The following is a 288,358-nucleotide window of genomic DNA, read 5'->3' as shown; positions in this document are numbered from 1 at the left end:
CCTTGCTGTGTTGATGTAGTCTAAAATTGAAGACTATCAAGACTCAAATTTTATGCAATCATCTTCTGTATCCACCTATGATGAGTGGGTAGAGAGGCATGTGTCCATTTCAGTAGAATAAGAAGAGTGGTGAAAGGGGAATCACATGAAAAGATTTGGGTGTTTCCAGAGTGGTTATAATGCCAAAAAAAGGCCAGTCATAGGGGCAGCAGCTACAATCACAGCCAGAGCAGAGTTTTGTTCACAGTGGGCATGTCCACAGTGTGTGAAGGTACCAATTAAATGCTTCACAGTGATCTGGGTATATCTTAGCAAGCCTAGTCATCCCAGTATTTGAATGGGGCCGTGAAGCCAAACAACACTGGTGATATCTTAATAAGGCCCCTCAATCACGTTATTCAACCCTGACATTTGAAAGGGGTCAATCTCAATATTATTGTCATTATTATTATTATTATTCACTTCATCGTATCAATGATTTGATGTATCATGAGGCATTGTGTCCTCGCCTGCCTATATTAATGCACATGGCTATTATCAATCAGCACAAGCAGTCAAATGAATATGGACTTAAATGTGAATTTAAACATTTATTTAATGAAATAAATTAATGAAATTTTACTTCCCCTACTCAAAAAACAATGCTTCTGTAGTCAAACCGATACTCAGTATCAGTCTGTAAAAAATCCTACATATATCATGTTTCACTAGACACAGGCTGTAAAAATATTAATTCAAATAAGCAACAGCATTTTAGCTGAGTTGTGTTGTGGGCTGTTTACTTTTTTCTCTTTATGGAAGTATACAGTGTCCTCAGTATTGGAACAGTGAGGCCAAAAGATGAACATTTCCACTTTTACTTCGAGGTATTTACACCTGGATCTGATACACAACATAGAAGATACCTTTTGTTTGAACCCACCCATTTTTCATGTGAGCAAAAGTATTAGAACAGATACTGACATCACCAAACTTTGGCATTCTTCTGCTGTGATGCTCTTTCAGACTGTCGGTTGTTGTTTGTTTTAAGGGTTTCCTCCCTTCAGTCTCCTCTTTAGCAGGTCAAATGTCTACTCTATAGGGTTTAAGTGTGGTATTGACTTGGCCAGTATAAAACCTGCTGATCAACTCCTTTGTGTGTTTGGGCTTGTTATCTTGCTGCATGATGTAGGATCTCCCAATCATCTTTAAATTGGCAGACACAATGTTTCTGTGGACTTCTGAGCTCATGGTGCTGCTGCCATCATGTGTTACATCATTAATGAAGATTAACGAGCCCATGCCAGAATAAGCCATCATGACATGACCTCCACCGTGTTTCACAGATGAGCTTGTATGTTTGGGATCATGAGCATGAACATGAGGTGGGTTCAAACAAAAGGTGCTGTCATCTAAGTTGTAAATACCTGGAAGTAAAAGCTGAAATTCTTACCTTTTGATGTCACACCCAAATGTTTTCAGTCTATGGCAAAAATAAAGGAATTGGCCTCACTGTTCCAATACTATAGCACACTGTATTTGTTCCACAGCTTGAAATGCCGAACACACGTGTTAACAGCTTCATAGTTTAAAAAGGTCTAAAATGACAGATATCAGAAGATGCTTGTTTGTGGTATCGTCAGTATCGGGGACAGAAAACAGGGCTATCGCGCCACCCCTATCTCTATAAACAGTGACCCAGTGAATCACAGCGGCGGAAAATGTTACATCAATATACATTTTTATTATTTACTCTTTTTAAAGATTTAATATTTTTTTCAGGTGTTTATCTTACAATATCCTCAGGTTCAATCATTTGTAAAAACATTCATGAGGCATGTATATATATATATATATATATATATATAAAAAAAACAAGGCATCACCAAATAGACACATTAACCCACATACTTCCTCAGACATATACATAAAAATGTATGCAATTGTCTTTTATGTATTTTACACACACACACACATATACACGCTTATATATAAAATACACTTTTTAAAGTGTTGTTCAACGCGTGGTCGTAATTTGGGGTCTCCTATTTTCAATCTGCCATTATCATGAACATCGCAGAGAAGTTCCTTGTTGAAAGGGGAAAACTGTGATCGGCTGTAGTAGACCTACAGAGAGAGAGAGACTTGAGGAAGGCAAAAAAAATACAGGACTCAAGTCAACCCTGCTTCCACCAAACAAAGAGCAGAGCACATATCACTCACTCCTTGATATAAAAAGAAGAGGGAGAGAGAACGATTTACAACTGTGACAGTACATGTAATGTGCCTGCAGACAAATCATTACTTCTTCATCCTTGTTGCTCGGATGAGAGGGTGAAAGTGAGCCACTGCAGATCTTAAATCCAGTCATTAAAGGCTTCTCTGTCATTTTACCCAATCTGATGTGATGACGCTTAACCTGCTACTTAAACACACACACACACACACTTTAGGGGAAATCTCTAATGACAAGAATGGCTACAATGGATGTGAAAACATTCTGTTCAAAAAGGTCAGGAACACAAGCCAAAGTGAAAACAAAAGACAACAGATCACTTAAAAGAAGCCAATATAAATACCCCTGATCTACTGAATAAAGGTGACACGCATAGGAGAAAAGAGCTGGATCATCATCACCATCATCATCATCAGGGGTACCAGGCTGTGTCAAACCATAAAATAAGCACTTGTTGAGATTAATTCAAAGCAGAACACATTTAGCAATCTTAATGTTTTACCTTTACATCGTTTCAGTGAGAGATTTATCAACATAAAGTCCCATTTTCATTGGCTTCTTCATTTGACTTCAGACGGGAGAAGTTCTTTGATTGTTGTAGAACAGGATTGTGGCTGTTCAAACTACTAAACTCTCTCCAAGCCTCAGGCCTCAACCTGCACTCCGCTTCAGTCCTTAAACATGTACACCACCTTTAGTCCTCCTCCTCCTCCTCCTCCTCTCTGCCTCGCTTTTATTTATTGCCATTTATTTCAGTAAGAAAATGAAGAAAGATTACTTTTCTGAGAGAGAATTTGACAAATATTTCACAAAGACACTCATATCACAGACAAAGCAGCAGTAAATACTATCATTGTGTAAAAAAAAGAAGAAAGAAAAAGGACCATAACCTAATCCTTGTGGGTTAGATGAAAATATTTTTAAATTAGGAGAACACATGTAGCTTCATTCTTAATCATTTCCAATACTACTAAGTTCCACAGTGCAGCTCTGGAAAATGACTACTTAATTGTTTGTACATTTTGACATGGAAAAACTCAAATGAAGGATAAACTGCAGAGAAGAGGGGATGTGATAATGAAGGGTACAAATATACACAAGAACAATATTCATGTTCCTGAGTCCACATGTGAGGGCAACCAACTCGGGGGACTGGATGATGAGGATGTGGTGGCAGTGGAGGAGACAAAGAGGTTAACTCCACAGTCCCGCGTAGTTCCCGTGCAGGCCAGAACAGAGGGGTCCGCCTGCGACAAACAGCTTGGTGCCAGAGTCGTCGTAACAGTGGGTGTACACGGCGTTAGGGAAGGAATGAATGTCTGAGAAGTAACTCCTCCACGTCTCATCGTGATTCTGAAACAATCACAGAGTTGACCATTAGGAAGCAAGGAAAGAAGACAGGACACGTTAGGATTACGTACTGGTGAGTCTCCGGGGTTCATGTGTAAGGAATGCCCCCTGAACTTGGATTTCCAACTTGGAGAAACACTCCTACTTCAGTCGTACACATAGCACTGTCATGTGTCGATTGTTTCCTCAATTAGTGAATGTGAAAGTCATGTCTTGTTATATAAATTTATATGAAATTATTTGTTAATATGTCATGCAAATAAAAACAGCTGCAGCCCTACAATGGAATCCTGCATTGAATACTTCATGTCTTCAACGCTACTAGATGTGTCAGAATCTCTCCAAGAGAACGTTTATGAACAACAACAAAAACAAAGTACCAGCCAGCCTTTCCCAGTGGTGAGCTTGAGGATGCCATCTCCTGGGCACTTCCGGTATCCTCCAACAGGATTCAAGGGGTTCTCCAGGAATCTCTGAGCCCGAATATCATAGAAGAGGAGGGAACCTTGGCCGGTGCCCACTGTCACGATGTGCTCATAGAAACTCACTGAACGGATTCCTGCACAAACACACAAACACACTTAGTTGCGGAGATCCTCCACAGTAAACACCAACTCTCCAATGAGTCCTGGGCAGTAGAACCAAAACTGTATATCACAGTGTTTTTCAAAATCACAGCTGACTGTGTGTGTGTGTGTGTGTGTGTGTGTGTGTGTGTGTGCGCTCGTATTGAGTGAGTGGATGAACGACAGTGGGAGAGATGGAGTAAGGATGGATCGCATCAAGATTTCCATGATACTAGTTTTTTTCGACACTGCTCACCGATCCGGGACTTTAATGGTACTCTTATTGGTTCTTTAAAAGAGAAATAATTCAACAATAATAACTTCTCATTATTAACATTCAGGAGAAGTGAAATTGTGCTATTTTAAAGCAGTTATTTTATTTTCAAGGGCTACATTTTAAAATGGAGCCTATGTGGATGAATGTGTATTCATAATCTTGAATTCTGTATGGCCATTCATTTTACCTGTAAGTAATTTAATAAGAATGACATTTATCTGTTCATCATCATCATATTATAACTGACTAAAGGCTACTATTAACTGATGGTTGTATAATTTAAGTGACTCATCGTGGGTCAATGCTAGCATAACATACCTGAGGTGGATGGGGACATGGGGCTAAGCACCGTGCATTATTCAGTCAGAACGTGGTGAACTTTAGCGCAGTGTTTAGTGAGATTGCTTGTATTTCCACCTTTACAACGACCGTTGTTTACGTCAATTCTGGTGAAGTATAATTCTTTTCTTAATATTTTATGTAATACTGGAGGAAATAGAGACGACGCTATTGTGCGATGTTTTCTCAGACTGAGAGACAAAATGTCCCTTAAATGTCTCTGAGACCTAAGACTTATGGGATAGCCTCACCTGTGAAGGACACAAATACAGCCTTCAAAAATGGGCAAACATTGGCCGCATGAGAAGAAGCTGACGGTCTGTGTGACAATTGGGACAGCCCACATCGTGGAGGGCTGTGACCAATGCACTCTTGGAGAATGTAGCCTTGACTATTGAGACACAGCTGGAGACACACTCAGATATCTTATCATGTGAACGGATAATTTTTTTCTGAGAAATACCGTTTTCAGCACGTCATCGCTTATTGATGAGATTTGAGGTACTTCAACATTTTGCACCAGGGCCCATTTGGTGCCGGGTTTCGGTACCCATCCCTAGAGTTGAGTGCGTGTGCTCGTATTGAGAGAGTGGTCAAACAAGAAAGAGAGAGAAAGGCACAGTTCAGTGTGTGTGTGAATGGTCGAGCACATGAGAGGGAGCATGCGTGATGCAGCTGAGAAAAGGGTCCCCTCAAACACCAGAATACCCCCACCAGCACTCTTTCTGACTAAAAGCCACAGTTAAGGTTCTCTGACGTTTGTGTATGAGTCACTGTCACATAGTAACTGCTGACAAAAGTGCCCCTGAACCGAGAATCGTTACAGCTCACTCACCACTTCCTCTCTCTCTGGAGCTGACTGACTTGATGTTGTGTGTCGGTTGCCGTGGATCCAGAAAGGAGACGTGGGCCTGAGACCCTACAGCGTACACTGACCAGTCCTGTCCATAAGCCAAACACACGTTCTCTTTGCAGTAAAGTAGCTTAGTGGACAATATCTGGGGAAAGAAACGCATAAAATGAAGTTGGTTTTAGGCATCAACACTAAAGAAATGAATGTGAGGAACAGTGCTCCTTTGTATTGTTTGAGCACGAGAATAAAAATGTCACAGCTGTCCAGAGAGACTCCACAGTGGAGCTCCTTTATAAATGTTAGTGGAATACATTATACTAGCACAAGGTAAATAGGGAAGCTGCATCACAGAATGAATATTAAGCATTTTTCATTGGTTTAGTTCAAGCTGAAGTGCATACCTATATATAAATGACTATCAGTTTCATTCAAACCATTGTCATATAGATTCCCACAAATTTAATGAAGTCTATCGGCTCCACATGACTGTGTTTCTCAGTATAGCGGTGTTTAGAGCTTGTCTTGCCTGGTGACATTCCCACACTGCACACAGGAAGTCATTTGTTTTATGTCAAGACAGCTTCCTCTTGTAAATGCGTCTTTCCCCCGCCTACCACTGTGCTGCTGCTGTATACACACAAACTCCCTCAGGCCTTATCCACACAGAACAGAAATTTCCTGATATGATCTTTTCATTGTCGCCTTTAAATAATTTCCCGTAAACGAGTTATCATTTCAACAAATGTCTTCATCCACACAAAACTCCCCGGAACAAATCTAAACACTGTAGTACATATGCCAGGCCTGTATGTGGTGCTGTAACGCTGCTACAGAAACACACCAAAAATGGAGGGGATGTAGAGCATGTGCATACAGCCACGCACATTTCTCACTCTGGAACCCATTTTTTCAAAAATAGCATTTTAGCGCTTTCAAAACCCTGGATGATAAAAACTTTAGAAGATTCTCATGAACTTGTTTTCATGTGTTCGGGCCCTCAGTCAGGTTTGACAGAGCCACACACAAATACACAGAATAATAACACAAAAAAGAAAATACCTAACCTCACACATTGTAGTTTTAACAGGGACAGAGTACGGCCTTGCCTTTCCAAGTAGAAGGTGAATACGATACTTTAGGAAAGCGATGATGTCATATTCTCAGCTTTCTCTTGCGCTGTCATTCATTGTCTTGTTTTTGGAGATTGTTTAACAGAGTTACCAAATACTCTCAATGAAAAGTAACTAAAGTAAGTCACAAGAACACGTCCTGTCTTTACAGATTTCACACACGGGGTGAAAAAAGAAAACAAAACCTTTTTTTACTTGAATAAACAAAACAGATCAGTGATTGTTCCACACACAGCCTGCTGCACTGAACACCCACAGCTCATTCTTGTAGTAAATACAATCACTTTTTTTTTTTTAAAAGAAAGAAAATAAAGTGGCCGTGACTCTGTAAAGTCACCAAATATTCACATGGAAACAGCACTAAACGTAAACAGACAGACACAATTTCCCTTTCTTTCCTCTGGCTCAGTTCATTCTGTCTCTGTTTCAGTTATAGTTACATCTCTGCTTTTGGTGTAACATTACAGCACAACTTACAGTCCTTAAAACATAAAACTCAGAGACTTGCAATACTCGTATAGACAAATAGGTGTACATTGCTAAAACATACTAGAAAAATACTTAAGTAAAAAAGAAAATAGAGGCAAATAATATAAAAAGCATACGCATTACCTTACACAAACTTTGCTCAGCTTTCCAGAGGTGAAAATAGCCATCCAAAGACACAGCACCTAGTTCCTGAAGGAGGAAACACAGCATGGGAAGTTAAGAAGCAGAGACAAGCACCACAGATGAAGTATGTGGATAGAAATACATACATATACATACTGTATATACTTAATTTCCTAGTGATTTATTTTGAATCGCCACAAATAGGGGACTTCATCTTCTCAGTCCTTACTTAATTAACATCACTGATTTCTACCTTAAAATGTTAATATAATGTTAACAAATGGTTCTCTAAGTAAAATGCAAGGAAAAAAATGATGTCAATTGTTTATAAAGCTTGAAGTATATTTAAATATTTCCAGATAATACCATCAATCACTCTTATTTCAGTCAAAATAAATCAAAAAATGACAGAAAAACTCTCCTCATGCCTATTAACAACAGCTGCAATCATTACATCTCACCTCCTCTTGTCAAAGCTCTCCCTCCAAAACAATGGAAGTTGAGTTTAACTTTAGTAACATGTTTTTGTAACATAATTCGATTACAAAAAAAGATCTAACCTGGTATAACACATTTTATTCTTGAACTGAACTACATCACTATGTCCCAACGGCTGTGTCAGACGGCGCCTTACTTTATGGTTGTTGTTGAATGCCAGGGCACGGACTTTACAATTGTACGGATTGGTACACTCCTTTGGGATGTCCTTGAGGGCACGGTGGGAGATGTGGGCGTAGGAGGGTACTGCTTCCTCTGTCTGACTCCTTTCAGCCTGACTCATTACTTCCTCCGTCACCTCCCACAGGCCCATGGAGCCATCTCTGGAGCCTACAAAATCAAATACACACACAATATGATTATATGACTGCTAAGACCCTTTATCTATTAGTTATGGATGTCAATTATTCTTAAGTTAAGTATCTCAGTGTCTTACTTACTGTGGTCACTGATGTAAATGGACCAGAATGTGGAAAATTGAATGAAGCTGAGCTGTGATTTGGCTCGTTATGTGAACCGCTTATAAATTGTAAATTGCCCCAGTCCTACTTTTTATATTCTTCTTTCCACAGAGAGGCTCCACTGGTCCATCACATTCTACCTCTGTAACGCAAACACTAATGGAAGCATTTAGGGTGCATTCACACCAGCCCTTCTTAATCGAATCCTAGTTTGTTTGCTCGGAAAGTCCGGTTCGTTCGGGGAGTTGTGAATGTACAACCGGACTCTGATCCGCACCAAAGAACCAAATGCAGGAAGTGGACTACAATGCAAGACATTGTGGGTAAACACAAAGACAACAGGATTTGATGCAGCTTCGCGTTTTGCTCTGATGTGGAGGCAACAGAAGTTGTCCTGCATTAACGGATGAGCCAGTTCTCTTGTTCATTGTTGTCCTGTCTCCTCCTTCTGTAATTCTTGATGCAGCGCCGCCTCAGGCGAGGAGGGGAATATGTTATTCAAAAGTGCGAAAGTGTGAAAGCAAACTTGGAGCGGCTGAATGTTGCAACCCCCAATCGCACCAAATCCCCAATCGTACCGTGTCTCGCGGAGACTATTAGGTGTGAAAACCACCTTAAAAAAAGTGCTTTCATCACAAAAATCCATTGACCTAAATGGGGCCATTTCCTTCTTCATGGCAGAGGATATGATGCCATTCAAAATAGTGGAGAGGCTGATGAAGACTGCTGTGCCTCACTACAAAACTGGACTCACTAAACTCAACAATCAGGTAAAAGCTGCTGTATCCAAACGTTTAATTGTATTGTTATTGATGTAATATGCTTATGACTCCTGTTTTTATTTAAACATTCAAATTATTTATCCAATGTTTTATATGGGCGATTATTATTAACACTACACAGTTTTGATGTCTTTTTAAACTGGATTTAATTCTGTTTTGTAAGGTTTTGGATTATGATTTATTTGAATACATAATAGAATGAATGTAAATCTTGGTGAAATTATTTCAATTTATTAGTGATTTTTATCACCGTATTTGAAATTTCCATCCCTACTTCAGTAGGTATGTGTTGAAAGTGCCCTTTCCCAGAGGTCTATACATTTAAGTTTGGACAGCTTTGACTCGGACTCAGAAAATGTGTCTAATACTCATTCAAACAGACTCACCAGAAACTGCCATGTTGTCGCTGATCCATGCTATAGAAAAGATCCAGTCATTGTGGCCGTCCTAAAACAAACAAAAACAAATGACTACAATGTAAAAGCAAAACAGATCACGTGCTTCATGCTACATGGTGAACAAAGTTTTTTTACAGTTGAAATCCTAAAGAAGCCACTGCATGTGTCAAATCACAGTATTGTGGGTCTGAATTAGGGTTGTTTGAGTGCTTTGAACCGATGCCTAGTTGTGGTGTGGTGATATCACATTCCAGTGCTTTTGTTATTTTTTCGGACAATCAATCAGCTGCACGTCACAGAAGAAACACATGGCTACTTAATATGCAGCCGCTGCTCCGAGGCTCCTCACTGTTACTACTGCTGCTTCGAGAAGCTGCGTCTTCATCATTGAACCATAATAGACCAGAAAAAACACATTACAGAAGAACTAAATTGTGGCTGTTAAGACAGATGCTTCTGGTCATGCTGACACTGATCTCACTTCTGCTATGCTACAGAAATGTTACGGAAGAAGAAGACACAGCGTGTAGTCGCAAACTTTCTCTAGCGCTTATGAACAACAAACAGATGGATTATTTAGCGGCCAATAGAGAGTTGCAGGACATGATGGAGGTGAACAGACGTACAGTAGTTACTTCTGAGATGACCACATGACAAAGCACCACAAACCTCTTATTGACCTCATATCTTCTTCTGGGCCTAGTTTTCATTAATGTTGTTAGTCTATGTTACGTTTGTGTTCATTTGAAGTCGGAGCTCAGTATTGTTGTTAAAATGCAAATATACGACACGCACATCAAAACTTGTTTTCGATCAGATGATCGTATTATAAGCTGTAACAGGAGCATCTGCTATTAATATGAATAACAAACCAACCTGATGTGCCTGAATAATGTGTGAATGACACAGCTTTGGGTATACTATAGGAGGGCACTGTTATGTGAGGCAGCTCCAACCAGCCCAAACCAGGCAGATTTTGACAACACATTGGTGGGTCCTACTGTAGGTGCAGGCATGCCGTTCTTCAATCGACAAAAAAGATTGATAATATAATTTTATATCGACTGACTTACATCTCCAACACAGACAGGATCCAGTGTGGGCAGCTGGTAGATGGCCAAGCTGTTGGGGTTGTCTCCTCCGGTAGCGAGCAGTGTTCTGGAGGGATTGAGTTCAATAGCATGGATTCCACAGCCCTGCTGGTCCATTCGTGATCGAGAACCTCCAGTCGGGTAGTAGTGTCGACACGCCACCATAGCACCCACAGCTGTGGAGCCTGAACAGTGACATTCCCTGTCCTTCAGCATGGGAATACGGGTTATCTGCCCCGTCAGGACATCTGCTACAAAAAGCTGCAGGTGACACATGGAAAGACATAAGATTAGCCCGACATGTCCAGGAGTATAAATGAAGAGAAATCCTGGCATAGTGGGCTGTACTTGAAACAAAAAAATAAACAACTGAATATTTTAAGGAACTCTTTACAAATGTGCCGTGACTACCATCAAAGGCTGTGATGTTATGGCGCTTTTCCATGATACAGTTCCAGCACAACTTGGCTTGGCTCGACGCTACTCGGTTTATTATTGGTATTTTTCCACCCACTCCTGAACTGGGGCGGAGTCAACTGCCGTGACATCGTTTTATATGTGACAAACACAGACTACGGACTAGTGACTTGTAAAGCATTTCTTTTCGGTGTACTGAATCAGTAGACCCAGTTTATTCATTTGTTCACAGAATCGTTCAGTACTTCCTGCATGACATATATGACGAAAGGGGTTGTGATTTGGCTCGCCGCTACCAATTGCCGGCTTTCAGCAGTGTGGTCACAAAATACACCAGACTCCTCTGTGAAATGTCCCTGCTATGCGTTGATTAACACATGTCTTCAGGATTTTTAAGTCTTTTTAACTGATCTACAGTTTGGCATTTGATTTCTGTTTCAGGCGTCATGACTCTTCCAGTGCACTCAGCTAATCAGTCTGTCAACGTCACAATCAATATCGGCTCAGCTCGCTTGGAACCTTGCCAGAGCAGGTACCATCGCTAATGGAAGAGCAAAAAAACAAACAAAAAATAAGTAGAGCCGAGCCATTCAGAGTCGAGTCGTGCTGGAACTGTGTATAATGGAAAAGTCTTGAAATAGGAACATCACCAAAGATGAAGCAGAATATGGTCATTGGGTGGCAGCAGAGGTCAATTGATATATAGAAAACATGTCCACTGCCCTTGTTATTAAAGGAAAATAAAGCAGCTGTTGAAGCAAATTACACTCCCTGGCCAAAAAAAAGTCAGGGTAAGAAGAGAGGCAGATGAAGTGATGCACCCATCATGCCTAGTGCCTACTCTTCAAACCTGTGGGGGATCTGGGGTTGCTGCAGTTGGTCAGGTCTAGGTTCAGCAACATTCTGTGCCCAAAGAATGAGGTCAGCTGACTACCTGAATATTCTGATATTCTGAGTGGTTCAGGGAGCATGAGACATCATTTTCACACATGGATTTGCCACCACAGAGTCCAGACATTAACCCCATTGAGAATCTTTGGGAGTGCCAGAATCAAAGTTAAAGGCAGTCCAACGACGAAGATCCTTTGTTAGTTACTACAACAGAGCATGTGCACTGTAGTGATACCTCATATACTTGTCCTTCATACAAATATCCGTGTAGTTCAAATACATTTTAATATTCAGATGAGTCTATTAAACAGATTGGTGAGGAAGAGACAGAAGGTTGTGACTTTGGAGGGGCTCAGTAAATTAGGTGGAATCACTTACGAAAATGAGAAGCTTCTTTTAGACATATTCAAAGGCTTGTATAGAATTAAGTGTATAAAATGCTGACAAGGCAAAACAGCACTGCTGTTGAAAATAAATCTAAACGAAATACACAGTTTAAGCTCATGTAATGGAAATACTTATGTTAAATGGACAGCTCAGTTTTTTTAAGTGTGGTCATATGAGGCACTGACTGTCAGTGTCCGTGCTGTGAACCAGCTTCAGAAAGTGATTATCTCTATGGAATTTGATGTAAATTTGTTATGTGTGATGACATAGAAAAGGATGAAATATATTAAGATATTGTAGACTTAAGCACATATAGATTTTATTAGGCTAGTCTTTTGTTAACTTGCAAAAACTGTTAATTCCTTGTGTCCTTGCTGGCAGCCATGTTTTCATGTAAGAAAAACCTTAATTATCACTGTTAAGGCAACATGTGACAACCCAAACCAAATTTTTTTTTTTTAATCTTGATCGTGGACAAAGAGTTGGATATGGTCAAATATAGATTAGATAAGTTATTGTTCACTATGATAGAGCACAACTGTGAGGGCGTAGTACATATCAACATATCGATAAATTGAGTAAAACTGTTTAATTGATTATGATGATCGTTAGATGCAGCCTTAAATTATATTGTGATATATATGCAGATATTGAGTCGAATAAAAAAAATTGTGATAAGATTTTTTTCCATATTGCACGTTGGAATACCTGACTAATAAACACAAGTTAGTAATGGATTGGCAACTCACCGTGTTGCACTTGGTCCCACACACAACCTGCCGGTGGTTGAGCCACTGTGAAGCAAACACCTTGTTGAGTCTGCCCAGAGAGAACTCCTTCTCCTTCAGGATACCCGGGAGCCGTCCCGCTGCAAAGCCCCGTAGGCTCCGCTGGAGCTGCAGCTCATGTTGCTGCTGAGGTCTGAACTCCCGCCCACGGAGAGCACATACCACAGACTGGCGACTGCACCACCACGGCTGGGCATGGCGGGACGAACAAGAAACATGGCTCCGCTTGTGTGGCACCTGACACCAGCCCAGCTGATGGAAACAGAGGGAAATAGGGTTATAACAATTTAGAATATAACAATAACAATTTTAGTTAAAACAATTTTGGGATAATAAAAGTATTCTGATTCTGATTATGAGCCATAAGTCTCTATAAGAACACAGCAAAAGTCTTGTATCAAGTCAAATATGTAATAAAATACTATAATTAACATAAATAAAATCAAAATGGATCAGATAACTAAATTATCATTTATAATTTTTCACACAGAACATATTTAACTCCAATAGGGTTACATAAAATGGGGGTGAATCCAATCTTTTCTTAGACATTAGATACCATCCATCATGTTATTGACGTCCTTTCCTGGTTTTAAAGAAATTGCTCTTTAATTGCTATCTATTGTAGATCTAATAGATAATCAATTTGTAATATTGAGGCATTCATTTAAATATTATGAGATGAATTTAAATATTCAATAAAAAATACATGGAATTGACATAAACTTATAAAAGACAACTCACTTGACAGACATTCCACTTTAAGCCTGATTATTTGGTGTACAGCCGAATTTGACTATTATTGAGAGTTGATTAGTTCGTTGTTTCTTACACATCATGTATTAAATATGTTTCTGAAAAGTAAAAAAACTAAGAGTCATTATTCCTCTTTAGCTTTATTTTATTTTATTTATTTATATACCATTGATATCCAAAATCGAGATCTGGGTTCAATTCCCTGCTCCACTAGCATATGAAAGAGGTGTGATAGAAAAGGCAGTGCAGATGTGCTGTATGAACATGTGAATGGCAAAACTGTAGCATAAAGCGGTTTTGAGTGGTCATTGAGGCTGGAAAAGAGACACTTTCTCTATCTCCTTATCCATTTTTTTATATTTGTTGAGAAAAATTGATACAATTCAAATTTAATTGATTTACCTACCAATGGCATATTTACACATAATATATTTTCTTTCTTTCTTTGCTCTATTTGCATATGGTAGCTCATCCTTTGCTAGACTGTGGACATCTGTAGGTTGACGGTATGGATTTAAGACTTAGCGGATCACAGGAGTATTAGCGCTGAGACAAAGACACAGATCTAAACCACACACTGTGACTGTCTGTGAACATCTCCCTCGGCTGCATCAGTATCAGTAATGACTACAGGACAACATATATATATTATATATCATGTCAATAGTGGAGATGTAGATTCAAACATGGAGACATTAGACCTCACATCGTCTCTGTTAGATACTAACCATGAACACCAGTCAAACACATAAATTACAGTGCATGGGCTGAGTAAAAATCAATGAAGATAATTTCACCTAAATGTTACACTTTGGACCTTTTATGGAAAATAAATGTCAAATTTGCTCAACCTACACACTTCTATTAACACAATTACATTTTTAATCAATTCAACAGAATAAAATGAGTGAAATCCGACAAAAGACAAATCTGTTAATATTCCCAGAATATTCCTATTTTGTCAGGTCATACTGATAATCTAGAAATAAATAGGTCATTCATTCCATCTGAGCATATGTACACATTCATAGTGATATCATCCTGAGACAATAGATTCAAGAAATGTGAATGTGACTATGTTGTTTACTTGTTTTTAACTGAAAATAATGTTGCTGATGTGGATGGGGTTCAATATAATCTGACACCCATTGATGTTGTTTGTCAGTATACTGATATATTTTGACAGACTGCACTCCCATCAGCTCCGTATAATGAAGTATGCTTTGTGTCAATAAATCGAATGTCTCATTCATTATCCTCTAAGGACGGTAAAATAAGTTAGCTAAATCAGAGTACAGCCGTGAGCTAACGATAACAGCAGCTAGCAGGGTAAAGGGTACATATTTTCTCCGTAATTGGTACATTTATGGGAAATTCAGTTTTAACCGTGGTATTACACTTCTTTGTTTAGTTACTTGGTGGTGACAGGTCACCATCCCGGCCAAACAATGGACTGTCAGTGCCATCTACCTACAAAAAAAGATGATTTTATCTTGCTCACAATGGATAATAACCCTTGGCAAACGTTAGCTGTCGTGTTGATAACGGGACTACCGTTGGCTAACGTCAAGCTAACATTAGCGGCCACCGACATTCAAATCGACCCACAGCATGTACGTACAGACACGAGTCTCTTATGAACACAATGAAACCGTAATTGCACAGTAAGGATGCAAATTAATAGTCAATGTATTGAAATACCATATATATTTGGCATCTGACGTGGAGTACATCAGCTAAATATGCTAGCATACTGTTTGTTAGCATTCTGGCTATCTAGCCAGAACGAGGATCAGCACCGGTTTCCGCCTACCTGTTGTTGGTCCTTGGGCTCTCCTGCCTTCCTTTTCCTGCTAACTGTTTTTCTCGCCATAATCTGACACACACAACTCCCTCACCCACATGGAGGTGAAAAGTGACGCTGGACACTTGATCATATAATGGCGTTTTGCTATTTTGTCCCTTGGCCCTCGCTGGTAGCGTCCGTCGACGAAGAGGGCGATCACATACGGGAGAGGTCGGTTGGTCGCTGGCTAAGGTGATCGTTTCTATCGTTAGTTCTTCTCCTGAGCTCCCCGGTCGAAAATCGAAACAGTTAGCACGCAAATCCACTGTGATTGACACTATTTTTGCTGCCAGGTCGTGTCAGCAACGGCGAAAGCATTGAGTAGCGCGCAGCCGCACTCAAAAATTAAACAACAAAAACAAGGTCGAACGTGAACGCGAACGTCATGCGGGCCCGTGCACGTCGACGTGAGGATGACGTTGCTCTTTTCCCAGTTGCCCATTCTGAATGTAATTATCTTTACAGATGTCAGTTCAATTGACATACACATCGTTTCATAACATTGATTTGCATATTATTTCATGCGGTTAACAAATTATGTACATTTGATTCTCAGTAATAATTCTGAATTATGTTTTTTACTTGTAGCTTTTATATTTGTTATTGTATTGATTGTTCCATTGCAGTATCCCCAATTGATAAAGTAGACAAATACACTTATTTTCTGTTCTATTAAATGTCTAATTGGATGGTCTTCTGTGTATGTGTAACACATTTTTATGTGTTTTAAGTTGCTGAACTGTAAACATAGGGGTTTCTAGGGTTTCTGGGGGGCCTCGGCAAAGAGGGCCATTGAATAATGAAGATTTTTACTGCTTTATCCTCCACATCGGGGTCACAGGGAGCTGAAGCCAATCCCAGCTGACATAGAGTGAAAGGCAGGGTACACCCTGGACAGGTTACCAGTCCATCACATGGCCAACACACAGAGATAAACTCACACTCACACATACAGTCATCATGCAGATCCAGATCATTCAAGAGTGCTTCAGAGAAGAACACTTACTTAATTCACTACTTTGTGAATTAAATTGTGGTGGATATTTAAACTGAACCTTTAAATATTGAGAACTTTGTAGGACTCCATATGTCGATGCAGAAGATCCAAAACCAGCACAACCTCCGTGGTTGTCAGAGCTATTGAGGCAAAAGAATGACACAGCTTTATGTGGGGTTGACAAAACTCCACTTGTGTTAAGAATGACACCAGCACTATGTTGATCTGTAAGTGGGATGTTCTTCCTTATCACTGGAAATCAAGAGGATTCAAAACCCTGACATTTACCAAACAAGTAATACCATGACACACACATGCACACAAAAATATTAACACATATGGGATGTCATGGTATTGAATATTTGCTCATATTTTCCGTCAAATGACAAATCTGTCTGTAGACAATAAAACACACCATATATAAATATGTCAAAACAAAAGCATTGTTGTAAATCACACCAGTTTTTTGGTTGGTTTTTTTCTGCCATCTTCTCCAGTGATGACTTTAAACATGTGAAACTCAGGAGCTTCATTAACACACTGCAAAACTTTTGGCATATAGTAAATCAACTTTTTGAAAAAAAGTGAATGCAAGTCAATGAATCAAAGGCATGTTTCATTAAATGTGGTGGTGAAGTACAATAACAGTGAATAAAGGGTAGAAATCAATAAACCTCACTTCCACATCCCCAGCATGGACTGAACACAATTTCTTACCTCTTAACAATTACTTGAGGGAATTCCAAACAAAAGTCACAAAGTATGAAATATTTCTATTGCACAGTGATGAGGATGCAAAAAAACAACAATCCTCACTTCTATTTTGTGTTAAACCACTCACTCCTGCCCAGAAATCCACGACAATCAGACGTATCACTTTCTTCATAATTATATCAATCTTTAAACAAAAGTGTCAGTGTACTGTTTTAAATAAGGACATTAGTCAATTGTGTGTGCAACTGTATATAATGCGACACCTCAGATTGGATGGAGTATGTATGTGGATTATGGGATATTTTTTATTTCCTCCAAACAGAGGAACCTCCCAAATCTCTCCCACACAAACAGGCCAGAGTAGTGCAGGTCAAAGCACACACTGGGGCAGTAGTTTCTCTTTTGTTCTGAGTAATAATGACTGAGGCCGTGTCCACACTGGATGTGTGAACAATGAGTGATGGTTACTGATCTGCTGTCTTGGAACTGCTGCTAAGCTTTACTGAGGGCTTTACCTTTCAACTCTGCCATAAAAAGTATAATTTTTAATATTCTTGAGAATGAAGCTGGCGTTCTGGAATGTGATTTTACAGCTTCTTTAATGTGAATATTTTCAGTTTCGTAAAACAAAGAAATCACTGAAACAGAGTAATTTTGGTTTGTGGACAAAACTAATTTTTGAGTACCAAAAAAATAAAGGTATTAATCGATGACGAAAATAATCATTAGTATTATTATACATGTTAATTAATATTAATATATAATAAATTAATATAATATTATTATATATTATTAGCCCTAACTTAAGTGTTAAGTTTGTAACATTTGGCAGATGTAGATGTTGAAACTGTGGTCACTGTTTTTGTTGTGAACTGTGCAGCTTACCGGAGAAAATAAACACATCTAATTATCACTATCTAGAGCAGTGTTGTTCAGATTAGAGCAGCCACACTGTTCAAGTAAGGCGAAACAGACACACATCTCTTATGAGCAATGTGGCTGATCTAATGGAAAATAACCATAATAACAATTTATAGTTTCTATCTACTCCTGGTCATCAAATAGCTTTACACTAGTTTTGTCACATCCTGCTCTCGTGCAAATCAGCAGGTCGGCTACGGATGCCCCACTTTCAGGTCAGCAGACCAAAGATGAACCCACTCTACATTGAGTCACAGCTGCCCCCAATCTGATGCATAAAAAGAAAAAGCAAGTTGTTCTGCATTGCAGACGAGCTGCTCACACACCCAATGTGGCCAGGGCCTGAGGATTGATTGTGTAAGTTTCATAAACAGAAAGTAAAGAATGTGAAGCTTACACCTCATGTGAAAAAGTGCTCAAATGAATAGAAAAACAGTCAGTGATGAACAAAAGAACAGAACAAAGATGAACAGAAAGTAGATGCAGGGCACCAGAGCAGAGCGGGCACTTCCACAGAGTTGGTTCTCCATCTGGTGACTGTGACTTTTCTCTCTTCCTCTTTTTTTTTTCAAACTTTATATTATTTTATTTATTATGTTAGTTGGTTCATTTTGAAGATGGCCTCTTTAAGACCACATATTTCCCCCCCACCACCACCACTTACCAAGTCTGCTCGAAGCAGAGGAAGATGGCAGCTTCACAGTTTGGGAGTTTTCAAATTTCAGACTGGACTTTCTGTGATGCAATCGCCGTCACCAGCTCCCCATTCAGTCCAGAAGCGTAGCCAGCAGTTAGATAAACACTTCCAAGTGGAAGCAAATAAGGACAGCATCAAGACACCACAGTCCACTTCTTTAACCAACTCCATCCAAGTCACTTTGCATTTTTGAATATCTAGCATTACCAAATCCTAGAGTCAAATCTCAGGATTTCTTTGAACAAAAGATGCTTGACACCTTGACCCTCCACTGTAGGCACAAAGTCTTTAGGAAGTGCTGAGACACAAAACATTTTAGCACAGAGATAAACAGATCTTTTTTCCCCAGCTGCCTCTTCCACAGCCAAAGCAAAGTCAGGGCATGTTGTGATAGAGTAGGCAGAAGGAAAAGGGGCTGTAGGGTGGCTGCAGGGGGAGAAAGCCCTCGGCTGGGCTTTGGTAGGCTTGACTCAACTGGCTGCAGCACGAGCCATCAGGTCCTCAAGAGCCTTGTCTTGATCATTGTTGTGGACCAGCAGCACCTCTTTGATGGCGTCCCGCTCAAATCCCATTTCACCAAATCTTGACATAAGCTCAAGAAACTGCAAAGCCTGAAGGATGAGAAGAAAATAAAACAATCATTTTAAACATTTACACTGAACATAATCTCAGACCCAGGGCTGTACGGAATTGAAAACTCTAAACCTTAAGATAAGTTAAAAATATAAATCCTGCAATTGCCATCAGACATTTTTAAGTGATCAGTAGACGACAGTGATGTCATGTTGTTTTGAAGTGAAAGTGGAGGACACAAACAAACTAAACTGTCCTCGGTTCTACACCATAGATCTGCAGGCTCACATGTTTCCCAAGAGACAACAGGGTAATGAAGAGATGTTAATAATGAATAAACAGATTATACAGACCTTTTCTTCTGAGCACTGGTACATGTCTAAACACTCCTCCACTGCACTTGCATCAAAGCCGCGCTCACACAGACGTCCAGATAAAAGAAGATAATCCAGTACCTTCAACAAACAATGAATCCAATAACAATAATACTGTAATACTTCTGTTTTGACATCATATGAACAAGGCTCAACTCAACATCACAAAAGATCAACATAAAGTTTACAGATTCACTCTCTGAAAGACATGTTTAATATTTTTTGGGATGCATTGCTGCCCTCGTGTCATCCATGTGGCTCCACTATCTACAACTTTACAGACATTAACCAAGTGACAATAGTATAAATACAACAGCTTAATGATATTTGTGATTTTTTTAAGTTTGGAGATACGAGCTACTGACACTTGGTGTCGACTGTTCTCTGCAAACCCCCTGCACGGAGCATCAATCTTACTGAAGACACGGTAGCCATGGTAGTGGGATTTTAGTCACTTAACAAAAGGCTCAGACTCGTTTAATAAAATCTATGCCTCCTTAAATCTACAATATCTTAAGGAAATGTTTGTCTTTTGTGTTTCCTCACCATTAGACAGCCATTTCTGACTATAAAGTGAAGTTTATGAAGTTGTCACTCTCTCAACATTCATAGAGAAAAATCTGTTTTTAACTGGAGCTGCTTCATTTGTCAAGATTGTGTCACTGGGGATGATCTGAACACAGGGTTTCGAACACCAAAGTCATTAAATAACATTAAAACTTAAGTGATGGGGGCAGCACTTAAGTCTGTCCAACTGTGACATAAAGCGGCAAAAACTTGTTCCTAAAGTAACACAATGTGAGATTTGCTCTTGGGTCCCCCCACAGTTGGTACTGTATTATTATAAGTTGATATACCATCAAAATAAGCTTGGGAGACATTATTTGAAGGTTAAAAACCACACTGTGTCGTTTTAAGATGTCAGACCTTGGCAGGCACACAGTGCAGTCAGTGCCGACTATTTGTCAGTACCTAAACATAAATAAATAAAACCAAGAAATCATAAAAAATTGCTTTGTGGACAAAACAAGACATTCAGTCAACAACTTAATCCTTTCAATGTTTAGGAAACACTGATCAACATTTTATGGACCAAACAAATAAGCATGAAAATAATCGACAGAGTGAGAATGTCAGGAAAGCAGATTTCTGTGTATTAGAATGAGAGGGATTCGCACCTGCTCCACGTTCTGCCCTTGTCTCTGCATGGCACGTAGGACACCCTCATAGGAGTAGCCCATTCCGACAAGGGTTTCCACACACTGACGCTCACTGGGGGTCATGCTGAGCAGGGCACCACCACATGGCAGAGCAGCAGTACCTGACCCTGGGTTAGCCTAATTATAAAAAGGCAATGCAGTTTCTTATTTACATGGTTTTATTCTCACACAACAACACAACAATAACAACACAATTACTCACCGGTTTCAGTGTGCTGTGGCTCGGTGGCTCGGGGCCAACAATAACTTGGGTCTTGGTTATGGTCGGTGGGCTGCCATTCGGGAGGTTCTCTCTGGCAGTGGGGAAGGGTACAGATAGTGGGCTGTACTTCGGTGGCTCTGGGTCTGCAGAATCAGAGAGCTTAGGAAAAGTCAGAGAGCGGATGTTACAGGGCCGCTCATCTGTGTCAAATCCCACTCTCCCATGATGCCCAACCTTGTCCATGTCCAACAAAGCAACCAAACCATTAGGTTTGTGGGCAAAGCCTGGTTTGGCTGGGAAGCTGGTGTTGCTGCTGGGAGGAGACGGGCTGTTTCCACGAGACCCTATCTGAGAAACCTCTGGTGAGGACACAGACGGAGGAGGCTGAGGTTGAGGCTGGCTCTGGAGAATGTTCCTGAGCTCCTCCTTATCGTCCAAAGTTTTAAGCTCCAACTTGTCAAATGGGTCCTCTTCTCGCTCAAAGTCAGCTAGGTTGAGGCTGTGCAGCTGAGGAATGCTAGGCTGGGCTTTCCTGGGGCCGAGGCTGGGTGCAGGCAGTGGAGTGAGTATGGCGTTATGGCTCAGCCCCGCCAGGACGGGGTTCAGGGCAGGTGGTGGAAGTTCCTGGTCGTCTGCAGCAGATCTAGCTTTCTTTCCTCCACCACCATCAATGTCCTGGGCCTTAGCCTGAGCCAAACGCTCGTTGCTCTCTGCCTCGTGCTTGGCTGCTGCCTCTTCTGCTCTGGCCTGTGCTGCTCTGGCCTCAGCCAGCTCAAGTCCCCACAGCACACTCCGTTTCTCAAGAGAAAAGTCATACTGTTGAGACCGTGGTAATAGACACAGAAAAGGAACAATCATTAAGTTGCATTATACTACAATTCAAATTCAACAGATAATCTGTCTTGTATGACATGAACTGAATACAATTTGAAGTTCCTGTGATTTGTAAAAAAAGAAAAGAAAAAAAAAGAAGCTATTCAACAACTGAAATAAATTCTCAGCACACATCATAAGCATAGAGATACCTTTCCAACTTAAATCGAAATGTCCATTAGATTCAAATAATTGTCAAATGCTGATTAAGCTCCACACAACGCTCGTCAAAACGTGTTTAGAGACCTTGTGTTGCCTGGCACCATTCCCACACTGCACAGAGGAAGTGATTCGTTTTATTTCAAGAGTATGACTGAAAACACAAAGAAGTGACTCTACTCGTCAAAAAACCAGGATGGTTCAGATGGCAGACGCAGTGTTCATCAGGACCAAACAGAGGCAGAACAAGAACAACAAAAATCACCAACAGTTATGTGACACAGCTTTGAATGCAACAAGCCATACAAATAATGAATATAATCTTAAACAATTCTAGCAACCAATTTATGTTCCACCATCGAGCAGAGCTCCCATCACTGCAGTGGTCACAGTGACTCATGCTGCCCATGTAAATGACTGTTGACTGTAACATTAATAAACATTTAAATAAATATGGATATAAACTGTGCTAAGCACAAAGACAAGTTATGATAGAACATTTTACAGGGAGATGCCACCACAGTAATGGTGCCTCTGCTGGATTCAATAGACTGCAGGACAGAGGGCAGAGTCCATAATGATCGGCAGAATAATATTTAGGTCAGTGTGCCATAGAAAAATATAACATACCCGAGAGTCTGCCAGCAGAGAGCCACTGTCAGGAAGGCAGAAACCAACAGGCAGGCCCACTTTGGCTGGGCAGCGAAATTTTTCATTAACCTTGAAGGGAACATCATCAAGGTAGCTGATGGGACCTGTGCACCAAAACAAAGTACACTCAAGTTGGATAACGAGAGAAAGATCTTACTTACACACACACACTCACAACTCAAACATCCAGTGTTGTCAAACAGAAAAACAAAGTGTTAAAATAAACTGGTCCTCACCATTGTTGTATGCATCTGATCCAGACTTCTTCGCAGCCATTTAGAGACTCTAAAAACAGATCTGTGGACAATATTAGTTAACAGCAGAAATGCAGCTATGTTTTGACTGATAAAGTAAAACTTGGGCTTGTATAATGTCTATACTGATCTGGAGATTCCCTATACTTGTTCTATGAATAACAGACTGCAGCACACCAAAAACACCAACAGCTGGCTTTGGTCCACTGATGTGAAATTATCAAAGGACAAAATCTTTTTTATGTCATAAATTTAGCACATTGAAGGATTTGTTGCAACAAGAGCATGTGTAAGAGAGAGCACATACTGTTGGACTCGAACAGTTACATCCACAAAGACTGCTTTGTTACTAATGGACTGCAGTTTCCAATTTCTTTCGAATGAGTGATAAATACAATCCTTCGGTGAGTCTACAGTATAATGATAAGATGTACCTTAGAGGTGGCATAACCACGATATGAGTCTGTAATTTTCGACGTTTTCAACTATAACGCTGTTAAGAAGCCATTTCAAGCTATTCCAAAGACATAACTCTCGAAGTGTGTCGCAAATATTCTTCTCCAACGAAGAAGAAATAAACAGCCCACAACATGACTCAGCTAAAATGCTGTTGCTGCTTTATAATTACATTTTCACAGTCTGTGTGATATATAGAATTTTACATTTGTATCTATCTGATATTCGATCCAGTGATTTTGGACAGTACCAGACTGATACTAACACTGAATATCATATCAGCTCATCCCTAACTACAGTTCAGTTAATGAAAGCATAAAATCAAGCACACTTTATCACACTGTTGTGCAAAAAGTACCTTTTTATTCAAACTGTAACTCTTCTCTAGCCCACTGGCTTTGTACATTCCTGTACTGCTCTGCATCTCAGATCACATAATCCCATTATTTGGTCATGCTGTGCAACAATGCCTGACATTATCAACAAAGAGACTCCACTGTGTTCCCCTCTGTTGATAAAGGACTTTAATCTGTGTGGCGTAAAACCATCATGTTTTGTAGAAAAGTAGCTGATAAGTAACTCATCAACAGAAACAGGTTGATTTATTCGTAGGAAGCTCTGTAAACTACAACAAGCAGAATTTAATTACGCCACATTCTTCTGCTTTGGGCTTTTCCCTTTAGGGGTGGCCACAGCAGATCATCTGCCTCCATTTGTCCTCTCCCTTGTGCCCTCTTCTGTTACACCATGTCCTCCTTCACAATATTCATGAACCTCCTCTGTGGCCTTTCTCTTTTCCTACTGCCCAGCAGCTCCATCTTCAACATCCTTCCTCCAATGTAATCACAATCCTTCTGCATGTGACCAAACCATCTCAACTTTGACAGACTCTCTTACTTTATTTCCAAACTGTTCAACCTGAGCTGTGCTAATTTCTAATCCTGTTCACCCTGGACACTCCCTTCAGCTCTGCCAACTGCCTGAATTATCAACAAACACTGTATCAAATCAAACTCAAAACAACTGTAGACTACTCTAAACGTTTGCTTAGCTTTTAAAGGTTTTGATTCACAGGAGTGCATAGGTACAAAGCACAGCTATGTTTGAAACAGGTTAGCTACAGATTAGCAAACGGCAACTGAAGCTTAATATTCTACTTTAATTATCTGCTTGAATTCATTAAGAAATTAATATAGCCATAGATTTTAGACATTTAAATTCACTACTACAATATATTGTGGCTGAGTTGAGGTGGATTTTTACCCTGACAGAATTTAAAAACATGTCATTATTACCAATTGCTACATAAACTGTGATATAAAAAGCTGTGGTACACATCACAATCGGGTCAGGTCAGAAAAGGCCTCAAAAGGTCTGCACCCCTATACAGCCTGAGGCCTCTTGATACCAGTTTGTAGTTGGCATCCAGGTTTGTAGCTTCCTGGTCGGCAGTTGAGTGGAAACAGTTAAATATCCCTTTATTTGATTTTCACAAATAGAAAAAAGGGTTCACAAATCAGAAATCTTAAAGACTCTGTGACCTCTCTGATAAATTCGTCCAGATTTGACAAGGTCGAGGTTTTGTTAATATAGCTTAAATGTGCTCTGGGTGTGCAAAATATCACTCTATTGCAATCTTTTTTTTACAAACAAAAAGTTTTCCGTTTAAATCCACGTATTTTAACGTCAGTAAAAGATGTAAAACAACAAAGATGTAAAACAAACAAAACACAAGAAGCCGAGTATCTAAATGCCATCTTCAGCGTCGTGTCTCCTTCGATCATGTATGGAAAGTGGCCACACATGATCAGAGTGGATCACTATCTCACGTTTCTACAGCTAAATGTAAATTGTTCAGTGGCTAACGAAGATAGAAGCTCATGATACTAAGAGCACATTAAAGATACTGAGAATTTATATAACAGCCAAACCACCGCGGCTAACTTACAGCAGAGCCGAGACTAGCTAGAATGTAATATTCCACTGACAATCACAACATCATAAGAAAACTTGGTTGGTTTCGTTGAGTCCAAGCCGTTCGACGGAAAACGATAGCAAAAGGTTCGCAACAACACAAAGGTTAACGTTAAAATGGCATATAAAAGCTCCAGATAGTCACGTTTGCCGTATTTATCGCGGTACACGCAGTGTTAAAATTGTGCTCACCGGCAAAGTGTTACTTTAATAGTAAAAGCGTCAATTAGCAATAAGCTAAGCTACAACTATCTTTGATCACTGTTAGCTAAATGCACTTACAGTGAATATACATATATGGTATTCGTTGTTTTTGTGATAAATTCAGTGTATAATTACTTAATTCGCCGATCTTCGCCACTAGTCACTGGCTAATATATGAGAGCAACATGATTAGCCTCGGCTGTGGCCTGGCTCAAACGCTGTTGTAGGTGGACAAGACAGGCTGCTGTCTCCGCTGACACCGCCCCTGAAGGTAAACGGAGTCCTCATGTGAACACACTCTCTTCTCACCTGGATCTGCTCCGTCCTTTTCCTTCGAAATCCAAACCACGTCGTGTTGAAAATGGCACTCAAAAGTGAACGTTCTTCAAATTACTTTTTATTGTGAAATATCTTTCCTGCTTCGGCGTAGGACGCCATCTTGATTTGTCAGGATCCCTAACCACTGGTTCCTGTCTGACGTCACTCGCCGACGTGACGTCACAATATCGCAACAGCACTTCCTTGTGTGAATCGAATGTACCAGTAGCATAATCACACAGTGATTTTGAAGAGAAACCGGCAATCCTTAGATTTTCTTTTTTTCTTTTTTCTTTAGCAGTATAACATAATATAATATAATATAATACACAGATTTACAAGGTGCGTTACAAAATCAAACGATGCAGTTAAACAATTCTACTGGTAAAAACAAAACATGTAAATGTAACAAAAATAAACAAATAAAATAAAACCTATATTTTGGAACAATTAGAATGGCCCTGCTGGTCACAAATACATATTGTTTCTCCTATTTGTGTAAAATTTAAGTTATAACTGTCATTCATACAATCTATCAAAGCTCCAACAAGTAAGAATAATTTAATTTCTAAACCGCAGATCTATCAAAATATCAAATACAACGCTCAAATAAAAACATATATATATATTTTGTTAATCTAAAACGCCAGAATGTACGGGGGAGGATTAGAGCCATATTTGTAAAAACAAAACAAAACTGGGGGAAAAAAATCAAAATAAAGAAAAAAGGCATTCTGAGATTTAAGTTACAATTCTGACTTAAATCTCTTCTTTTTCTCAGAATTCTGTGTTGTTGTTTTTCTGTTACGTTTAACACATTTAAAAATGGTATGGCTATATCGAGTGCGCGCACGCCACGTTCAGACTCGTACGTACTGTACGTTGAGCGGACACGCACAGTGATAGCCGGAAGCATCGATGGTAGGAAAATAAAAATCGATAGAATCCACCTTTATTCGCGAGTGTAAACCTCACTCTTCTTTTCGCGACCGTGGACTCGACTTTCTTCGTTTTCGCAGTGCCACAGTGCGGGGGATGAACGGCAGTGGGCAGAACAGCCGCTGTATTTGAGCGAAGTTGCTCGGTCGGGGTTTAGCTGACGTGTGGAGAAGTTGAGAGTGCCAGAGACTGAGCAGATAAACAAACACAAACAAGCCTGCCCGATCCGAGCAGGAACCCCAGCAGCAGCAGCAGCAGCAGCGCGGAGACATGTCAGGGAGAGTGGCTTTCCTCTGCTGAGCCCCACTATGACCCACGGGACAGCGTGACTTCAACTGAAACTAGCTCGATGTCAACTGTCAACACTGGCACACAAAGACTGAAGGAAGCACAACACGAGGAGCAGCCATAGTCTCAAGCAGCAAAGCGCTCCTCGCTTGGTTAACACACAACTAAGCTAGCGTGGACAACCAATGAGATTAGCCTCCAGGTTTCAACTGTGACTAAACCAATTCATATTTCAGTGCAAGGAGACAGAGGTAAACACTTTACATAACTTAGATTCACTCACCTAAAAGGCCTGCGAATGAAACCACTGAGCTGAGCTAGCATGACAGGCCACATAACCTGTTAGTGTTTGTTTTCTTTGTGAGTGCGTGGTTCATTTTACCTGCGAGCCTGTTACCTGTCCATGTTTTAAAGATTATTTTCACCTAGAGCTCCGTACAGAGACGAATGTGGCTAGGAGCAAAGCTAGCATATTGTGGGTGTTTTTCTGCACGTTCAAATGTGGAGCTTTGCGATCTGCAAAACAATCGTTTTCGATATTGATAATTAATTATGTCACTTGAGTAAAACTGAGTTTTACGGAAGCGTAATGCTGCCACACATACAACAAAGTGGAGAGCTGAGTATTACGTTATAACGAGAAACAATCACGTTATAACGAGATACGATGTTTTCTCGTTATAACGTGATAGTTTCTCGTTAGAACGAGATAAGATTGTTTTCTCGTTAGAACGAGAAACTATCACGTTCTTTCGAGATAAGATTGTTTTCTCGTTACAATCTTATCTCGAAATAACGTGATAGGTAATACTGAGCACCCCACTGTTTTTTGTACGTGTGGCAGCATTACGCTTCCATAGAGTTTTGTTCTTCTGACGGAAAGTTGTTAAGTGTGTGTTTTTGAACTTCTCTTGGGCATAAAATGACAGTTCAAGTCACAATTTAAGAGTCACAATAAGAATAGCGTTAGTTGCACTAAAGCAGTGGCACATAAGTTACCATGGAGATGTATTCTGTGCAGTTGGCCTGGTCCTGACCAGGCTAAACAACTAGGATTTGTTTATCCTGCTGCCCAGTCTGTTCATTCAGCTGTCACTCTGATCAGAAGTAAATGTGATTCATGACTTCTGGATGTATTTCACCTCAGTTTTATTAGCTGCATCTAAATATTACAGAACTGAACATTTTTATTTTTATTCTAATGTAGTAATTTCTCTTAAACTGATGGTATGTCCGTGACGAGGACAGGAATATAAAGTCCTATTCATGTCATCTGTGTTTAGCTCACAATGGCATTCCCATTTCAGGAGGTTGCTTTAGATGATGAAGCTCTGATACTTATAAGGGCTTCCTCGGATATCCTGGATTTCTTCATTCTACTTTTTTTTGCAGCAGCCCCCTGTGCTGTTGAAATGCCTCAAAACAGAGACAAATTGCACACTTTATAATCACATCGGTACTTTAGTTTGCATTCATCTAAGCCTTCTACTGGCAGTGTGCCTAAACCAGTTCACGCAAATAACAAACAGTCATTTTGTTTATGTATTTCAATGTTTTTCCGTCATCTCTTTAAGCACCACCACCACAAACACACACCACCCCTGGTGTCAGAAGTGGGATCACCATGGCCCACCAGGCAACCCCTAGCTCCCAGAAGGCCTTGATGATGGAGCTCAAGTCTCTGCAGGAGCAGCCAGTGGAGGGCTTCCGCATCACTCTAGTGGAGGAATCTGATCTCTACAACTGGGAAGTGGCCATCTTTGGGCCCCCGAACACGCTGTATGAGGGAGGCTACTTTAAGGTGAGACAAGTCAAAGCACAGGGCTGTTATTTTGAAAACAGATTATGGATTAAGCTGATATTTTACAGTTATCCTGGTGTAATTAAGCCTAGACTTAGTTTCATACTGTAGATTGCCATGGTGTCCTGATATTAACTAGCATCTCACGAGATGCATTCAAAACCCTGGTAAATGTCCTCAATTCTGCAGGATCTGCAGTACGTTAAGATCAGAGGAGCAGCTTCAAGATGCATTGAAGGAATCTTGTTTCACTTCTGCAACACATACTAAAGGCTTACTGCCACTGCCAATCTGATATAATATTTGTTTTGTATTTTTTTAATGTATTAGGAATAGTCGCAGTTAGTGAGTGACTTTTTATAATTAAGCAAATAAAAGAATAACAGAATTTTCATGCCTAAAATTAACCTCCATTCTCACTGATCCAATTGTGTGTGGATAGTACTTAGTATGACTGTTCACACCTGGTGTGAAAATGCTTTCTGTCCGGTAGAATCACACATGATCGGATCTGGATTCCTCCGCCCATAATTCATCAGTCAGAAATCACTCTTCTGTCTCCAACTGGTCCAGAATGCAGCAGCTAGGTTTCTTATTGGTTTTAAAAGACATTGACACATCACATCTTCACTGGTCACTGTCTGTTTTAGAAGTGATTTTCATTTTTAAAGCTTGTGTGGGGCCGTTGACCACATACTAGCTGCTGCACAGCCTTAGCGTGTACTTACACCAGGATAGTCTGGGGGACTCCGTTTATTTGATTTGGTTCACTTACACACTGCACTTTTGTAAGCTGACCAAACTGCCTTGACAACATCACACAGTTATGTATCTTTATGTAATGCTATATTGTCTACCTGACTCTTATCCTGACCTTTATATTGACAGTTATTATCTACCACCTGTAAACCTTGTTTTTAATTGCCTATTTACATTTTTGTTAACATTAGTACTTAAATGTCTTCTTTTTACTTTTTACCTTGGTTTATTTTCTGTCGTCTTGTCTGGTTTTCTGTGTCTGATCTGTGAAAGCACTTTGTAAACTCAGTTTCCTTAGAATGTATGGTAGAGTTGGCATATTGGAGAGCATTAGGTTGATTTCAGTTGGTCTTGGATTTGTAATCTTGCAGCTATATCTTTCTGTTTTCATGTCCCGTCTTTCTCCACTCTCCTTGTCTGACCCTCTCCCCCTTCACTTTATGATAGCTGTGCTTCATATGGCTATTTTTAGTTGTGAGCCCAATATACTGTATATGGCACCTCCGCATGGTTAGACTGCTCTTCCTTTCTTTCATATTACTCACTTAATCCTATAACATATGTGCTACAGTGAGAACCCATGAAGATCAGACAATGCATATTATGTATTGGCTTTCCAGGAATGTCAAAATAACACAGTACAGGTGTTTTAATGTGCTCAGTGTGAACCTGAAATATGGAAAGAACCAAAGAAGTTGGCATTGGCCCAGGCACACATTTGACAAACAATAGAAAAAGGCTTGAGATTATATTTGCGTTCCAGATGGAGAGAGATTTGAACCTGACTTACAGTTTAATCAAAAATATCAATTTAAACAGCCAGACCATGCATTTTTTTAAATAAATGCTATTTGAAATAATTTTTTTCAATTAACATTGCCTTAAAGCAAAATAACAATATTTCAAATATGAACAAACTGGTTAGTTTTGAGGGGAGAAAAAATGCAGAAAACATATTAGTGCTAACATCTTTTTCATTATTACAGGAGAGAATCTTTTATATTTTACAGACATGTATTTGTGGTGTATTTAGATTTATAGAATATATCTTTCCATATTATTAGCAAAGCATCAGCTCATGTCTCCAAAATTATAGCACCACCAAACCCCCAAAGTCACGTCTGCCCGGGGTCTTAGGCCGGAAGGATTTTAAACATGTTCTAATGAAACACATTGTAACTGCCTCCTCTGTTTGTCCCTCCAGGCTCACATCAAGTTTCCAGTTGACTATCCATACTCCCCGCCAACCTTCCGTTTCCTCACAAAGATGTGGCACCCCAACATTTATGAGGTGAAACCTTTTGTTTTCTTTATTGCATTTTTTTTTCCCTCCACATTTTCAGTCATAACATAACAGTTTGGTATTCATATCATTGTCTACAACCGACCCTTGCTAAGATTTAAGAAAAAAAACATCCTGAACTACAAGCAGCACTGAATGGGCCCTTGCACCCTCACATGCATGTTAGGGTGTGGAGAGACCACAATGGCCATTGTGTGGCACTAGAGCGAGGCCACCAACAGTTTGTTATGTCGGAGTATAGCAAATGTAGACCACACCCTCAATGTGGCACAATGACTGCTTTGCAGGTTATCACCGTTGATCAATAGGTATGAAAGAGAAGATTTAAAAAGAATAGAGACGGCTGATAATGTGAAACCAGTTCTGTCAGGTATGAAGGGCCCTGATCATTAAGTGCTTTGTACGTGAGGAGGACATGAAAGATGTTTCCCAATATAATTTATTCTCTATCCAGAATGGTGACGTGTGCATCTCCATCCTACACCCTCCCGTCGATGACCCTCAGAGCGGAGAGTTGCCCTCTGAAAGATGGAACCCCACCCAGAACGTCAGGTAATTTCAGGCAAACAAATCTCAGCGTCTCTGACACACTTCACTGCAGCAGCCTACCACATGGAAGTGCAGTGTAGTCTGTCACTACAGTAGAGCAAAAAATAATGTGCCTCCTAATAACTTGAGATTGCAGAGGTAGAGGAGTTGCCTACCTGACAATTCTGCAGAATTCACTCACTCATCTTCTACTACTTTACCCTCCACATGAGGGTCACAGTCTCAGCACAGGTCGCCAGTCCATCACAGGGCCACATAGAGACAAACAACCATTCACTCTCACACCTACGTTCAATTTAGAGAGAGAGGGGGAGAGGATTCAACATGACAAAGGAGTAGTACAGAAGTAATACAAATAATTAGGTAATAAATAATGATTTATAGGTAAATTATCCAGTAATTGTGTAGAAATAAGGAAAACTCAAACCCAAAAAGGAAGAATTATGACGTACTGACAAAGTATTAGTGTTAAAGGCTTTTTTTCCACCAATCCAACTGTCAGTGTGTAGCCGCATAGTATGTTAGATACGTGTAACATGTCTATGTGTCAGGTATGAGATGAATGGTGGTCAGATCCTGTTAAATTGTAAACATGTCATCCATCCATCCATCCATCCATCCATCCATCCATCAATCCATCCTTTTGACATTCTTTTGAATGAAAAGTCAGCAAGAAACCTTTGCATTGGAGAAAGGACAGGCGGGAGGTCGTGTATCTGTCTGGCCTGAATTAGAACTGCTACAGTTTTACAGGATCTGATCTCTTTTCCGTTTTGTTTCTTTTCTGATTCTCAGGACTATCCTGCTGAGTGTGATCTCACTGCTCAATGAGCCCAACACATTCTCTCCAGCCAACGTCGATGCCTCCGTCATGTTTCGCAAATGGAGAGACAGCAAAGGCAAGGACAAGGAGTATGCAGAGATTATCAGGTAATAAACGAGGTTCAGGATTACCGTGCCAACACCAAAGACCCTCCGTCCAAAAACCAGGTTAAAATGTGGACTTTGTCTTTGATCTAACTACACAGGAAGCAGGTGTTGTCAACAACAGCAGAAGCAGAGCGAGATGGCGTCAAAGTGCCAACCACACTGGCAGAGTACTGTGTCCAGACCAGGGTTCCTTCCCAGGACAGCAGTTCAGACCTTCTCTACGACGACCTCTATGATGATGACATGGAGGAGGAGGAGGAGGACGACGACGACAGTGAGCTGGAATCTGTTGGTGAAGCCGGAGGGCTTAGCACCCTGGATGATGACGGAATGTCCAGCAGATGCTACGATAACCAGGACGACTCTGGAAACGAAGACTCATGATGATCTGGATTTTAACTCCTCCCTGCCAACCCCCCACAGCTCCTCCTCCTCCCTCCTTCTTTTATGTGTTAAGTTACAATTTTGTATGTTCGTCGACGTTTCATGTAAGTGTGTTTGTGTGTGTGCGTGCACTGGAGAGCGGACATTCTCCGGAGACCGTGGGCCACAGATGTCTGCCAGCCTCCCAGTTAAATCTCTGGATAATGTCTGAGTGAGCTCATGTGAGAACACAGCAGGAGAATCTCTGGAGGATCCACAGCAAGTGAACGGGCGAGTGTCCGGCCAGGCTCCACCCGCTCAACTGGACACTCTGGAGATTTTCCTGCTGAGCCACACATCTGACCAAGAGAATCTCCCGCTGCTTTTGTCATACGTGAACGGCAAACTCCACAGAATGTCCCCGCCCACTTTTCGTCGGACATTATCCAGAGTTAAGTTGTGAAAATGGCTTGTGTGTGCACGTGTGCTTGTGCAAGTTTGCATCCACAGTGGGGTCAAAAGTCTACTGCCAAAACCTTTTCATCATTTATTTAACTCTTACCGTGGTTTGGTCAAACTATAGCTCTCATTACATATGTTTGTTGACAATGTCTTTTTCTAAAAGTCAGATTTGGTGTTTCCACCGTTTGCCTTAATTACAGTTTGCACTCTGTCAAGAAAAAATAGTGTGTTTTTAATGTTGGGTTACTTTTAAAGGTCCAGTGTGTAATACTTGTGAGGGTTAACATTTAGTTATTGAATATAATAGAGCTCTGGTAGGTGACGTCTCATTTCAAAGTTAACACCCAGTGCGATTCACCTCTATAGTCATATATGCTGGACAACATAAATCAGGCAATATATCAGAGTAATGTTTTTATTATAAAGGTGGAGATGGTAGGTAGATGTCAGACAGGCCAAGTGGAGAACATTTTACCAGCTCTCCACAGATCCAGAGAGACGGAGGAGGTGAATCACTGCTATGGAGCTACGAAGATGGAACAATTTCTCGTTGTTAGCTCTTAGCAAATCATGGACTCAGACTAGATTTACCAAGAGACAGGCTGCACAGCAACATACTTACTTTACATTACACTGCCTGTAAAGTTAGGCTACATTATGCTAATGAAACAGTACTATATTTAGCCTGTAGACTCCATTTGTTTCCCTCCAGGCAACTTTCAGTGACTTTCCACTCTCGTAGGATCAGATATTTTCAGTCTGTCACTCTCAGGCTGCCACCATGGCGGCAAAGAGAATCTGAGTCATGTAACATCTGGAGCTCTATACACATAATTATAAACGTGAATAAATGTATAATTGCTTTAAAATAAAAATGGATTGCTTTTTGTAGCAACAGAGTAAGCCTTTTGTATGTACCTGAGGTCAGGGTCTTGCTTGACTGTGGCTGCCATTGGTGGCATTATGTTTCTAAAGCAATAGAGCTTGAATTTCACCTTTTATATAGGGGAGGCTAAATGCATGAATGAAAAAGAATGACATGCTTTCTGCAATGTGAAGGCCACTGTATGCAGTTGGTGTTGGGGGAGTCAGAGGAGTCCTCCATTTGTTACAATCTCCTGTCTCACATCAGATGTCACTAACTCGTACACACTGGACCTTTAATGTTTTTAATATGTCTCCATTAAGGAAGCTGGAGATTAGTCCTCTGCAGTCAAGTGAGTGATTGATCATGTACAAGACACCTTAAAGGGATCGTTCAGGTTTTATGAAGTGAGAGAGTGTGAGGGTCTCACATACAGTCGACATTCTGTGTGCTGCCCGTTTGGAGATGGAGACGGGAGAACCAGAACATGACTTGTGCATTGCTGTGATGTGAGTTTTTCAGGTTTACCATGGTACAATATTCTGTCAACGATATTCTGACTCGCAGTGTGAGTTCTATTTCATCTGGCATGTCGAATAGAAAGTATTTCAAATATAGCATACAAGAATTTCAAATTTGATTGAAGCCTGTGGTGTGCTAGAGGCGGGTTTAGTGTGATGACAACAGACGACAGACGTTCAGCAGCTTTTCTATACATCCAGCATGGCAGCCACTGAAGAGTTGCTGTCTTTTAGACATGACTGTTGCTTCCATTTGAAGCGACTTGCGTCAAAAGGTCATAAAACGCCATTATAGCCATCGCTCCTAGAAGACTACAAGCACGTTTGTCTGCATACGTCATGCTGGTCATTGGTCTGGTTGGTTGTAGGTTTATCTGATTGCATACAGAGGCATTTTGATCACTCCTCTTGCAAGTGGGAGGTGACTCTGGATATGCAGTCTGACATTAGGTATGCTTCTCTACTTTCTTTGCTGTCCCCGATCAAAACGATGCTCATGCTCTGGTTCTCCAGTCTCCCTCTCCAAACAGGCAGCAACCACTGAGCGCTGGTTACTGCACGTGAGTAAGTAACTTACACATCCCCCACTTCAAAACCAGAACCTTAAAATCCCTGTACTGTCCTTTAAAGGGATAGTTCAGGTTTTTAGAGAGAGATATATATATATATATACACGCACACACATATAGTTGTGTGTGTTTTTGTGTTTGCTGCATTATCTCATTATTAGACGGACTTTTCTAACTGGAAACTCAATTTTGTGAAGCTGCTGCTTCACAAAGAATCACATTTGAAGCAGCAGTGCATCAACGACGTCTGTGTGCTGTGATGTAAAATCACGGTTTTCTCTTTGACTTTGTAAATGATTTACAGAGCAACACAAACTTAAGATTCTGGTCACAAATGGACGTCTAAGGGCGAGGTAAAGTGACAAATACTGCACACTCTTAAGATACATCACAGTCTTCAGCAGGCTTATTAGATGAGCCTTTTGCTAAGTGGCTACATTTTCAAAGTTTGCTTCTGTCGCTGCAGGGCAGTCATGTATTTAGTCACAGCGAGGTTGCATGTCTGATGCTGTTTTCTGGTTTTGGGCGGGGCCTTGGCACCCTTTGCGTGGTCACTGCTCGCGACGTGTCTGTCCTTCATACAACCGCACAGTTCTTGATAATCCACGGTGAGCGAATGAGCAAGCTTCTTGCATGTTGAAGCCAGGCTCCTCCCCCTCACCTGGCTCCTCCAGAGATTCTCGTGCAGTTGTTCTCCAGAGCTCGTGTCTGGAGTGTTTGATAAATGATGAAAACCAACCGTGTCTGTGGTGGTCTCTTGAAGCCCACTGCTGCTGTTGACACTGTCTCTCCACCATGTTGTTGTATGTCTCTTGTCGCCATTCTGTCCTTTTTTTTTCCCCCGCTTGTTCCTTGTATTCTCTGGGATGGCTCACACCGTCTCATTCGATGGAAGTGACCAGCTTGTGTTGTTACACTGTCCATCAGTGTGTCCCATGGCAGAACTCCTCTGTCCCTCCAGCGCCTATCTTGTCAACTTTGATACAATCGATGTACTTTTACAGACACAGACTCCCCTGTGGATTCATCACCGACCCCATCCTGTCCATTACATCGGCTTCACATAATGGCTCCAATCATCGTCGTTTGTTTGGGGACAAAAAGGTTGAGACCTTTTACTCGCATCACCTCCTCGACCTCTCTCTGCCTCTTAAACCTCAGGGCCTTGTCAGACTCTCGCTGAGAGGAAAACACAAACTTAATACACAAACTGCTCCTCACCTCCACCCTGTTTCTTTGTTTTCTGGGTGTTAAGAGAGGGCAGAGAGTGACGTCTCCAATTCCACCCGCCAGCGTGTTTACGCGTGACTGACCGGATATAGGTCCTTTAAGTTCTCTTCTCTGTAGGCTAGAGTCGCATCATTAAAAAAAAAAGGAAAAACAACAAAAAAACGGAAAGAATGACCTGTAGGAAGTTTGACGTCAAGCCGGTCGTGTTATGTTGCAATGAATGTGAACATGTTGTGTTTTGCGCTGTGACTCCAGCACATGCTGAAATGCAACTTAGTGAAAATTGGATGTTGTTACTGTGCTACACTATTGGTAAAGTCTGCTGATCAACATGGACGAGCTGCACATTAGCATTTGAATGAATGTGACACTGATTGAATGATTGATTGTCTGCGTGTGTGTGTATTGACTGCAGTGTGAGGGTTGTTTTGTTGTTGTTTCTGTCTCAGAATTTGCGTCACATGGTCAGTTTGCCCCCCCCAAACTACCCTTTTTATGGCAAACTGCAAACATTCAGTGTTTTAACCCTGTGCTGTCAGGTTTTTGACAGATTTAAAGGGGCTATATGTCAGAAATATATTCTATTAAGTCTTAAAATGATCATGATTTGTCATCAGGGAATAAGGAAATTGCAATCCTGGCCTCACTGATGGCAATGCTGGATCCAGTATATTCACTTCATTTCTTTTTCTTCTAATGCATGTCGGGCAGGTCGTACACTGAGAAGCGTAATTCTGTTAAATCATTGAACGTCTGACAGGAACAACTGTCGCTGCTGACGTTGACGCTCCCACACTGACAGGTGATCAGGATGTTTATCAGTTATTTTTAAATAACTGGTCATTCTACAGTGCTCTAGCCTTAGTCAGGTGAAAATGACAGAGCGTTGTGATCCTCCTCCTCCTCCTCCTCCTGCTTTGAACAGAAACAATGTTCATGCGACCACTGTCTTTCTTTTTCTCTGCAGAAACTAAAACACACATGTTCAAATGCATCAGAGAAGCCTTCACTCATTCATCACAGGTTTCATTCAGCCTCAATCCCAGAGTGACCAGGTCACTGAAGCACAGCAAACGTGCAGAAGCAAACCCTTCAGAAGAAAGTAGAGATTAGGTTGAGGACATGTCATTGTGGACAACTGTTAGGGGTCAGGTCGCCGTGTTATTATCTGTCATGTGATCATTCTCTGCCACTGTGACTCTGTTACTGTCACGTTTAACTCTCTCACTCACTGTCCACTGCTTTGTCCTCCACACGGGTCACACCCCCTGGACACGTCACTGGTCCATAGCGGGGCAAACACACATTCACACCTGTGGTCACTAGAGTGCTCAGTGAACTGTTAATTAGACTCTCTAACCCATGAATGAACCCCGGGTGTGTGTGTGTGTGTGTGTGCGTGCAGTTTAACGTCAGGTGTAAGTGCAGCTTCTTATTTTGGCAAGCACTTCTTCAAATGCTGAAGGTTGCTGATGCACATATTTTACATATATCCCCTTTAAATAAACACAAACTCCCGAGTATTAAACGTCTGAACACACTGAACTGCATAATGTGACTAATCTCACGGCATCAAGTCCAGCACACGTGTGAGCTGTGGTGCGACACCGTGGAGCTCTGGGGTCAAGTTTGGATTCACAGGGCTGGGTTTTATGCAAAGTAGAAATGACATGCCCTATGTTTTCCCGTTTTAAGACTATGGAGCAATGAATGCATGTAGTGGATTTAACGCTGTGTGAATAAACTCTTATTTAAGAGATTCCTTTTGGATTTCAATGTGAAGCGTAACGAGTGAACCGTTGCACTCGGTCGGCTCAGAGACTTGCTGTCATGGAGCCACAGAGAAAACACACTCCTGAACTGGATCTTTAAAGGGATTTGATTCCAAGACACAACGAGAGGTGGACTCATGCCAGAAATTCTGAACTTATCTTAAAGTTTTTGCCCATTCCTTCCCTTATAGAGAATATTCAGAGAAAGCTTATCTCGTGTGTGCCTTTTACAGAAACAGTGACATTTATGACACATATTTGCTTTGTGGAGGAGTTAAGATCATGTTTGTTTATCACAAAAACAGCTCAACCCCCTAACATTAAGAGTTATTTCTCTCCGTTTTTTTGTCATTTACAGATTATTCCGTATCATACACGTTCTACATTGTGAACGATATATAACACCTTTACTGAAATAAAAGCGACGCTAACATGAGTGGAATCAATCCTTCATGTGTAAAAGATCTTAAAGATGATTCTCAGTAGATTAAAAACATGGCTCCAGTTTTGATCGGCGCAGCTCGTTTCATTTCAAAAGAGCTGAGTCACGACAGCGCAGCAGCAAATGAACCAAAGTATGTCACACTCTCGCAGAACGTGTTCAGGTTATCGTCAGGATCCCATTTTATCTGAGATGTTGACGTCAAATTCAATACGCACTGTTACAAGAGACAGAATTTAAATCACTTAATTCATGTTTGCTGTGTGTGTGTGTGTGTGAGAGAGAGAGCATGTATGTGCACAGGTGTGTATGACTTTAAGGCACTTTGAGGTTCTAAGGTCTTCATTTTATCACACATGGAAAGAACAGCGGTGATCCCACGTGTACACACCTAATGATGTTAATGCTGTCCTCGTTTGTTTGTTTGTTGTTTTCTTTCGTTTGGGTTTTCTTTCAGCATTTACCTCGGTTTCTGTGATTGTGAGGATGGAAATGTCACTCATAAAGTTTCTATTGTAAAAACAGAAAAAGACATTGTTGGCTTTGTTTGTAGTAGACTTTCGTTAAATTGCTGTGGTCGAGTCAGAACATGGTTTAAAGAAATCAGCGTATCGCTGAAAACCTGCTGCAAGGTTATTTTGATGACCACATGTCACCAGGCTCGCTTCATGCTACAGACAGAACATTTGTGTGTGATATAATCCAGCTGAATGTTATGAAAAGGTTCCAATAACAAACCTGAACTCAAACCTGAAAGTCCATAAATCTCAGTGTGAAACGACTCTGAAGTTTAAGACAAATTAAAACAAGTGGAGGTTTGTGTGAGATACTGACACAGAAGAGGAGGCTTCATTTACTCTCTCCTTATTCTGATGTTGCCAATATCAGGTTTATTTTTGTGAGGAACTGCTTCCATTGTCTTTCAACAGTTACATGACACGGAAGTGAGAGTGATGTTATTCTAGAAATCCTCACTTGAAAGGCTTAAATGGCATGAAACCTCAGCATGGAGAGTCATGGGATCATAGATAAACATGTATTTATGTCACATTGATAGTGGAACATTTGATCTGTCCATGCAAATGCACATAATCTGATTTATTTCCACATGCAAATGTGGAAATAATAAATCTGAATCCATGTGCTTTGTTCTTGCTTTCACTCCCATGTTTGATTTGTGCCACATGGGAGGAAAAGCTCAGAATTGGTTCACTTGCACTGTGGAGTGTAAATGCAGCCCATAGTCTTCACTGACCGCGCTCAAGGCACCTGCTTCAGACGTGGACACGACAGATTTGAACAGGCTCTACAAATAAAACCTACACCCACTTTAATCTTAACAAAGAAAGGATTTCAAACACTGAAACCGTTGAGCATCAGTGGATCAACAGCTCCTGTGTGCTGTGACTCAAGTGGGACAGAAGTCAGCACTCACTGAATTTTCCCTTTAAATTTCTACAAATCACTTAAAACATATTTTACTGAACATTTTAAAGAGACAGAGAAAAAACGAGTTGACTGGATGAGAAGATTGTAAACAGTCTTTCCATTAAAACAAGACAATAAACATGCAGTAAGCTACAGCGTGGATCTATGATCTGTCTCCACCCTGTGGTCAAATATAAGGTCTACAATTCACTTTTTATCCAGTTAAAATTTCACTTGAGCCATTACAAGATACAATATAGATATAGTGTCCCATCATCCTTTGAGAAAGCAAATCCTGGAACACTTATTTTGGCTGAACACACGAAGACCAAGGTTCTCAAAGTGAGGTCTGCAAAAAAAATAAAAAAATAGATGTGATGCATGATAAAATGATGCCTCTGGAATTTATTTTCAGGTTTGAGTATTTCACTTTATTTACATTACAAATCATTTCCCCACTACGTCCTGTTACTTTTTAATCATGATGAACATTCAAAAACAAAGATAATCATCTTTTTTTTTTTGCCATGACTGAAGTTAAATCAGTAATTGTCTGTCATTGATTCTTTTGATCTTCGTTTAGCTCCATTTTAAAAAGAGGAAATGAACTGTGTTATTAAGACAATCGTGAATGGATTCAGTTGTCACTCAAGGGAAGCTTGGACTTTTTAAGGGAACCACTTTCTATGTTTGTGCACTGATGGTTGAGGTATATAATGTTTTAAGCTACTTTATTGTCACCTTCTCTCATGTGATTATGGAATTTCAGGTAAAATATAAGACATGGGAAACTTGGACTTTTTAAGGTAAATGTCTGATAAAGATCCAAAAGTTTTAGATTGTCTTTTAGTTGTTTTAGTAGTTGGCACAAATGAAAAAGGCCTCTACATCCCTCTGTGCACAACCTCCACTAAATATTCTTGTATCTTCTGCAGAACATCTCTGCATCTGTGGCTCACAGCTTACCGGAAGTAGTCGTGCATGTAGTCAACGGTCTTCTCTGTTTGATCACAGTTTGTCGCCCTGGGTCTGTAAGTGTGTGTGTGCTGCGCGCAGCGTGTCCTGCAGGTCTTTGTACTGGGCCAGACTGCATGCCTCCTCCAGCCGGGCCCAGCGATAGTCCTGGTGCTCGTCAGACAGAGTCACTGCTGCTCCTGGGTCTCGGAGCTCGGCCAGCCAGTACAGCACCTCCTTGGGTCTGCCTCGCACTTCATAGTGCAGCTCCTGAACAAAGCTGTCAATCACCCGCAGGTGCTCTGCCCTCAGCCCCGCCTCCTCCTGTGTCTCTCTCAAGGCTGTGGTGAGGTCATCTTCGCCTGGGTCCACATGACCTGATGGTGAACAGGTTGGAGACACACAGAACATTTCAGTTATAAATACATTAGTTAGAAACTCAGAATCGGGTTTCCATGACAAATGTGCAGTTTCTGAATGTGTAAACACCTTTGGGTGGAGTCCAGTGGTTCTCCCCATACGAGGTCTGCAGCAGCAGGTACTCAATGTTGCCTGGGGGAGGAACACTGTTGGCCACACGTCGAAACACTATAAAGCCACAAGCTCGCAGCGCCATCTTCCTGTTGAACAGAAAAAAAGAGGAGTGTATTTACATTGAGAAACAACCTGTGTGCAGCTTTAAATCCTGATACATCTCGTAGATATAGAGATAGATATCGAAAGGTGAAAAAAGTATACTGTGATCAGGTTTATTCCCATGTCAGCCAGCCCTAGCTACAGATTTAGTTGTGAGGCTGTGAAAAGAACCCAGAGGAGAGACAGAAGAGTCCATGTCACTCACACATCACTTTATACAAAAGTGGTTCTCAAACTATTTATACCAAGCAGCACCTGAGAAAATACTGAGCTCTCTCAGTGACCCCATTATCACCAACGTTGAAATACAGTGGCGTAAATAAGGAGGCAGATTTATTCTCGTCATCCTCCTCTTCCTCACATATACTTCACACACTGGTATAGTGGCATTAGATTAAGATGGAGCGAGAGATAAGGTGACTCTAATTATTATTTCTTTGTTATTAGTTTAATTTTTCACGCACAATTCCTCATCTCCACCAAGTACCACCAGAGGAAGCTTGTATACCACTGGTGGTACACATACCACAGTTTGAGAACCATGGGGCTAGATGAAACAGTAGGACAAACACAGGTTTTACCAGTGACATTAATTGGGGTTCCAGAGCAGGTTATTGTTCAAGTATTATTTTAATACATCATATATGTTTCCTGTACTTTCTAATAAGACAACTACGGCTGTATATACAGTGCATATGTCGTAATGTGCAACATTTGTGTGTGGAAGAATTAACCATTAAAAAAACCTACCAGATAATTGTTATAATAATCCCCAGAAAGCTGCTGAAATGTATAGAAAATAAAAGAGTTCGGGTTATGTTTGTTTGTTTGTTAGTTAGCTTTACTCCTGTGTCTGACAACATTAGATTGACTAACATTGTTTCATATATTACAGTTTCTATTTTTATAGGAAAATAGGAAATAAATAAATACATTAATCTAAGATTAACGTCTAAAAGTCGATAACTTACGTTCAGTTCACTGTTACCCACCGCTTGACAGAACTGCGGAGCACAGCGGTGTACCCGAGAAATGAGTCCGGCCTGAGCTGAAGAAAAATCTGTTCCGCTTTGTTGAAAAAATCGACAGCATCAGCGGCGGTACATCCCATAATAAGAGCTAATTGCGCAGAATTACTAGCCTATACCAAAGAATATGATTGTACTGTAATTATATACTAATATATGTATGAAATATAAACATTGTTTGTTGTTTCATGTGTGTTTTGTTCGTCTAAAATCATTAGATCTGTATTTTCTTTTAAAATGTGAAAACAGCCTTCAGTTAGATTTAAAAATAAAATAAAATAAAATAAAATACAGTCCAGTACAAAATTCCTTTATTTTTACTGAAAACATTTGGTTTTGACATTAAAAGATGATGAAGAAGAATAAGAGATCAGTATTTCAGCTTTTATTTCCAGGTCGAGATATGTCAAAACGTAGGAGATAGTACATTTGTAATGGAACAGCACATTTTTAGGTGAGCAATGTCAATCCAAATGTTTTCAGTGGACTGCAAAAATAAAGGAATTGACTTGACTCTTTCAATAACCTTTGAAGGGGACTGAACATGTACGTGGATTCTCAGATATTACATGACTCTAAATGCTGTAATAAATAACAATACACACATGTATATTTTAAGTCATTAAAATATCACAAAGTCATTAATTGTGTTGGAAAATCCCTCTAAATAAGAGGTTAGACACATGGCTGTATCAATGACTAACATATCTCTTTAAATCAAGGAGCTGTTATGCCTGTGAGGGTCAGATAAGAAATACAACAGAACTGAAGACAAACTGTGTGTAAAGATAATTCTTTGTGTCTTACTCTGCACCCTACTCTGTGTCCTTCTGAACCCTGGGGCGTCAGCACTTGTTCAGCTTGACATAGACAGACAGAAGACACACTGACGGACAGAGGAGACACTGCTGCCGAGTTGTAAGGTAAAGCCTAAAAATGTATTTGTTATTTTCAAGCCAAGACCAAAATATGTTGGAGAGAAACGCACAGACATGTAGAGGAATTGTACAAATCGAATCTGTATCTAACATAAATAATTATGTCCTGATTAAACGTGGCTATGTTGCTGTCTTTGGTTTAGCCAGAGGCTAGAAGGACATGTGACGTTTGCTGTTAGTCTGACTATACTGTCAGTGATCATTATTTAACTCCACTATACATTAATCACATTTGGGTTCTGCACCGGAGAGAGGAGGAATGAGTTTAGTAGGAGAAAGACAATATTTGACCCCTGAATGAAGAAAGAAGAAGAAGAAGAATCGCAACATGAAGTTTTCATACCGCTCCATACCTTTTAACAACAGCAACAACACTTTTTACAAAACGTACGTACATACGTATGGGCAGCCCTTATATCCATAAAGTCCCACATGAGCTTAATATTCACTGTCAGTGTGTGTGTGTGTTTACTTGTGTGCAGTCTAATCTGCTGATCTGAATCAGCTGTATGGCACCTGCTGTTAGTGGTTGCTATAGTTCCTATGTTGAAATTTTTGGAACTGGGTAACTGACACATTAGGTGGTATAAGAAGTAGAATAAAATGGCCGATTGTTCATTACAATGAAGAACAAACTGATGTTTCCTGTTTCCCTTTGAGCAGCATTTCATACAACTATGGAGGGGAAAGAGCAGTCTACTGGAAGACTTCACTTTGTGGGGAAAAAAGATGAACTGATTGCAGCAAAGCGCTCGTTCAGAACACTGGAAGGCCGGGATATTCTGATCGTCTACCATCAGGGGATCCTCTACGCTTTGGATTCCTACTGTTATCGTGAGTACATTTGTCCTATAGCGACAAATAACATGTATGAAATTGATGATGTCAAAGACAGGCTTTATTATAATATTATATTATAATATTTATGTGTGGTTATGGGAAAACAGGGGCTTAAACTCTGTCGGACACCTGCAGGGTCTGAACTGATACTCCCGCTCCCTCTGTTCATACAAGCCTTGTGTCAGCAGAATCTTTCCTACACCATCAACTCAACATCTGTTGTTTTAAGAAGAAGGAAGCCTGATTTAAAGGACAACATATGGCTGTTTTCTTCATAAAAGTGAAGATGGTGGATAGAAACAGTCGACTCGCAGACACGCTAACGGCAGAACAGTTTACCGGATCCCACAGATCCAGAGAACAGAAGGAGATGGAGCGATGGGACAGATTTGGTGGTTAGCTCTTAAATTTAGTCCATGATTCCACAGCACTTATTTACATTACACTGCTAATGCGACACTATCTTTAGCCGGTAGACTCCAGAATTGAATGTTTGTCACGAGGCCAGATTGCGTCCATTTGTTTCCCTCCAGGCTTTTGTAACCTTTCCAGACGTGTAAAGAGCAGCCCAGGGGCATGACAAGCATCAGATATACGTCTCTCGAAACCCTGCCATGGTTCACTTTACAACATTCTATAAACTACAACACACCTCTCTGTTGCTCCAACAGATGCTGGGGGAGAGCTGCAAACAGGAGACATTGAGGTGAGCTTTACCACCAATAATCAGTCAATATCATGTCATTTAAAGGTATGGTACATGGTGTTTGACTGCACTGTGTGTGCCCCCCCTGCACCTACACTGAGACACAAACTCTGGGGTGGTGGTAGCTCAGTGGTAGGGGTCGTGAAGGTTGTGGGTTAGATTCCTGCCTCCACTAGTCTACATGCCGATGTGTCCTTAGGCAAGACACTTGACCCGCGTTTGCTCCTGACGAGTGTGTGAATAGGTTTGAAAGATAAACGATAGAAAATGCACTGCACGTAGATGCGCCGTATGAACGTGTGAATTGGTGAATGGCAAAACTGTAGTGTGCAGCAGCTTTGCGTGGTCATCAAGACTAGAAAAGTGCTGTGTAGATACAGAGCATTTTACAAACGTTTGGATCACTGAAAACATGGAAAAACAGGGATTAACCACTAAATAAAAACATCTGTGAACCTGCTTCAGTCTGCAGTATATTATGAATATATTCATGTTTATGTCTCACTAGAAAGCCTTTCCTGACTGGAAAGTAACATTTGTAAAATGCTAATTCCCTCGCATAAACATATATATATATCTATACATATATATATATCTATATGTATATATGTATATGTATATGTATATGTATATATATATACATATACATATACACATATGCATGTATACATACATACATATACAGTATGTACATATATGCTCACTGAGATGGTGACATCAAACACAAAGCAATTACAGTATAATATGCAGCAATAATGACAATAATGATATATAATGATAATGTAATATGACAATGTGAATGTGATAATTGTGAAAGTGAAAACCCTTTGAACTAAAACAAATAAATAAGTACATGAATAATAATAATAATAATAATACTGATAATAATAATAATAATAACAATAATAATGATGATTTGTCTGTGGGCGTTGGTGTGGTGAGTGCAAAGTTGTACGCATTTCAATTTCCAGTCAGAAAAGCCTGTCTGAGAGTGAGAGACAGCAGGGAACATATTATTAAGATGTCATAGGCTTAAGCAGGCAATGATTTTTATGAGGTGAGCCTTTTGATAAAGACCTTAAACCTCCTTTCCCCTTTGTCTCCACTGGCAGCCGTAGAGTGAGAAGAGTGTCTGTGTTTGTGGTTCATGGCACAAGGGTGAGATGGGGGCATACACAGCACTGTCACCCCTGACTATACAACATACAAGCACACTTCCAAACACTATCCCTTTAAAGCTCTGGACTGGGGATTATCCAAAACGACACACGTTTGAGGAGATGATGATTAATAAAGGGGAAATAAAGATTATTTTAAATGATGAGTTGCCTTTAAAACCAACATCTTTTGACCGAATAGACAGCGATCCCTGTCTCTTTATTCTTTATGGCACACTCTCCATACACACACACACACGCGCCCCTTACCCTAACCTTAACCATCACACCTAAATACCTAACCCTAACCGTTAGCCTACCACTAACCCACTTCCAACCCTAACACTCAAACCAGGTCTTAATCCTCAAAAAGCCCGTTAAAGCTGTGTGGACCAGCCAAAAGGACCTCACAAGGTCAAAATGTCCTCACAAAGATAGGTTTGCTTATCTAAAACTGGTCCACACAGACACACACACACATGCACACACACCCCTTAACTATATGACTATATAAGTATATTGTATATTGCTTGTGTACACTGAATAAGGTAAGTTAACTGTAGTTAACCTGCATTAACATGCTGTTTCTATGATTCTATGATTAGATATTTGAGTTTCGCTAATTGTTAGTGTTATGCAGGTGTGATGTGCTAATCGTTCATTAAGATATCAGAGCTTCATCATATTAACATAGTGCAAATATAATAATGTAATGACAACGTGGCTGAATGTCCTCAAATGATCTCTCTTCAATTTGTCTTCCCACACACACACACACACACAGGAATTTGACGGCAAGCTGTGCATAGTTTGTCCAAAGCACAAGTACAAGATCTCTCTGGCCAAAGGGGAGTGTTTATACAAGGCCGCTGACCCCAGTGAAAAGCCACCGGTGCCCAGATGGTATTCCAAAGGTGTGAAGCAGCGGACTCACGGAGTCACTGAGACCAACGGGGACGTCTACGTCACGCTCTCTCTGGAAACCAAATGGATCGAGTCAGACTTCTACCAGGGAGAGAAGGGGAAATTGGAAAGGGCCAAAACTGAGAAAGCAGAGAAAGCAGAGAAAGCAGAGAAAGCAGAGAAAGCAGATAAAGCAGCATCCTCAGAGTGAAAGAAGGGGAAGCAGATTTCATCTCTTTTTTGTTTCCTGTATAGAGCGGATGTCAGATGTCATGAGGCCTTACAATGGATTTTATGTCTTGCAAAAAATGTTTTGCATTTGCAAACGTTATCAAAACGATCATATAGTTCAATAAACTAACAATAAACACTGACTTATGTCTTCTTATTCCCTGTAGTCAAATTAGACAGTGGTAAATGGTTTGTATTTATACAGCACCTCTCTATTCTTAATGACCTCAGGTTTGCACCGCTGGTGCAGCCCTGAGGAGCAATTCTGGGTTAAGTGTCTTGGCCAGAGACACACTGGCATGTAGACTAACAGAGTCTGGGATCAAACTCACGACTATCCAGTGGAAAGACAACCATCCTATGGCCCGGAACATACCACAGTGATGCTGCCCCAAAGTAGCAGCATGACTTGTCCCAGTGCAATGATCTTTCTTTTTCTTAACATGCAATAACCGGGGAACTACAGGTATAAGTTTTGCTCCTTTGTGCAGGAACGGTGTTGGCCAACAGAAAACTCCGCGACTCATGCGATACTTTAAACACACATGGTTATGAGCAACAAGAGATGATGAGTTACATATTGAATATTCAAATGTGCTTCTGTGGTCACTATACAAATCTTGATACAAGGCTGAAACCATCATGAGCAGGTGGTCGTTTGCAGGACGGCAGACTGTCTGGAGAAGCTGCTTCACAAGACCAGATCCACATATAAGCAACACACATTTACAGTGAGGGCATTCAAACCCAAAGGCCTAAATACTCTCTGTTGCTTTTATGTCTTGCATTATTCATTGTGGTTGTGAGCGACACAAGAGGCTTTGATTAAACCTTTAAGGCTCAGGCTGTTCTTCCTCTCCAAACGCCCTGGACTTTGTCCAAGAGGGACTTTCAGATCTCATTATTGCCTTTTATCAGCAACCGAGTCCCTGAAGAAAACACATCCAGCGTCATTAGAGCATTTTCTTTTATTGCGGTGTCACTGAATAGTTTCCTAACTGTTTCTCATTATGCTTGCCATTGTTTGCACTGGGTGCATCTCATCATCTGAGATTCTGCGCATGATTCAGGGTCTTAAAGTGGAGGTGAGTGGCACACACACACGCACACACACACGTACAGTTGTGAGGACATTCAAAGAAGTGTATATAGGTTTTGTAGCTCATACTCTATCCTTTGCTATCCCATCATACTCTAGCCCATGTGTGACAGTATGTACACGTGTTACCTCTTGGAAACCAGTAGTCCTCGCGGAGACAAAAACCTGGTCCTAATGAGGCAGAATCTTATTTCTGAAGAACTGGTTAAGCTTAGAGCTAAGATTAGAACAGTCGTTAGGTTAAGTTAAGTTAAGTTAGGGCTAGTTATCAAATATTATTGTTAAGGTTAGTGATTCATTTGTTTAGGCTGTCCAGGTGAATGCGTGTGTGTGTGTGTGTGTGTGTGTGTGTGTGTGTACGTGCATGATACATCAGGTCTTCAGTCAGTTGCTGTGTGTGTGTGTGTGTGTGTGTGTGTGTGTGTGTCCAGTTGCCAGTGAGACTTTGTTTAATCGGCCGACGTCATTCACATGGTGTGGACACCGCGGCACAAGGCTCTCCTGTCTGTCCAGCAGGCTGATTGTTTGTCCTCACAGACTGACAACTTGTGTGTGTCTGCGTGCGTGTGTGTGTGTGTGTGTGTGTGTGTTAGCGCATTGTCTGCTGACGGGCGCTGCTGCTGCTGCTGCTGCTGACACACGGAGCTGCTCCGCCGCCTGGGCTGAGCTGTCCGGTGCGCCTCTGCGGTCAGTGTTGCTTCGGGACGGTGTCGGGCTTCGCTTTCATGAATGAATAACGACAAGGGGTGAAAAAAAAATGCTCGCGACTGCGAGAGTCCCGCACGGCAGCAGCAGCAGCAGCAGGCGGACTCCTGAGGGAGCAGCCGCTCATGAGGAGGATTAACGACGGAGCGGAGCCGCGGCTCATTGCGGAAAAGCCGAGTCTGACTGCAGACCGGCGAGGACACGCACCGTGAGGAATCCGGGCTCCACAGAACAGAGCAGCGGGACAGAACCGCCACCGCCACAATGTAAGTTTCTCTCAAGATGCAACTCAACCTGGGATGGAGGAGCGAGCGCTCCCTGGTTCGGTCGCATCGTGGTTCATTTCAGCACTCTGAATATAGAAATCTGCTCACACATCATGTGTCTGATTTATCGAACCATAATAAACACTCAGGTGCAAGAATGTGTTGGCCAGCGGTGGAGCAGTGATGCACTGTCTCCGTGATAGACATGAATAATGAGGACCAGCGCGAGGAGAGGTCAATTTTAGGCATGGGACGATGTCAAAGCTCTCTTATATTGACCAGTAAAATTGCGATTCATAATATTGTTGCAATGCATGTAAATATCTGCTTTACACTTAAAAATAATTAGCTAAAAAAATATGTGCAAAATAAAATCTACATTCCTATTCTTTATTATTAATAATAATTGTGGATGCTGGGTATTTCCTGTCCTTTATTGTCAGTATTGTCACTGGTTCCTCCCGAGGTTTTTTTGTCTTCTCCCTCTGGGAACGTCACAGCCTCATTATTTGAAGTATGTGGATCACTGACTGTGGCCTGAGGAGAACACAGGCCAGTTTCGATTGTCCAAGTAACAATGAGGTATGGGTACCTTGCTCAGGGGAATCCCAACACTTAACCTGGCAGGGATTTGAACCGGCAGCCCTCCATCTACAAGCCCAATTCCCTTCCCCTTGACCACGAGCTGCCCGTTATTTTGTTTCACTACTACTTTTTTGGTTTTACTACTAAAATCCCCGTTGTGGGACTAATAAAGGATTATTTATCTTATCTTATGTCCAATTTAAGTGATTCTGGTATCCAAACATTTATGTGGCAGAAGAGAGATGAATGAATCAATTTGCAGTATTTACTTTTTCTGGTAGTCATCATTTATTCAGTATTTCTCTGCATTTTCCAACCATTGGAAATGAATGGAGAGGTGAAGTAAGGAACTGGAGGTACGTCCTGGATGGGTTGATGCAATGCTCACATCACTTAGCCTCCAACAGATGTGCTCTTGTTTCCACACTTGCTTGCTGACAGGTGTTTGATTTCCCTCTCCGTGGTCAAAATGTGTTAAACACCTGAACAACACAGTAGTGCTGCAGCAATACTGTAGCTCTCTGGTCAGGTTGCATCCATAATAATCCATTACTAACACAGTATTTGCTCCTTACGTCATACTTCACATTCTTCTCCCAATAACTTGCAGCAGGCTCCAGACTAAGACGTAGCAATGGGCAAATGAAGCTTTTGTGAAGCACTGAACCACTTGAGCCAATTGTTTCGAAATAGGGTTCATTATTCGTAGCTTCAGATAGAGTGACCTCTACTGGCAGAGTGCAGGGCTGCAGTCAGAGTATAAACAGGCTAGTTGATGAACAGAAGGCTCACTGAGCTGTGTTGGAGAAACGACTTTGCCTTTGTAGAAAAGAACTTTTGTTCTGAAGCATGTTTGCTTTGATCAACCTTTTTAAAATGTCTTTGCTTTGCGTGCACACACACACACACACACCAAGACTGAAGTTTATGTTCTATTTACAAATAAAGATTGATGAATGTGTGTATTGTGTTACTGAGGAGAGAGTGCTGGGAAAACGCTTGTGTAACTATGGCAGGGGGTGATTATGTGGGATGGGGAAACGCTCAACAGTTTTTATTGAGGTACATTATTTCTTTCGTTTTTGATGGAGCTGGTTTCTTTTTTTGCTCACACCTTCTCCGCATTTGGAAAACACTCGCTCACAAGGAACAAATGCCAGTGAATCACCTGATCGGTCAGGTGATTCATTCAGGCAATGAAGTAGTTGCTGCTGCGGACGTCATACGTCACATGAATTTGAATTCCAGGGTTTGAAGCACGTATCAAAGCTTCAGTGTCACACTGCCATCACTAATAAGAGGAGCAACACTGCCTTCCACAGTTGCTTCAATCACATTTTGAAGTCTGAAGTCACGGTTCCAAGTTCTTTAACAAGATCAAAGTTCCCCTTCATTCTTCTTGGTCTCTTCCAAATTTGAAAGCTGTTCTTTGGGGTCAAATCATTTTGACCTCCAGTCATCCATTACTTCTTGTTGTTGTACCTTTCCTGATTCTTGCTCTCTCCTTCCTTTCCTGTCTGTCTGTCTTCTGCTCATTAGCAACATTTTGGAGGAGTTTTCTTTGAGGTGCCCTCACCCAAAGTGTCAGACACAGTGGTGGAGCCTACAACACCTACACAACATCTGCTTTCATATTCTTCCCTGTAGACCAGTTTCATGAAGAACATGAAGAAATGTCAAAACTGCCTTAATGGCAAGGCGAAGATTCTTTTCAATATTGTAAATTGATTTGAAGGAAAAACACAAAATCCCCGGGTCAGCCAGTCCAATGAACATCTCAGTGCTGAGACATCAACATGGTGCCCTTTCTCATGCCAGACTTTACCCCTGTTAAAAGCCCGGGCAGCCAGCAGTACAGGGCATTGGCAGTTCCTGAACTCACCCAACCACCCACAACCCTACAGGAGCAGAATTCTTCCTTCTGTGTCCATCAGTAAAATAAGAGTCAATATCTTTGGGGAAAAAAAGGCATGTCGTGTAAGTGTGTTTGAACTTATTTTTGGAAAAAGTGACAGACCTAATTGACACCAACCCAGAGTAGCTGCACCAGGGGCATTAACTCTTCAAGGTTTAGGTCTACTGAAATAAATAAAGCTGGTGTGAACATGAGGTCATTATGAATCTGGAACCAGTGAAAAGATGCAGTCAGCTTTAATAAATCCCTGTGTGGTATGAACATTTTAAACTGTTCATGTTAAATATACATGACTTTCCCCATTCCCCAATTTTGCCAATATTGACTTATTGTGAATGCTTTTTATCTTCATGTATAACAAAATGTATTACTGTCCCATCCTTAGAGAGGTGTCCTGTCTCACTGCTACACATCTGTCTGTGGGATGATGCCTCCTTACTCTTGTGTTCATGGCTTATAGGTCTATCCACATTGTGGCTCTGGGCAGTGAGTGTCCTGGAGGAGTCGGGCCTGGGGAGGAGATCATGAGCCAGGGACAGCTGCAAGGAGGCCTGCTTTGGAGCTACCTGGGCCATGGAGCTCTGGTGGGACCCTGCGACCTGGAGAGCAGTCTGAACAACCCTGCCTTCATGGAGTACACCTCGCGTGTGTTTGGAGATGTCACTGTAGTGGTTCGGGATTGTCCCAGCTGGGTAAGAGACTGATGGAGACAAAACAGAATGTGTCCTTCAAACAACAGTTTAAGGAATTGTTACTAAGGTGTTACGTTAGCTCCTAACGTCACTAGTCCCTGTCTCAATGAGACCAAGTTAGTTAGGACCAGGTCATACTCTGCATTCCGTGTCCATGGAGAGCTACTTTGCATTTCCGCCCGGGTGTTACGTCCCAACTTGTTAGCAGTAGAAGGGAAGCAACATAAACAACCAAGATGTAATATGGTTAAATAAAATAATTTATTTTACAAAGGAATTGATGGCAAATTCACAAAAGACTCTGGCAAACAGCAGAAAATGGACAGAGGATGCTGTTCAAACAAAATGAAAAAGGACTCTTCCAAAGAAAGAGCTAAAATACTTATATTAAGTCAAATACGGAAATAAAACTCTACTTGAAATTAAGAAAACCAAAAATGAGAGGGTGGAACAGCATCACTAAACCTAGTGTCTCTAGAGAAGAGTAAAACCAAACCTACAGTGAGAAGGAGGAATCGGTGTTTACAATCTAAATAACCTGAGCCTCATTTCCATGTAGCTGAAGTTTTCTAACACATGCCACTCAGCATTACTCAAGGCAAAGATCTCAATCAAGATCATAAGCAAAATCACAAGATTCTGCTCAGCATGAGGCGCTCTGGCTCTCAGAGGCGCCCGGTGTGGACTGGGACACTGCTTCTTGTCTACATTAGCGGTGTTGTGTCTAACCCTCACATAACCTCAACCAAATGTCCACGGTCACCGTCTTCTACATCTTTTCTCCTTTGACCAAAACAACAGTGCACCATCAACTGGACTGGGCGTTAAGCATGCACATACAGATTTGAATAAGTATACATTACAATATTTGCAATCACAGAAACAGAGGAAAGACGAGGAAGACCAAACAATCTCCAAACACAAGAGGAAGATGAAGATGCCACATATAAATATCAGCAAATATAAGAATAAATTGCTCGTCTGCACGAAAACTCAAGTTCTCAAGAAAACTCAATTCTTTATTCATCTCACAGAGAAATTCACAGGTTCAGTCAAGTGGCCAATTAACCCAATCAATGGGATTGTTAGACAAAACCTGTTTTTCTACAAAATACAAGTACAAAAATGTGTTTGGTAGTGAATTTGCCACAGATTGGCTAGTTTTTTTTGCCAGTTGTTGACCACTGGTGTTTAGCGTGTTATATTATGATGGCGTGAACTCACAGTGACGGCACATTGTGTTGTGTGAACCCACCGACACAGACAGTGCTGTAGTGTGAACTTGGCTTAATGACTCAAACATTTAAAAAGCAAGTGTTGATTGCAGGCTTACAGGAAGAAGGACATAGAGGAAGCGATTTTAACACGCACCACACAGGGAAACTTTTGTTCTTAGCGGCACATGCATTTGAAAAGAAAGAGCGGTTGTGATGTTGCAGCAGTGCTGCATGCGTCTTATTGTAGGGCTTTTAGATGTTGTCAGGAGCGACACTGATGAAAGTCGGTCTAATTCCATGAATCTTTATTCAGACTGCTCAGAGCTGCATAATCAGGTTGGTTTAGATCTACACAGAGGTCCTTGGGGGTAAAGTCTATGAGCCATACTAAGGTATTTATTCCTAGGGAGACTCAGAGAGGACAGGTTAGGCTTATACGATATGAGCTCATATACTGTATGAGCACAGACTGGCTGTGCATTAGATTCCGTGTGTGTTTCTCATTTGTCTTTCCTACTCTTTTGTCTGTATTATTTGTATTTATCGTCTTGTCGTTTCTTTTCTACCTTTCCAGGACTTGTTGGACAGCGATTGGGCGAGTGTACGGAAAGTTCTCGAGCAGGCAGACATCCTGGTCATTAAGTACTCAGTCACTGACAAACTGGCCTTCCAGCAAGTCAGGAACGGCTACGCCCCGAGGCTCCGCCCACTGCTGAGGCACTGGGGCGTACCAGTCATCCTCGTTGCGGTTGGTGCACGACTGAATGGTGAGGAAGCTTTTTGTTGTTGTTCTGTTTGTCTTCTTTGAGCTGGACTTCTGCCAGGAGCGCCATGACGAGGTTTGTCATTGTTGTACGTGAACAATGGAGTTACACAACGTCATCTTTGAATCACTCAACTGGTGTGTTTGGGTTCATTTAGTAACAGGGCTGTCAAACTCAATCACAGAGGGGGCTGGAATTAAACACTGTGTCCAAGTCGAGGGCTGGATGAGGTCAAATAATCTAAAATTCAGAACAAACCAATATAGATTTAAAGATTAAATTAAATTTAGGATAAAATAAAGGATGTGTCATGTTAACATAGTATTAGCAAAAGGGATATATATATATATATATATATATATATACACACACATATATTTATACACACATATATGTATATTATAAGCTTAATTGATTTATCCATGGAATAGCCTCAAAAGCACTTAATAACATTATACTACTGTTTCAAAGTCCTCACAATAAATGAATGATTTTCCATTAATTTCAGCAAATTTCCATCTGTCTGACTTGATTTCCTCTGTATTTCCTTGTATTCCAGTAAGAGCATATACAGGCCTGTAGTCACATGTATACATACAAATATAGTGTAAATACAAATGAGGGGCAGAGCCTAACCCCAGCTGTGTGGTACTAGTAAGTAATAACATATTATCTTGTGGGCCGGACACAGTTGAGTTGTGGGCTGTATGTGGCCCGTGAGCCTTGAGTTTGACACATGATTTAGTGTAAACGCAGCGCTTAATCCAGTGTTATACAGAGTCCTGTGTCCTCTCACGGTTTTATTTAGGCTGTCGGTGAATATGTTTCCCTGCTAGAAGCATAGACCAAGATATTACGCTGCTAATCTTTGCCATTCAAAGCCTTTGCAAACAGAAAAGCGATCACAGAGCATGTAACTGACTGTTACGGCACTAACCTTAAGTAGTAGCACCTGGGTGTACCTTCCTGTAGGCTCTGTACCACATTAGACATTAGCATATCCTTGTCAAATCCAGATTCTGTGAACCAGCCCATCAGTCTCACCAGATTATATTTTTAGCTGGTCTGTTAAACGGACTTCCTGCCTTCAATGCCGAATGATCACAGAGAAAGTCAAGTCTCTGCTGCAGGAGATGGAAGCAGTGTGAAGCTTGTGCTGTTGTTTGTGGCCGTTGTGCACAGTCTGTGCTCATGACTGCACAGAGTGACGTCTGGGCTCCAAACATGCTTCCTGCTGCTCCACCTCAGACCACCTACGGCACAGCGGAGACATTAACTCAGCCAATAGCTGTGCAACAACCATATTTAATGAAGGGCTGCCATGCACCCACATTACAACCCCAATTTCCTTCCACTTGACCACTGATATGCCAAGTCACTGTCTGTCAGATTTAATCCTCAATCCTAGTCTCTAACCTTAACCATATCCAGTTACTTGCAAACCCTAGCATTAAACTAACTCCAGTTCTTATCTGACACCAAAGCTTTAAGAGATAGTTCAGGTTTCCTGTGTGTGTGTGTGTGTGTGTGTGTGTGTGTGTGTGTGTGTGTGTCTGGTCTTGTATTTATACAAACCTATCTTTCTGGGGACATTTTGACCTTGTAGGGACATTTTGTCTGGGCCCCACAACTTTAAAGGGCTGTTTTGGGGTTAAGACCAGGATTAGGGTTAGAATTGGAAAAGGTTAAAGGTTAAGGTTAGGCACTTAGTTGTGATAGGGAATGCATTTTGTGTGTGTGTGTGATCTGTCTGAACCTGAGCGAGCCTGAGACAGTATTATCCAAACCCGGCCTGCATGCTGTACTGTTTTGTTGGAGCAGACACACACACACTCACACACTCTGTCACAGACTGTCACACACGTGACACGCAGCCTAAGTTATGGTGACGGGAAAGTAGGGAGAGAGGGATTAAAGTGTAGTCTGTGTGTGTGTGTGTGTGTGCTGCCTGTCACTGTGGCAAATGACTGACGTTACCGTTACACTCACAGCCTCATGAACACACACTGACGCATGCTCAGACGCACTCACATAACACACTGTACAAGAACATTTCAGACTCACCATTAACCACCACCGGGTTCTTCTTAATGAACCCTCATGAACTGTAACCACTGGTAACTGTTTATATAATCCAACCATTGGTTATTGTGAGTTGTTATGGAGAAAAGTATAGTATCCATCATATGATGCCTTTACTGTCCTGTCGTAAATAGTAAACTCCTCTTCTAAACAGAAAGTTTGTTAATTACTTATCATTTTCTACTTATTGTCGACACTTATTTTTACTCATTACACATCAGTTTATTTAAAGTTTATACCGTTTTTTTCCTGGCTCCAGGTCCTGGCGCACTGGAGCCAGGTATCCATAAAAACATATTTATGATGAGAATTAAATTGAAAATCTAGCAAATAATAACGAGGATAATTGTGATTAAAACAGCTTAAATATATGTAATTTCATGTTGAGTGTAATATTATTTAATAAAGCAACGATTACAACCGAATTTCTTATTACTATTATAAAAATATTTTATAAATACATTTAGTTTTATATTATGTCTCTATTCCATCACCTAGCACAGTGGTGGGCGGGCCGCATGTAATCGATTGGAGGGCCACCAGTTTGACACGTGTGCTCTAGTGTATGCCTCCAGCTCGCCTCCTGTGCTTAAATCTGTGATACCTTATGAGGCTTCAGACTTTTCTGACTGCAAGTGTTTGTCGTTGTGTAAATCACTTACTCTGCACCAAATCAGCAACCAAGGTTTACCTCAGTGGCAGCAGCAGACAACAGTTCTACACATGATGTTATGGACTTTAGTAGAGGAGAGTGAGCGCGTCTGTACCTCATACAACCACACGTGTCACTTTAATCTCCTGAAAGCCTTTTCAAGTTGCGATGACGTTTTAAAATGAACCCACAACAATAGTTTGTGTGTCCTTGGTGAGTCGCCCTGGCTGTCTTCATTCTGTCTCTGTTTGTGTGATTGTATACTTTATAATGTGTGTTTGTGTAGCAGTGGCACAGCACGGGGGGTTTGTGTGAAGCAATGCTGAGTTAACAGAAAACTTTTTTTCACGGCGACAAAGAAAAAGATTGTTTACATTTCTTTTGGTGTCCGTGTGGATAGGGTCTCAATTTGTCCTCACAAATGATTGTGCGAACACACACACACACACACACTAGCACTGTGCTTGTGTCATGCCTGCAGATTATTCGCAGTACGATTTATCAAATGCCTCAACACTTGGCTGAATCTCATTCTCTCTTCCTGTCTGGCTCTCTTCTCCTTTGTTCAGTCTTTCTCTCTTTTTTCCTTAGCCAAGATAATCCCTCCATTTTTCTGTCTCTGGTCCACACACACACACACACACACGTTTTTCTTTATCCCAATCTTATATAAAAAACACGGCAAGACATTCCACAGGAGTAACAGAAGAGAAAACAAGCTATAAATAGAAACAGAAGAGATTAGGTTCCAATATGAAATCATTCACTCATGGTTCACTGCTTCATCTTCCACATGCGGGTCACAGGGGGCTGGAGCCCATCCCAGCTGACGTGGGAGGTGAACGGCAGGTCACACCCTGGACAGGTCACCAATCAGGGACAAACCAATTTACAGCATCCAATTAACCTCTGTGGGAGGAAACTGGAACACACAGAGAAAACCCACACACACACACACACACACACACAGGGAGGACATGCAAACACCGCACAGAAAGGCCCTGTATCAAACTGGGATTCAAACCGGTGACCTTCTTGCCATGAAGCAACAGTGTAGCTAAGCTGGGGAAACCTGAGACGACCATTCCCTTCACTGGTTTCATCTTGTGCACAGTTTTACATTTCAGTGATTAATGCATTAGCGCTAAATTTATACCGCCATTAACTTTTTATTAGACCCAGTTGCGTGGACAGTTTGAACTATTTTCCTGTGCTTTCAGACGAGGGTCCTCCCTGTACCTGCCCACTGTGCGCCTCTGACTGGAGCAGCTGTGTGCCTCACAGTGAAGGTCTGCAGCTGTCCCGGGACCTGGGGGCCACGTACCTGGAGCTGCCTTCTCTCAACCACGTCTTTGTTGGCCGCTACTTTGGCAGTGTGGTAAGTGTTGATGAAATAGAAGATCGAAGGATCTCAATAACGTACACACAGTCGCTTATTTAACATGTAGCAGCTACTTCTGTCGGCTCCATTAACATTTTCAGATAATGGGATGAGGATAAACAGCTGCATTGTTCCTTTCAGGATGTTGTCTGTCTTTGTACCTTGTGTTTGAACTAACATGTATATTTCTGTGTTGTCCAGCTGGAGTACTTCATGATTCAGTGTCTGAAACACAAAGCCAAAGAGAGGCCTGAAAAGAGGAGAGGAAACAAAGTGAATGATCTTCGTCCTCCTCATTTAGAGCAACCAGGTCAGACAAATGCTCTGCTATTTCAAAACTAAGACTTAAAAAGCCAGAGAAAAGCCATGCACACACAGGGATAACATGCAGACTCCACGCAGAGAGGCCCTTTGTGCTGTGAACTTGTAACATAAAGCGCTCCATACACAACACTGATGAACAATGTCAAACGTGACATTGTACTTGTGCACACCACAACAATCTACAACAACCGACCAGTGCATACGATCTGCGCCTGCATGGGAGGGAACCAGCAGATGGCAGTAGCTTTAGTTTGTCATTGAAAAAAGAGAAGGCAGAACAACGATCCAGCCGCAGGTTGAGCACTTTCAGCATCTTCGGCATTTGTAAATCTTGTTCACTCATCACACAGACAGAAGGATTCTTGGTAGAACAGCAGAGCGAGGAACTTGTGCGTGTCCTCTTAGTGTAGAGTCCATTGTGTGTGTGACAAACAGTCTGGAGCTCAACAGCCAATGAGAGAACTCTCTTATTGACAGTTTTTAGAATTACAACTAGTTTTATTTGCACACAAACCAAATAATGATATTGAATTTGACCTCTGCATTTAACCCATCCTTCTTTACACACTGGTAGTGAACACACACACACACACACACACTTTGCTGAGGGGGCACCCAAGCCCTCAACCAGTCCCGGGATTTGAATCGGCAACCCTCTGGTTACAAACTCAGTTCCCTTCCACTTGGCCATGGGCTGCCATGTAAAAGAGGCGCTAGTTAGTTACACTGGTTTAGAGGTTTAGTTACATGTTTGGGAAAAGCAAATTTGTTTAGGGACCCACGACCCGTCGTTGGGTCCCGACCCAGTCTTTGGGAACCTGTGCTCTACCAAACTGTAGTTACACTGGTAATATTGGCTTCCTAATATCTTGTGACGCAGCATTGGACCTGTGAGTGTGATTATTTAAATACAAGTACTGTGATATCATTGTTTGATCAAGTAATTACTGTTGTTAAAATCATCATTGGTGCATAGAGAAGAGCTCACACAGTCATAAAAAGAGCTGAGCACAAAGGTTTTATCCACATCAATATTCTCTGCTCCAAAGATAAGGAGGAAGACGACAAAGTGCTGGGAACAAGACTAGAATCTAGTGATGTCTGAGTCAATTTTAGACATTAGAGCAACTCACGTTTTGTAAAAGACTGAATCAATGACTAAACATTCAAGCTTTAATTTGGTCTTAAGCTTCCTATTTGAAATTCAGACATTGAAATCATAAGCTTTGAGCGTGTAGCAGTGACATCAGGGCACTGGACGATTTATTGTGGAATTAATCAAACTGCCTTTAAGGCCAGTTGGATTCTGAAAATGCTAAATGGAAATGATTAGAGCAGGCATATAACGATCAAGAGAGGCCACAGAGCCGCAAAGCTTAAAAGAAACGAGACGAGCTCGAGTACTACATCGTTAGAAAAAACAAAAACTAAATGTTTTCTCGTGCGCACGAGAAACTTTTTTCACACAAAGCTCTTGGCATGGCATAATTAACAAAAGGAGGCTGTTCAAAGTCGACAGGTGGCGCTGGTTTATGAAATAATGTTGTTTTAGCAGCTCGCCTCATGATGAGGTAGCATGGTGCTAACAGCTAACTCGTGCTCGCTGTGCGGCTTCGTAGCCTCTGATTTCAGAGGTTAAAGGAAAACGTTTAACTTCTGAAATAACAGTAGCACACACACGCTGTTGTTGTGATCATGTGATCTACATGCATCCAACACACATGTGATTACAACGGGCGCTGATGGATAGAAGTGCTGGAGCGTAATGGACTGTTGTATTGGAGCGCTTATATCGGAGATTTTAGAGGCAGTCTGATATGCGTTCTTTGGCTGATATCGGATCTATATCCGATATCAATATCGGACCGATATCCGATATCAATATTGGACCGGGACATCCCTAGATATCAGACAAAAAAAACATGAATCTATCAAACCTCATTCTAACGCAATGTTTTATTTAAAAACTGTGGTTTCAAACACTGTAAAGCAGCATTTTCTGTTGGCATTAGATTTTTACAATGCACATAAACATAAACTATACCTTTAATTTAAAATCCTAATACTGAGATAAATTCATTATAATTACCAGGATAATTCTAATGAATTTGTCTGTAACCACAGCTAGTCAGAGTTAGCATGAGGTTCTCTATACCCATGCTACTTATTTCACGACCACTAATATTTACTTCTGCTGTCATGTCAGTGTGACATTTTCAAAAACAAAACAACTGAAAGGTTGTGGGTTCGATTCCCGGCACCACTAGTCTACATGGCGGTGTGACCTTGTAGAAGACTCCTGACGGCTGTGCTGGCAGCGTGTGAATCGGTTTGAAAACTGAGACACATAGATGCACTGCATGAGTGTGTGAGTGAATGGGTGAATGGTAAAAGTGTAGTGTAAAGCAGCTTTGAGTGGTCATCAGGACTAGAAGAGCGCTATATACTGTAAATACAGACCATTTAACCTTTAAGGTCAGAGTAAGTTTCCAAGAAAGAAAAGTAAGTCAAAGTCATGTCCTCTGAAGTCATGGAAACCAGACTGTGTGTGTTTTCCAGTATAAACACTGACCTTGTCAGGACCAGTAGTCCTCATGGAAACCAAACTCTGGTCCTAATGACGCAGAACCTCATTTCTGAGGAACTGGTTAAGTTTAGAATTGTGATTTGAATTGTGGTTATGTTAAGTTTAGGGGTGAGGCATTAAGTAGTTATGGTTAGGGTTTGTGATAAGGCTTTGTTTAGGCTGTCCAAATGAATACATGTCAATGCAGTGTCCTTAAAAGAATAGCTGCACCAGTGTGTGTGTGTGTGTGTGTGAGAGAGAGAGAGAATGTAACAGTGACTGGCAGCTTTAAGTCTTGCCAAACAAGGCAGCTAATGGTGGAAGTTTCATTGGTGCCTGTCCAACACTACTTAACATCCACTTGTGGTGTACATGCATTAAATATGACAAGCTGGGATTCAGGGGCAGAGTTATTTTCATGGATAAAAATGGCCGGCCATAAAAGAAGGAGAAATGAGACGAGTAACACAGAGACACAGATGTGAAGCATGAAAAGGAATATAATAGGGCAGTGATTTGTGGAGCCCCTCCCTCTGCTTGCTACTTCTTCACATTTTATTAAATGGCCGTCTCTGGTATATGAAAAACCAAACGTCATTTTCTTTGTTTTTCTCTGAACGTTTTCTTCATAGATTTCCTCTGCAAATTATTTCTCAGTGACTGCATGTTTTCTACGTCTTCTTTAAACACTGGCTGGATTCTGAGTGAATTCTTTGTGGGCTGACTAAATGTCGGTCACTTCCATGGGATTAAAAGAAGCTGGAATAATTCCTTCGATCAGGAAGACGTGGAGATTTCTGTGACTTCAGTACACCAGGATGTACAAGAAAAAGGGAAAAAGACACAAAATGGCGGTGGATTCTGTGGAATGTGTATTTCACAGAAACAGAATGTGAAATTAGCAGCAGACATAAACAAATTATTACACTGCAAATGTGAATTACAACACTTTGTGGGTGATCTGTGAATAAGACAAATGCATGCTCTTTCCTTTTTTCATCCTCTGTGCTTCCTCTCTCTCCATCCATTCAGCTCGTCTTCCTCCCATCCGTGTGGAGGAGTCCAGCTTCTCCCAGGATATGCAGTGGTTGTTGGAGCGTGGCGTCCAGTTTGCTGATGTGGCTTTCTATGCCAGCGACTCGGGGAAAGAGCTGGGGTGGGCGCATGCGTCTGTGCTGTGTGCAGTCAGCCCTTATTTCAGACAGCTGCTTCTGGGACCCAAGACCAGGTAGGAGAGATATTAGCACCTTCACAGGACAGAGTTTAATAAGCCATTTCAAGCAGCTGAGTCTGTAGCCTGCGGGTGTTCAACTCCTCCCTGTAAATGAAGTTAACAGTGAACCACTCTGTCATGCATGTCATCTCTGATTGGACAGGGAGCGTCCACAGTCACGGTGTGTTTGCAGAGAGCGGGATGGAGGCCCACATTCACTGCTGTCCACCTGGGATGGCGGGATTATTGATGACATGCCACGTTCGGACGGGCACGCGACAGGACGACTCTCCCGTCTGGTGGTGAAGGACCCCCTCCTGTGTATGTGCCTGTGGGAGACCCTCATGTTTATTTACAGAGGTAAAGTCCAGCAAACACACTGAAATCTCTTTACTCTGTTTTCACTTGTGGCCCCTGGCACAGACAGGAACCTCATGTTATTCAAGTCGGTGACAGTGCAGACATTTTTCAGCCATCTCAGCGGCTCACTTTTGGTTGCTTAGTAATGACAAAAACACCTCTGGAGCATTTTAGACTCTACATGTGAATGACCCGGGCACATGGTTAGCACTGTTGCCTTTACAGCAAGAAGACACAGGTTTGCGACACGGTCGAAACACGGATGTTTCTGCATGGAGTTTACATGGTTTTCCTCCCATAGTCCAAACACATGCAGATTTGGGGATTGACACTCTGATTGTGAGTGTGAATGCTTGTTTGTCTCTACGTGGTCTAGTAGTCTGTCCAGTGTATACAGATGATGATGAATGAATGTGAACGACCCCTTAGGCCAGGGGTGTCAAACTCAAATGACCTGGGGGCCAATGAGCATCTAGTCTGGTCAGGAGGGGGCCGGTCCCGATAAATAAAGTGGATAAGAACCAACTATTTAGTAGCGAGTGGGCAATAAAGGATATTCATAATGATTTTAGACAGAAGTGCTTGTTTTGACATAAAATGGTGTATACTTCACAATTAAAACACATTTATGATGCTCAAAAACTGAGAAATTAAAAATTTAGAAAATAATGATGAGGTTAACTGAAATTAAAACGATTGGAGGGCCACATGTTGCCCCCGGGCCTCCAGTTGGTATTAGGATGATATTAGGTGAGCTTTTTGTGTAGTGGTTGAAATCATTCTTTCCTTTAGTCCCTGCAGAAATCCATGTTTTCATGTCTTCAGTTTGAGTGAGTGACTCCTGCGCTCCCCTGACATGTCAGCTGTGCTGGAGGCAGTCACAGTTGTCTGTGTCAGTACCACAAAAATCTAAACTATCTTGTTTAACTGTTTTGCTGTTGTTATTTTGATGCAAGTTTAAAGTGCAGTTACCAGAGCTGAAGTGACGTCCACAACAAGGGAACTCTATTCCCTGAAAGGAGTGACTGTTATTTCAGTCTTTTAAATGTGGTTAATGTTGCCTGGCAGCACAAGACACTTTTCTTGCTATTGGATCTTGACCAATATCCCATTACACCGAGGAACAGAAATCTATCAAATTGAAAGTGCTTGATAGTAAGCGACTGCAGTGTTTTAATCTGGCAGCAGATCATTCTATGTGTAATAGTGTGATCTCAGAACACTTTCATATCTCACATGTACACTTGGATGCCTCCAAGCATTCACATGTCCTCCATCTCCAGCCAACCCAGCTCTGTTTAACACCGCGTGCATTAGTTATAAACAGACTGCACGGAGTGATGAAATACAAGTTTCATCACTCTGATAGATGTTGAAATAATCTGTCTGTAGCCTGTTACAGCAGCCTTATATCGAAATCAAATCACTTTTATCTGTATAGCCCAAATTCTTTTGTCTCTGCTTTGTGTGGGTTTTTTTTAAGAAAGATGAACATGAGCTAACAAAGCATAGAAACTCTGGCACACATGTGGTGACATCCTTGGTCCTTAGAGTCTTGGATTAGGAAAGAAACAACTCTCAGATACAACCTTTCGATGTTTGTTAATATATAATCCAAGTCTCACATCATCCACATCCAGATGTCAGTGATCACAGAATTTAGTGTGGAATTCTGATTGTTAGTGGGTCTGGAGCATCATATAAATATAAAGGACAAAGACTCGTAGGCACAAGGAGTCAAGTCAGCGAAATTTACGAGATATGGTACCTGAAGGTCTATCAACTCCTAACTACTATATTTAACATTAAAATTATGAAACTGACATGAAAAATTAATAACAGGCATAGGACAATCTGAAAATATCATTTACTGTCTGAAATAATTCATAATATTGTTTTAGTCCAAAAGCATGCAGAGGTTAATTGGACGCTCTAAAACGTTTTAATCACAGAGACAATTAACTAACACTTGTCCAGGGTGTGACCTCGCTTTCTGCCTGTGTTGCACTAGCAGCCCCACAACCCTCATGTGGACGATAACGCGGTAGTCGATGGATGAATGGATGGATGGATGGATGGAAAATGATTGGGGTAATTATAAAAATCTGAGCTACTGTTGTTAATGTAAGAAAAACCTACGTCCCACAAAAATGATACAAAATGTTGTAATGTAACAAGAACATGTCTCTAACTTAAAGAAGAAAAATATCAGATCATTATAAACTGTGAGGTCCTGGAATGACTGGGAAGATGCAGACTCCCCCTGTGACACTGCACAATGAATCACACTTTTTAAGAAGCAAATAAAATATCGATGTAATCATTCAAAAATATTGTATTTCATTGTTTGAAAATGCACTTGTTCTTTGCGCCGTGGTATCTAACGTTATTTACAATTATTTTGTCGGATGTCGACTGGGGAAAACTTGGGGAACGAGTTCCAGGCGGTCGGCGACTCCAAGCTTATGACGACTTCCGGTCCATTGAGCTGTCGCTCCGAAACTCAGTAGCCAATCAGCAGGCAGCTTCCTAAGGCCCGCCCACAAACAAACAAAAAACACGGCGCAAAAGAACGTGTTTTTCAAACAATAAAATACAACATTTTTGAATGATTAAATCTATATTTTATTTGCTTCATAAAAAGTGTTGTTTGAAAATATTGACACAAATCTAATTCCATAATAATGGATATCCACCATGATATCATGATTACTTTAGATTATGATCAATACACCTTCACACACGTTCCCAAAACCAACCTACCATAAGAAAATGAATATTCACACTGGACTTAGAAAAATAACAACTTACTATTATTCACATTTAAATCACACATTCAAATAATAAAATATTTTTCAGTTTAAATGGTCAAATTAACAGAAAACAGTATGGTTCACTTGGGTTACAAACGTCTTATTGGATTAACCAACATCAAACAAAAAAAAAAATCACTTCAAGTGCACATTAAATTCCCAACTGAAATAATGGTTCCTTTAAACCTCATTAAATTAAAATAAAACTTAAGCCCTTTAGCCGGCAAGATAGTTATAAATATCATTTATAGTTTGTTGCAGGCCTGACGCGCAGCTTGCGTACGTAGGCTAGTAGCTAACCCAAAAGGCAGTCACTCTCCCGAATTAGAAGAAGGCAAAAACCCGATGACAACTCACAGTTTCCTGAGCAGAAAGTGGCCACAAAGCTCCTCACAGCAGATCTCGATGGTGCTCCAGCTTCTCCGATGTTACTCCGATGTGTCGCGCTCCCCGTGTCGGCGAACGTACATCCCGTAGCATCCCAGAGTGGTAGCTTCTTGCTCACCGTAGAGCTAGGCTAACGCAGGTGGCTAACTGTCCAAACATAAGACTCCTAGTCGGATGAAATTGTTCACAGAACAGTCCCTCCACTGAAAACACAGAGTTCACGTTGTGTGTACTCCAATAATACCGGAACCAACTTCAGGAAATATGTGGGTTACGTTTTTCCACTGATAACTTATATTATGTCGCACCGCAGCACCTGTAAACTGTTAACTCCTCCTCGCTTTCTCTTTGACACATGACCTACAACTCGCTACTCATTGGCTCAGAAAATAAACAAATAGAAATGTGAATTTCCTTCTCACAACAACTTCCAGCATAATAAGCTTAATATAATAGAAACAAGAATATACATTTTTAATCCAGTGACACAATACAAATTGAACATGAAATTACATTTTGAGTAGTTTTAATACTGTATCAATAAATACACTAGTATAGTACAATAAATGTACTATATTATTTGTTAACCTTTTTTATGAACATTACAAACTTTTGTTTTCTCGATTTTCCACAGGGCTACGAAAGGATGCAGTCATGAAACACATTTGTGGCTGTGAATTGTCACACCTTCACCCAAAATGCTTTCCTCTCTAGATAAACAGTCATGTGATATTCCCTGCAGCTTCCAGTCCATGCATGCCAGCGCTTCACTACAGGCTGCATGTGGCCTGAGTGGAGACACACAAATAAACACCAGAGGCAGATGCACACAAACACAAGCTGAGTGTGTATCTGAGAAGGGAAGAAGATTATAGGGTTAGACTGAGTCTCTGTGAGTGACTCTATGAATAACAGTATGGACGGCGAGTGCAGTGCGTATTCTCAAGCACACATCAAACGTCCTTGTCTCCTTTGGTTTGGAGTAGGAGAGAATGAGAGTGAGGAGATAAAAAATGGTGAGAAGGGTGGAAAAAGGAAGGCGCTGGACGTGGAGATGAGAGCGGGGGTGGACTGCAAGGTGCTGCGTCTCTGCATTTCTGTTTTTCTGTGGGACAATGTGATATTTGTGAGATTTTGAGGGTTTGGGGGGAGGGAGAGCCAGGCACCAGTGTGTGTGCATGTGTGTGTGTGTGCATGTGTGTGTGTGTGCATGTGTGTGTGTAGTGGTTCAGAGGCAACAGCAGAAGAGTTGAAGTGTGTGCGTGCATGTGCCGAACAGAATGTCACGTCTCCATAAACCACTGCAGGCAGTCAGTGTTAAGTCGTGTGTGAGTGAACGGTGACTAATGCTAATGTTAAAAACATGCTGTAGCTTCAAAGGGGCTGATCATACAAAGAGCACGCGTGTGCGAGTGTCTCAGAACATTGTGCCATTGTTTGACGGTTAAAGGTTAAGACACGGTCTTTGGGTTAGGGTTAGGATTTGGTTTGAATAGTGGTTTTGTTTAGGCGTTTAGTTGCACTGGTTAAGGTTAGACATTCACTGGTAATGTTAAGGTCAAGTATAATGCTGTAATTTAGGCTGTCAATGCAGAGTCCTTAAAATGCACAAACCTGTGTGTGTGTGTGTGTGTGTGTGTGTTCCAGGTGTTACACATACAAAAGGCAAGTCCACATAATGAAATAATAACATTTTAAGGTGAATACATGTTGTATGGTTAGGATTAGGTTAGGGTTAGAGTAAGACTCCTGGAAATGAATGTAAGTCAATGTAATATCCTCTGAGGTGTGTGTGTGTGTGTGTGAGACAGTGGTCTCAGTGGCTGTCTCTTTGCTTGTGTGATGTTAACACTTGCAGACTCTGTCTCCTTGTGTTGAGTCCCTCTGAGTCATTGGATTTGTCACTTGGTTGCCGTTTGTGTGTATGTGCATGTTTACCACCGTGTATTACATGCATATTACACAGGTAAGTCATTGTCGTGTGGTTGTATGAGGTTCTGACACACAGAGCCTGATACGTTGACTGAAGCATGTCTGCCAGTGGGAAACAAGGAAAGAGAAACACATGGTTTGCTATTATGACTATATTGATGTCTGTGATGACAAGGAAACACAGATGTTAACAGTTGAACCAAAGCTTACTTAATAGAATCCTCAGGATATGTCTGCCTTTCCTCTGCCTCTCCTTTGACTCTCCTAGACACTGTCAGTGTTTATAGTCTATTGCTGCATCATTTAGTCAGTTTTTGTCACTTATGCAAACCTGAGTAAAGGATTTCAAACACACAAAGACACAACATACTACATTAGAATTGACTGATGAAGGCAGTGTTGTGTAAAGGTGAGAGTGGCAGACATGCAGGCTCCCCCTGTAGCACTGTCATGTTAAGATATCATAGACGTAAGCAGTTGTAGAATTGATTTGTGTTTTTTTTTTCCTGTGCCTCCACTGGCAGCAATATTTTCCTGGTGTGTTAGTGACTCACACACTTTCACTTCACAAAAACTGGAACTATGCCTTTAAGTTCATCCAGGTCATTCATTTGGGCTCTTGTTTCCGCCTCAGTTGGCCAAAAATAAAATGATTTCCTTGCAAATGAATTGAGCAGTGAACCCTAGTGCCTTCTGTTCATTGGGATTTAGTGAAGTTTGGCAAAGATATAGACTGAGGACTGTGGTAGTATTTCATTATATTAATGAACAACTTCAGAGTGACTAGTCATCTGTATCAGTGTTTGTGTTTGTCTGTGCTGCGTGGACGAAAATACAGTGTTGGTGTTGCATAAACCTATGAAAACATCACCCACTTCATCAGCACCCTGACTGCCGAGCTCATCTCTCACCATGCTTATCAGGTGTGTGTGTCTAAATGCTACTACGACGTGTTTACTGCAGCTTTAGTGATCCCTTATGACCTTTGACTTTTAGCATTGTGCGCATGCTGACATGCTGACATTATGCTGGCTTCCGTTTGTAGTCGGAGCTCCAAATTGTTGAGGTCACGTGGGTCAGGTTTCCGAAGAGAGAACCATCCGAACACTGCTGCGTTTACTGTTAATATCTGTGTCATGTGCGTCTCACAGTAAATCAGTGGGATTTACACACAGAGTGGTTTCATTTGTAACTGTACACATGTGGCTGTGCTGTTTGTGTGTAGACAGTTGTTATTGGGGGGTGGAGTGGCTCAGTGGTTAAGACCCTACCTTGTGTACCAAAGACATCATGGTCGCAAGTTTGATTCCACCCCTGGCTAATTGTACTTGATTCCATTGTAAGTCGCTTTGGATAAAAGCGTCTGCTAAATGACATGTAATGTAATGTTATTGACTGCTGTTGCTAACAATGGCTAACACAAGATATGTCTGACTTCTCGAGTGGAAGTGGGAGTGACATCACTCCTAGTTCCTTGTTATCTGTGGTTTACACTTTACACTTAAACTAAACAACAAGTCAAATTATTTGGTTACACCGCATTATTATTTCTATTATTTCTTTAAATAAAATCTTGATCAATAGATGAATCTTTTGGTTCAGAAAACGCAGTGTTTTCCATACCTAGACATGATGATGTCCTTCACAAACCAAAGATAACCAAGGTTTCCTGTCACAGAGGAGAAGGAAAACCACTTCACGTTTTAGAAGCTGAAATGACATTTATAAAATAAAGTGATTGTCAAAATAACTGGTGATTCATTTAGAGACAGATTATTGCAGGCTTAATACAAAATACATTCAAATACAGTCACTAAACAAATCAAAACTATAACCTGCTGGCTCGGTGTGTTCCTCAGAAGCACCTGGATATCAGCTGACAGGTTTCACAAGTGGTCTTGCCTGTGAATATTTGGCAGACTGTGTGTGGGTGCTCAGTGCATGGCACCAGCCAGAGAAGACACCGCCTGTGTTTGTGTAAGCGTTACTATTGTGGGTCCACAGAATCTGTGTTTGTGGATGTTTTGTAGGAGCGTGGGAGTGGGAGCATCTCCAGGAGGCCCTGGAAGAGAAGCTGAAGAACTCGCTGGCTGTTGCTCAGCTTATGGAGTGCATACGGTCTCTCATTGGGAAAGAAAGGGTGAGTTCTTTCTCTCCTACTTCACATCATTAAATGTTGTTGTACCTTACGATGCATATGCTGTAGCGAAAGAGGTTAAATACCCCTGTGTCAGGCAGGGGGTAAAAACATGTTTGTGCAGTTGCAACACAACATGACCCTAATTAGCTAATAAGATTTTGTTGTGAAACAGTGATAATGTGGCTACAATTAGCATATTTACATAATTACTGCTTAGAATCACCTCTGCAACACTGAGACAGTTAGCACAGAATAAAGAAGACGTGCTCCAAGGTAAAACCAGATCTGTGAGGACCAGTATTTGTGCTGCACGACAGGTATTTTGGGATACGTCTCTTTTGTGTTGTTATATGAAGTACCGACACATCGTCATTGATGGATATGCTGTGTGTTCGCTTGTATTCTGATTTAATAAACAACAATGTTCTTGGGGCGCTAACGTCTTTTTCTACAGATGTTTGCTAACATCCATGTTCACACAGTGTCTCTAACACACAAGTCTTCCGTTAGCTATCAAATGTGCGTTTATCTGGAAGGAAACAACACAGTTAGCATCAGAAAAGGTTGAATTTATTAGATTATTGCCACATTCCATTACTCTGGTCATCACTCCTTCTTTTCAGCCCACCCTTGAATGTCACGGTGGCATCTGACAAGCCTTAGTACGGTGGCCCTGACGTTCAAATCACCAACACAAAAACAACATTCACTTAGGAAAACACGGAACGGCATGAACTCGAAATACGACGACAAAAGCAGGAAACCGCTAATGTTGTTGTGTTTTATGTTAATGCTGCATTTAAGTTGGCGATTTGCACTTCAGGGCCACCGTACCTTTGGACACCAGACGACGATGGTGTACTCGCACCCACAAGAATGACGTCTTGTACGTGACGAGACTCCCTGGAATCACAGGCTTTTATCTGGTGCGCTGTATGTAAACAACACCTCCAGGAACATCCGACTGTGTTTGGTGAACTCTCCCTCTGAGAATATGGAGCTCTTCTTTGGGCTTCACTCGATGGAGAAAGGTCACGTCGTGATAATGAGGGTGACGCTCACCTGTGCACAAAATCACATGAAAAAGACACTCATGCTGATGACTGAGTTCACCTGCTGACGGTGCAGTCTACTGCACACACACACACACACACACACACACGCACCTTTGTCACTGCCTCAGATGAGCAATAGTGTGTTCATAAATAGTACAATTAATGTATGTAATGTATATGGAATACATATCCAGTCTAGCTATTAAGAGTTAAAACTGCCACTTTTTAAGGACTTAAAGATATCTTTAATTGAATTTTGACTAGGACAAATAAAGTTTTAAATATCTTTAAATACAATTTCTACTAGTCAGAATGTTATTGCAGATATCTTTAACTGCCATTTTTCCTAGTCAAAATTACAGGAGGAAATGCTATTATGGATATCTAAAATATAATTATGGATAGGAGTGTGGTTCGATTAAATGTTAAAACAACATCATCATTTCTAGGTTTGGAAAACACATTTTCTGGACCAACAACGACGAATAATCGTTAGTTGCAGCTCTAATAAATAATGGGTGTGGACAAGTGTTCCCAGCTTGTTGTTAAGCATGAGCCAGTTTCATCATGCTGTTCTTGGCATCGCTGTTCAAGTGTGTTTTTGTAGCACTTTTCAAGACTGGCAGCGAAGACATTTGTATTCCACAGGCAGCTGAGGTGTGGGAGACGCACGGAATTGTAATTAGCCGACTCCTGACATCCAGAGGAATGTTAACTCAGGATGTTTCTGTGTGTGTGTGTGTGTGTGCAGGGGTCCAGGGATACCCCGAGTGCACGGGCAGCTCAGCTCGGTCCACAGACGCTCGTCAACCTCTTCAATTCTCCTCTTTACTCTGATGTCATCTTCATGGTGCAAGGTGAGGTCATTGCTAATCTATTGGATCCACACACACACACACACACACACACGCAGCATCAGTCAGCAGAGGGAGGTCACTCTTCATTAGCCCTGACTGAATTATGATCTCAGTGTCGGGCCAGTGGGCAACCGTTTGTGGAGCAGATAAGTTAAAGCTGGTGACGGGCTGTCTTTCATTCCTGTTGTAGTTTCCTCTGTTTTCCAAGAGCTGCACTTCCATTAAAGGATCAGTGGGTGAAATGCAGAAATACTGACCTTCTTTAACTCATAAAGTGCATTAAGCTTCACTTTACCGTGCACTTTAGAGATGAAACAGATACAATTACAAGATCTACAGCCATGTTAATCTCTACAAGAGGATTTGATGTATTTCAGATTGTTTTTCACATGGTGGCCCAGTGGCTGACAGTGTGGCCTCACAGCAAGAAAGTCATGGGTTCTAAACCCAATAAGACCAAGTTTCCTCCCACAGGCCAAAAACAAACAGATTTACAGATTAGGTTAATTGGACACTATTAATCAGTTCAAAGCTTTTTTCCGTGATTAAAACAAGATTTGCGATTGTTTCAGCTTCTTAAATGTGAGTATTTTCTTCATTTCTTTGCTCCATAAAAACAAAGACATCATTAAGAGTCAATCATTTAGGTTTGGGGACAAAATAAGACATTTGAGAACATCATCATTTCCAGGTTTGACGAAACACCGATCAACATTTTTTAAGGTTTTCTGATATTTTATGGACCAAACGATTAATCGAGAAAATAATGGACAGATGAATCCATTATGAACATAATAGTTAGTTGAGCGCAGATATGAATGTGAGCGTGGCTCCCTGTTCAGGATGTACCTCACCTCTCCTTCTGTGTCAGCTGGCTCTAGATTGGCTCGAGCTGCTCTGCGACCCTCCACCGTGTGGAGGTTAAAGCTGTAGAAAATGAGTGTGATTGTTTTTCTGGGCTGTGATGAGAGCTGTCACTGGTTGTTCATGGCATTTGTTCAGTCAGTGATTAATGCATGACGACTGATACGATATTCAGTATTAGTATTGGTAGGAAATGACAGTCTTGGACTGATTATGGTGTCGATAGAAACTAGGGAACCATCGGTCCGATGCTAAGCTGCCCTGATACTGCTGCACCTGACACCACCTTACATATCTTCAGGTGAGCTGAGCAGGTGAGCGGCAATAAGCGGGCGTGTCGCAATGTCAGCAGTCTGCAAATACTCTTAAGATAAGTAATGAGGACAAAAGTAGAGCAGACTGTAACCTGCGCTCTGCTAGACTGTCAAGAGGAGGAGGAGAGATGGAGCTCCTTCAACACAAGTCATTTGATAAAACATCAAAACAACCAACAAAGGATTTGACACTTAATATTAAGTATATTTAAATAAATCTATTTCAAGTCTTTCTGCTCCTATACTTTTACTCACCTAAAACTGTGGTGTTCCATTACAAACCAGAATATCTTCTACTTATGTTTAACATCATCTCGATGTAAATACCTGGAAATAAGAGCTCTTATATTTATCTGTTGATGTCAAACCCAAATGTTTTACAGCAATTGTCCTGTTAATGGCAGCAATAGTATCTAATGTTGTATTTTTGTTCATAAAGCCAGTAAAATTTGTTATAATTGTGTTAAAAATAAATTTGTTAAAATAATTGTTTCGCTCTAATGGTATTATGAAGTTGTCAGATTGAAAAGAAAGCATCATTATCTGACCTGGCAGATGATTTCAAAAATCAAAATTTTATCTTCACAAAAAAATGACAGTTTCATAGAGAATTCGAAGCTTTTATTCTGAAGAAATATGAAGTAATTCAAAGATATTCTGTTGCTAAAATTGCAAATTAACTGAAAAAGAAACGTTTGGTTTGAAAAATAAGTGTTTTAAGACACGAGCAACATTCTCACTCACTCGGCCGTCTTCTAACACTTTGACACACAGGGGGACACACAAGCAACAGTCGGTTACTTATTTAAACCAATACATTTACTGAATGAGACGATTGGATAGGTTAAATTAGAAGAAAAAATGGTCATTTTCTATCTGTACTTGTGTGATTTTTATATACTGTACATTCTATTCTCTGACCATCCTGCAGTAATCACTGTATCACTGCACTCACACATTCCAAACCCTGGTGTTTCTCCTGTAGGGAGCGTGTTGCCCGCTCACCGGGCCGTGTTGGTGGCTCGCTGCGATGTCATGGCAGCGATGTTCAGCGGGAAATATGCAGAGGCCCGGAGTCGAGTGGTGCCCATCCATGGAGTCTCCTCAGATGCCTTCCTCTCGTTCCTGGAGTACCTCTACACTGACTCCTGCTGTCCTGGTGAGTTTACTGCATCACTGTGACCTCTGCTTATTATTAGATGAGAGAATAAATGGCAACATGAGAAACAGAACTGATTCATGAATCCCTGGAGCAGATGTAGTTTTATTTTGGTCATATTGATTTCACTCTGTGTGTTCTTAGAGCTGCACCCTCAGGATGGTGCTGTAAATAAAAATAGTTTGTTCAGTTGAATAATGGAGAATAACATGGAGCAGGGGTTTGGTGGAGATTAAAGTGACTTTATCCGTCACAGCTTTTTATAGCAACACGAAGGACCTTTGATGTCATTTTAGAGCATCAATCCTAAATCACAAAACTGTGCTGCACTGTTTTTCCTAAAGATGAATCAGGCCATTCATTTGTGTGCTCTACCATCAACACAAATAAACACTTACAGTATATGGAGCCCTGGCTCTGTACTGTATGTGTCAGAGCTGGTCTGGGACAGGGGGCGGCTGAGCTACGAGGAGCAAGTGCCACTCAAACTGTACAAATATTCATAAACATGGGAGAACAGCACACGATGAGCAATCTGAAAATGAACAAAGGGAAAAGGCTGAGTATTTATACACGCGAGGAAGAGAGAGACGACTAGACACAGGGGAGACTAGTTAGTCTGTCAGTCTGAGACGCATCACACACCAGCGTCATCTCCATTCTTTTCCACTATAGTATAGTATAGTATGTATATATATACATATATATGTGTATATATGTATATATATATATATGTATATATATATATATATATATATATATGTATATATATACTATATATGTATATATATACTATATATGTGTATATATGTATATATATACTATATAGAACTATATATATATATATTGTATCTTTTAAATATGTACATATATGTATTGTATTATACAATGACAGTGCGACTTTAATATCAATCTAAAATTCAAAGTCAAAATAAATAAAACATTTATAATATTCAAACTGTCAGGTCAAAACATTTACATTAAAAATAAAACAAATCTATTGAGTGTGATTAAAAAACACAACACTAGTAACTTCAAGACAAAGATACCGTCAATAACAACAGGAGCACCCATCATCACTTACATCATTATGCTAAAAGTTTATCATGGGATTATTGAACCAAAAAAAAATCCTGCCTACTAACTTTAAGGGAGCTCTCATCCAAACTATAGGGCCACACCTGACGCCTTGTTCCCTCCCACTTCCTCAGCATATTAATCTGGAGGCCGTGCTAAACACTAGCATAACACACAGTCCATCTGTGTCAGTGTGAGGAGGCGTGTGGAGAACAGCAGCAGGCTCAACAATCCAATGATCTGTGCAGATGACAAACTCCACCCTTGGCATCGCTGACTCACGCTCTCCTCACCGTGCCAAATCACGACCCCTAGAATTGCCATGGTTGTTGTTTTCCTCTGTCACTACCTGGCACACTGTGCTTGGCATTTTCAAAGTAATTAATGCTGGTACGCCTCCAGTGGCAGTGAGCTCAAGAGCGTCCATCGACGAGCGTTTGGTTAGAAATGTCCTGCATTGTGAAAGTTAATAATGCTGATCATGTTGATCCTGCTCTCACGCGGGGGCCAGCGTCCACAGTTTTTTATCCACAGGGAAACAGACCACCTGTGTGTTTTAGTGTACACAACTAATACACGATCAGGTTAAATGATGATTCCTAATCCCACATCTCTCTTGTGCTGTGAGACTGTTTGCTCTGTGCGTTCTACGATTGTGTTTCTGTGATTGTACACATTGTCACGTATCGTGTGCGCGTGCTCAATGTCTTCTCCTCCAGTTATAGTGTATGTGTGGAGCGGCGCCATTTTCATCTCATAGAGCACAAAGTGCATCGTCTCCAGGCACTTTCACAACATGACGGAGAGAAACCCGACTATTCACACAACGAGCAAACACTAGGCAAAAACTCACACATGTGCAGCATCTGCCTCGACCGGTTGGGGGGGAAAGGAAAAAATTATGGAGAGTTATAGGTTTCAGTGATGACATATTTATACAACGACAGTGTCACTTATACAAGCAGCAGCAGAGACCGTTGATTAAAAAAATGACACCAATATCAACTAGAATTATAGCATAATATTAATGACAATAACACTACTGCTAATGATAATAATAATAATAATAATAACAGCCTCGCAACTGGATCTGGATCCTGCAGAGAGAGAGACACAGAGAGAGAGGACAAGGTTAATGACATGTCATGAAGCCATATTCATAATCATTTCCCAGGGTGCACTATGTGACACATATTATTTTACTGTTAAAAAAGAACTATATCTATCAGGCAGATGATCCGCGGTGAAGAAAAAGAATATTTAATATCTAAAAGTGTTTAAAATGTTAAATTCACTGACTTTGGAGCAGAATAATAACAGGACATCACATCGAATGGATCTCAATATACAAACATTAGTCCAGTTCTAAGTTCTTTTCATATGGACTAAATATTTTATTGACTGGAAAACGTGTTAATGTTGATTTAGTAACGATTTAGACAATCATGGGAGAACTGGCACTGGGACCAAAACCTGGTCCTAATGAGGCAGAACATCATTTCTGTGGAACTGGTTAAGTTTAGGACTAACATTTAGATTGCACTTAGGTTAAGGTTATGCATTAATTGGTTAAGTTTAGGAATAACACTTTTTTAGACTGCAGCTCCCCCAACCTTGAGGTTTTCTTGTTAGTTCCATAATTATAGCAGTAAATATAACATTTCTTTTCGACTATTGTTACAAAATGAACAATATAAAGCTTCAGAACACTACATTCACCTGCAGTTTAGGCTGAATGAGAGGTGAACACGCTGTTTCCCCAGAGACAGAGAGACAGAGCGTCAGGCTGAGTCATGGAGACGAAGGCTGCAGCAGCTGCACTGTTGTTGTGTGAGGGCTCAGCAGCCAAGGTCAAAGCAGCCAACATTTCATTTTCATAAGTAATATATACTCCACATATGATAGTAGTTTACATTCTAATACCAAGCGTAAACATTGTTAATCGTTTAAAAGAGAGTGCCTTGCAGTTTTTGCTTCTACATGTTTCCCATCCAAAGACATGTGCTTCTACCCAAAGACTTTTCATGACTGTAACATGACACAGGAACACAAGATAAATACGTGTTTATACTGTTCTGTACTGTAAACTTCATGGTGGGAGGAGCTATAGGGTGCATACAGTTACTGAAGAGACGTTACCTGCTGTTTTAATGCAATTTCATTCTTACAGTCGCAGTAGGAAAACTCATATTGTGTTACACTTTCTGTGTTTTTCCCTTTTTTAAGTTTTATTTGCAGGATAGCTGCTTTTTTTTTTTACATGAAATCCTGATGTATCCAGCCTCAGTTAACAATACACAACAGTATACAGTAAAAACTGTTATTCTGATCTTAGTAAAAAGCGTCTGTATCGTATTTTATTTTTAATATTATTTTTTATCTCTATAGAAGTTTCCATTCTAAGCTGCTGTTCACTTGGTGACACACGGCTTCTCCAGCTCTGCATCAGTAAATCTGTGATCGACCTCATGGTCTACTTCACAGAGACGTGAACGCGCACTCGCCAGGATAAATGACACCTGACTTGACCAAGCCACGCCTTCTCATCCTGGTTAGACGTTGAACTTAGTAGCATAGGTCAAGAAATCCTGGATATCTTAATTGTACTTTTGTGCAACAGGCCTCTGAATGTGTTACCAACAAGGATCAGAAGAGACATCAGAAGAGACATATGTTTCCCATCTCTTCATAATATGTGTCTTTAATTATTTCCATCTTGAAAAAGTCATAAATAATATCAATCTAATCATCTACTGTAGGAATATGTATGTTTGAACCACTTTATAATTGTGGCTTTCTTTCCTGCTACACTTTAAATGCCTGATAATCTGAAGAAATGTTAACCTTTAGTTTGGAGGCCTGTGATGTGACACTGTCACATACTGTATGTGTATGTATAACGTATGTGGCAGTGTGGTCATTTGTCATCGTGTACGTGTGTGTCTCCCTCTCACACATCACGTCATTCATGCAGCCCGCCCCTTCGTTTTTGTGTTACCAGTGTTATGTGTGTGTTTGTGTGTCCAGCCAGTGTGCTGCAGGCCATGGCCGTGCTCGTCTGTGCCGAGATGTACCAGGTGAAGCGTCTGCAGCACCTGTGCGAGGTGTGTGTGTGCGCGTACCTTCAGAGCATGCCCAGCAGAGAGCTGGCATCCACGGGGATCAGCGTGGTCCGACTGCTGCGCCGAGCAAAGGTCAGTGGTCAGCTCCAGTCCCAGTGTCCACTCTCACAGACTCAGAGAAGGTCAGTTCAGGTCAGGGCTGAGTGTATATGAGAATTAGTGACAGATATACAGACTTATATACACGTGATATACAGACTTATATACAGGTGATATGCAGACTTATATACAGGTGATATACAGACTTATATACGGGTGATATGCAGACTTATATACGGGTGATATACAGACTTATATACAGGTGATATGCAGACTTAGGTGATATGCAGACTTATATACACGTGATATACAGACTTATATACAGGTGATATACAGACTTATATACGGGTGATATACAGACTTATATACAGGTGATATGCAGACTTATATACAAGTGATATACAGACTTATAACGGTGATATACAGACTTAGGTGATATGCAGACTTATATACGATATACAGACTTATAGGTGATATACAGACTTATATAGGTGATATACAGACTTATATACAGGTGATATACAGACTTATATACAAGTGATATACAGACTTATATACGGGTGATATACAGACTTATATACAAGTGATATACAGACTTATCTACGGGTGATATACAGGATATACAGACTTATATACAAGTGATATACAGACTTATATACAGGTGATATACAGACTTATCTAATGGGTGATATACAACCTTATCTACGGGTGATATACAGGATATACAGACTTATATAATGGTGATATACAGACTTATATCAGGGTGATATACAGACTTATATACGGGTGATATACAGACTTATATACGGGTGATATACAGGATATACAGACTTATATACGGGTGATATACAGACTTATATACGGGTGATGTATATAAGTCTGTATATCATCCGTATATAAGTGTACGGGTGATATACAGACTTATATACGGGTGATATACAGACTTATATACAGGTGATATACAGACTTATATACAGGTGATATACAGACTTATATACAAGTTATATACAGACTTATATACAGGTGATATACACGTGATATACAGACTTATATACAAGTTATATACAGACTTATATACAGGTGATATACAGACTTTTGATGGATTGTAAGTTCAGGCTGCTGTAGAAACATGGCCTCTGTAAATCAAAGCCAGTACAGTACATATAAAAGGCTTATTCCTGGACAATGGAAATCAAAGGAGTTTTACTGTATTACACACTGTTATTATTATTATTATAGAAACATAATTATGGTAAGTACTGTATATTAAATGTCCTCCTAAATGTGAAGCATGAAACATGGTGGTCTTTGTGTGTAAAATAGCATGGACTGCACGAGTACTTGATGAAGTGATGTAATATCTTTGTTCATTTTCTGTAACATCCTGTCACACGTAAAGCTAACTTGTCAGGTCATATATCATTGACACATTTCTAGTGTAACACAATAAACCAAAACAAACCTACTAAATGTTACATACCGGACCTTTAACGGACTCCTCAGTGACTCTATAACTCAGCAGAAAGTGACACACTTTCAGTGTCATCAAGGTCATTTAATGTGGAACATAAACTCTTATCTGTTTATCTCATTTTGAGCCCTGCAGCCTTTTTGTGCTCAGGCCACTTCATCAAACGCATTGTGACCGATTTAATGTGAGAACAGGAGCAAACCTTGAGGAGATACTTAGTCTTATCATGTCTCTTAATCTGCTGTGTTTGATTCTTAGTGCCACAATGCTGAGCAGCTGTACGTCTGGCTCCTGCACTTCATCGCTAACAACTACCTAATCTTCAGCCACAAACCCGACTTCCTGGAACTGTCAGGTCAGTGTGGAATTATTTTCTTTTTGACACAAATCTGTGACAGTTGCAAGTAATGATTATGCAAAGTTAAACTGCTGCAGAGATTGATTACACAATTAAGCTTTTCCTGCTGTTTCCATCTTTCATTACAGGGGTTTTTATTTCAGAAATAATGAAATGAGAGCGGCTGCAGGCTACTTAACACAGCATGTGTAGTTGGTCTTTGATAGAAGTTAATGAATAACAGGCCGCACAGTGTCCACTAATAAAATGTGAGTTAAAGCATGATGTCGCAATTCCACAGAGCTCTAAATTTGCATCGTTTTACCATCCATTCATCATCTACCGCTTTATCCATGGAATTAGATTTTTGCCAGTATTATTAAACAACACTTTATGAATTGAGAAAACAAAAATGAACCGCACAATCTAAATACACAATTCAAAGTAGAGCCAGTGGGAATATGCCATAATATGGTGTGTCCTGAGTCATGAAGAACATAAACGATTAAACTGTTGATTATTTTATTTTTCTTGATTAATCAATTTTTAGTTGGGTCCTAAAAATTAAAAATAAATGTTGGCAATTGTTCCCCAGACCTTCTGAAAGATCTTGTTTTGATGATTCAGTGATTATTTAATGACTTTGACTTTGCTATGTGGAGCAAAGAAAACCATTATTAAATGTTGCAGTAAATGTTTTAATGGTTAAAAACAACAACACTCAAACTGACGAATCCATTATCAAAATAGTTTGGATACTTTACACCAGGGTTGTCAAACTGGTGGCCCGTGGGCCACATGCGGCACACCACTTAATGTCATTTTATAATGAAAACATGGCCCACGACCCCTCTTCTTCTACGAGGTGAATATAATACTTTATGTTGATATGGCAGTGTTTTTATCATAATAACAACCAAATTTGCCTGTAACCATTAAATGTATTACACTTGGCATGTATATTTAGGCTTTTTAATTACAGTTATCCACGTCGCCATTTACTACATTTGATTTATTTCTGTTTTTGTGCATCATAAATATGTTTTTTATTATGAAGTGTATAAAAATAAGCACTTTTACTTTGAAATTCTGTCAAATATCATCATGAATATCTTATATACTCTCACTAAACTGAAGATTTGCTCCTGGATCAACAAATGAAATGACCAGATACTCATATACACTGGTGGATTTACAAAGGATAATAATTATAAAGATCAACAGCAACATTGCTCTGGTTGAACACTTTTTATTGTCATACACATACACGCAGGTTTATCTAAGGTCATTGGACGGCTCCTGTAAAGGCAATAGTGAAGTCAAAGGCCAGATTAAGGACACATCACTGTTGCTCTTCGCTTGGTGTAAAAGAGTTGTGGGTTGTTTCATAGCAACTGTCCAAGATGTGAGGGTTTGATTATGCAGCGACTGATATTATTGTGTGTGTGTGTGTGTGTGTGTGTTGCAGAGGAGGAGCGTGAGCAGGTGGAGAGGCTCCGCTGGCCGTCGAGAGGCTACCTGCAGGAACTCAGTGAGTATCAGCAGCGGCGGCGCAAACTACGCAAGTCCCGCTGCATAGTCATGTGACCCCCCCACATGGAGGCCAGAAGCCTGTGAAGAAGGAAGGGAGTGGAGTCAAGAGGAGGAACAATGACAGAGACCACACTCATCGACAGGAGCAACAAGAAGAAAACATGGTTAAGACTCCTGCACTGACAGGACAGCATCGTACGCACGGTATGTTCAGCAGTGACATACAACACTGTGACACGCCGCTCTTTCCTGTGTGTGTGTGTGTGTGTGTGTCCTTCACATAGAGACTACTCCATCATGGGAAATACATAACGCTCGATCCTTGAATCCCAGAGTGAATTTAAAATGACTGCCTGGCCACTGGCCAAAGCTTCAGAGGAACATGACGAGATTTCTATTGCTCGTACAAAACGGTGGATTACAAAGACGAACGCTGACAAAAATGGATCCATTCCAAGTACAAATATGTATTAAAGTAAAGACGGCACACCAGGACCACGTGTGGACCGATCCAAACCACAGTGACCGGTTCAAGGAGGAGGGACAAAAAAAAAACGACGACATCTCTGTCTCTCATGTTCGCTGGACACGGGACGGCTCCATGTCTAATTAAACTCACAATGACACACGATGCATCTGTGTCCCCGTAAGTCTCAAAATTATGCATTTGTTAAAGGGATATTTCAGGGTGTTTTTCTTTTAAAGTGTGGAGGTATGTTGTAGTGACACATTCACTTGTTCACTGAAAACATGGTTCGCCTCATTAAATCTTCACCAGCTCAAGTCTGCAATATCTTAAGAATATGGTCACTTATGGTTAATCTCGCTGTTAGACAGCCTTTTTAAGACCACAAATGGATATTTGCTTTGTAAATCCCTCACTCCTCTGCACTTTCCCCATCACTACGTTCAAATGTGTGAATTGTTGACTTCTGTAATTGATATCATTCTTCTAAAATGACCCGGTGAGCTAAAAACACTAAACCTATCCCTGTGTATATAACCGATGAAGAGATCACAGACTTTAGCTGGTGCTGATTTTATTAATGACTTATAATTCACTGCACTTATTAGCTAACATGACTGATGTTTGGCTGAATGCTTGATTATGACTGATTAATATTTAGTTATTAAACAGACTGTAAAGGTGTGCGGTCAGTTTACCAGCGTGTAACCTGTCAGAGAACATTTAACTGCAGTTACTGACAGGATCACATCAACAAATGATCATCGCCAACGTCAGTGATGAGACGACTCATTTCTGCAATAAATAAAGTTGTATGGATTATAGAGGTTTTATCTGGTGTCAGTCAGTAAACTTTAAAAACACTCGTCATGTGCAGAGCAACAGACCTGCTGTTTATCCATTGAATTCCATTTCTTTAATTAGACTCCATCAGATCTTTAATTAGGACATCAGTGAGTGTGTCACAGCCAAAACTAACAATGCTAGATGGAACAGCACTCACAACGAGAACTGACACCAGATCTCACAAACCAGGACAAACCACACCTCTGCAGCTTAACATGAAGGAACAGTACTTCTTTTATATAGTATATACACATATGTATCTGCAATAACAGGTCACTCTGTGTCACACAACCAAGCAAACCAGCCTTTTTGTAGCATTGACGGGAGTGTGTGTGTGTGTGTGTGTGTTAGTCTAATGAATTACTCATATTCATATATATGCCGGTTCAGACGTGGTTTTCACATCCATCCTCAGTGATCCGATCACATGTGGACAACTCTCAGTACAACAGTGGGTTAGGGTTAGACTCCCGTCATTGAACCTGGATTAATGCACCCCGTTTAATGACTCCCACGTTACAGATGTGTGTGATGTCTGTGTGTCTACAACGGTGGGCTGAAAAGTTCATAGACTGACCATGATGTAAAGGTCCAATTTGACCAAATGTGGTTTATTTTTCATCATGGTCTCTCCTGTGGTCTGCATTCTTCTTCCATTGGTTACCATTGGGCTCTCATAATGATGATCAAAAAAAGTCCCCCCAAAAGTCCTGGATCTGCTTCTAAACATGACAAGTTCTCCTGTGGCATGACCAGACTCATGTGCTTTAGTTCAGGGGTCAAAGGCTGTGGGGGTCATCGTGTTTTCTTGGGTGGTGACTGTGGCAGGACAACATCTTCCCTACCCCTGTTAATTCACCTGCCCACTACTGCACAGTTGATAAGGCTGGAGTATCGTCTTGTTACGTATAAATGTCCTTGTAGGCTAAACCCCTTTTTCTGCAGATGTTTGTTGAATCCATGATGCCAAATTTTGTCCATGTTCACAGAATGTCTGTAGTACTAATCTAAGTTCTCAATTAGCTATGAAATGTGGGTTGATCTGGAAGGATTAGGTGAACAATGCAGTCAGTATGACAAAAGGCTGAATTGAATGCACACAGAGTTTCATTGCTCTGGCATTACTCCTTCTTAGTCAGCCTGTGAACTTTTGTTTTTAGCCCACCATCGTATGTGAGTGACAGGGGGAGACAGAGGGAAGCTTAAGTCAAGTAAAGCTCTTCTCACATTGCTGTACCACAACATTTCAACCTGTAGAAGAATAAATCACATGACAATCAGGATTCATTTTGTGTTGATGGCTATAAACAAATCAGCAAATGGGTGCTGATCTGTGTAAAAATGCTGTGTAATGGCTGCGGGTCACATGACCCCGGGGGAAGAGGCGGGCTCTAATTCGTCTGTGTTCATGTGCTCATGTGTTCAGCTTAGGAATGTGTCCACATTTGTCCTAAAACCAGGTCTGAATGTGGTTTCTGTGATCAGATCTGGAGGATGCATTGAGGCTGGATTGGGAGCATTCAGACTCTGAACTTGATGGGATCACTGGAGATGGTTGTGAATACAGGACTGAACAGGGTCAAAGATGCCAGGGCGGCAGATGGAAACCTTGATGTTCTCCTTGTAAACGCAGCATGGAGTTTGGATGTGACAAAGAAGGCTGGATTTGGCTGTGACACACTGACCTGCAATAAAGAATTTTGCTGGTGCCGACACTGTGAATATTAGCCCATTTCCCCCCCCCGTAGACACTGAGATGATGTTTGAACCATGTTTAATTGTCAGTGAACACAGTGGACAGAGCCGGGACTCATGAGTAACATGGTTGGACAGAAGATGGAACACGAAAACCACTATGCCTCATGGTTATAACACTATATTTATTTCAATCCTTCGTTCAGAGGCTATATATGTAATCATAATGAGATTATGATTTATTGGTGCTGCAATTATTTTTGTACACTCTATATGGGCATTTAGGGTTTGTTTTGTTGTTGTTTTTTTTACATTTGGAGCAGACAAAATTGTGTCATACTATTTCACAGTCCAGTGTTTCTGTGGTAATGACTTTAAAGGGATGGAGTAATCAGTCATTTATAATGATCATTAATAGTAAAAAAAGAAAAGAAAAATGTAGATCCTTGTTCATCCAGTGTTTGCAGCAGGCTTTGAAAAGTCTATAAATGATTGAATCATTAAAAGAATAGTTGGTTATATAAAGTACTGACACAAGGAACACAAGGAAGGACTTAAGGCCATTTAACAAAAGGCTCACTTAGTAAACATGTACACCTCACCTTAACACAGCCTTCTCTGACTGGAAAGTTTGTAAACCACTCACTCTCTCGCAAGTTCAAATGTATAATTAATTTTGGTGTTTAACTCATTGGCTGCCATTGACCGCTATAGACGTCAATTTCTGCCACTGTGTTGAAAACGGATTGCATTCTTTGTTTGCAACCACAAACCTACCAATTCATGCTGCTCCTGTGACCACATGAGCTAAAAAAAATGACAGACTTTGGTGTGTGAGGGTGACTTCATTTTCCAGTCAGAAAATCTGCCTTTTTTTTTTATTTATTTATTTTTTCAGTTGGTAAAATCATATGTTTCTTGTGTCTCCCCTGAGGAAGCGCAGCTGAAACAGTGGACTGTGAAACGAAGTGTGTCTCTGTGCTGCTTCCACAGCCTGCATGTGGATACACATGGAGCTCATGTGAGCCAGCGTTGTACAGACTGTAGATAACATGACGTCTGACTTTAAATAAAGAAACGTTTTAGAATGAATCCACCACAGACTCCACCACTGTTTGAAGGTTGGGGTTGAAACAAACTATTATTTTCATAATCAAATCATTTGTCAATTAGTTTCTTGATTAAATGGTTTGTATTTATAAAGCGCTTTTCTAGTCTTGATGACAACTCAAAGCTGCTGAACACTACAGTTTTGCCATTCACCCATTCACTCACACTTTCATGCAGCACATCCATGTGCAGCACATTTTTGTGCAACGTGGGGTTAAGTGTCTTGACCAAGGACACATCGGCATGTAGACTAGCGGAGCCAGGAATCAAACCCGCAGCCTTCGAGTTGAAAGACGACTCGCTCTACCACTGAGCTGCCGTCGCCCCTCGGCCCATAAAATGCTAGAAAATGTTGACCCATGTTTTTCAAATATCTGATTCTTTAATGATTTCTTTGTTATATGGAACAAAGAAACCAGAAATTATTCACAAAGAAGCTGAAAAAAAATCTCAGAACTTGTTTTAAGTATAAACCCCCCCATTAATCGATAACTTTAGTTTAGTAAATCGGTAATTAATAATCGATCAGTTAATAATCAATGAATTTTGCAGCCCTAATAGTTGCACCAGTGTGCAGGTGTATGTGTTCTCAAAATCCAGATGCTGCAGTAGCTTTGCCGTTTGCAGAGGATGAAGTTGAACCCTGCGTGGAAACACCTGTATTTCTTTTGTTTCTCTGCCAATTTATTCTGGTGTTTCCTTTAATATCGACCACCTGTACATTTACACCATGTTGTGGTAGAATGCAGAACCAGAGCAAATTTTAGATCCTCTTTATCACAGATCACTTACTTCTTACCTCTCTGAGCATCAACTCTGGGTTCTTTGTCCCTTTTGCTGATTAAATTCTACACTGATATCAGGAATAGTGTGGTTGCATGACATACTGACATATGAATATCAGTTATATATTAAATAGATTCAAAACTAATGTTTTATCACTAATTGCATTTATAAAAAAACAAACCTTTCTACTCCATTGACGGTTATTATGAGAAGACTGGCAGCAGCAAGCATTTAGTTTGCGAACTGCATGTGCGTTTGTAGAAGTGATTCAATTTACCAGAGTCTTTGAATGCATCTCATTAGCTGCTCCCACTGGCTCAACACAATGTGAACCCTGCATTATTTTCACTAGCTCTCATGCTAGTGGGAATAAGTCATTTGCTGTGATTTATATGTCATAGCTGACAGGGGAGCTTTTGATCCACAGCTGTCTCGTTTGGTTAGTTTGTGTAAAGGTGAATTTGAATAAAAGGATTTTAAACACCGATGCCACTTTTGAGCTTACTAAAGGAGGCAACAGTGGATCAACAGCTCCTGTGTGCTGTGATGTTAAATCACTGAATTGTTGTATGGGCTTTTCTTTACAAAAGCAACACTCACTTCAGTTTCCACTGAGTAAATGCTGTCTGACACAGCGATTAAGCAGTGAACATATTCTTAAGCTATTGCAGACATGAGTTAGCTTAGAATTTATTAGATAACCCTTTTTGTTAAGTGTTTACAATTGTTTTCCTCCATCCTTTAGTACAGATTTTATTTACTGCTGTTCATTTTAATGGACACCTTGCTTTATGTAAGAAGACATGGTCCTCAGAGGAACACCTATTTCCTTTTCCTGACTGTTAATAATGTTACACATCCTTCTCTGTACGGTCAGCTGTCTTTGACAGTATATCAGCGTGTGTGTTGAGGTCCTGTACCTGGACAGGTTGGAGCAGGTCACTGCAGTGCTCCAATAGACTGCAGCCTGCTCTTCAGTTTACCACTCTTATGCAGCTCTGCCACATCACTGCCGCCTCCGATGCACTCCTCGCCAATGAACACGCGAGGCACCTACGTTTCAAAGAGAGAAAGGAAGAAATAAGGTGTCGGCTGTCGGTGAAAAACTAGGATTCATATCACAAGATGGAAAAAAAACATTCTACATATTTATTTTATGAACACCAACAATGTAGCGACATGTTTGCGTATGAAAATGAAACAGTTTCCTATCACAATTATCCTGACCAAAAGTTCTGTCATTCACAATAATTAATTCATCTGAAAATGTCTCTAAAACCATGAGATTATTATGCCTTACACTTTGGTCAGGAACAGTAACACATTTTATATTTGAATAGTCATAGTCACTAACTATGATCATCATAAATCCAGGACTGACTGGAAAACAAACCACTAGGAATTGAATGTTGGCAGTTGGACTCACATTAAATATTTTCCCCAGTCATGATTATTGTGATCATAGAAATTCACCATGATCAACTTATTACGAGTGATTTTTACCATGAAGTGCAATCAAATCGTACGTTGTCCTATCAATATTAATGAACTGTTCAGATTTAAAAGCTACATGAGCTTAAGCGTGTGTCAGACCAATGGAAACTATTTATGACACATTCAATTTTTCCTGGAAAACCTTTTAGAGTTTCCAGTGCCAGTGCACCAGACATTTCATTTCCTTCCTTTAACTCCTGAGTGTCCAGGGACACAGAAATATTATGTTGAATCCATTTTAGACAACATAAGATTTCTACCACTAGGTCAGGGAGGGACTTTGACTTCTTTAACAGCATCAGAGCTGATTTAGACGAACATTTCCTGTACATTTCATGACAAGTGGGAGTTGACTTCATTCCAAGTGGAATCCGTGAAACGTCATTGTGGAATATGGAGCAATATAACCTTTGTTTCTTATCAGTGGCATTGATTGATTGATTGTTAGTGTTAGAGTTGTAATTAAACATGTATGTTTCTTTACTAGACTGTTAAGCTTTTCATGATTAAGTTTCACTAACTTTCTTTGGTTTGGTGTACGTGTGATGATGAAGCACAAAATCCCCCTGTTATGAGAGGGGTGTGTCTGCAGTACCAGAGACCGCAGTTTCAGGCGGCTACAGATTTTCTTAACAGCGCCACCAGTTGAACACGGAAGACAACGCTTCAATTCGTTTGCGGTTCCGGCAGTTTGGACCAGACGCCACCGAACATTTAAGTACAGCATTGAATGTGTTCAATGACAATGGACACACACACACGCAGAGAAGGAGAGCGCGTTTACCGTGCGAGCTCCGGTCAGTTCCAGAAAGTAGTCCTGAAGACTGCTCATGTCGCTGCGTCCACTGATGTCAATGGACTCCAGGTGTCCCGGTTTGAACTGATATTTGGATAAAACCTCTTCAGCCGTGACGCAGTAGGGACAGTGAGGCTTAATGAACAGCACCACTTTGTCTCCTTTGATTTTAGTCTCAACAAACTGCTGCGCCATTTTTTGTTCTCAGTCGGTGACGTGAAGAGTGAGTCAGTGAACATCAATGAGAGAGAAGAAAGAAGAAAGAACTGCTCTTTATGTGTGTGTGTGTGTGCGTTACGGTGACGTAGCGAGGGCCTTTGCTTCTTAAAGGGACAGTACACACTACTACATGTCAACCAGAGCTCTGAAATCTCGCATTTCAAGTAGTTCACACGCCACTAGTGCCGTGTTTCCACCGGCTCTACTCGCCTCAGCACGGTTAAGTTGTGTTTCCACTCGCATAGTACCTGGTACCAGGTTCCAAACAAGCTGACTAGGTACTATGCGTGACGTCGTCAGATTGGTCAGAGTGCCGTTACAGGAAGAGACGTACGGCACAGAAATTAAGCCGAACAGTGCTGCTGAAGAGGGCTTTTATTTTTGAAGTATTTGCTTTTACTTTTGGGTCACCTGACTTCCTGTCCTTTACCTCGTTTCTCAGAGGGAAAAAAAGGCGAAATAAATAGTCAAAAAATCAAAATCGGGCCGTTTATTTCAATTTGTTTTTCTCATTTTTCGTTTTTTGACTTTGACAACAAAAACGAAAGAACGGCGTTTTTTCGGGTTATAGTTGAAAACTCAAAACGATTGTATTTCCGTTTTCTCGTTAACGAAAAAACGAACGGTCAAAAAGTACAATATTACATATGTACAGAAATTATAGCTATACACAGTATATACAAGTACAACAGTGCACTCAGGGAAGACAGTATTATAACATACAGTATTGCACAGGAAAAAACTGGGGGAACAAAACAGCTGTTCAGTTGTTCAGTGGGCAATATGAGCTTAAAATCATAACACTATTTCATAATTTTCATGATGATATTTCACAGAATTTCAAAGTAAAAGTGCTTGTTTTAATATGGAAGCATGTATGCCTCACAATCATAGCATTACGATGCAAAATAAATCTAAAATGAAGCAAGTAATTACCTGGACAACTGTCAATTAAGACACCAGAAAACTGATATTTGTAATTTCACATTAATATTTAGTATTACATTCTGTATTATATCAGCTCAGCCACACGCACTGTGTTTAAAAGAAAGTTGTGGGCCGTGCTTTGATAGTAACATGATATTAAGGCCAGTTTGACACCTCTGGTATAGACCTTTGTGTTTGTGATGGTTGGCTGTATTATATGTATGTATATATATGTATATATATATATATACATATATATGTATATATGTATATATATATATATATATGTATATATGTATATAAAAAATATATACTGTATATTTTATATATATATATATATATATATATATATATATATATATATATATATATATAAAAAAAATTCTCTGTTTACTTCATGTCTGCTACATTTAAGCCACTGTCATAGGAGTCCTGATCCTGTGATTTGTTTTATGTTAAGACGAGCACAGGCAGCATTAAACCTGGTTTGCTGCAGACAGGCAGCCGGGCCCGTCCATCATCATCCAGGCATCAGCAAACAGTCTTGGTCACGCTGTCAACTCTGTCCACACCTGGCAGGCAAGAGTTCATCATCAGAGTCTTCAGCTCTAAAACAACAAAGCAGACAAGAGGAACACATTTTGAGGTCAATGGTCAAGTGTGGGATAAAATACAGATTCACAAGATTCTTTTTCTTTACACATGCTTCAATATGTACATATGTATTAGTGTCATGGTGTGGGAGGACACAACAAACATGGTGGAGGCTAATCAATACAGTAAATACACAAAAACAAGTTTCAGTATCAATAAACCTTAGACCAGAGGTGTCAAACTGGCGGCCCACCACGTAATGTCATGTTAAAATAAAAACAAAACATGGCCCATGACCTCCTCTTCTTTTTAACACATCTGCCAACAAGGTGATAGAATATATTATATTATACTTCTTTGGTTTACGACTGTCCACTTTATTATTTACTTAATTTTAGATTTGTTTCTCTGTTTTTGATGTTAATAGACTCATTTTGTATCATAAATGTGTCAAACAAGCACTTTTACTTTGAAATTCTGTGAAATATCATCATGAATATCTGATGACCTCAAGTCAGCCCACAATAAAATCACTGTCACAGAATAAATACACCATCACTCCATGAAATATCAGGATATTTGAACATCCTACAGGTCTCTCAGGTCATTATCCTCGTCTCTCATGTTATATGCAAAGGTGAAAAATCACTGTTAATCCAGGACATTAAGAAACTCTGTAAACTCCAGTAATCTGGGTTCCTGTGGCCAGTAGAGGGCCCCCATGAGCAGCTGGAAGGTCCCACAAGAAACCTGTGCATTATCATAGAGAAATGAGAAGCAGGTGAATCTAAAACCCATTTACAGTTCAGTCTTTGTGACAAATTATTAATCCAATGAGCTAGTAAAAGTTTTTTGATTAACTGGGTTAGATACTAAGCACTGATATTTAAGACCCTACCCACTGGTGGGCACGTAAAATAGAATGAAGATATTTCTCAACTCAGGGGACACTGAGGCTGGGAAGCACAATTCTTCAAAAATACTACCTCTATTCTATTCTTTACACATTGAGGTGACTGAACAAACTGAAATAAAACTCAAGTCGTATTATTTTATGTTCAGTTTGTGCCAAATGTAAATAATTTAATCTAAATCTTACACACTGGACCATTAAATCCTGTAAAATCACCCGCTTTGTCGTCTTCAAAGCGAACAAAAGACGAGACATTTCCCAGTTTCAACTTGTGATTTCTTTATTGAAGTGTCGGTACATTTGTCAGGCAGGAAGTTGTTACTCAGAATTCACCGTTTCCAGTGGCTTCTCTTCTTTGAACAGTGGACTTTATCACTTCCTCTTCTTCCTTTTGCTTTAACCATGATAAATGACTTCAGGCTCATTCATGTTGTTCATTAAATCTGTTTTCAATAAAGACGGTAATCTTTGGAAGGCTGTGACAGGCAACACTTAGTTTGAAGGCCTTATGGAAAAACTCTGGCCCCCGACAATCTGTCAACGTTTGTCCTTTGCGAAGCTCTAAATTCTGGGAAACGACCACTACAAGGGAAAACAGGACAAAATCAAGTTTTTCCAACACTGACCCTGTTGCCCACAGGTGTAGTAAGCATGACTCTTAAGTAGTCTCCACATATTTCACATGCTTTTGTGAGGGACGCTCTCCAAAAGTGCTGATTTTATGTCCAAAATACAACTGAAGTGACAACAAGCGATGACTGTGACAGACGACCAAAGCAGACAGTCTGCTGCAGAGACCGACTGTTTGACAGAATGCCCAAATCAAAACACATGTGAAAAGAACAACAAGTCAATATTTGCTTCAATTCCTCTTTTGTGACACTTTTTCCCCCCTCCCCCCAAGAACTGGACACACGTCCTTCCCATGTCCACTGAAGCAGAACAAATACTTTATGTTACAGTGTCCGGAGGAAAGTGACCACAATAAAAGTGGAATAATACATTTTAATTTCATTTTCTTTTTGTTTTTTAAGTTTCCAGTAAATTAAACCAATTCCAGTATTTATGTTTCCTCAAAATGAAGCCTAAATCACACATTTTACTCCAGGATGCTGAACCAGAAAACTCTCTTTAATTTGTCGGAAAACATTCTAACACAGGTTTGTTAACAGATTTCTTTTTTTCCCTTGTTGAAATAAAAATTGAAGTCAATCATCCACCCATTAAACTCAATCGGTATCAATGCTGAAAAAAAACCAAAAACACTTTCACTACTGTGCAGAACTCAAACTGAGAGTCAAATATAGTTTCTGCTGAGATACAGATCAGTTTTCTGGTGGATGACGCATTTTTGCTTCTTTATAAAAAACAGAAAAGACAAAGAGTGTTTGCAGCGGGTTAAAGCTGAAGAGGTTTCACTTCAGTCTTTTCCAGAGTTTAACCACGCTGGAAAAAAACAAGGATCTTCTACATCTCTTCATTTAAGATCAGGCTCTGTTACTGCAGCCATGACAGGCTGGACAAACACCGTAGCAGCTTTTTTTTTCTTTTTCATATTTCTCACTTTTTTTTCATTTCCTTTCACCCATCTTTCTAACACACACACACACACACACACATACATACACACACACAGACACAACCTGTTCCCAGGAAGTTGTAGTACTTTGTGTGGCTCGTGGCCACTAAAGATCGGCCCAACTTGAGAAATTTGAGCGTAAACACCTTAAGGCACCCATAATGCACCGTGGACACTGGTGGTGCAAGAAATACTGCCTCCCCCACTGATGGGAGGGATCATACTCCCATTTATTCCCCCCCTAGTGCCACCTCTTGTGGTCATTACAACAAAATTTACAATCCATGCACACATACTGATGTTGCCTCTCAGTGGGCTCAGTGGACTTCTCTCCATCCCGTCTCATTTCCTTCTACAGCAGCCTCAACCTCAGCGCTGCCGCCCGCGTGTTGAAGCAGAGTTATCCAGTACAGTTGTGTATAGAGAGAGGAAACGAGCCGGGAGAGACATCAATGAGAGGCCATGATGAATCTTCCGTGCAAAATGGCTTCAAAAAGTCATAACACATAAGGCTGCGGTCGCTTTTTTTGCATTGTTTTCAAGAAAAATTAAACAATATATCATCTGCGGACTCCTTTCGCACTAGGAGTCCCAAAATAAATAGATATCCCTCTCTCTTTTTCTTTTTTTTTGTACTTAAATACAGGTTAATATTTTCTCAGATGCTCAAAAACACATTTTTTGTTCTTTTTTTTGTGTCAAGATTAAGTTCCTCAAAAGATTGAAGAGTTTAAGCGTCCCCTCCCCCCCAAACATAAGATAAAATAAAATAAAATAAAATAAAGATCCCCGTCACACATGCAGGCTGCTCCTTTCACTAAACCAGTGGTCTGGAATTCAACAGGAGCTCAGTGAGAAAAGCCAAAGATGAAAGAGTGGAACTAAAAGTGAGATTTTGAAGATTGCAGGCAACGATGAAACCTGTGGAATCAAAGATCAGATAAAGGAGGAAGGAATGAAGAGGGAAGAGAAGGGAAAGGAAGGAGAGGGGAGTGTGTGTGTGTGTGTGTGTGGGGTGGAGGCAGTAACTGAAGGGGGATTTCATGATTCAGAGTCAGTTGGACGCCCCCTCCTGCTCTCAAATACTGATCAGTGAGGATGTGGTGTGCTGTGCCTCTTAGCACCAGGCCTGAGCTCTGCGCTGGTCAAAATCAGCTATTAGCCGCTTGATGTGGGCCAACTTGTTGTGCAGGTACTCGCAGCGTTGTTTCTCCTCGTGGTAGTTGGGGCTGTGCTGTAACGACAGGCGGCGCACGTCAGATCACACGTGACATCCTGCTCAGCTCAACCCAAACAAAAACATACAGACTGTGTCTTTGTAAATACTTACTTGTTTCATCTTCTTGTACTCTTTCATCACCTCTTCCTGCACTTTCTGCACAGAGAAGGAAAGTGTTGGCCAATAACATAATACACTATCAGGCAGCATCTGTGTCACCACTGTGACACTTTTGTTTGATCATTAAAAAACACATTCATGCTCCTTTCATAACATTAAATTCCATTTGAGTGCCATCCCTTGAGTCACGATTTGATTAAAAGAGATTTCCAATTTAAAATAATTTGCTGATCAATCAAAATGGAGTCTTTGAGGATAAGAATGGGCAAAAATCTGCCAAGAACCAATGAAAAACTTGTGTGTCAGCATGTTACGACATTTTAAAAATAATCTCCTTTTAATCACGGTATAAATGTTATATTAAACAGTTTGATGCCTAAAAATGACCCCAGTATGTTGATTCTGTTGGAGGTGAGACTTACACCGTGTGTCAGGAGGTGAATGAACCTGCAGCTGTCACACATCTGTCTGCTACAGACAGCAGGAGTGAGTGAAAGGTCACAGGTGTGTAATGATAAAGATTGTTTCTGTTGCAAACCGTTTTTTTAAAGCGACAGTCGCTGCTGCTTTGTGACGTCATTAATATTCCTTGTTGTTGCCATAAGAAATATGCAGAACACAGTCGGAGAGAGACGGTGTTTGCTTTGAGAGGCTGCCATGTTTGCAGTTCTGTGGCGTGACTGCAATTTCTTTGTTCGATTCCAGTTGAGGTGGATTGAGTTTCAAAAGAAACTTTTTGTACAACACGTTTCTATTCTACTCACAAAACCCACACATTAAAACGATAGGCAACAATTAGTTTAACAACTAAGAAGTTATGTTAGTAAAAGAAGAATATAATGAGTAACTAATTACACAAAAGGAGCTAGTGAAAGTAATGCAGGGTTTACAGCATAATACGCTAACAGGAGAAGCATTCAAAGACCCACAGAGATCACCACTCCTGACCATCCTAACCATGAGCAATGTGTGGAAAGTTCTTGGCTTTCCATCAACAAACTCAACGAAAAATTACAAATAAAAGATATCACTCGACAACCAAATCTGCACCCTGGCAAACTAGCCCAGTTTAAGTCCGAGCTGGCAAGAACGATGTATTTTTATTCCCTCCACATCACAGGGTTTACAGCTGCTTGTCACAATGCTATTACAGACAAACTGGTACGCTTTATTTACAGACTTTATTTAGAGACATGAGACCGATGAACGTCTCACAGAGGTCCGGTTTCAAAGACTTCATCCAAGAGCTTGAGCCAAGGTACACGGTTCCTTTTTTATAATCAGGGAAATAACAGAATAATCCAATACTCGTGCCCATCCCTGCTCTAAACTGTATCTAAATCTAAACGTATCAAAGATAATCTTAAATTCAGTCGCGTGAATCTGACCTGGTACTCTTTGGTGCCAGGTGAAAGCTTCCGGCACTGGGTATCCAGCTGGGTGAAGCGGCGGGTGATGCCCTCCACACGGGCGTGCAGCTGACGGTACTCATCATACTCTGCGTTAAAGTCGTCCTTGTAGCTCTGCCGCTGGTCCATGGACACCAGTGATGTATACTTCCTATAAACACAGGAAACAAACAACACAACATTAACACTTATCCTGAAGAGAGGCTCGCATCATAACTGACCATTATTCACAGAAACCAGAAAACATCACATTTAAGACGCTGGGAAATGAGAACATTTGCTTTATTTCTTTAAAAACACTCAAACCGATGAATCGATTGTCAAAATAGTTGGCGGTTAATTTAGTTATCGATTGATAATCTATTAATTGTTTCAGCTAGTTAATCCTAGTTAACTGCACGTGCATGAAGGAAGCAGGTCTTTAAAATGAATAACTGAAATTTAAAATGTGCGTAAATTCAAGCTTCAAAATAGCTTTCTCTGACGTGTGTGTGTGTGTGTGTAAATTATGTTCCACCAATCAGTGTTCTTCAGCACATACAGCCCCGCCCCTCTAAAGTTCCTGGTAAATCCCTAGTCGTGAGTAGGTACTTCTTTCAGGGGAAAGTTTTCACCCGGGTAATTTTAGTGAAGACATACTGAGGTTTCTCAAAATCCCAGCTAAATGAGTTAATTACAGAACTAATGAAATATCTCTTTTTAAATTGAATTTCCACCACCCTAATAATGCTTGTGTCTCAGTCCATTTCCATGACGCATTGTCACATTTTTCTACAGGTGTCTTTGATAATCTCTTGGTAACTTTTACCAGAAGGACTGTTACACTAACTGAATGTGAAGTTTGAAAAATGTTTAACCTTTAGGTTTTGTTAGTAGTAGGCTATATTGTATTCATTTATTTATCCTTCGTACAGGAAATTATGGGCAATTAGCCACTATTATGTTTGCAGTTGTGTGTGTTTAGTCAGCTCCTCCCATAACCCAAAAACCTTATAAAACATTTTTAAAAACAGTGTCCAAGTTGAGGGCCAAATAATATAAGAGCAAAACAAGCTTAGATTAGGAAACAAATCAGAGGACTTGAAATGAAAGATGTGCCATGTTAAGATATATATTATTGTAAGCAATGAAAATGTGGCCGGATGTGGCCTGCGGGCCTGGAGTTTGACAACTCTGCTGTAAATTGACCGTAGGGGTGTGTGTGTGTGTGTGTGTGTGTGTGTGTGTGTGCTAGTCTCCGTGTGTTGGCTCTGTGATGGACTGGTGTCCCGTCCAGCGTGTGTGTGACCGCACCACCTTTAACACGAGGTCAGCTAATCTTTGAAACAGTGGGAGCTAATTTCTGGCCTGGTTATTTATATATAAAACCCATGTTGATAAAAATGAACAAGGAAATGCCAGAAGAGTGATTTATTTACCGTGCACAATATGTAGAAATGAACGTGGACTTTATCAGGGGACAAAAAACACATAACTGGCTGCTACTTGTTTCTACAACTGACTCACGAAATTGTGTGGCATCTCATAGAGCTGAGCTTAGTGAGATGAACTAGTTGTAGCGCACTGTTATTAATGAAATGTAGATACGACAGTAGGTATTTCACCATTTGTTTTATGGCATTTTAGAGGAAGCAGAGCTTCTTAAGAGTCTTCGGGTCAGCTGGGATTGACTGCAGTTCCCCCACAACACTCATGTGGAGGATAAGAAATAAGAGGCTTGAAATGTAAAGAGGATCACACTGTGGGGAAAAGGGGAAGTTTCAAGGTTTACTCACACTATGTAGTCTGGCATCTCAATCGCGGAGGAAAATTCAGTGGACTGGACTGGCTTGTCTTTATCTAAAGAAAAGAGCAGATGTCACAATTAGACCAAATGATACATATGTAACACTGGAAAATACAATACTACTGCAATAACTTTTTGCTTTAAAGCATAAAAGGTCTCTCAAACATGTTTGTTAAATTGAAGAAAGAATATTTATTAAGTAATCGATTAATGGCTGCAACCATTAACAAATTGCACAAGCTCTATGATTTTTCAGCTTCGTAAGGGTGAATATTTTCTGATATCTTTACTCCAAATAACAAAAAACACTAAAAAAGTGATTCATTCTGGGCTTGAGGTTCATCATTTTGAGTTTCGTGGAAACATCGACCTTTGCTTTGAGAATGTTTGACATTTTAAGGACGAAACAACTAATCTATTAATTGAAAAAATAAAATAAAAACCAAAACATGGATTGATTATGAAAATAATTGTAAGTTGCAGCCTTGGTAAGAGCTTTATAAATCATGTGATCCTGGAATGAGTGGAAAAATGCAGGCTCACTTGTGGATCTCTAGGACCATCAAGCATTTTCACACTCGTTTCTTTTGAACACTTTTCCCCAAACCAAAATAATGGCAATTCACCAAGGTCATATATGCTACCATGTCTACTTAACCGTGAATAATAAAGAAAGACTCTGCACAAACACAACAAGCCCCCTGTTTTGCTTGTAGGTGTAGATTCACAGGTGCATTTTCTATTAAATCAGCTATTTAACTCTATCAGGAACAGACAAACACTAACATCTGCAACTGCAGCAACAAAACAAGAGAGACAAACAAATGAAGACGTGTGACAAATTACAGATGTAACATTTATAATGTCAGGTCAACAGAAACCAGATCAACATGTCCAGGCAAAATCACCTTTATCAGCATAGTCAATGTGGCAGGCTGGGTTGTAAAAAAAAAAAAAAGAACCCAGCAGAGAGATAAACACTGAAACACACTGAGCAACAATCCAAAGTCTGAAAGATAATCAGGCTAAAAAGGTGGACTGAGGAGCCACAGCAGTCACAAGACATGCCAGGACTGCTTTAATGCATTAACTGCTGCCTTCAATGATGCTGCATTAACTTCAAAGTGATGCGTTTGCTGCTAGTAGTGACCTTCTCTTTACTATTAAACTGTGTTTTAGCTACACACGGCTAAAATAGTGATATTAATTCTCTGAATTTGAGGGAATTAATATCCTCCTTCCCATGAAAGACAGTTCATTAAATTCAGAGTCTTTGTTTAATTTGTTGTATTATAATGAAGTGGCAGATGTGTGTCACACGTATTCTACACTTTTTTGGTTTGAGTTAACTGCACAGAAGCTGTTTTCCCATTTTATGAGTGGTGTCAAGTACCTGCCTAGTGATTTGATTTAATATCTTTAAGTGATGAAGCGGGTGAGGACTGCAACTAACCATCAATTTGTCCATTATTTTCTTGATTAAACAAGTATTTGTTGGTCGATAAAATAGAAAATATTAATCAGTGTTTCCCAAACCTCACGTCTCATTTTGTCCACCAACCAAAATGCTTCAGTTTTAAAGATTTCTTTGTTATATGGAGCAAATGAAGCACTAAATATTCACAGTTAAGAAAATTAAAACTCAAATCGATTATTAACAAATGATTCACCTGAAGAAACTGCTTAAGTCTATATCCTAAACTGACTGGAGACTTAAGTGTATAAACCGCTCACGCTGCTGCACCAAAGTTCAGAGCGAGAAATGGATCAACAACTCCTTTGTGTTGTGATGTAAAAAATAGCAGATTTTCTTAATGGACTTAGTCGTGGGAAAGTGATTGTTTTACAAAGAGACACAAACTTCAGGCCATGTTACCAGTGTGTGTGTGTGTGTGTAATATTCTGAAGATGGCGTGTGCTTAAGCAGTGTTGATCTTGCAAGGTGTTGTTGTCCGTGAGAGTGACTGTGTCTCGAGCTGGTTCTTGGTGCTTGGTGTGTGTGTGTGTGTGTGTGTGTACAAAACACAGTCAATCCAAGCCTCAACACTTGTTTTCTGGAAATCATTTTAAAATCCAAATGAATAGAATAATATCCAAACAAACTAAGGCAATAAAAATCTTCATTTAATCAATTCAAGAAATCAGTCCTATCCTTCTAAAATGTGGATAAATGATATAGTCGCTTCGGTTATAAGTTTGATTCATGTATGCAAATTATTAACAGGACGGAAACACACCTTGATGTTTGTGAGGATGTTTGTCGACGACACCTCTCCTCTCCTCCTCAGCACTATGCCTGTTTTTGGCTTTACGACTCTCATCCGCCATCTCCACCACACTGGGAGGAGGAGGAGGTGGAGGAGGAGGAGGAGGAGGAGGCGTTCCATTGGCTCTTTCCATACGTTTCCCTTTCTCCTTTTCTCGATCCTTGTCCTTGTGCTTCTTGGATTTCTTTTTGACCTTCTTGTTAGTGCTGCTGGACAAAGGCGGGCTGGTGATGACCGTGGAGGTCACTGTCAGTGAGGTGCGAGGAGGAGGAGGAGGAGGGCTGGGGGAGGAGGCTGGTCTAGGAATGGGGACTGGGTGCCCAAAGCGGTCTTGCAGGGTCCTGTCAGAGGAGAAGGGGCTTGTTGAAGGGTCTCTGCAGGAGGAGCTCTGATCTGTGGGCAGATCCTGGGTGCCACAGCCCTCCGGGGTGCTGGGTGAGTGGGAGTTGGAGGCGGGGCTGGGCTGCTGGTGAGAGAGTGCTGGAGGGTGAGAGGAAATGGGGAGATGGGTGGGAGGGCCCGACGTGACATTAGAGGGTAGGGACGAGCTTTTAGAGCTGGGGCTGCCCTCTTCCTCATGGCGGTCAGAGGAGGAGGATGAAGATGCAGCTGGCCCTCGATTGCTGAGGTGCGAGATGCGGGCTTTCTTGGGCGCCAGTGGATCAATGAAGTCAAAGTCTGGCTGGCGTTTCTGTGAGAAAATAGTGAACTGAGCTGAAAATTGCATGCTTTCAATGTGGGTGTGTGTGTTTCAGTGTGTATTTGTGGGTACCTGGGGGGAAGTGGGGACAGCGTCTTTGGGAGGACTACTTGATGAAAGTGTCTCAGTAGGAAGACCTAATTTGCTGCAAAAGACAGAAAGGAGTAGCATCAGTGAGAAAATGGTGACGGAACTGTAAGAGCACATGAAAAGAGAGCTGGGCAATATGTCAATTAGGGTTGTGCCAATCGTGATAGGCTGACCGACATCATGCCACGCCCCCACCCTGTCAGACACAAACTGATGCTAAAATTTTGAGATTTTAGACATTTCCCAGGTAATTTGTGGAGATTAGCCCATATCTCTGTCACCCTGCATATTTCGAGTTATTTCTCTTAATTGTGAAAGTCGCACAATAATAAGAGAGGTAATCCGAGCTAAAGGAGCTAGCGGTCTTTTGAGGTCTCCTTACTACGGTTCGGGGGTCTGCCAGTTTGTTTGGTAGATTATGAACTCCCCGCGACATTCACTCGGACATTCAACCCCCCTGACGACAATATCATCGTCCATCACAATATTTTACTGTAAAAATCATCACCTGCCAATTTAGGACATCGACCAAGACTAATGTCAATATTCGATCTATATGGTGACGACAAGTTCAGCTGACTTTTCAGCTTATTAACCTTTTCTGGTTTCCTTACTCCACAAAACAAAAGAAATCATTCAACTGAATCATTTTGGTTTGTGGACAAAATTAGACATTTGAGAACATGAGGTTTGGGAAAACACAGATTCAACATTTTCTGACATTTTGTGGACCAAACAAGTCCAACTCAATCTATCAATGGGGTGCTGACACCATTTTATCTTACTATTCGACAGCCTTTACCAACTGGAAACTAGAATGTGTGTCACTTCATGGGCTGCTCACTCCTCACACTAAGGCCAGAGAAAATCTGCCATTTTTCATCACAACAAAAGAGTTGTTGATTCACTGCTGCCTGCATCATTTAGTTCAAGTGTGTTGTTCTGCCCTGTGATCATGTGCATTTCCATGCGTGTAAAATTGGATTTATTGCTAGTTGTAAGTGCAGTGGCCCCTCCTGGTGTTAATGGAGTATTAAGCAGTTGAATGCAGAGTGGGGAATTGACCGCAGTCTTACGTCTGGATCACCCTGGATGCGTCATATGTTCTTCACACGTGCGTCACTGCTCTGCTGCGTCTAACTCACATGTTCACAGCGGTTGAGTGTCTCCTACATTTCCCTCGCCTTGTGTTTCGCTCGTCTCCCCTACACCACAACCATAATGGGATTATTACTTCATTTTCTTGTTTATCTCTGACAGAAAACGTCATGTGGTTTTTGTTTATTCAAACTGCCAGAGAGCGCTGCTTAAATTATTTAAGCAGCAAACGATATTTATGTCAATATGATTATCAACAGATCTCCTCTGAGAAAGTATGCTGGGTTAGGGTTATACTCGGTCATACTCTTACACTGGACATTGTTTATCTGCAAGTACTGCAATGTGTCTATTTTTGTGACATATTTATGTATATTTGTTGTGTTTACATTACTCTGATAAGTCTGATAGTTAGTTAAAATTGTTTTGCGTTTGCGACTAACTTACCAAACAAGTCAACAATTGAACAGCAGCAGCTCCTGTGTCCCCGCAAACAAAAAGTGCTAATTATCTCTATGGACTCTGGTGCAGGACAATGAGCAGTTTACATACTTCAGTTTGCCATCAGGAAAGGCCGGCTATGATGAGATAAAGCAGCAAACGTGTTCTTAGGGTTTGCTGCTATGACGAAGAAGGATATTCTCCTGCTGCAGAGCATTATAGCACACGTGCACACACACAGGATGTCTGCACCTCATACAATCACACTTCAAAGAACCTGAGCTATCACTTTCATGTCTGTTCCAACAGTCACTTTACTAAGCAAGGGTGTGTGTCATCACTTAGAACAATAGATAACGCAAATAACATATTTTAATCAGTATATTTTAAAAATCAATATTTCACTAGTACAGGCAAGTACTATACGTGTTAAATGTTTTTTGCATACCGAGCTAGGATCCGGTCAACCTGGGACTTGTCATCTTCAGAATAACCAGGCCAGTCTCGCTGGACATCACGATAAATAAAGTCCTTTAAAGAATATGTGTTGTCCTTTGGGTTCAGGTTGGCAACCTGTTTAGAAAAAACAAAAAAACAACATGCACACAAGCCCAAACACACACACACACACACACACATATACATACACACGCACAGCCTCAAAGTTAAAGCATCTCAACTACTGATGACATGTATAGAAAGTTCATGTTTCCTGTGTTGGTCAAACATCTGTGCATGCAAATTAGTAAAAATAAAGTTGTTTCTTTTGAAAGGAATTGAATTACACATACTACTAACGGCCAGCAAAAAAACTATTACCAGATTATGGTATAGAACATAACCTCCAACCAAAGGGGAATGGCTGTGCATTGTGCATGAGATATTTGTAATGGGAAGATTAACACATACATTGAGATTACAAGAGATGCTATTTAATGAAAAATGGGAAAAGTGGACTGATTATAGAAGCCAAGAAGATCACTATTACTATCACCAATGGACAACAATAATAATAATAATAATAATAATAATAATAATAATAATAATGAGAAATTTACTATGTTTTCATGTTGCCTCTTGACACTGTATCTGTTTAATGAAAATCCTAATAAAAAACAAGTTATATACACACACATATTTATATATATGTACACACAAAAATACACATATATATGTGTATGTATATATATATATATATATATATATATATATATATATATATATATATATATATATATATATATATATATATATATATATATATATATATATATATATATATATATATATATATATATATATATATATATATATATATATATATATATATACACACACACACATATATATACACACATATATATATATAATTGTGTTTGTATTAAAGGACATGTAAATGCTAAATTACTGGGAAATTCCATTTCTAAGTTCCTCTGTGGACATAAGGCACACTGAACTTTACAAACACCAACACGACACCTTATATTACCTGTTGCAAGGTACTCCCTAAAGAGTTCCGGTCCTTCTGATTGATACCATCCCGCTGCAAACGGGCGAGCACTTCCAGTTTCTTGTAGGACCTCAGCGCCAGCAGGTGGATGATGCGGTCCCGAAACGGCCGCTGGGACACGGGGTTATTTGAAAGGCACTTGCGAATCGTGTTGGCTGGGTTAATGGGTGTGGAGCGTTTGCGCTCCGGGACCACTTCTGGGGTTGATAGTGCAGGCTTACGTATATGGACTTGTTTTCCTAAAGACAGAAATTAAACACGATGTTAATATGCAGCACATTCTCTATCATGCATCATTTACACCCATTCACAGACTGCGGATGCACCAGAAACAGTCTGGGGTAAACTGTCTCGCCCAGGAACAGGAATCAGCATGCAGACCCCGACCTCCTGGTTGGAAGAGGAGTCTCTGTATGTATGTATGTATGTATATATATATATATATATATATGTATATATACATTTATATATATATATATACATATATATATATATATATATATATATATATACATATATATATATATATATACATATATATATATATATATATACATATATACATATATATATATATATATATATATATATATATATATATATATATACACATATACATGTGTACATACATACATATATACACATACATATATACACACATATATATACACATATCTATATCTATCTATCTATCTATCTATCTATATATATATATATATATATATATATATATATATATATATATATATATATATATATACACACACATATGTATATACATATGTATGTATATACATACATACATACATACATACATATGTATATACATACATATACATATATATATATACACATATACATATATACATACATATACATACACATACATATATACATACACATACATATATACATACACATACATATATATATATATACACACACACACACACATACAGACACAGAAGCAAAGGGTGAAAATAAAGGCCTTAATAAACATTCAAATGAATTCATTAATAAATTAATTAAACATAATCTCCTGCATTAAAGGTAAAAAAATTAACTAGGATTGTGTTGGCATTTAAAAAAAAAACAACCACCATACACTTGTGTTTTCGTTCTGTGTTGCTGAGCCATGTGCTTTAGTCAGTGAGCCTGCACATTTCTCTATACTGCTTCTTGGTCATTATAAAATTCTAAAGCTCTTTAAAAGATTAAGGTTAAAGGGAGGAAGAGAAAGGGAAAACTTCCCCCACCTTCCTCCTTGTCAAAAGCAAGACTCGAGGCAATGTGAGTGGGCATACGCTCACAGACTTTGTTGACAGGCCAGTGACAGACTGCTGCAGGTGAAAAGCTTAAGTAATTATGTTTCCGTCTTCAGAAACAGTCAGAACAACAAATAGGGAACAAGAGCCTACAAGCTTATAACATTAAAAGCCACTGCATTTGTCATTATTTGACAATAGTTGTGGAGATACAAGCTATAAACAAACCAAAAAAAACACAACAAGTTGCAGTGGAGTCACCCGACACCTGGAGTGTTACCTGAAATTAACAGCGTGTGAAAACCAGAAGCTAAAAAAAAACATTTGCATTAATAAACCGAGTGCTTTCTCTAAACCAGCTGTTACAAGCTCTGTCCCAACGCTTTTCTCTGCCGCTCTCGTTTCCCAGTTTCTATCTGGGCCAGTGCATGCAAATCTATTCCCAGAGCCAAGACAAAAAGGCCTGAGGTGGTTTTTACTTGTTACTTGTTTCAAATAATTTTTGACAGTAGTCAACCCGTTTACCAGTACACATCAAGCTGTTTGAGCTTTAACCTTAATGTCTGACCAGCAAGCAACAAACTTCACTTCAACACAATGATACATGGACATCATACGGCTGGGCAATATGACTTATAAATAATATCTTGACATTTTCAGGCTATATCCCGACATGCAAGATATATTATGATATAAAGCTGCACACATGTTGTTTGTATTTACAGTTTATTGTCACTCTCCTCTCAAAAGAGACTATATTACTATACACTCTAATATACACCGTTCTGTTGGGGTATTAAGCACCTGTGGCCACCTCGTAAAGGGCAGAGCTGATCGGTCAACAGCGAATCATCACAGTGGTGCTTTTCCCTGAAGCCCAGAGCCTTCTCTAAAACAAAGCTTTGCATCTTCTTGTGATAAACAGCCACATGCCGATAAACAAACACAGAATGCTGGATATCCTCCATTATTGTTCTTACTGTATGTAACGCATACCTCGTAGTGGAAACACAAGTCAGATCAGAGCGCGCCGCTTCAAACCACACCGTGACCAGCTCAGCTGCATTGTTCTCAACTGAATTCCAGAATGTGTCTTCAGGGAAAACACCATTTTCTAACAAACACCGAGCTGAGTAGATTTAACATTTGTAACTGCCAGAGTGGGTTGTAGGGCTGATTATGAATCAATAACTAAATTAAGCATCAACTATTTTGCTAATCGATTAATCAGTTTGAGTGTTCTTTTAATAATTAGAACAAGTTTTCTGATTTTTCAGTTTCTTTAAGGAAGTCTGCAGCCAGGCCAACCACCTGGACAACCCAACCCTGCCCGAGTACCAGCAATTCCCCCCTGACCACATTGAAACCCCTTTGTGTACTTTACAAGGTTACTTCTGCCCCCAAGTTATATGGCATATCACCTACCAGACCAACTTGCATGCCACTCAGAAAGATGACTTTCACCACCACTGAGGATGACATAATGACCGTAGGCAGTGTTCAACAAGGGCCAGTTTCAGTAAAATGTTTAAAAATGATGTTTTGCCATGCATTTTAAGAGTTTAAAGCAGATTTTTTTTCCCAAAATTATCACGATAATATAATTGTTATTTTAAGTTAACATTCTTGACCTGGAACTTCATTCTGAAATAATTCTGAAAGATCCTCATCTGCCACGATGGCCTTTATTGGTCAGACTGCTGAAATGGCTTAAAGGCACAGTTGGTCACAATAATGGCTGTGAATGGAGTCAGGCTGTAAGCTTTCACCTATTCAGTCCCTAAAAAAAGGGCTGAGTCTGAAAAGAGCGCAGAGTTGCTGATAGAATGTAAAGCCATGCTGGTGTGCTGGGATCTAACTTGGCATCTGTTTTAGTGGCAGTTGCAGATAAGGGAAAGCTCAGTAAGCGCCTCACCTCTGTACTGGCCCCCAGGTTTGATGACTTTGGTCCCACGTTCACGTGTGTCCTCTGCGGCTTGGGTCATGCGTTCCCGGGTCACCTGATAGGAGTCATTTGTGGCGCACACCGTGACCTTGTCCTGTACTGTTGCCAATAATGCCAGGTGTGAGGCCCCTGAGCTGCATACAAAAAGAGAGTAGGAGAAAGAAAAACGAGGCAGAGAGGGTTTACATTCTAGCAATGTGTGGTAATAAGATGGCTAACAAGTGATTCTGCTAATCAGTGGTTACCATTACCTTGGTGCATACTGACGGATGCACTCAAAGCTTCCCTGAGGGTTGTCCTTGCCCACATTGGACAGGTAGAAATCAAAAATGTTGAAGGTGTCTGACGAGGAATTGGTCTTGGGAATTTTAATGCGCTGTGAACAGAAATCCCATATTTTTTATAATTATTCACATGAGTTTGAGAAAAGTAACTGACAAGCAATGGACGAAGAAATGCATTCAGTTAAAGAGACAGTTTGGGGTTTTTTGAACTGTGTTTGTATGCGGTAATGACACACAGTTCTACTATGTATCAGTACTTCATACAACCACACTTCCTGCTATCTATTATAAAACTGCCTCATGTTAAAGTCAATTTGCTTAAACCATGCCCTACGCGTTAGATGCCTCTTCCTCCCCATACATCTAGATTTCAATTAAGGTGTTTGATGTGACCATCATGGGAGCTAGCATGAGACAGGAAGCTCTTTGAGGTCTGAGCAGGTATCACAATCAGAACACTTCATCTCCGAGTGGGGAGGTAAGTAAGATGAGGCTGTATGTAAATCCTATGCATCACTGACTACAGACACTGCCTCTCTGAGCACTTCAGCAACAGTCTGACACTTGAAGCCATGTATAACTTTGGCCAGTGCAGTGGAATGTTAATTGTTCCACAACGTAAAAGTTAATGTTTTCAATAAAATGCCTAATAAATGCACATTTGGTAAGCATTTGTTTACTTTATGTTCATCAAAAGGTTCTCTGCACTTGCATTGGACAGACAATGAAAAAAATAGCCGCCAGCGGGCCATAAGGAAAAACAGATTTTAGCCACAGGCTCACCTAATACATTTTACCAGGTTAAGTTCATGCTATCTGGAGAAAACGTTGCTGCTTTTCTGACTGGAAACTAAAGGTGGAAGCATAACAGCCACAATAATAAGCGAGGTTAGCTCAAAGTTCAAAGAGAAAACCAAACTTTTTAATTAATTAGCATGGAACAGTGCAGCTGGTCTACTGCTGACTTGTTTGGTAAATATTGGGATTCGGCAAATTTGACACCATCACTTGACTGTGGGTGTGAGTGTATGGTTCTCTATGTGGCCCTGTGATGGACTGGTGACCAGGGTGCACCCCGCCTTTCGCCCTAAATCTTTATCTATGGACTTTGGTTTGGAAGAGTAAGGGGTTTATGAACTCATGTTTCCATTCAGAAAAGCCTGTGTATCAGTGAGACAAAAATGGCTAACATAATCTTAAGATATTGCTCACTTGACTGAAGAGGGTGTACTCAGTAAGCCTTTTGTTAAATGGCTAAAATCTGTTTCACCTAGTGTCAGTACCTCGTACAAGCAGGCTTTACCTTTAAGTTATGACTATGACATAAAACCTGAGCATTACTTGAGTAGGTGATTAACTTGACAAGTCAGGAAGAGTCTGATTTAAAGCCTGATTCACACTGAAAAAGCCATGTGTGCATCGTGGCTGTGTTATGCCTTGCTCGCCTGCGCGTGTTCCAACCAGCAGTGAGTCTCCACACAACCAATGTGATTCTGACTTAATTTTCTGATTTATCGCTGACAGAAAACAAAAAAGATTTTTTGTGTGGACAGTCATTTGACAGTCATGGGCACTGAAATGAAAATGCAGCCACAATGCATCCAGTGTGAACAGGGTGTAAGGAAATCATCAGGAGCATCTCAATGAATCATGAATACAACTAAGTAGATTCAAACAAAAAAGTAAATGAGCAAAGAAATATGGAAATTACTTCAAGAAAACTTTGGTCTGCCACTAAAAGAGATACAGGGCGGTTTAAAAGACTTAGCAATCAGGAATGTAAAACACTTACCCCTTGAAGTCCCTTAAATTGTATTGTTGGCTGCGAGGAAGGTACGTTCTGAAAGTAAAAAGAAACAACTTTTATCTTACTGTAGATCATGTTACACTACTTATTGATACTTCTGACCAAAACTGGTGATCTGGGCTCAAAAAATACAAAATAATAACATAACATTGTTGCAATTAAACAGTGTAAAGGTTGAAACCAACAGCTAATATACACATACCTGTTGTGTATATGTGAGGGGAAAATACATGAGGGAAAACCTGAAGAGCCAGCATTGTAGAAAGACAAACAAAACATGAACTGAAGACATGTCTAATGTCGAGGTGTAAATAATGGAATTAAGCCATTACAATAATTTATTATCTGCTATTTACTATTCACAGATAGGTAACAATGTCAATGTAGCAAAACAAGGCCGATCAATATGATTCCCAAATTGTGGGCCACAGTACACCATTGTTGTAATCAAGCTAATAGTAATAACCAATTTTAAGAGGTAATTGGAAGTCATGCTACAAAGATATTTTGTGGGATTTAGTTAAAATCTGCTTTAATCTTGTATAAAACTGTCTAATTTTACAGATGTTACTGGATTTGCTAACCCCTAACACACACACACACACACACACACACTGGAACATTTGTCAAGTAATTAGTGGAGGAATTATAGTAAATGAAACAACTCTTATGTGCTCATTAAGGCATGGTGGAGCAGTGGCTCTCAGGTGAAACAAAGAAAGTGTGTGTGTGTGTGTGTGTGTGTGTGCGTGTGTGTGTGAGCAGTGATTAAAGGTTTTGGTGGGCTGCATTAGATAAGCGGTAATGTGTAATCCCCATAATACTGAATAAATCTATGAGCCCCACGTGACTCTCTCTGCGTAGATAAGGTCTCTGGATAGCAACGTTTGGTTTTGTGCCATCCATGACATTCCCAAGCCGCATACAGACAGAGAGTTATTTTATGTCATAGCTGAAGGAGGCAAGGCCAAAGCACAGCAGCTACATGGCACTAGCAAAGTGACTATGATTACTAGACTGAAAACATTGGCGCATTTCCATATTTGAGTCAGTGAGACCAAAACTTTGCCTACCTCCTTGTAGTTACGTTTGATGCCAAAGAAAAAGTAGGCCTATTTATTTTTGTGTTGTTTAGGTTAGTGCCTTATCTGTTTACTCAGCTGTTTACACTTTATGCTACAATTGTTTGTTGCTACAAGCATATTTGGTTAAAGGTTTAATGAACTATCATCTTAATTGTCTAAATTTTTAGTTAGCATATACCTTAAACACTTCCAGCTGAAAGCTAATGATTGTTATATAAGAGCAGCTGCATGCTGTTGCGATATACTTTATGTTATACATTCAATTTACGTATGATCCGATTAGTCGACTAATTGAAAAAAAATTTGGTGATTAGTCGACTATCAAAATAAACGTTTGTGGCAGCCCTACCTGGTACCAGGTACTATTTTTAGTAACTGTTCAGGCGAGGTTCCAAAAGTGTGCTGAGTAGGTACTATACAATGATTGGTGAGACTGCTGGCCACTGACTGGCCAGAGTGCCGCCACAGGAAGAGACAACCCACACACAAATCAAGCCAAACAGTGCTGAACTGTAGATCACTTAAAACTACTTAACAATCCTAAAAATGTGGGTTAATCTCCAACAACTACCAGGCAAATCTCTATATTTAACAGAGCAGTTTGTTTTATTTAGTTCCAGCGCAACTCGGCCCAACTCCAAAAATTATTTTTTTTTTTTGCTTTTCCATTAGGGATACTACCTGGTACTTTTTTAGTACCTGCTCAGGCAAGGTTCCAAGCGAGCTGAGCCGATACTAAAACGTGATGTGAACAGAATGCCGGCCACTGATTGGCAGAGAGTGACTGGAAGAGTCATGAGCTCGACATCCGACACAGGAATCAAACCACACAAACAACTGAAAACACGCTTTAAGCTCTAACATTTGGCAAGGCAATTTCTAAAATCTAAGTCTGTGCTCCAGTCATGCAGAAACTTCTGAACTAACCTTTTTAATTAACTAATTCTAATGATTCAATACACTGAAAATAACTACTTACCAACTAGTTACTAGTTTGTGTGTGTCATGTATAAAACAATGTCACAGCAGTTTTGTGCAGCTGTACCACGATACTCCGCCCACATTGAGCGACTACAATAATGGAAAGCGATACCAAACTGAGTAGAGTCGAGCCGTGCCGAGCAGAGTCGTGCTGGAACTGTACAGTGGAAAAGCGCCAATAGAGCTTGTTTAGGTAGGGGAAGGTAGTTAAATCACAATTAACAACTGCACCCTGGAGGCCGTGCATAGTTTCACCTACCTTGGATCCACCATCACGAGCAATCTATCACTTGACACAAAACTAAGCAGCTGCCTTAAAAAGGCAGCTTCCACCTTTGGAAAGCTTACCACCAGAGAATGGGACAACAGTAAACTCTCAGTCCAGACAAAGGTACAGGTGCACAGAGCCTGTGTCATCAGCTCACTCCTGTACGGTAGTGAAACCTGGACCCCGTACGCACACCAAGAGCGTAGGCTTACCAGCTTTCATCTGCGCTCCAGGAAAGGCACAATGGGCATCACCTGGAAGGACAAAATATCACATGCAGCAATCCTAGCAAAGCTTCCAACCATGTTCTCTCTACTAAAGCAGCTCCATCTCCGCTGGCTCGGACATGTCCCGTGGATGGATGATGGAAGAATCCCTAAGGACATCCTTTATTCAGATCTGGCAAAAGACCCACTGGCTGACCTCAGCTTCGTTATAAAGACTCAAGTCCTTCAACATTAACCCTGCCAACTAGGAAGATGCCGCCCAGCACTGAACCCAGTGGCAACAGGCACTCCGCAGTGGACTGCTCTCACACCACGAAACAAAGAGTGCACTGAGAAAGCAACGGCGACACATCAGGACACAACCCTACCCCCTTGGTCTGTGCAAGGCGTCTCTTGTGGGCCCATCTGCCTCTCACGAATTGGACTCTACAGTCACAGCAGATGCTGTGCGTCCTAACCTCCAGGCACAAGGAACCCATGGTTTTTCGAGACTGAGATGCAGATGATTAGTTCAGTCTGGTTGCTGTGGCGACTCTTCTTTTGCTTTATTCAGCAATCAAGATGCCCTTGTTGAGTTAGTAACTGGCCCACTGGCCAATTTGTATGTACATATACATGTGTATGTATGTGTGTGTATGTAAGTATATACGTACACATATATACATTCATAATACATCATTTGTGCTTTTTAGACCATAAAATGAAGGTACATCATCGAAAAAAAACTTAAGGGTTAAAAGTTAAACAAATGAATTAATATTTGATATTTACGAAAAGGTCTGATGTTTGTTTAAAAAATGTTTTTTTAATTATTATTTTTTACAAACACATTTTTGTGCTATACTTGAACAAAACTTTTTGAAGGCGCATCAAAGGGTTAAGTATTCGCACAAAATCTTTTTTATGAATGTCATACAATACTCCCTTAACATCTCCCTATCTACATGCCTTGCATTTGCAAATCACAGCTGCTGTTGTTCCTGCACCAAGCAGCTCCAAGTTTCCTGGATGTAGACAGATATCCAACAAATAACTTACCCAAGTATCATAGTCAAACTACACACAAGTGAGGGGAAGGAGCTCCTAATAACAGTGCAGTTTCAATAGAGGTGCAGGTGCTGTTAGTGTAGCTGCAGGGCAACAAGCAGCTACACTCATATTTATTCAATGTTGAGGGTTGACATTTGTCCACATTTCGTTTTGAGGAGCACTTAATTACAGAGTTCACCCTCCTTCACTGGCAAAGTGGGAATCAAACCCACAACCCAAAGTTGAAAGACAACTTGCTGTACCACTGATTCACAGTCACCCCATAACACATTTACATATATTCCAAATGTTCAGTTTTAGTTGGACAAACACAAGTAGCTTCCTTCTAGTTCTGGGCAGTATACTGAAAACCAATATTTTTGTTTTTAATGATATTTTACTTTTTAATGACATAATTTTATGATACAGCAGGAAAAAAATATAATGTGAGTAAAGAAAAAGTAAGCTAAGTAAAAAAGTAAGAGTAACTGGTAGGACTGACGGAACGAGTCGGTGGAAGTGGAATCCTGGGGTTAGAGTACCAATAATTTATACACACACACACTTTGCGACACTCCCTCTCTCTCAACCACGAGCACACAGACACACTCCACAGCTACACTCTCTTACTGGGTCACTCTTTTCATGTTCATGTATAAAAAAATACTGTTGTACACTGAAACTGAAAAATAAAAACACAATATAAATATATGGTCACATTGCCCAGCAATACTTTCATTGAATGTCATGTAAACAAATTGTGAGACAGTTAGTTTTACCTACATCTTCTCAGGGAGGAGGTTGGTAAAACCATTTATCTGGGCACAAGTGTTGGAATTTGGACAAGAGTCATATAGCAGATATTTTGAAGAGAACAAATGTGTAGGTGCCCTATCCAGGTTTGTGTTGGCAGCTTTTAAAATGGAGTCAGCCGACAGCCACAATTATGCAGGGACAGCAGCTTCTCTGGTGTTGTGTAAATTTGACCAGAAAAAGCATTTACACACAGATAGGGATGCCCTGATCTGATATTGATATCGGATATAGGTCCGATATCAGCCAAAAAACAAGTATTGGATTATATCGGACTGCCTCTTATCTCCGATATAAGCGCTCCGATACATGCAGTCCATTCCGCTCCAGCACTTCTATCCAGCAGCGCCCGTTGTGATCACGTGGGGCCTATTCTAACATTCCTCACTACAAAATAAGTAATTAAAGTATGCTTGCTGGTATCGTATCGGATCGATATCGGTATCGGCCAATACTCAAGGCTGCAATATCGGTATCGTTTTGGAAGTGAAAAAGTTCGGGACATCGGGACATCTCTACACACAGACGAAGCCAACAGAAGTAAGTGTTGTCCTGCTAGTTCACAGACCTTTGAAACATCAACTGTATATTTTTTTAATGACAGCTTTTCTGCATTACCAGATATTCAAACATGCTGGCTAACTCTTATATTTAAAAAATCTGCCAACAAATCAGGATTACATGTATACTACTTTACTGGACAGCAACAACCATGTTACAGTTGTTAAAGCCAAGATACACAACCCTCCCCCACTATCCATACATTAACTCACACAGACAGTCACAAGTACACACAGAGACACACACACAGTTCTCATCACATTCACATCACCACAGAAAGACAAAGATGGGCAGCTTCCATAGTTCAATGACTGTTGGAGCTGCCACACAAACGCATTAGCGAGAGCGAGAAACAAAAAGCAGCCGATTTTGGCTGCTCAGTCAGCAAGCGATAGCTGGCTGCCTGCTGTACAATGCAGCCTACAGACCAACACTGCCACATCAAATAAGTTTGTAGAATAGGCTGTCACAAAAGAATTCCTTCAACTTATGTGTCTGAGAGTCACTGTGTTATGTAATAGTGTTGTTGTTGAGTTAAGGTCAGGTAACTTGGTTTCAGGCCGCCTCTACTCAAGACTGCAGAGACTTCTCCAGATTAGTTCACCTGTGCAGCGCCCTTAAAAAGATTACACAATTTGTACAGTTCAGGATTAACAAGTTACAATTAATTTGCACAGGAATGCTGTGTCCTTGGCACAAATGCCTCTCAATGTGATGTCAAGCTCTGGAGTGAACTGCAGTAGGGCTGCAATCATTAACTGATTATTAATCCATTGATACATGGTATTAAGTTTATTTACTAGATAAAATCAAGTGACTTGCGGTCTCCAATTTCAGTTTCGTGACTATGAATATGATGAGGTTTCTTTGCTCCTCAATGACATATTTGGTTTGGGACAAACACTAAAAACATTCAAGGATTTAAAAGGGTTGTAAAACATAATTTTGATTATTTTCTGATATTTGATAGATGAAAAGCTAAACAATATTCAAGAAAGTCATCAATAGCTGCAGCCAAAAATAGCAGTACAAGTTATTGGTATAATTCCGTGCACATGCCGCGCGTCCAATGCGAGTCGCATATCGTCAGGGTCCCGTGATATCCCACTTAACAAGTGGTACAAGTCTGGACGCAGGGAATAGGACACATTACCAAAGAAGAAGAGAACGATGCTACAGGTCCCCCGGACACGTCTGGTTCGAGTGGCTAATCAGCTGAAAGGTCTGTCAGGCAGGGGAGTCGGGGTGTCAGATTTCTCAGATTCTTAAATTTGAATAGTTTCTTTGCTCCATATGACAAAGAAATGATTAAAACTGAATAATTCTATTTTCTTTTGTGGGACATCTGAGAATGCCATCCAACATTTTTGAACATTTTCTGAACACCTTATAGACCAAACAACCACTCAACTAATCCAGAGGATAATCAATAGATTAATCGTTCAGGAAAATGATTGTTACTTGCAGCCCTAATTAATATATTTTGCAATGATCAGCTGGACTACCTCTCTCAAATGTTGACATCTGCTAACCAAACCTAAAATAAAGCTAGCTTGCTTCCTCTATAGCTCGTTTGACTGCAACATATTTGTCCAAAATTTCTCCTTAAAAGGCCTCCTTTTATCTCCATATCCATAATACAAATAAAGATGGCCTATTCCTTCATGAAAATTTAGAAGTGAGTCAACCAAACCCAAAATAAACAAAGTTAGCTCACATGCTCTACAGCAATTTTATTTGGACCAAACTTATTCTGTAGAGTTTGACAGCTGTTGGCATCTGCAACGTTCAATTGCTGTCCCCTTCTAGAATCTATTTTTTCATATTGATAATAAAAACAAGGATGATGATAATAATAATGATATTAAAAACAATAATAATACTAATAATGATATTAATAAAGCAATAAAGTGACTGTAGAGTGTAACTAAGAGCTTGATATCCCTGATCGGTTGTCATGTTACGTTTCAGGACTGTACAAAGCTGACCACTCATGATGATTTAATGAGTTAATGCTATTAATTTATAACGAAGTTGAATTAGCCTTAACTTGTGACGCTGTATTCCCACCCTACCCAAGCTAGGCAAGAAAAAGTTCAGTAGTGAGTGGCAGATGAGCTGTTATGGTGTAGCCTCATCTTGCAGGACTCGTCTGAAATTGCAGCTTTCCTAATTTGGTTAAAGTCACTTTAGTTTGGTAAAAAAAAAATGGACAGCACAGCACCTCAGTCCGAGCCTACGAGCTAACACTAGCTAATCAGAGTGTCTAACTTTCCCTAGAGGTTATCATGGTTAAACCACTATTGTCAGCGTGTAAAACCAGGCCAGAGCACAAGACCAAAGACTAATTTATCTTCTTCCGCTTTTTAATTTAATGCCACAAAAAAAGACTGTCGATAAGAGAAAGCAGAAAGTCGCTCTGTCAACAGCGTAGCTAACTTTGTAGCTTTAGCTGTGCGTGGCAGTCCAGGCTTCCCAGCTGAGTGGAGCTGTGTCAGCCCGATACTTCTGTCTCATTATGGGCGAAATAAACGCCAATTTCACTCACCACACAGCTTTGGTAGCTCTCTATCGCTCTCAACGCCGTCTCGGTCAATTTGACGTGGAGCACGGTGACTCTGTCGGCGCTCTGTTGGCCACAATTTAATCCGTACCTCCCATCCTCAGACAGCGCCGCCATCTTTAGCAGCCCTCCACCATCGTCCCTGTGAGGCTGGAGCATTTAGCAGCCCACACTCCCTGTGTGCGCTTAGAGCCGGGGAGGGAGGGAGGGAGGGAGGGACTACAGCTGCAGCTGCCTGCCTACCTGACGCTCTCACACTGCTCTCACTCTGCACTCACTGGACTGCTATTGACTTGTGAGCCTGAGAGTTTCTTACTTTCCAGCTAATATATCACTATATCACGATATATAGTGATACCCACTGAACTGCTGTTTTTACCCCCAAAGAAATGGACTTTCTTTCACTTGACTGGCTCCCAACTGACCAAACAAGCTGCTCATTGGCCCCCGGGTCATATGAGTTTGAGGCCCCTACTTTAGGTTGTCAGGATCGCCTTTAAATAACAAAATCACATGTACAGACTCTTAGGGGCCTCTCTGTAAAGGCCAGCCTCTCTTTAAAACCTCAGGTTTATAATGTATTGTGGGGTTGTTATTTTTTACATACATGTACATGTACATATCATACATATATACTTATATGTATATGTACATACATACATATATATATATATATATATATATATATATATATATATATATATATATACACGTATATATGTATATATATATATGTATATATATATACATATATATATGTATAGACTGTCATTTAATTTATTTGCAGATAAAAAGCAACACTATGGAGTTTTATGGTCAAAATCCACTCACTGGGCTTCTATTTTTCTGCAGACCTGTAGCTTCTCTCTCATACTAGGTTACCCCCTATAGCAGAAGTGCCTGTGCCTGTGCCTGCTGTGCTCTGCTGACACAGTAAAACTAAATCTAGCCCAGGGAAACTCTTAAAGGAAGCTTTGTACAGTCTACTACAGAAAACTCTGACATGCCTTTGCATTTTTATTTCATCATAACAAACTAGTTTTGCAGAAATGGATGCTTGTGATTTTTTTTGTGTGTTTAATCCAATGACAGTAGTTTAACTTTCAACATTATTTTTGACTTATCCTATATAGTCTGTCAAAGTGTATATGAACATACATATGAGTGTGTTGGTTTTTGTAGATGTATTGGCGCTTTTCTACTAGAGAAAATCGCCAATACATCCACTTTTCCACTTCGGTTGGTTTTCCATGAGAACATAGTACCTTCTCAGTGTTTGGCATTGTTTGGGTTTGATTCTAGTGTCGCCCGTTGCGCCCATGACTCTTCCAGTGTCGAAACTCTGCCAATCAGTGGCCGGCAGTCTGTCAACGTCACACATGGTATCGCTTGTTTGGAACCTTGCATGAGCAAGAACTAAAAAAGTACCAGGTACCAGGTAATATGAGTCGAACTGCCATATGTGTACAAGTATGTTCTCCAGGACACTTGCATTAATTATGTTTCTTTTGTTACCATTTATTGCTGTATATTAATAATAAATATTATGTTTACATATACTGTATGTACATATATGTATATATATATAGTGTTATATATGTATATATTATAAAAAGAAATATGCAAAAAATATGCCACAATCAAGACATATGTGCTTTCAGTGTCCTAGTAAAATGTACAACAATGAATAAACAGAGCATCCTCTTTAATGAAAATTAATAAAATAAGACAATATAAACATATATGCAAGTGTAAAGTAGTTTTCCCTACAAACAAAAATATGTGCACATGTTCTGCCGTTTTTAAATGAAATATTTGTCACACACTGTGAGATGAATGAAGTTTTCAAACAATATCTAATAAGTATTTTTGACTAATTCATATAAGACAAGGCACCTGGGTCCAGTGTATTCAAAAATCAACTGCATTGCCTAAATGTTGCCCTGTAGACATCTTTCATGTGGTTCAGTTTAAATGATATGGGATGTAAAGTGACATCAGCACAATAGGCACAAGTGTGTCCTCATGTGAGCTGCACCTCCGCTATCTCCCACTGTCAGTCCCCTTGACTTGGTGATTAGGGCAGCATGTTGTGGTGTGGCATCGCCTCAGGCAGGGTGGAGGAAGGCCTGCATGAATCCAGGAGATTACCATGGCTCTGCACCCCACCCATCCCCCTGATCTGTCTCTCTCAAACACACACACACACACATAATACACACAGAGAGAGGAAAGCACACACACACACACACACACAGGGCTGTGCAGCTATCCTTTTAAGGACCCTCAGTGACTTCAGTTAATTTGGCTTTTGGACAAGCTAAACAAAGCTTTATCTTTAACCTCAACCATAACCATAAACTAACCACAATTCAAATGTTAGCCCTAAACTTTACCAGTTCCTCAGAAATGAGGTTCTAGCTCACTAGAACAGGTTTGGTCTCAATGAGGTCTACTGGTCCTGACAAGAATAGAATAGAATTGTCCACCAAGGAGGCCATTTACTTACATAAAATCATAAAACGAGACATACTGTTTATACAGGAAGTCATGGTCAGTGTTTGTGACACGCACGCACGCACGCACACACACACAATGAACACAAGTTAAGTTTGAACAAAAAAGAAAATATAGTGCTCCCCTCATTTGCAACCCTGACTGCATTGACAGCGTTGCCTCAGAGCAAGCATTGTTTCTCCTGCTCCAACAACTTACACATTTAAATACTGACTGTTAAATTCAAGTCGCGCAAACAATGAAATAAAGCCTTTAGGGTGGGTGGGACTCATTCATTTTAGAGCTTGTGTGTTGACAAAAGCCCTGAGGGTGTCACGTGAGAGACGTTTAAGAGCACAGTGTGAACAATAGACTAAAATGACACATCCTTTGTTTGAGACTTAACCTTACGCTCAGGAAGATATGGGAGACTGTGAAACTGTGAAGTACTTGCTTCATTTTGCTACTTTGAAGGATGATATATCTTCATCTTTACTGCTTGGCTATAGAGGTTAATGATTAATAGGCTCATTGTTTGGCCTGGCATTTATTTGAATCAAATGTTCATGTCTTTAATCAGGAGTGATAATGACAAAGCAGTGATAAAGCAGTTTCCCATGTGATTATTTTACTGAAATGCTAATGAAGTAAATAGAGATGAGCCAATGCGATACTCAGTATCGGTATTGATTGGAAACTGCATAAAATCACTCCATTGAATATTGGAAATCTGATACAATCTAATAACAAATCCTATATCACATGCTTCACGATGCACAGACTGTAAAAATGTAAATGAAGCCACTGTTTATCTCGTCTTTATGGGAGATTAATATTTATTTGTTACACAGTTGGAGAAGGATGTATTTGAAATGGCTACAGCACAAATGTGTTTTTAACAGCTTCCAAGTTTATCAGTAGATACTTTTGTTTGTGACATGATAAAGTGGTATGGTGCCATAAACAGTTTCCCATCGTTAATGTCAGCTTTAATTAAAGGAAATAAATTCTAAACATGAAGTTTTCTTTCTTGCTAAATCCCTAAACACACTGTTGTTGACAGATATTTAACAGGAGTGACTGTCAATATTTGGCAGTGTGTGAAGAGTGTCTGCTTTCTTTGCTCCAAATGACAAAGAAATCATTTGGTTTGTAGACAAAACATAATTGACAGATTCATCAATCATGAAAAATAATGGTTAGTTGCAAGTTTTGGGTGAAAATTCAAATGCTTCCTGTAACTTATCCTGCGATGGTTGGGTTATTAATGATTGAAAAATACACATACACATAATGGTATAACCTTAGCAGATAATGCTGCACGTTCCAGTTGAGAAGTCAGAGATTAGCGGTGTTTGTATGGAGGCAGCCATCTTTTAATCCCAAATTGGGGTTGGTGAGATTGCTCTGAGTTTGAAACCTGAGTTCAGGAAACTATTTTACATGAATGCCTCTGTCAGTTAGCTGAAATGTGTTATTTTGTGATTTCTGTGTTTGAATTACTTTGTTGTGAGTAGACACTAAAACAAAGTAACACGAGTCCAGCAGTCCCATAGACCCTGTGAGCAAAAATTGCTCACAAAAACCTTTCCCTATGGAATTTGGTGTGGGAGATTCAGGGGTTTGTAAACTGCTGTAAAAAGGTTGTCTAACAACTAGATAAAGTCACAGACATATCCAGAAAGGATGTAAACACCCTTTTCACAAACCTCTCCACTTCTTCATTCTCCAACTCTCTGTCATTTTCGTCTTCTGTTAGTTTATGCATCAGGTTTATTTGGCCAGAGTTACTCTTCTTTATTTCCTTAGCAATCTTCCACTTTAGGCTGCTGTAGAAACAAGATTGCATCCTCTGCATAGCAAAGACCTGGTTTAAAAAACATATAAAAAGCTATTTATAAAGCTATTTAGCTTTATTTTAAAGCAGTTTTACACTTATACAAACATACTCAAGGGTAGTACATTCAATTCTGCTAAATAACCACCCCAAATGTCAGGCACTTAACCTTTACCTTTTTACCGTGTAACTACTAGCGGCCGTATATTCAGTGAGAGTGAGCGTCCCATTCTTTGTTATTTCAGTGCCTCAAACAATCACACTTCAAAAAACCCAAACTAACTGTGTACACTTCACCTGTAACATGTAGCATTTTATTTACCTTGTATATTGTATATTTTAACACAGTAAAAGTATAGAGAATTTGAGTCATCAACACCTAGAGTAATTGCTCCATCATCAAAATGTCTCTTACCTGTTAGTAACCTATAATTGACACTAATAAGTAGGCACTGCAGTGCCGCCTTAGCTCGCAGTAATGTCCTGGGTCAGATTTTCTCCAGATGCACCAGCTTCCTCCTTCTGTGCTCACACATGAGAGACAGGTGAGCTCCACTTTGCATCCAGATTAGCGTTTGGATTATAGTTCATAGAGATTGAAAAGTGATTAACTGTACTTTTTTTCCCTCTAAAAAAACCCCCCCAAACATACAGTAATTACCCACAGATTACAGCAATTATTCATCATCAGAATGTTTCTGTTGCTATTGTTACATCAGTTAAATGTGTGTGGTTTAGCTGATGTGCTAATGGTTAAGGCTGGGTTTTATCTTCATATGAAGAAGAATCATCGCCACATATACCAGACTTATTTACACCAGCAAACGCTAGAACGGACCAGGAATTTGGAGTAATCTTTGGGATGCAGGCAAATATGTGGCTCATCTACACAAGAGCGATATATATATCCATAATCGTTGATAATCATCGAAACGTATTAAAAATGTGCATATTTTTGTGTGAACGACTACTATCCTGGCTTTTCATCTGCCTCAGGTTGTGCTGACCACCAGTGAACCACATAGCAAGGATTAAACCCATAATTCTTTAAACTGCTTTGCATCGTGGCATGAAAAGACAAACTCAGCATGGATTAGTCAGCCTATGCAAAAAGCATATGCTTTCAAGTACACGTGACAGAGGTCTTCTTAACAAAACCACAGCAGATGTTTTAGAACAGCTGCAGACGGCAGCTGTATTGTACTATATACATATGCTGATATGTGAAAGTAGAGTGTTAAGAGACAGAACGTTTCATTTTACTGGGAGATTCATATGAACTCTAAATCAAATGTGCATGGCAATAAGTCTACTTCAATAGATATGTGAGAAATGTTGATCATTTTGCTTGAGAAAAAAGAAAAGTAGGAAAAAAAACGCAGGATTATCTTGAAGTTCACCTCCAACTTCGTTCAACGTGGCGATCTGGCCGCGAGGACAGATTCTCTCTGGCAGTGAGAAGCAGCCATCTGCTGCTGCTTAACCCTCCCATTAAAACACAGCACACAGGGAAGAGGGAGCAGTATGAGTGTGTGTGTGGGAGAAAGAAGGCAGACTGACACACGAATAACACAACAACCACTGAAATCAGCTCATTTCAGTCAACACTTTACTTCAATATTAATTTTACTTCAATACCCGGAAGAAACCAAATTATTTTTTTTATGGAAATTTACATCCAGTTTCCCCAGTTTTAAAGCAAGATGCTTCTGGAGCCGAGGTTATTTCTGCTCATGTAACCTGAAGGCATAGCATCTTGTTGTTTCCCTTTTTTGCCCCCACCTGGTATTTAAAGACCTTGAAACAGCAGCACTTCCAGTTAATGATTGGCCACTGTGGGGAAAGTGTGCACTCACACTGTTGACTCTTATCACTGGTGACCACAAAGCAGCTGGAGCAGTATCTCCTTTGCTGACATTAATGGAGAGGACAGAGATTGGTTTAAAGCGACAGGTCAATTGTGTTTTGTCTGCAGTGGATGATACAGCAGCCACACAGAGGTGCTATTCACACAAATGAGTCCTAAATAGAGAGCAAATTGTGCCGTTTGTTTTGGTGTGGCCATGGGCTTCATTGGAAAGGAAAATCGAATGGAAATTTTGAGTTATTGATTGAACATAGACTGAAAAATATGGTTTATCTTCATCTTGACCAAAGACCATCTCTTAGGCCCCATGCAGACCCGGGATTAACATCCTTTCTCAGAGATTGGATTACATGTAAAAGCACCTGGAATTAAAGGCTAACAAAACCCTCTCTTGTAAGGCTAACGCCGCCCAATGCTGGATTTTGAAAAATGCCATGAAGTGGACTGAGAAATGAGAAAGAGAGCAGTGCAGGGGGTGTGGTTTGTGAGAGAAATCTGGCCCACGCGGACCCAATCTGGGCTGCAGAGCCAGCAGCTTGTTCGCGGAAGTACAGCAGAGCCTTTAGGTGATGAGTGAGACGAGCTTCTGAATCACTCACTCCGTGTTCTACCGGAGAGAGAAAGGCAACGGAGCGACAGCTTTCACTGATTATCAAAGGGGGAGGAGTCTGGGAGAATGACCCTCATGCTGATTAGACAAGGTGGGGATGACCAGTGACGCGGGAGTGGACAAAGAAAGCTAATGCCAACATTTGAATGCAGTAGCTAGTGTAGAGATATATTGATTTTTATCATAACATGATTGAGTTCAATACTTTACACTAAACCAGAGACGCACAGATACTCGTATTTGTATTCATGAAACTACTGATACCATTACAGAAGAGGCTTCTAAGTTGTTTAACCCAAATGTTTTAAGTGAACAAGGAAAGGAATTGTACTCACTCTTCATTAAACAGCAGTAATAGTAATGCAGTAATCTATTGTTGTATTTTGTTTACAGTACAGTTTTTGTTGTTGTGGTATTAAGTACTCAGTATCGGCAAGTACTCACATGTAAGTAATCCAATTTTTGCTCAGCCAGAAAAAAGGGGTATTGGTGCAGCCCTACACTAAACTGTGAAAATGTGCACCTGGATCAACAAATGACGTTACTAGATAGTGCCGACGGTAGCTCAATGGGTTCGATTCCTGGCTCCACTAGTCTGCATGAGCGAGACCACATTGAGAAAAAATAAATAAATCACAGACTTCGAGAATAAAGTTGTAAATTTACGAGAATAACGTCGTACATTTAGGAGAATAAAGTTGTAATATTGTAACCTGGAATTGTACTTTAGAATAGGTTTCACAAACAAGGAGATACTTCATCATCTTTTGGCACATCAGCATCACATTGTCATAAGTATCAGGACTTTAAAAAGAATATGCAAGAAAATGCTTCTTTTCCACAGAAAGAACCAGACGGACTTGGACTGCAGGGTTATCAGTGGAGGCATCAGCGGGTCATTCAGAGGGGTTTTGTGGTTTCTCTAGAAACATTCAGACTGATAATTAAGATTTTGGATCCAAGAGGAGTCAAGGTCCAGAGAGACCCCAACGCCTTATGGTAAATGGATTCATATGATAAACTAGAGAAACCACAAAACCCCTCTGAATGACCTGCTGATGCAGCCACTGATAATCCTGCAGTCGACCAGTTCCAGCCATTTCCCCCTGGTTCTTTCTGCGGAAAAAGATTTTTTTGCTCTCCTCTTCTTAAACAACAGGTTTAAATAGCTTGTAAATTTACAATTTAAATCTCGTAAATTAAGACTTTATTCTCACGACTTTAATCTCATAAATTTACGACTTTATTCTCGTAAATTTACAACTTTAATCGCGTACATTTACGACTTTATTCTCAAAGTCTGAATTTTTTTTTTCTCAACGTGGCCCGAAAACTTGAACTGCAACTCCTTACCAGCTGAGCTAATGGGGGTGACGCGCGACGAATGCCAATTTTTTATCCGAGTCCATCCCTGGCCATAAATAATGCATTATAAAACCGACAACATCTTACCGAGGGCCGTGATTGGCCCACAGGCTGTAGTTTGGACACCCTCAATCTAATGTTTACAACGTCTTCTTCTCTGTTTTTTCGGTGCAACGCTACAGCGCAGCTACAGTCCTGTCATAGGTACTACAGTGTGTTGTTGACGTCAGCTGAGGACGTGGCTTCCAATCCATCCTGACAACAAATTGTGTTTGTGCATGTTCAAGAATGTGGCCACGTGTCCTCAGACCTAGGCTGACTAAAGTCTCAATAAGACTGAGTATGGGTCTGGAGAGGGTGCAGTCACCGCCCATTTCCACGAGGTCGTCAATCGTCAACAATGTTAAACATAGATCATTCAAAGTAATGAACGGAAATGAATGAATTACTCTAATAAACTAGCTGTGTTATGCCAGTATAACCTGGGCTGTTCAGTCATCTTACTCTGGTCATTCCCGGGACATGCTCTTGGTGTAGCAAACAGCTTCTCCACAGCAGGGGGAAGCAGGTGACGACTGAGTCTTTATAGAGCATGTCCACAAACTTCATTACGGCACATTTGCGCACGTCAAACTGGTTTGAAACGACACGATACTCGCCACAATGACATCTCGCGTAGCTCGAGGCAACGCTGTGTCTGTCTCTCTCTTCTCTCTCTCCCTCACGGCTCCGAACAACAACGGCTGGTTGTAGAATTCTAGTAGCGATGGTTATCTAGTAATGGCGTCTGATAAGTTTCTGCCCAGGAGAGATGCTCTTTGGTGTATACAAAAGCTACGAGATGTAAATTCTCTGTCGTCATTGTGTAAAACCTGTTTGTGCTTGGATCTGCTTTTTAGGAGAGTCTAAAGTTGGCCAAAATGGAGTCTTTTGTTTGAGATCATGTCTGATGATGCGTTCAGGACGGATCGGGAGTGTTCAGACCTTTAGCGTGATCTGGACATGATCAGATCACGCGGGACAGATGTCAATACCAGGTCTGAACGAGGTCTACAAGAAACAAAACAGTCATAACAGTAGTCCAGTATGTGATGGATTGAGCCAGCAAAATCCACCCATCGTCTTTTACATTCATTTCAACATTTGTGCTTCTTTCTCATCTCCTGATCATAAGATTCACACTGTCTTCCCAGGGACACCAGCCTCTGTACCGGCACATCAGCAGCCAGGGCCGAATCCCACCAGCTGTACTCTGGTGACAGCACGCATGTTGGCCTGTGGTCAATCAGGTAGCGGTTCAAATAGCTCTCCTCGAGGCCCCTTGCCAGCACCCCACTGGCCTGGTCCTGCAGGATAAGCATGGAACAGGCGCGAGCCATTCTGTACATCTCAGAAACCAAGCCGCCATAAAACTCTGAGGTGTAGTAATAGTCTCCTTCATCCTCGTCCACACAAGCAGAGGAGACTTCTTCAACCTCATATGGAAATGCATTTCGTGGCATCCCATAAAGCTCTGGGTGCAGCGTGGCCACCAGGTTACCAAGGATCTCCTCTCCCACGGGGGCGACAAACTCCTGGTCAATGTCAGCACAGAAGAGGTATTCCACCTCGCCGCTGATTGGATCTCTGATGGCGTCGGCAATCAGGGCCATGCGGCGATAGGCCAGCCTGTTCCACCCAGGCAGCTCGGCAACCGGAACCACCTTCACGTGCCGCTTGGGCCCCAACTCCATGGGGGGATCCAGAGAATGAGGGCTGTCTGTGAGAATGTAATAGGTGACCCTCTGACCGGGGAGGAAGTAGATTTCAGCCGACGAGAGGAATTGGTGGATGAAGCGTTTATATTTCCCCACGACGAGGGTCACCACACCCGTGTGGATTCCACGCTGAGCGAATTTCTCTCTGTGCCGGGCTGAGCTGTGGCTGTCACCCCACACTAAAGGAGCCCGCCACGGTGTCTCCATCGGTGTTTGTGGCCCTGTTGCTTTGACGAGCGTCATGCTTGTCATTAGTCGGCTCTCCGCGTGAAAGACAGGACGAGGTGGCGTGACGCTGACGGCTGCTTTGCGTCCATGGAAGAAGTCTGAGGAGGAAAAAAGCAATTTTCTTTTAATAAAAGACGTTATTTCAAAAGCCAATACAGGAAGCTAAGCTGTGATGGACCCCCGATGTCACATAACCGAACCTTCCTTATTTAACCGAGGGGCCCCTTTCAGATATAAGGGGTGAACAATATAAACCGTGTAAAAACATTGGGATCGTAGACTTCAGAGCCCTGGGGCCCCTGAGCCTGTGGCTCCTCATGTGGAGGATACAGCAGTGGACATGAGCATGAATTGGCCCCATGTGCATTTAGTGTTGTGGTGGAATAAAGTTGTGTGTACACTTACATATGATAAGAGCCAGGAGGAAACAGTACAGGACGAGTTTGACTGATCCTGTGTGAGGGACGGACACAAATATCATCACTCTAGTCTTCAGTCACAAACAAATAGATAAGAAAGAAAGAAAGAAATACTTTTTTATTCAGACAAATTAAAAGTAAAATGACTTAAAAACATGTTTTATTTAAAAATCAAAAATCAAGAACTAAAAAATACTAAACATTTGAAGAATCTCTGTCTTTTAACTTACAAGTTACAACTTCCTTTACCTTATTTACAGTATACATATACATATGTGTGTGTGTGTGTATGTATACATGCTGTTCCATCATATATCATATGTGTTTGAAACTTCAACATTGAGATCTTTGCATAATTGAGCTGCTGTGACAGAAATGTAGTGATATTTGGTGTTAGTTCATCATATTCATCAGTTTTAGCTTTATATAAAATGTATGTAGTTTTGAAAGTTGGTTTTGATGAGTTTCCTTTTTGATGGATAAACATAGGATTGTTTTTTGTTTCGCTGTACAGAAGATCTGACATCATGTCAACTGAGATCGGGACATTTTGGGCAGGAAAGAACAAGACATGCCAAATATAAACCTAATAATGCATTACTGACAAACTAAAAGGTTTAAGCAACACCTAAATGCATTCAGTTCATTTAAACTAAAGTAAGCAAGTGGTCTTCACTGAACTTTGTAAATGCAGTTTGATTAACTTGAAATAATGTAGGTGTTACAACGACACAGAAAAAAGAAAATGGATGACAAACTAAAATGCATTACTTACATTTTTTCAGTGTGTCAACCATTTTCTTTTTACAGTGTAGACAGTCCATTTTGATGATGTGTGGATGGAAACAGCAGCAGTTCGGCGTCTGACGGCGTTAGAACATTTGAAATGAAGCCAATAGTTAGCTCTAACGTGCTCAGATTAGAGCTGACATGCACACATGCCACTCACTGTCCATGTACGTGTTCCTGTGATGAACATGCTTTCACACGTCACAGGTCTCACAGTTTATAGAGAAGCACTTTTCTGTCAGTCTAACTTTCACAGAGCAGTCGTCAGTGATGTGGAAGAAGAGGAGGAGGAGGAGGAGCAGTGGCTCATGGTATGCTGACCTGTGGGCGTCTTGCAGAATGGAAGCACCGCCATGTCATCACCTGCTGATGGACACACACACACACACACACACAACTTTATCCTCTATTTCTGCTCAAAACAAAACAACCCCTGCATTTCCCTCCCTCTTCCAGGACGGGTGATTGGTTTCTTACCTTGCCCCTCTGTGTTGCTTTTCTAATATTTTCCTCACACTTCTCTTCACATACTTTCCTCTTTGCCTCCCCTTTTCTAACACTCCCCCCTTCAGGGTTTTGCAGTGTTCAGCCCCCAACAAAAAAAGAAGAAAACCAGATGTGAGAGGAAATCTGGGGCAAATGGGCGGAGAGTAGGAAACAGACATGGAAAACAAAATGATTTTGTCCACATCTGAGATATGGACACACATGATTCTCTCCTGTTGTTCATGTTGACAGTCGCATCGTAAACATAAACATAAACATAAATAAACTTTCCATGAAATACATCCTCCTCTCACTAGATGCCATTTTTTCAGCATTTGAGAAAGGGGAGGAAACAGGAAACAGAATAACACACACAAAAAACACAGCTCACTTTACGTGAACAGGGTGTTGTACCCATGTTCTCCACAAGGTGGTGGCATTCAAAAAGAAATAAATGACTCTACAGTCAGTAGTACTGTATGCAGCAGAACGGGTGAATGATTCTATGATGACGTTTTTTGAAATATAAGTGTGTATTTGATATGGAAAGATATCCTTCACAATAAAAGCACATGATGCAAAATCAATCTATAACATCACAAAATAGACAGAAATGAAAAAGAACCAAAATGAAATCAATACTAATGTGCAGATAACTGAAGTGTCCTCACTCTACTCCAGAGAACACTCACGCTTCACAGTTGCCACATTCAGACACTGACTCAAGACATCACTTTGCAGTTTATTATGACCAATCTCTCTTTTTTGTCTTGTTTCTTACATTCGTACAGACATTGCAACATGATTTTGTTTGTGTAAACAACTTCTGACTGAAGCATCAGTCAAAAGGAAATAAAACAGCACTGGCTACAGCAAAGAACAGATTAATAACAGCTTGTTGTTTTCCTGTTGTTGACAGAGAAGTGAAGCAGACAGGAGAGAGACTCTGAGCATCAGTAACTCGAGTGTGCACAGTTATACATATTAAGGCAATCGAGAGATAACTGTGCATGTCGAGACGGGGCCTGCAATCCTAAACCCTCTGTGTCACAATCACTGGAAACACAAACACCTTCTGACAGACAAGCAAAGGTTTTGGCAGTGTTTATTGGTAGTTATGGCAACCACACGGACAACAAGGAGTGAACTGTGCCATGAGAAAATAAACCGTTCAAGGGTTTGATATATACTGTATATATATATTATTTAGAATATGAAATGAGGATTGCTAGAAAAATATTTCATTTAATGCAGCATTGTACTTTTACAAAATTAAACCAATTGCACACAAAATTAATCTCTCATTTTTTTATTCCATTTTGAATATATATATCAACATATTTTTTTTTTGGTTTTTTTTCCTCAGTATAATTGTTTAATAGTACATTTACATTGTCCCTGCATATTAAATCATCTTTCACAATATATTTTTTTCTTGTAATACATAATAGTCCACAATGACACACTGACAAAAAAATCAAACAAACCTTATGTTTAAAATATTTAATTGTTTTACTTTTTTCAAATATGTCGTTCTATAATTTTAAGAATGAATGAATAAATAAATACATAAATAGAATGAAAAGAAAAAAAACTAAAATAGAGAAAACTATTCATTATTTTTTATATTCCTCTTTTTATAGTGTGTGTGTGTGTATGTGTATTTTTCAGGTATTACTCATATTGTGGGGACCAAAGTCTGTTAACACAGTCACAAAAAGCAAGTTCCCATAATGTATATGATTACATTTTAAGACCTGTTGTATGATTGGGGTTAGGATTAGGGCAGTACCTGTTATGGTTAAGAATGTAAGTCAATGTAATGTCCTCTGATGTCCTGGGAACCAGACTCTGTGTGTGTGTGTGTGTAATATAATAATATAAAACGTATATTCTAAATGTGGCATGCTTGAGCAGGAAGAGAAGAGAGACAAAATGTCCTCGACCATTTCTTACACGTTTGAATGCTTTCACTAACACAGAGATACAGTTATACAGCGGGGGGGGAAATGATGATTTGGCAAAAGAACATGAAGAGATAAAATTTGCAGCATATTGGGGAAAACAGAACAGAGTGGAAGAGTTTTTGTTTTTCTTCCCTGTATAACTCCTCCCCTCCCCTCTCCCCTCCTCCCCTTCTCCCCTCCTCTCCTTCACATGCCATCATCATCGATCATATCAAAGAGAGCCTGCAGCAGTCGATCATCTCTATGCCTGTAGGGCTTGGTGTTGTAGAAGCCGTCGCTGTAGTCGCTGTAGACGCTGTCCTCATTGCCTCGGTACTTGTTGATCATGTCCAGAGCCTGGTACAGCTTCTGAGGGGGGAATCTGGTAGCGGTAGGGGAGAGGCTTCTGTCCAGGTGCTGCTGCTGCTGCTGCTGCTGCTTCCTCCACTTGGAGGAGGATCTACCTGAAGCCTGGTACTGCTGCAAGGCCGGGGTCTGCCGGTTGAAAGCCGTCTGCAGGAGACGCAGCAGGGCCAGAGAGGGGGAGTAGGCTGGATCTGAGGGCATTTTGGGAATCTTCTCTGGGTTGGAGGAGGGTGTTTCTGTTTTAGGAGGAGGATTAGCCTGTGTGGGCTCCTGCAAGAGAGGACAGACAGACAGACAGACAGAGAGGAGGTGTGTTATTGGTACATGACGCACATTATAAGACAATAAGTCAGCTTCCTTATCTTGAGTTTATCTTGTCTTGAGTGTCTCAATGAGATAATCTGTATAAATAAAGGTTAAAATAGAAGCAATAGAACCTTTCCAGAGCTACGTCACAGCAGTGTGCATGCGTGGGTTAGAAAACACAGTCGTACCATGAACTTTTACAATAGTCCAACACATAAGATAACTACTTGTAGCGTAGCTGGTAAAAATGAAGTGAAAATAGAAGCAAGTTCTTCAGAATCCCTACAGGATCATGGTCTGTGGCTCCAGGCATTAAAAAGAGAAGACAGGTGACATTTAACATTGTTGACACTGTTATGGTGTTTTCTACACTGATGGACTGGTGTTTTAACTGCATGTATCTGGTGATCATAAGAACGTTTTTTAGGAGCGTTTAGTGGAGTTTCTGGAATGGAACTAACCTCCGTCATGTCGTCCATGTGCTCCACACCGCGCCGGTCATTCTGCACAGCATTGTAGGGAATGTACACTCGAGGTTTCGTCATGTGATCGGGCTTCTCTGATGTTCCATGAAGAATCAACTTCCAGTTTAAAATGCGGCCCTTGTTCTCCATGCGGCCCGACTATGAGAGGAAATAACAGACAGAAATGCAACTTAAGCTATGATGGGGAATTGTGTGTGTGTGGGGGTCCAGATGAAAATTTCATGTTATTATGTAATTATTCACAATTATTCACAAAATATTAGTAATATTACTACAGTAATTGTAAAAATATGCCTTGGAGTACTTTTTCATACCGTCGACGTGACAGTTCATCATTTCCGGTTTAACAGGAAGTTTATTTTGGAAGTCTGTATCTGTGTCTTTTGATGCAACTTAACAGCCGACAAGTAAGAAGAAAACGGAAAAAACTTTGACAAAGTTCAGCGGAAGATAAACATGACAGAGATTAAGTTGATAACACATTTAAGAGATTATTTGCACAGTCAAGAGTGGCAACAATGTCTTTTTTTAATGGCTGAACTTTTGTGTCTGCTAGCTTCCTCCTATCACTGACATGTTATTAACACTGTGTGTTTTGTGTCTAACTGAAGAAAATATTTTTGATTCCTGATATTGCTGCCATAATCAAAATAAGATGGACATTCTAAATATGATCATATCATATTCGAATCATACCGTTCTTAAATGGCTGGAAAGATGCAGCGCCCCCTCTGGTCATTCAAAATAAATCACCAACATACATACTTTCTCATTCACATTTAACCCAATATTGGACATTATTATTGCTGAGCTGTTTATTGCAATAAAATTAAATGCAATAAATCTCTAATGGCATGTTTATGGTTTTTTTTGTCCTTTTTGCACATTTAAAGTAACACAATGTAGGAAACTAAGGGACCATCATAAAAGACATATAACAATGTAATAATATTTGTATAAAATGCTATCATGGTCTGAAGACATGGTTGTTCAGAGCTCACAGGTATTGTTATGTTACTGCTACACATTATTTTACAGTAGTTGTAACTCAAATGATACCATTTACCAACTGTAGGGGTCGCTGAGAGCAAGTCCTACATTGTGTTGCTTGAATTTAGACGTCGTTGACTGTTTTGATATACATTTTTATGTGTAACTCACAGTGTCTGTGATCTTCAGGGTCCATGTCCCAGCAGGGTCTTCTCCCCAGGTATGGACAGACATGAAGTCCCAATTTCTGAAGCCATTAGCAGACGTGTCCCGCTCTCGTTCAGCCAGCAGCACTGTGTTAGTACCTGAGGTTAAAAGGCACAAAACAGCTTTGTCATTGCTCTTTGTACTGGATGTTATATTCCAGGTATTACACATCAGGGACTTGGACAAACATCTCGTCCCCATAACGTAAATTATTACATTTCAATGTGAAGACATGTTATGGGGTTAGAGCAGGGAATCTATCATTTCTCACTTACAGGGATATTATTTATTTGAGACAAGCTATGATCGTAGCTTTTGGATATTGTCATCGTGATAAAGTAGCTGTGATGACATTTCCTTCTTATTATTGATTATCACGGTATATATTATATTGAATAAATGAATGAAATACACTAAATATTATAAATTAAACATTATATTGATAAAAAAAAACCTACATGGAACCACCAATATTTAAGAATGTCACTTCAAAAACACAAATAATTAAGCCTAATTATTTGTGTTAAATCAGAATTTGACCACATTTACATGCAAAACACACACAAATATATCCTTTATTTAACATTAAAAAGCCAAAGAAATAAACCAGCTATTATCTGAATTGAAAGGTGATGTGTTTTGCGACCATGTAATACAGATCATAAACAGTAGATTATATTTTATTTTAGAGTGTATTTAAATTGTACCGTCATTCTCCCTTTGAGAAACACAAATAACAACCTGTGTGCAGCTTTATAGCCACATACATACAGTATATATCTCCTACACTATATCAGAATATAGACTTAACATATCCAGATATTATTAATAAGCCAGATCGCTCAGCCTTACATAAGGTTTGGGTTAGGCCAGTAGTAGTTATGGTCCAGGAAGTAAGTGTAAGTCAATGTAATGATGTCTCTTGAAGTCATGGAAACCACATTCTCTGTGTGTGTGTGTGTGTGTGCACGTCTCTAACCAGCTGGGGAGGTGAGTGTGATGTGTAGATCTCCTCTCCTGGTGTATTCGATGCTGGCCTCCACCTGCACATGCTCCAGTGAGTGGATGGCGTTCTCCTGGCCTGCACAGGCTTTGGTTGGAATCTCTATAGTGATCTCCCCCGCTGCCTTCAGCTCCCTGTGGGATGCATTAAATTTAGCAGGGAACACAAACAGCTCTGCATGAAAACAGTCGCTGATGAAACTGCAGTCGCGTTCATCAGAAGACGCGGATGCTCACAATCTTGATGCAAAGTTATTGGGAACACATTTGGGGAACGCTTACAGTAGCTCGTCACACACGTTCATTAGATTTGAACATTCATTCATTTACAAAAACAGATAATCCCCGAGACATGAATGAAAGGATTTCCGTGTTCAAGCTGGCATAACGTCGGAGGGGATTGTAGAGCACTAAGCAAAGCGGAAACGTCGAGCCAAATCCTCTGGATTAAACAGGATGGAGCAAGGTAATGTGGAAACTGGGTGTTACTGCTACCGAGTCTTCTAATCCAAAGTAAACGGCAGAATGGACACTTCAGCCTTTGATTGGAACTATGTATACTGGTGATGATGCCGGGATATCTAATCCCATAGTTTCAAGTGTAGCAATGATCAAAAAGTGCTTTTGATGTCTGAATGACTTCTTTTTTTGCTTGATGACAGGAACACAAGCGTCTCTAATATCACAAATGGTTCAGTCTGTTCGCTTTGTTTGCTCAGAAACTCAAACTTGTGTCTCTCTTGAATTAGACACGTTGTCGAATGTCGTAAAGACTACAACTGTGATTTTTGAGAGAAACAAATTGGTGGCCGTCAATAACTGCATCAAATTTGTGTAGATATTTTTAGATTAGAGCCAGAATTCAGAGCAAACAACTCAAAATAAAAATAAAATAAGAAAAGGTAAGATAAGAAAAAAGGTCAGAATTATTTCTTCTTATAATGCTGGCTTTCTAAACACTTTTAAAAGTGCTTGTTTTGAACGATGTTTGCCTCACAATAAAAAACATATTCATGATGCTCAGAAACATGGAGAATGAAGTAAATAATGATGTTAACTGTCATTAAAACAGTTTTATATACGTCATTTAATGTTGTGGCATGTAATAATGCTATAGTTACAAACCAATGTCTTATTGTTACTATTATCAATGCGAGCAAACATATTTAGTATTATATTCTCGGCCACACAGCATGCACTGCCGGCCATGTTTTCATTACAACATGATATTGAGAGGTGGGCTGCATGTCTGACACCAGTTTGACACCAGTTTGACACCAGTTTGACACCAGTTTGACACCAGTCTGACACCAGTTTGACACCTCTGAAGTAATCAATCAGTCATACAAGCAGCCATCTGTGGTGCAGGGAAAGGTTCGATACCTTGGCTGGAAGGAATCATCCCTGATGATACATTGCTTCTTCTCAGGTACATGCTTCCAGGTGGCCGGGTCAGCGAGATCAACCAGGGCTTTAGCATTCAGGAGACCAAAGCCAAAACGACTGTTCACCATCAGTCCTGCTCCGTTCCTTTTCCAGCCTGGATTATTCGCCAGAGGATCAAACTCAGAGGTCCAGACTACAATGTGCTGCAGGTCTCTCCAGGTTAGATCTGGGCTGATGGAGGAAAGATGGACAGGAGGGCAGACCAGTTAGTCTACAACAACATTTCTGTGCCTGTAGCTACAGAGATTTGTAGCATGTTTTCACACCATGGCTACAGACACACACATTCATCTATACAATGTTATTTACATTACCACTGCACATTTTGTATGTGTGTATATTTGTAATTTTACCACATGAATTTGATTTTTAGCACCTGTACTAAAACAGGTACAGACGACTGATGAGGAAGAAAATCTGACAAAATTGTCTTAAAGGAAAAGGGAGACGCCTCCAGCGACAGCATTAGGTGAACTGTGTGTCAATTAAGGTACCTTATTAAATAATATACTATAATAACATTAATTATATTATAATAATATAATATATATGTATATATATATATATATATATATATATATATGTGTGTATTGAAATATCATTCATATGTAGACAGTGCCAGGAACAGCAGTGCCTACTTTTGTTCAAGTGCCAGTGCAAATATTCCAGCAGCCAGCGGAGCAGAGGCCGACGTTCCAGTGTGAGTTTGAGTGCACTCGTTGTGTAGATCAGCACTCGTCTGCAAACAAGTAGCCAAGGAAAGGTGTAGATTAAGACCATGTTGCATATTATTCATGTTAGAAACACGACGTGACACCACATAAGGACATGAGGTGTGTGTTCACGTACAATTCTCTGGTCAGTGTAGTCACCGCTGCTGTATGCTGTCGCCAGAGTGGACGAACACTTCTCCGCATACCAGGGAGACAAGCCCTGCTGAGAGGCGCTGCTGATGGAGATGGTGTAGATGCTGTCGGTGTATCCGTCGCAGTCGCAGTTATCGCCCTGACGACCTCCGTTACCCGACGCCCACACAAAGATGGAGCCTTTTCCGCCACGGCCCTGCAGAGGGCAGGAGAGAAGAAATGCTATCGGACACAACCTCGGTTGTAAATATGGATATGGCAGATATGGTGACTGTGATTTGATTTGCAACAGAAATATTACAAGTTTCTGTTCACTGTTCACTCAAAATATATGCTACATATGGTAAATGCTAAATACTCTGTGTTTATATCGCACCTTTCACTCAAAGCTGCTTTACAATGAAGTTTTACCATTCACTCATACATTCATACAGGCATGGTCAACATTGGCAGTGCTGGGTATCAAACCCTCGACCTTCCAGTTGAAAGAGGACTCACTCATCCACCGTGGCTGGCAAAAGGCTTTATCATGAGGAACTAACAATTCTAAATTTTACAGTGATGGTAAATGAAGTGGACAGATTTGCCTAAATTCTACACACTGGAGCTTTATTCTCACCTTATATGAATAGTTTCCTACAGAATGTATTACATTTGTTCCTATAGCAACATGATGACTTTTGTCCTTGTTTTTCTCCTCTATCCCACTTCTGTTACTGCTGCATATTAGGATTTAGAGACATCATTCCTAATTCCCATTAGGAATTACACAAGATTACGATGGGTAAAAACTGCATTTACCTTCTGGATTCCGTACTCGAAAGCCTTCTGGGCCAGACGGCCTGGGCCCTCCACCGTCTTGCCGTCGTCGTTGGGTCCCCAGCTGGCGCTGTAGATGTCCACATGGTCCGGATTGAAACCAATAGAACTGGCCTCGATGGCATCAGTCACAATCCCATCAAGCATACGGATCCCTGAGCACACAGAGAGAGGAACTGTAGCACAGACCCACTGACAAGTAACACAATTTATACAGATTACCATTGACTCCATTGTGCGATCAATGATAACAAGTGAGGAGTCTTTTACTTGAATGTAACATAAACACGTCTTTGTTGGGGATAAGTTAAGCTAAGATAAGCCTCTGGGCTATGAAGCAGCTGGACGCCCAGATGTTACAGCCCCAACATAAAGAACACTATTTCATTTTGGAGAATGACATTGTGCAACTAGCTGGTGTAAAAATCACGACTCCATCATCAGGAAATCCATTTTCCTGCTGGCAATAGACGATAACACTGCTAATGAGACAAAGAAAGAAATGATTGTGTGGCCATCTTATCTTATGATGAAGAAAAAAGCTTTTGAGAATAACAAGAATAACGTTGTAACATTATAAGAGAAAAGTCGCAATATTGTGTGTATATACAGTACATATATATATACATATATATACAGTGTATGTTTATATATAATGAAGATGTTTCTCAACTCAGGGGAAACTGAGGTTGGGAAGCATAACATTTCAAAAATACTACCCCCATTCTAGTAATACAAAGCTAAATGCTAATCGGTGAAGTATTCCTTTAATACCACCCATGCCTTCTGAAAAGTTTGTTTCCCAGTAGTTGGACTTTGTTGGACTTTGAGACCCCTGATTTACAGTGAGGACACAGCCAGAGATAAATGTGCTGCAGCATATGGTGATGATGCAACATGACGTGTATTATATATGTAACTTTACCTCCAACCTTGGAGTTATATGCCACTCCAACTCCACACTTATTGTTGTCTGCCTGCATAGCAATTTCCCCCGCACAGCGAGTCCCATGCCTGAGAAGAAAAGACATCTTTATTTTACACTTTTGTTAAAAGGAAAAGTGCTTTTTGCACATATTTCACTACAATATGTGAAGGCCCTGTTGTAACTGCTCTGTTTCTTATTCATTTTAAATTATTATAATACACACGACATGAAGACGTGGGTGATGATAGATTTATTCCAATTTAATTAAGTGATGCACAGTGACGTAAATATGTCACCACACAGCAGTTCACTTACTTGTTTTCGTTTGTTGAGTCATATCTGGGGAAAGGGTCGGGGTCATTGTCGTTAAAATCGTAGCTGGCTGCTGCGTCCTTTAAAACAAAAGCACACGGGAAACGATCGGACGTTAGTGACCATGGCTTCTGTTGTCATGGAGACATATATCAGTGCTGACAAGAGGCCAGAGTGACGTGGACAAAGGGTGGAAAAACACAAATTGAATGACTCTCGGGATGAATGAGTGCAGTGATCTGCTGAAAGCTTCAGACTGCTTTTGCCCGAGGCTCGTGTCATGGTGGGACAAATTGCAGCGCATAAATGTGTGTGACATGTCAAGTTGTGTCTGTTTCTGTCATTCCAGTAGGAAATATGATGAAGCTCACAGATTATCTTCTTATTAAAGAGCAAATTAAAATGTGCGTTAAAAGCTTATTTTTATGATCAGATGTAAATAAACAGATGCCTGTACATGTCACCGTAGAACCACTCTCATGCTTTGACTGTGAAGGACGAGCATCTTGGTTATGGAGCTGCTTTCGATTAATCTGTGAATTCACTTCATTAAAAAATAGATTTTCCTCTTTCATTCTTTGAGACACTGTTGCAACACACACGTGGCTGATGACGGCCGTTCACTTCCCGTTCATCAGGAGAAATTCAGTCAAAAATGAAACCTCAGTGAAATTCACTGTCTCACATGTTGACTTGAATAAGCAGTACAGTATTTTCACATTGACAGAAAACCCCCACAAAGCACTCATGAGGCAGAGATGATCATGTAGAGGACCTATTACTGTCTCCACGCAGCGCCTTGTGAGGTGTCACCAGCGGCGTCGCCATGACAACAACAGACCCAGACTATGGAGGCTGTCTCCATGGAAACGGTGTCTTACGTAGTTGGAGTAGATGTCTGTGTGGTTCCACTCCAGTCCGTCATCCAGAACAGTGATGACCACGCCTTTTCCAGTGATGCCTTTCTGCCACACTGGGATCACGTGCAGGTCCAGCTTTGGCAGCGAGGAGGACGTCCGTGTGTCTTGCTGGAAGACAAGAGGGACAGGACAGTTCCTTATGTAAAAGATTATAAACATGTTCAGACAAGCAGCGTTTACCAGTGGGTGCATGGAGGAGGGATAGATGAATGGATGTGTCCACTAAAGTCAACAAACGTCATCTTCAGGTTTACTTCACACTTTATATTAAGGAATATCTCAATGGTGTCTGTCTGAGTGTTACATAAAGTTGCCTCAAAAACTCTTAATGTGATTGTTCAGTTTTTTTTAAATGTGGCTCCATCTGGCACCCGCTCATACTGTCTTAAATGCAGCCAGACTCATGGACGATGGCAGAGACCACTAAGAAATGTCACCTAATAAGATCATAAGAACATCAGCATAAATCTGAGGAATATGTTTATTTCATTGTACTGCTCTTAACCCTTTAATACTGAGCGCATTGATGACAACACGTTTGCTTGTGCCATCGGTTTCTGAAAGCTGAGGCGCTGCACGTCAAAGCCAACGTGTGGTTACGACGATCATTTCCCCTTGCGTTCTCAGAGGAAGCCGGCGAATCAGCGGAGAGGAGAGAGTTGGAAAAACGCCTGAACACAGTTTCAAAATGTTTTATTTATTTAATTTAACAAGCAAAATCTGTTGTTCGTGAACTAGTGTTTTTATTTTGAATAAAACATTTAGTTTTCTTCATTATAAATTGTTAATACTTCATTTTAACATGCAGTAAATTGTCAATAACTGCCAGATATTGAACATTTCCGGGCCCTTTTATGGTTAAAGTAAACAAAACCACTGCTGTCTCCATCAGTTAGAGTGTGAGACGCACTCAGTCGCAGCAGCTATGATCAACCTTCAATCTGACCTCCACATTTCAGTCGTGTAATGACAATAAACATCATGTCATTTTCAATGTATGTGGTCTGTGTATATTTTGTGCCTTCCGTGTTTCATTCATTCAAACTTTCATTCACCTCAGTGACACAAACTTACAGAACGAGGCAACAGTCGTCCAGGAGCTCTTACAGAACGAGGCAACAGTCGTCCAGGAGCTCCTAAAATTGTCAATTTCTTCTATGAAATTTGGTGCAAGGGAGTGAGTGCTTTGCAAACTTCCTTTTCCAGACAAAAGGTCTAACACTGACATAAATTGGGAAACTGATTCTTACCATAATCAATCAGTGTTTATTTACATAGCACTTTCTAATACCTGCAAGGTACTCACATAAACAATAGCCACTCTCAATGACAACATTTTGAGTCAGGTCAGTAACTGAATGCAAATCAGGGGCTGAATATTGTCCTCACACTTCAGAGCAGAGATGGTGACTTATCTAAATGGCTCTTATTATGTTAAAAGGCTCAGCAGAAGTCAAGTGTTTCAGATGGGTATTCTTCTATTGACCTTTACAGACATTCATTACTAGACTGCTGCTGTATGACCACTTGTCGGCTGACTGCTGGCTCTAAAGATTTAACTCTAACATCAAAATGTGATAACATGGCGCATCTTAAATAATGTGAATGCGGAAAATAAGTCATATAAGTGACGTGAAAATCCAGTTTCACTTGTCAACATACAGTCTTAGTGATTTATTTTAAAATGCCACAACAGGGAGCCTTTATAAAGAAACCTCCTCTTCTGAGGCTAACGAGCTGAGTGGGGGAGAGGAGGGGGGCGTGGCCTGGTAGTGAGGGAGGCAACATAGCAACAGCTCTGTATATTTACTGTATAAAAGGGGAGGAGTCTGGACCAACAAGTCTTGCAGTGATTGGATGAGAGGGTGCCTGTGATGTAAGGAAGGCAGTAGCTGACGTTTGACCATAGAGGCAGTAGATATGTACACAACTAAACAAATCTACACAATTTGCACTACTACTACTACTACTTTTTTTCATTGTAAACTGTTCAATACAAATACACTTATTATGGTCTGGATAATTGTGATATGAAATGTTCACATTTCCACTAGCAGCAAAAGACATCTGAAGGCTTATGATACAAACACAACACATGCTCAGTCTCTGAGGCTACAGACAGTAATATCATTGTGGGAGGAGCCATGTCTGTAATAAGTGGAAAATCATGAGGGAGTGGGGTTGAGTGAGGAGGACCACTGCCTGCCTGCCTGCCTGTTGCAGGCTGGAGAACAGTCTGATTCAGAGCTGGAAGACTAAAAAAAGCCCCTCACTTTGCTCTTTGCACATTACGCACAGACGCTGCAGGCTGCCACATCAACACATGACTCATCCCTGTGATGTCTCACCTCATCCTCTCACTAGGATTTCTCCATTTTCCCTTTGTCTTGCTTTGGATTATATCAGCAGCAGTTGACAGAGAACAACTCAAATCTCAAAGTCAATATTCAGCAGATGTTAAATTCTTCAAAGGGCTTTTACTCCATGCTGAGGCAGGATAAGGGATGGAAGGACATTTGTGTTAAAAATCACTCTGGATTTCCAAAGTGAATTAAAATCATTAATATTTGAAGTGAGTGGCTTGAAAATGCTGTCCAATTCACCAACACATACAGTCCTAGTCATTTATTCTGCACAAGTGGGATGTGAATGACAATGATTTTGGTTTGTATAATAAGGACATTACATTCACGTGTTGTCTGATGATATAAACACATATACACTTGAACAGTGCACATCAAGCACACACACACTACACAATTCAGCAGCACAGACTGATAGCAGCAGGAATTTCAAGCTAGTATGAGATGAGTCACCCCGTCATTAAATTATGAGGCAGTCACCCACTCCTGAGAGACATTCATCCACTCCACAGAGCCAGCTTCTCCACACACAGCTCCACCCTCACTAATGCACTATCATCCTCATCATCACGTTCAACGAGGACATAGCTTTGTCCTTGAATATTGTCCTGAATGGACAAGGCAAATGAATCACTATGCATCAGACTAACTGTAACACACACACACACACACACCTGCATGAGTCACAAGCTCATACAGCGAATAAATAAATAAATTCAGATGAATCACAAAAACGTTTTTATTTTATTTTTTATTTCTACCAGTTTCTTGATCTCCCTCTCTCTCCTCATCCATACACTCACTCACTTACTCACAAAGAGACTGTGCCCCGTCCCCATCTCCACATACACAGAGAAACAACATTTGGTTCATTTGAGATCATGTGATTCCATGTGAAGTGACGAGAAGAAAGAAATCTCTCTCTCTCCCTCCCTCTCTCCCCCCGTGTGCATGTTGGTGGGTTTAGTCTCACTCTAAGCTCGTGTCATTCAGAGTGTCAGACTGGGGTCAAGAGAAAGTGGACGTGTCAGTGATGGACGTAGAAAAGGACGTACAGCTGTGACAGCCCACTGCTCTCTGCTGCTACTTAACCTCAAAGAGTTAAAACATTCCACTGAGGGTAAATTAGAACTTAATGCTCGACTCTACTCCATCCTGCTGGATTATAATCTCTCCACTGCTCTCAGCTCCACATGGACTGTGTTACCAATTAAGCAAATAGCTCTTTTTTGTCAGAGCTGTTCCATGACATGCAGTGTTTATGTTTTGCATCCCTGTACTCTACATTTACTCCATTATGCACATGTGTTGAAAATGACTATTTGAACACACACAATACACACACACTGTCCTCACCAGTGTCAGGAGAGATCAGAGCAGCTGCAGTCACACAAGGCCCCCCACACACACACACAACATACTGTATCATGAGCAGAGTGGATATGGAGCTACATCTGTGGTCTATGGAACACAGTGTTCACACAGTTTAAGCACAAACTACACTGAACAATTCATATTTTCCAGGGCTGTTTTGGACATGTGGACATGTGGACATGGACATACTGTATAAGATAACACGTTTTTAGAACATTTGGAATGACTTTATTTTGATAGGCATGGATGGTTAACTGGACACTCACCAGGTACCACTGCTGGTTCCACATGGGGTCATCAAACAGCTTGTCCACCGGGCAGTCTCTACAGCCGCCAAGGGACGCTCGCTTGTTGCGAGGTTTCTCATACTGTTGCTCTGCCCACAGCACCTACACACACACACACACACACACACACACACACACACACACACACACACACACACAGAGGGAGAGAGTTTTAGTCGATTCAATCTTTTCAAACAACACAGAGAAATCCTGTAGAGACGATGAGAAGAGAGCACTCACCCGATCGTCCTCCGACAGCCGCCGAGTGATGTGTCTGGCACTTCGTTTCATCCTGCTAGGATGATTGGGGTGTTTGAACAAGAAATGGTCCTTCAGGGCCCCGATCTGCAGACAGGAAGATGTGATATATGAGATGGGCTGAATATTTTATAGGGAATGACGTAACAGCAACCACCTGCAATACAGGTCCACAAACAGCCACTGGAATTCAGAATTAGGGAAATCATAATGAAATATCATCCAGGCAGTAGATGATTGAAAACCAGTGTTGTGCTAGTTACTGAAAAATATTAACTAGTTACAGTTACTTCGTAAAAAAGTAACTCAGTTACTTAAACCAAAAAGTAATGTTTTACTGAGAAAGTAACTTTTTACTTACTGTAAAACGTTTTTCCAATGCTCCCATTAAATAAAGTTTGATCGATTGAGTTCCCCTCTAGCCATCATTTCAGTTCTGTACCAATGCTGAATAATCCATGATCACAAACACCAAAGTAGTTTTTCAAAGCCTATTTATTTCAGTCAGGCCATAAAGTCTTCCATAGGCTATAAACTGCAAACCTATCTTTCTTACATGTAATGTAATATAATATATATATGTATATATATGTATATATATCTGTTAAATTTTACCATTGGAATCTTGGAATAATAGCCTGATATTGCTAAAAGATGTCCAAATAAACAATTAAACATACCGTGCTATTGTTTTATCAAGTTGTGCCTGGCTATGGGTCCGTCTTTCGAACTCCAAGTTGAGTGGGTGTGTGCTCGCTGCTGTGACTCTCGTTAGCCACCTTAGCTGCTAACTTCTCCAGGTGATTCAGCAGATTGCTGTTGCTGTTGTTCGCCGTAGAAAGTATTTTTGAACCGGGACACAGTCTCCGAGTTACCGAAATGTACTGTTTCCGTCTGCTCTCCAGTTGAAAGTAATGTGAATATCTTCCGCGAGGAGAAACTTAACTCCCTGACCTCACCCTGACCTGTCCAGTCCTCTTCATGGCGCGTGTTTGATTACGTATGGGACGCTAGAGGGCGACAAGTGCTTTGTTTTTCAATTCAATTAAACTTTATTGATCGTGTGAACATGTTAGGGGAACTGTGTGCCGTTGTAAAACCTCACCAGGAACGGAGTAACGCAGCGTTTAGTAACGGAAACGGAGTTACTGAAGTTAAAAAAACACATTATTAGTTACTGAATAAAGTAACTGCGTTACTAATAACGCGTTACTACCCAACACTGTACAGTTCTGGTGTATTTTATCTGTTATTGAGGGTGTGGCATGTCAGGTTATCAAACATGCCTTATGTACAGTTTTTATTTACATTACTTTTGTCTGAAACAAAACAAAATTACAATGTACAGAAGGCCCAGGTTGTTGACGCACTATACAGGGATACTAAAGGGTAAATTTGGATGATTGTATAAGTGATCAATAACCACCCATTGTCATTCAAAAACTCCTAAAATGTTTGTAAGAAGGGGCGACAGATGGCTGCTGACCTGGGTTTGATTCTAGCCACAGTCGTTTGCTGGCTTTATTTCTTTAGATGCTCATTTGGTTTCAAATCATTGAAGACGTGGAAACTTACTAAAACCATTACTAACATTGCAGACATGTGCTAATGTCAGAATCACAAGAATCACAACCCCCAGTGTCCGGCGGTAGAGCTTTGACCAAAGGGAAAGCATTTTTCCAGATCACCAAAGATCCTGAGAGACAGCAGCGGTGGATCATTAGTGATCACTTCATATCAGGTGCAGAACCCAACACATACTCGCTTTAATATTGTGTTTGTTTTACATTTCTATTGTGACGTCTTAGCATTCTCTGCTGAAGATGTTGGCTCACAGTGGGTCTGGAATACTGTCATCTACACTTCTTATTTGTGTAAAGCCCCAGGGACAGTTTAAGTATGGGATATGTTCAGTTTTATATTACATGATCACCACACATTAACATTGTGCAAGGCACTCTGAAACAAGTTGTTTTCCTGATAACATTTCCACAACATGTTATTGTGATCATGATAAAAAGGGGTCATGTATCACATTTTTTTAAAAAGATCATTTTTAATCACAAGGACAGACTATAGTGCGGTGGGTTTCAAACGTTTTATACCAAGTACCATCTGAGAAAAGATTGAAACACCATTATCACCGACGTTCATTTATTATTCATCCTCCCCTCATCCTCCTCTTCCTCACATATACGTCAGACACTAGTGACGTGAAATGAGATGAAGACAGAGCGAGAGATGAGGTGACTCATTATTATTATTATTATTGCAGTTTAATATTATTTGTTTCAAATCAATCCACTGTGAGGGAGAAGCCAGAAAAAAAAAATCATGAGGCCTATGAATGACTGGAAAGACGCTGGCTCCCCCTTGTGGGCACTTTAAAATAAATCACTAGGTGTGTATGTTGGTGAGTATAGTTTTAAGTTGAAGTGGTCTTGAAGTGTCACTGAGTGTGCAACAAAAATAACAAACATAGCAGATGGCACATACTGTATAGCTATCTTTTCAATTGAGTTCAACTAATGTGAAGAAAGCATGCAAATGAATTAGAATATAAATCATAATATACAGAAGGGAAAAGACGTCATTGTTTGTCACATTTCATTGTTGTTGCTGCTCACAGTTACAGATTACTGATAATCTAATGCTTCATATTAAACAGACAGTAATACACTGGAATACCACCCTGTCCATGCTTATGCTTTGTTTTAACACACATGACAGTGTGAGTGATTCAAAACCTCCTCCTTTCATTTAGCGACAACCTACTGTACATTGTGTGTGTGTGTGTGTTTCCGCTCTCGTGGTTTGATCAAACAAAGATGTTGAGCAGATAGAGCGATCGTCTGCTCCGTTATTACTCCAGCACAGACCACAGCCACACACTATGACAGAGACGATGACAGATGTCATATAAAACATCCCATCATTCATTTTGTTTGGTGTTATATCTGAAATACGGTATATGTCCCTTTAACAAAAGTGACATAATAATGTGATCTATTATTATCACACATGTTCATCCTCTGGATATGTGGAAGTATAAAGCGAGTTTAAAAACACCCATGGTACATTTAGTAATATTAGAAATGTCATACCTCATACATGTCCATATATAATCCAACATGTGTGCATTTGTATAGGCCTGTGTATTTATATATAAATGGACATTTTTAGAAGTGGATATTCAGTACATGTGCATATACTTTTAATGAGATTATATCAAATGAAATGTGTCATTAGGAATATTAATTTCCGTTGCTTGCCAGTGACACTGGTGATGGACGGGTGTGGTGTAGGCGCTGCTCACCTGTCGGACCAGCTGATAATCCAGCTCTTTGGCGATGGCCTCTGCCACGGACTGTCCTCCGGGGATCTCCACTGCCCACTGGTTCACATACTGTCTGTCCGTGTAAGAGGAGCCGAGGGAGCGGGGCAGAGCTGAGCACAGGGCGGCGAGGACACAACACATCACCGCTGGACGACATCTCACTTCCATTTCAGAGACAGTGTGTGTGTGTGTGTGTGTGTGTGTGGTGAAGCTGCTGCTGCTGCTGAGATGATGATGATCCCGAGAGAGAGAGAGAGAACAGCAGAACAAGAACAGCCTCTCTCTCTCACACACACGCTCTCTGTGTAAGTGTGATCAGAATAAACAAAATGTCCCGGTTGATGCTGTTGTTGCCGCTGTTGTTGCTGTTGTTGTTGCTGTTGTTGCTGTTGTTGCTGTTGTTGCTTATTCCTGAAGAAACAGCTGCTTCTGAAGGGGAAGCTGACGTGACAACTGCGCGGCTCTGCGCTGTGAGAGGAGATGATGCTGATTGGGAGGAGGGTTGGTGCGCTGTGAGCTGTGGGAGTGGGAGTGAGGGTGAGGGTGGGGGTGTTCACACGTCAGGTTACTGGTGCTCTGACGTCAGTTCGGAGTCTACCTCTGTTGTAACGTATTACTTTGAATCCCTGAAGGAGAAAGTCTTAACGGGAGGAGGAGGAGGAGAAGAAGGAGAAGGGGACTAAAAATATTCCACTGTTCGTCTCAGGAAGAGAAGGAGGAAAAACAGAATCTTTCTATCTATCTATCTATCTATCTATCTATCTATCTATCTATCTATCTATCTATCTATCTATCTATCTATCTATCTATCTATCTATCTAGAGAGATAGAGATAGAGAGAGGCTTCTTCAGCACCACGGACAGCTCCTCTCCTTTTTCTCCTCATGAGATGAGCGTGTAAAATAACCCCTTGGCTCTGCCTGCAGCAGCAGTAGCTGACGTCAGACCTACAGATATTTCATGTTTTCACGTAGAAAAACACGTGTTCATTCGCTGTAACCGCTGATGAATATGGAAAATAATGTCAATGTTGTTTTAAAACCTATAAGACAAGACAGGCAGTGACAGGGATCAGCACCTGACGTTCACAACCAGGAACATGTCAGGAGATGAACCAAAATATAAGACCTGGACTGTTACTTTATAAACGAATGACTGACTGAATGAATGAATAATGACAATAACATAATAGCTTTACTTATAGAAGACCCACTGAGTAAGAATGCCAGTCTATGGAACTGGCTTTTAAGGTGATTTATGATAAATGGATAAATGGATGAATGGATGAATGGATGAATGAGTGAAAATATATACAGAAAAAAAGAGAAAGGAGCTTTTCAGCTGGTTCCTGCTCATTTTCAACCTTTCACTACTTATTAATATAAACATTGATGCTACATATAACTCAACATAAATATAAACAATTAGATTTTAATTTGTGTAAATAAACAGCAAAACATGAGCTTTGAATCCTCTGTTTGCTTTCATTAACAATAACAAATGATGTGATATTTGGAGATGTATAATTACATTTTAAGCAGAAATGACATTCAAAATATAGATAAAATACCCATATATAATTTTAGCATTACATTACATTACATTACATGTCATTTAGCAGACGCTTTTATCCAAAGCGACTTACAAAAGCGACTTTAGCATTTCATAATGTAAATTGTGCTAAATTAAAATATCTATACAGTGTAATAAAACAAAATGGTTCACAGTCACACACCAGTGTCATTTAAATGTCTTTAAATGAGATATGAATGACACATTCTATACAAATATGTAAACATTAAACAGATCATAATTGATGACGTTTGTTTCCCCCCACGAGGATGATGCTGTAGCTTTAAATGAATGGATGGATGGACTGTTCAATTATTATTAGCTGAAAAAGGTAAAAATCTATAAACAGGTGTGTGGTGATGGACTGGAGGAGCAGTATCAGATGTGATTTTCCAGTGTTTACAGGCTGTGATTTATGCTGAGGTGCCGCTCACATGCTTCACTGGCGGGAAGAGTGGGAGGTTTGCTCTGAATGAAGGTGAGCACAGTGATCCACAGATAAAGATGCTGGAAGTGAGGATGTTCTTTTGTTTTTCCTCCGGTACACAATGAAGGAGCAGTTCATGACTGACAGACGTGGAAATAACAAATAACAGCACTACATCACACCAAACAACTCTCCGCTTTAACACACACACACACAGTGGAATAGTGAATCATTGTGACTGAAACTGTGTGTGAACTGATGATGTCTGAGGCCTTTGTTCATCTGGCCATGTGCAAACAGGTCTGTGCCAGATCTGTGCTATAATCCACCCTTACCTAGCAACAGCTGTTTGCTTTGACCAACACACACACACACTCCCAAGCTACACAGAATTATTTACAAGACGGACAGATCAGATGGAGGAGGAGGCTTCAAGATTGAATAAGATAGAAGGAGAATAAGAAATAAGGAGGAAGATAAAATTAAAGATTAATTAAAGCATAATTATAGATATCAGCCGCTGTTAAGTGACCAAATAATAATGCACAGAAACGGATTCTATCTCTGTGATGTCGGTGTTCACTGTAGTGGACTGAGATCACTTATCCAGCACGCACACACACACACTTGAGGTCAGAGGTCCAACTGTGTTTGGTCAGCTAATTATTTTTCCAGCTGCACAGACGGACGGTGAAGGAAAAGCCACAGGATGACGCACATGAAGAACACCAACCATGAGAGAGTTCAGCTGCACTTCCTTGTTTAGTGGTTCAATGATTTGAAGAATTACATGTCTTATTCCCTGGCCTGGTTTTGTTTGAGATTGTATTTTTTTTTCAGCCGTATCTTCAATCGCAATAGCTAAGCACTCCAAAACGCCTTTATTATTGGAGAACACCAACACCAACAGTTAAGACAGTATTTCATTCATTCATGTCGTGTCATGTCATGTCGTGTCACCAGAGGTCAGTCAGTGGTATACAAATGTCACCTGTTATCAGAAGCTGTAAAAATGTCGCCGTGGTGTCACACTGATTGCCATCACTGTGCCAGTGATAGACCGATGTTCGTACTCTTATCAGGAAGTGGGAAGGTCACATGGACTGACGGGCATCAGAGGGACGCACACGCAGGCGAATGATTCACTTCCTCCGACCTGAATCACTGACAGCGGGGCCACCTGTGCCACAGAGCTGTCGTGAGCCACTTGAACTCACTTTCGGAAGTTTCTGGTGAAAACTTCATACTTCATACTTCAACTTACTTCATAAATGAAGTTGATTTTATTTTGAAGTTGTAGTTGACACCCGGTTAGCGTGAGGTCAACTAATCTGCACATGCTCATTTGAAATTTCATGTTTTTTTTAATTTTTTGTCAACCGCCATCTTGATTTCTGTATATAATTACATCCAGTAGGTGGTGTTGTTTTAACCTTTGATGTATTTTAATAAATATATCGTCTGGTCTGATTAATATTGCATTAATATAAGTGTGTAAAATGCCAACCTCTTCCCTTCAATTCAAGCTAACTGCTAATGTGGTATTGTGATGTATCAATCATTAAGTTAATTAGTAATCATGATCCAAATTGGTAATTGGTAAAGTAATTAATATACTATAATGAATGAACTATACATATTCAATATTCATAAACAATCACGTTGGTTTCCCCAACAACAGTGAGGTGTTGGTTAGTGTTATTCATGATCATCTTATAGTGGCTCATGGACTATAATCTAAAAATGTATAGATGATTTAACAATGAAACCTGATGTTATTATTATTATTAGTGTACAGGAAACATGGTTGAGACTGACTTTAGATGTCAAAATAGTTGAATATTCAGCCATCAGGGGGAAGATGTGCAACATCTATCTAGGTATGAACACGCAAGGGGGCACTGGTGATTACTGATTGTTACAATGCTTGATTTGGAAAAGGTTAACACAGATTGAGAGGTTAGGAGGTTGGGAGATGTTAGGAAAATCATCAGTTGGGAGTGGTCATTAGATTAGATTAGATTTTATTGATACCTCACTAGGACCAAAAAGACAAAGAATAAAATAGAGCACAGTGAATAAATTAGAACAAAATTGCATAAAAAAACAATATTACTTGAGGCTGCTAGCCAATACATTCCTTAAAGGAAAGGGAACATGAAGAAAAAAGGACAGACGAGTGTGGACAGGTAGTGAAAGAAAGAAATAAAACTTTGAAGAACTTCAGAGAACTTCTGAAGTTTTTTTAGGGGAACAGTATTAAAAACAAAAGGGAAAGCTGTTTGATCCTGCATACACACACACACACACCACATTTTACCCAATATAAAAGATAGGGCGTGTTTTGAAAATGTGATCTTGAGCAAGTGACACCTTTTAGCAGGTAAGCCACCAGGTGGTGCTGTTGTTAAGGACGAAATGCCCTCACTGCTTTGTAAAATACTAAGAATGATTGGCACCAAAGAGACGAATGCATTCATCAGTCAGTGCACCGACGATAACCTGCATTGACCACTAGGGGGCAGCATGGTGCTTGATAATAAAGGCTGCTCAGCGAGAAGAAGGAAAAACATGATCGGTGACTCAACTCTTCCCTGAGTGTGTGTGGGGTGTGTCCTCCAAACTGTGGCAGGACTAAAAAAAAAAAACACTCTCGCCTTTTTTCACGATCACGTTTTTCACGGCTGTTTGAAACACTAAACTATTTAAGTCTCTCTAAATAAACATGATGTGTTTGTGCAGTGTGTGCGGCACGGCCCAGTGTCTATGATGATGATGATGATGATGATGACGATGAAGACTCTTCTGTGATGAAGTTAGAGTCAAGAAGCTGGAGCTCATCGTAAAACATTGACCTGATCACTTAATGCATCTCTAAAAGTCTTAAAGACACACACACACACACGGAGTTGAGCATTTGCTCCTGGCATCAAAGCCAAAAAGTTTTCTCAGCGGGAGGGGCAACGTATTTTGCTCCGGGGTGCAGATCGACAACTTTCTGACTCTGATTTGCAACAGACTGAGGACACACACGCAGCTGTGACATTCACCTCTGTTCGCTTCAAAGATGCCGCACAAGAAGAGAAGCCACGGTCACCCTAAAAACACCAAGGACGCGAAAGAGGCGGCGGAGGTAAGTGTTGTGTTTTACTGCGTCTCAGTGTGTGCGGACTCGGGCAGACACCGTCACAACTCCCGTGTCTGTGACGTGATTGTTCAGATCAGCCGCTCTTCTGTTTATGCCGCATCTATGACGTTGCATTACTGCGATAACGTCTGCGCCATTTACGCCGCGTTCCATCAGAGGCCAGAACTGCAAGTGACGTCACGCCCGTTGACGGGCTAGTCATCGTTAGCCACTGTTAGCCACTGTTAGCCATTGTTAGCAATACCAGACACTAACACAAGCAGCACAGCAACATGTCTACATTTAAAAATGAAACGAATACAAATAGAACAGACGTGATATTAATGGTAATGCATATTAAAGTAGCAGGGATGGAATGGTGTTAGCCATCCTGGAATGACACATCGGAACTCGGAAGTCTGAGCGTTCAGTTCTATGTTGTGTTCCTGAGAGAAGTTGAAAAAAAAAAAGAACGGACAAAAACATGTCTCGGGGCTAGCTCTTGTTAGCTATTGTTCGCAACAGCAGTTAATAACAACATTCTACATGGTATTTTGTTTATATTATGTGTACGACTGATTTGCTGTGAACCACATACAACAGAAGTCGCACAAATTACGACAAATTCATATGCGTGAACTTGTGAAATTCTGAATTTGACCACAAATGGAATGCACCATTATATCACAACAGTCATGGAGCATATAAACAAAAGTATAACGGTCACAGTGGCGATGGAATGTTATCCACCACTGATCTGTGCTCCCCATTCATTTTCAACAGTTAGTCATGACTTTGTTATTCAGTCTAAATCAAATCATTCCTGCTTGAACCACATGTTTTCATATCATTTGTTGGGCTTTTTCTGAAAGCTGTGGGACGAGTTTCACAACAACATTCGGGCCGGAGAGGAGGCCCGGGGAATATTGGTCGCTGCTGCTTTGATCTTTCGCTAATGACAAAATGGTAATCCAGAAGGATTAATGAACAGGGAAAGATTAAGGATGAGAATGAAGGGCAACTTGAACTGTGATTGTGAACTTCAGACTGTGGAGGGCAGTATTGCACCTCTTAGTGTTCAGCCTGCCGGGAACTTATTGAACGAGAAAGAAGAAGAAGAAGAGGGTGAACTCTTAGACCGCAGAGTGTTTTGGGGCCGTTTTTGCAGGAGGGCACAACAGCATGTTGTTGCTCCAAAGAAATGATGTGAGATGCTGCAGCAACAGGCTGCTGGGGTTGTATTGATCAAACCAATTGCTCGTCTCTATAGAACAGCAAGTAACTGGTGACTGATCGTGACAGCAAGCGCAAATTGCAGCAGTGGCAGCTTAGAGTTGCATTGAAACCTGGAAAATGTAAATGTAAAAATATTTTTCTACTTCCTCTCCCGCTCGTGCTCAATTCCACTGAATTAATGTGGCTCTGCTGCGGCATCTGGCATCCTCACCATGGGGGTGTGGCTAGAGGAGGACAGTTGTAGATGAAGCACCGGGAAGAGCCAGCTAATATAAAAATTCAAGTTTAATGGGAGGTGTTTATCCAGAGAAGGCGGTACATGCACCCATTTTTAACTACCAACAGTTGGACCTGGATCAGTGAATAATATTACTAGATAACCATATACACTAGTTTCAACCTGACAAAAAGTGGTTTATGGGTTTAGTTACTCTTTAAGTTAACAAATGCTATGCTAAATTGTTCCAGAAAGAAATTATGGCTTTAAATCCTCAATCAAATCTGTGATACACAGGAGGCTGCAGTAGCATCATTCCCCTGACTATGGTCTACGTTCCACGTTTTACTCACTGCCAGAGGAGTCATCATTGCAAAATGATAACCCTTCCATGTAGGGCCCCACCCAAGTGCATGCCGCTCAGGGACACACAGTAGAGGTCCCTTTGTGGGAACAGTGAAAGTGAGGAGAAGGAACCTCATCACGCTGCACTGCCCCGTACTGCCCTGTGGAAAAACTGAAACCATGACAAAGTTTATTCACTTCCTTCTTGGGAAGTCTCCCTCTCTTACTCTCTTCTCTCTCGAAGTGTGCGTGTGTGTGTGTGTGTGTGTCAGAGGCTGGTGGATCACATACCGTATGTTGAGGTCAGTACTTGAGGAAGAAGCCGTGATCCTGCTGGGAAAGAATGATTTCTTTTTTTGGGATCGTATTATTTCTATGAAGTGAGTAAGTGAGACATGGTGTCCTACAGCACAGACACCATCTTTGTGTGATATTGCGAATCACCTGAAGTGTGTGTGGGAGTGGCACACACACACACACACACACACACACACACACACACACCACACATACTCTGTTTGGAGAGGAATGACAGCAGAGATCGTGCAGTGAACACAGCGAGGGCAGGAGCGAGAGAGAGAGCGAGAGAGAAAGAGTGGCAGTGCTGTGTTTCTTCTCTGCTTTCTTCCCTCATGGCGTACGCAGCGTACTGGATGCACCTTGTAAGTACATGTACTACTTTCCTTGTCTCCACCTCGACCCTCTGGCGATATTCATTAAGAACAGCTCGTAAATGACACTTTATAGACCAGCTGCATGTGTGTGTGTGTGTGTGTGTGTGTATAACAACGATGCACTCAACAAGCACAACGGGTGTGAGGGAGTCAGAGCTGTGCTGAGTGTGTGAGCCAATAACTTTGCAAAGACTGCAGATATTTCAATGAATTGATAGACTTTTTTCAAGGTCTTTGACCATATTCTGTCTCACGCCGTATTTGCTGTAAACACGAGGGCGTGCGACTATTTGAACTGAGATAAGCTTTACACACACACACACACACACACACACACAGAGCTTTGAATGAAGATTAGATGTAGACAACTCTGCAGCTTTTTTTAAATTCATTCATTTCAAGCATTGTAAAACGTTCACATGTACAGGGCTGCATCAATTAATCAGACGATTAAGCAAATATTATATTCATTTTGAGTGCTTCGTTAATCAAACAAACCAGGAAAGAAAACTATATCTTTAGTCTGTGGACAAAACATGACATTTGAGGAGGTGATTTTAAAGGCTAGTCGATAAATGAAGTAAATCATGGTCAGCTTGTTTGTTGCAGCCCCAGACATGTATTATTGCATAATGGCACACAGATTTAGAAGCATTACTGCTTGCTGATAGAAAGACTTAAATACTAACATGTCAAAACAGGTGATTTAATCTTAAGTGTTAAAAAGTACTTGTGTAAGTGAGGTGTTCTTTTTTTTGCAAGATGTTTAAGTAATCTACTCACACAATAGGTGGTAATCACTGCTTCCTGTTTCAGCCTTTCCATTGAATTTAATTCCAAAACGTGTGTGCAGCTTTCACTCTTACAATAACATGCGGGCGTGTGTGTGTGTTTGTGTGTGTAGTATAAAGGAGCAGTGGCCTACCTTCCCTACGCCAACTATCCCATTGTGGGCTACTACTATGTCAAGGTACAGACGTCCACTCTTCTATCTGTCTCTCAACAAGAAGACAAATCTACATGTTTTCCCTCCATTTATTTATTTAAAAAGCTTTCACCACTTCTCTTTGGTCCTTTTTCTTATCTTTCTACAGATTCTATCACATAGCTGCATAGCCACATTATATAATAACCTGCGGTGCCTCCGTTTCTCAACCTTGGACTCAGGGGTTAAAGCAGATAAAGGTTGTGGTATTTATGTCAAAGACAACCCTGTGATGTGATGTATGTGTGATTGCATTAGAAGACATTAACAAGTGTGTGTTGTTTTTCCAGCTTTAAAATGATAGCACAGGTCAGGAATGTGAAACACGCTTGATGTTCACGGTGATGAGTGCATTATTGTCCCTATATGTGATATGCCTGCGGGGAAGTTTGTGTTTGTCTCCCTCTGCTGGGTGCAGTCGTCTCTGCGCTCACAGGCGTCAGATAATCAGAGCTGCTCGTCGGCCCGTGAGACCGTTGTTTGCTCTCACGCATGTTTATGAGAAAGTGAGAGACACACTAACACTCTGTGTGTTCACCTGCCATCATAGATCATCAATATGTCATATGGTTCATGTGAGTGAGGACGCTGCACAGTCTCATCTACTGAACCCTCATCGTAAATAAACCCTTTATCTTTACTTAGAATGAATGATGATTATTATTACAACTTTTTCCTCATCTATTTTAAACATTAATGAAAGTACATTATTTTCTTCATTTTTCCTTTAGAGCAAAGTCGTATGTATGTCCATGAGCCAAAGACGTGACTGTGGTAGTATTAAAAGCAGGTGTCAAGTAGCAAAAATAGACAAGGATGGACTTTGACGGTCCTGAAACTGAAAACAGACAAACTTGTACGGCGAGCAATTTGCTCCACCATCTCAGCAAAAAATACCAGGACTGTATGCGCCTAACAACCTGTTCTTTAAAATGTTGAGTGGCATTTTGAGATTTTCCCACTCTGGGACCTGTTTTCAAAATAATAATGTTTCGGTGTGGACAAAATGCAGATACAATAAAAAAACCTTCATCTAGACTCATTGTCGTGTGGACAGTCCCTGAATTTGTCGTGCCGTCAGCTTAAAGAATCAGATATTTTGAAGTTACCAACTAGCCACGCTAAAGGTGTTTTGGTTTGGCCCCAGTCACTTGGGATACTAACAAGCTGAAATGGGGCATATCGCCCCTTAGTGTGGCGGAGTTGGACACACTTCATTCAATCGATCAGTTCCCCACTAGTACTCATCATATACTGGAACAAGGACAGTCGTCCACTTGTGTAAGTGTAGGTGGTGCAGTGTGTCAGGGTGGTGACGGGCAGAGTGTGTAGACGTCTGGAGTCAGTGTGTGGAGACAGTGGTGACTGTCGTATGACATGAGTCTAAATATAGAGATGAGCACCAGTTTAGCAGACGAGTCCAGTTACATATACATACTCCTGTTCATACACTGTTACACCTAACCCATTTAGAATGTCCTCATTCATTTCCATGATACCAATGCATGCTTATAATTGCAAATGATGGATTAAAAAAATGGTACAACCCCATGTCGAGTAATTCTTCAGACGCTGTGGCACAAGACATTACTTGTTTCCCATGGTGCACCAGCTGGTTTGGCAGGCTGGGTGAGTTGATGCTTCACATTGCCAAAGGTGTGTCTTCATCAGGGAATGTGCCTTAGATGGAAAGGTCTGCGTGTACATGTGTGCACATATGTGCACTGAGGACCATTACATAAGCGCACACTGCAGCATGAACTGCACACATGCTGTAGAACCATGATGTTTGTGCTTGTTCTGTACCCGCGTTGTTTGTATTTCTCAAGCCGAGCGATGTGGGGAAGAAAAAGATATGAAAATACAGACTTGTAAGACTTCATTCCTGTGTGATGTGAGCGCAGTGATCCGATGTGACTGACACTGGGATCCTCCCGTCACCTGAACTCTAAGCTGTTCCCATCACTGTATGTCCTCAGGTGCGGAGAACCATCTTGAGACACAGATGCTTGGTCTTACTGTAAACGTGGTTGTCTGCAGGGACACAAGGGAAAATGTAAAAAAAATCAACACCCACTTAAGTCCACAATGTCTCGTGCATCATGTATCTTGTATGTTTGCTGCTTTTCTAAACGTTAACTTCCTGCACCAAAGTCCAAAGGGAAATCAAGCAATGTTACACATGACCTGTTGATCCACTGCTGCCTTCATCAATCAGTAAGTTCAAATGTGTTATTTTGTGACTTTGGATAAGCGGCATAAATCAGTAGAGCAGCAGCTCCTGTGTCCCTATGAGCTCAAAAACACAGATTTTCATGGACTTTGGCACAGGACAATGACGGGTTTACAAACTTCTGTTTCCAGTCGGAAAAGCAAGATACTCAGGATGCTGTGGCTGTAGAATTTATCTGGTGAGCCTTTTGTAAAGTCTATTTTTTATTGTGCCATGATTTTCTGCACCGTTACTGACACGCCCCAAATAAAAAAGAGAAGTTAATAAAAGTATAGTCAACTCAAAGTCCTCAGAGAGTGCCAGCAGCACTATATGCAAAGGAAAAGATGAGTTGTGTGAAGTTTTTACACAAGTTGCAGCTATTAACTATGAAGGGTTTTAAAGTGAATTGCCCCCATGAGCTGTCACCACCATCACCACCGCTGCTGCTGCTGCTGACTGTGATGGTGAGACGAAACAATGGCTCAAACTACAATAACTTTGTGCAACAGGTTTATAACCCTGATGTTTTTAGAACAACTTACACCGCAGGCTGTTTCCACCCTTCATCTCTCCTCCTGTCTGTAAAACCCTCATGAACTTTCATTTAGAAAACTCATGGAAAACTCATGGAGCTCATAACACTTACCTCAGCTAAATGCAGTAGTGAGTTTTTGAATCAGATCTATAAAATGTAAATAAACTGCTTCTATAGTTTTGTATTATTGAGCGACAGGACAAGAATTCCTATTATGATAGCCTTTACTCATCCAAGTTCATTGGTAATAATTAGTGTGTATGAAATGTATCCTGTCACAATTATCCTGCCCAAAATAACTCTGATTCACAATATTATGTTGATAATTTGTAAAATTAGATCCATCAAACTTTAATGACCTGAGCGCCAATGAATGTCTAATCTAGTCAAGAGGGGAAAGGAAAAGTGGGAAAACACAACTGTGGTGGGCAATATGAGCTAAGACTTAACAACCCAATATTCCATCATGAAGTTGCAATAAAGATATTCATGATGATATTTCACAGAATTTCAGAATATGGAACGATGTGTATTTCAGCATAACGACCTATTTAGGATGCAAAATAAATCTATTAGTATCAAAAACAGAGAAACAAAGCTAAAACTAAGTCAATAATAACATGGACAACTGAAAGGCTTACAGTATATATGTAATAAATAAATAATCTTATTATTGCTTTTACAAAAAATACTGCTAGCAAACATATTTAGTATTAAATTGTGTTCAAACACATGATATTAGGTGGTGGGCCACATGGAATTGATGGGGGGGGGTCACATATGGCCCACAGGCCGCCAGTTTGACACCACTGAATTAAGTGTTACCAGTATGCGTTTTATCATCATGGCTCCCCCTTGTGGCACATTTTAACAATGTTTCACAATCACGATTTACCCACTAGTGGAAGTTCATCAGGATCAACTTGTCAAGATAACACTGTATATTCTCCCTAACCCTAGTAAATAGTTGCGTTGATTCAGCAGGTTTAAAGGGACAGTTTTCAGTTTGTGCGCTGTACAGACGGGAGTTTCACGTACGGCTGGTTTGAACATTATTTTCATATTTTGCTGAGGTGTGCTATTCTATTAGTGAAAGGCTTGGCTGTCTTATTCCTCCACCGTGACTCACTATTGTTTGTTCACTCCACCCAGGAACGGCCCATAGAGAGACAGACACTACACCCAGGTCACGCCTGAACTGCAGCCTCGGTGATATGACTGCCTGCAGTTGCACTTTGACACTTGACATGAAATGACATGAAAACAATAATAATAATAATGATAATACAATGGCTCCAGTTGTGCATGACTTATATGCACACGTTTCCACACCATGTGATATTTCACATGTCATTAAAGTCTGGACGTGGATCAAATGAAGTTCAAAATCAAACATCTGTCTTGAACAAATGATTGTGGGTGAAGGTTGAGGGAGCCGACACCTTTGCCTTAACATGTGCAAATAAACACGCCCTACATTCCTGGCCATTAATTCACTTTTTGCTTTTGTCGCCCCGTCTGTTTTGATGCATGGATTCATTTTGAAATATTAGTGTCACCCATCGACGGCGTTTCTCCGCCTCAGTCAGTGGCTATTGATCGATGGTGAACATGTGACCAGATGTTGAAACAACCCACGCCTGGTCAATAATCTCTGTTATTTACCAGAAGAGGTTTTGTTACTGTCACAGAGAACCCATGGTTGAGAGGTTTCAGCTGAGCCTGGTCTGTCTTTGCAGGAACAACTAAAGGCTGCACTGGTTATTTTCAGAGTTTCAGAGTGTTGCTTCACTGCTGCATGTAGATAAGAAGTGTGCAACTATGTGTCTGTGTGCTCAAGGCCTGTTTTTTATCACAAATCAGGGTGTGTGCTTGTTGACAGTCAGTGCGCTTCCATGCACGGTTTACATGTAGCTCGATCCTTATCCCAGTATGCATGCACCGGTGGGGATTGATTCACTGAATTAAGGAGATTTGTCCCCGTCCAGCTTGGTTATTAGTATTATGCTGCTTTCCGTTTGTAGCTGGAACTCAGAATCTCTCTGTGCCTGAAGAGAAATCGCCTCTGAACTTGGATTTCCAACGGGGAAACTCATACTCATGCTCCCTTGAGTTAGGACTCCACTGTACAAACACTGCTACTGTCACCGTTGATATCACATTTGTTTCACAGTAAATCATTGATGTGTAGACGCTGTTAGTGTTGTTACTGACTATTATTGCTCGGGATGAGCCGATATGAAACTATATTGGTATCAGTCTAAATCTCTGGATTGGCTATTGACAGATTATAAAAATATAAAATCTGATACGATCCAAAGAAAACGTCACTCTCAGTTCTGACTTCTGATGTAACAGGAGCGCAGCTTTAGACGGAGTTACTTATCTTTAGCTGGTGGCTAGTTGATGCCATGTCGTGTGATATTCTGTGGTTTTCCAGATGTGGCTTTATTATAGGCTGGATTATTTGATTTTATGCAGGATGTCCTTCCTCTCCATGTACCGACACTAGGAGTACACTGGACGTGGCCCCAGTATTATTGAATGAATATTAATATTTCACTGTTCAAGATAGGGATACATGAGACAAGATATGATCTTAGATTTTGGATATCGTTATGTAATTTTTCTGGATTTAGAGGCTGTTGTATTGATAATCATCATAATATATAATATTGAATACATATTATTACATTTTCATGATTAAAAAGTACATGGACTCGACACAATTATATATTTTTAATTAATAACGCTTCTTTAAATTGAAGCCTAATGATTTGTGCTATAGCAGAATTTTACCATATTTATAGTCAATTTAATTGTTTCTAACACACGTACATATCCTAAATTTAAATTAAAGCAGCTATCATTTGGAATGAAAGGCAATAAGTGTCACTTAAGCATGTGATACAGATCTTAAACAGTAGATTTGTTATTTCAGAGCGTATTTACAGTGAATTGTCCAGAGAAACAACCTGTGCGCAGCTTTATAATCCAGCCTTAGTTTAATCCTTAATCTTAATCAATCCAAAAATGTGCTGATTGTTGTTTTCTCCATGTTTTTCTCACTCTTCTGTGTACCGCCTTCTTTTCTTAATTCTGGGTCAAAGCCCGAGGGCAGGAGCTGTTCAACATGTGCCGAGCGTCTAAACCTGTTTGGGTCCAGTTGAACATTTGATTGCAATAGTCCATCAACTCCCAGCTGTATTATCTGGGTGTGTTAGTTTAAGAAATTCTGCTTGGGTTTATTTCACTTGGACTAACATGTTTACACGTATTACAAGAGTCTTTTTAATTCAGTCATTAGATTTTTCCAACGTCAAAGTAAACACGCTGACTGTCTGACTGTTTTCCAAGACTTACACTGTAAAAAAATGGTTTACATGGGCCATATGTGCGGGTTTCTTTCATACATACGTGTGTGTGTGTGTGTGAGAAGTGACGCAGATGTGTCCCCGTCATCAGGTGCACTGTCAGCTCACCTCTCCTTATAGCTCGCTGAGTTTTATGGCCCTGCCTCTTGTCACTCCCTTTTCTGAGCCTTGCCCCTCTGCTCTGCTCCGCTTCCTGACCACACCCCCCTCCTTTCCTCCCTCTCTCTCTCTCTCTCTCTCTCTCTCTCTCTCCCTCTCTCTCCCTCTCCCTCCCTCCCTTCCGTGCTTGGTTGAAACATGCTGCAAGCAGACAGACAGAGCAGAGGCTGACACACATACACACACACACATACACAGTTGGAGGCACTTTTCAGCCAACATGGGCCAGATACTGAGCTGGATCCGAGGCCCTCGGGACTCCACGACCCTGCATGATGTGGCTGTGGAGGAGCAGGTGTGTGCCAGTGTGTGTGTGTGTGTGTGTGTGTGAGAGAGACAGAGGTACAGAAAGTGCTTGTGTGTGCTGAGCCACTGAGGAATCTACACGTGTGCTTTGTTTTCCATGTGAATATGAAGGTGGTTGCTTGCTGTCGGTCTTGTTGTTCCCATATGTTAGAAGGGAAAGACAGATACGTAGGAAAACTGTGTTGGCTACAGTCCAAGTTTGACCTCTCACTCCCCCTCTCTGTCTCTCTCTCTGTCTCTCTCTCTCTCTGCTGGAATGTGAGTCTCCTGCGTGGTTAGTCTCTCAGAGTTCAGTGTGTGTGTTTTGGAGGAGTGAGACATTAAAGCGAGGCTGGGACAGTGTGTGCAGTGTTTGGTACCAGTCGCTACAAGCACCAAACCACAGGGAAAAGTCTGGCAGAAGAGTGTCGCTGGTGTTGTTTTCATGGTGGCTAAAGAGTGAGCTAAACAAAACAAAAAGTGTTGAGCTTTGTGTCGGGACTCTTTTCTGTCTCGCCCCAAACAGCATTCTCCTGAGGTAATCTGCAGCCCGGACAGCCTGACTGGGCGTGTGACTGCAAATTTCGTTAAAATGAAAACCTTGTTTGGTTCTGTGAAGTGTGGTTGTGTGATGAAGTGACGTGGAAGTCTGGGACACTCACTGATCATGGCTGCCTCACGTGGCTCTCCAAATAAAATGTATCTTAAGAATATGTTCATGCCTTAGTTTACAGATTTACACCAGGGACATTTTTAGCCTGCGGGACACAGGAGCTCCTGGTCTATTACTGTGTCTTTTTGTACGTTAGTGTAACGCAGAGATTTCAAAACACCGAAGTTCCAAAATAACTTATTTGAACTTACTGATGGAGGCAGCAATGATCATCAACTGAAGGTAAAGACGCGCTGATGACAGACTTATAATTGCATTATCTGAGTGTGTTAGTGTTTACATGTATTTTAAAAGTCCAGCTTTAGTTGGACCGCCATGATATTTCCAGTGTCATGTAAACACAGAGTGAGAGCGATCATAGGCTGGTTCTTGTTGCAACTATTTCTTCTCTGTTTTCATGAGAGCGTTGGGATGTGCATGTCGTCACATCCTGGAGCCTCAGCATCATTATATTCGGCTCCTGTGACTGCGTGTGATTCGTATCAGGTCAACAGTTGCTGTTAGTTAGTGCTCTGAGTCATTTTATCTGCGAAGGGTCCAATGGAAAATGTGTCTGTGCACGAATAGAACTGGAGTTTTTTTCTTTGTGTGTGTTTGGGTGAAGCAGTCTGCCTCCAACAAGCTCATCTTGCTCCACAGTCCTGAGGGGAACAGGAAATGACTGCAGGGATGAGAACAATCTTGAATGCCGACGCTTGTCCATCAGAACACAATGGCTGAACATGTACACATACTCCCAGTACACTTCCTCGCACACACACATCCATTATGAACAGCAATACCTCTGCTGAAGTGGATTTATTATTTATAACAAAAAATACTGAGTTCTTCCTCAGCTAAGCAGTACTTGAACTGTGCACTGTCAGGAAATAAGCTACAGAATTAGCACCTTATGAGTACAATCTCAGGTTCAGTAGTGACTACTTGAGTGTTGAAAATACAGACTCCCAACATTATGTGTAACTACATTCAATACAGCTGAACCAATAAACTGCTCAAAGTCGCTGGTCAAAAGCGCGTAAATGCAGCGTAAAGTCAGCTCTTCTTCTTCTATGAAGTACAGGGTTACCGTTTTCACTGCAAAGGATTTAGATTTTTTATTGTTATTATTCTCAGTGAAATATGTTGTTTTGTATCAGTGAATACCAATGGAAGTAAATACAATTGAAAATGTAATCACGGATCTTTTTTAAATTAATGCAAAAAAAAAATATATATATATACACACATGTACAGTATATATCATCTGCCATCAATAATGGCAATAATATTTTTAAATTCTTAAGGAAATACATCATACAAGTACATGTATTTACAGCAAAGTAGTCTAAAAGGTTAACAGGAAGTATGACACAATGTCTTAAATTAAATAAGTTTGCCTGTGTCTTGCTGTTAGAGAGACATTGAGATCGTCTTACGAACCGCTCAACGTCAGATTCCAAAGTCCATAGAAAATAATCTGCTTTTAAAGAGCTGCTGGTCTGCTGCTGCATTGTTTGCTAAGTTTGTGCGACTTAACAAAAGATATTAAACACCAAAGCTGTGAACTGACACATCTGAACTCACAAGTGGAGGCAGCTGTGACTTCAAATCACAGAATTTCTCTCTGGACTTTGGTGCAAGGAGTGAGCGCTTTATAAAGTGTGACAAATGTCAGTTTCCAGTCAATAAAGGGTGTGCAACTGTGATATATAGCAGTGGCTTTTTCATAGGTGACAATTGAGTTGTGTGGCTTGAATGTGTTTTTCCTTTACTTTTCCTTATGTTTGGACATTTTGTGGAACAACTAATCGATTAATTGCAAAACTAACGCGCAGACGAATAATAATGAGTTGCAGTCGTACTTATTTCATTATTCGCTTATTATTTGAATGCATGCAGGTCATTGTTGCAGCTGGAAGGTGGAACACATTTGGCTTATTCTCACTGTGTTTTCCCCCGTGTGTTGTTGTGTTTAAAGACTACAGACATGATGACATCAGCTGTATTGATGAAGCTTGGTCACGTGGAACAAACCCTCCGGCTCTATGTGTGTGTGTGTGTGTGTTTGAGGGTGAGCAAGTAGGTCATAAATACACAGTTGTTTAATGTTGACACTTCCTACACAGCTAATATTACCCTCCCACTCCCGGTTAGAAGTGTTTTTTTTAATGTTGGTGTTCATCCCGTTGGCAGGCTGTGTGATATTTCCCAGCTCTCAGTGGGATTTGTGCTGTCAGATTCCTCACCTCACTCTGAGTTTGGCTTCAGCTCCACTCATTACCCTGTCAGTTAAGGCCCTTTTCCTCGCCTCGCCTCGGCACGGCACGGTTTAGGTTGCATCTCCACAGTGACTTTGTGACGCTGTTGTTTCCAGTGTAACTGAATCATTAGAATCAGTCCATTAAAAATATTTGTTCAGTGCTTCCTCCACGACCGGAGCACTGACTCCGTCTGGACTGAAACACAGCGGCAGAGTTTGTGATGCCGGTCGTCAATAAATACACCAGACTCCTCCGTTAAATATTTAGATTTTAGACATTTCTCTGGTAATTGTTGGAGATTAACCCACAGTTTTAGGATTGTTAAGGATTGATCTAGAGTTCGGCATTGTTCGGCTTGATTTTTGTGCCGGACGTCTCTTCCTGTGACGACCAGCCAGTGGCCGACAGTCTGACGACGTCACGCCTCGTACCTGCTCAGCACGCTTGGAACCTCGCCGTGGTGAAAAGTAAATCTGCATATAAAGTATCTGTGATGACTGTTCCTGGTTTTGACAGTTGGTGCATTGATAATCATCATATTCATCATGTTGAGTACATTCTGAAAATACAGTAAATATAATATATTGATTATAAAACATGAAATTGGCACGAATGATATGTAAAAAGTCACTTAATAACACTTTAAATTGTCATTGTTTGTAACACACGTATATATCCTTCAACAAGCCAAATAAATAAACCAGGTATTATGTGAAATGACAAAAAACTGTATGTTAAGATCCTGTAATACAGACCAGAAACTGTCTTTTCACACAAACATCTCAAAAGAAAATGTTTAATGAGAAACTGCCTAAGAATATTGAGATTGCCTAGCCTTACAGAAATAGTCATGTGATTTATATTGTGATATACAGTATATCGATATTGAATTATATAAAAAAGCAATAAGATATTTTCCCCTGCATATCGTCCAGCCCGATAATCGTCCTATTACATCACAAACTGAAACTTTAGAGGGGAAAATGCACAGAGCATAAAGTCATCTCTTTGGGTGGATGTGTTAGTCTGACTTTAAACATTTATCTTAGTACAGTTTCACTTGGACTAACATGTCAAACATCATGAGGCACCAGTTTAGGAGGAGAAGCTGATGCTCGTTGCCTCATGATGTTTACAGACAGGTAATAAAGACCAAATAGCCCGACGGTTACTGGAAACTAACCTGATACAACGACTCCGGTTCTTAGTAACGTCACATGAGTGCTTTAAAAGTTGAAGTTGAAGGTGGTGATGCGCAAACTGCGCATGCACATTTCTGTGACGTGGCTCTGGAAAGGGTCTATAGTTTCCCAACAGTCTAGACCTCTTCAGACCACTTTCTGGTTGTTTTGATTCCCTACACCAACAATTATAGACAGAAAAATCAACTTTGCTGCTAAATATTGATGACTGCTTTACATGATCTTATTACAACCATGTGATGGATGCTGACTGTAGGCTGTGGATCCACATTCTTCTCCACCTGCAGCCACTTCTCATGTCTCATCTTCCGGCACCTGAACAGAAATGATTGCACTTTAAAATCATTGCAAATGTTAAAATGCATGGAGACAAATTTGGGCTCAGCTTCATTTTATATCGCATTTTTAGTCGCGATATAGAGTAGCAATAATTGTGCAGAAGTCACAAAATAGAGCGTTTTTCTTTTCTGTCTGTTCATAAAAAACGAGCCAAGTTACCTTTGAACTGTCACATGTTTCCAAATTTCACAAATTAAGTCCGATTCTTTTTTCATCAGATCGCCTCTAGTTTGTGCTGAATAAAATGATATAAGACACTCTATATTACACATTCTAGTAGCCTCTGTATATACTGTATGTCTAAATATAATAATGGATAAAGCTAAAGTGTTGTAAGGGTTAATAAAAGTGAACTGTGTGAACCAGCAGAGGCTGATTAAAGTTCAGCACAAGTTCACAAAGTTTCCCATTTTTCAGCCCATCCAACAATTGTGTGAGCTGGACTTTGGTGTTTGACGAGCGTGACATAAACATGACTTAAAGGTCCAGCGCGTAAAACATTTGGTGAAATACTTTTTTATTTATTGTACCCCGTGGTTGGGGTCAATGGGAATTGGGTACCTTGCTCACAGGTACCCCGGCCCTTGCCCTGTTGGGATTTAAATCTGCAAACAAGCCAAGTTCCCTTTCCACTGAGCCCTGTGCTGCCCAGATGACATGATGTCACATATGTCAGTAACATGAACTATCCCTTTAACATATGAACGTAACCCATTCAGAAAGTTATTCCTTTCACAGAGACTTCAGTTCAGTTTAGTCGTCATGCTATCATTCCTTCATTCATTCATTTGACTTCTTTCATGTTTCTTGGCAGCTGCTAAATATGAGTCCTTGTACACGTCTCTGTTGACGTCCCTCCTCTTTGCTTCATTTCCTCCGGGTTGGATGATAAGCAGTGTAGCCACCGTAGCACCTTTTCATAGACCTTCTTTATGCAGAGCAGGTGCAGTCAAACAGCCAATAGGAGCAATACCTCTCTCTCTCTCTCTCTCTGAACTGCTGTGTGATTGGTCAAAACCTGCCGTGATGTTACAGATTGAGTGGTGAGGCGGTTATTCGGTATATACAGTATAACACTGCCTTTTCACTGGTGCACCACACATGCAGAAGGCTTAGCTGTAGATGTGAGTGTGGTAGTAACTGCAGCAATGAGCACTTTGCTCCGGCAACTTAGCAGCAAGCTAAGTATTAGAGATGCTGCTTACTGTACCTTTAATTAGTTTTCACTGTGTGTGGTCTCAGTTCTGGTCCTCAGTCTGGAACTCTCCACAAACACATCCCTGACTGCACTGACCTCCCCCACATCTCTCCCTCCCTCTCTCTCTAGAACTGCCGTCCATTTGTAAAACTTCAGGACATTTGTGTTGACTGTGTTTGATTTTATGACTTTTAAACACGTAAATATGTATTTGAGCAGCCTATGAAAGCGCTTTATAAATAAAATGACTTCTTGTTATGTATTGGTACTAATTCAAATTTTAGTTTCAGTGAATATACTGGTCTTAAATTGGCCATTTTGACAGGTCACAGGTGTAAAGACTCAAACTCGTATTGTGACTTACATGAAGTGAACAGAGCCATTGCTAATATGATCAGTAACAGCTGTGCTTCACCTGTGACAGGTGTCAAACAGCTGCTGGTCAAAGGTCACATTCCACATTCACTGTCTTTAATCTTGTTTAATAGCTGCTCTCGTTGTTTCCTTGTGGCCATGTCTATCCGGTTTACTGTAGATTATATGCCAGGCACACCTCTCTAACCCGCACTGTTTTACAGCTTCAGAGTTCAGATTGGGAGCTCACACGGCCAGGGGGGGCGGGGGTTGCTCTGATTTAGCTCAGTTTAGTTGTCAGCAAAGATAAGTGTTGCCACGGGTTACCAAGGAAGGCATTCGGATGCACACAAAGCAGAGGAAAGACACTGTTGTATTGTGGAGTCAAAGGAGATTTATTTTGAAAGAAAAACAGACATGGATTTATTTATTTTTTTTTACCAAGGAGACGCTGGGGTAAAGAGAGCAGCAGCTAACCTTTACGTCAAAGATATTATTAGTAATAAGCTTTGTCAGATAGGAAGACAGAAAATACTTGCTGTGACAATCCTGTGTGGTAATCATCCTGCTTTAACAAGTTCATTCATGTCTAGTGCTTCCTAGAGGAAAAACACAGTACAGTATACTGGAGTTCACTGTAAACTAACTTGTCCTAAGTTCAGGATTTTCAGCTCCCTTATTTTCTACTAAATATAGAGCAAAACAAACTTTTCTAAACGGTTATGTCTTCTTTGTTCATTGTAACTTAAAATCACAACTAAAAATCATTTTTTACACACGTGTAGAGTTATGCAGCATAAAACAACACAGCGAGCTGTCACATGACTCACTTTTCCATTATCACCCTATGTGATAATGGAAAAGTGCTATGAGTATTTTAGGACACAGGGGGGTGCTGTTTCACAAAGGTCCACTCCCAAAACATGTTTCTCATGGTTTTGGGAGGGGACTTATCAACCGGTCAGTGCTCTGTGTGTTTGTGTGTGTGTGTTATCTTGTATTTGTTGCCTCTCTAGGACCTGTAGTCCTCATCGAGACCAAAACCTGGTCCAAATGAAGCAGTTTACTAACTTACTCTCACTTTCCTGGATGACTCTACACGAGGGTCGCAGGGTCTCAGCTGACATAGGGGGAAAGGCGGCATACACCCTGGACAGTTGGCCGGTCCATCGCTCACAGTATTATTCACGGCTCATAGGACATTTGTGCATAAAATAATATAACTGACTATTTATACTGCTATAGTAACACCTTATTTACATTATTTTGAATAGGTAAAGCAGCCATTTCAGAGCGATGAATCATGTCTTCATCTTATGCATGTGTTATTTGATATATCTTAAAAAGCTGGAAATACATTTATTTGGTGACCGCACAAAACAGTTTCTTTGACCCACCTGTGGATCCTGAGCCAGTGTCTGTGAATGACCATAGACCATTAAACACTGAGCAAAGGGAACAGAACATTGCTGTTTGATACAACTTCAGACATGTGCAACCATATTTCTGACCTAAAGCTGAGACTAGTCTTTTTTATTATCGATTAATCTGTTGATTGTTTTCTTGGTTACTTCAGTATTTGTTCCATAAAATGTCAGAACTTGTACAAACAAATATTGAGTTTGGGTTATGAAGGAGCAAAGAAACCAGAGGATATTCATATTTAAACAAACAACAAATGTATTATTTTCTCAGTGAATGCGATAGTTAGTTGTTTGGACCATAAACTGTGTGAATATGTTGATCAGCGTTTACCAAACGTTCTCAAATGTTTTGTTTTGTCCACAGACCAAAAGAATTTGCTTTATGAAGCAAAGAAACCAGAAAATATTTACATTTAAGAAGATGAACATTTTGAGAGCTTGTTTTAATTATGGGCCACACGGGTGGTGTAGTGGTTAGCACTCTCGCCTTTGCAGCAAGAGGACAACAACAACAACAACAAGGGTCTTTCTGCATGGAGTTTGCATGTTCTCCCCGTGAGTGCGTGGGTTTTCTCCCACAGTACAAAAACATGCAATATGGGGATTAGGTAACCTGGACGCTCTAAATCAGGGCTGTCAAACTCAATGACAGGGGGGGCTGAAATTATTTATTATTTCAACCAGTAAAAATTTATTTTACTTGATAAGTGCGATACTAATCATTGAGTCAGTGGGAAAAAAAGCTAGAAAGAAATAACATAATTATCTCGCTGGCTGAATACAATTGCATCGTGTGAGAATGGTTGTTTGTGTGTGTCCCTGCGATGGTGTGGCGATCTGTCCAGAGTGTGACTCCGCCTATCGCCCTATGTCAGCTGAGATTGACACAGCGCCCCCCCGTGACCCTCCTGTGGAGGATAAAGTGGTAGAAAATGAATGGATGAATGGATGAATGTTTTAATTATAAGAAATTGCAGCTCATGTCCAGTGTGTAAGAATTAGTGACATCTAATGTTGGGACTGCTCCTCTCGCGTCAGAGAACTACGGTGGCCTTCGCAGACCAGAAAGGAGGTCGTTCACACACTCTGGCTGGTTTTTCCATTCAACTGCTGTGGAAAAAAAAAGAATGTGGCTGCTGTAAAGTGACACTTACACAAACGTGTTACCACACTGGAGCTTTAATAAGCCGAAATAACAGAAATGTTTTTTTCACTCGCTCATTGGCTCCTGCATTATCCTCCACATGAGGGTCACAGGGGAGCTGGAGCCTATCCCAGCTGACACAGGGTGAAAGGCAAGGGTCATCAGTCACATGTGTAATGTTCAACCACATGTCATTTTCATAATGGTTTAAAAGAAAAACATGTACGTGTATGTGTTTGAAAAGCTTTTTATTCTTACATAAGCGCTGGCTGTTGTCCAGAGTGTGTGTTTCCTGTCCGCTCCTCTGAAGGGTAAAAGCCACACAGAGATCTGCCTGAACTTGTGTTGATGACCAACTTCCTTCCTACTAAACCTTTTTTAAATGCACACTCTTTCTTCTCTGCTAGTTTTTGGGTGTGCCGTGACCTCCCTCCCTGACTTCTTTTCTTTCCCGACAAACATTGTCTCGGCTGTCCCAGTGCCTCTCATGTCCAGATTCCTGAGCAGTGAGACTTTAAGACACACCCAGACTTTGCCTAATAACACCACTGCAGCAAATCCACCTCAAATGCTTGATGCTTAACCTCTGCCTCAAACGTCTCGCTGTGGGTCGTCTTATCTGTTATCGAGCGGCAGCGAACCCTCCTCACCAAGTCTGACCCAGCCCAAATACTCTTTCCCCCTGGCAGTCGTTGAGGAGTGGGTGTGTCTTTGCGTGTCTGTCTGTCCAATATCACTGAGCCTGCTCTGTTGCCTTGTGACTGAAGAGGAGGAGGAGCCTGAGGAGGAGGAGCCTGAACAGCTCAGACTTGTTGTGCCTCTTCCAGGAGGGCGGGGCAGCTTGTCAAGTTTTTCACTGCTGGGTGTGTGTGTGTGTGCCTGCGTGTTTACATGTGTGCGTGCGTGTGTGTGTTTCCACAGTGGGAAGTTTAAGGTGTATTGGCCTCACGAAAGCATACCGGTAGTATTGCAGCGTATAGAGAGGATACACACTCACAAGCAAACCTATGGTATGTATCTGTGCCGTGTGCTGGTACTGTGTGTGGCAGGGCTTCCTGTTTGATACCTGTTGTGTGGCAGAGACGCTCAGACGACACTGACGTGTTCTAGTGTGTAAACGAATGTTCAGCTGGGACTTTGTGTGAGTCAAGTTCAGCAAAGTTAGCAGAGTGGCCGGGGAGTGCTGTGTTACTGCCTGTGCTACATTTATGGACCACATGCTTTTGTTATGGTCACAACAAAAGCATGCATAAGTTAATGATCTGCTTTAATCGGAAACCATTCAGGCGTGTGTAAAGTGAGTTATTGTCGCTAAAACAATCAACATATGTGACTCTCTGCACTAATACAGGCAAAATACAAGATCCAGCTGGTGTCTATCTGTGTCTGAACAACTTGGTAATAGGTTTAAAACAGCATATATATATATGTGATAACCTTCTGTAGAATGAGGAAGACTCTTATACTGTGGTTGACGAGCATTTTTGTGTGTGTGTGTGTGTGCATGAAATGTTCCCCACAGCGATATTATTCCTCCTCATGCAGCTCAACAAACTGCAGTTGCACAACAGCAAGTAAAGCTCTGTTGCTAATTTTAAACCCCTGCTTCATGGTCACCTCTAACTCTTTGTATGACAGACTGGTCATTTCAGTTGGTCTGATATCATCATCGTCGAGTCAGGTCGACCTCTTGACGGCTGCTATTTAAAAGCACTGGATGCAGCTAACTTTGGAAGCCATTTTCAGCCACAGTTGTGGTTTTTTTTTGGGGTGTGGCCCAGTATTAGTCATGACTTTTCACAGCAGACACAAGCTGCTGCTGCTGCTTTACACACTCGCTGGTCGGATGAGTCCTGCATGTGCTCCGTGGTTCTCTAAGACTTGGCGGACAAATACGCTGTGAGATTCTGATGTGCAGGCATCATGCTTTTGATAAATCAGCAGTTTGTGTCATGCTGAAAGACACATGGCACCTTTCAGTGCCACATCACCTCACAGTCACAGGTGCTTGCAGTCATATGCGTGGCTAATCTTGGCCTCGCTCACCGGCTTTAAAAAGGAAGTATGCCCGCTTCTGCCGGGATGATCACAATGTTGATATCAGTGTCATGTCAGTCAGGCTGAGGGTTAGTCCTCAGTGGAAACTGTGGTCAAGCATCAACATAGGAGGAACTTGATTGTGGTAAATGTTGCAATTATTTTTGTCTTGATGGTCATGACATGAGATTTTCACATCGCCACGTAACATTTAAAGCCAGGCTGACAAATCTGTGTGGATTTTCACACTTATCTATGTCAAACTGTCAAGTTGTGACGCAGGACAAGTGTGACCCAGCCTTTCGCTGTGTCTCAGCTGGGATTGGCAACCCCTTGTGTGGAGGATAAAGTGGTTGACAGTGGCTAGATGGAAGTATGTTCCCTTTCCTAATTGTGTTTATTTATTCTGTGAAAAAGTGCGTCATCATCTCGAATACACATGTGAATATATAGTATATATATAAAAATATATATACATAGATGTGTATGTTTAATTTTTAGGCAAAGTCCTTTTACAGATGAGTTTGTTTTTTGTCAAGCAAAAACATTGAGATTGCAATAAAATCACAATATGGAGGCACAATATTTGTTAAAGCATGTTGAAATACCACTGCCGATGAAATATTGCCCTGACCTACACATGCTACACTATTACTGTTCTATATTCTATAAAACATCTTTGTTTTGCACAGATTTGCTCCCACAGTAGTCATTTTAAACAATATGAGAACAATTATGTAAAGATTACCATTCCCTCTAGTATTGTGAAACCATACCACAACTGCAATTTCAGTCTAAATAATCACGTCAAGTAGATATTTATTTAAAGGACATCTGCTGCTGTCGGTTTATGATTAATAATCATCTTCAGATTATTAGAAAACTGGCAGCTCTCATGTCCTGAGCTCCTCTCTGATGATTTTAGAACATGTTTGATTATGTTAAATATCTGATTCTCTCGTTAGACTTTTACTCTTTTCAGTTTCTTTGCAGCATAGGAAGTTGTTGCTGATGCTGGAGTAGCCATCACTCCACTGAATCACCCTCTCTCTGTCTGAGCTGGCCTATGATTGGTCAAATCCTTTCCATGATGTAATCGGGAGGTGTGTCGTTCTCCTCTCACAGATCACGTGTTCATTGTGGAATTGTTGATCAGTAACACCAAAGAAGTCTCACGTTAATAGTCGTACAGGAACTCGACAAACAAACTCAGCAGAAACCTGATACAGAGCAGAGGCTTCACCTCTCATTGGTCTGTTACTGGTGCTGCGAGTCACCTGCACTCATACTGTAAGGTGTGTTAGTGGCATGTGCAGCTGGGAGTCACAGCAGACCCAAAACACACCAACTGTTTGGGTGTGAGGTCTGAGTCCGGTGTGGTGATGTAAGAAAAGCTGCTCCAGCTCTATCTGTTCATCTGAAGCAACTCTAACAACAAGATAAAATGACCTTTTATTTCAGAGTGTGCAGCCACTTATGGACCGAGACTCTGCTAAACTGGTTTGCTCACATACAGTATAGTATTTAAGTGGCAGTACTTGTTTTCCTTGACTCTATCTTAGCATGTTTTGACAGAATAATTATGCTGCGTGAGGTACAGACAAAGGCAGATGCTTGTTTCACTTCAATTATGGCTGGAAAAAGAGATTCTAGCCACTTAACAAAAGGCTCACCTTATCAAATGTAGACCTGCTTACGTCTATGTTATCTTAAACATATGCTCACTGCCTTTTCTGACTGGAAACATGCTGCACCACCGTGAAAATCTGCATTTTTATCCATCCATGTGCCGCTGATTCTCTCTGTGGAGAAGGAAACGGAGACAAACAAAGGCTGCAGATATGTTCATATGATAACCTAACGTCGACTTTGTTGAGGATTTTTTTGTATGTGTATGTAGGACAGGCGTGCACACCACCTGATGCTACTTCAGTCCTCTAATGACCGTTAACAGATTTAATTAGAATCAGGACGACGTTGACTCTCTCTGGAATAATCTGCTCTCGGCTCCTTCGTTATATTCTTCTCCGTGGATTTAAAGTGACAGTGAACTGTGACAGGTTGTGTCCAGAACTGGTCCGGTTCATTAGGGACCACATCACGTGGCACGTGGAGCTCCATTGTTTGCTTTAATTGATTGTGAATGATTAAGCAGTGGTTTGTGTGTGGTTCACTGGGTGGTTAGCGTGTGCAGACTAGCCTGTCCTGGTCTGTGTAAATGTGAATGTAATTATTGAGCGCTGTAAATGTACACTTTGTTTTGTCGTGAGACTGGGATGAATGTTGTTTTTACATGATGCTTTAGATGCTTCAGATACCTTCTTTTTTGTCACTGTCCCTTTAAAGGATGTCCGTGTTGCACCTGAGGACTGGGTGTGAATGTTGTTATTTGTGTGTGTGTTGATAATTATGTCCTCGTGAGTAACTATGTACCTGTGAGACGTGTTTTTAGCAAAACAACTAAACACTAATGCATAAAATGAAACGCGCTCATTCCTCTGCTGACGACTCGTCATGTCTTTACTGTGAATGCGAGGCGACGGCCGCTCAGTGGTAGAGCGAGTCGTCTTTCCACTGGAAAGTTGTGGGTTTGATTCCCGGCTCTGCTAGTCTACATGCTGTTGCGTCCTTGGGCAAGACACTTTAGGGCAAGGGTGTCAAACTCATTTTTGTTCAGGGGCCACATACAGCACAATTTGATCTCAAGGGGGCCGGACCAGTAAAAATAGCAAAATAATAGAATAATAACCTATGAACAACAAGAACTCCTTTGTTTTTTCTCCTTTGTTTGACATTTAATGAAGGATAGTTTTACAAAAAGAAATATGAGAAATAGTGCAATTTCAACAATAATGCCTAAATGTATTATTTACACAGCACAAACATTTAGTCACGGGTATCTGGAGCATTTGACATTACGTTTAGATTAGTGTGAAATTTTAACAAATTCATCCTGTGGGCCAGATTGTACCCTCTGGCGGGCCGGTTCTGGCCCCCGGGCCGTATGTTTGACACCCCTGCTTTAGGGAGAGAAAGGCTCGATGTAAATCCATTTATCATTCTTTCACCATTCATTTACAGAATATGAAATACAGAAGACATTTGTTTCTGAGCATAATTCAAACCTGACCATTTAGCTTCACACTTTGTGTCATTAAAAACACTTTCTTTATTTTTGTCACATGCACATCCATCTCGTAAAAAAACACACATCTTTACATGTTTCATTGATTGATAAAGGAATATAACAGCAGTTATTGCAGTATTGCAGGAGCAGAGTGACTTCCCCTGTTGCAGGAGGATGCCCTCACTGCCTGTGACCTCACTCTCTCCTTTGTGTCATTTATTCCTCCTTCTCTCGAAACAACACTGTTGACTCTCAGATCAATAGCTCTACTTAAACTAAGATGTTTCAAATAAACCCTGAGGATTTCAGGAACAGCTTTTATGGAGGAGGATTAGAACCACATGAAAATGTGAATGAAAAACAAAATAAAATGGAATTAGTCAGAATTCTGAATGTGCGATTCCATTGTTTACAGGATCAGGGTCACATGGTGTTGTGTGTGTACACATGTGTCAAGGGTTAAGTCTATTTTGACATGAGCAGTGTTGGCAGAAGAAGAAGCCTCACTTCCGCTTCTGCAGTAAAGTGTCCGCTCGTCCCCTCACTGTCCCCCGTCCGTCTCATTCTCCTCCTATGCTGTGTGTCTGCTTGTCCCCTCACTGTCCCCTGCCCGTCTCATTCTCCTCCTCTTCTGTGTCCGCCGTCCCCTCACTGTTCCCGCCCGTCTCATTCTCCTCCTCTGCTGTGTCCGCTGTCCCTCACTGTCCCCGTCCGTCTCATTCTCCTCCTCTTCTATGTCCGGTCCCCTCACTGTCCGCTGCCTGTCTCATTCTCCTCCTCTTCTGTGTCCGCTCGTCCCCTCACTCTCCCCTGTCCGTCTCATTCTCCTCCTCTTCTGTGTCCGCTTGTCCCCTCACTGTCCACTGTCCGTCTCGATCTCCCCCTGATTGGATCGACTGTTTATATGAAGAGTGAACACTAATCCCAATGATGATGGGCATATACCAGCCTTCGCATTGGGGATGAGGATCAAAGTTGTTTACAGGACATATTTTTGTTCAGACCTTTATTCCAATTACTTGTGTCCATGTAGCTTGAGATTAAAGTAAGTGTTCTGAGATTAAAGTAAAAACTTTGAGGTCACAAGATTAAAATCAGAATTCTGGCATTATTTTATTGTGTTTCCATGTGCACATGTGGCTCTGATACTCCAATTCCGACGATTGTTTTTATCGAGGAGGACGGCTCATATCAGTCCATACACTCGGTGGTTCAGTGGGTAGAGCGGGTCATCCTTTAACCACAAGGTCAGCAGGGCCTCGATCACTGGCTGCTTTAGTTTGCCAGAAAAAGCACTGTATGAAGAAGGCAGTAAATCATGGCATAAAAACTTAATTTGTCATGTTTTATCAACGATTGAAAGCATGATTTTCATGTAAAAATGACCACTGTTTAGGTTTAGCAGCTTAACATTTAAGAAATGAGAGAAAAAGTGAAGAATTTCAATAAATGATAGATAAAAACGACATGAAATTACATCATTGAGTCAAATGAATTGTCTTTTGCATGTAAACGCAGGTCAAAGGCTGTTTATAGATAGGGATGGCACAAAGTCCGATACCAATATCACAAATTTGAGTGTCTACATGACCAAGATCAGTCCATTGCCGTCATTTTAGACCTTTGAACACATTGTGCCGATGCGTTTTTAATTATGTGTAAAATATAAGGGAAAAACTAAAAAATAATTTGGGAAAAACACACAAAAACACACAGATAAGATAAATGTAGGTCAATGTAACACCAGCGTGTTTGGCAATCAGTAATGGTGATGAGCCTGCAGTCATTTCTTAAGTCAGACATTCCCAAATTGCAATAGCAGGTCAAAGTGGTGAAATGCAGCATGTGCATGTGTTTCTGTGTCTCGTCCTCTTCTTCACTCACTACAGTCTTTCAAAGACAAATGTCCAGTTCATCCAGCTCACTCAGCATGATTGTAAACCACAGCTGCTTTGACTGTCGTACTCCCTCAGAGGCGTACATACAGTAGGTGCTCAGACGTGCCATAATGATAATCATGGGACTTTATGGTGTCTGTCAGTGAGGCTTTGAATAATCAACATTTACTAATCACGTGTTTACATTAATGTGAAGAGTCAATCACGTCGCTTAACAAACCCTTGAAATCTGACCTGATTACTTTCTATTAAGTGACCCCGGGTGACCTGAGTGTCGACGAACAAGCAGAGGGAAGTTCACAAACAGGCTTTACAAAGACACGACAGCGCACAATGCAATGGGCTGGATGTGAAACCAGCAGCAGTGACAGGGTGTCAGCGCGGTGGAGGCACCTGAAAGAGCAGGGCTGGGCTCCACAGTTAAATAAGGATTGATTTACCAGACAGTGTGTTACTGTATGTCACCTTCAGACTGCACGCGCTTTAGGATATCCCACAGTGCACATGCACCGGACAAGCAGCCGAGTGAGTACTTGCACTTGAGATTCCACTTGTCATTCTGTTTTTTTAGGTTTCAAAGTGTATTTATTAAATGTTTGATATCAGAACAGTGGAAATTAGCGGGCTTTTTTTTTTCTGCAGGAAATCCTGAGTGATGAGACGATGTACGATATTATCGCTCACTGTGATGAAAAGCACTCACAATAAGTTGATCATAGTGAATTTCTATTCTCCTGATCATCGTGAATGGAGAAAAACTTAAAATAGAAAATGTTATATTGTCCAATGACTGATCCTCCCGGAACTGAGCCGGCTGAGACGAATGATGAACATGGTTTATGTGTGTGACACCTGAGGAGGTGCTGAAAACATGGTGGGCATATAAATATAGAGTTAAAGGCTTTCTTTAAGGCTACGAAAACCAAACCATTTTTTATTCTTACATGTTTAAAAGTCTTGACTTTATACTATAATCTATATAAACACAGTTATGTGTCGTGTGTTTCATTAATAATGCCCGTAAACCCGACAACACTGTACATCATCTACCACTTTAGTCACTATGGTTAAAATTTACAACGCCATCCTTGTGTTTACATGCAGACAACCAATCAACTACTTTAGGGAAACCATGGTGTCATAATCCCACCTCAGCATTCGCTGTCGCTCCGTTTGTCGTCGTTTGTCGTCTTCCTCTTCTTGAGTTTGGAGATTGTTTGGTCTGTTCTCTTTTATTTTACTTTCCTGGTCACCCTGACTTGTACATTGTCACTCGTCTGAATGAAGCTTTATTTTTAATGAAGCGCGTGATCAGCGTTTTGGTGTTGTGGCGTCACAGTACCACACACAGGCCTGGCATATGCACGACAGTGTTCAGAGTGGTTTTGTGCAGCCTAGTTTGTTTAGCCTAGTTTGTGTGGGGCTGATTTTGTCCTGACTCTCAGAATCAAAGGCTGTGGTCTCCTGGGTTTCCATGGCAACCGAAATGATGTCAATGTCGCCTCTACAGTCTGTGATGTCAGCTTCTGTACACTTTTGTTTGCTGTCACTGCTGTCAGTTGCCGTGGTGACCACAGACACTCCACTGAAGCGCAGCAGTCACACCCAGTCATGTGGAATGCAGTGTTTTAAAGCAGCACCTCTGACTGTGGTGTGAGGGACCAGTGACACTGTGACACCACCAGTCTTTCCTCTTGTGAAAGCAAGACTTTATTTCCCCTTTGTGAATCTTGAAATGATTATGATTTTGGTTTCTTGTTTGATTTTTTTTTTTTCTTACTGCACATGTGTGACTCACTCTCTCACTCTCTCTCTCTCTCACTTTCTCTCTCTCTCTCTCTCTCTGCAGTCGCTGCCAGGCCAGGCTACACCCAAACCAGCAGCTCAGGTCTCCACTGGAAACCCTGCACAGTTTGAGGTATTTATCATTCCTCTGTTAAATCACGTCACTCCTCCTCTCTCTCTGTCTCTCTGTCTCTCTCTGTCTCTCCCCCCTCTCTCTCTCTGGTCCTGAAGAAACTCATTTGTTCACTTCCTATGTCTGGGTGAACCCCTGATGTGTGTCGTGTCATAGTCACATACACAGAAAAGAAAACTTCTCTTCCTTCCATTCAAACTCAGAGGTAACACCCAGTTTCTTAGTGTTCTCCCAAACAATGGATCAAAGTGAATGTTTGTTTATCACCACATGACTGTTTTTCTGGTTTATTTTAAAGGGATAGTTCAGGATTTTTGAAGTGTATGAGGTACTGACACACAGGGGCCCTCAGGAGTGTGTGTGTGTGTGTGTGTGTGTGTATCCACACAGAGCCGGTGTTTTGATAGTGCTGAAATGCTATTTTTATGCAGACAGTGGTCCCTCGTTTATCGCGGGGGTTACGTTCTAAAAATAACCTGCAACAGGCGAAATCCGCGAAGTAGTCAGCTTTATTTTTCACAATTATTGTATATGATTTAAGGCCGTCAAACCCCTCACCACACACTTTATACACTTTTCTCAGACAGACATTACCTTTTTGTCACATTTCTCACTAGTTTAAACACTCTCAAAGTTCAAACCTTCGTAGATTTTAAAACCAAAATATCAAAACTTGTTTTCAGGCTCAAACATTTGTTATAAATAAATATAATTTATAAAATTATATTTATTATAATTAAAATATAAACGTTTTCCTAGCTATTAGAAATAACAAATTTCATTTTAATGATCAACCTACGAGGACACATTAGAAATTATTAATAGTGACTCACACATATTTCACAGTTTTTAAAAATGTATTGTAAAAAAAAGCATGCAAAATTGTACTAAAAGTTTTTTTAGCGAAACAGCGAGGCCGCGAAAGGTGAACCGCATTATAGTGAGGGACCACTGTACAACCAATGTTCTATTAATCACTGTCGTCCTCTTGTGTTTGGGGATTTTTTGCTTTATAACTTTCATTTCATCGCCCTAGTTGTTTTCTGTGATTGCATACATTGTAATGTATACTTATTGACATAAAGCTTTATTTAAAAACAAAAACAAAAACAAAACAACAACAAAAAAACCAATGCCATTAATGCCAGCTATGCCATTAAAGGTCTTTATGGTCCATAATGGTCCATGGTGTCTGCTCCCATGTCAGTCCAGGTTAGTCCTCTTCTCTGGACTTTTATCCTCTTCTGTTAGCGAAAGTGTTCTTCTTTGTTAAAACATTGTCTTTGCCTTGTCAGTGCTTGCAGTTCACAGCCTGACTGTGTTTCAGTGTTGCAGCTTTAGGTTCAGACACTGAACAAACCAACAGTGTCAGCTCGAGGTCTTTTCATCACCTGTCTATTTTGGTGTCTGCTCTTCAGAGAAAGGCTTTAGTGTGATATTTGGAAGCAGCTGTGTACAAAAAAAATAGGTCTAATAATATTGAAAATAGTAAGTCAATCCTTTTTTAATAGTTGCTCATGTATTTATAGATCAGATTGTGAGGGGCTCTTGTTAGCAGCTGACCTTGGTGACCCTTCTTTAGGTTAGCTAGCTTTGCCACAACTGGCAACAGCTCCTCAAGTTTCAGCGGCAGTGTAAAGTGAAGTGCAGCAGTACTGTATATATATGCACACAGTGTTGTGTTCGAATGGTCAAAGTGTTGTGTGCTGTATGGCTTTTACTCCTATATAATCATACAGTATAATATGAAGGGTATCTCATGTATAATAAGGAACCTCAGATGAGTTTGTACTCACGTACACAAGCTGTGAGTCATCAGCAATTACAAGCACTGGATGCAATTGTAACTATCAGAATTATTATTATCTTTATTATTTCCGCCAAAGAGGCTGCGTTATCATCATTGTTGGTTTATCTGTACGCTTATCCTTCTTATAGCGACTTCCTGTTTACTGTTTTTCATCATATATATATTTATGTTTATATATATGTATATATATATATATATATATATATATATATATATATATATATATATATATATATATATATATATATATATATATATATATATATACATAAACTTTATTTGGTATTAGCTCTCATAGACAAACTATGGTAATGAAACACAATGCAATCATTCAGCTCTCACCCACCAGGATGAGCTGGACTGACAGGTGATGGCCTGTCATGCAAGTGACATCACTGCCCCTCCCTGCCACCCACACTCTCTTCTTCCTAATGGTGTAGAAAGTCTCCAGATGTCTCCAGTGATGTCACTGTGACGTCGTCACGGTCTCAGCTCGGCTGAGAAAACATGACTTCTCCTAATGCTGAGTAAACTGCGTTGCAGAAGGCATCTGCTGGATCCACCATGGCTGCAAAGTCCACTGCAGGAAGGGGCGGCACAGGAGGTGCTTCAGCGGGGACAGCAGGAAGTGCAGCACCTAAAGCAGAGGTAGAGGGACTCAGAGTGGTGGAGGCTTTCGTGGCTGCTTGGTGTCATGTGACATGAATCACAGTTTCCCTCTTTTGGAAGCATCACTCTTGGTTGTGTGTGTGTGTGTGCGCGTGCTCGAGATGAAGCAGCTCACACTTGTTCTCCACTGGCTTCATGGAACCTCTCTGCCTCCGTTGTTCACCTCTGTTTCCCTGACTCACGCCTGCTCTCGTGTGGATCTGACAAATGGACAGTTCTGTCCGCAGCTGTCGCTTGAATAAGCTCTTTGCGCTTCACAGACTGTGGAATAAGTCATCTCATGAATAACCAGTCACCTTCTCACGGCTTTCTCTAAACACGTGCTCCTTGGTTTGTAGACTAACAGCGCGCTGGCAGCTGCTACTGTTATTGACATGTCGTCCGCTGGTGCTACTGTTATTGACATGACATCAACAGGTGTGTGGGGCGCTCCTAAACAGATGCCACAGGTAATGATGTCCTCATGGTGGAAGCATGCTGTTTGTTTTTGTTTACATCACTTTCATAGAAAAACCAGCCAGCACAAATATTCCTCACACTGAGTTGTGTTGAGATTGTGTTAACATTTGGGAACATCATTGTTCAGAGGTCAGGGAAACACACGCTGTTTTTTAAACATTATATTATATATTAAATATATTATATAATAAATATCAGCTGCTCAACAGCAACCTACACACTCACATTCCAGACTTACTTTTACAGTCAGATAGATTTGGGTTTATTGAACGTGATTGTATAAGGTATTGGCACATATAGTGAGTGCTGTCACAAGGACTTTTCAACTATGAAGCTGTTAACACTTTGCACTTGTGTCATTTCAAGTTACTTCAATGACATAATTCAGCAACTATATAACAAATATTCTTCTCCCATAAAGAAGAAATAAGGATAAAAGTGTCTGCTCAATGACATGTAGTGTAATGTAAAAGAAATAAACTGACCGACTCATACCGACACCAAGTATGATGTCATCCCTGCAGGCAGTGATACTGTGTTTATGCTGGTTAAATAATCTGTGTGTTGAGCGACCCTCATGCAACCTCACCTAAAACCTAATACCAGCACTGAAACAATGACCAGTGGTCATTGTACAGCTAGAATGTTCCTTTTTCACTAACACTGTCAACATTACTCTACACACGTCGTCGTTTGTGTGTGTGTGTGTCATGGTCACTGTGTGTGTGAATAATGCTCTGGCTGCATGTCTGTAGACGACACCCGTCTCCCAAGTCAGAGCCACTGCCACAGCTCCCGCTCCCGCTCCTGCCGCCGCTGCTGCTGGAGCAGCTGCAGCCTCTGCTGTCACCAAACCTAAAGACACCGCCAAGGTAGAGCTGGACACTTGACTGCCTCCTTAGTGTTGCTTTGAAGTCGCTGCTTGACCTGTGGAAATGACCTTTTGGGAAGAACAGAGGAGTGTTCTGTGTTTTTGGCTCAGCTTCTGTTTGCATCAGCGCATTTACGCCTGACACAGGTGGAGAGGAGAAGACGACAGTGTGACACTAGGTTCTTATGGTGGTGGAGGTTTTTCGTCTGTGTCTTGTATTTCAGTGTTTGGTTTGGTTTCATTTACATGTTTACGGTCTGTGTGCAATAGTGAAGCATGAAATATACAGGATGATAGGATTGTCTCGGATTTTACGTCTTTATCTGTCCGATATCTGATCATCTATCAGAAATCTGAGTAGGAAACAAATAGAGAGGAGAAGATGGTGGTATGACACGAGTTCTCTTTTCATCAGCTGAATTTGCCGTCTGAGTATTTCGATATGTTTTACTTGTACTTCAGGGATAAGAGAGTAAATGGTTGTTGTGTTTTAGAGCACCACTGCCACCACAACGCTCAAAACGCCGGCTCCAGCTGCAGCAGGAAGTGCGTCCATGCAGGGGAGTAAAGAAGAAGCTAAATCGACACAAGCAAAGGTAGAGGAGCCTGAAACCAAGCAAGGTGGAAGCTATCTGAACCTCTTTATTCTATCTCATGGTGCTTCTCTGTTGTGGACTGAAAAGATCACATGCTTCATGTCTTCACGGCCTGTAGGGTTTTCTTACACTGTCACAACATTCATGACGCTTCTCTGTGGTCTTCCTCTTTTCCATCTTCAACATCTCTTCCTCTTCCTCTGCACGTGACCATACCATCTCAACCTTGCCTCCAAACATTTAACCTGAGCTGTCCCTGGAATATGTTCATTTCTAATCCTGTCCATGCTGCTCACTCAGTATCTCCAGCGCCAGACATCACAGCAGGTCTCACTGCCGTCTTGTCGACCTTCTCTTTCACTCCTTCTGCTCTCCTTGTGTCACACATCACCTCTCTTGTGCACTGTCCATTGTTTTAGATGCTTGACTCCAGGTATTTAAAGTCCACAGTCCACTGTCTGTAGCTCTACTCGTTACATCTTCACCGTACCACCTGTCTCACTGTCATTCGAGTGACATTAAATGATTTTTATCGTACGTTGCGATAAAAAGCACCCACAATAAATTGATTATTCATCATAAATTGATTTTGGAAGATCTTTAATGTTTAATGTGACTCACAGGAGCTCATTATTTACCATGATCTTTACTCTGTATCTGTATGTTTTTAGCAGCACAAATAAGGACATATATGTCCGTACATGTACCAGTTAATTATGTTTTATTAATTTACTTCTTTCTTTCTTTCTTTCTTTCTTTTTTTCTCTTTGTGTTAATACAGGGTTTCTCAATTCTGGTCCTGGGACCCACTGCCATGCATGTTTTAGATGTTTCCCTGCTCTAAGACAGCCTGATAATGACCCTGATATTTGAATGAGGTGTCTTGGAGCAGAGAAACATCTAAAACATGCATCTCAGTGGGTCCCAGGACCAGGATTGAGAACCCCTGCTTTATTACTTTGTGACATGAAATGTTCACATTGGCCCGAAAACTAAAACATACAGCAGAAATGTGTTTGAACCACAGCTTAATTCCACCATGTTACATGAACATTGTGAGCTGATGTTGGTCTGTTTTTCAGGTGCAAGTGGAGGTTCCTTCCATTGCAGTGAAAGGAGCCAAAGAGGTAAAAACAAAAGCAGTTTTACGTTGCTGTGAAAAGCATGTCGCTTGCTCTTGTGTGCTGAATTGTGTTACATGCACAGGCTCCTGCAGTTGATCCATTTGATGCCCTGGCCAGCAGTCTGCCATCAGTGGATCCTGTCGTGCCTCCAGTGTACACTGGGCCAGAGGTCCAAGAGGTAGAGCACAGCCACTGTGTGCATGTGTGAGGGCTGGGTGATGTGGGGAAATCTCATAACAATCTATTTGATGATATACTCTATATCAGGATATAAATCCAGAAAGCTGATGTGATGATATCCAAAATCTGAGACCATATCTTGTCTCATATAATATTGATATATTGCCCAGCCCTAGTCTTGTGTAGGTTTGTGGTTGCACTAAGCTGAAGCATGGACCTGGTGTGAGTGACTGTGTTGCATGTGTCACAGCATGACGTCACTGCTGAGAAGGGTCAGAAGTGTGGAGAAAGAGAGGACACGCTGCCTCCAGGATACAGATTCACTGATATGGTCAGTTCTCCCTTATGTCCCTTACTATCCCTTACATATATATATACATGTGTATATATATATATATATATACAGTATATATATACATATATATATGCACACACATTTATATAATATGGTAAATAATCAAGTGTCTGTAAAGAGGTGAGTCCAGTCGCTTCACTTATAACTTCTGCATAAATATAATGCCATCAGTTGTTGCTAAGGGGAATTTCGGACCTTGTAAGGTAATAATGATTAAAAATGTTTACATTGTCTTTTAGTAGTTAGTCCTAAGGGATTCAACGTGGCCTATAATGGAAAAGGTGTTTTTAAGCACTGTGAGAGGACCACAGCAGAGCACTGCTGCTTCCACTCAGTTCTTTAATTCCTTGCTAAACACTCTTGGTAACTTCTGCAGACACTGACTGCAGAACATCTCTGCATCTATGGCTCACAGCTTACTGGAAATAGTCAGGCTGGTTTTAGGGAAGAGAACATGCACATAGCCAACAGGTCATTTTCAACTGGTAATGTCAAAAAATGCAATGGACAAATCAACAAATCCTGCAGTTGATGCAGCTCATTGGACACATGTTCATATTCTTATGTCTCCAGGTTTTCATCCATTATCTGAAGTGTGACTATCGTTTAGCCTTGTTCTCTTTCCACCAGTCAACAGGATTGACATCCAGTGGAGAGGATGTTTGATTTTAAAAACTTCTTAAAAGGAAGTGATCTACCACAAGCAGTCGCTACCTCTGCACAGAGGCTGCAAACTAAATCAAAATACTGATCTTCTTCTTCCAGCTTCTTCCTTTAGGAGTATACAATATACTAATACATTTTTTATTTCTTAATTAAAACGCATTCATTTAAGAATTCTTTACCGTAGTTTACCAACTGACGGTCAATAGTTGACATCCCCAGTTTGGAGCGTAGAGCATCAAAAACGGATCAAAATGGCCTTTGTTTAAATGAAAGCTTTTTTTTTTTGTTAGTTTTAATTATTCAAACTTTGTGCCTGTTTTCAGAGGGATCTTAAATCACAGAAACATGAATCTAAAACTGTCTTCACAGTGACATTTATTGACTTTCTTGTGTGTTTTCCAGGCTCCAGTTCCTGCAGATGTAAAACCTAAGGATGTTCCTGTAAGTGCAGCTTTCTTTCTTAACTCCCATGTTGTGATGAGCTCAAGTTTAGACTGAGGCTCCATTTGAACTTGCTCTTGTGTCAGCAGAATGAACAAACATCACACACACACACACACACACACACACACACACACACACACACACACACACACACAGGAAGCTGTTTGCCTGTGATATGCTGCTTCCTCTACAGGGGGGAATGTTGTATTGCGTTGCAGTGGGTGTTGTCTGAGCAAACATGAACCACCGTCTCTGCTCCGACTCGTTTGCTCATGTTCTGCCAGTGCAGCAACACAAAGACACACGCACGCACACACACACACACACACAAGAATGCACTGATACATCTGTCGCACACTTCGATGTCCACCCATATGCTGGTTACTGTTTACTCACACTGAACACACCCACATTAGCCTCCCTCCCTCTTTGCTGTCTAACGAGTCTTCTTTGCTTTTGTCTCATGATCTGTTTCCACACTTTTCTCCAGCGAGAGGTTTGTGTTTATAAGGTTTCATATTTTGCCTGAATGGAATTAGATTTATGCGTCTGTATCATTTTTGAGGATTTTATTTATAGTTTTGTGTCTCCATGGAATGCTTCAGGGTGTGTCTGTACTTTTCCTTCACTTTTGGTACATGCCATCTGGTTTACAGTGTTTTGCCCACTTTTGTTTGCTGTATGGCTTGGCCTGGCACGCCCTCTAGTGGAGGGTCATGCAGCTGATAGTGTAGTCATTCGTTTTTTAAAGTCAGGCAACCGAGATTGAAGCTTTTAGTCAGAGAAACACAGATCTGATGAGAGCAGGTTGTCTGTGGTTTTCTGACGTGATTGTTTTTTCTTCTTCTCAGAAACCACTGAGCACAGACGAGGCCTTGGATTCCCTCTCAGCTGGATTCATGACTTCCACGGTTCCAGCTGCAGCCAAGAAGCCAGAGGTTAGAGTCTGCAAGATAAATATGAAAAGCAGAGTTAAAGTTTGGCCTGTCAAATCATCGATGGTACAAGCCCTTCATCTGAGTTGCGATATGGCTACCAGTGCATTTTAGGAAGGTTTTTTAATCCTTAAATGGGCTGGCACGTAACTGCTGCACATGCACACTACAGTCACAGTATCGGCTAACCAGCTGTTGCTGAAAGTGTGAGGTGACCGAGGCGGCAGTCCCTCGACTTTGGAATGGCCTGCCCTGGCCCATCAGTTGTGTCCTTTAAAACTTAACCTTTCTCCTTGGCCTTTAATTCAAGTTTAGCCGGTCTCCTGCCAGCAACTCCTCTCTTTATGGCGTTTTTTCACCGGCGCGCCACACCTCGCCTCAGCACAGCACGGTTAAAGTTGTGTTTCCACTAGCATAGTACCTGGTACCAGGTACTTTTGTAGTGCCTGCTCAGTTATACGGAAAACAACTGCTTTACAAGTCACTAGTCACTCACTTGTGTGTGTGTGTCGTGTAAAACGAAGTCACCGCAGTTTCATGCAGTGATGACTCCGCCCACGTTGAGTAGGTGCTTTTTTTTTAAGGTCGCAGTGGAGATGCGACCTAAACCGTGCTGTGCCGTGCTGTGCCGAGGCGAGCTGGGACCGTGGTGGAAAAGGGCCGTTAGTCTCAGGAAACGATTGACAATTCAGAATATTTATAATGTAATTTTTTATATTTCATGAACCTACTTTAAAATGAACACCCGATTGAGTAGTAATAATTACAAAAAAATTTTTTTCGTGAGACAGACAATAAAGGCTGTGGAGTGACTTTAGATGCTGATCTTGATTTTATTAACCATTTCAGCAAAGTCACAATATGTCTTTTTTCCCCATTTTATGAAGCACTTTCAAGATTATACTGTTATTCACTCAGAATGATGTGGAAATGCTAATACATGCTGTTATAACTAGCTGTTATTTGCTTAAATAAAAACCACAAGTTAAGTTACAGTTAATTCAAAAAGCCTCATATCAAACATAGTTCTTTCTGTTTGATTGCCTTTGTGTTTTTATTTTGTCTGTTTAAAGCACCTTGGTTTGCATTTTACCCTAATAGTGCTATATTCATTAAGATTCTTATTTTTTTTACCCGCTCTAACCAATTCCCTCTTTATTCTGTTCTCCATGAAATCTAAAGCAAAGAGATCATGTGGTCAGCGCCTCGTCTGCTGGCCCTGCTAACTTTGCACCGCCTCCCGTTAAGGTAAACCAAAAAGAAAATAAATAAATAAATAAAAATCTCTTGAGTTTCTGTGATCATGTGAAAGTGACTTGAGAGACGCTAAGACTTTTATGTCCCTCTGTCTTCTGTGTTGCAGAAGGGAACTTCTGCAGCCGTCCCACCTGTGAATGTGTCTCCTGCTCCTCCTGCTGATAAGAAAGCCAAGATGGACGTCTCAGATGATTTCTCTCTGGCGGCCGGACTTCCCTCTGTAACTGCCACGGTACTTTTCACGCAACAGTGTGTCGGCTCCTCAGATGTCTTGATGTTCAAGTCAAAAATGATGCTCAGAATTTACACTTCATTTACAACATACATTATCTCAAGGTCAAGACCTTACAATTAGCACAGGTTGCCTTAGAATGTTTGAGTCTGTGTTGCACCTCTACATTAATAACATTTAATTTAGTGAACTACAGCCAGACTTTTATTGTGAAAAAAAAGTTAATGTATCAATGAGGTTACATTATAGCATTATACTGTACATGTTAAAACTGTGGAGGAAACCCTGCAGCAGGCAGCTGTACTGTCTGACATCTTCTTTTAATTACCATCACTTAACTGTGTGACGTGTGTGACATTCAAGTGGAACTCGTAATTATGTCACACGCAGCACAAACCTGAACTATAAGCTTTCAGTACAGGTTTTGAATACCACAGGGTTGTGTTTCAATGTTTTTATTTCACGAAAGACAGTCGGCAAACACAATATGAACAATTTGAGACTGTGAGAATGTTGCGTATTGGACCTTTAACTAAAGCATCAGTCTTTATGCTGTATATGCGTGGACGTGTACAGCGTTAAGTGTCTTCTCTGCTGGCTGTTGTAGAAAACCGTTCCCTCTGTGGCGAAGGATCCTGCACTTCCTGCTGAGAAAAAAGCTAAGATGGAGGCATTCTCACTGAACGCTGGGCTGGACACAAAAGTGGACACCAAGTCCAAGACTGATGAGGTACTGGGTATAAAGTGGACAGTATTCTAACATTCTTATTTAGGTTAGGTTAGAGGATAGTTGATGAGTTCCTCTCTTCTCTTCAGGGCGCCTCCATGTCTCTGGATGCTCTCAGTGCTCTTGGTGACACGTTAGCAGCAGACGAACCAAAACCTGAACCCCCTAAACTCAGGCCTGAAGACATCGTGTCGGTGAGAGCGCCATCACTGTCGCCGCCTCGCTTTCTTACAGCGTTTGATGGCGTCTCCGGTGGAAATGTCCTATTTCCTCAAATGTCACTTCCTGTTTTGTAGGAGGGCAAGTTCAAGAAGGAGAAGGGTGTGTTTGTGGGAGAGAGGGACGACACGCTTCCTCCAGAGTACAGGTTCAACAAAGAGGAACTGGAAAAGCTGCCTGCTCCTAAACCTGAGGTGAGACTTGGAGCGATCAGTTTTAATGATCTAATGAAGTCATCGTTCAGACTTCACTGAGTATGTAGAAGCAAGGAAGAACGGATTTTAGCCACTTAATATTTGATGTAATCTACTTTCATTTAAGTCTGTAATGTCTTCTCTGATTGGAAACTTACATTTGCAACGCACTCACGCTCCTGCACCAAAGTCCATAGAGAAGCCAATGTGTTAGTACCTCATCAAGCATGCTGAAAGAAACTGTTCCTTCAAGTATTAATGTGATTGTAAATGTCCTCTATGTTCCTCTATCTCCTGCAGCCCACCATGGGCACAGGTGAGGCTCTGGACTTCTTGTCTGGAGACTTCCTGAGCTCCTCAGCAGCTCCTGTTGTCCAGGTACACTGTGGATCTATAAGTGATAGAATGACACACTCACAGGTCGTTTGCTCAATATTTCATCTAAACAACATTTGTGCTGACGGTTGCAGATCGCCCCTGCAGCTCCTACTGTGTGTGTGTGTCCTGCTGCTCCCGAGAAAGAGAACTTTGGTGATTTCTCTCTGGAGGATGTAGTTTCATCTTCTGCTGCCAAGGTACAGCACAGCAGCGTCACAGTGGTTTGTTAGAGTTCTTACTTTACCAGAGATGCTCACTCAAAGTTGCTTCACACTCCAGTTTTGCCATTCACCCATTCATTCACTCACACGTTCATACAGTGCATCTATGTGCAGCACAAAGTCTATCACAGACTCGTTCACATGCTGCCAACACAGCTGTCAGGAGCGACTTGGGCTTAAATACGGTGGCCTGGAAGTGCAAACCAGTATTACAAAACTCCAAACAAGTTTACAAAATGCAAAACACTTTTACAAATCCTCAAATTTACAGAGGCCACAGTCCTTAGGGGAATGCCCTGTGGACAGTTTTCTAGGTGTATCTTTTACTATTGCTGTTACAAAGAAGTAAACATGACAAAAAGTATCCATTCTTACGACACACATGAGTCACCAACTGAGCGCTCACGGTATCATTTACGGGTCACTTGCAGCAATTGGGACATTCCCTTTCCGTAAGGACTGTGGCTTTTGTAAATTTGTTCCAGGATTTGTGAAATTTTTTTTAAATTAGTTTGAACCTTTGTTCATTTGTTTTGGTATTTGTAAAAGTGTTTTGCATGTGTGTGTTTTATTTTCTTTTTGTATTTGCTTTGTCTGTGGCAATCACCATGAAATGTGTTTATTTCTGTCAATGATTATTATATTATTATTATTACCCTCTAAAAGGTCTCCCAATTGGGGGACTCTGACGGAGTCTGCGCAGCCTATTTTGGATAAGGGTCGCGAAAAAAAGTGAATTTTGAACAAATATTTTGAAGCTGGGCATCAAAATTGTCAGCGAAATCTGGGCTACAAAGCTGTAAAAACCCATTTTAAATGTAACAAACACAGCTCAAATAACACCTAAATGAATAACTACATGTCAAACTTTGTAAATAAAAAAAAAAATGCTGATTGCATTTGTGGAGCTGACGCTCGGCCATCTTGTCCAACACTTACAAAGATGAAAGCTGAGACTCTGCTGTGTCATAGCAGTATACTACACCGAACAACAGCTGTAAACTTGCTCTTACCTTTGATGTTTGTCCGTGAAAAATGAATCTTTCACCGCCAACAAAGCGCTCTCCGGTTAGACTCACGTCCTGTGTTACATTCAAAAGCTTCCGGGCGTCTCTAGGTGACGTCATCACGTTTTGAGAAGCATTACTCTACCCCAAGGCAGAAGCCAGGCGATTCACATCTGCATGCTCTGTTGCTTCTCATTGGCTAACTAAGCTGTCAATCAAAACAGTGTCCTTCTATTGGCTGTAAGGAAGCCAATGAGGTGTCGTCCATTCATGTAGACCATTCCCTCGCTGAGATATAGGCCAGCAGAGAGAGACAAGTCTCAATGGAAAACATATTAAAGTCTGCAGGAACTTTGAAACAATGCCATCAATTGTTTTATTGAACATAAATAGTTATATAAAAGTGAATAAAGTAGTTTAATACATGGTTTAAATACAAATGGCACAGATGTTTTCAAAATGAGTCCTCGCCTGTAATTTATGCACTAAAATCTCTCTAATTGCTGTTTAACAGTGACCTGCTGATGTTTACTTTTGACTTTAAACACTTCAATAATAAGACATAGAAATAAACATGTGTTACAATATAGGTGATTGTCTTTCTGGGCGTGTCATGTGTTTCCTGAAGCACTTTGTAACGTGTGTTTATTTTCTTACTCAACAAGGCTATCGGTCATTTCTGTGATGTTTCTTCATCTGTGTCGTTTGGTGTAGAAAGTTGAGTCCTCTGCAGCTCCCCCTGCTGGTAAGAAAGCGCCTGCTAAAACAGACACCGCTGATGGCAAGCCCAAGACGACACAGGTGAGATATTTCGCTCTGTTTTTATTGTCACGTTTCCACTGTTGCTTTGTGTGAACTCCTCCGCTGCTCTCTCCTCAGGGTGCCTCCATGTCTCTGGATGCTCTCGGTGCTCTCGGCGACTTGCTGCCTGCAGACGTACCAAAACCTGAATCCCCCAAACTCAGACCTGAGGACATTGTCTCGGTACGAGTCAGAAAGTCTGCTGTTGTTATCTATCAGTTGCACTTTTGTTCTCATTTCCTCGTCTTCTGTGTTGTCACAGGAGGACAAGCTCAATGAGGAGAAGGGTGTTCTTGTCGGAGAGAGGGACGACACACTTCCTCCAGAGTACAGGTTTAATAAAGAGGAGCTGGACAAGCTGCCTGCTCCTAAACCTGAGGTGAGACTGCTTTTAATTCAGTGTAAGGCTTTAAAATGACCCTTGATGGTGATGAGGTAAGTCCATAATGACTGATCTTTCTCTTGTCTCCTCCTGCAGCCCACCATGGGCACAGGTGAGGCTCTGGACTTCTTGTCTGGAGACTTCCTGAGCTCCTCAGCAGCTCCTGTTGTCCAGGTACACTGTGGATCTATAAGTGATAAAATGACACACTCACAGGTCGTTTGCTCAACATTTCATCTAAACAACATTTGTGCTGACGGTTGCAGATCGCCCCTGCAGCTCCGACCGTGTGTGTGTGTCCTGCTGCTCCTGAGATCGAGAACATGGACGATTTCTCTCTGGAGGATGTAGTTTCATCTTCTGCTGCCAAGGTACAGCACAGCAGCGTCACAGTGGTTTGTTAGAGCTCTTACTTTACCAGAGATGAAGTCTGGGACCAGTAAACGTGCACGTGACATTTCCAAGAGAACTTATTTTTAAATCTCTTGCGTTTTTAGTAACAGCTGTGGTTCAGTTGGTCGACTGTGTCGTCCACTAACATAAACTGAGGGCTTTGATTCCTGCAACCTCTTGTTTTCATGCTCATGGTGAATAGTAACAGGTCTGTATTCAGATAGTGCTTTTATAGTTTTGATGAGCAGTCAAAGCTCGCCCTGCTAATGCCAGACTGAAAGGGTGTAGTTACCTCCCCCTTTTAAGAGGTGTGACCAATGGATGTAGAGCTGAAACAATTAATCGATTACTAAATTAATCGACAACTATTTTGATCATCGATGAATCTGTTTGAAGCTTTTTTCATGATTAAAACAAGATTTCCGATTGTTTAAGCTTCTTAAATGCAAATATTTTCTTCATTTCTTTGCTCTGGATAACAAAGAAGTCATTAAAAGTGAATCATTTTGGTTTGTGGACAAAACAAGACATTTGACAACGTCATCATTTCCAGGTTTGACGAACACCAATCAACATTTTTTAAGGTTTTCTGATATTTTATGGACCGAGCGATTAATCGAGAAAATAATCGACAGATTAATGGATTAAGAAAAGAATCGTTAGTTGCAGCTCTAAATGGATGTAGATCAAAATGCCTCGGTACACAACTGGACAGACCTACAACCAATTAGACCAATGATCCGGACGACGTATGCAGAGCGATGGAAAACCTGTCAACACACGTGCTCGGTGTAGTTTTCTAGGAGCAACGGTGAACGAGTCACCGACAATGGAAGCAGCAGCCAAATCAAACTGAGAGTGTAGTGTAAAGACTAGAAAAGTGATATATAAAGTCTGTTTGTATTTGCTGTGTCTTTCTAAATGTGTCATGTGTTTGGTAACGTGTGTTTGTTTTCCTACTCAACAAGGCTATCGGTCATTTCTGTGATGTTTCTCCATCTGTGTCGTTTGGTGTAGAAAGTTGAGTCCTCTGCAGCTCCCCCTGCTGGTAAGAAAGCGCCTGCTAAAACAGACACCGCCAAGCCCAAGACGACACAGGTGAGATATTTCGCTCTGTTTTGATTGTCACGTTTCCACTGTTGCTTTGTGTGAACTCCTCCGCTGCTCTCTCCTCAGGGTGCCTCCATGTCTCTGGATGCTCTCGGTGCTCTCGGCGACTTGCTGCCTGCAGACGTACCAAAACCTGAATCCCCCAAACTCAGACCTGAGGACATTGTCTCGGTACGAGTCAGAAAGTCTGCTGTTGTTATCTATTAGTTGCTATTAGTTGTTCTTATTTTCTCTTCTTCTGTGTTGTCACAGGAGGACAAGCTCAATGAGGAGAAGGGTGTTCTTGTAGGAGAGCGGGACGACACACTTCCTCCAGAGTACAGGTTTAATAAAGAGGAGCTGGACAAGCTGCCTGCTCCTAAACCTGAGGTGAGACTGCGTTTAATGAACTCCCAGCTTTTAAGGTGACACTGTGATGAGGTAATTCCATAATGACTGATGCTTTACTGTGTCTCCTCCTGCAGCCCACCATGGGCACAGGTGACGCTCTGGACTTCTTGTCTGGAGACTTCCTGAGCTCCTCAGCAGCTCCTGTAGTCCAGGCTCCTGTTGTCACTCCCTCAGCTCCTGTTATACAGGTACACTGTAGATCTGTGTTTAACTACCTGCAGATTTATCTTATTGTTTTTTAGTCCTTGTCCAAAACTATGCAAGCTCCCTCTCTTTCTCTCTTAGGTCCGTATTGAAAGTAATAGTTTTTTGAAGTGTGGTGTGTTCCCCCTGCACCAAGACACAGTGAGAACATTGTGGAGACACAAGGAGAAACAGATTTTAGCCTCTCAACAACATGCTCACCTAATAAAATCCAAACCTGCTTCAGTCCTGGATATCTGAATATATATGTAGCTTTATCTGACTGTTAGACGTCTTCTCCCAATCAGAAACTTAAACTTGTAAACTGCTCACTCTCCCACACCAAAGTCCATAGAGGAATTCTGTGATTTTAGCTCATGGGGGCACAGGAGCTCCTGATCTACTGCTGCTTTATTTGGTAGCTTTAAGGTACCTGAAGTGAAAATAAAAGTGTTTCAAACACTGAAGTCACAAAATAAGACTTGTGAACTGACTTGTGGAGGCAGCAGTGGATCAACAACTCCCCTGTGCTGTTTCTCTGGACTTTGGTTTGGTGAGGAAATCGTTTACAAAGTGACACAAACTTCACGTTTCATTCAGGAAAAGTCAAACACCGACACAAAGCTGCTGAAATCTGAACACACGTTATCATAGACTTTTATCAGGCGAGTCTTTTGTTAAGTGGCTAAAATGTCTTTTCACTGAGAGCGAGCGCTTGTGTCTGCTGCTGGCTCTCGGTGCAGGGCATGTGCCGGCTGCAGTCAGCACTGATTGTGTGGCAGTTCCTCACACAATCGCACTTCAAACACATGTCAGCCATCCCATAAATGTAGCCTAAAGTGAGGGAGTGTTGGCAGAAACAAACTTGACTGTTTTTTCTTTGTAGTTCATATGAAACTCTTAATGAAACACTAACTCACGTTGTTTCTATTCTCCAGGCCAAAGTAGAGGATTTGTCAGCTCTAGATTTGCTCTCTGAAGATTTTGTGGCGCCAACTCAAGCTTCTGGAGTTCAGGCTCCGGTCCCGACCATGAAGGAGCCAGAGGTAAAGGTCCAGCTGTGTTTCACTGTCATGAGTCTCATGTCCTCTTATGTCTGTTTAAATCTGTGTCCCTGTTTTTCCACAGATTGCAGTTTGTACGTTTGAGCGCCCCCAGACTGTGACGGTAACCATGACGATACTGAAATGTTTTCATTTGATTGTACATTTTTGTTCTTTGACAATCACAGTTTAGACCGGAAGAGTTAAGAAGAATTAGTTTGTCTACATTATTCTATGAAAAAGATGATAAGTATTTATTCACCTTGTTAGTTACGGCACAAACTCACATCAGACCATTTTTCTAATCGTATGTGTCATGTGTTTCCTGAAGCACTTTGTAACGTGTGTTTATTTTCTTACTCAACAAGGCTATCGGTCATTTCTGTGATGTTTCTTCATCTGTGTCGTTTGGTGTAGAAAGTTGAGTCCTCTGCAGCTCCCCCTGCTGGTAAGAAAGCGCCTGCTAAAACAGACACCGCCAAGCCCAAGACGACACAGGTGAGATATTTCGCTCTGTTTTGATTGTCACGTTTCCACTGTTGCTTTGTGTGAACTCCTCCGCTGCTCTCTCCTCAGGGTGCCTCCATGTCTCTGGATGCTCTCGGTGCTCTCGGCGACTTGCTGCCTGCAGACGTACCAAAACCTGAATCCCCCAAACTCAGACCTGAGGACATTGTCTCGGTACGAGTCAGAAAGCCTGCTGTTGTTATCTATCAGTTGCACTTTTGTTCTCATTTTCTCTTCTTCTGTGTTGTCACAGGAGGACAAGCTCAATGAGGAGAAGGGTGTTCTTGTAGGAGAGCGGGACGACACACTTCCTCCAGAGTACAGGTTTAATAAAGAGGAGCTGGACAAGCTGCCTGCTCCTAAACCTGAGGTGAGACTGCGTTTAATGAATTCCCAGCTTTTAAGGTGACACTGTGATGAGGTAATTCCATAATGACTGATGCTTTACTGTGTCTCCTCCTGCAGCCCACCATGGGCACAGGTGAGGCTCTGGACTTCTTGTCTGGAGACTTCCTGAGCTCCTCAGCAGCTCCTGTTGTCCAGGCTCCCGTTGTCACTCCCTCAGCTCCTGCTGCACAGGTACACGGTGGATCTGTGTTTAACGACACTGTACCCGCAGCCTAAAAGCACGGCTGCACTTAACTCTCATTTTAAATGTAGCAAATTTTACATTTTATATCTGTTGTTATTGTGTGTAAAAGCAACATGGTAAAGTTTATGCAGGTACTTTTGCCTGTGGACAGAGCAAAGCTTTGTGCTACGCTATGTTAGCTCTCTAGTAGTTTCATATATATATATATAAACTTAAGCTGAAATAGAAACAAACATGTTTATTTACAAGACTATCAAATTTAAGTTTTAAGACAATATGAATGCAGATAATGTCATTTTTTATTATTATGAGGATGAATTAGATTTTTTGTGTCTTGTGGTTTTATCAGCAGTAGGGCTACAACGATTTAATTAATGGTCAACTATTAAATGTGTTTTTTTTATTAAATAAAGAAAGCAATAAATGTGAATATTTTCTAATAATCAAAACTGGACATTTGAGGACATCATCATTTTGAGGTTTTGGAAAGACTGATCAACATTTACATTTATTTATTCATGGAGAAAAGTAATCGACAGATCCATCGATAATGAAAATCAGCAGCAATATTCTTAAAAACTAAAAACATTTCCTCTTCATGGCCGTCCACCCGCAGACCAGCTCAGCAGCTCCGACCGTCAAGGCTCCCGTCGTCTCCCCTTCAGCTCCTCCTGCAAAGGTACGCTATACAGTAGATATATGGTGATGATGATGATGATAGTATAATAATTCTGTCCTTCTGCTCCCTCCCTCAGCCATCTAAAGATTTTGCTCTGAATGCCTTGGCAGAGGAATTTGTTTCCTCATCTTCTGCTTCTGCGGTGAAGTCTGCCGTTCCCTCAGTGCCTGACCCACAGGTCAATGCTTTTTGTTTTTTGTTGAATAAAGTAGTCACAGATTCTGCAGTCAGCAACAACAAGACAAAAGAAAACGAGACAAAGAAAACGAAATTCACAAAGATGGACTGTCAGTGTTTATTTATGGTGGTGTTTGCCTGCGTTGCTGTGCTCAGGTGGTGCCCGGAGCAGACAGTGCTCTGGATACTCTGGGTGCTCTGGATGCTCTGTCTGACACACTGGCAGACATCGCACCCACCCCTCACCAGCCCAGCCCAGTCCCTGCCAAAGACGTCGTCAAGGTAACGCAGAGCAGCTTTCAACAAATACCAAAAGAAGCTAAGTTCTGAGAAGTCCTACATTAGATAAACAACCGAACTAAGGAGAAATGGGAAATCTTCACAAATAGAAGAAAATAGAAATGTGCCAGCACGTGCAAAACTTCAGACACACAGCCAGTATTTTTTTGGACATTGGATTTTCTTCAGAAAACAAAGATGTGATTTGTTTTGTCGCTGCAGGAGAAAAAGATTGTTGAAGAGAGGCTGATTAAGATGGGAGAGAGAGATGACACACTGCCGCCAGAGTACAGACCCACTGAGGAGGATCTCAAGGTAAACTGTGCTGTTATAGCCTCTATGCCTTCATGTTTCCCTCCAAAATAATTACAACTCACCTAATAAGCATTGATTTTATTTGAAAGAAAATGGCAGAAGAAAAGCCTGCAGCACCTAAGGAGGTAAGTCTGTCACAGAATGCAGTAACGATACTGGAAAAGTGTGCAGCAGGTGTTTAATGTCCCGCGTTTCTCTTGCCCGTAGAAGACCATGGATGATGATAAAGCCTTGGACCTGCTGTCCAGTGATTTCACCGCTGTTCCCACACCTGTCGCACCAGTCACAGCATCTGCAGACACGACCAAGCAGGAGCCTCTGAAGGTAGCACAGAAACTCAACAGCAACACAGTCAGGAGCGTGTGTGTGTATGTTCTCCCTGTGTGTCCGTGGGTTTTTTCCTGGTTCTCCGGTTTCCTCCCACAGTCGGTTAACTGGACACTCTGAAGTGTGAGTTTGTCTGGCTGTTTGTTTGCCACGTATGAGTTGTTCATTTCAAGAGGTTGGTTCCAGCTCCTCATGTGACCTCAGTAAAGGACACGCAGTAGATGGAGGATAATATTAACACTAACACTAACAGTAACAGTCATTGAGCTGTGGCGTCGTGTCTGGAAGTAGGGACCCCTGCAGAATAAGAAGACACGAGGTTGGGAGTTATGAAATGTGAGTTGTTGTTGTTTTTCTTTCGTAGCCAATGGCAGGTCCTGTTCTGGAATCTTTGGCCGGCACGCTGCTCCCAGACGCCCCCGAGTTGAAATCCAAAACAGACAAACCCAAGGTAAGAAGAACATTTGTCTTACATCACTTCCCATCATGCGTCACTCTTTCACATCAAGAAAAGACCAGGACTTCTACTGAAGCTAATAAGAATTGAACCGCACAAGTGACCCAAACGTACTGAACATGTGCAACAAGTAGAGCAGCAACATACCGATAAAGGATTTAAGAATATTATTCTTAAAACATCACCTAGCCTTTTATTAAAAGAATACTTCACCGATTAGCATTTAGCTTTGTATTACTAGAAAAGGGTTTCCCCTGAGTCGAGGAAATACCTTCATTCTTTTCTTTGTTACGTGTCCACCAGGGACACTTGGTCCGAGGCTTGAAACTGCGACGCTAACTCAGCCTCATTCCCAGAATGTAAACAGTGTCGGCCATCTTTGCTAGCAGTTACGCTAACAGGGCCAAGTGTCACTGGTGGGCACCAAACAAAGAAAACAATGCTAAATGCTAATCGACACTGACTCTTTTACTATTGGGTCATATTTGTACACACAGTGCTGTTATTGACTGAAATTGCAAGCAATAGCTAACACCTAGCTAGCCTGAGACACGTAGCACTTCTGGTGACATCACTCTGGAGAGTTCTGACTCAGCAGTACTGACGGTGTCAGTGTTCACCGACTGTGAGAGCAACGTGGGGCAGTTGCACTTAACCAAGGTGTCGACTTTGTTACAGGGCAAGAGCAAGTCAAAGTCAAAGTCTAAAGTAAGCAAACTACTGTTCCTGCTGCATGAAGACCGGCCACCAGCTGGACAAATGAATCAGTGCACTGAAATTCAAATTCACCATCAATGATTGAGGCTCGCGCTGCATGTGAATCACACTGCCTGTCTTTGCTTTGCCTCATGTTTAATCACACAGCTGTTGTAATTGCTGCATGCAGAGCGGCGGCTGCTGCTGCTGCTGCTGCTGCTGCAGATGATGATTCTTCTCTTCCTCCATGTGTTTGTAAGTGAAACCTTTTTTTGTGTTTTCAGAAACATCATGCAGAGGAGCAGCCGTCTGCCGCTGAGCAGCACTCAGCTCAGCTCAGCACAGACGTTGTGCCAAAGTCCACAAAGAAGGGAGGCAAGAGCTAGACCGCGAGGTGAGATGACTTCTCCTCCTCCTCCTCCTCCTCCTCCTGCTCCTCTTTTGTGACTAAAGATGACAATAAATGGCCTCAGGCGATATTTTTACATTCCTCCATGATAATAATGCATGTTTGATATTTTTTACTGTCTGTGCTGCTGTAAAACCTTAAATGTCTCTGTTAAGGCACTAATAATAATGAAGGACATTATATGATATAATATATATACAGATAGATAGATAGATAGATAGATAGATAGATAACTTTATTTATCCCCAAGGGGAAATTGGGTAAAGTATATTGTATACATATAATAATGAAGTGCATTATAAGATATATATATATATATATACTACATAATTTACACTAATTTATATACATATATATGAATATAAATGAGTACAGTTTCTGTTTCTCTTCACTTCCTGTATGTACTTTCCATTCACCCATTCTGTTTATATTTTCATTAACATTGAGGTCAGATCTCTTACTTAATTTGTATTTATTCATTGGTTTAGTTAACAGGGACAAAAACAGGCTATTTTTCTTCTGTAGACAGATGTTAAAAATCATACAAAAAAAATAAAATTAATATATATATATATATATATACAACATATTTCTTGTAATGTTTACATTCCATGTTAATGTACATATTTTATCTGTTGCTAATATTGAGTTTTCTTAATTTTATTCCTATTATTTTAATTCTGAAGGAGCAAATGTTTCAAATGTATCCAATTTCCCCCATATATACAGTATGTATATATACATATGTGTATATATATGTATATATAGTCATTTTAGCTGAGTCATGTTGTGGGCTGGTGATTTCGTCCTTGTTACACAGGATGATGTCTTTGAAGTTCAGACACGTGTTGCCATTCCTCAGTATAACATGTTATTATTATTGATGTCTTTGCAGGTTGTCCTGGAGGCCACAGGGACGCACAAGCTGCTCTCTGGATGATGATTCTATTTTTCTAAATCCTCAAGAATGTATATTGGATGAAAGACACACCTAGACATGCCCTTCAACACACACACACACACACACACACAGACATACACGAACACACACACACACACACACACACTGCGTGCAACGCCGTCCTTTCTCATGTCTCTGTGGATGAGGAGCTTTCAGTTTCTGTAGGTTTCTGAGAAAGACTTTTTGAAACAAGATGGATGTGAAGAAAGTGATGAGAACAGACAAAGAAAGAAAAGAGAGGAGGGAAAAGTTTGAGAGACGTGTTAAAAAAACATGTTCTTCTGGTTGCTGGCGGCAGGAAGGAAGGCGTTGCATGAACATCCATCTCATCTTTCTAATTTTCCAGTGTTGTGACTGACAGCTGGTGTGTGGGAGCGGCGTGGACCGGGTGTATAGTATCGGGAAGTTTGTGCAATCTTCATGTACACGAAAATAAATAGTTCCTCTATCACGACGTGGTCAGACGCTGTTAAGACACTAGTGTACAGCTCAGTGTGCTCGTGGTTTGGACTGCTCGTTGTTTACATGATTAAATATGTGGAGGATTGTCAGGAGGTGTTCCGCTTTGTTCTGAATCTGAGAGCTCCTTGCAAGTGCCTTATTTTTGTTTTCTTTCTGTAGAGAAATATCTGTCAAGAGAAGGGTTTATGTAGTGTTTGGTGTCTGCAAGTGCACTTCGTAAGCCAAGATTTTGTATACTGTAAAAAAAAAATATCTGTTTTTGCAATATATAAGACAACACTGTATAATTTACATCAGGCTTTCATCCGTGAAGTAAAACCACTTGGATTTTTACCCAAGTTTTCTCTTTTTTTTTTCATGTCAATTTGTGTGCGGGTGTGAGTCAAAAAGATATGAATAATAAAAAGTAAAATGTGTCAAGACGAAATCAGTATATTCAATTTGAAAATCAATAAACCTTTCAAGAGAAATGTGTTTGTGTTCAAGTGAACGGGAGCAGAATCTTCATTCGTCGTGAATTTGAAGATGTGAAGAGAAACAAACATTATAAAGAAACGTCCCCAGCATTAATCAAACATGTCATTGTTCAAGGAACTGTAAAAAATAGTTTTCACTGTATCATCTATATCCAAGTCAATTCACGTGATTTCTCCTCAATTCTTCTCTCGTCTTTTCTTTCATGTCAAAGGTTGTTTTTTTTTGTTGTGGGTGAATTAACGAAAGCTAAATATGTCAAGAAAAAAAACAAACAATAATTATATTCAACATAAAAATCAATAAACTCTGCAAGAGAATTGTGTTTGTCTTCAAGTGAACGGGAACGGAATCTCGAGTGGGAATCATTTTTCTCTCGCTTCGACGCCGCGGTTGTTGTTTTTCATATGTGCAGATGTAGCAGCCACTTCCTCTTCACTCAGGGCAGGGGGCTTCACAATGTCAGTATACATATAAATGTATATATGTATATATATATATATATATACATTTATATATATATAATTGTGTGTAAAGACACTGAATGTGAATACAAACGAGTGGGATGTGTGAGAAACACAAATAAACACAAACACACGTCATTGCAAAATCCAATAATGCTCTTGTGGGTAGGATTGAGTTGACATTTATTTTTATTTTATTTTTTACAGTATTTAAAGTCACAACAAATTAGAGACTGTACATGCGTTTGAAAAAGGGAAACAATGTAAAGACGATGACAATAACGTCTCCTAGTTTTTAAATGTATTTATTTATTTTTTTAATAAATCAAATCTATGTAATAAAAAAAAGCTCAAATAAATATATACATTTCTTTTCACAAATGAAACAGAATATGCCAGGTTTTGATTTGTTTACTATGATCCACAGCGTGACGGATCGACAACACTCAGCAATCGACTAAATCTGAAGAGCTTTTAAAGTTGAAAATAACCTTTTTATGCATTAATTCCCAGCAAATAATTTGACAGTGAATTGGAAGATGTGAAGATAAGCAAACAGTGTGAACTGCACTCTGGTTTCAAGACGTTTCAATTAAACGTGCCGGTTGGTCATCATTTGTTTTTGAGGAGCCATCATCCGCACTCTACACAAAACACACAACATCATTTTAAAATCAATATTCAGACAAAATACATCACTGATCACAGTCATGACAAAATAATATCATTTAATAATATAGAATTCATCTTCTTAATCAGCATCAAAGCTTTTGTGTTCAGAAAATAACGCGAAATAACTCAAACGAAGCATTTATAAACCATTATTAAATAATGTTCCTTAAACATTAACAATGGTAATAAACGCTTAATTACAGAAAAGGAGGATGTTATTCACAGACTTTCACTATTTTGAATTTGTGAGCAATTATTTAATTTGTAATATATGACATTTACAGTATGTCCCGCATATGTTAGTATATTATTCTCACATACATTCAGGCTCTGAAATTATACAGATTACAGGTTTAAAACAGTATATTATTCACTCATATATGAATTCTGAGGAGTGTCCTGGAATGAACACGTCTACAATATAATATATAATAAGGAAAAATGTAATATTTAAAAATGTTTGGATGATTGAAACTACTACTGTTTTTCTAAATGTAAAGAAAAAGGGAAATAAATGACTTACTTTCGTTTGTGATGGTGTGGGCATCTGCGTGTCCTTATTCCTACAAGGTTATCAATAACAGTGCTTACATTTATAATTACATATTACATAATAAAAAAAGAGCTGAACTGTGAGGGGTCAGGGGTCAGCTGTTAAAATCATGCGATGCAGACTGGACTTACGGTTGCAGTAGAGGACGGCGATGACGAGGAGCAGGAGAAGAAGGCCACAGCCTCCGGCCACCGGGCCCAGAATGAGCGGAGAGCAGAACTGCGACAAAGTGGTTTTCTCTTCTGCGGAACACGTCGTCATTGAGCAGCTGCTCAGAAACACTTTGTACAAACACTCGGAGTCAGTGAGAGCTTCATGTTTTACCTTTGTTGTTTGGACAAAGACAGGCCGTGGTGGTCGTGGGGGGCTTCGTCTGGGTGGTGGCCACGGCCACTGCAGTCACAACTTCCGCTCTTTTTTCTGAGACCAAGGAGGGGTGCGATGTGAAAAGTCAATCCATCTCATGTCCTACTTTGAGAAACAAACAAAAACACTCACCTCCAGTCAGTTTGGTCACTTTGCCAAACTTGAGCTCGTTGCTTTTAATGCTGGCACAGCTGTACGTGCCACTGTCTCGATCTCTGCTGAACGACTTCACTGTCAGGATGTGTTGCTCCATCTTTGAGTGACCAAAGAATGAGGTGAAAGGCGTCTGTTTGCTCTTTATGCTGCCAGTGTTGGAGAAAGAGCCGATAAACTCCATCTCTGATTCCTCCACCACTCGGAACCAGATGACCATGCTGCCGACTTCAGCGGGCTGGCACTTGATTTCAACTTTGTCCCCTTCTTTGACGACTGTGGCGACAGCTCCACGAGCCATTTCTGAACACAAATGTGATGAAATGGACGCATTCGTTCACATCAACCTTCAACATCACTTACCCCAAAGCAAAGCACAGGAAATGGACGGAGGATACAGCGGTCACAAGAGTAATTCAGCGGACTTACTTTGATAAAACGCCAGAATCAGCAGAATCTGAATCCACTTTTGGTCCATTTTAATGTCACCGATGACAAAAAGCTGCAAAGCGAGTCTCTGCGGTGCCTGCTGGAGTCTGCACACACAGATAATTCAGTGAGATATCAAACCACGCCCCACCTGTAACCTTCTTCTCTGCATCTCTGTCGAATGGGATCATTGCAGCAGAGCGGTGCAGAGGCCTCGTGCAGCAACAGTCGTGGTCTGCCACATGTCGACAAGTGGAGCCCACCCGTGTGCAAGCTGAGACACACACACACACACACACACACACACACACTGTCCACAGGTTACAGTGTGTGACGCACACACACACACACACACAGAGCACATGTTATAATGTAAGGTGTGCGAAGCTCACGTCTTCTCTTTATTCACAAATACCCTATCAACAGTGTTGTTGTTTCAAATGATCGTTTATGAATGTTATTCAGGTTCAAAGGTCATTTTAAATTACATTCAACTTTATTGTCACTGTAAACTACAGAAGTTGTAATTTGGCATTCAACCTGAAATGCACCTGAAACCACACTTTCTATAAATAAATGATAAATAACGATGAATGTATATCTATATATATATATATATATATATACATATATATACACACGTCATGTACACATACGGTGGCATTTACAAATGAAATACACAGTGATTACATGTATCCAGTGTTTGATTGTTGTTATTTTTTCGTCGTCAATAATGATGTTATTGACATTATTGTGAAGTGTGTGGACATTAAAGTGAAAGTGTGTCTGCGTTCAATCACCAGTGGACAATGATAACACTTAACAACTACTAACTGTGAGTGACTGTTCATCTCATTTCATTCAGTTCACTTTATGTGTATGTTTGTGTATTAGCGCAGGGCTGCGTACACAGTAAGACACAAACAAGTGTCACAATCAGGTGGAGATTGAAAGTGAAAGTGTGTTTGTGTTAGATCAGCAGCGGAGAATTCTATCATTTGATGAGAGGAGACGACAGCGATGATGAAGATGAAGAGAGCGTTACCCTGAGGTCAAGTTTCCTGTGATACTTCCCTGATGTCTTCTGTCCCCGTGGGTGTGGTCTGTGCCCGTGGGTGTGGCCTGAGTGAAATTCATTCATTTATGAAAATTGATTTTCAGATCTCCTCTAAACTGAACTGAATGAAATGAGATGAGCAGTCAGTAACAGTTAGTAGTTGTTGTTAAGTGTTATAATTGTCCACTGGTGATTGAACACAGACACACTTTCACTTTAATGTCCACAACACTTCACAATAATGTCAATAACATCAGTAAATACTCACTGCTAATTCATGTTTTATTATTATATTATTATTATTATTATCATTATAATATCATTATTAGTATTATTATTATTATAATAATATAATAATAATAATAATTATTATTATTATTGTTATTATCATTATTATTGTTATATTATCATCATTATTATTATTATTATTATTATTATTATTACTATTACATTATCGTTATTATAATAACAATTATTATTATTATTATCAGTATTATCATTTACAGGTTTTTTTTTAAATTACTGGTAACATCAGTTAATAACTGTTAATAAACATTACTTCAAACATTTATTAACCATTGTTCATGTTTATTAAAGCTCCAACGACACAGATATTAAACATGTGTGTCGTTGATGGTTCTCACTTTAAAATAAGGGTCACAAAGATTAACATTAACAAAGGTGAATAATGTTTAATAAATGCTTCATTACAGTTAAGTCGTGTTTATTCTGTACTCCCATACATTTATGAAGTCATAGTTAAAGGATGCATATTTTACACTTTACAATAATGGACATTTACACTTACTTTAATCTTTTAATGTCGTTTTAACTCTCAGTGCAGAACAGTTATTACTGACATTAACAGCAGCTTTATATTGTTGTTTATTTCTTTGTTAGTTTGCAGTGACTCTGCTGCTGGTCTGCTGCTGCCTCGTGTGGTCACTTTGTGTCACTGAGGCATCATCGATGGGTAAGTGATTTAAATGCGGGTGCATCAGACTTTGAGCCGCATTATCCAGGTATGTTAGTCCGACTATAGCTCCATTTTAGTCAGACTAATGTGTTTACATGACATTGAGAAAACTGATTTATTGTCTTAATCCAAGTAAAACTGGACTTTTAACATGCATGTTTGTCTATATAGTAATTTACAGTAAAGTGGCTCACCTCCAGAGTTTAGGGTCTCACCTACACAGTTCAGGGTCTCACCTCCAGGTTCTCACCTCCAGCGCTCAGGGCCTCACCTCCAGTGTTCAGGGCCTTACCTCCAGGGTCTTACCTACACAGTTCAGGGTCTCACCTCCAGAGTTCAGGGTCTCACCTCCAGTGTTCAGGGCTTCCTCCCAGGAGTTCAGGGCCTCACCTCCAGCATTCAGGGCCTCACCCACAGTGTTCAGGGCCTCTCCTCCAGCATTCCCCCCTCCAGAGTTCAGGGTCTCACCTCCAGCTCAGGGCCTCACCCCCCGTTCAGGGCCTCACCTCCAGGGCCTCACCTCCAGAGTTCAGGGCCTCCCCTCAGAGTTGGGGTCTCACCTCCAGCGTTCAGGGCCTCACCTCCAGGGTCTCACCTCCAGTGCTCAGGGCCTCACCTCCAGAGTTCAGGGTCTCACCTCCAGCGCTCAGGGCCTCACATTCAGCATTCAGGGTCTCACCTCCAGTTTCCTGTTCACTGATGGAAAGTCAACACAACTCTTAATAATAGGCAACAACTGCTGACATTTGTGTGTAGGCGATGCATCTGTTTCACTGGTGGGTGGAACAAGACTGAGACGTATGTAATAATCTGATGCGGAAGAACACAACTCCCTCTGACTGCAGGTGTTAATATGAACTTCATTTTCTTTCTTTATTGGTGACATTTATTGCAAATGAAACCATGATTGGAAACCAAGTTGGTTTCAGGTTTCATGCATCATTTTCAGTAAGCAGGGGAATCTGTTGATGCTTTTAATCTAAGAGGGGACACCCAGTCAAAACGCTCTCAGTGAGCCCACTCCAGCTTCCACACCCGTGATTCAGCTTTGACTCACCCACAAACACACACCTGCTGCATGGGCTTCCCTGTCTTAGTCACACGAGGGGGATCCAACCTGAAACCAGGTGTGTGTGTGTGTGTGTGAGAATCGTAGAGTCACACAAGGTGAAATTAAATTGCAGTCAGAGAAGCAGCAGCAGCAGCAACAGCAGCAGCAGCAGTCTGTGGACAGTGGAGGTCATCAGTCCTTCACCTCTCTGTCCTGTTGCTGCTCTGGTAGTTTCAGGAATTGTGGGATTTGGAGTTGTTAAATGAAACCAAGAGCAACAAGGAGGGTGAGTATGTAGACATGAAGGAATCGATCTCAAGCAGAAGCCTTTGGTTGTTGGGACCATGCGTGTGTGTGTGTGATGTTTACAGTAAATACCTCTGGTAACTATTTGAATTGTGGTCACAGATGGAGTTCTGTAAAATGTCAATAATGTGATTTCAAAAATATGATTTTCCACTGTGTCTTAGTTTGACTATAATATGTCAAAAGTAAACTCTGTCGTTTTCATTGTATTGTATGGATATGGTTTACGTACACATGATTCATGTGTGTGTTCTAAACAACATGCATTCATTTTTAATTATTTTTCAAACTTCTCTCTCATATTTCAAAATGATTCAGCATTTCAAATGACATTAGGTGGACGTGGCTGACATTTATATACAGTATGTGGTTTTAAATTACTCAGTTATTTTATTCAAAATAGTAAGAATACCTTCACAACTATAAATTCAAGTTTATTTTTATTCAGTTTACAAAATACAAAGAACAGTTTAAATCAAATCAATATTTGGTGTAAAAAAAAGTATTAACTTATTATATACATATACTATACTATACTAATAAACAGTCACTCCTGTTGCTTTTGGTTCCCATCTGCCAGTGTTTAGGGGGGAAGCTATTAAAGGTTGAACGGCTGTTGTTGAACATGTGCAGTTGACTGTGATGCCGTTGACTTCTGTTACATGATTTTACCAATTAATAATTATACATTTAATTTATGCAGTGGCTTTAAAGTGTTACCTATGTTTCAAAGTCCTGTAATTAAACACTGTGACATACAGCATGCTGTATTTTTTTAAATGCATTATTCATCCCAATATAATATATCTAATAATATATATATATGTATATATATACGTATATACAGTATATATGGTTTATGTCACGCTGAGCTGAAAATTGGGACTTTTCTATGTGAAGTCAGAGTTAACAGTGAGTGATGTATGCACATTGTTACATTCTTATATTTTGATTCTAAACTGCTTTTTAACGTCTTAAAAATGATAAATAGTGAAACCTGAAAGTGTTACATTGTTATTAAGTAATTACATTGTTAAACTTGTAGCAGTGGTTCTCTCTCAAGAGTTTACATTTAATTTGAACTTGTGGAAGGAAAACTGAGAAGTCGAATGTGTCATTTCTTTGTAGCTTTGTGTTTCTTTGTCTTGTAGTTTTGTGTATTTTTTATGTAATTATCAAAAGAGTGTGCAGGATACAACACAGTAGTTTATTAACAGTGTGACACTTTCTACTTTACCAACAATGAATTTCCTTCACTTGAATGATCATCATCAATAAAACGTGTATTCTTCTTATTAAAGGGATAGTTCCATTATATGAAGCGTGATTGTATGACAGTATTAATGCAGGGTCACACTTTTGTTTTTGCTTTTTGTCTTCTTGGTTTACCTTGTTCAATTCAAGTTCATTTAATTCAGTTTTCTTTGTATAGATGTGTCACAGGAGTTTTCTCTTTAATCAAACCAGTTATATTTATGTCAGACATGTGACTAAATGAGTCACGACATCACTGCACAAATGACCACTTGTCACCATGATTTGGCTCACAATAGTTTGCCATGTTTAAAAAGTGGATCCTCATATAAATAGTTTGGAAAAAACTGATTAGGACCAGGTTTTGACCTTCTTGAGGACCACTGGTCAAGAACATGTCCTAAAGAGTTAATAAAAGTGTTGCATGCATTCAGAAATAGAGTCAGATTGTGTCTCTGTCAGTGCCTGTCTATGTGTCTCTCTGTCAGTGCCTGTCTCTGTGTCTCTCTGTCAGTGCCTGTCTCTGTGTCTCTGTCAGTGCCTGTCTCTGTGTCAGTGCCTGTCTCTGTTTATCTGTCAGTGCCTGTCTCTGTGTGTCTCTGTCAGTGCCTGTCTCTGTGTCTCTCTGTCACTGCCTGCCTGTCTGCCTGTCTCTGTCTCTCTGTCAGTGCCTGTCTCTCTGTCAGTGCCTGTCTCTGTTTATCTGTCAGTGCCTGTCTCTGTGTGTCTGTCAGTGCCTGTCTCTGTCTCTGTCTGCCTGTCTCTGTGTCTCTGTCAGTGCCTGTCTCTGTGTCTCTCTGTCAGTGCCTGTCTCTGTGTCTCTGTCAGTACCTGTCTCTGTGTCTCTGTTAGTGCCTGTCTCTGTGTCTCTGTCAGTACCTGTCTCTGTGTCTCTCTGTCAGTGCCTGTCTCTGTGTCTCTGTCAGTGCCTGTCTCTGTGTCTCTCTGTGTGTCTCTTTCAGTGCCCGTGTCTGTGTCTCTGTCAGTGCCTATCTCTGTGTCTCTCTGTCAGTGCCTGTCTCTGTCTCTCTGTCAATGCCTGTGCCTGTCTCTCTGTCAGTGTCTATCTCTGTGTCTCTGTATCTCTCTGTCAGTGTCAGGGTCTCTGTGTCTCCCTCTCTGTGTCTCTCTGCCAGTGTCAGTGCCTGTCTCTGTGTCAGTGCCTGTCTCAGTGTCAGTGCCTGTGGTTAGCTCTGTGGTAAGTGTGTGGTTGTTTTGTTTCAGAGTAGATGAAGAGCTCAAAGCTGAGTGAAGCGATAACATCTCAGTGAAGACGTGTCTGTCTCTCCTGTTTCTCCAGCACACAGGAAAGGGTCGCACACACACACACACACACACACACACCCTCAGCGGCACAGGTGTGTGTGTGTGTGTGTGTGTGTGTGTGTCAGAGAAAGAAAGTGAGATCGACAAAGAGAGCGCAAAAGATGTAAAAAGCTTTTTTATTATTTGATCTTAACATGAACACATGTAGTTTGTATTTTATTCTGTGTTTAAATTAAAGTTTATGTACGTAGATGTTTCATGCACATAGATATGAATCTATTATTATTCCTGTACATATTCACTTGTAATATTTTTAATGTTATTTCATTGCCTCTGTGTCTTGTGCATGTGACTGAATTGACAATAAAGTTGACTTTGACTTTGATGATCTAAAACCAGAATTTTGTTCATGAAGTCAGAACCCTGTATGTTTTTGTGTGTGCAGACAACAATAGCAACATGTTGGACATAATTATTAAATTGATAAATAACAAAACATCCTTAAAATGCAATTGAAATACAGAATTAGCTGCTGAGTTCAAGATGAAATTAAGAAAAAGGAGATCTAATAGTGTGAAAATGAACAAAAATAAGCCAATATAATAATAATAATAATAACAATTTACAGGATCATGAAAGTGACACACAGACATGTGCTGAACATCCACTGATGCTCATTAACAGGTGTTACATCTGATGGATTGAGGACAATCAAGTCATGAGAGAAAATGACACTTAAAGCTCACGTTAAAGTCCCAGATATGCAGCAGCAGCAACTGCCGACACTGAATAGAAACCATACAAAGCAAAGAGTTGCACAATTACCTGTGATACCAACATCTCACCTCCCTCCTTACTCAACTTCCTCTGAACACGATATTGACAATGGAAGTTCAACACCCACCTCCAAACCTGTCATATGTCACACAGACACACACACACACGGTATGTTGTTGTGGAAAAAAAGAAAAAGGTGTCTCCAGATGAATTGAACAATTAAAAAGACTTCATTCATTGTCAGAAATACATCACTTTTATTCGCTTCTTCCAGACGAAACATTTACAGTAAGAAACGTGGTGAAAGTCTGCTTCATTTGACCAGTTTACGTGATAAAAATGCATCGTGATGTGTTCAGGTGTCGCTGAGATACAACACTTGAGGTTTGACGGTGATCAGATTTTTTCTTTCTATCATTTTCCCCCGTTATCTGTTGAAAATGACTGACGTCATCGGTGGGTATAGACTCTCACCGACCCATCCCATAATACTCATTTACGCATTGTGTATCACAAAAGTACAGCTGTGTTTTTCCATAATTAATAACAATAATAATGATAATAAAAAGCCACTAAAGCTGATAAAGTGATGCATATTATTATTACATATAGATGGAAAATGAGCGCACTCTGTCCTTGTGTGAACGGCTCGTCCTCTCACACCAAAGTCCACAGAGAATGAGGCACATACTTCAGTGACATGGATTTAATGAGTTGAGCCTAAAAATCTAACTTTACACAAAAACCACACAACAAAAAAAAAACAAAACAACTTTACACTGGAAGAGTCAATATATCACAATCTTATGTTACATGACGCGGCCTCTGCTGCTCAAAGCTCAGTATGAAACTCTTCTCCGACCATGTGCGCGCACACACTTTATCCTTCATGCTGCACTGGACTTCAGCTCAAGGGAAGCTGTGAACACATGAATACAAGAGGATGAGTTGTACAACTCTATGGCTGCAAACCATGTTCTTTTGTGACTTCCACCTACTTAGAGTTTGATGGAAGCAGTCGCAGCCGCGGCTCTTCACGACATCTGTCTCACTCTTGACAGAGGAAAACAAAAAGTTTGACGAGTGAATGGTCAGTCGCAGTACTGTAAGTATAAATCATACTATGAGAAGGTCGTCGTCTTACTTTCCAAAGTGGTGGTAGCATTTTTTTGGCAGCCCTGCAAAAAAAGAAAGAAAGTTAAGTTTTTTTTTATTATTATTATTATTATTTAAATGACTTAAATTATTTTATTTCAAGTTGACTTTGATGTTTTACTCACGGCTGAAGTAGTAGAGTGTGCAGATGAGAGTCACAACCAGGACCACAGTCAAGCCCACCAACGGCCACAGGACCAGGGCGTCACATCCAGACTCATCTACAGCAAACGCACCACAGTATTAACTTAACGCTCAAAGAGTTAAAAACTATTTTAGCTTTAAATGAACACTGAAAGAGTTCAAATCGGACTATTTCAAAGTGCATTTGGTCCTTAATGATGTTAGTTACTATTTTTTATTTTATTGTTTTTACAGGCAAGCTTTAATGCTTTGTTGCCATGTGACATCAGCACATGTGACTTGTTTCGGGTGCTGGTACAGGGAGAATTAACCAAGTGCGAAAAATAAAAACACTTATTATAAAATCTAGCCCTGATTTATCCTGTGGCGTTTTAAGAATATGTTTGTTGCTTCATATCATGTATCAGCTGTTTGTGGCTGTACCAAAGTCGAGTCCGTTCAGTTTAGGACCAAATCCACCATGGATTAGTGATAAAACTCAAATACTTTTAGCATTCATTTAAGTTAAATAGTTAAAAGTACTGCATTTAGTACTTATTGGCATTGTTTTATTGGCAAATGTCTTTTGGATTCAGACCCAAACTTAAAAGGCTCTAATCTCTAGTTTTAAAGGGACAGTTTTAGGTTTTGTAACGTCTGGATCCAGACGTTACAAAACCTAAAACTGTCCCTTTAAAACTCACCCAGTACACAGCACACAAATAATTGACTGACACAAACAAAGTGCAGACGTTACCGCGTGGAGGATTCCTCCTCTTAGGACAGCGACAGCCAGGCTTGACAGGCGGAGGTTTGGTCGGAGGAGGTTTGGTCGGAGGATTCACTGTCACATCCACAGCAAACACAGGGTTAAAGAGAGAGCACTCAGAGAACACAAACACCCATCAGGCTCATTCAGTTTTATATATATATATATATATATATATACATATATATATATATATATATATATATATATATGTGTGTGCCTGGTTTTAAAGACATTCACGTACTCGTTATGTTTGATCTGTACGTTTGTTCTTCTCTTAGCAACTTCCTGTCTACAGTTCTTGTCAGATGTGATTGTTCTGTATATTCCATTTAAAACTGACGACGTCATCGAGTCGAGTCTTGTACAGAATAATATATAAAAAATGTAAAAAAAAAAAAACCAAAGTGTTGAAGGTGGACGTCTGTGAAAATACAACGTCTCGCCATTTTATCCCAGAATTTGAGGAAACCTCCAACCCAATCCACCGCTGAGCCACAGCGGCGGGTGAATGTAGACTTTGGTGAGAAAAGTCAATCACATATTAAACTCTGATATTTAGTAAATGTTGACAGTGCAGTGACAAAAGGTTTATGTTTATTCTGTATATTCTGCTGTATTATTTTTAGTCTTAATTGTTCATATCTTTCTATATCGTACATTAATAGATGTGAAAATGCACGTTTATTATTTATTAATAATAAAGGACTGTCTTATTTTAATTAATTTAATCAATTCTTAATCTTATATATCGTGCCACTTGATGTGAAAACTGATTTAAAAGCTGCAAATGAAGCGCGTGGATGTCTTTGAGGACACAAACCTCCTGGGTGAAGGAAAGTGCCCGGCCTCCATGTCTCTCTGTTGGTCTTGTCCTTTACGACACAGGAGTAAATCCCTCTGTCGTGCTTCTGCACACGGAGGACGCGCAGCACAAAGGACAGTCCTCTCTTGGACGGTTTAATCCGCGTCTGGTCGACATTGGGCCCGTAGAAGACGCGCTCGGCGTTGTTGTGTTTGACTAAAAAGAGGAAGCTGTCGTTTGCGGGGTCGGTTCTGAACCAGTACACGGACTCACAGGAGGAGATCCCGCAGTTGCACTCAACAGTCTCCTGATCGTTGAGTTTAGGGTACAGGTTTGTGACGGGCTGTTGCAGCAGAAGCTGACAGGAGCCTGCAGGTGCACACACACACACACACACACACACACACACACAGAGGGGAGAGGTCAGAGACACTTTAATGTCATCTAAGGTCAAAATAGTCAGTTTACTTTCCCTACAGAAAATGAAGTTTAAGGTCGTGTTACTTCCAACACTCCAGTGTTTCTAAGTGTGGCAAGAGTTAAAGAAGCTCAACTGTGAGGAATAATTTACTTGTGATGTTGACATTTTTGAAAATAGCAAAATGAGGAGGAGGCGGATTTATGCAACGTTTAAGCAATGTCATCACAGCTCTGAGGCCTGTGTGTGTGTGTGTGTGTGTGTGTGTGTGTGTTTTGAAGTGCACGTACGTATACGTTGGCCATAAACTGTTGCAATCACTCGTCTTAAAGTACATCTCTAAAGGTGAGCAGCATTTTAAAGGCTGTGTGTGTGTGTGTGTGAAAGGTTCATACTCGACGATCACAGACTTCTCACCGACGTGTACTTGCACTCGACATGTTTACGACACGTTAAATAATTCTTCAGTTTCATTTCAACGCCTTAACACAAGAACGATACTCTGATGGAGACATTTACAGAATCAAAAGTTAAAATAATAAGAATGATGACAATCATGAGAAGCATGAGTAAAATTTCTAACAACGTTAGAGACATACTATTATTAATAATGACATGTAATATAATTGAAGTTAAAGTGCAGGAGGACACTGACGCCTCGCTCGACGAGTGTTTATAAAAATAACAAAGTTTAGAAAGTTGAAGGTCAAACCTGCCGTCCACAGAGAGACGCTCAACACTGTCCAAGTCCACAGCAGCGCGCTCATTCTGTCTACTCGTCCGTCAGACGTGTGTGTGTGTGTCTGTCTGTGTGTGTGTGTCTTTGTGTCTTCAGAGGTGGCTGAGGAAAAAGTGATGACAGTTTCTTTTCCTGCTGTCTATCTGTCAGAGGTGATGGGAGGAACTGAGCTGAGCTGAGCTGAGCTGAGCTGAGGGCCAAGGTGAAACCCCAATATGACACACACACACACACACACATGCAGGGCCTATATGTAAGACATATAACCAAACCAGAAGACTTCAAAAAATCACTTATATGAAAAATACCAGAGCGTGAGAGAAGAAGCAAAGAGAGATTAGAAGAGTTTTGAATGAGTTTTATTCTTCAGCGACGCTCGATACAAAGCTGTTTATCACACTGATCACGACAAACAGCTGAGAACAGCGAGAGAGTTGTTGTGCACGCTGCAGTGCAGTCTTTGCCCAGGTGTGTGACCTATAGACCTGAACAGAGTCCTACTTATACACCACACACTGTCTGTCTGTCTGTCTGTCTGTATGCCAACATCAAGCCACACAGCCACAGAGTCACACAGTGTCAGTGTTGAAAACTCACTATTCTTTTCATTTGAACTTTTCATAAAAATGACGACTAGTGTCATCGATCATCAGAAAAAAGCAGTGAAATGATTTATTCTTAATGATCAGAACAAATTATTTGTACATTACTCAGTTATATTATCAGTTATATTCATTTGCTTTTCAAACTCGTCTAAAAACGTAAAGATTTTTCATTTAAAATGAAGGTGAGTGTGGTGTGTGTGTGTGTGTGTGTGTGTGTGTTCTTTAAAACGTGGCCTTATTTTAATATCTTTTGTTTTGTAATATTGTAATAAGTATTTCAATTCTGTGTACAGCATTTTATATGAATATATATATATGTATAGAAATAATGCTGGGTTGGATTTTGAAATTTATAATTTTAAAATCATTTCTTCTTCTTAGTTTCTCAAACCTCAAATCACTGACAGTTCAAATCAAACTAATATGATTAAAATAAGTCATTAGTTTGACAAAGATCATGAAGAGACAGAAGACAGGAAACAAAGCTGTCAATGTCCCAGTACACACAAATACACACAAATACACACAAATAAAGCCTCTGTTAGTCATTTAGAATAACTCATTTTGTGCTGCATCAACCTTTAATTATTATACAATAATCAGTCACAAAACCTGCAAAACCTCACATTAAAAACAAGACTGGAGTCAATGAAGTCCATGAAAAACGTTGACATGTTTTTCTGTTTGTCTCCATCACCGTGTCTCACGACTGAAGACAGTGTTTCTCAAACAAACTCACTTTTCAAAGACGTTGCAGACTCTCCGTCTGAACTCAAATCACCGTGGACTACATCTGTGGTGATGAGAGAAACCTGTTTTATGCATGATGTTTAAAGGATACGTACGTACATTTGAGTTTCACAGTTCACAAAATCTTCTGCCGCCCATGTGTGGGTCCTGCCCCAGGGTTTAGGAACCACTGCTTTCAGGATTCTCCCTTTAGATGGAAATGATCTGAGAGTCAAAAAAGAATATTTATCAATATAAGGTCGAATATGATTTTTTTAAAATTTAAATGATTTTGTTTGGCTGATCTCTCTTGTTTTAATTAAAATTGAAAATGGTGTGTGGTCTTACCTATATATGTATATATATACAGTATACTGTAAATCCATGTGCCTAATCCTAATCCTAACTGCCTGCTTCAGTCAGTGTGTGCAGCACAGAGCGATGTATTTAAACAGGAAATGCTTACATTTCATCATACAGAAAACTCATTTATAGAACAGTCACGTGGACAAATTGATTTTCTTTTATCATTGTTAGTATGTTTCTTGGCTCCGCCTCCCCTGACCGCACATCACTGCTGAGATGTCACCTGAGGCGTGGTTAAGTCTGGCGGGAACAGCGAAACTAGCTGTGTTGTGGAAAACCAGTCACATACCGGTAGCGACGCCCCGATCCGATATTGATATCGAATATCGGTCCGATATCAGACTAAAAACTGAGTATCGGATTATATCGGACTGGCTCTAAAATCTCCGATTTAAGCAGTCCATTACGCTCCAGCACTTCTATCCAGCAGCGCCCACATGCGTGTTGGATCACGTGTGTTTTGGATGCATGTAGATCACATGATCACAACAACAGCGTGTGTGTGCGTGCTACTGCTAATTCAGAAGTTAAACACTTTTCTTTAACCTCTGAAATCAGAGGCTACGAAGCCGCACAGCGAGCGCGAGCCAGCCGTTAGCACCACGCTAGCTCGTCCTGAGGCGAGCTGCTAAAACAACATTATTTCATAAACCAGCGCCACCTGTCGACTTTCAACAGCCTCCGTTTGTTAATTATACCCCAAAAACCCAAGACAGTCTCGCTAAGCTCCACACACGGAGCTAAGTACGTCTGTGGGGCCGGTCCTCAGGCTCCGGGTTTACCTATCGCTCACCCTGTGTGTGTTGGGCTAATCCAAAATAGTGAAAACAAGGGGGGTGACACACTGTTACCTGTGAAACACGGGTGCTCTGAAAACACCCCCATTTGCACTTGGTACTTACCTCCTGATGAAATGAAACATAGACTGTATGAAATTAACATGGCAAAAAATCCAATATTCTTATGTTGAAGGTTAAAATTGATGTAACCCATGGTTAATAATAAATGGGTCAGTTTTTCTTTAATCGGCCAATACTCAAGGCTACAATATCGGTATCGTATCGGAAGTGAAAAAGTTGTATCGGGACATACTGGTGCTTCAAACTTAAATTGAATGGAACCCTAATGAATGTAATTGATAACACTTGTGTTTGTACTAGTTTGTGCCAAAAATGGACCAGGTTAATTCCACACGTGCGTGTGCACAGCATACACATGTTAGGCAACTCACTGAAGGCGTGTTCATTTATTTATTTGTCTGTAAACCATTGAAAATGACAAATACTGCAGGATTGGATGGACATAAGATCATAGTGTTGCATCAGCAAGGCCAACAATAAAGCTGGTGGTGACATAAGACTTTTGCACAGTACAATTTTATAAACATAAATGATAAATATACTTAATTACAGTGTATAAAGTATAAACTATACAAATACGACACAAGTCGATATGAACAGCAAACGTAGCAGTTTTTCTTTGGTGGCTGCGTCTTGGAATCCCATGTCGGGGTTGGTGAGGTTGGAAAGGACATTCCTTACTTTTAACTCGGAAATCTCCCACTAACGAGTTCCCACTACAAATGGAACGCAAATTTGACACTCTGTGCCTGTCATTTCATTTTCATTTAGTTTTCTGCGTCCTGCACACAAAGTGCCCAACCCTCATGGGTTTATAAGACACCATCACATACTACATTACATTCAAAATAGCTCCAAGGTTTTCATATTCATCTAACCCAAAGAAATGACCATAAATGGAAGACATTTTAGTAAAGCATACATTCTGAATTGTAACATTCTTTTATTAAACAATATGTTCTTAATGTACGTTTATTACGTAATCATGTAGCATTGACTCACATTTTATTTGACAGTAAAGCAGCCCGACTTTATCCGTCTTACGTCCTGTTATCCACACACTGATGAACGTGAAGCTTTATCTTTCAGCGTGTGAGTGTTTAACAAAGGTTAGGGTGTCGCTGGGTCTGGCGGGGGTCTTAAAATGAGAGGATGTGGCTCACATATAGCGGCACGGGGGTCGAAGCTTCGAGCGAGACAGGGAACAAGACCACAGGATTCTTTGAAAACAGGAGATCTCTTCAGAGCTGTGAAGCCTTTGTTGGTCTCTCTCCGCCGACTCGTCGAGGCTCATGTCACTTCTCTTATCCTGTCACCCGCTCGCTCACATCTCCACAACTGTGTTCACTTCTCATCAGCGGCAATTCTAACAAATGTATTCAAATGATTACATTTCATGTTCTGTCATGTTCCACGTTTGATATTTAACACTTATTAAAGCGTACGCCTTCTTTTTTATCAACCTCTTCTTCAGTTTGACGTCTTCACTGAGTCCACGGTGTCTGCAAATCTAAAATGTTTTTCTAAAAAGAAACCATATTATTTACTGAGAGCAAACACAATCGTCACACACTTTGTCCCGTTTCTCACAATGTTCACAACTGCTTTAAAAAGCATGGATGAGGGCTGGGCCAGATATCGTTTGATATCTATCTATACATCACAGTTGAAATCAAATTAATATTCATGTAGGCCTTTTAATGATATCTGGATGTTGTTGATATGTTGTTTCTCTGGACTGTCAAAAAGTGTTCTCACAGATAAAATATCTACTCTTTGTTTTTATTTATATTTTATTGTATTACATGATCTTAGAATATACTTAATTACCATTCATTTCAGGTAATAGCTGCTTTATTTCTTTGGCTTTTTTGATGTTAAATGACGGATATTTACAGTATGTGTGTTAGAAACGATGACATTGACTATAAATATGGTCCAATTCTTCTATAACACATGTAATTAGGATGATTAAATATTTAGTGACTTTTTTAAAGATAATTTTGTGGATTCAATGCTTTAAAATTAATAATATTTAATACAATATGATGATAATCAAGGGCCACGCGGTTGGTGCAGTGGTTAGCACAAGACTCAGGGGTTTGAGCCCTGTGTGTCCTACTCTTAGTCTTGTTGTCATGTTTTCTGCTTTTGTGTTTCTTGACACACTTACACGTGTACTGGCTTAGGTAAATTGGACGCTCTAAATTGATGGTAGGTGTGTGTGTGAGAGTGAATGGTTGTCTCTGTGTGTCCCTGTGATGGACAGGTGATCTGTGTCAGCTGAGATTGGCTTGGATTGGACGACGATGGTCAATGTAACAGCCTTTAACACCAGGAAAAGTCAGATACTTCATCCAAACTCTAAAATCACATCTTGCCTCATGTCAACATATAGATAAAATGCAATATTATATATATTATACCCTATACATTGGGATGATGTGAAAATTGATGATTATTCTTGTCATAATCATAAACATCTGTGTTTACTTGTTACACTGGGGGTCAAATGACCTGGGGCCACTGGGAAGTTAGTCTGGTCAGGAGGAAAAAAGCAACTGTTCAATAACAATATTTGTGACAATACTCAATACTCAATACAGAATTTCAAAATAAAAGTGTTGATTTGGACTAACATATATATATATATATATATATATATATATACATATATATATGTATATATATATATAAAATGAGCTGAAAATGAGTATGAAAGATGTGTGACAGAGAAATATGTCAAATCTTAAATGTTTAAGTGGACAGACCATTCACTTTTACTTAATAAAAAAACCCATACAGAAATAAATAGAACTTGAAATTATTGCAACAATATCGTGACTAGGGCTGCAGAATTTTGGGGAAAAACTGTGGGTGTTTTCTGACAGATATTATTGTTCGGTCCAATATTTTACATAAGTGATGAAGAATTGGGGAGGCCACAGTAGTGCTGTTGTCACTGCAGAAAGAAGACCTGCTCACAACAAGGGCCTGTCATATTATGATTTTATGTTGGTGAGCCAAAGGCACATTTAAGTTCTATTCTATTTTAGTCTATTATCTCACTTTCTGATAAGCTTACAAATGTTGTTCACAAACTGTCTATGACATCATTTAAAGAAAACAAAAAACTCCTCTTCTTTTTAACTGAAGTGCACTGATCACATCTGGGTCTGTTTCCAGGGTCTTCATCAATCGTCAAAAGTGGGGATCATTTACAATCCTTTAGTCTCTTTTCGGTTACAATACTTGATTAAATATCTCAAACTGTTTCTGCTGCAGCAGAAACGTGAATTATAAAGTTTTTAACGAGCTGACCTCATTTGAACCTTTGCACCTGTATGACCACACACATAAATACACACACACAAATGACAACACTTCTGACATCTGTGGCTTAAATTGCTTTACTGATCTGATTTAAGCTCAACAGCACCAACCACAGGCTACTTAAGGGATCACACACTGGTACACCCTTACCAGGAGCTTACGCACACAATCAAATGTAATATTAAGTCAGTGAAGTGTTAAAAAGTGAAGTGAATTCACTGATCATTTTAAAACATAATGAAAAAAAAAAGAAAGAATAAGCAGATCTTAAATATGATAATTATTAATATTAACATGATAAGTGTCAATGTGAAAAAATAAAGCTATTATAATTGTGCTTAAATATATGACATAATCCCACCCAAACACAACAAATAAGAATCAGCTTCATTGATAGTTTGTAGCAGATGTTCAACACTGCTTTGTTTACGGTTATCAAACGTATTTGAATGATTTGATAGAAGACAGTTCAGAGGAAGCACACTGGTGCTAACAGCCCAGTATGGAGTCGTCCCACAGCTTCTCCTCCTCAGTCCTTGTGTCTGCTTTCTCTTTCACTTTCTTCTTCTCTTTCCTGTATTTGGCTTTAGTGTTCTCGTCCTGCCCGTCCTCCCGCTGCTCAACGTTCATTTCAGTCTGAATATGCACGTCATTGTATTTTCTACTGTCCACACTGTCTTCAGGCATTGGATTGTGCACACCTTTATCCCCTCCCTCCTCCTCAAATTCAACTTCCCGGGATTTTTTGTCTTTGCGCCTCTTGCCGTGTTCCTTTTGCCGTCTTCTCCTCCGCCCCTGCTCCGACTCTACAGATTCCCCTCGTCTTGCCATAGCTCTCTTGTCGTCTTCTTGGTCTTTCCTCTGCTTTTTGCTCCTCGTCTTCTCCTCTTCGTCTGAATCTTTATCTCTCGTCCTCCTGCCTCGCTCCTTCTTGGATCTCCTGATCCTCCTACGTTCTCTCCGCTTGTATTCACTGTCATCCCTCTCACTTATGCTACTGCTGGAAGAGGAACAGGGGGAGTGTGATGATGATGATGAGGTAGTATACGAGGAGGAGGAGGAGGAGCTCGACTGCCTTCTGCGCTTCCTTCCTCTCATGGGCCGACTGGTGAACTGAGGTGAGCCAGGTCCAGGGAGGCCTGGTGGAGAGCAGCCGTAATCCCAGTTGTGAGGATGATATGAAGGATGCCATCCTTTAGCGGGGTAGTAACAACCAGGGCCAGAGAGATGGAGAGGGTCAGGGGTGGGAGTAAAGATGGGTATAGGGTTGTTCAGTTCTGTGATATGCCTCTTAGTATTTAATAAATGGTGTAACCCCTCTTCCTCTTCCTCCTCCTCCTCCTCCTCTTCCTCCCTGTTGAGAGTGTCACCCTGAGGGAGGACCTGGGTGGTCTTGGGAGTAATTCCACGAGCTTTCTGAACCTGGACATAGTCTGCCAGTTCATCTGCAAATGTGCCGTAGACCTTCTGTTGGGATTTGCACAGGTCAATGACCTTCTTCTTTCTGTGAGGAAGAAATTCAGTTAAAGTTCATTCAGTTCATTCATGGTCACCATATATGACCACACTGACAACCACAATCATTCTTAAACATGTCAAAACTCACACTCAACACAACCAACAAAACAGTTGGCAATTCATTTAGAAATCAATTCATAATCGTTTAGTTGTTGCAGTCCTATTGTTTTGAGTATTCTGGATATTACCTTATCTGATGCTTGCTTCCCTGAACGTGCGCCTGGTACATTTCCACAGAGTTGAACTCCAAACTACACATCTGACACATGAGGTGGTCGGCTGCAGACAACAGAGAGGGTAAAAGAGGAGGCAAAGGAGGGACAGACGGAATAAATGATCAAAAAGTAGCTTACAAGGAGAGTTTTTAGCCTCTAATTCACATTCAAATAGTTACTTCTCATTACTTTTGCAAGTGTGGGTGCATCCACAGGGAGCTATGTGACAGTACAGTATACAACCACACTGTACACAACCTGAAACATCACTTTAAATAACATGCATAATCACAATCACTGTGTTGTCCTGTGTTGTCGCAGGAAGGCAGGAGGCTGTACCTTGTTGGACATCGTCTCCCAGACGTCTCATCAGCTCCTGTCTGCTCTGGTTCCTCTGGTGTTTGCGTCCGTTGTAGTGCTGCAGAGCCATTTGAGGATTGTTGAAGGAGGCAGTGCACAGAGCACAGTACTTATTGGGGTCCTTCAGATCAACCTCTGTGCTGGAGGCGGTTGTGGTGGCTCCAAGGTCCACATGATGCTGCACAACCCCCTCTGCTGCTGAACTCTGGAGAGCTTGATCAGGGTCCTGAGTAGGCCTTGGTAAAGTAGACACCTCAGAGTTCCTGATAATGACTTGAGTTAGAAATGAAAGACATGTTTAGTCTCATTTGTGTTTGACCTTTAATGTGAGCTCATTAAAGATGGAGTCAACATGCATGTAGGATGGAGAACGCAACATTTTCCTTTAAATCCAGACTCAACACAACGGACAACAGAGGAGGACATCCAGCAGCTTCTTATGGATGAAAAACGTATCGGAATCTACTGAACTTGTTTTCATGTGTACCTGCACTTACCCGGAGATTGGAAACCTTGTTTACGCAGATTCTTTGCATGGACTTTGCCTTCGTAGTGTGATTTTGACACCATGGAGGAAGTAAACACCATATTACACAGCTCACAGAAACGGGTTTTATCCGTGGTCATGGTGCTCTGCAATAAAAAGGACAAGCACAAGACAATATTGAAAAATCAAAATAGAAAAATAGTACAGTCAGCTACCACCAACTTTATTGTTTTTATGTCTCTCAAATTCTGTGATCATTGGCATTTGGATTGTAATGATGTGACTGAAAGTTGGTCTTATATATGAACAAACTGATACAATGTTCAAGCCTGTCTTGAATAAACTTGTTGTAATAGACCTTTTTCACAGCAGATGCAGTAGAACAAACACAGGGTTCACCAGTAAAGTTAATTAGGGTTCCACTTCAGGAACAGAGCCAGGGTCGTGATACTGTTCAGGTGTAAGACTGAAAAAATGCATTCATGTTTCCTGCATTTTTGTCTGTACAGTCTTCACTGTTACTTGTATCTGCTGCAAACCACTTTTGCTCAAAACAAAAGAACTAACCCTAACCCTAATCATTTTAGAACTTTTAAGGATAAGAGAGGAGATCTGAGAGGTACGGAGGTGCAAGGTTGTGAATGAGTTTGAAGGTGAGGAGCAGTATTTTATAATTGATGCGTTGTGTGATGGGGAGCCAGTGGAGCTGCTGTAGGACGGGACGGGTGTGATGTGATGTGATGGATGAATATGAGCACTAACCTGGGCTCCTGCAGACACTGTTTTGGTCTTCTCTGCTCTCTTGGTCTGCAGGTAAACCTTGACCTTCTGAGCATGTCTCTTTCCCTGCATATGTTGGGGATATAAACAAAAAACAATACTATAAACCGGACAAGAGTTCAGTGTGTTAGTTCAGTGAAGTGTTTGAGAAGTGGTACACACCTCATAGTGGGACAATCGCTGAGATTCAAACTTGAGCACAGCGTCACACACATGGCAGTAAGTGTCAGCGAGGAGGCATCGAAGTCGCTCCTCTTCATCCGTGTCTCCTGTGTTCACAGGAGTTCACTGTTACTAATACAGTTTGATAAAGCACGACAAACAAATAACAAGCTACTCATTAATCATTCCACCACATTAGACTGGAACATACTTTTCGTTTTAAATTAGAACTTCTAACATTATATACTTTCTTAAACCAGTTGCTACACACTTTTGTGTGTCAATCTAATGTACCCATGGTGCTCCCTTTACATGGCTGTCGACAATTCTTTACTCCTTCACCACTTGACAATAACATGACCACTAAGACTTCATCTCTTTCAAATAATTTCAGACCAACTGCAACATACTTTTCTCCAAGGTGACATTAGGTACCTTGGTGAACTTCAATTACTGGGTTAATGTGGGTTCATGTGAGTGAAAATGCTGTGTCGATCGCTAACATACAGTCCAAGTGATTTGTATTGAGAAGCCACCTGGGGGAGCCTGCATCTTTCCACTCATTCCACAACCTCGTGATTTATAATGGTCTTATTCAATTTAAGATTCTTGTTTTTCCACTAAAAATATGCATCCCATCTGTGAGATGCGTAAAACAAACATTTGTTTCTCACCAAAATGAAAGGTAAAGTGACCAAACAGACATTTAACACTGATTTTTACAATGATGTAATAATGCAAGGTAAATTGCAGTATTTTGGTCAGAAGAATTGTGATATACACGTTTACCAAGTAAACCTTTTACTTCCACAGACTTAAACATAACGTTAACCTGTATTAGATCAAAATAAATAAATAAATAAAACTGAGTGCAAAGGATACACTGAATGGTGATACACATTTGATTAGAACAGATGATTTAAATTTGTTGGATGAGTGTAAACACTGCCTGTGTAAGAGCTGCATTATGTTAACAATTACTTTAGAGCTGAAACAATTAATTGATTACTAAATTAATCGCCAACTATTTTGATAATTGATTAATTGGTTCAGTATTTTCTTCATTTCTTTGCTCTGGATAACAAAGAAATCATTAAAAGTGAATCATTAAAATAAGACATTTGAGAACATCATCATTTCCAGGTTTGACGAACACTGCTCAACATTTCTGATATTTGATGGACCAAACGATTATGAAAATAATTGTTAGTTGCAGCTCTGAATTATTTTAATGATTGATTTACCTGGTCATTATTTGCTAAATATTTATAATTGTTTACCAGTGCTCAATATAACAGCATATTCAAATGTGCTTTTGTCAGCGAGAACATGAACAACATTCTTATTGATTTGAGAGGTGATTTGTTTCAATTTGTATTTGAAAACAATTGTTCAGCCCCATAAGTAAGGGACCATTTTTTTTTTGAATCGTTCAAATCAGTGGAAATGGGCAGAGCATCATGTCCATATTCCACCTTCAGTTGTTTAATATTTGCAAGCGTCAAGAAGAAGCAGAGAAAATGGGTGACGTTATGTTAATGTTACAAAAAACATGTCAGTACTAAATGTCAGTACTAAAAAATGCAACTTTTAGTGTTTTGGGGAGGAGCTATGACTTGTGGGTATAACTACGTATATGATGATTATACTGACCAAAATAATTGTGATTCATTTTTCAGTCCTTCATATTCCATTTTGGATGCATCACAGATAGGATACATCATTATCAGTTTAACGTTTTAAAGTAGAAACAAGAATCTTATAAATAGGCTCATTGTAAATCATGAATGAAAGACGCAGACTTCCCTTTTTTGGCACTTCAAAACTAAATCACTAGGACTGTATGTTGGCAAGCTGGACACCATTTTTCAAGTCATTAACAAGAAATAACAACGCTATCAGAGATGGCAGACTTCACCACATTGACACAACAAGCCTCTGGACAGACAGACACACAGAGCCACCAAAAACAATACTTCACTCCCACTCCATGGGGTGAAGTGATTAGTATTTTACACATTAAGTGCTAATCCTGATAAAAGAAATGTACCATAATCAACTTATTGTTGAGTGATCTTTATCACGGTGCAAGACAGGATCACATTTCTATCCATCCCTTCTTACAGCAATAGGTGCTGTAAGCAGGGATGAATAGAAATATAACCAAGAGAGAAAAATCATGCTTGGCTATCTTGATAATCAGTTATTAATGAAAATCATATTTAGATATTCTGGCTCCTTTAAATGTGAATATTTTCTGGGTTTTTTTGCTCCATATAACAAATAAATAATTCAAACTGATTTGAGATCAAAAAAGGAAATTCGACAGATTTATCAATGATGAAAATATTTGTTAATTGTTGCTACTTGAGACCAACAATTGAATTGTTGCTCAGTTCATTTTCACTTTTAACAGTTACAGCACTCACGAAATGTTGCAATATCCTGCAACAATAGTGCATCATTACAGATTCTGATATACCAGCGTGACAATACAATTCATGGTTTGATGTGTGGGATCATTTTTAATCTTAGTACATAATCACTATAAGCTTTTATTTTCAATTTAAGCTGAACAATCTACTATTCAATTACACAATTATCATCAACAACAAAAGCCTATGTTTCAGATTAATACGTTCATATATTCAGTATCTAAATTGTAATGGTCTTCTCACTTTGCTTCTGCACACACACAAGGTTTAAAAAATAACTGAAATGAAATAGGGTTAAATATTTTGGGGAAAACACTGTACTTGCAATTTGATTTGGAGTATAATTATTGTTATCTCTTTTTTTTAAATAATTTCATAATATTCAGTATATTCCCGGTATAAAAACAGGATGAAACATGTTAAGCAGGTTCAACATAAATCAACATATGACTTATATGAACCAACCTATATTCTAATGCATGGGTGAGATCTTTAAGATATGAATTGCTTCCAACATGAATTTATTACATTTTTAATTGGTATACAACTTAGCAAAATATAATAAAAAAACAGCCTTTATGATGAGCAAACTACATGTTTCAAGCTGCAAATTCAATTTGAAATTAGTGGTGAAGCCCCAATCTTTCCCAACCACATATTCTGCAGTGAATATGACCACTGCATCATGGTCAGATGGGATACTGACATCAGGAACAATTTAAAAAGTGAATTAATATTTCTAATGTTCCAATTAGGGCTGAAAAATATAAAGTTTTCAAATCAAAATTGCAGTGTAAATGTTATACATATAAAATGTAAACTTCAATGCAAATTTTTTAAATCTAATACATATTGGAAACAATCCATAGCTTCTGAACCTTGCAATAGAGGTTAGAGATCCACTGAGGTGAGTTACAAGCAAAAACGTAAGTATAATTTAAATGTTCCTTTTATTTATTATCACCGCTAAATTAAGAACTGTTTGATTTCGATTACCTTATAATAAGCCCTTTAAGGCTTTAAAGTGCAAAAAGAGAAAATAAGAGTGCACGTTAACTGAATCCTAACTGAAACATGATGCTCATCAGTTGATCTGATCTTTGATTGAAACATTTTAGACTACAGCCTTAAAAAGTCGAAAGCTGTGCAATCAGGCATTCACACTGTTATGACCCCATGGTGGCAAAGGCAAAAAGGCTTTCTGTCTTTGAATGGTCTAAAACATTTGATCAGCTGATGAGCAGCCTGTTTTTTAAATGTTTCTTTAAATGCTGTTTTCAATAAAATGTCTACTCTATTGTTTTGTCTCTGGCTCCTGGGTCTTCTTATTCCATTTATTAGCGCTGCTTAAAACTTGGGTTACAATCCACCAGCGCGAATGCGAATACATCTTATTTCCCCCCCAGTATAAAGACTTTGTTCAGGAGTGTATTACACGGTGGATCTTCTTCCAATGACTGCCTAATAAATTAGTTCACCGCTAGATTTTCACTATTTCATTAATTATTGTGATGAAGTTGACATAAAAAAAACTATACGGCAAATGATAGCAATTACATGATTTTTTTCCCCCCAAATCATTCAGCCCTAGTCCTGACAACGATCCCCATGGGATGTGCTTGACTTTCAAAACATTTTTCGGCAATGCAATCAACTGAATAATTACACTCTTATATACAACAATCCTCCTGTTTAAGTAAATATCAGCAAATAAGTGGAACACAAAACTACACATACACACTGATCATATCTGCCTGACGTATACATGTCAAACATTGTACTTACCAAACGATAATCACAGTAGAAGTTAACAAGATTACAGACATTGTAGATTCTGTATCTCACACTATGTAGACAGTTTGTACAGTGGGGATAATCGTTTGACTATTCACAATCTGGTCTTGAGGGCATTTTATTCTGCTCCTGTGACATGTGGGGCAACTAAGTATTTTCCTGGTAATGACAACAGGGATAAGTTGTGGGGGCTTTCATTCACAGCCTGAACTCTACTATTAAGCTATTTCACGTTAGCTACCACTGTAACCAGTACTACCAATTACCCATTGAGTTACATTCAACTTTAGCTATCACTGTAACTAATGCTACTAATTACCAATTGACTACTATTCAACTTTAGCACTAGCTATAGTGTTGTAGTTAATTGTTCCAACTGCGTCAATGTTATCCAAGTAACCATGTACTGCCATACACGTACCATGTCACACACTACAAAAAATGTGATATTATTTAGCCGTTTGTCATGTGGTCTCTGCAATCCAACCAGCAAACCTCAACGGGCCGTACGGCCGTTAGGTTACTAGCAACCGGACAACCACCTTTAGAGGCCTGTGAAAACAAACAAAGTCCGAAATTTATATGGTTCAACGACCATGCTGGTTTAAGCGATGGGTAACTCAACTTTTAGCTAGCGTCGAACAGCCGACATTAGAGTATTTAGCTAAGGAGCTAGCTAACTCGACCACTGAGCTGGCTAGCCAGTTAGCTAATGTGCTAAGGTTGGCTCGGCAGAAAGAACGCCATGCGGCTGAATTTTCATATTCTAGTCAAAACTCACCTTCACCCTGGGAATTATCTATTTTAGTGTTTATTACTTTGTCAGCATCTATCACAGAAGCCGCATTAGGGGCATTACTGGTGTTATTTCGAGTGTCTGACTCCGCAAGCAGCGGAGCACAGACACTCACGTCGTCCATTTTTCTCTCTAGCAGTTGGGAGCATGCGCACTGACGCCGTGCTTCTTCACTTTGAGTTTACGGAAGTTGATGAATGACGCTTCCTGCTCAATAATATTTATCAACAATAACCCATAAGAAACCAAATGACAGTGTCCTTGTTTTCATATACCTCACTGTACAATTATCACAATATTAATGTCATAGTGGAGAGTCCCTTTTCGACACATCAGATTACACGTGTAGCAAAACACACTGCTTACAACAACAGCGCAATCATTATAATATAATATAATATAATATAATATAATATAATATAATATAATATAATATAATGTTACAATACTTCACTTACAACCACAAAACGAAAACATAGCACACAAATATTATAGACAACAGGGCAATAGAATAATAAATAAATAAATAAATAAATAAATAAATAAATAAATAAATAAATAAATAAAACTAGCTGCAAGAGATTAGTCATCGTAAATTAACAATGGATTTTGGATTTGGTGCTATAACTAGAAGAGCACTCTAACTTCTGGTCTTCAGTCTGGACTCTGGCCTCATGCACAGATAAATGTTCCTATGTGACCCTGAAGTCATATAAAGGCCATTACAAGCTTTAAAATCAATTTCTAAGTGAAATCTTAAAATCAATTTCTAATCATTCTGGGAGCCAGTGCAATGAGGCTGAAACAGGTGTCAAAATTCTGGCAATCCTGGTTTAACATTTAGTGCATCTAGCAGTGACAAGGTTTTGCTTATGGATATTTTCTACTCAGCACTTTATTTTATTCCACCGATCACTCTTCACACCCTCTGCCCAGTGGACATGAAAAAAATGTAAAGATGTGAATATCAAAATAGATACTTTATTGTGGGACATTGTAATTTCAGCAACACAGAAAAACACATTTGCTTACAAATAACAGACATGTTCACAGGATTAACACCAAGTCGACACCATCAGGACACTGACACTGAGGAGCATCACTAGGTAGAAAAGCAGTGGATGGTGGAAAACTGTCACTTCCTTCTCTGGAGCTCTCTGGCTAAGGCGTCCAGCTGTGGAAAGATTTATGAAGGTCAGGAAACACAACACGACTCAGTTCTGTGCACAAGATTGTGTGACGGCTTTGTTCGTTGTTTGTTTCTACTTCTATTTTAATTTTGTCTGTGACAAGATGGTCCGTCTACTTTTGTTCTGGCCCAAAAAAACATTTCATGCCTACACTGCTGGTGTATAAGGTGTGTGATAGTGTGGGAAATGATATACTACATACTATACTACACAGTAGGTGCCCTTTTAATACCCGCCCCGCACTGAAGGGTTAGTTGACTTACAATAATGTTTTTGAGAATGCTCCTCCTCTGGGGTCTCAAGTAACTGCATTCCCCGGCCTCACACAGTTTAATCTCCTCTGAAACCTGAGAGAGAGAGGGAGGGAGGGAGAGAGAGGGGAGAGAGAGAGAGAGAGAGAGAGAGAGAGGGAGGGAGAGAGAGAGAGAGGAGGGAGAGAGAGAGAGAGAGAAAACAACGTGAAATAATTTCTCAATTTACAAAAGGAAAGGCAAGTCCCTTACCCTAACCTCAACCATCACCTAACCCTCACCCTAACCCTTAACTTAACTTAACTTAACTTAAACCCAAACTGTAAAACCAGCCCCCAGACAGAATAAGACCAGCTATTCTACTGAGGACACTACATTGACTTCTATTCATTTGAACAGACTAAACAAAGCAGTATCTCTAACCTTAACCATAAACAGTTAATGTCTAACCATAATCTTAACCTAACCCCAACTCAAATCTTGAACCTAAAAGTCAGAACCTCAGAATTGAGGTTCTGCCATATTAGGACCAGGTTTCGGTCTCCATGACTAGGTCAGTTTTAATACCAGAAAAGGTGTAACAAATACAAGTACACACACACACACACTGACCTCTGATGTCCCAAAAGAGTCCAGCTCCCTCTTTCCTCCCGGGTACCAACCATGAGACCAGTGCTGAGCATTTGACAGCTGAGCTCCGACACACAGAAGCAGCCCCAGCAGCACAACCAGCCGAGACACACACATGATATTTCTACCTGTTGGTAGAGACGGACATTATTATAGGATGTTAGGATCAACATTTACTTTCACTCATAGAATCAGTGGTTGTCAAAGTGGACCCAGTATGACAGTGTACGGTGTAAACAAAGACAAATTATTTTTTAATTATGAATACAAATAATATAAACAAAAATAAATACACTTCATATGAAGCCAAAAGGCTTATGTATGAAATTTACAACAAAAACGACGCACAAACTGTGTATAAACACAAACTTCAGTTTCAGGTAGTTTTTGAACTAGTTTTAATTTTTATTTATGTTTTTTATATTTTTGTTTTGGTATTTCATTACTAAAATAACCTTGGTCCCATGAACCCAGTCTTTGGAAAGCACTGCAATAAAAAATAAAGCCCTTACATTTTTACACAGAAGTGTTTTTAAGGCGAAGTTCAAATGTCCTTACCTCAGAGTCCACTCACAGCTGACCACAGGTGTCTGTTAACGTCCTCCTGAAGCTCCTCAAGCTTTCATGTTCAACCTCCCCGTCACTATATGTACCATACACACACAAGCCCCGCCCCCTCTCTCGCTGACCCCTGCTGACCCCTGTGCCCCATCTGTTTCCCTGCGGTGAAATGAGCAAACCTCTGGAGACAGGAGGCACCGAAGACCTGGACCGTTCTAATTATCACCTGCAAACAGCGCCGACGCTCCTGGGATTGTCGACACGCATCAACCTCCACGTACATCGCCGACGTCACTTTACTAACGTGAACATTTCCTGAGCGAAACCACTACCGTTCACAGGTTTGTTGCCATAATCAAGACAAACAACACGACCATGTTAAAACACATTCAAATCCCTGTTCCCTCTTCATTTCACTCACCATTTTATATAATATTGTTCAAAATTAAATCATGACGTCCTGTAATGACAGGAAAGATGCAGCTCCCCCTTGTGGCACTTCAAAATAAATCACTAGGACTGTATGTTCCAGCCTTTTTCATTATATCGTAATGGTTGTAATCTTCCTCTCCATAAATGAAACTCGCCACCGTGAACGTATCGTGAGTGCATTTTGTGACGCTTGATACAGTCACTGAAACGACTGTGGGTTGGTTTGATGACGACACCACTGCCACATAATGACGCAGCGCAGTCGTCATCCACAGAATTAAAACCTGCCACTGCACTGTACAAAATAGACTTTCAAGTTTTGCAAGTTAAAATTGACATTTATAAATTTGTTCCTTAAAACAAGAACAAACTGGACAAACTTTAGGAAGTTTTACTTCCTTTTTATTATTATTATTACACTGAATTTATCCCATAAAATGTCATATATTTGCACACACACACAGTTACTTTGACTTCTGTATTTAACACAGGAGAACAAACGTGCAATTGTTATTACTCTTACAATATGTAATAATAAGAAAAGAAAGAATAAAATAAATAAATAATTACAATTTCTGCTTCAGAAAAGCTTTACATTACTGCTCTGCGACATTAACCCCTGCACTTTGACCTCTGTTATTAGGCCACGTCTGACTTTTTTTCTTCTCTTTGAACTAAAAGCAATTACGTTCATTTCCCTGATCAAACTGTGTGAGATGAAAATGAACGGAGTTGATTTCCTGTCTGTGATCCCGCAGTGACCATCACACGTTCTCCCTCTGACCCCGGCGAGCCTTCAATCTGGAAGAACAAACAGCGCGGCTCACGCAAGCCGACCACGGACGGACGACGTCTTCTCTTCTTCTTAATGAGAGGGCAGATGTTTGAGATGCAGAGGAAGTGAGCGACAGTGTGACGCAGGAAGGAGGAGTGAAGAGTGAGTCGTGATCTTTGCTCTCACAACGATCTGAACACCATCATGGTTATAACATGTGCTACATTAGATTTATTAGATGTAGGAGGAAGGAGCGGGTGGGATGCTGACAGACATGTGACCATATGACAGTGTCATGCTATGATTATCCTCATATTCATGATTTATTGCAATAATTGAACAAATCCACGTTAAACTGGCTCTAAAGCACATTAATGTTACATAATGGAAATTCACCACAGTCACAGTCAGACAGTCACTGGACTGAAATACAGCGGCAGGGTTTGTGATGCCGCTCGCGATCAGCAGTGCTGTCGCTAAATACACCAGACTCCTCGGTTAAATATGGAGATTTTAGACATTTACCTAGTAATTGTTGGAGATTAAGCCACGTTTTTAGGATTGTTAAGTCTCTTTAACTGATCTACAGTTCAGCATCGTTCCTGAGTTCTTGAGTCGGACGTCTCTTCCTGTGACGACAGCAGTTGCACGCCGTACCTACTCATTCATTCATTCGATAGTGATTCATTTCATGTTTTTACATTTATTCTGTTTCCTGACCACGGAGCAGAGGAGTCATTGACTGGACTGAGGGTGAAAGGTTAAACGCTGACTGAAGGCCCTTGGACACAAACACTGATCAACCAGCTCACATGAACGATCGCTCATTGTCTTTGTACCACTGTAACATTTGTCTTCATTAGAGGAATAATGAGCGGCAGGTGCTTGTTGTGTGCAATAAACATTAAAGAGACAATAAACACAGACTAAAATCTCAAGCACTTTATTAATTGGAACAGTATCTTTGCTTAGAAAGGCCATTCGGCATTATATAATTATATATCATTTTTTCATATATATATAATTATATATATACATATATTCAAATGTTGAATAACGTAACACTAGAAAACCAACATATAGGCAAATTAAAAAAAAAACAAGAGGATTTGCTTAAGACAAGTTTACCAAATAGAAAATGGCCAAAAGGAAACATTTCTGATACATTTCAAAATGGTCCCGATACAGTTTAATATACATCTTTAAAAAAAATGAAGAAGAAGAAAATGAAGAAGAAAAGGAAGGGGAGAGGGAAATAAAATAAGCAAGGCAGTCGACAGGAATGAAATATAAATAACCTTACTTTTTATGTACAAAAGGGCGCGGGCAGTGACCACTGAGGAACAATGGTCCGAGGACACAGGGCGGGAGGTTTAGTGATGACAGGACAGACAAAAACAAAGGGCACGAGAACGCGTGGAGAGGAAGAATCTCGTCTTCCTCGGCCTCTAATCATGGACATGTATCGGAGTTCTCCACTGCATGAGCCAAATAAAACTCCAGCACTTCAAAGACACATGTGTTTCAGGGCAAATGTGACAGTTTCTTTGTTCAGCACAAGAGCGTCCACGAGTGATTACGTGTCGTGGATCTCAAGTTCAAGTTAAATGGAATGAAAATAAGTTGGAAAACTTTTAAAACATGGACCTCAATCTTAGTTTGATCTCAGTGGACCGTCTGTGCGTCCTCCGGGAGGGAAAGACACTTCTGTTCACTGACTCACAACTAAGGCTACATCCATACGTGGTTTAACGGACCACTGAGTTCACTGTGTTTCTGTGCACTTTAAAAAAAAACAACAACAACAACAAAGGTTAGCATGGATGTAGCCTCCACCTGTCGCGTCACTGTCAAGAGGAAAAGACCAATCACAGGGCAGTTCACAGAGAAAGCAGACGCTCCTATTGGCTGTTTAACTCCTCCTACTTTACATGCAGGTCCCTCTGGTGGAATGATCGCTAAGCTACAGGAAGGAGTCTAAAGTAAAAGTCAACAGTCGAGTCGACGGTTTCCCGTAATCCTTTCGTCTGCCTTCATTCCTTTTGTTTTGAAAACCTTTTACTGAGGCACTTCTGGCCCCCCCGTTCACAATCATCGTAAAATAGTGGGTCGCAAAGGGTTGGCACAGTGTTGTGTTGTCAAATCACATGATCCCAATACACACACACACACACACACACACACAGTAAACCCATACTGTCTTAGTCCAGAGAGAGAGACCGAGACAGAGAGAGAGAGAGAGAGAGTGGGGGAGAGAGAGAGGGTCAGATGAGAACAGAATCCTCTCTTGTGTTAAGTACGCAGTGTGTGACAAACACAATCAATGATGAACAAAATGGCACCTGACTCAAAGTGCGGGCACTTGTGATGCTTTGGAATAAAACAATTCTTGAAATGATTGAACGATCGTGATGATGATGATGATGACGCTAAAGCTGCACTGACAGTTTCTCTGCAGCAGTAGCTTCACCTGAAAGAGCTTTAAGAGTTCAAACACATCTTCTTTCTGAACTCATTTTAGGGCGTGAAAACTCAGGGGTAAAAAAAACCCTCCCTCTTCTGAGGCTAACTCCGCCCACTGGCTGATTTTGCGAAATGCCAAGAAGTGGTCCGAGAGCTGAGCGACGGAGGGAGAGTGGGGGGTAGTGCAGGGGAGGCGGGGCCTGGCGGTTAAATCTGTGTGAGATGCTCGATCACTCGTACAAAGCCATAGCTCTAAGGTTTATAAAAGGGGGAGGAGTCTCGGACAATGAGCCAATGGCAAACCTTGAATGCAGTAGCCGGTGTTTGACCAGAGAGGCAGTAGAAACACCGTGTTTTTAATCACATTTGTAATTTGTGGTTTGGGGCTTAAGTTACACTTAAAGACGTTTGCTGTCAATAAATTAAATCTGATTGTGCGACTTTTTTTTGTAACATAAGAGACGGGGAGTGTTGTGTAATTGAAACTGCTGGAATGGGAGAAAACTGAATATTTTCATGAAACAGCATTAAAAATGGAGTGAGTCACGATGCTGAAGTCACTTGACCGCGGGTCAGTCAGAGATGAACCCAAGCTCACGCTGCGTTCCATTTACTTCACATCACAAGTTGAAAATGGGACTGAAGCTGAATCCCTGCGTTTGACCGACATCATTCATCTTTGATTACAATCATGAAGGGGCGTGGCCTCAACTGTGACATCATTATATAAAAAAAAATAAAAATAATAAAAACAAAAACAACAAAAACGCTGTATTTAAGGACACCCGATTGTCCTTCACAGCATAGGCCAAATCATGACACACGTCACATGACACACGTCACATGACACGTGATCACATGACAGACGACAGGTCTCCGCTGTTTAAAAAGTAACAATGCATTCAATCTTTGAGCAACATTCTCCTGCAGTGGTGACGTGAGGCTGATATATGCATAACAATGTGAAACGACAGTTTAAAATTAAAAAAAAAAGCCCGTACAGAAGAGAAACGCATCATTACAATCTACCAGAAATACTGATGTTTGTGTGTAAACAAACAAAGAAAAATGCTGGGTATATACTGGATATAGTTTTAACATTTGTTAACGCGTAGGATGGAATTATGGAGCGTGTTGTTTGAAATGTGTCTCATTAGCATGATCAACATCGCTGCTGATGCTGTAACAGACCTGAAATTCTTCCTCACATTTAGATTTCTTTACTGTATGGGGCATAAAAAAAAAAAGAAATAAAATAAAAATACAAGATAATATTGTTCTACTTTCACATGACGATCCAGGAATGTGTTGGCTGCTGGTTGTTGGAAAAGACGATTGGACCAAATGTCTCAAACATGCTCGGTAAAACCTCCAAAGTGAGACCTCCATCTTTGAGAGCGAGCGACTTTGGCACTCGGCAGACACAAGACAGCGACGTGGAAGTCACAGTGTGTGTGCGTGTGTGTGTGTCCACCTGAGCCTGCTTTATGTAAAACACAGAGATTGTGACCTAAGAGAAAGAGGTAATGACACACAGTCAGTGTTGCCTGCGCTGTCCCTGTGCCGAGAAGCAGATGCTGGCTCTCAGTGAAGACGTAGCTGTCAGGAAAAACTGATTTTAGCCACAACAAAAGACTCTGAAGTACGTGTTTGCCATTTTATCTCGTTGTTATGAAAGCATTTTGAGTGGAAACTCAAGGTCTTACAAGTTCTTTCTCTCTCACACAAACCAAAGCAGTATTTTTAGCTCAGGGGCGACAGGAGCTGCTGATGTGTTTGTGTCATAAGTAGATCTGAACTAAAGATTTCAAACCACCCGTCACACAAACACACATTGGAACGTTCTGATGAAGGCAGCAGCGAGTCAAAAACTCCTCTATGGACTGTAAGACACCTCCGTTTCCGTTCAGAAAATGTTATCCAATGACGAGATTGAGTGGAAAACAAATTCATAAGATACTGCAAATTTAACTCGGCGCAGAATTGATTTGGTAAGACTTTTACTCCGTGGCTAAAATGTTTTTTCCTTGTGTCATTACCTCATCAAAAAACTGAACTATCCCTTTACGCAGATGCACAGCATTCTGTGTAAAGAAAAAAACATGTGTCTACAGCATGGCTCAGGCAGTCTCAGTCACTTTAAGGTAACAATCCAAACACCATTACCTTATCTAAGGGGTTTTAGTTTTTTGTTTTTTTTACAATAGCCTCCAAAGCATCCAATTTATATTTATATATATTCATATATATATATTTATATACCAATAAAATACATTACAGGTGCCACCCAAAAAATGCAGCCAAACTTAAAACTGTGTCTGAAACCAAAGTAATAAGATGCAACACAGTCAGTATATATATATACATGTGTGTGTGTGTGTGTGGGGGGGGTAAAAGTGACAAGATCAATATTACAAAATATTTAAGAAGGCATCTCAGTTATTTGTCCGTCTACACTGCCCTGTCCTCTGGACTGAGACGTCTGTTCCCTTTTTCCTCTCCGGGCAGTCCATCCCATAATCCACTGAGTGAGTAGTGAGGAGTCTCTCTGCTGCTTTTGTCGTGATCATCCATAGGCGAGTTCTCTGCATGGTCGTGTGTGAGTGTGGAGATTCTGGCGCGTGCTTGTATGAAGTGGTGTATGTCGGACATTCCTTCGGCCGCACGTCCACGATGGCTTCCCTACTTGAAGTTGGCGTAGTCAGAGAAGGCGTCGATATACTCCTGGACCACTTTGTAGCAGAACTCGTACTGTTCCTGAGGAGGGAGGAAGAGCAAGGTCAGCAGGGTCGGGAGTGCAGCAGTGCCTGGGGGGCGTGGCCTGGTAGCGAGTTTGACACGATTTGACATCTGGAAAAGAAATACTCGGAAGGACGAGCCCCGACGAAGCCACACCTCCAGTGTTTACAAAAGGGGGAGGAGTCTGGGACAACAACAGCATGAATCAGAGAAGTATGTATTCAAATGGCAACATCTGAATACAGTAGCTGGTGTTTGACCAACGACAGTCAGTAAACTAAACTGGGATCAACCAATAACATGAACGAGATCACCCACGTAAACTGGTTTGTGTGTCGTTACACTTTAAGTCAGTATTTTAGTACAACCACACAGCTGTTTAGGTAATGTGCCCATTACAGACACCTGCAGTAATATATGATACTACTTTATTCCCAGAGATTGAGTCGTGAGGTTGTATTTTCCACTCAGGTGACAACCAGTCGTCCCCTGCAAGAATCTGAAGTCCTGCTTTTAAGACGGAGGACCAGAAATTCTCCGAAAACAGGCTCCTATTGGACGACAGCAGCTGTCAGTCACACGGGCGTGTGAATTTCCTCTAAATGGGAGCATCATTTACAACTGATATTAACGGAATAACTCATTTGTTTACATATCTGCATAGACCCTGTGCCGGCGGATGCATTAGCAGCAGTGGAAGTCTTCAAAGAACTGTGTGATTAAAAGTCCTCACCAGTGTCTGCACCATGTGGGGTCTCTGCAGTCTGAGGCTTTTGACCGTCTGGAAGACGTCCAGGATGCCCTCCGCCTTCACCCTCTCCAGGACTGTACTCAATGCACAGAAAGTTCCCGTCCGGCCAGCGCCAGCACTGTCAACACACACACACACACACGGGCAAATATGTATACGTCAACATTACAGACATAGAGCAGTAACTTTGTACAGGATTACACACAAGGTCTTGTTGTGAGTGCACATGTCAGAGAAGAGGCGGAGCAACGGTTTCTATAGGGAGCAGGAAGAAGAGAACAATTCCTCTGAGATGTTTTTTCCTCTCATTTAATGACTTCAACCATTTCCCAGACACACACACACTGGTGCACATGACTGGCACACACATTTACTGTGCAACAACAATAGGAAAAAGTGTATTTGTGTACATGCGGTACATCTTTGTGTGACTGTGTGTGTATGTGAGTGTGCACACGTGTTGTTGTGTGTGGATAAACTCTACTGCTCCTCCTGATGGAAAAATAAAGTTCTTTGAATCTATTTTGAATGGATAAATCACTTATAAAGCACTTTGCTTGTGTTGATGACCGCTCAAAGTTGCTCTACACTACAGTTTATATACAGCACATATATGTGAAGTGCACTTTCTATTACACAACGTGGGGTTAATTGTCTTGCCCATGGAACCCACAACCTCCCAGTTGAAGGACAGCTCAGAGAGTGATGATACAGCTTTGCCTGAGGCACAACTTGAGTAAAGCCTGATTTTTATTTTATTCCATTGCGCAACAATTTTGGTAATTGTTATGTTATATTGTTATATTGTAATTTTTCCTCAACAAAACTCAATAAGTCACGAGGGTGAGACTCAACTTAGGTTAAGTATCCACATGTAGTCACCACCTAACCCTAGTGAACGTGTGTTTTTGTTTCACCTGCAGTGGACAGTGATGGGGTGATTGCCAGACTGCTGCTGTTGTTTCTGCACTGCAGCGATTATATTGATCATGCCTTTTCCATCTGTGGGGATGCCCACTTCTGGCCAGCCATGGAAATGGAACTGACGCACGGCTCGAGCCTTGTTCTCCTGAAAAAAAAGAGTCAACACTGTTGTTAGCATATAAAGTCATGGTCACTGAACAGTATGTAGCGCGTGTGTCTTGCTCGTTTCCCCATCGTACCCTGTTGTTGGTGACCAGGAGGTCACGCACGGTGTAGCTCTCGCTCTCCTCCTCCCTTTTAATCTCGATAGAAATGTCCCCATAGACCACGAGTCCATCACTGGGCCAATACTGAGCACATTTTTCCTGCAAGACACAACACGAGCACGGTCAACTGACGACGAACGGCCGAGCAGTTACATGAATCCACATGACTGTGTGTGTATGTGTGTCTGTGGAGACACGATCCATTTTCATGAGAAATTCACAACTATGAATCGCCATTATTTTGATCTGGATAACTGTGAGATGAGATTTCCTTATCTTCTCATGCCTATTAGCACATCCCACTCCCTCGCTGCTTATGGTTCTGTGATGTTAGTAACATGTTTAGTAATATTACATTACATTACATTACATTACATGACATGTCATTTAGCAGACACTTTTAAGTGCATTTCAACATTTGGGTACAAACAAGTACTTAGAAGTAAGTAAGTGCTTCAAGTAAGCCAAACATCACATTTTGTAAAAACAAATGTGGTGATGTCATTGTATTGTGATGTATTTTTGGAACATTAGTTTGTATCAAACCGAATAAAGATGCACTTATATCAGCGACTATTATCCACTGATATGTGACACATTATTCATGTGTTCCCTGTTATTGAGCTGATATCTAACATATCACCATAAACACACACATTCCTAACGAGGACACTCATTATACATACACTCCTTATCATACATACACACACACAACCTTATCAACCATCACAACCAAATACTTAAAAACCCAACCCTTAACCTAAACTGTACCAAGTCTCACACATGAACAGCATTCTCATGCTGCAACAATAAGAATGCTGCGTGAGGACCTGCACATTAGCGTAACTTTCACCATATGTCCTCACAGAGACTTATGTACACTAGAGCTAAAACAATGAATTGATGAATCGATTAATTCATTAATCGATTCATTGGTTTGAAGCTTTTTTTCCCCGGTTGTTTCAGCTTCTTAAATGTGAGTATTTTCTTCATTTCTTTGCTCCATAAAACAAAGAAAACATTAAAAGTGAATAATTTTGGTTTGTGGACAAAACAAGACAATTGAGAACGTCATCATTTCCAGGTTTGACAAACACCGATCAACATTTTTTTTTTAGGTTTTCTGATATTTTATGGACCAAATGATTCATCGAGACAATAATCGATTATGAAAATAATTGTTAGTTGCAGCTCTAATGTAAAACACATACACACACACTCTCATATTCCTATCAATTGTAAGACCTGGACAGCCTACCCAAGGCCTTATCTCTAACCATAACCAGTTAATACCGAACCTTAACCTAATCATAACTTAAATCCTACCCTAAACTCAACCAGTTCCTCATAAATTAGGTTCTGCCTCATTAGGACCAGGTTTTGGTCACCATGAGGCCGCCTGGGTCAGTGTTTATGCACCCCCACACACACACACACACCTGCCCTCTCTCCTCCAGCTCAGTGAGCATGACTATAGAGCAGCTTCTCCACTCCCAGATCATCCTCCAGAAGTCCTCCATGGTGTGCTGCAGAGGGCCCTGACTCGCCATGTACGAGTCCTTCTGACGGTAACCCTGTGTCCAGATGTGAGACAAGACGGTATGTGAGACAAGACTTACAATGTCTAACCAAGTCCGTGTTCGCATTATTGAACAGAACGGATTTGTTTTTAAACTCACGTCGATGAAGGAGGCATTGACGTAGTCTGTGTTCTCCTCGCCTCGCTTGACTGGAATGATCACTCGGTTGAACTCGTCTGTCAGGAGCACGAAACACAAAATACACTGTGTCTACATGTTTATCATGGCAGTGATGACTGTGTGCAAACACATTGATCTCACCGTCACAGAGACCAGCGTGTGCAGAAATCAATGCAACACAATCCACATGGGACTGTGCAACATTCTTATCCAACACGTCTCTAACAAAGAATCATAGTTTGAAACAACACAAGTGGTAAATAGTGCTCTATCTTTCATAACAACTTATATTTGACTCCTTGTATTAGAGGTAGGGCTGGGCAATATGGAAAAAAACTTTTTTATCCATATAGTATTAGAGCCAAACTGAAGACATTTTTTTTCTATCTTCTGAGAATAAAGTCGTAAGTTACATTTTGTTTCGTGCTTCACAAAAAAAAAGAAATCAGCACCACATTATCATTAGCATCAGGACTTTGAAAAGAAATAAATCACACAGACTTCGTCTCTTTTGTAGAAGGAAATGGAAATGTATGAAGGAAGTGGTCGACTGCAAGGCTACTGCTGACAAAAAAATCCCATAATATTATGACTTTATTCCTAATATTCAATGTTTGAGTTTTTCAGAGGAGAGTGACGACACACTGTGAATACAGTTCACCATCTGTATCACACGGCCTTAAAACACACTTATTACCTTTCATTTCAGATAATAGCTGCTTTATTTCTTTGGCTTTTTAATGTTAAATGAAGGATATTTACATGTGTGTGTGAAACAAGGACAATAAATATGGTCAAATTCTACTATAACAATAGTAGAATAATATTTACTTCTTATCATATTCAGTTTATTTCACAAATGTATTCAACATAATAAATGTGATGGTTGTAAAGGCAACAGTCTCCAAAACCAGGAAAGGTCATCACAGATACTTTATCACCAAAAAATAAGTTGATATCTTGTCTCATGTCATGATATAGATATAATATTGATATCTTGCCTAGCCCTAATTACAGGATATTAGTTACTCCAGTATCTTATAAATACTGAACTGAAATACCATGTATATACTGTGTACTTATAAAGTTTTCTGTTGTAAGCTAGTTTCATAAAGCAGTGACACTGTTTCCTCACTCACATGGAATGATCTGTAGCACTCTGTTCTTCTTCATGTTGGCCGGCAGGTTTCCTGTTCTCATCTTGTCATTCTGGATCTTGATGGACGTCAGCTTCTAAAAGTGACGCGGTTTCAATCATCAATTCATAGTTCAAACACACAGACGTCCCCTGCTGGAGCGACACAGCGACACACGGGAACATAAACGCACCTTGAACTCGGCCTCCAGGCCGCTGCCAGCTCCAGGTGAGGGAGTGTAAAGTTTGGCCAGGTGCGACTCCAGAGAGGTCACCTCCAGCTCCGTGTCCCCGTACAGGTAGTGCTCTAACAACGCCTGGAAGATGAACACGTACTGCATCTGTGGGGAGGAGGGAAGATCATACAGTTAAGACAAAATAAATAAGAATGGGGACGATATGAATAAAGATTAGGGGTGTCAAATTATCGCGTTTATTATTGCGATTAATTAATTACAGTCATATTTAGCGCGTTATGTTTTATGCAAGTTGCTTTTTTATACAGCATGCGTTAGCAGCAAAGACGTTAGCAATTTAGCGAGCCATAGCAAAGCTCTTTGCCAAACTTAACTGGAGGAGAACACAGGCTGATGTTTCATTTGATTTATTACTTTATTTATTTTCTAATTATTTGTAGTTTGACAAAAGAACACAACGGAATGTAAATGGCTGCATCTGTTCAAGTTTGTTAAAACAATACATGCCTTTATAAAGTCACTTTTGTTTTTGTTATATAGCAATCTCTTGATCTGCCACAACAATGTAATAATGAATTTAAATGAAAATACTACTTCAAGCAATTTTTAGGTGAGATTAAAAAAGAGATTCATTAGATTAATTAATTACAGATCATAATTACGGCACTAATAAAGATATGTCAAAAATAGAGCTGCAACTAACGACTATTTTCATAATCGATAATCGGCCGATTATTATCTCGATTAATCGTTTGGTCCATAAAATATCACGGCAATCAACAAAAATGTTGATTGGCGTTCATCAAATCTGGAAATGATGATGTTCTCAAAAGTCTTGTTTTGTCCACAAACCAAAATGATTCACTTAATGATTTCTTTGTTATCCAGAGCAAGGAAATGAAGAAAATACTCACATTTAAGAAGCTTAAACAATCGGAAATCTTATTTTAATCATGAAAAAAGCTTCAAACCGATTAATCATTAATTAAAATAGTTGTCGATTAATTTAGTTATCGATTAATCAATTTTTTTGTTTCAGCTCTAGTCAAAAATATGACAAAATGCATGCCGGACACATGTTAATGCCATGTACCGTGTGAGCAGTTGCAGTTGTAAACAGCTCTCTAAGGAGGGATGTTAAAAAGCACATGTGAACAGGGTATTTGGAGTCAACACTGGACTTACATCAGTCTGGACCATCTGACAGCGCTGCGCTCTGATCCTGGTGACGAAGCCAAACACGTCCACCTTCCTCTCAGTGTTCATCATGTCGATCATGGCATCGATCACGATGAAGGTACCTGTCCTACCTACACCCGCACTGACGGACACAAACACCACACTGATGGTTTGCGTGCGTTCAGACAATAAAACACGACAACAGACACAAAACAGAGGCAAAGCCTTGATCCTCTTACCTACAGTGGACCACAATGGGTCCAGCGTACTGGGGATTGCAGTTCTTGACTTTCTTGAGGAACTTGAGCATCCCGATGGGTGTGAAGGGAACCCCGAAGTCTGGCCAGCTGGTGAAGTGGAACTGGGTGACGAGCCTCTGTGGCTTCTTCCCAGACAGATCTCCCACCTGACACACAAACAAGCCAGGTTTCCACTCATTATAGGACTTTTTAAATCTATTTTGCTCCTCTTGAATATACAGATACTGGAGGCCTTATATAATTAATGTGTCCAACATATCTGTCTGTCTGTCTGGGTGTTTTCATTCATCATGGTAACATTTTACACCACAAGTATACAATTTGGATACTGGCCAAACCCGACCTGATCTCTGCATCAATAAGTGCTTAATGGGCCAGAGCAGGCAGCCTGAGGAGAAGAGGAAAATAGAGTTGTATGTCTCCAGACACTGCCTCAACAGTCCTGGTCTTGGTCTTGTCTTGGTCTCGGTTTAGGTGGTCTTGACTACAAGTCTAGAGGAAAATAGATCGGCTTGTAACCGGACGTTTGGCGACTCAGATCCAGGGATGGGTCAAAGGCTGGGTGCCCCTGAGCAAGGCAGATAAGTGCTGCCCACTGCTCCTGTGCCCATTTATGTGTGTGTGTGTGTGTGTAAAGTGGAGGGATTTACATTCTCCATCACAAACTGGTATGTGTGCAAATAATGGTACCTGCTGGATGCAGAACTTCCGGATGGTGTAGTCCACTAGAACCATTGTGTCTTCAACAGATACACGGATGTTACCGTAAGTCCAGCAGCCCTGGTCCGGCCAGTACTGGGCACACTTACACTGGAGGGAAGAGAAAAGAACAAGTGTTAGACCACCTGTTAACATTCATCATCATCATCATCATCATCATCATCATCATCATGGTAAGTTTGTCTCAGCTGTGTCCGTTTGCTCATCCTCACTGACACTAATGCGGAGGAAGAGTCTCAGAGTTCAATTTACATTATGAACTAATGAAGGTTTTATTTCAACATGTGAACATAAAGCAATAAGAAAATGAAACAATCATAATTGTAAGAAAAAAAACATGTCAGAAATGAAGAAGCTGACACTAAGCTTATTTACTTTACTGCCCCTTCTCACTATTTAATAAGTCATAATCATCAGCTTAATCATAATATATGATTAAAAAAGTGAATAAAAAGGAAATTCAATCAAATCACTTCTTTCTCTCTGTACCAGGTGAAAATCATAATGAACAGAGTTTTAAATTTAGACACACTACAGTGCATACTGTATATTATATTAAAATGGAATAAGAGCACTCTGAATCATGATTGCATGGAACATACCACTACTTCACATGGGGATTTTAATTGTTGTATCATTTAACTAAAATAACAACAGGTTATACATTAAGCCAGTGGTTTTTGGGTTTGTAGAAAATTATATTTGCTTTATCAGTATCTGTACACAGTATTTTTCTGACTGAGTGAAAGTACAATTACTGTAATCTGACACATCTTGCTGACACTTGCCAAGTACTGAGTACTTAATTATACCAGGAAAATACAACATGAGATACTATTGCCGCTGTTTGAACATTTACAGTCTCCTCCAAACGTATTCCTTTGTTTTTGTTGTAAAACATTTGGGTTTGACATCAAAAGACAAATATAAGAGCTTTTATTTCCAGGTATTTACATCGAAATAATGTTAAACAACTTAGAAGATAGCCTGGTTTGTAACAGAACATCACATTTCCTCCTCCTTCTCTCTCCTACCTCTTTCCTCTCCTTCAGGTTGGTCACCATGACAATAGTAGCTGTGTTTTGCTCCCAGATCATTCGCCAGTAGTCATTTACTGTCTCCTCCTTTGGCCCTGATCAAAAATATCAAAGGGACATAATATGTTGAAACTAATATTCAAATACGTGTTGATTAAGTTGAGATGATGATCAACACAGCATATGATCACCTGCTCCAGTGCAGGCAGGCACAGATCTTACCTTGGGCTGCAATAAACTTATTCTTCTCTTGGTAACCCTACAAGAGAAAGAGATATAAAGATGATTTGGACACATTGAGAGCAGAGCTGTTTGTTTTATTAGAAAAGCTGCTGCACTTATACAAACATTTATAAAGGAGGCGTTGATGAAGTCAGAGTCAGGGACTCCCTCCAGAGATGAGAGATGCACCCTGGAATGATCATCTGAGAGAGAGAACCAGAGAGAACACATGGTACATTACAAATAGCAAAAACCACAAGTCAGTGAACTATATTTATACTTAATATAAACGCTTGAATAAGCAGGCTAGAACACACATATAGACTGGTTTCTGCCACAGTGCTGTGGCCTTGCTTACATGGCAGGATGTTGACGTATCGGTTCTTTTCTTTATTCTCTTCTTTGGAAGCGGCGTCACATGATGCCTGAATGGGGCAGACTGGCAGTGCCTGAACAAAGGAAAATACAAGACAGGGGAGGAGAGCAGACATAATCATATCACTCATGTGCTGCCTTCACATCTTCATATCTGCTGCGTGTCGAATACATATCAGCCCACGTTTACTTTGTGTGGAGCTGCTGCATCAATAAGTCATTCAACAGAAAATCAGAAAAGCAAATTCTATTTTAGTGCGATTTTAGTTTAGACTCTCCTTCACGTCTATTGCAAGAGAGACAATAGGCAGGGTACAGCCTGCACACAGTGGCACACAGACAGAGGTGGGTAGAGTAGCCAATTACTTTAAGTAAAAGTACTGTTACTTTAAGATATAATTACTCAAGTGGGAAAAAAAGTACTCAAGAAAATAATTACTTGAGTAAGAGTAAAAAAGTATGCAGTGACTCGCGGCACCGAGTCACATGACAACACTTATCATGTGACTCAATTGGCTGCATTTAATTGGCAATATTGTGTCAGCCATAGCCAACAGGGAGAGAAATAGATATCTTAAAAAAAAGATGTTTAAAAATAAAGTAACGACCGTCACTTAGCCAAATGGAACAGCGTAAATGTACCGTTCTTTCTTCAAATATATACTCGAGTAAAAGTATGTTGCAATAAAACTACTCCAAAAAGGTACTCAAGTATTTGTAACGCAGTAAATGTAGCGCTTTACTACCCACCTCTGCACACGGAGACATACAAGCATTCGTGAGCACAGCATTAGGCCCCTTAATGACTTCTATTAGTCATGTGGGGCCACATGGAGGTGTAGGGGCTCGCACAGATTCATTCTAGTGTACATGGCAAATGCTTATTCACGGTTAGCTAGAATAGGATAGAAACTGTGGTGAGAGACATGAAGCAAATAGGGATTTAAAGTAATGACCAGCTGCTCTAACCATTCAGTCAAACCTCATTACTTTTAGTCACTTTTCCCTCTAGTTAAACTCTGCTCATGTGTCCCCCATCACCTGCTAAAAACCCCCTTAAGACACAGCAGGTGCAGCTCAGGTTATCTGAGGTTATAAAATGATCACATAATAATAACAGTTATTTTGGGATTGGGTGTGTACTCCAGTGTGTCATACATTAAACTCCTCCCTGAAGAGTTTGTTGTCATCGGCCATGCGGCGGTTCATCTCCTCCTCAAGCTTATCAACAGGAAGGGGCGGATACTTCCTGTTTGTGCTGGGTGAGCGGGCCAATAGCGGGACACTCTGGAGTTCTGTGACGAGGAGCAGGAAGGGAGGAGAAGGAGAGAGAGAGGGGGAGAGAGGGAGTGAGATACAAAGTGTAACAGGGCGACATCAGTTACCACTAATGCTTGTGCATGTCTTTTCTTACGATGCCCACCAGAGGGCGATATGACACAACTCTGTGACATAGGAGGAAGCTAACTGCAGCACTGTGGGTTAGGTAATCACAGTGAACAAAAGCCTGCTGCTCACAGTCATCCAGTGATACATTATCAGTTCAGAGAGCAAGATCAATCAAGTCAGAAGAGTCAGTGGAACAAGTCTGGTCAAGCTGGCTGTGCATATTTTCTGATATAATCAAATAAATGGGTGTTCTGTGAATCTGCACCCACATCTAAAACACACACACACTTCATTCATAGTGAGGACACTCATAGACATAATGCATTCCCTAGTCCCCTACCCTAACTATCACAACTAAGTGCATAACCTCAACCTAAACCCAATTCTAACCCTAAAACCAGGTCTTAATCCCCAAAACGCTTTGTGAGGACCAACCAAAATGTCCTCACTCCGTATGGTTTTTATGATTTTTGGTTCTCACAAAGTCACAAATACCACACACACAGACACACACTTACCTGTATCATCTGATCTCCCATTGGTCAGTCTGAAGGAGTTTGAATGGCTTCCTGCCTGCTTGTACTTCTTAAACCTGTCCGTCAACATTAAAGTGAATATTAATACACAAAGACACACAAACACATTGATACACAGACACACAAACACATTAATAAACAAAGACAAAAACACATAAACACACAAAGACACACAACACATTAATACAATGACACACAAACACATTAATACACAAAGACACACAAAGACATTAATACAATGACACACAAACACATTAATACACAAAGACACACAAACATTAATACAATGACACACAAACACATTAATACACAAAGACATTAACACACAAAGACACACAAACACATTAATACACAAAGACACACAAATACATTAACACAAAGACATACAAACACATTAACACACAAAGACATACAAACACATTGATACAAACACACATCTTGAATTGACGTCTATAGCAGTCAATGGCAGCCAATGAGTTAATACACAGACACACACACAGTAATACACAGACACACACACATTGATACACAGACACACACACACAGTAATACACAGACACACACACACACAGTAATACACAGACACACACACAGTAATACACAGACACACACATTGATACACAGACACACACACACAGTAATACACAGACACACACACACAGTAATACACAGACACACACACACATTGATACAGAGACACACAGACTTTCTCCCACATGTTCTTGATCACAAGTCTCACACAGTAACCATCAACAGATTATCACCAACCTCAGCATGTAGAGGATGATGATGATGAAGATGATGACCAGCAGGGAGGACAGGGCCACCATCACAGCTATGATTGGCATGTCATCAGACGGGTCATTGTCTGCAGTGACGACAAAAGGAAAAGTTTAAAATGGGTATCATGTATATCAAAAATGAAATGTTTAATCATGAACGACAAATAATTATTTAAAATATTAATATTATACACGAGGCATTTCATAAACATCCAAAAGGTAAAATATTTGAATTTAATTTAATGTTTAATCTCATATATTTACATTATCAAGTCCAAATCATGATCATCATGCCGATGCAACCCTAATTCTTATTTGATCTCATAAACCATCCAAGACAACATCATATTACTTTTTAAATGACCTTCAAACATCAGACATATGCAAAAAGTCCACAGCGTTTTTTGTGATTTTCAGAAAAAAAACAACCATATCTCAAGGCTAGTGCTATGAACTGTATCAAAATAGTTAATTACTAATTCATTAACTGCTGCAGCTACAATTTGTATTGCAATTTCTGAAATCATGGAATTACAAATAAAATAGAACAAATATAAAGGAAGTGAAATCCTCTTTATTGTCATTATGATGGAGGGTAGATCAGAGCTGCTGAGACTGAGTGCACCGACCTGACCCGACATGTCAAACATGTCCAACATGTCCAACATGTCCAACACTCTAACGTGTGATGGTGAGAGGAAACACACGCAGACACGGGGAGAACATGCAAACTCCACAGACCGGGAATCCAACCAAGCACCTTCTTGCTGTGAGGCAACAGTGCTAACAACTACCCGCTGTTCACCGCGCCTAAAACCATAACAGATATATTTCAACATATCTGACATAAAATCAACATATTTTATTTGATATTTCACAGTTAGTTTGAGTTTGTTACATATTTGATGTAACACTGAAGGAAATGGAGCTGCATCACAGCAGACACAAACTATAATTTCCCTTAAATCCATTCATTCCAGCGCTACAATGTTACTAACCTGGAATATAATTTACAAAATTATTATTGTTAATTAATATAATAATAATCGATTTATCGACATGAAGCATGAAGCAGTTATACAAACACAGGTTTGAACAGGTCAAATAAACCTAGTTACGCTTCTTGCTAATTTTTAGTCCACAAATGTAGATTCATCAGAAGTAAACCCTGTTTAAATAATATGAAGAATGAGTTCCTTTCAATATGCAACAATAATAAAGCTAATATATCTAATTATATCCTAATAAAACAGTATATCCTTTTTGAATTGTTATCATTTTATAGTTCATAGTATTTATGTTTATCTCCAGGCTCCACCAAGCCTGTTGTCGTGTTGTTACAAATGTTTGTGTCATGTTGTTTGCTTAATGTTCTTCTTTAGGGTTTCATGATGGTTGGCGAAACAGTTGAAAGGTCGGCCGCAGAGGATGATGATGCATCGTCTCGATGAGCTTCCGCAATGTCACAAGATTTAAGATGGTGTATTGATGATGGGAGAGTCAATACACCAGCACATCGCAAACATTCTCAATGTGGTTAAGGTCTGGACTCGGTGGTGATAATGATGTCTCATGCTCCCTGAACCACTCTTTCACAATTTAAGTCTGATGAATCCTGGCATTGTCATCTTGGAATATACCAGCGCCATCAGGGAAGACAAAAATCCATTGATGGAATAGTCTGGTCATTCAGTATATTCCGGTAGTCAGCTGACCTCTGAACCCAGACCTGACCAACTTGCCAAGACAACCAACAATAAACGGCCACTGTGAAAAGGTGGCAGCGTACAACCACAGTTGAAAAACGGTCTCGTCTTTGAATCAAGCTTGTCCAAATGTTTGAATGACAGAAGAGGAAACGTGACCATGTGTCTCTTTCAACAGCAAGCCCGTTTCTTTCCTTTTCCATTATGGTTGTCCACGTTAATATTTCAGTGGCCTTCAGAGTAAAAAAGAACACAAATGGAGAGTGCGCCCGCAGGCCGTCGTTTGAAGTGAGCAGATAAATCACAGTTTAACCCAGAGGGTCGACCTTCGACTTCTACGTGTGCTTATATCTGAGAGGTTTGCTGTGAATTCCATATGAATTATTGAATGTATAAATGTTAAATGCCGTCTGTGGGACCGACGTGGCGCGACCGACTGGTGCGAAAAGAGTGCGTGTTCACTTAGGCTTGACATGAAAAACTAAATATTACATGGGCCAAGTTATCTCTCGGTTGCGATGCGTCCTGAAGATGACAATGGCTGACCAATCTCCTGTCCTGGTGACCTTTACCTGCTGCCACGAGCACAAAAAGGCTTTGGTGCGTGTGACACGTTAGGCCTCAACAAAAACAGGAGGACCAACATGGACCGACTCAAAAAGTCAAGAACGCTCCACCTTTTTTAAACTCTCACTGAACTAGGCTTTGATTTTATTCTCCACACTCGTCTGTTATTCTGTCTTTGTCTATTTTACCCAGGGCAACATATGGATATTATATCTTGGTGGTGACATGAGACAAGATATGGATTTTGAATATCGTGATATTGTATCTTTATAAAAAGACGACCTTTACTGGTTATAATGGCTGTTGCATTGATAATTGTCATATTTATAATATTGAATACATTTGTGGAATAGAAAAAACGTTATACATGTTCCTTGTTGTGTTTTTATCTTATATTAAAAGGTATAAAGCTATATAAATAAAGATTCATGTGCCATATACTGCACATGCTGCTGTGTTTTACTGCGGTGTTTTCAGTGCTCTTCCTCAGACAAGATGCACATTCACGGGCACAACAAGCCGAGGGCATCATGTGGACGTGACACCAGCCGGACTGATGTAATGTCATCTAGAACTGCTGCTCACAGACAATGCACACAAGGGCCACAGACAGCCAGAGGGAGACGACTGAGCAATTACATAACACCTACAAACCCAGTGCTCATGTTATATAATAGAAAGCTGCAAGTGACCATTATTGTCACGATTAATCGAGTCATCGTTTGGTCCATAAAATGTCCGAAAATGCTGAATAATGTTGATCAGTGGAAATGAGGATGTTCTCAAATGTCTTGTTTTTGTCCACAAACCAAAATGATTCAGTTTTTAAATGATTTCTTTGTTTTATGGAGCAAAGAAACCAGCAAATATTCACATTTAAGAACCAAAACAATCACAAATCTAGATTTAATGATGGAAATGACCGATCAATCGATTATCAAGATAGTTGACGATTAGTCTAGTAATGGATTAATAATGGATTCATCGAGTTATTGCTTCAGCTCTACATACACGCTCTTGGTTTTAAACCAGAATCAGATTTGATTCTTGTTGCATCAACTCCAAAATGATTGGCAACATGCATTGCTGTTAATACACTTGATAATTAATAAAACATTTTTCTAAATCAATGAGTGAGTGGCACTTGATATGATCTGCACATTTCCCTATAATCATGGTATATAAATAATTGATGCTAAAGAAAAGGCTTGGGGAGTCATGTTTCACCTCCAAGGATGTTACAGAGAGGGTTTGTACAGAGACTCAAACCTCTCACAACACAGCATTTATGTCAGGATGATTCCAGTCTAACTGTCTGAAACATTCATTTATTATATAGACGAGGTGGAATCTGCCTCATTTGGTACGTTTGGGTCAATCAGGCCCCATTTAGACGTGATATTAACATCCGTCCAAAGTGATCCAATCACAAGTGAACTGGATTAAATGCATGTGTTCAGATCTGGCATTAAATGCGTCCTGAATGCGTTTCCTGTGACCACATGTCAGATCTCAGGCTGTTGTTTTCACAAGAATAAATATGATGTTTTTAAGTCTGATTGTTAATTTGTTCGTGACGGGTGGAGAGAGAGAGAGAGAGAGAGACTCATTGTCCCAGACTCCTCCCCCTTTTATAAACGCCAAAGTTGGCACTTTGTCGTCTTCCTCTCTCCAAGGCTTGAAGCTCGGTGTGAGCGATGGAGAGGCTTGACCATGGATGTACAGTATTAGAAGAACTGAATAGAGCTCCGCCCCCATTTGCAGTGGCCACTCATGGTACTGCAACCAAAAATACTCACGCGGCCCAAAAAGCAATTTTCCCATTGAGCACAATAGTAAAAGAGACACCTGTAAAAGTGTCCACAGGACACCTCGAGACATGGACATAGGTATTTATAGATCTTCATATTCTAGATTTTTAATTCATTCATCAGTAAAACATTCATAAAAGGCTATAAAAAGCCCAGAAAAATCTTATTTCAAACCAAAGTGCGGTCAGGGAAACGTATGATATGAAAACTTCATGGGAAATGGGAAGAAATTTAGGCAATGGGGTGTTTTTCTTTTACACCACCTGGATTTAACTAAGCAAATAGTTGCTGCAGTTGGTCAGGTCTAGGTTCAACAACGTTATGTGCCCAAAGAATGAGGTCAGCTTCCATCGATGCATTTTTTTCTTCCCTGATGACATGGGCATGTTCCAAGATGACAATGCCAGGATTCATCAGGCTCAAATTGTGAAAGAGTGGTTCAGGGAGCATGAGACATCATTATCACCACAGAGTCCAGACCTTAACCCCATTGAGAATCTTTGGGATGTGCTGGAGAAGGCTTTGCTCAGTGGCCCGACTCTCCCATCATCAATACAAGATCTTGGTGAAAAATGAATGCAACACTGGACGGAAATAAATCTTGTGACATTGCAGTAGCTTATGGAAACAATGCCACATCTTTGATTATCATCATACAGTATGTATGATGTGAAAATGAAAATGACACGCTGAAGCGGAGCAACATCTTTAAAAGAGATTACAAATATACTAAATACTAAATGTAACATTGTAATAATACCATGAATCAAAACATTTGATATTAAATGCTCTAATGTCACAGTAAACACTGACAGCAGCTGTGACTGTGTTTTTCCCATCATGCCTTAGAGCACATGCTCTATAACCCGGAAATAAACCCCAAAGTTAGAAACTTTATTGGCACAAGCGCTGAGTGAGCAACTCCATAGGAATGACTTTACGACGCCAAAGGGGCGGAGCTCTATCCAGTTTTTATAATACATCCAGGCTACGCCCCCTGCCCTGCTCCCCACTCTCCCCCTTAATCAGCTCTCAGCCCACTTCTGGGCATTTTTCAAAATCAGACAATGGTCAGAGATAGACCTCAGAAGATTGGGTTTAGTTTGCCTTAAACGATCGTTTCCACAGCAGGGGACAGCACTTGACTCAGTGTGTCAGTCTCCTTTTACTCAGCACAGGCATCGACACTCACCGTGTGGGCTGGTGTCTGAAGTGAACTCCGTCCCAGGCTCTGTGGTGGTCTCTGCCTCCGGGGTGTATATATCCTCGTCTGGCGTTGGGGTTTCTGGAACAGGGGCTGTGGTGTTGTCTCCCTCCACCTCCACGGTGGGAGGAGGGTGAGGCTCGGTGCTCGGTGGAGCCTGAGGGGCATCGGTTGGGGCTGGAGGTGGGGGAGGGGGGACAGGTAACACCCTGACAGTGTCATCGGGACCGATGGGTTGCGTGTCCTCACCTTCAGCTGGACTTGAGGCTGTGGTGGTTGTTGTTAATGTTGTTGTAGGGATGAGTGCGGGGGGGAGTGTTGTGGGTAGATCTGGGGGGGCCAGTACGTGTGCGACTGTCACATTGAGTAAGGATGCGGCAGGTACAGAAGTAATATTTGGAGGTCCTGGGGGGAAAAGGAAAGAAAAGGAATGGAATGACTTGTACACATTTCCACAGTAAAGCAAGTATAAAACGAGGTCGTGATGATGAACTTGGTACCTGTGACGGGGGCGTCCTGGGCCGAGGCCCCGAGGGCTAGAGCGAGCAGCAGGAGCAAGGGACACACACCCATTCTGCCCTACACAAACAAAACACAACAGGGACGTTAGTTTGAAACAACAAAAACTGCAAATAGTTTCACTAAGACAATATACAGTACTTCACTAATGCATTAGACCACCACACAAAGCCACAGCTGCCCTAAATGAACAGCACTGATAATTATCAAAATCCTTTGTTTTTGTATCATACACCTGTATGTAGAAGCTCTTTAACCAAAATTATATCTTTCTAATTGACTGTAAAACAGACCAAATAGTAAAGCATATTATTATTTCTTGATTAAGAAATAGCTTTCTTGATTAAGAAATAATAATGTAAAAAATAATAAAATCAAATTGCTTGATTCATGTGTGACTTCTCAGAGACGCCTAGCGAGGCAGCTCACATGTGGGTATAAAAAGGTGAATTCAGTTTGTAATTCTTCAAATAAACAACATTTTTAGTTTTAAAAGACTTCTAAAATATTGATGTTTTCATGTTTTAATGACAGGTGGTCTAACAAATGTGTTAAGCACTGTATTTATCTTTTATCCTGAAGGCACACGCTCATTCTCGAGAGGTAACACTCTTCAATCTGAAAGTAAACTGGAATACTTGATGTATAGTGTTACAGAGTGTAAAGTACCTGAAGAAGCGAAGTTGGCATCAGTCACTCATTCGCACAGCGTGATCCTGGAAGTAAAAGAGAAGATATTTAGGATCAGCATCAAGCTAACAAACAGCAGCAGAGACAAAGTCACACGTTTGGTAATACTTGGGATTTTGGTCAGTCGATGGCAAAAACGCGGAACATCGAGATACGCAAGATGTGTAAGCTACAGTTAGCTTAGCCATTCCACCACAGGCAACATGAGGGCAAGCAGTTTGTCTGCAGCATGGCAAGAGGCGTGCACGAAGAAACTCGCTTCATTCATAATAGAGAGAGGTCTACGGTCTGAAAAGTGTAACAGTATAGGCTATTAACTTGTTTTGTAATGTGTAGGTATGTTTTAGGCATGTTAACACTGAAATAAAAATATCTATACAAGTAGTTATGTCTCCTTGTATTAGTTTGTCCACCTGTTATTGACATAATGTGCAAATATTGATATTCAAATGGTTCCAACCTATGGGCTTTTTTTATTTGAACGTAATTTTGGGGCAATTTTGAGAACCCTAGTGCAAAATACCGCACTAACAATAGCTAGCTCAAGATGCATTTCCAACTTTGTAATGGAAAATGTCTGTTTTCATGAAATCCTGCTTGTGCAACTGTATTTTTTTTTCAACTGTAAGGAAACAGAGCATCACAGAGTCTGTGATGTTGTCCGGTGAGCCTGGAAAAAGGTGTCATCACGAGGTCACATGCTAGAAAAACACGGTTGCACAAGCATGATGTCATGAAAACAGACTTTTGTCATCACAGACTTCTCAACTGTAGTGCGGTGAACGAGGACCGACGTCACTCCCCGTTCTGACGTAAATGGAATGCACCAAAAACAAGTTTGAGACGCGACGGACCGCTCCCACTGAAAACCCAGCTGAAGCAGGGACGCAAGCCATTTGATTTCACCATAAGACAAGACTTCAACAACAGGAAACTCAACTTTTTTAAACCACTCACTCTTCCACATGAAATAAGCAGCAGCTCACGCGTCCCTGCACGGCACAATCGGTGATTCTCTCCATGGACTTTGGTGTGGATATGTGAGCGCTTTAGAACGTTCAGTTTCCAGAGAGAAAAGGCTGTCTGTGAAAATGATCAAGTGACGAACGCTACTTTTAGAAATGGGCACAGTGCAGTCAGTACCTGCTAAAAATCACACTTTAAAAAGCCTGAACTCACACTTTAATATGACGGTTTGAGGACTACCAGTGCTCAGATCTCATAGATAGTTTATGATATACTACGGTATAAAGTGTTCATTTATCTCGTCTCAGCTTCTCCAAAGGGAAGACTTTTCTGTTTTTTCATGACTGTGAGAAGCATATCTTTGGGACATGGAGTATTTTGTAAAGGTATTATAAGACATTGCCTCAGGCTCTGGAAACTGGAACATTCTTTTGACCACTGAAAATGTTTTAAACTCCTTCTAAGAGTTTCATCACAAAAATGTGTTATGCTCGTCAGTTATCTGGTGTGTGTGTGTGTTCATCGCCCAGAGCATGACCAAAACAGAATTAGTGTCACATTTAAATCCTGCAGTGACAGTGAATCATCACTTAGGACAGTCTTTAGTCAATGATATGAGGATGAGCTACCAGAGGTTTCTGATGACAGGAAGCATGATGCATGCTGGATGACTGACGCTATTATCTCCACAGGCCGAGGCTGTTGTCTTCCTGATTGAGGTGTAATAATCTCAGGACCTAATCCCTTGTTCCTGACCCTGGAATAATCCAGCCCGTCTGCCTTGAGCACTGACCCTGATCCAAACACTGCAGGGGCTACCGCACAGAAACTGATGCTTTACATCACAGATTATCACATCAGTGTGCAGAGGATGAATTGGGCGGTGAAAGCTGTAGTAGAGCCAATCGTCTTCTGCTGTTTCGAACTGAGCTCTTTCACTGGATTAGTTACATTCACTCTGGCTTTAGCGCAGAACGGCATAATGAGCAAGTCTATTAACCTTGAAATCCAATTGTTGCTATCCTTCTCTCAATCAAACACAAATATTAGATGGTAGTCTCATCATCACAATGCCTCTATTTTTGTTTGACACTCGGTTTACTCTCGTGTGACTGAAAGAAGCTGGTGACAAATGTTTTAAGGCTGCAACTGATGATTATTTTCATAATCGGGTCATCTGTTTAGTTTCTTGACTGAACGAGTACTTGTTTGGTCCAGAAAATAATGATGTTCTCTCATGTCTTATGCTCCAGTTTTGATGATTTCTTTGTCAATTATGAAGCTGCAAATAAGTATGAGACAAATAGTTTCAAGTATTAAAAAAAAACCTCAAACAACTTGTTGATTATTAAAATAGTTGCCAATTAATTTAGTAATCATGTTCATCAGTACGACGTACGTTTAACATTTTAAAATGTCCCCAAATTGTGAAACTGCCCTCTTATGAGCTAGGAGCAACAATTAATGGCACAGCCTTTTATTCTTTTTTTTTGGACACTTGCTAAAAGGATTCTAATAAGCAGTAAGGGACTCCCGCCACAGAAGGGCACTTTTTAATAACTTAATATTGATGATCGTAGAAATAAAACACCACTACCGGTAATCGTTACCAATGCTGGGCTGATAATTAGTCGACTAGTAAATTTATTCTTAGACATAGATTATTAAGCGACTAAAAATCTGTTTTTGTGTCCCCACCCCCGCAAGCATGTTTCAGTAAGTAAGAGCATCTGGGTGTCAAGATGGTTCCCAACACTGAAGGCACACCGAGTTGCAAGCAGTCGTGACGTCACTCATCAGAATCTGAACTCTCGTTTGCCGGAAAGTGGCGTCCACCCATATCTGCCGTACTTTATCATACATCTTTCTCAAAATGTCAAAAATGATTTACATAACTGACATCGTGTTCTAGCGAAGACGACCTGACAATAACGATTGAGACCATTAACTCCACGGGAAGGTTTTTACTGATGTTATCAAACAAGTGAGAAGTAGAAACTCATTTTCCATAGACTTCGCGACTCTGGGCGCCACGGCACGACGACTCTGTATTTTTGGCCTCCGTCTCTCGTCTCTTCCCAGGTATGGTGCGCTGTTCACTGTGTATTTTGTATCGGCAGCGAGCCAGAACTTGATGCCAAATGTGTCTGGTTTGCTGCACATGAATTGGATGAATCTGCATCTTAGCTTTGTTGGAAAGAGAGCTTCATCCACAGTAATGTTGACAGCGGGTTTATCGCAGTCAAACATTCTGACTCTGCTGCACAACTCTCCACACTGTGCCATATTTTGCTTCTTCATGCCCTTCTGCTACAGCTGGACTTGGTTCCTTTTTTCACTGCCTAACATCATATGGAAAAAACTGAATTATCTTATTATTTTTTATTATTTAAAGCTCTGTCTTCAAGATGCTTTTTAGACTGAACAGCCAGAAACCTATTCCATTTACTGCCACATACAGAGCGACCCACACAAGTAGCCAATCGTCACATTTTAAAGGCTGCATTCAGTAAATGTTTGACACTTTTGCTTAAAAAATAACTGGACCTATTTAATGTTCTCCAAAATAACTTTGCACTCATGTTTGTTTTACACACTTACACAACAAGATAAGGCCAAAATTATTGATCCATACGTTTATTGACAGCACGCCGGACTGTGTCGCCCTGTACCTACATTTTTCCAGACTTGCGTCATAAATCAAAGTGCTTTTTTCCACCCCTGTCATTTCTTTTTGAACCTAAACAATTCATTGTTATCCCAAAAAAAACATACACTCTACTACCTCAGTGCCCCCTTACTCACTTCTCATTAAAAGTAGTGACTGAGCTGAAATAGCCCTACTCCTGCAATTCTGTTTAGGGTGAATTAGTGCAACACTGGGTTTACTAGGCTAAAAGGGGTGCGATAGACAAAGGATACTAATGGTATGTTTTTCTTAATGAAGCATGACTCATTGTTTTCTGCATGCCATCCGGGGAGGCTTGGTGACGTGTCACTGTGTTGGTGTAACTGATACGAGGCGGTGCTGTTGCTAGCCAGAACCTCACGGATGCTGCTGGAGCCCGGGAGCGAGCGTTCTTCCTGGAGACTGTGCAGCACTGACATTGCGACTCTCCAGAGATGTACCTTAATGTGTTTGAGCCTCCTGAGAAGCAGCAGTTTTCCTGCGAGTGTGTCTGTGTAAACGTGTGGGATTCTTTTCTGAGACGAGGGAGTGGGTGAAGGGAATCCTTCATTTAATGCTTCCATTTGTGCCACTTTTAGCTTTTTCGCCTCAGCTTGCGCTTCAGCTGTCTGCTCTGAGCCCCTATCATCAGATGAGCATGGACAGATGCAATTCTTTCACACACACACACACACACACACAACGAGACAACAAGAATCTGGTGATATGATAGACATCCAAATACAGGGCTGATGACAAGATAGACTGTAATGTATTGAAATACTATGACGATATTAGATCGTGAAGGATTTGAAAGTCCTGACGATCTGCCAAAACGGAGAGATCGTATCGTCTATGGCACATTCTATCCACTGCTGTTCTATGCTCTGCACAGACACATAAGGGTTTTCATCCAAATCCCACTATTGTCTAGTCCACCTCATGCACCGTCCTAAAGACACACCGATTGACCAATCATAGCAAACTACAGGCAGTGACGAGGAGGTAAGCCATGGTTGAGGATTTTCCGGAGGGCTGTGGGCCAGAAGTGACATGCTGAGGGCCAGCTGCCAATGAAAAGCCGGCGCCGGCAACTATTCCCAAAGCTAGAAGTCCCAAAGTTTTCACTGCAATAGGAGGATTTTGAGAGAAATCTCAGAAAAGTGTAAGAAGAGACGGCTTCCAAGTATATCACGTACACAAGAAACAACTCCATTTCGGGGGAAAGAGCACACCAGGGTTTAGGGTTCGGCATGGAGAAGAAGCGAGGTTAGGATTAGGCCCAAGATGACCTGGTAAGGCCATATAACATGTAAAAAAATGTCACGGTAAAGGCTATATTTCGTAGGCGTCGGCGGTACCTGTGCCGTACATAATGTGGCGCTCTAACAGTGCTACACCAAAAAGTCAGAAGAAGACATGAAGCATGTGCCCGGTGTGCAAGTTCTAAGCAAAGCTTTATTCAAATACGTATACATTACAATGTACACAATCACAGAAACAGGAAGAAAGCCAGGGCGAAAATAACAGTCAAAAAGCGAAAAGACCAAACTATCTCCAAACACAAGAAGAAGACGACGATGGCGGAGGTAAGCTACAGTGAATGCAAGCATAAGAAAAGTGGAACTATGACATCATCATTTCCCCCAAAGTAGTGTATTGGTTGACTTCATGAAAACGCATGGGAGAGGTTTTAAGATCTTCCCACTCTGGGACCCTTTTCAAAAAATAACATTTCAGGGCTCCACGTAGAGACAAAAGATAAAAGTAACACTCACAGAGACTTGTGTGGACAAGCACTTAAACACAGCCCAAGTTTCCACATAAAAACACACAGAGATCTGAAACACTGGTGTAGAGCAGGTGTTTCTGGAGCAGAAATATTTGTGCTTTTTTTAATTGAAACCGAGCAGTGCACATTAATTCTCATCTGTGAGGCTGTGAACACAACCAAAGTGTCGCTCTCTCACGCCAAAGAAGGGTATATGAGGGTGCAAGAGACATCACATTTAAAAAGCCAGATATAAACAGGACATTAGCATTAAAGGTATTTACATGACTCATTGTCAGAGCTTCAAACGGGCCCTAATAATGTTTGACAAATGGCTCATAAACCTTTTCCTACTGAACCACCTCAACACCTATTTTCATTCAACAGATTCAATCAATAACATACTTTTATTTATCCACCGTCAAACTGACAAATATTTCCCATTCACATTCGTGAATGAATGTGCTCCAAACGTTAAGCGTGCATCTCATGCCGGCCAGACAACGCAGAGGCAATTAGAAGTGAGGCCTTCACAGAAGCCACCAGTGGGAGTGAGCTGCAAAACTGCAACAAGCCAAAAAATCTGTGATTTGCCTGCAGGGAATATGAAACCCAACACCGAAATGTGACAGGGTGCAAAAAACCTTTTCCTCTATTTACTTTACCCACACTACGATTACAAGAGCATACTGTAACGATTGACTGACAGAGGAATAACAGCAGTGCAGAGTGTCAAATTAGGAGAAATCAGTCCCAAAGTATCCAGAGTCAATAAGTGTTAAAGGGGACATATTATACCCTATTTCTCCAAGTTAAAATACTTCCCTGGTGTCCTAATGAACATGTCAGTGACATGCTTTGGTCAAAAGCACCATAGCAGTTCAATAACGCTGCCAAAACCGCCCCTTTCAGAACGCTCGGTTTTGGGCATGGTCCCTTTATATGCAAATGAGACACAGGCAAACACACACCCACTTCTTCCAGGGGGTTTCTGATTTGTCCTTTTTACTGCGCTCACTCAGCTCCTGTTCCCTCTGCTCCATTCCTCTCCCCCTCCCTCCACTAGTTCTCTGACAATATCAACATGACAGCGTGCGCGGAAAACAGCGAGAGTGCCGTCACAGGAAGAGACGTCTTACATAAGGATCGAGCCGAACAGTGTGACTGTATCAGACTGAGTCTGCGCTCCGGTCATGGAGGACGTACTGAACAAATATCTTTAATTCGGACGTGTTAGAATGGTCAGTTATGAGCTCTATTTGACCTTTTCTTAAAAATGTGTGTGTTTGTAAGTCGGTGAAATACGGTCTCTTCCCTGTCTTTCCTCTCCACTCACCAGTGTTTCATTACAGTGACTGAAATCCCTGCGCTGTGAGTGGAGAGGGACAAAGCATCATCGTGGGGAGGGAAGTTCAATAGGAGGAGGAAAGAGAGAATGGTCAGCTAGCAGGCCGTCTTCCCACCATAGATGATTTTGGCGACTTAAGAAATTATTCTTGTTTGCCTTTTCAAGTTCTAGTTGATTGGAGGTTACCAGCAGTCCTGTATGTGGGTTTTATTTATTTCATCTATTTTTCTTTTTGGGGACGTGCTAGGTGCTACGGCCCAGACGCTACCCACCTTCTTATTATTTTGCTGGGATGACCAATCCTTTGCTTTCATTATTTTTTGGTCTGAAATGACAAATTTGTTTAATAAATCAGAATTATTGATGGCCGTACTGAGCCGTGTAAGTTATTCTTTACAGGAGGCCGTAACATTCCCGGTGCCGCAAGACACTTGACCCCACATTGCTCCTGACAGCTGTGCCAGCAGAGGGTGAGTGGGTATAAAAGATGAGTGATAGAAAATGTAGTGTACAGCAGCTTTGATGTGGTCATCAAGACTAGAAAAGTGCTAAATAAATACAAAACCATTTACCATAATCCTGGCACCAGCACCCCCCGCGACCCTCACATGGAGGATAAAGTGGTAGGAAAAAGACTGATGGATACCGGAATATCCAATCCAATAAGTATATACTGTTATATTCTTAATTTTTTAATTAGAAAACCAGCGTGTCACACGTTTGTGACGTCAGCCTCTCAGTACCGTAACTCCTAAACGGTTGAATAACTACCAGATATGGAAAGTGAAAGTTATCTTGGGAAAAGGGGCAGAAGAATTCACTCATTGAACATTTTTTGACAATTCTACAAAATCAATATAAATCCAGGAAGCCTGATCATCATAATGGTCATATGAGGGTTAAAGGCTGTTTTTTGTCAAGTTCAAGCAGCAATTGTAGACCTAAAAAGGAGTAGATTTTATTTACCGAGACTTTTGTACAGAGACTAAAACCAGTTTGTTCTGGTGTCTGCTGTGTGGCAGCCAGGATTTTAGAGAGAGAGCTTCAGTGTCTCAAGCTGATTCACGGTGCAAGGGAGTCAGCTTAAGGCACACACACAATGTATTCACTATAGGGATGGGCATGAGTATTCAGTTATTGGATTATAATAAAAAAGTCAGTTATAATCAGTTACTGTGATAATAAAGGGACACAAAACAAGTGTTTTCTCCAGTGACTGCTTAATTTGTGATGCCGCTGTAATCACGAGGAGGCAGCAGTGAGCATTTAGTCAGTGGACCTGTTGTGTATTTGCAGACGTGATGACTTTTCTGAGGTTCTTTGAATGCATCTTGAAGCTGCATTACAAGAACTGGATTGAGCGCCGGCCCCTCTGCCTTGAATACAATTGTCTCCGGTGGTCACTCGTGGTACTGCAACAACAAAACACTCATGTTGCCCAATTTTCCCACCATTAGCATTCATTTTCAACCTATTATTGATGTATTAATGAGCTGCTGTGTGGATTGATTGAGGAGAGGAGACTGACATGCTAGTTCAGTCCCGGACATCGTGACACAGATGGCGGTGTGACCGTGTGATGCACTGAGACCTGCGCTCACTTCACTTCACTTCACTGCTCGTCTTATCATCACTATCTGTTCATAAAGTTACTTTTAAATGTGATGAACAAATGTGCTGAAGATAAACATGTTGAGTGAAAGAATATGGAGTCCTAAAACTACTTTTTAACAAGTTGGTATTGTTCCTAATAATACAATCATGAGTCTGCAGGTTTCGAGAAGCTTCATAGGACTGAACTGAGTCAAAGGGGCGGTGCTCTATCCAGTTCTTATAATACATCCATGTGCAGCAGATCTCGCAGAAGTGTTGACATTTACCAAGGTCTTCGAATGCATCTCGTTCAAAGCTGCTCCTGTTATCTTAAAGGTGACATAGAATGCTTGTATCACACATGGTGTGGAGGTCTACTTACATATATGAACTTGTTTTCATGATTAAAAACCTCCTAATCGCTGCAAACAAGCCGATCAAAATATCTCCTCACTGCCGTTCAACAACTGCCGTTGTTTTCATGATTAAAAACCTCCTAATCGCTGCAAATGAGCCGATCAAAATATCTCCTCACTGCCGTTCAGACCAAAACCACACCCCCAGAACGTGGACTGTGTTGTGATTGGCCAGCCAACGAGAGCTTTCCCACTGTCCTGTGATTGGCCAGGTATCTGGAAGTGACGTAATCGATAGGCCAGCTCTCAGATACACAGCTCCCCCTCTGGCACGGTGGATGCTCTGCATCTCAGCAGCTACAACGAGAGTAGTTCTTCTTCTTCTGCGGTTGAATGTACGCAACCGGATGTGCCCGGACTAGTGCCCGCACCAGGAGGCGCTACAGTGGTGAGAGGAGTGGTGAGGATTTTTGATGACGACATCAAATTAAGGAAGTACAACACTATTTTCTCAGCAGTGGCTGAACTGTTTGTTCTGAAACTTTAGGGTTTCATAAACGAGGTAATGACGCAGATACACACACAAACACAGCATTAATTGGAGCTTCCGGTCTATGTGGGCTTTAACATACTGTGAACCCTGCATTACTTACACTAGCTCTCATGTGCTGAAGTTCATCCTGTAGAATATGCAAACAGAATTTTAGCACTTTTCTTTTATCATGTTATAATGAGAACATGGGCAGCGTGAATATAATACTAAATACTTTATTTAATTTGCAGTACTTTTTATAATAGTAATAATACGACATTCAGTTTTAATTATCACATATTTACATGTATTATATTCAACATTAAATTACATATATGTACAGTATACATAAGCTTGTTGGGTGTTTTAATTAAAGTCAATAATGTTATTATTCACTTAATTTTAGATTTATTTATTATTGTGAAGTATACATCCTTCCATAACAAAACAATCACTTTTACTTAGAAATTCTGTGAAATATCCTCATGAATACCTTTATTGCGATATCATGATAGAATATAGTGTTGTAATTTTAAAAGGCTCATATTGCCCACCCACATGTTTTTCCCACTTTTTTTCCTCCTCTGTTCTGGCCCCCCATTGACCAGAATAGATGCTCATTGGCCCCCAGGTCATTTGAGTTTGACACCCCTGCTCTATACTGACCATAGGTGTGAATGTGTCGTGAGTGTGTATCTGTATGTTGTATGAGTGTGACCCCCGCCTTTCACCCTGCTGTAGGTCACCTGGGACTGGCTTCAGCAGTCCCGCGACCCTCATGTGGAATATAAAGTGGTAGGCAGGGAATGAATGCTATCCCTTTAAAAGTGTTGTTTCCTGATCTAGCTTTATTTAAACAAACATTATCCCAAACCAATGCCATTTGCAGAGACAGGATGTACTAAAAATACAGATGTACCCAAGAAACAGTGTAGACAGTTCTTACGTTACAGAAATCTTAACTTCACAGATCCTGTGAACATTTAAATCTGTCATATACTGTGTCAGAGTCGACAGCATCGTGCAGAATTTGGTCCATTGCTCATGCAAGTACAGCCTCCTGTGGCCAAGTGCAGACCTCATAGGGCTGAAATCACACAGTTGTGAAAAGGCCGGGCTGTTCCTATGCCATTTCATTCACACAGTGAAAGGAACACTTATAGGTCGAACATAAAAGGCAGGCCAATTACATCGCCATGACAACGGAAGGAAGGCCAAGACGTACGATCAATGCAAGGTAGTCATTTAATATGGAGAGTTCCCACTCAAGAGATTGTGGATTTCACCAGTGCTTTTTTATTCACCTGTGAGCTCCGACGAAGAAACAAGCAACTTTTCAGACAGAGACCACATGAATTCATGATCAGCTCAAGATGGGGATTCGACTGAGAACGGAACCTTCACTTGATAGGCGGTTCATTTAGTAATCCTTTAATAGTTGCACCCCTTACAGGAAACCAGACGAGCACAGTCCCTGCAGCCTCTGCTGACATGACACCAGCAGTGGTGGTGGTCAAGCAGATTGCACCATTCATGCAGAGGGAAACATGGCATCCCACACCTCACTACTCGCTGCAGCGCTTAGATAATGCTTTTCTGTCCGTCTCCATTCATGGCATATTAATACTGTTTCTATGTCTGGAGGGAGGGAGAGATGGAGGGAGGGGCTCTGGGGCCAAAAGGAATACAGTGAATGCTTCCCTTCACAGGAGAGTGAAGTAGGCCCAACTCTGAGCCACTACGACTCTCACTCTGAGACAGACCACAGATTATACATCCCCGGTGCCACATACAATCCACAATCCTCTGGACTTCCCTTTCTGAGGGATACTACTCCCATGCTGGTGTGGTTACTGTTCCTGCTGGCTTCATTCATGAGCTGGCAAGTTGAAAGACCGAGAGAGGCACGGGATTACTGCGCTGGCTAAATCACACAGGCCGGAGTGACCGCCCTGTCTGTTATTAAGCCTGTAATGATGATTTTGGTTGCACGAGGCTGGACGGATCAAGAGAACTCACTCATACTCAGAGTCGGTGAGGCTCCGCTGTGTGTCTGCTTCGTTGTGGGGGGTTCTCACGGGGCATTGCCAGGAGCCTCTCAGTCCTTCCCACAATGGACACAGAGAGGATGTGGAGGTGCAAAGCATGGCTTCCCCACAGAAGCCACCGTGACCTTAAAGCACAGTGTGGGGCCAACCGGGGCAGCTGGAGGGCCACGGATAAACCGGACTCACTGACACCTCTGCCATTTCTTAACGTAAATATTTGAAACAAAAAATAATAATTTAACATTCAGTATAGAACTGAAGCCGGGCATCTTTTCTTTTTTTCATCTCGTCGCGGCGCGGTTAAGTAGTGTTTCCACCAGCATAGAACATGGTACCAGGTACTATTTTTGTCGTACCTGCTCTGGTACGGTTCCAAGCATGAGTAGGAACTATGCGCGACTGCTGGCCACTGATTGGTCAGAGTGTCGTCACAGGAAGAGACGTCGGACACAAAAATCAAGCCAAACAATGTGGAACTGTAGATCAGTTAAAAAGACTTAAAAACGTGGGTTAATGTCCAACAAATAGGAAGGAAATGTCTAAAATCTCTACATTTAACAGGAGTCTGTGCTCTGGTCATGGAAGAAGAACTGAACAAACACTTTTAATGAACTGATTCTAGTGATTCAGTTACACTGAAAACAACTGCTTTACTAGTCACTAGTCACTTGTTTGTGTTGCGTATAAAACAAAGTCAGCGCAGTTTCACACAGCTGTGCAGTGATGACTCCGCCCACGTTGAGTTGGTACTTTTTTTGTAGTGAAGATGCGACCTGAACCGTGCCGAGGCGAGGCGAGGCGGGACCATAGTGGAAAAGAGCCATTAGTGTGACAACAGTGTCATGACAGTGTGTCTCCAGAATGTTCTTTCATGCCAGTTTCCATGCAGTGTATTGAGAGACTACTCAGGCCTGCTTCTTACGATATGTTTGAATATGAAGGGCAAGAGGGTTTTTTTGTCATCTCGGTGACTGATGCCAGGGGCAAATATAAATATTTACATCTATGGCTCTCAACTGGTTTTGGATTCAAACTGAACTTGCATTAAAAAGAAATTGTGGAGGTGGAAAAACTGACTAAAATAAGATAACGCAGCATGACTGAGTCCGTCGTGGAATGTCAACGGGCTGCTTTTCTATTAAGAAAGGAGGAAATAATGGATTTTAACATGAAACTAATTTCACTGCAGCTTTCTCTTTTGACTCGCTCTCACTAAATTCCTGCTTGTCACGTGACACGGCTGCAGCTGTTCCAGCCACATGATTGGTTCAGTTTCTCTCGCCGTCATCGTCTGTTTTGGGTTCCCTGTCAAAACATGGAGTTCTATTGAGTGCAACTACAAGAGCCTGGCTCAATCTAATTTGTATCACGCTTTACATGTACAGCAGCTACGAAACATACAGAACCATGTGTAAAAAAGTGATTTACTCAATATGAACTACTCGACGCGTACAGAAGGAATAAACACTGAATGATTCTATAGAAAGATAATTTATCTATGAAAAGGTAAGTTATCACATTACGCCATTTCCTGTTTTTCCAAATAAATGCCATAATGGTCAAATGACAAATCAGATGTAGCTGCAAACAGGCTCTATGATGCATCATAATCCCATACAACTCAGCTTAGTTTACCCCAACAGAGGCTGACTGATAAAACATGGTGGAACAGGTGGAAACAAAAACACAGTACACCTTCCAGCCCCACACAAACAGCCCACTCAACATATTGTGTCAGCAGCCTGACAATGTGAAATGGGATTTTCAAAAAACACCCATTGAAAACTTCAACGTACCAACAGGGCGATTTCTACCTGCACTTGTTTTAAATATTACAAACTAGGCCAATCGTGAAAGTGGTGTGAGGATCCCTGGAGCACTTTAGCTCAACTCTTTAAGGATCCCGACACAGGAAGCAGTCTCTGGCTGGAGAGGACATGAAAACAGAGAGTGAGCAGAATGATTACAGCTGCCTTTCTCTGCTGCACAGCCAAAAAACACCTCCATGCCTCTGTGTCATGAGATGGGGCTGCTCAACAATTATGGTGGATTGACAGCTTGTGTGGGACAGAGACGAACATGTAAAGACATGACTAACCAAGGTCAATGTAGACCTGTTAGTACACAGTGGGGTGCGGCTTCAGATGCAGCATTTGACCCTGTTCAGACCTGGTTTTTTTTACATTAGGCAATATATCAATATATGAAAAAAAAAACAAAAAAAAAACACTCAAATCAATGATTAGTTTAGTAATTCACAGGAAACTCTCCAAAGTAGGGATGTCCCCGATACAACTTTTTCACTTCCGATACGATAGCGATATTGCAGCCTTGAGTATTGGCCGATACCGATATCAGCACGAATCATACATACTTATAATGACTCATTTTGTAGTGTGGAATGTTAGAATAAGCTTGATCAAGTACTTAAACAGAGAACAATAGTCAGCAACAGCAGGTATGAGAAAAACTGACCCATTTATTATTAACCAATGGGTTACATCAATTTCAACCTTCAACATAAGAATATTGGATTTTTTGCCATGCTAATTTCATACAGTCTATGGTTAATTTCATCAGGAGGAAAGTACCAAGCGCTAATGGGGGTGTTATCAGAGAACACCACCCTTGATTTCACTATTTTGGACAAGCCCAACCCACACAGGGTGAGCGACTCGTCCCGCAGGTAAACCCAGAGCCCGGGGACCCGGCCCCGCAGACGTACTTAGCTCTGTGTGTGGAGCTTCAGGACACATTTAAAACACACAAAGCTCTTGGGATGGCTGGTTTTTGGGGTATAATTAACAAATGGAGGCTGTTGAAAGTCGACAGGTGGCGCTGGTTTATGAAATAATGTTCTTTTAGCAGCTTGTCTTAGGATGAGCTAGTGTGGTGCTAACGGCTAGCTCGATTCGTAGCCTCTGATTTCAGAGGTTAAAGGAAAATGCTTAACTTCTGAAATAGCAGTAGCACACACACGCTGTTGTTGTAATCACGTGATCTACATCCAACACACAGAGCCCCTTATATCGGAGATTTTAGAGGCAGTCAGATATAATCTGATACTTCAGATATCACAGATGTTCAGTGAGCAGGTGTGACTGCAGGAATCTGCTTTTCCTCGTGTCCTTACTGGCATCTATGTCTTTGTCTAGAGCTGCTTCTGGATGCATCAACTCTGACAATGTGTCAATACCTCATACAACCACACATGAATTATCCCTTTAACATGGTAACATGACTTTCCCTGAAGCAGTGTTCATGCAGTGAGCTGTGATATGACATTTGGCCCAAATAAGGCGGCTGTAGTCTTTTGTAGTCACAGCGATATGTGTGGGTGATTTTTGTCAAACACAGTCCGTAAAGGAATAGTCCATGATTTACAGAGCAGACACTCCAAGTGAAGACAAAGTGAGACATGGACAACAGCAACAACAAAAACTCAACACCCACAAGATGGAAATGGTATGCTCGGTTACACCCAGCAGAGAGAGAGTGAGAGTGGGGGGGTGGTATTAATCATTAGGAAGAAAAAGAAACTTTGGGAGAGGTTGTGAAGGGGAATGCACACTCATGAGACACTGTGTCAGAGAGCACAATAAGAAACATGGATATGAAACAGCATGTGTGTTAATGCTAGGGCCATCTCTTTCCTGTTGTGGGCCCCACTTCCACCCACCCAAGATGAACCTTTTGGACTAATGTGACTAAAAAACATGACTTACACTTTTTTAAAACAGGTTACTAGCTAGGGATGGTTCAATATCGCTTTTCCTTTCCAAGACCAATATCACTTGGGCTGCAACTAACAATTATTTTCACAAATTCATCCGTCCATTATTTTCTCAATTAATCGAGTAATCACTTAGTCCACACATTTCTTGGTTACATGGAGCAAAAAAAACCACAAAATATTCACATTAAAGCAAATTCAAATCAAAACTTCATCAATGAGTCGATGAGTCGATGAGTCATTTAAGAATGAATTCATTGTTGCGGCCCTAGATATCACAACTCTCAATTTCTACAACTCCGGGATCTGTCACACTTTGGCTATTAATACGAGAAGTTACCAGACAAATATAATGCTCTGACATTAGAAGGCCTCACTCATACCCTGGTCACATGACAGTGGTGGGGAATGTCTCACTTTACAGAACGTGAAGCCTTTAAATCGTATCACATCATTAATAGTATCCAATCTTTTTTTTTCCTTTTTTACGATCCAGTCGTTTTGGCTAGAATCAGACAGATACTGAGTGAGATACTGTATCCTCGTCTTATTAACTTTACAAACTATGGTGCATTCCATTGTAGACAGAGCAACGGTACCAGCCCTGACATGGGATTGGAAGACGGCTGCCTCCATAATACTGTTAACATCACTTTCAAGTCAATCAGTCATACACATAGAACTGTTTCATGATTAACTGTAGACATGTTGCTACACAGACATGTAGAGCAGGGGGGTCAAACTTAAATGACCTGGGGCCCAATCAGCATCTAGTCTGGTCAATTTAAGTGAATAATAACATTATTGACTTTAATTAAAACACCAAACAAGCTTATACCATACATATATGTAATTTAATGTTGAATATAATACATTTAAATGACTAAAAAAATACTGTTAGCAAACATAAAAGTATTTAGTATTATATTCACACTGCCCATGTTCTTATTATAACATGATATTGAGTGGTGGGCCCGAATGTGTAAAAAACAACATAAAAAGTCAAACATTTTCTCTGGTAATGGCAAGTTAGACTGCATTTTCATGTCACTCACGTGATATATTAATGATTACAATGTTTTGCAATGATCACGATAACAGGGAATCACCATGAAAGTAAGCAACATCCTTACTTTGTAGTGAGAGCTGCAAATCTGATGCCTCATTTCTTTACAAATAGTTGCTGACAGGAAATTTATTTGTAAGGTATTTAGAAAAAAATATTTGATTTCATTATAAAGGCTCCACCTTATGGCACTTCAAAATAAGTCAATACAACTATATGTTGGCAAGTTAGATTCAAATCACTGTGATGTAAAATACAATATTGACTCTTTTTTTTTTTTTTATCTCGATACATGATAAAACCGTAAGCTCTCCTGTCGCATCCTCACTTTGTAGTGAGTCAGGGCAAATGTGACGCCTCATTTTCTCTTCCTGTGTCACAGAAACAGCATCTGTGTTGCACAACAGGCTCAGACTTCTCAACACTTAAAAAGCCCCATTTTTCTTTAGACTCCCCTTCGCCAAAAAAAAAGGGGAAAAAAAAATCCCTCCCTGCCTCCGAGCTACTTCTGAAATGTTCACGCTTCACAAGGAGACTCACAACTATTTGAAGAGCACTGCACTCCCTGCATACGCCTGCTTTTCTGTGTCAATGTGTTTGGGGGGGCCAGTGTGTGTGTGTGTGTGTGAGTTTGATTGATTGTTTGTTTGTTTGTTTGTTTGTGACACAACGTTACAGCCAGAGAGGAAACATGCTGCTACAGCGACATTGTAACAAGTGTGATCATGGGCTTTACGCAACAAAAACAGGAAAACTCACCCGAACTCCTGGAAGCAGCCGAGAGGAGACCCGAGAAGAAAAAAGGAGTGGGGGGGTTAAAAAAAAAAATCAAAGCCAAGCTGGAATTTATCCTCCTGTTTCGCTTCCACGCTTTTCAACCCCGGCCCCAGACTCCACACCCCAGGAACCGACAGTGAGAGCGGGGTGGGGGGGACCTGGGTGATAGAAGAGGAGGGAAGCACGATCTGGGACACACAGTCAACACTTCACCGTCACTGCACTCCCCTACATCCAGGTTTAGGAAGGAACCCCCGCCGTAAGAGTCCTCACTTTAGCCCCCAGAGCACCGTCCCCTCGCCGGGTACTTTCTTCTTCTTTTAGAGTGTGAAGTCCCACGGTTTATCCGCTGTATCCGGGCGCGTCGGCCGACTGTTCTAGTCCGCCATGTTGTGTGTCTGTCTGCATCGGAAGAATGGGAAACGAGCAGCGAATTCCCAGGCCAGGCCCCGTCTCTTCTCCGCTCCGCTTCTGCGTGGCCCACAGTGACACCTGCTGGTCGAGCTCAAACACTACACGCATCACTAAACAAACCACACACTTTTTCAGTGGTTTTGAACCCTGCACCTGGAACCTGCTCAAGACCATGGTTCTAAAACTGTGGTGCGCAGACCAAGCTTCCTGTGGTGGTAAATCTGAAATACTGTTCTACTTTATTAACCAGGGTATGTGAGCAGAGATGAGCTCAGGAGGTTAAAATGAATGAATTAAGTAATAATAATAATAATAATAATAATAATAAAAATAATAATGATAAAAATAATATTATATTTACATCGCTGTATTTTAATGTTGGTGATGGTGTTGGTGATGGTGTTACTTGGTATAAAAAAAAGTTTTAGAACCAGTGGTTCAAGACATGAAAACACAGTGACATCAGAATTAATTCATGATTATTTAGTGTTATTATACATAAATGAAGTGTCACCTTAAGGGAAACAATGTAAACAGTAGTGTTATAGATCCTTGAATAATATATGAACGTATAACTTCATTAAAGTGAATGACTTTAATAAATGTTTAGTGCTTATAACCATTTATCGTACTCTAATTGTATTTTTATTTTTTTACAGGTCCACGGTCCATGTGTCCTCCGTTGAAATAAATAATTGAATAACCGGATGATACATGGACCGTCCACCTATTTCTTATTATTACTGATAATTAGTTGATAAAAACAATGAGTCAATGAGTCAAGTTTTCTTATTATATTAGAGGAAAACTGATTAAAACAGCACATTATTATTATTCACTACATCAGCCAAGTTTGACATATGTAAGTTTATATACTGGGGGCTTTTTCTCAGAAAACTTGATAAATGTCATGCATAAAACTTTATTTTTAAAATTATTTAACTGTTTTATGTATTCAATATTTAGTCTTTGCAGTCATTTTTCCAGTACAGCGCAGAGGAAATGCAGAATGTAGCCGAGCTGCAACTAAGGATTATTTTCCTAATCCAGTAAACTGTCGAGGATTTCTGCTGTCCCTTTTTTTAATCCATTGATTTGGTCGTTGATCAAATGTCAGAAAATGTTGAAAAAAATACTGATTTTTCTCAAATGTCTTAATCCAAAATGATTCAGTTGTAATGATTTAGTATTTGTTATGTGGAGCAGCATTAAAAAACGTCAAGCTGATTCAGCCTTTATCAAAATAGTGGATTAGTAATCAATGAATAATTGATGAATCACAGAGACAGACCATATGTGATGTCAAATAAAGAGCCATTTTTCAGTATGATGTCTTATGAATAAACTTTTATATTTTATCAGACGGAGGTTGAAAGAAAAATAATCTGCATTATACATCAGTCCACTTCTACAACTAACACTAAAGCACATTTTTACAATAATCACAGCAATGTCATTATGATGTCATGTATTGTAAATCTTGCTGGTCAGAAAAAGTGAGACATGAAATGTTCATATAATATAATCATTTTATTTTGACCGTTGAGTTTCCGCTCCTGCAGATCTGCGAGCGCCGCGAGGCATTAAACATTAAAGAAGCATTGAAGCGAAGAAAACTTGGAAGTTAATAAATAATAATATGAAAGTACATCATGTGGTGACAGAGATTAAAGCTTTAAATAGAAATGACAGAGAGAACAGACTTGTATATGTATATCATATCTTCAGTAGCTCAGCTGTTCATCTGCATTTACTGTGCTGAGGATTCAGGCCACATGTGAAGAAAAAGACCTCACCATCCACATTTTCTCCCTTAGAATTTGACTTTTTAATCTCAGAATTCTGACTTTTTTTCTCAGAATTATAATTTTAATCTCAGAATTCTAAAAAAAAAAAAACATAGTTTCCCAAAAACAATTCACTCTACTGTGGCCCTCATCCTAAGCTGCCGCTGGAATATATTTGACAGAATGTGTGCAGTCACAGATCATTTAACAGGAGCTAAATGAAAAAGAGTGTGTGTGTGTGTGTGTGTGTGTGTGTGCGTTTCAGCAGCTGACAGATTTTCAAACACAGCGCTCAGACTGCCAGGTTAGCAATGACAGCCTGGGTGAACTCGTTGCTGGTAGCGTAGCCCCCCAGGTCTCCAGTGCGCACCTGTTGCAAACATAAGGACAGCGTGTTACTGTGTGCACAGCTGCAGCGACACATGTCCACATGCACTATCACAGCCTCTAAACTGCACTCACAGGGATTATACAGCATATATTCATGTACACTCTCTGTTCTCAGGAAGGGTTCTGCGTTTGATACACATGATAAAACAGAGTTAAACCACAGTTAAGAGACGAGAGAGAGTTGTTTATTTCAGATCACAGCACACGTGTGACCAGATCTCATTTGTCATTGTCAAGAACATGGAAACAAAATGAAAACATGACACACTTTTACACTGGCGCAGGTCAACACTCTCCACCATCATGAGTCAGCAAAAAAAGTAAAAATACTAACTAGTGATGCACGATATCGCTATCATACAATATTGGCTAATATCATATATAATGTAGTAGCTGAAACCACCTACTCTATATGCTGGCGCCCTCTAAAGCCGTTATCTTTATGTTTATTTATTTTGCACAATGAAGAAAATGTAAACGTCTACACCTACTGCAAAATGTGTTCATTTCATATATACACACAGTATATATACTGCGTACATATCAGTTATCGGCCCAACAACTCCCAATAATATATATAGACAGAGTCCACTATCGTGCATCTCTAATGCTAATTTCACCACTTCTGACGGCTAAACCCACAAAAAGTAACAACACTGATGTAAATCTATTAAAAGTATTGGGGCCACATTGAGGAAAAAAAATTCCACAGACTTAGAGAACAAAGCCTTAATTTAAGAGATTAAAGTCGTAAATTTACAAGAATAAAGTCATAATATTCTAACCTCATGTTTTAGAAGAGGAGAGCAAGAAAACGCATATTTTCCGCGGAAAGAACCAGGAGGAAATAGCTGCAACTGGTCGACTGCAGCGTTATCAGTGGATGCATCAGCGGGTCATTCAGAGGGGTTTTGTGGTTTCATAATGGATTCATATGATAAACTAGAGAAACCACAAAACCCCTCTGAATGACCTGCTGATGCATCCACTGATAACCCTGCAGTCGACCAGTTCCAGCCATTTCCCCCTCCACAAAAACTACCATTTCCTCCAAGTCTGTCTGGTTCTTTCTGCAGAAAAGAAGCATTTTCTTGCATATTCTTTTTAAAGAATTCCTGATACTTATGACAATGTGATGCTGATGTGCCAAAAGATGAAGTATCTCGTTTGTGAAACCTATTCTAAAATACAATTCCACGGAATGCTTCACAGCCCTCATTTTAACAACTCTCCTCTTCTAAAACAACAGGTTAGAATATTACTTAATAATATATTAATATTAATAATATTTTTTTTTTATCATTATTGTTGTTGATGCATTAATATTTATGTGAGAGCTATTTTTAGTGCAATTCCCTGAGGTCAAAAAATGTCCTGACCTGTTCACGGCACTTAACGGTCAATTTAATTTTTACTGCTCATTGTGTCCATGTTCTCCATATCGCAGAAAACATGGGGCACCATTCATGGTATTTGGTGGCGCACACACACAAACAGCAGATAAAAGGACATTAGCAGCAACTATGTGTTGGGCTGATTTACTGTGAAGCAAATGTGAAAAAAAGTGATATTAACAGTAAAGTCAGCAGTGTTTGTGTGGTGGAAGCCATCTTGGGGTTGGTAAGGTGGCTCTAAGTTTCCAAGTCAGACATTTGGGGTTTTGACGTAGAACTCAACCGTATCAGGAGAGATAAAGAGGCAAACATACTCTTAAAATTCAGTGGAGTTGAGTGGCTGTAAGTTTTATTAGATGAGCCTTGTTTAAAACCTGGCTTTCCTTGTTGTCAGCCATCTTTTCAGTCAGAGTACACGTCAGAAAACCAAACTACCCCTTTAAGTCATCGTCTGTGAAAGTGTTACAGTACATAAAAATGTAAAATGATTATACTATGGTATCACACCTGATAAACACCTTCTGTGTTATTAAAGATGCATTCATTTGGGGTTACCTTCACAATTACACCAATGTCAGGATTGTGTTGCGTTTATGGCATTTCAGTGACAAAACTGAAAACCTTAAGCAACTCAAATGTAAATGAGACATTCAGCCTTTAGCCTGTTGAAGTGTGAGTAATAAGGAATACAGCCAGTGGTGCTGACGTACAGTATTTCACCACAATCATACACAAGGAAGCAGCTGAAGGAAGACAGAGTTCCAAAGACTCAGTAAGGCACGTTTTCAAGAAACAAAGAAAATCAAACTGATGTGGATTGTTGGTGTCCAAGATGCATGATGTTGACGATGCTAGGACACAAAGTAAGTACAAGAACATAACACAAGGCATCTCTGGGTTTACTGGATCGATCAGCAAACTCAAAACAAATCTCAAACGTGACACTTGACACTGAGACGGGACGTGAATGTGATCGGATGAAGCAGAGACGTGTAACCAGCACTGACAGCTGGAGGCTCGCTCACAACGGAAATGGCTGCCAGCAGGGACACGAGGAAAAAATGACTTTGGCCTCCTGACACAAGGCTCATCTAATAAAATACACACCAGCTTAAATATATGATACCTTAAGACTATGGTCACCACTTTATCCCACCATTAGAGAACTGTGAAGGATTGCTCACTGTCCCACACCAAAGGCCGTAGAGAAAATAAACATTTTAACATGATAAAATACAGCAGTTACTGATCCACCGCTGCCTCCACCAATAAGCTTAAATTGGTTATTTGATTTAATTCCTTTATTTGGATTTAGCACAGTGAAACACAGTAGGCAGCAGTAGATCAGCAGCTCCTGTCATGTTCTCATGGACTTTGGCAGAGGAGACGGTTTCAGGCCTGTGTCAGTGCTGATGACTGTGTCAGTGCCTCATACAACCACACTTCAAAACAATGTGAATAGTCCCTCTAACATGAGTCCAGGTTATGTTAAAACATGTGATGAAAAGTCTTATTTAATAGGTCGATGGCGCAGGTTTTCCACAACAGCACGCACAAAGTCACCAGTCGTAGAATAACCGCGAAGGTCTCGTGTCCGTACCTGGGATGTGCACACATAATCACACACAAACACAAATATACACACACACAGAGGATAACAGGGTACAAGGAGGGAGTCAAAAAAGAGGAAAAATGGATAGGAAGGGCACACATCAGCCACAAGGACAACGCAGTCACAGAATAAACAACCTACACTGGCACAGCACAAAAAACTAAACACTTTGTTTAACTGCAGTTATTGCTGAAAGGAAGAAACCTGAAGGACAAAGGTTGACCCACTTCATGCAAGTCTTTGTGTCAGTGTATGTTAGTGTTAACAGGGATTAAGGTTTTTTTTTTTTTTGGTTTGTTTGTTTGTTTAAAGCAGCTAAAAATAAAGAAATAATAGTTACCCTGGTAACAAATGTTTGAGAGAATGTTGACAAAAGAGGAGCCAAGACACACAAGTGTAGAAAGTAAACAAAGGCTCTGGAACACACTGAGGAGCAGTTGGCATTTGTGGGTCAGGAACTGCTAATATCTCACATGGTGAGTCTGTCTGAGCAGTTTATGGATGTGACAGAGCTCTCACCTGAGCTGTGAGGGATAACTCGCTCAGTGAGTCTCATGATCAAAGTCACAATTACATAAATATATTATTAAATAAATGAAACATGTTTGTTAAATCATGTATTGTCCCATCGTCATCCTTCTCTCATTGTGCCACTTGGGTTCATGTTCATGTGAACCTAAAGCTGTGTGCACAGTGCGGGTGTCTTGCTGATTAAGTTACTCAGTGTTTTTGTTTTGTTTTTTTCCTTCAAATGCTAACAAGGTTGAGCTAGTCCATTTGAATTTCCAAGGTCATCCTGAACATGGAAACCTCACCAACCCTGGCATGGGATTCAAGATGGCTGCCACTGTACAAACACCGCCACTTTTACCATTAATATCACTTCTGTCATAACTGTTTCACAGTAAATCAGTCGCACACATAATTCTGTTCAACACCAGGTAGCCTAGAGTATTGTTATTGACTGCCATTGCTAACAGTAGCTAACAATGGCTAGCCCAAGATACATACGTGTTTCAAACCTTCAACAGGGTGAACTCAAGCAATTATGACTCGTTGTTTGTTCTGCATAGGCCTCGTCTATGTACATCAAGCAATGCAGGGCATGAAACAGTAGGTGGCGTCATAACATTTACCTAAATATCAACTCAACTTCTTTCTCGCACAAAATACAAGCACTTTCAATGACCCATGTATATTTAGAGCAGTTTTCAAAACTTTTAAGGGCCTTAACCTATTTTTGAAATTTTGTATCGTCATTCACATTTTGCTGAATGACTAATAAGAATTTGTTTTACAGTGTGCTAAAGTCAGAACATGTTTATTGCTGCTTTACAGGGACTTTAAGAGCGGTCTGTTAGTGTTAGTGATGTTTGACACCAGGTGGCATCAGTTAACAAAGCAAGGCAAACATGCTCACACTGACCTTTCCTTGTTTGATGACCCTCTTGACAGCATCTGACACCATTTGGGAATGATACTCCAGGCTGCAAGACAGTAAGGTGGAAAATGAAGAGGTGACAACTGTCTTGTTGACATGTCCACATCCAGACAAACAGACCTATAATAGCTGTGCTCCAAAGTCTGAGACATGTGGAGGACATAGGACAGAGGAGTACGATGTACAACATGGTCCAAAGCTCAGTTTAAAATCGTGTGAGGCACCACAGCATGGACCTCCACTGTACAGTAGAGCATGGATACAAAAACCCAGTCAGGATCAGTTCCTTCAATTTAGTGAAAAGGAGTCAAATGGGGAGAATTATAATCACATTCTAATGGCTTTATTGAACATACTATGTAAACATTAAACAAATAAGATGTATAATGAGTCAAATAAGTTATAAGTGAACAGCAAACAACAGACAGGCTACTGAAGCCATCCACAGTGGATGTGTATGTGTTCATCATGGGGCAAGTAGTTGTTTCCTCCTGGATGTAACAATAACTTATTTTTTACCATGTGATGCAGAGACTGGTCACTGACTGGGTCAGTGTGCACTGACAGGGCTGTAAAGTCCCAGTCGACTGGTCGATTTATGAGTCGATACATTCTGGTTCGACTCAAATTCTGAGGGGTCGACTTCTTGCCGTGTTCATTTCATACAGGCTGTGGTTAAATTTGATTTCATCCGGAGGAACGTACCAAGTGCTAATGGGGGTGTTTCACAGGTAACAGTGTGTCTTCAGAGAACACCCCCCTTGTTTTCAATATTTTGGATTAGCCCAACACACAAGCGACAGATTCATTTTGAGCTTTTCATTTTAGGCTAGTCAGTCCTCCTCTTTACAAAGGTGACTTCTACCTTTGTATCATCTCCTGTGACGCCTCTATGATCCACACAGCTTCTGAGAAACACAACTCTGCTTTTTGTCACTCCACCACGCATGCAGTCACAAAAATGTACGTGTGTGTGAGACATAGTGCCACAACAACTTTTGTCACCCTTACGCCCAAGTGCCTGAGGTGATGACGTCATTGCTGGAGTATAAAGCAGGTTTAAGTTGACTCACCTCATGTGCCTGAGCATGTTAGCAGCACTGAGCAGCATGGCTGTGGGGTTGGCGATATTCCTTCCGACAGCTTGTGCAAAGGGGTGTCGGGCACCCTGAATAAGAAAAGATAAAAATGGCAGTATTAATATTAATAGCAAAACATAGTTTAATAAAACGCACAAATCAAACAAGCATCAGTGAAAACTCACACTCTCAAACACAGCATACTCTGCACTGTAGCTTTCACCAGGAACAACTCCCGCTCCTCCAACCAGCCCTGCTGCCAGGTTGTCAATGATGTTACCGTACAGGTTTGGCATCACCAGCACATCAAACTGGTATGGGTTCTGGACCAACTGCAATGACAACACACACAAGGGCGAGTTTAAATACAGAATCACATGAGTGTCGTCAGCCCGTGAACAAACACAAACAGAAACTATTTACTAGGTTATATTGTGCTTCTCAAACAGAAACTAGTAAATAGTTTCTGTTTGTGTTTGTAGCGGGAAGAAAATTTGCAGCATGTTCCCAACCTTTTATTTAAGATTTATGTGTATATATTTTAAGTTTTACTTGATTTACCAAACATTTAATGGAAATTACTCATTTAACATTTCAAAATGATATTAGGTGTTCCAGACATGGCTTTTAATTGTGATCTTTACACATCTATAAAAAGGAGGTCCCCATAGAGAAAGTTTGTTGCAGCAATTTCTGAACCAAACAGGCTATAATTGATAAAAGTCACGTCTTGAAGACATCTATGTGAAAGCAACAGGAACTATTTTACAGTTTCTACATACCCACCTTAAGTGTGGTCAAATAATTTAAAGCACAATTTAATTCTCTATGGAGAATATCGCAGGTCTCTGCGAAATAGTATAATCATGGCAACAGTGCAAACTCGATCAGACCCATGACGACATCATAGTACCTGCTGCTATATAATTATGAGTGAAATTGTAAAGAAAACAAAACATTTTAATCAAGTCAGGACTTATGTATTTACCTGCATACAACAGTTATCAATGATGATGTTCTCATATTTGATCTTCGGGTACAGCTGTGCCACCTCAGCACAGCTCTGCAGAAACAGGCCATCAGCTAATTTCCTGTAATGAGACAAAGCATGAAAATGAAGCGCTGTTTTAGCTGGACCACAAGTTATGACCCAGATGATCACAAATATTTAAAACATTTTAATAATGTTATTTGAAAACACATCTGTCCTTACATGATGTTGGCTTTGTGGACAGCAGTGACCTTGTTGCGCCCCTTCTTGGTGGCATAGTCAAAGGCAAACTTAGCAATACGCCGTGACTTCTCTCTGGTGATGATCTTCAAACATTCGATCACACCTGACACACTCTGAGGAGCAAAGAAATGATATTGGACAATGGACAAAAGTAGTTCCGGGAGAGAGCTAGGGTCACAGAACCAACAGGTTTTAAACCACAAAAATGCACGCATATGTTATGTTAGCATGTTTGTCCATCAGTACAACTGATCATGCCATCAATTGGCACTACTTTCTGGCCCGTATCACTAAGCTGGCAACCAAGCAAGTCACATGTCACAAGTCACAAGTCACAAAAAACTGGCACTGAGATGCAGTTTTGGGCAGTTGTTCATTCTGATGAGAAGGAGCGTCGTTTACCTCATGTTCCAGTGAGCTGTACTCGCCCTCAGTCTGCTCGCGGATGATGACCAGGTCCAGATTGTTGTGGCGGGTGCTGTAGCCGGGCAGGCTGTTTACGTGAACTACGTTGGCAAACAAGTCCAGTTTACGTCTGGTGAATTTAAAAAAAAGATGGTTAAATTAAAACAACTTTAAATAATTGTGATAAATACACATAAAAATGCACAACACACGTCTTTGTCTTACCTTAGTCTCATCTCATATGAAGCCAGTTCCCCTTTGAACTCCATGGGTGTGTGGATTTTTCCTGAATAGCCACACACACAATGACCATGAATTGGGTTTATTTGCTTTTCTTCCAGGCAATATACACTGTGTAGCAACATTTTAGATGTGTGTTTGTGTTTGATGAAACTAGGGCAGAACGATTTATTCTATTGAATAAACGTTTGTGTGATAAACTAAATATTATATACTGATTAAATACATGACAAAATTATATTCAAAAGAAACATAGAGCAATAAACAGCAGCCTTTGAGATTTGCAAATTGCATAGTTTTCAAAATGTGATTTTGATTTGAAGATGATGATTAATTGTTCAGCCTTTGATAAAACAAAAATATACAAGAAAATGACAAAAAAGTAAAACTACCTTTAATAGCCACTTTGTTGTTCTTCATGGAAGTCAACACCTGGTCCAGTTTCTCCTCACTGGCCATGTTCTGAACCTCACTGAGATGGAACTCTTCAAATTCTACTGGGACATCTCCAGCCTGGAAACAAAGCAGAAACAAAGCAGGTAAGAAAAAGAAGACCAACTTTAGAAGTAAGACTAAACACCTGAATTAAGGCTGCAACTAACATTAGGGTTATAATCGATTATTCTGTTGATTACTTTCTTGATAAATCGATTACTTGGTCCATAAAATGTCAGAAACTGTTAAATAAAAGTGTTGATCAGTGTTTCCCAAACCTTGAATGATGAGGTTCTCAAATGTCTTGTTTTGTCCACAAACCAACATGCTATAATTTTAATGACTTGCTAATGAAGCAAAGAGCTTGTTTTTATTATTAATAATAACAATAATAATAATAAAATAATGATAATAACAAAAACACTCAATCAACTGCTGATTAAAACAGTAATTATTATTATTAATTGCAGCCCTAGTCTGAATAAATCTAAATATACCTTAAAGACATCCTTGACAGCAGACATCAGCTCAGGTCCCACCCCATCCCCTGGCACCATTGTAACCTTGAAGATGGCATCTGCGCGGGTCGGTGAGGCCTCTGGACCACAGCGTCCTGCAGATAAACTCAGAGGTCGAGAGGCCAACTGCTGCCACTGGGGGCCACTCAGGCCCTGAAGGATAGGGGGGGAAACAGGTGTGTGACAGTCAGTAACATCAAAGTCACGCCAAGATTGTTTGTGTTTTCGCAGTCAACTTGTGACAAAATTTAAACTTTTCTTTGGCTTGTGTTTCTAATAAATATTGTCTAGGATATCACCAGAAACAAGAGTCACTGCCTCTGCGAACCATTGAAATAGTAGATAACATTTATGTCTGTCACCATAAAAAATAAAAATGGATCTTTCTATCCTGTATTTCCTGGACATTCTGTCACCTAAGGCTGCAAATAACAATTATTTTCACAGTCTACTAATCGGTTGATTATTTTCTCGAATCAATTAGTTGTTTGGTCCAAAATCGATCAGATGTAGAAAGATTATTTTTTCGTTATATGGAGTGGAGAAACCGGTGAATATTCACATTTAAGAAACTGAAAAATTATTAAAAAACCTAAACTGATTAATCAATTCTCAAATATTTGATGACTCATTTAGTAATTGATTAATGTTAGTCATTGCAGTCCTTACATCACCGTTAGGTTATTAACCGTAGGTTATTAAATTGCTCTCAATACTCAATGACGTATGATGATTTTGTTTTTAATCAGGGATAGAAATAGAGCATGAGTGGAAACAAGGGCTTAAGATATAAATAAAACAGTAAAATAGGCAATAAAATGAAATGAAATAAAATATACAATAAAAATAACACAATAATGAAGTCGACAATCTGGAAATGCATGCAATATACAGTGAAATAGTTTACAATTAAATGAGGATGAGTAATTAGTATAAGCTTAAAATTACCACAATGGTCCTTATATTGTATAATATTAAGTCATTTAAGTGTGAATTAGAACCATTTTAAAACTTTAAGAACAATTTCATCAGGAATTGCTATTTTCTTAGAGCTTAAAATGAGATAGACTATGGCTACAATCTAAAAAACGATTTATTTATTTATGTAACATTAAACAATGATTTCTCTCATGCATACAACAGACTACGCTAGATTAGCATGGCGAGTAACACTTTAATATCAAACCAAAAAGATGATGTTTAATGAAATGTTACAAGCAGACGCAGCTCAGACTGTGTACAGGTGACAGTTAGCCACTTTAGCTAGCAATAACTAATGAGGCTGGCTTATTTGTCGAGAGGCTGAAGCAAAAACAGGCAAAATAATAATGTTGTTTCCAAATGAAGCAGCTGATAGAAGTCAAAGCAGCCATAAAACATCTTGTGTACACTCACCTTGACCAACGCTCCCAAGCTTCTCCTCAGGGCGGCCGCCATGATGATCTCAACTCTGCAGTAACGGAACTGCTTCTTCTGCGGTGCAGCGCTGACAGAGGTACCGTGGAGCAACAGCGCCTCTAGGTGCATGGAGGAAGAATGGCGGTGAAATAGGGCTTAACCTCTTTTTGAAGTGTCACTCTCGGGACCTCGCCTCAGACTACGCCCTCACTCAAGTTCAGTAGCTCATTTTCACTCATTTCTTTAGAGGGAAAGGTTATCGTGGTTCTTTTTTTTTTTAGATCTATTGGTCCAAAAATTGAGCAAAAATAACATAATATTGCAGTTTGGCAAACTTCAAAGACCTGTCTTCAAAACAAACATATCTCTGAACTAAGGCTGCAAATGCCATTATCAATTAATCAATCATTTTCTTGTTGTTTGGTCCATAAAATGTCAGTACATGCTAAATCACATTGCCTGGTTTTATATTATGAACTTTGTTTTAGGCAAGAATGTGTTAACGTACAAGGAATTCACTCTGTCAAAAAACACAGCCCTCCCTTGGAAATGTTTGGCATCTCCCATGGGCCCGCTCGCCTCCTGCTCTGAAAACCTCCGATATAAACAAAAGACAAGACTTTTAATCCATGTGGTGATCTTCCTCAGGCTGCTGGATGCTGCCTGGAGGAAGAAGACACATGCAAATAGAAATTCCTTTTTTACAAACATAAACACACCTACATATACAGTCATTACAATTATTTTGTCCTTGACGACAGTTACTACAGACGCAAGGGATTAAAAGTGCAAGAACAAAAATGCACTCACAAAACGAGAGAGAAAACAAAAAAAAAAGTATAGTTACGTGCTCACTTGATTTATCTATATGAAAGCCCTTGAGATCAAAGGTTTTCAAAATGAGTCAGGGTCCTCAAACTTTTTCAGGGGAGTCACTGTGAA

At 40.6% G+C, this 288,358-nt stretch overlaps 17 protein-coding genes and 1 long non-coding RNA gene across 44 annotated transcripts; 4 read left to right on the top strand and 14 right to left on the bottom strand.

Annotated features, from left to right (window-relative positions):
• Window positions 1-1,488: 1,488 nt before the first annotated feature.
• Window positions 1,489-16,032, bottom strand: dcaf12 (DDB1 and CUL4 associated factor 12). Its single transcript, XM_044024536.1, has 9 exons — window positions 15,625-16,032; window positions 13,017-13,307; window positions 10,555-10,833; window positions 9,470-9,530; window positions 7,977-8,170; window positions 7,343-7,408; window positions 5,583-5,745; window positions 3,946-4,124; window positions 1,489-3,568 (listed from the first exon to the last, which is right to left on the bottom strand). The coding sequence occupies exons 1-9, from the start codon at window positions 15,682-15,684 to the stop codon at window positions 3,410-3,412; spliced, it is 1,452 nt and encodes a 483-aa protein (XP_043880471.1). The 5' UTR covers window positions 15,685-16,032; the 3' UTR covers window positions 1,489-3,409.
• Window positions 16,033-18,883: 2,851 nt separating this feature from the next.
• On the bottom strand, window positions 18,884-26,412 carry ubap1 (ubiquitin associated protein 1). Of its 2 annotated transcripts, none has more exons than XM_044024598.1 (7): window positions 26,236-26,412; window positions 23,275-23,335; window positions 23,018-23,142; window positions 21,356-22,171; window positions 21,112-21,270; window positions 19,913-20,014; window positions 18,884-19,597 (listed from the first exon to the last, which is right to left on the bottom strand). In XM_044024598.1, the coding sequence occupies exons 2-7, from the start codon at window positions 23,312-23,314 to the stop codon at window positions 19,457-19,459; spliced, it is 1,383 nt and encodes a 460-aa protein (XP_043880533.1). In that variant the 5' UTR covers window positions 23,315-23,335; window positions 26,236-26,412; the 3' UTR covers window positions 18,884-19,456. The 2 variants fall into 2 exon arrangements, with proteins under 2 accessions (XP_043880533.1, XP_043880534.1); XM_044024599.1 differs by having other exon boundaries at window positions 23,275-23,323.
• A 709-nt stretch (window positions 26,413-27,121) lies between these two features.
• On the top strand, window positions 27,122-39,567 carry ube2r2 (ubiquitin-conjugating enzyme E2R 2). 2 transcript variants are annotated; one of them, XM_044023689.1, is made up of 6 exons: window positions 27,122-27,722; window positions 29,083-29,272; window positions 31,236-31,322; window positions 31,789-31,886; window positions 32,679-32,813; window positions 32,912-39,567. In XM_044023689.1, exons 2-6 carry the CDS (start codon window positions 29,096-29,098, stop codon window positions 33,195-33,197), a joined length of 783 nt encoding a protein of 260 aa, XP_043879624.1. In that variant the 5' UTR covers window positions 27,122-27,722; window positions 29,083-29,095; the 3' UTR covers window positions 33,198-39,567. The 2 variants fall into 2 exon arrangements, with proteins under 2 accessions (XP_043879624.1, XP_043879623.1); XM_044023688.1 differs by having other exon boundaries at window positions 29,046-29,272.
• Window positions 39,568-40,350: 783 nt separating this feature from the next.
• Window positions 40,351-43,104, bottom strand: nudt2 (nudix (nucleoside diphosphate linked moiety X)-type motif 2). 2 transcript variants are annotated; one of them, XM_044023690.1, is made up of 4 exons: window positions 43,027-43,104; window positions 41,909-42,039; window positions 41,432-41,796; window positions 40,351-40,814 (listed from the first exon to the last, which is right to left on the bottom strand). In XM_044023690.1, exons 2-3 carry the CDS (start codon window positions 42,033-42,035, stop codon window positions 41,474-41,476), a joined length of 450 nt encoding a protein of 149 aa, XP_043879625.1. In that variant the 5' UTR covers window positions 42,036-42,039; window positions 43,027-43,104; the 3' UTR covers window positions 40,351-40,814; window positions 41,432-41,473. The 2 variants fall into 2 exon arrangements, with proteins under 2 accessions (XP_043879625.1, XP_043879626.1); XM_044023691.1 differs by lacking the exon at window positions 40,351-40,814 and adding an exon at window positions 42,806-42,838 and having other exon boundaries at window positions 40,851-41,796; window positions 43,027-43,063.
• A 789-nt stretch (window positions 43,105-43,893) lies between these two features.
• rfesd (Rieske (Fe-S) domain containing) lies at window positions 43,894-48,001 on the top strand. Its single transcript, XM_044023263.1, has 4 exons — window positions 43,894-44,006; window positions 44,685-44,855; window positions 45,533-45,567; window positions 47,509-48,001. The coding sequence occupies exons 2-4, from the start codon at window positions 44,699-44,701 to the stop codon at window positions 47,836-47,838; spliced, it is 522 nt and encodes a 173-aa protein (XP_043879198.1). The 5' UTR covers window positions 43,894-44,006; window positions 44,685-44,698; the 3' UTR covers window positions 47,839-48,001.
• A 4,623-nt stretch (window positions 48,002-52,624) lies between these two features.
• LOC122768012 lies at window positions 52,625-56,166 on the bottom strand. The gene is made up of 2 exons (XR_006360267.1): window positions 56,039-56,166; window positions 52,625-53,128 (listed from the first exon to the last, which is right to left on the bottom strand). It is a non-coding gene; the product is annotated as an uncharacterized LOC122768012 (long non-coding RNA).
• Window positions 52,863-84,073, top strand: rhobtb3 (Rho related BTB domain containing 3). The gene is made up of 12 exons (XM_044023641.1): window positions 52,863-53,120; window positions 54,912-55,104; window positions 59,056-59,213; window positions 59,418-59,526; window positions 63,139-63,334; window positions 63,483-63,679; window positions 70,842-70,951; window positions 72,758-72,863; window positions 75,027-75,200; window positions 79,305-79,471; window positions 81,168-81,264; window positions 82,715-84,073. The coding sequence occupies exons 1-12, from the start codon at window positions 52,878-52,880 to the stop codon at window positions 82,831-82,833; spliced, it is 1,869 nt and encodes a 622-aa protein (XP_043879576.1). The 5' UTR covers window positions 52,863-52,877; the 3' UTR covers window positions 82,834-84,073.
• Window positions 82,480-90,243, bottom strand: glrx (glutaredoxin (thioltransferase)). The gene is made up of 3 exons (XM_044023640.1): window positions 89,961-90,243; window positions 88,603-88,735; window positions 82,480-82,857 (listed from the first exon to the last, which is right to left on the bottom strand). Exons 1-2 carry the CDS (start codon window positions 90,165-90,167, stop codon window positions 88,622-88,624), a joined length of 321 nt encoding a protein of 106 aa, XP_043879575.1. The 5' UTR covers window positions 90,168-90,243; the 3' UTR covers window positions 82,480-82,857; window positions 88,603-88,621.
• A 2,644-nt stretch (window positions 90,244-92,887) lies between these two features.
• ell2 (elongation factor for RNA polymerase II 2) lies at window positions 92,888-117,853 on the bottom strand. The gene is made up of 12 exons (XM_044024067.1): window positions 117,658-117,853; window positions 110,131-110,178; window positions 108,306-108,430; window positions 108,025-108,188; window positions 104,824-105,083; window positions 103,783-103,907; window positions 101,778-101,850; window positions 100,976-101,696; window positions 98,728-98,791; window positions 96,932-97,103; window positions 95,535-95,579; window positions 92,888-95,438 (listed from the first exon to the last, which is right to left on the bottom strand). Exons 1-12 carry the CDS (start codon window positions 117,829-117,831, stop codon window positions 95,322-95,324), a joined length of 2,088 nt encoding a protein of 695 aa, XP_043880002.1. The 5' UTR covers window positions 117,832-117,853; the 3' UTR covers window positions 92,888-95,321.
• Window positions 117,854-125,758: 7,905 nt separating this feature from the next.
• LOC122768523 (globoside alpha-1,3-N-acetylgalactosaminyltransferase 1-like) lies at window positions 125,759-129,623 on the bottom strand. Of its 3 annotated transcripts, none has more exons than XM_044024576.1 (4): window positions 129,518-129,623; window positions 129,362-129,406; window positions 128,238-128,285; window positions 125,759-127,930 (listed from the first exon to the last, which is right to left on the bottom strand). In XM_044024576.1, the coding sequence occupies exons 2-4, from the start codon at window positions 129,393-129,395 to the stop codon at window positions 126,984-126,986; spliced, it is 1,029 nt and encodes a 342-aa protein (XP_043880511.1). In that variant the 5' UTR covers window positions 129,396-129,406; window positions 129,518-129,623; the 3' UTR covers window positions 125,759-126,983. The 3 variants fall into 3 exon arrangements, with proteins under 3 accessions (XP_043880511.1, XP_043880512.1, XP_043880513.1); XM_044024577.1 differs by having other exon boundaries at window positions 129,362-129,403; XM_044024578.1 differs by lacking the exons at window positions 129,362-129,406; window positions 129,518-129,623 and adding an exon at window positions 129,201-129,353.
• Window positions 129,624-130,614: 991 nt separating this feature from the next.
• Window positions 130,615-147,960, bottom strand: pcsk1 (proprotein convertase subtilisin/kexin type 1). 2 transcript variants are annotated; one of them, XM_044024333.1, is made up of 14 exons: window positions 147,718-147,960; window positions 144,384-144,488; window positions 144,123-144,245; window positions 140,081-140,227; window positions 139,203-139,279; window positions 138,885-138,973; window positions 137,942-138,114; window positions 137,124-137,336; window positions 136,913-137,013; window positions 136,212-136,445; window positions 134,806-134,963; window positions 133,791-133,924; window positions 132,606-132,767; window positions 130,615-132,108 (listed from the first exon to the last, which is right to left on the bottom strand). In XM_044024333.1, the coding sequence occupies exons 1-14, from the start codon at window positions 147,904-147,906 to the stop codon at window positions 131,680-131,682; spliced, it is 2,334 nt and encodes a 777-aa protein (XP_043880268.1). In that variant the 5' UTR covers window positions 147,907-147,960; the 3' UTR covers window positions 130,615-131,679. The 2 variants fall into 2 exon arrangements, with proteins under 2 accessions (XP_043880268.1, XP_043880269.1); XM_044024334.1 differs by lacking the exon at window positions 147,718-147,960 and adding an exon at window positions 145,082-145,338.
• A 4,724-nt stretch (window positions 147,961-152,684) lies between these two features.
• Window positions 152,685-203,423, top strand: cast (calpastatin). 19 transcript variants are annotated; one of them, XM_044024320.1, is made up of 44 exons: window positions 155,181-155,324; window positions 156,241-156,306; window positions 180,378-180,446; window positions 182,800-182,904; window positions 183,264-183,374; window positions 184,140-184,256; window positions 184,750-184,851; window positions 185,934-185,978; window positions 186,058-186,153; window positions 186,406-186,486; window positions 187,579-187,617; window positions 188,472-188,558; window positions 189,738-189,803; window positions 189,979-190,044; window positions 190,652-190,774; window positions 190,861-190,965; window positions 191,068-191,184; window positions 191,485-191,562; window positions 191,655-191,759; window positions 193,505-193,591; window positions 193,670-193,774; window positions 193,854-193,970; window positions 194,070-194,147; window positions 194,240-194,344; window positions 195,384-195,464; window positions 195,543-195,647; window positions 195,729-195,845; window positions 195,941-196,054; window positions 196,988-197,095; window positions 197,178-197,216; window positions 197,510-197,590; window positions 197,669-197,773; window positions 197,853-197,969; window positions 198,065-198,178; window positions 198,808-198,870; window positions 198,947-199,048; window positions 199,204-199,329; window positions 199,549-199,641; window positions 199,731-199,766; window positions 199,849-199,965; window positions 200,333-200,419; window positions 201,104-201,133; window positions 201,406-201,515; window positions 202,426-203,423. In XM_044024320.1, exons 1-43 carry the CDS (start codon window positions 155,295-155,297, stop codon window positions 201,505-201,507), a joined length of 3,837 nt encoding a protein of 1,278 aa, XP_043880255.1. In that variant the 5' UTR covers window positions 155,181-155,294; the 3' UTR covers window positions 201,508-201,515; window positions 202,426-203,423. The 19 variants fall into 19 exon arrangements, with proteins under 19 accessions (XP_043880253.1, XP_043880264.1, XP_043880265.1 ...); XM_044024315.1 differs by having other exon boundaries at window positions 189,919-190,044; window positions 199,852-199,965; XM_044024314.1 differs by having other exon boundaries at window positions 189,919-190,044.
• Window positions 203,424-204,062: 639 nt separating this feature from the next.
• On the bottom strand, window positions 204,063-206,329 carry cd8a (CD8a molecule). Its single transcript, XM_044024335.1, has 6 exons — window positions 206,065-206,329; window positions 205,615-205,938; window positions 205,441-205,536; window positions 205,248-205,358; window positions 205,087-205,126; window positions 204,063-204,535 (listed from the first exon to the last, which is right to left on the bottom strand). Exons 1-6 carry the CDS (start codon window positions 206,111-206,113, stop codon window positions 204,484-204,486), a joined length of 672 nt encoding a protein of 223 aa, XP_043880270.1. The 5' UTR covers window positions 206,114-206,329; the 3' UTR covers window positions 204,063-204,483.
• A 6,655-nt stretch (window positions 206,330-212,984) lies between these two features.
• cd8b (cd8 beta) lies at window positions 212,985-216,888 on the bottom strand. The gene is made up of 7 exons (XM_044023308.1): window positions 216,734-216,888; window positions 215,622-215,972; window positions 214,787-214,873; window positions 214,032-214,127; window positions 213,896-213,929; window positions 213,750-213,804; window positions 212,985-213,670 (listed from the first exon to the last, which is right to left on the bottom strand). Exons 1-6 carry the CDS (start codon window positions 216,786-216,788, stop codon window positions 213,786-213,788), a joined length of 642 nt encoding a protein of 213 aa, XP_043879243.1. The 5' UTR covers window positions 216,789-216,888; the 3' UTR covers window positions 212,985-213,670; window positions 213,750-213,785.
• Window positions 216,889-222,925: 6,037 nt separating this feature from the next.
• On the bottom strand, window positions 222,926-231,330 carry zmat1 (zinc finger matrin-type 1). Its single transcript, XM_044022879.1, has 7 exons — window positions 231,186-231,330; window positions 226,176-226,282; window positions 225,996-226,079; window positions 225,244-225,379; window positions 224,726-225,019; window positions 224,360-224,450; window positions 222,926-224,157 (listed from the first exon to the last, which is right to left on the bottom strand). Exons 1-7 carry the CDS (start codon window positions 231,322-231,324, stop codon window positions 223,143-223,145), a joined length of 1,866 nt encoding a protein of 621 aa, XP_043878814.1. The 5' UTR covers window positions 231,325-231,330; the 3' UTR covers window positions 222,926-223,142.
• An 835-nt stretch (window positions 231,331-232,165) lies between these two features.
• gnrh2 (gonadotropin-releasing hormone 2) lies at window positions 232,166-233,884 on the bottom strand. Its single transcript, XM_044024555.1, has 4 exons — window positions 233,830-233,884; window positions 233,254-233,399; window positions 232,654-232,737; window positions 232,166-232,374 (listed from the first exon to the last, which is right to left on the bottom strand). The coding sequence occupies exons 2-4, from the start codon at window positions 233,386-233,388 to the stop codon at window positions 232,336-232,338; spliced, it is 258 nt and encodes an 85-aa protein (XP_043880490.1). The 5' UTR covers window positions 233,389-233,399; window positions 233,830-233,884; the 3' UTR covers window positions 232,166-232,335.
• Window positions 233,885-235,966: 2,082 nt separating this feature from the next.
• Window positions 235,967-275,519, bottom strand: ptpra (protein tyrosine phosphatase receptor type A). Of its 2 annotated transcripts, XM_044024074.1 has the most exons (23): window positions 275,052-275,519; window positions 258,191-258,237; window positions 257,503-257,581; window positions 257,252-257,407; window positions 256,991-257,179; window positions 251,701-251,800; window positions 250,915-250,988; window positions 250,166-250,302; window positions 248,991-249,081; window positions 248,759-248,835; window positions 248,633-248,669; window positions 248,408-248,505; window positions 247,344-247,463; window positions 246,633-246,799; window positions 246,400-246,535; window positions 245,212-245,358; window positions 245,022-245,115; window positions 243,862-243,938; window positions 243,622-243,756; window positions 242,156-242,281; window positions 241,910-242,061; window positions 240,975-241,110; window positions 235,967-240,259 (listed from the first exon to the last, which is right to left on the bottom strand). In XM_044024074.1, the coding sequence occupies exons 2-23, from the start codon at window positions 258,209-258,211 to the stop codon at window positions 240,185-240,187; spliced, it is 2,424 nt and encodes an 807-aa protein (XP_043880009.1). In that variant the 5' UTR covers window positions 258,212-258,237; window positions 275,052-275,519; the 3' UTR covers window positions 235,967-240,184. The 2 variants fall into 2 exon arrangements, with proteins under 2 accessions (XP_043880009.1, XP_043880008.1); XM_044024073.1 differs by having other exon boundaries at window positions 256,991-257,407.
• Window positions 275,520-276,994: 1,475 nt separating this feature from the next.
• idh3b (isocitrate dehydrogenase (NAD(+)) 3 non-catalytic subunit beta) lies at window positions 276,995-287,498 on the bottom strand. 2 transcript variants are annotated; one of them, XM_044024448.1, is made up of 11 exons: window positions 287,414-287,498; window positions 285,998-286,171; window positions 285,458-285,578; window positions 285,051-285,111; window positions 284,823-284,955; window positions 284,400-284,533; window positions 284,175-284,277; window positions 283,372-283,518; window positions 283,181-283,275; window positions 282,093-282,153; window positions 276,995-277,640 (listed from the first exon to the last, which is right to left on the bottom strand). In XM_044024448.1, exons 1-11 carry the CDS (start codon window positions 287,453-287,455, stop codon window positions 277,563-277,565), a joined length of 1,149 nt encoding a protein of 382 aa, XP_043880383.1. In that variant the 5' UTR covers window positions 287,456-287,498; the 3' UTR covers window positions 276,995-277,562. The 2 variants fall into 2 exon arrangements, with proteins under 2 accessions (XP_043880383.1, XP_043880382.1); XM_044024447.1 differs by lacking the exon at window positions 276,995-277,640 and adding an exon at window positions 279,377-280,654.
• Window positions 287,499-288,358: the final 860 nt, after the last annotated feature.

Source organism: Solea senegalensis, linkage group LG4, assembly GCF_019176455.1.
Source record: "Solea senegalensis isolate Sse05_10M linkage group LG4, IFAPA_SoseM_1, whole genome shotgun sequence".
Taxonomy (NCBI): Eukaryota; Metazoa; Chordata; class Actinopteri; order Pleuronectiformes; family Soleidae; genus Solea; species Solea senegalensis.
The sequence above is the reverse complement of the archived record's forward strand: the minus strand, read 5'-3'. Positions and strand labels throughout refer to the sequence as shown.

Excerpts from the sequence above, each read along its gene's own strand:
- dcaf12 (XM_044024536.1), bottom strand. The coding sequence starts at position 15,684 with ATGGCGAGAAAAACAGTTAGCAGGAAAAGGAAGGCAGGAGAGCCCAAG. Across the intron at positions 9,531-10,554 it reads ATCCTGTCTGTGTTGGAGAT|GACGGCCACAATGACTGGAT; the intron begins GTAAGTCAGTCG and ends TGTTTGTTTTAG. Across the intron at positions 5,746-7,342 it reads CTGAGCAAAGTTTGTGTAAG|ATATTGTCCACTAAGCTACT; the intron begins GTAATGCGTATG and ends TTCTTTCCCCAG.
- ubap1 (XM_044024598.1), bottom strand. The coding sequence starts at position 23,314 with ATGGCTGCGAAGAAGTCTGGATCAGATGCATACAACAATG. Across the intron at positions 23,143-23,274 it reads ATCAGATGCATACAACAATG|GTCCCATCAGCTACCTTGAT; the intron begins GTGAGGACCAGT and ends TTTGGTGCACAG. Across the intron at positions 21,271-21,355 it reads GCCACAGCACACTGAAACCG|GCTAACCCAGGGTCAGGTAC; the intron begins GTGAGTAATTGT and ends TTTTATAATTAG.
- ube2r2 (XM_044023689.1), top strand. The coding sequence starts at position 29,096 with ATGGCCCACCAGGCAACCCCTAGCTCCCAGAAGGCCTTGATGATGGAG. Across the intron at positions 31,323-31,788 it reads GGCACCCCAACATTTATGAG|AATGGTGACGTGTGCATCTC; the intron begins GTGAAACCTTTT and ends TTCTCTATCCAG. Across the intron at positions 32,814-32,911 it reads GAGTATGCAGAGATTATCAG|GAAGCAGGTGTTGTCAACAA; the intron begins GTAATAAACGAG and ends CTAACTACACAG.
- nudt2 (XM_044023690.1), bottom strand. The coding sequence starts at position 42,035 with ATGGCGCTGCGAGCTTGTGGCTTTATAGTGTTTCGACGTGTGGCCAAC. Across the intron at positions 41,797-41,908 it reads CCACTGGACTCCACCCAAAG|GTCATGTGGACCCAGGCGAA; the intron begins GTGTTTACACAT and ends GTTCACCATCAG.
- rfesd (XM_044023263.1), top strand. The coding sequence starts at position 44,699 with ATGGAGGGGAAAGAGCAGTCTACTGGAAGACTTCACTTTGTGGGGAAA. Across the intron at positions 44,856-45,532 it reads TTTGGATTCCTACTGTTATC|ATGCTGGGGGAGAGCTGCAA; the intron begins GTGAGTACATTT and ends TTGCTCCAACAG. Across the intron at positions 45,568-47,508 it reads TGCAAACAGGAGACATTGAG|GAATTTGACGGCAAGCTGTG; the intron begins GTGAGCTTTACC and ends ACACACACACAG.
- rhobtb3 (XM_044023641.1), top strand. The coding sequence starts at position 52,878 with ATGGCTTATAGGTCTATCCACATTGTGGCTCTGGGCAGTGAGTGTCCT. Across the intron at positions 53,121-54,911 it reads TTCGGGATTGTCCCAGCTGG|GACTTGTTGGACAGCGATTG; the intron begins GTAAGAGACTGA and ends CTACCTTTCCAG. Across the intron at positions 79,472-81,167 it reads GACTGCTGCGCCGAGCAAAG|TGCCACAATGCTGAGCAGCT; the intron begins GTCAGTGGTCAG and ends TTTGATTCTTAG.
- glrx (XM_044023640.1), bottom strand. The coding sequence starts at position 90,167 with ATGGCGCAGCAGTTTGTTGAGACTAAAATCAAAGGAGACAAAGTGGTG. Across the intron at positions 88,736-89,960 it reads AACTGACCGGAGCTCGCACG|GTGCCTCGCGTGTTCATTGG; the intron begins GTAAACGCGCTC and ends TTTGAAACGTAG.
- ell2 (XM_044024067.1), bottom strand. The coding sequence starts at position 117,831 with ATGCTCCAGCCTCACAGGGACGATGGTGGAGGGCTGCTAAAGATGGCG. Across the intron at positions 101,851-103,782 it reads GTTGACCGGATCCTAGCTCG|CAAATTAGGTCTTCCTACTG; the intron begins GTATGCAAAAAA and ends TGTCTTTTGCAG. Across the intron at positions 101,697-101,777 it reads CTGTCCCCACTTCCCCCCAG|AAACGCCAGCCAGACTTTGA; the intron begins GTACCCACAAAT and ends ATTTTCTCACAG.
- LOC122768523 (XM_044024576.1), bottom strand. The coding sequence starts at position 129,395 with ATGGCGGTGCTTCCATTCTGCAAGACGCCCACAG. Across the intron at positions 128,286-129,361 it reads ATTCTGCAAGACGCCCACAG|GATCAGTCAAACTCGTCCTG; the intron begins GTCAGCATACCA and ends TCCCTCACACAG. Across the intron at positions 127,931-128,237 it reads CCTCCTGGCTCTTATCATAT|ACTTCTTCCATGGACGCAAA; the intron begins GTAAGTGTACAC and ends TTTCCTCCTCAG.
- pcsk1 (XM_044024333.1), bottom strand. The coding sequence starts at position 147,906 with ATGGAAGTGAGATGTCGTCCAGCGGTGATGTGTTGTGTCCTCGCCGCC. Across the intron at positions 140,228-144,122 it reads GGAACCAGCAGTGGTACCTG|CAAGACACACGGACGTCCTC; the intron begins GTGAGTGTCCAG and ends CTTGTCTTCCAG. Across the intron at positions 132,768-133,790 it reads CCCTGAAGATCACAGACACT|TCGGGCCGCATGGAGAACAA; the intron begins GTGAGTTACACA and ends TTCCTCTCATAG.
- cast (XM_044024314.1), top strand. The coding sequence starts at position 155,295 with ATGGCGTACGCAGCGTACTGGATGCACCTT. Across the intron at positions 188,559-189,737 it reads CTGCAGCCAAGAAGCCAGAG|CAAAGAGATCATGTGGTCAG; the intron begins GTTAGAGTCTGC and ends TGAAATCTAAAG. Across the intron at positions 193,775-193,853 it reads GACCTGAGGACATTGTCTCG|GAGGACAAGCTCAATGAGGA; the intron begins GTACGAGTCAGA and ends GTGTTGTCACAG.
- cd8a (XM_044024335.1), bottom strand. The coding sequence starts at position 206,113 with ATGGACCAAAAGTGGATTCAGATTCTGCTGATTCTGGCGTTTTATCAA. Across the intron at positions 205,939-206,064 it reads GATTCTGGCGTTTTATCAAA|AAATGGCTCGTGGAGCTGTC; the intron begins GTAAGTCCGCTG and ends ATTTGTGTTCAG. Across the intron at positions 204,536-205,086 it reads CCACACCATCACAAACGAAA|AGTGCGGATGATGGCTCCTC; the intron begins GTAAGTCATTTA and ends TGTTTTGTGTAG.
- cd8b (XM_044023308.1), bottom strand. The coding sequence starts at position 216,788 with ATGAGCGCGCTGCTGTGGACTTGGACAGTGTTGAGCGTCTCTCTGTGG. Across the intron at positions 214,874-215,621 it reads CACTTTCCTTCACCCAGGAG|TGAATCCTCCGACCAAACCT; the intron begins GTTTGTGTCCTC and ends TGGATGTGACAG. Across the intron at positions 214,128-214,786 it reads GAGGAGGAATCCTCCACGCG|ATGAGTCTGGATGTGACGCC; the intron begins GTAACGTCTGCA and ends CGTTTGCTGTAG.
- zmat1 (XM_044022879.1), bottom strand. The coding sequence starts at position 231,324 with ATGGACGACGTGAGTGTCTGTGCTCCGCTGCTTGCGGAGTCAGACACT. Across the intron at positions 226,080-226,175 it reads AGCGATTGTCCCACTATGAG|GGAAAGAGACATGCTCAGAA; the intron begins GTGTGTACCACT and ends CAACATATGCAG. Across the intron at positions 224,158-224,359 it reads GGAAGCAAGCATCAGATAAG|AAAGAAGAAGGTCATTGACC; the intron begins GTAATATCCAGA and ends TCTTCCTCACAG.
- gnrh2 (XM_044024555.1), bottom strand. The coding sequence starts at position 233,388 with ATGTGTGTGTCTCGGCTGGTTGTGCTGCTGGGGCTGCTTCTGTGTGTC. Across the intron at positions 232,738-233,253 it reads ACTCTTTTGGGACATCAGAG|GTTTCAGAGGAGATTAAACT; the intron begins GTCAGTGTGTGT and ends TCTCTCTCTCAG. Across the intron at positions 232,375-232,653 it reads GCATTCTCAAAAACATTATT|CTGGACGCCTTAGCCAGAGA; the intron begins GTAAGTCAACTA and ends ATCTTTCCACAG.
- ptpra (XM_044024073.1), bottom strand. The coding sequence starts at position 258,211 with ATGCCAACTTCGCTTCTTCAG. Across the intron at positions 250,303-250,914 it reads TGGGAGATCAGATGATACAG|AACTCCAGAGTGTCCCGCTA; the intron begins GTAAGTGTGTGT and ends TCCTCGTCACAG. Across the intron at positions 248,670-248,758 it reads TCAACGCCTCCTTTATAAAT|GGTTACCAAGAGAAGAATAA; the intron begins GTTTGTATAAGT and ends TTTCTCTTGTAG.
- idh3b (XM_044024447.1), bottom strand. The coding sequence starts at position 287,455 with ATGGCGGCCGCCCTGAGGAGAAGCTTGGGAGCGTTGGTCAAG. Across the intron at positions 284,534-284,822 it reads ACAGCTCACTGGAACATGAG|AGTGTGTCAGGTGTGATCGA; the intron begins GTAAACGACGCT and ends TTTGCTCCTCAG. Across the intron at positions 284,278-284,399 it reads GTCCACAAAGCCAACATCAT|GAAATTAGCTGATGGCCTGT; the intron begins GTAAGGACAGAT and ends GTCTCATTACAG.